General features: G+C 44.5%; 7 protein-coding genes and 4 non-coding genes across 16 annotated transcripts; 6 read left to right on the top strand and 5 right to left on the bottom strand.

The window, feature by feature from the left end:
* The first annotated feature begins 14,301 nt into the window (after positions 1-14,301).
* Positions 14,302-43,936, top strand: TRIM37 (tripartite motif containing 37). Of its 4 annotated transcripts, none has more exons than XM_034068885.1 (25): positions 14,302-14,491; positions 16,102-16,203; positions 17,475-17,515; positions 18,289-18,405; positions 19,477-19,564; positions 20,389-20,511; positions 21,562-21,685; positions 23,351-23,418; positions 25,046-25,170; positions 26,996-27,046; positions 27,477-27,558; positions 29,048-29,124; positions 29,614-29,793; positions 30,507-30,621; positions 30,853-31,065; positions 31,388-31,524; positions 32,670-32,767; positions 33,792-33,992; positions 36,081-36,371; positions 38,062-38,190; positions 39,130-39,316; positions 39,988-40,106; positions 41,854-42,006; positions 42,779-42,869; positions 43,226-43,936. In XM_034068885.1, the coding sequence occupies exons 1-25, from the start codon at positions 14,471-14,473 to the stop codon at positions 43,227-43,229; spliced, it is 2,937 nt and encodes a 978-aa protein (XP_033924776.1). In that variant the 5' UTR covers positions 14,302-14,470; the 3' UTR covers positions 43,230-43,936. The 4 variants fall into 4 exon arrangements, with proteins under 4 accessions (XP_033924776.1, XP_030899423.1, XP_030899419.1 ...); XM_031043563.2 differs by having other exon boundaries at positions 36,060-36,371; positions 41,893-42,006; XM_031043559.2 differs by having other exon boundaries at positions 36,060-36,371.
* An 856-nt stretch (positions 43,937-44,792) lies between these two features.
* Positions 44,793-110,473, bottom strand: PPM1E (protein phosphatase, Mg2+/Mn2+ dependent 1E). The gene is made up of 7 exons (XM_034068963.1): positions 110,052-110,473; positions 57,474-57,592; positions 53,185-53,384; positions 51,272-51,460; positions 50,464-50,607; positions 50,079-50,172; positions 44,793-49,809 (listed from the first exon to the last, which is right to left on the bottom strand). Exons 1-7 carry the CDS (start codon positions 110,471-110,473, stop codon positions 48,740-48,742), a joined length of 2,238 nt encoding a protein of 745 aa, XP_033924854.1. The 3' UTR covers positions 44,793-48,739.
* Positions 110,474-119,915: 9,442 nt separating this feature from the next.
* On the bottom strand, positions 119,916-137,788 carry RAD51C (RAD51 paralog C). Its single transcript, XM_005142928.4, has 9 exons — positions 137,651-137,788; positions 136,128-136,386; positions 135,744-135,910; positions 134,636-134,769; positions 131,930-132,061; positions 129,602-129,668; positions 126,277-126,337; positions 123,712-123,772; positions 119,916-120,168 (listed from the first exon to the last, which is right to left on the bottom strand). Exons 1-9 carry the CDS (start codon positions 137,766-137,768, stop codon positions 120,067-120,069), a joined length of 1,101 nt encoding a protein of 366 aa, XP_005142985.2. The 5' UTR covers positions 137,769-137,788; the 3' UTR covers positions 119,916-120,066.
* Positions 137,789-138,051: 263 nt separating this feature from the next.
* On the top strand, positions 138,052-168,718 carry TEX14 (testis expressed 14, intercellular bridge forming factor). The gene is made up of 30 exons (XM_034068935.1): positions 138,052-138,127; positions 138,514-138,667; positions 144,780-144,894; positions 145,186-145,351; positions 146,053-146,189; positions 146,829-146,910; positions 147,352-147,482; positions 148,298-148,411; positions 148,866-148,989; positions 149,437-149,615; positions 150,777-150,928; positions 151,248-151,438; positions 151,643-151,793; positions 152,136-153,130; positions 153,848-153,948; positions 155,081-155,160; positions 155,694-155,954; positions 156,474-156,574; positions 156,887-156,982; positions 157,508-157,601; positions 158,313-158,403; positions 159,675-159,725; positions 160,811-160,938; positions 161,726-161,913; positions 163,516-163,567; positions 164,023-164,094; positions 164,873-164,950; positions 166,458-166,572; positions 166,766-166,861; positions 167,856-168,718. The coding sequence occupies exons 2-30, from the start codon at positions 138,532-138,534 to the stop codon at positions 167,965-167,967; spliced, it is 4,389 nt and encodes a 1,462-aa protein (XP_033924826.1). The 5' UTR covers positions 138,052-138,127; positions 138,514-138,531; the 3' UTR covers positions 167,968-168,718.
* On the top strand, positions 139,539-139,748 carry LOC115945476 (small nucleolar RNA U3). The gene has a single exon (XR_004079805.2). It is a non-coding gene; the product is annotated as a small nucleolar RNA U3 (small nucleolar RNA).
* On the top strand, positions 140,545-140,754 carry LOC115945474 (small nucleolar RNA U3). The gene has a single exon (XR_004079803.2). It is a non-coding gene; the product is annotated as a small nucleolar RNA U3 (small nucleolar RNA).
* On the top strand, positions 142,543-142,752 carry LOC115945475 (small nucleolar RNA U3). Its single transcript, XR_004079804.2, has one exon. It is a non-coding gene; the product is annotated as a small nucleolar RNA U3 (small nucleolar RNA).
* On the top strand, positions 143,992-144,201 carry LOC115945473 (small nucleolar RNA U3). Its single transcript, XR_004079802.2, has one exon. It is a non-coding gene; the product is annotated as a small nucleolar RNA U3 (small nucleolar RNA).
* Positions 168,719-171,704: 2,986 nt separating the features above from the next.
* LOC101876538 (pinopsin) lies at positions 171,705-174,737 on the bottom strand. The gene is made up of 5 exons (XM_005142929.3): positions 174,392-174,737; positions 173,625-173,807; positions 172,964-173,109; positions 172,507-172,746; positions 171,705-172,045 (listed from the first exon to the last, which is right to left on the bottom strand). Exons 1-5 carry the CDS (start codon positions 174,735-174,737, stop codon positions 171,905-171,907), a joined length of 1,056 nt encoding a protein of 351 aa, XP_005142986.2. The 3' UTR covers positions 171,705-171,904.
* A 3,005-nt stretch (positions 174,738-177,742) lies between these two features.
* Positions 177,743-211,493, bottom strand: DOC2B (double C2 domain beta). Of its 2 annotated transcripts, XM_034068936.1 has the most exons (10): positions 210,944-211,493; positions 200,800-200,879; positions 199,407-199,430; positions 194,689-194,763; positions 191,550-191,659; positions 182,914-183,040; positions 182,573-182,730; positions 180,610-180,691; positions 180,395-180,491; positions 177,743-179,775 (listed from the first exon to the last, which is right to left on the bottom strand). In XM_034068936.1, exons 1-10 carry the CDS (start codon positions 211,272-211,274, stop codon positions 179,639-179,641), a joined length of 1,221 nt encoding a protein of 406 aa, XP_033924827.1. In that variant the 5' UTR covers positions 211,275-211,493; the 3' UTR covers positions 177,743-179,638. The 2 variants fall into 2 exon arrangements, with proteins under 2 accessions (XP_033924827.1, XP_033924828.1); XM_034068937.1 differs by lacking the exon at positions 199,407-199,430.
* A 14,488-nt stretch (positions 211,494-225,981) lies between these two features.
* RPH3AL (rabphilin 3A like (without C2 domains)) lies at positions 225,982-259,466 on the bottom strand. Of its 2 annotated transcripts, none has more exons than XM_031043568.2 (8): positions 259,366-259,466; positions 257,852-257,995; positions 255,869-255,998; positions 251,960-252,046; positions 242,780-242,954; positions 236,460-236,573; positions 235,829-236,014; positions 225,982-228,833 (listed from the first exon to the last, which is right to left on the bottom strand). In XM_031043568.2, exons 1-8 carry the CDS (start codon positions 259,440-259,442, stop codon positions 228,799-228,801), a joined length of 948 nt encoding a protein of 315 aa, XP_030899428.2. In that variant the 5' UTR covers positions 259,443-259,466; the 3' UTR covers positions 225,982-228,798. The 2 variants fall into 2 exon arrangements, with proteins under 2 accessions (XP_030899428.2, XP_005143016.2); XM_005142959.3 differs by having other exon boundaries at positions 235,829-236,011.
* Between the last annotated feature and the right edge of the window lie 2,240 nt (positions 259,467-261,706).

Here is a 261,706-nt window from a genome sequence, read left to right as displayed (position 1 = left end):
GCTGTGTGCATGGCGCTGGGAGGACACCGTCCACTCCAGGGCGGACACTCCCATCCGTCCCTCCAGGGGGAGCATCAGCCCCTGCAAACCCTGCTCTCTGCCAGTGCCACACCTGCAAGATTCTCCACAGGTCCCCGGAGCCAGGGGAGCTGAGCACCAAGGTCTCCAGCAGGATGTCCATGGCATCCAGGGTCTGCAAGGAGGATAAAGGTCACGTCAGTCTTTCTGCAGTCCCTCCCTCCCCGGGCCATGGACCTAACCCCCCACGCCACACGGAGCAGCGTTGGGAGGAAGCAAGAAGACCTTCCTAAAACAGGCCTCTAAAAGGCTTTTCTTCTTGCACTCCGATAGCATCTCCACTTCACTAAACAGAGAGAGAGAGGCACCTGTGAGACATGGGCCTGGGAGCGCTGCCTCCGGGCCTTGTGCAGCTGGACACAGACCTCTGGAGCAGAGGTCCCCAAGATGGATGGAGCCCCAGTGTGCAGGGAGCCCTGCCAGGAGGTGCCTCCTCCCTCCTTGACATGGCCCAGGCCAAAGGTCGGTCCTGGCAGGCAAAGCCTCCTGCCTCCTGCTTTTGGGAGCAGCCGAGACGTGGTGGGGACCTGCAGGATTCCTTTGCCATCGCCTGCGCCTCTCGGCAAGCCACGAGCAGGGCAAAGAGCAGGCCCTCTGAGGGCACCACCGGACTCTGCCTGCATGGGAGATGCCCATGGCCAGGCACAGGGCTATGGGCAGCACAGAGGTGTCTGCCAAACCAGGGGCTGGGCACACACCTCATCCGGGCGAGGACCAGCATGGCTTGCTGCCGCACCGCTGTGTGCACGCGGTCCATGGGCTCTTCTTCTACCAGCGCCTGCAGAACACAAGCAGGATGGGACCTGGCGCTTGCCAGCACCCAGTGCCAGCAGACCCAGCACCAGGCAGCAGGGCTGGCAGACACCCTCTGCCCCCAAGCCCAGCACTGGCCCCCAGCGTGGCCCTACTGCCAGGGCTACTCAGCGGCACCCGCATCCCCTCAGGCAGCTCAGTGTCTGCCTGTGCACTCTGGTCCCTGCACGGGCCCTGTGTGTCCTCCCCGTGTGCAGGCGCCTGGCAACTTGCCCCCTTCCCCAGGCCAGCCGCGAGTCCCCTCACCTTGATGCTATCTACCACTTGATGCTGCTCACAGAGCTCCTTTACTTCCCCTAAGAAGCCCTGGTCCCTGGCAGCCGTGCAGAGGCTGGAGACGGCCTGCAGGAATTTCATCTTCTGAGCCTCCTCCTGGGCAGCCCGGGGGGCAGAGACACAAACAGGCAGTGTAAGAAGGGGGGCACATGGCCAGCGGGACTGCATCACTGGGGCTGCAGTGCTGTGCAGGAGCCCTGGGGGAGCAGCTCTGCCCAGCCAGCAGCCCCCAGCAGCCTGGCAGCAGAGCCAGGGGCCCCATCGGGAGACACGGGCACTGCTACCCTGGAACGGCTGGGGTTACCTTCTCTGAGCTCTGCAGGAAAGCCTGGGTAAACTGCATGCATGCAGTGTGCTCCTTCTCCATCCTTGGTGGACAAAAGGATACAGGTGAGGAACAAGTAAGGTTGGGAGAAATGTCTCGGCACTGCGGGGCTGCTGGGGCAGTGGGAAACAGCGTGGGCTGCGCTCAGGGGTCTGTGCCAGCCTCTCGCTCCCGCTCTGTCCCGTCACCGTCCTGCCGGACACTGGCATGAGGGATGTGTCCTGGTGACTTTTAGACAGAGTAGAGGGGCAGGATCACCTCCTTTGACCTGCTGGTCACGCTCCTTTTGATGCATCCCAGGACACAGTTGGCTTTCTGGGCTGCAAGCGCACACTGAAGCTGGCTCATGTTCATTTTCTCATCGACCAACACCCCCAAGTCCTTCTTTGCAGGACTGCTCTGAATCTCTTCTCTGCACAACCTGTAGCTCTGCCTGGGATTGCCCTGACCCAGGTGTAGGAACTTGCATTTGTCATGGTTAAACTTCATGAGGTTGGCATCAGCCCACCTCACAAGCGTGTCAAGGTCCCTCTGGATGGCATTCCTTCCCTCCAGTGCATCAACCGAACCACACAGCTTGGTGTCATCAGCAAACTTGCTGAGGGTGCACTCAATCCCACTGTCCATGTCACCAACAAAGATGCTGAGTAAGACCGGTCCCAACACCGATCCCTGAGGGACACCACTCGTTACTGGTCTCCAGCTGGACATTGAACTCTTGACCACAACTCTTTGCGTGCGACCATCCAGCCAGTTCTTTATCCACCGAGTGCTCCACCTATCAGATTGATGTCTCTCCAATTTAGAGACAAGGATGTCATGAGGGACAGTGTCAAAGGCTTTGCACAAGTCCAGGTAGATGACATCAACTGCTCCACCCCTGTCCATCAGTTCCGTAGACCCATCAGAGAAGGCCACCATATAGGTCAGGCAGGATTTCCCCTTAGTGAAGCCATGCTGGCTGTCCCCAAGCACCTTGTTGTTTTTCATGTGCCCTAGCATGCCTTCCAGGAGAATCTGCTCCAAGATTTTGCCAGGCACAGAGGTGACACTGACTGGTCTGTAAATTCCCTGGGTCATCCATTTTCCCTTCTTGAAAATGGGGGTGATATTTCCCTTTTTCCAGTCATCGGGAACGTCACCTGACTGCCATGATTTTTCAAACATGATGGCCAGTGGTTTTGCAGCCTCATTTGCCAGCTCCTTCAGGACCCACAGATGGATTTCTCAGGTCCCATGGACTTGTGTAGGTTCAGGTTCTTAAGATGATCTCGAACCTGATCCTCTTCTACAGTGGGCCTAGGGTCTTCATTCTCACAGTCCCTGCATCTGCCTTCCAAGACTCGGGTGCTGTGGTCAGAGCCTCTGCCAGCGAAGGCCAAGGCAAAGAAGTCATTCAGAACCTCAGCCTTCTCCGAATCAAGGGCAGCCAGTTCTCCCGACAGCTTCTGGAGGGGCCTACATTGTCCCTGTCTGTCTTTTATTTGCTACGTGCCTATAGGATCCCTTCCTGTTATCTTTCACATCCCTAGCCAAGTTTAATTCTAACTGGGCCTTAGCTTTTCTAACCTGGTCCCTAGCTTCCCGGACAACATCCCTGCACTCTTCCCAGGCCGCCTGTCCTTGCTTCCACCTTTTATATGCATCTTTTTTCCTTTGAATTTTTCTCAGCAGCTCCTTATCCATCCAATGGGGTCTCCTGGCCCTCCTGCTGCACTTCCTTCTAGTCGGGGTGCAACACTCCTGAGCCTGTAGCAGGTGATCCTTGAATATTAACCAACAGTCTTGGGCCCCCCTGCCCTCTAGGGCTATATGCCATGGAACCTTGCTAAGCAGGTTCCTGAAGAGGCCAAAGTCTGCTCTCCTCAAGTCCAGAGCAGTGAGCTTGCTGCACGTTCTTCTCACTGTCCTGAGGATCTCAAATTCTACCATCTCAGGATTGCTGCATCCAAGGCTGCCCTGGAGTATCACATTTCCAACCAGCCCTTCCCTGTTGCTGAGCACAAGGTCAAGCAGGGCACCTCTCCTTGTCGGCTCCTCTATTACTTGCAGAAGGAAGCTGGTCTCCACACAAGTGAGGAACCTCCTGGATTGTACCAGTAGAGATCTTTACAGGGCACCAGCCCGGTGTTTCTGGTGCGAGTGTGTTTCCTCATTAGCCCCCTGCAGGACAGCAGAGCAGTTCTGAGTGGGGACAACAGATTGAGGAGGAAGCCCCTTGTTTTTAATTGCCCTGGGGGTTTTTTTGTTGCTGTTTCCCAGCTTCCCGGGTGAACGGCCTCCTTCTGTCCTCCATGAACTACAGTGGACGCTTGAGGCCCCTGCACAGCCTGGGCCTGGAGCATTCCTACATTCTCTCAGCTTCCCTGAACTCTTGCAGCCTATTGACAGCGTCCCACAGCTCAGCCCCTGCTGCAGCAGGACCTGCCCCAGGGAGCACCGAGCGCTGCCCTGCCCATTGTGCACCCCCCGCCTCACAAGGCCAGCACAGGCGCTCTCTACACCCCGAGCTCTGCCCCGCAGCCTCCCCTCCCCTCGGCTCTGTCTGGGGGCCTCCGCTGGGCAGTGCCGGGGCAGAGCTCCCAGAGCGGGCCCTGCTCATACGAGGAGTGCTCGACCCGCCCTGTTCTCAAGGCTCCTGAGGGCCCGCGCTCCCTGGGGCGAGTGTTTAACCCCTCCGGGCCGGGGCCGCTCCTCCTGGCGCCACCCCCTGAGGCCCTGCTCCTGTCAGCAAAAAGTAATTCCTATACAACGACTTAATAACATCTTTATTTATTTGTTTGTTTGTTTCTCTAGTGTGGCTTTTTCAACAGAAAATACAGAGCTATGATGGAGCAAGAGGATACCTCCTGAAGACTGAGCTGGCCAAAGCAGACAGCTCCGCATGCTTTCCCCAGCTTTTGGATAAAAGAGTCTCTCTTTGGCAAAGTCAAAGTCTGGCTAAGATGCAAAGCAGTCCATATTCCCTGGTGGAGCTATGGCACTGCACATCTTGGGACTCTCCCATATTGCTGTTCTGACCGTGGGGGCCTAGCTCTTTTGGGCAATTCAGTTACCAGCTTGTTTAATTTGAGGTATTTCTCACAGAGGTATTGATAAACTAGATTCCCCATGAGACGTTTTGCTTTCATGTAGATACTCTAGGAAAACATCATCTTGGAGCTTGTCAGATTTATGTATTGGGTTGCAGCCAAGGAGTTTTTGTACCTCACAATCTTATTTGTGATTTCTCATTTTCAGTTGCTTTCAAATCCCATTTGGTCACCAATAACCCCTTGTATGGCAGGCGTCATTGCCAGTTCAGGCTCCTCCTAGATCAGATTCCCCCAAGTAGCCACTATCCCCACTCACAACTCCGCCCCTCCCCCCGCAGCATTTGCCACGGAGTTCGCTGTTTCCAAATGACATTTGGTACTATTCCTCTCTCTGTCTTTCCCTCTCCTGAATTGTGTAGTTGTCTTATTCCTGTCATGTTTGCCTCACCATCAGCCCCACAGATCTAATGTGTGTACATGCACAGCAGTAGATTAAACAAAGATATCTTTTATTCAGTCCTTCAGTAGGCAAAACGGTTACCTGAGCAGGGCTTCACTGCTGCCTGGCTTTTCAGAGGCAGTAGCACAGCGCCCACAGGCCCCATCCCACTCTTGGCTGTGTCCATGAAGCTCTCAGGATGTCCATGGTCTCAGCTGCCAGGGATGAGACCTGGGAGTTGTCTTCTAGGCTTGAATTGTAGAGGGCTGCAACAGAAGGAAAGAGAGCAGAGCTGAAACCCACCAATCTGCAGAGACCCACAGGCATCCCTTCCAGACCATGCCAGCCCCAACCATCCCTTTCCCTTGGCAGGAGGCGCAGGCAGACAAATGGATCACCTGGAAGCTGCTGCTCAGGATTGCAGCAAATGCCCCCAAGGTGTTCCCTGGAGCAGGACAGGGCATGGCAGCATGCCACCCAGGCTCTGTCCCCTGCCCCACCAGCCCCGTCACACACAGCACTGCCCCTGCTCACCATCGTAGATCTCCTGCAGCCTGTCCTTGCTGCTGTTCTCCAGGTGCTTCCCAGCCAGCCCTGTGCAGAGAGCTCCATCAGACCTGCTGCTGCCCAGCACACTCCTGGTATCGTGGCCCCAGCTCTGCCGCTTTGGCTGCACCCCTTCCTCCCCTCAGCAGGGTGACCCCAGGGAAGGGCAGGACCCGAGGGGAGGTGGCACTGAGCAAGGTGCCCACCGAGCCCTGCTGCGAGGGCAGCAGTAGGAGGGGGAGGCACAGAGCCCCTGGCTGCCCAGGCCCTGTATGGCGCAGTTGGGGCACTGGCAGCCACAGGGCTGCTCTTCGCTGCCAGTACAGCAGATGGGACTGGGGCCAGGCTGCCATAAGAGGGACCCCAGGGACTGTGGCTCACCAATGAACCTCACGGCTGCTATTCGCACGGTGACCTGAGCGTGCTGCAGATAAGCCAGACTCTGAAACACGTATTTTTCAGCCCTGCTCCGGTCGTGCTCCAGCTGGAGAGAGCAAAAGGGCACAGGGCTGACACGGACCCTCCCAAGTCACCGGACATATCACCCCGCCGGCACCCCACGCCCCTGCCTTGCTCCTCAGTCTGTTTGCATATCCCAGCCAGGAGCCCTGTGGGGCTGAGGTTCAGAGGCAGCCGCAGGCAAAATGGCATCAGGAGGTCCTGGGAGCCCTCTGTGCCACTGCCAGGGCCCAGATGGATCCTCTTCAACATCCTGAGGGCGGGGAGGCGAGAGGGGCACCCCTGTCCAGCCTGGGACTTGTCCTCACCAAGCACTCCACAGTTCTGTGTCTCTCCAGTATCTCCACGCGGTGAAGTTGCCGTTTCCATTTGAGCACATTCGCAGCTACACAGAGGGCTTCATAAGACGCCTGCAGAGAGGGACAAGGATTGGGGAGATTGTGGAGACGGTTTGGGGCCCAAAGCCCTTGGCCCTGCAGGGGTCAGCTGGAAAGGCTCTGGGGGCCCTAGGATTCATGGGCTGCTGCTGAGCCCTGCTGGACCACATAGGGCACATGTGGGAAATGTCCCTGCCAGCTTCTCCTGCCCTCCCTGATGCCCAGCCTGCCCCGTGGGCTCAGCATGCCCTTCCCCACACCACTGCTCAGCTCTGGAATCTGTACCTCGGCCACACTCTCAATCTCATCACTCATGTGCAACACGAGTGGGACCACGCTCTTCCGCACCATCTTCTGCCTCTGCCGCTTGTGCTTCTTGTCCGTCATCTGTATTATTTCTTTGAAGAGGCAGATGGAGAGCTCTCGCACCTGGCTGGACACCTGGTAAGGAGGAGGACAGGAGGACTTCAGTTGCAGCAGCTCCCTGAGCAAGGGCATCAGCATGGCTGAGGGGAGGGTGTTCAGGTCTCCCAGAAGCCATCCCCACAAGAGACGAGAGCACAGGGGCATGAGGAGGGCACAGCCCTATGTAAGTGCTGCCGCCAGGCTCTGCTGATGGGCACTTGGCTTTGCAAAGTGTTCCCGTGTGATCCCATGTGATCCCAAGTGATCCCATGATCCCCCATCAGGGGGCATCAGGCTTCCACAGCAGCCTTACATCATCAAAGTGTTCTGTGAGCTCCTTGGCCAGCTGCAGGGCGGTGGAGATGGCCTTCAAATGACCCATCACATTTCTGATAATGAGCAGGGCCTCCATCCTGGTGTCTGCATTTGCACTCTTCAGGGCCTCCCTCAGTTCTAGCAGCAGGAGCAGCATTTTCCTTGCCTGTATGAAGCAGAGAATTCCTTTGATGTGAAGTGGCAAAGACCACCCAGGCCAGAACGCTCTGGCCATTAAGCACCAGCCTCCCGTCTGGCTGCCTGGGCGGTGGCACAGGAATGGCTGCAGCAGCCTCCTGGCAGGCCGTGCCCATGGTGCGCTGAGGGGATCGGGGCCTGTGAGGAAACGTGGAGGCCATTTGGAGCCGTCACCCCAGCTCCCAAATCCCAGCCCTGGTCAAGCCAGCGCGTTACCCACTGCCCAGCCCCAGGAGGCCAACACGGCTTCCCTTGTCTATGCCCTGCTCACCGTGTCAGGTGACTGTGACAATGTGACCAGGCCTGGGAGCACCAGTGCGAACAGCGCCACATTTTGACACCACAGGAACCTTCCTGTCTTGTACACCCCAGCAAACTCTTCTGGTGTCACATCGCTGGAGGACAGCAGCTGAAACAAAAGATGGCAGTGAGAGATCCTGCAGGCTGCCCGCACTGTGCAGCTCCTGGGTCCCACTGGCAGCTCAGGGCAAGGGCACCAGGGACACAGAGCCTGTGTCGGGGGACACCCGCCGCACACCACACGCTTGTCTGTGCTGGCTCTGCCTGTGCAAGCAGAGCACTGCCTGGGTAGACAGGGACTTTGTGCACCCGCACCCAAGCAGCGTGGCATGGCCCTGTGTGGCTGGCACAGGGGAACCTGATGCTGGCCTGCCCCTGAGGGGCTGTGTCCCTGTGTCCCAGAGGAGGGGACTGTTTGCGGGCAGATGGCAGGGGAGAGGGCTGTGCCTGTGTTTCTGGAGAGGCAGGTACAGCCCTGAGTATGAGCAAGGACTGGTCTGGTTACTCACAGCCAAGAGCTGCATGAAGTCCTCCACTGTGCGGGATGTGGAAGTCAAACACGACTGCAGGGGCTGGATGTTGCTTCTCAGCTCCCTCCAGGCATTCACCAAGAGGAGGGGCTGGGACATCAGCACTTCCCACATGCTCTGAGCAACTCTGCAGACACAGAGCACTGTGTCAGCAGGGCTGCCTTGGCCACCACACGGTGCCCGGGCCAGTCTTGCAGCAGGTCCCCACATGGAACAAACCCACGAGGGCTGTGGGGGTCAGTACCTCTCATGTTCTCGGCAGATATCGATAAGGCTCAGGATCATCTCCCTGGGATTCTCCTCTGCCATGCTTAAAAGCAGCAACTTCAGGCTGTGCCAGGCTGATGCTGTGCTGATGTGCTGCAGGTTGTTATAGATGCAGCGCACGACGACCGGCACCTGGAGGGCACAAGGGTGAGGGTGATGCTGCAACCAGACTGCAGCCATTTCCTCAGCTGCTGCTGAAACAGCCGCCCTTCCCATCTTACTCTACTGGCATGAAATGGGTTCAAGGTGCCTGAGGCACCTGGGTGAGGGGAGAGGGGGTGCAGAGAGGAACGGTGCCTGGAAGGGCTCGAGGACAGGGCAGCCACAAGCTGCTTACTTCTGTCAGCCAGGAGGCAGGTTCTGCCTTGGCCATATTCACGATATTGATCAGCTCCTCCTTGTCACATCCACATGAATCTCTCATGGCCTCTATGGCCTTGAGGACGATGACTGTCTTATCAGCAGGGTGGAGGTATTGCCCAAATGCCTGCAGGAGGAAGGAAGGCAGGGAAGACCTGTTAACACTGAGTGCCCTGAGAGTGCTGCTCAGCTGAGCAGTGAGAGCAGCTCTGGCAAGAGTACCCACAGGAAAGCTGGCAGCAGCGGCTGCAGTTGCTGCAGGGTAGAGGAGAAGAGAGGGCCCAACGATGAGGGAGAATTGGGGTCGTGGGCACCGTGTTCTGGCCCTGCAGAGAACCAGGGCTTCCTCGTGGCCATGAGGGCTGGAGCTGCTGCTGGGAGCCTGGAGTCCCTGCTCCAGAACAGCAGCAACCCTCTGACCAGGGACACTGAGACCATGCCAAGCCCGCTGGTTCTGGATCCCTTTGCTTACACCAGTCTCCTGCTGATGCCCCACACGAGGCCCAGCAAGGGAGAAACTCATTACCTTTGCAATGTTCCTTGGGGTGGACAGAAAAAGACAGGAGGGTTTCCCAGCTTCTGTTTTCCCTCCACCCTGGGGATGCCCTGGGTCATCCTCCAGTGACGTCATGCCTAAACAGGAGAGCATCACGGAAGAGTCATTAGGACATGGCATTGATTACCATCAGCGACAGCTTTGGCTATGGGGACCATGGAACTGCTGGGTTCTGAGAGGTCCTGAGTGGGAAGGAGAGCAGCAAAGAGCAGTGCCGGACTTGTGGTGAGCACTCGGCTTCTGCAGCAAAACGATAGCTGGGATGCTGTGGGAAGCAGCTGTGAAGGGCAGAGGAGGTGGCGGAAGATGGCAGGCTGTCCTGGCCTATGAGGAGACATCTGTGTGTGGAGGGACGCAGCCCAACACAGCTTCTCTTACATTGTTGCTGCTGGATGAATACAGAGAGGTGCTGAAGAGCCTCCAAAGCCTCCTGATGGATCTTCCAGATCGTGCTGGTGCAGCAAACAATGAGATGTCCCAGCAGCTGTCCCAGGAAGCGGTCATTGATGGTGTCATGGTGGGAAGAGCTCTCGTCATGTCCAAGCAAGCTCCAGACCTGGGCAAGGGAGGCAGGACAGGTAGAAGGGCTGAGGGATAGCAGCTCAACCAAAGCCCTGAACTGAAGACTCTGCCCCAGGGAAGGATGCTGGAGGGTCGGAGTTGCGCAGGGCCCTCCCAAAGCAGCGAGCTGGGCAGCAGGGCAGGGAGGGCTGCCAGGCCTGGCCTCCTGCCATGCTCCTTGGGCAGTGCTGTCCTGCACAGGACTGGGGACCAAGATGGCTCCTGGCAGAAAGGGCACTGGGGAGGGAAAACCACGGGAAAAGGAGGAGCTGAGACCCTTGCCCGGGGCAGAGCCATGCTGAATGCCTCAGGCACCTCGAGCTGCTGGCTGCTGCCCACGGTGGGCAGGGACTGGGAAACAGCCTGGCTGGAGGGTGCCTGCCTCCTTACCCGCACTGAGGGAGAGCTGGCCATCAATTCAGCCAGCCTCGCAATCCTGGCCACGGCCCGTTCACACACAGCTGGGTACTTGGTGTCGGTGAAGGGCAGCAACGTCTGGAAGGAGAAAAGGTGCTGCTATGCCCTGGGAGCTGATGCCTTTGCCAGCAGCAGCAGCAGCAGCACTGCTCAAGGCCCAGGAAGAAGAAGAGCACCCGCTGCCACTGCTGCGGTGCCTGAGGAGAGTGCTCAGTGCCTCCCGCTGCTTTGGTGCCAGGAAAGCTCTGGGATGGAGCTGGCTCACAGGTGCCATGGGCCAGGCTTTGCCATGGCACGGGAGGAGGCTGCAGAGGGGAAGTGACGTTGACTGCAGCCATGGGACACGAGGCTCCTGGAAGAGCACGGTGGGCCATGTCTGCGTCCCCTGAGGGAGCTGAGCCCCCTCCCTGCAATGTGCTGTGTGCATGGCGCTGGGAGGACACCGTCCACTCCAGGGCGGACACTCCCATCCGTCCCTCCAGGGGGAGCATCAGCCCCTGCAAACCCTGCTCTCTGCCAGTGCCACACCTGCAAGATTCTCCACAGGTCCTCGGAGCCAGGGGAGCTGAGCACCAAGGTCTCCAGCAGGATGTCCATGGCATCCAGGGTCTGCAAGGAGGATAAAGGTCACGTCAGTCTTTCTGCAGTCCCTCCCTCCCCGGGCCATGGACCTAACCCCCCACGCCACACGGAGGACACCCCTGCCTCCTCTGTGTGGCCAAGGGACACCTTGGAGCAGACAAGCTGCAGTGGGCAGAGGAGTCAGTCCAGAGGCACTGGACATGGCAAGGCCCACGAGAAGGAGATGAACGGACAAGGGTGGGAAAGTAAAGCCGAGACCCTACCGTGCCGTGGATCCCTGGCTGTGGCTCAGCACATGCCAGCCAGGGAGCAGCTCTGAGTGCTCCCGGCAGCTCAACAGCACTTACCTTAAAGTAGAGAAAGCTTTCTGGGCCCTTTCCAGCAGCGTTGGGGGGAAGCAAGAAGACCTTCCTAAAACAGGCCTCTAAAAGGCTTTTCTTCTTGCACTCCGATAGCATCTCCACTTCACTAAACAGAGAGAGAGAGGCACCTGTGAGACATGGGCCTGGGAGCGCTGCCTCTGGGCCTTGTGCAGCTGGACACAGACCTCTGGAGCAGAGGTCCCCAAGATGGATGGAGCCCCAGTGTGCAGGGAGCCCTGCCAGAAGGTGCCTCCTCCCTCCTTGACATGGCCCAGGCCAAAGGTCGGTCCTGGCAGGCAAAGCCTCCTGCCTCCTGCTTTTGGGAGCAGCAGAGACGTGGTGGGGACCTGCAGGATCCCTTTGCCATCGCCTGTGCCTCTCGGCAAGCCACGAGCAGGGCAAAGAGCAGGCCCTCTGAGGGCACCACCGGACTCTGCCTGCATGGGAGATGCCCATGGCCAGGCGCAGGGCTACGGGCAGCACAGAAGTGTCTGCCAAACCAGGGTCTGGGCACACACCTCATCCGGGCGAGGACCAGCATGGCTTGCTGCCGCACCGCTGTGTGCACGCGGTCCATGGGCTCTTCTTCCACCAGCGCCTGCAGAACACAAGCAGGATGGGACCTGGCGCTTGCCAGCACCCAGTGCCAGCAGACCCAGCACCAGGCAGCAGGGCTGGCAGACACCCTCTGTCCCCAAGCCCAGCACTGGCCCCCAGCGTGGCCCTATTGCCAGGGCCACTCAGCGGCACCCACATCCCCTCAGGCAGCTCAGTGTCTGCCTGTGCACTCTGGTCCCTGCACGGGCCCTGTGTGTCCTCCCCGTGTGCAGGCGCCTGGCAACTTGCCCCCTTCCCCAGGCCAGCCGCGAGTCCCCTCACCTTGATGCTATCTACCACCTGATGCTGCTCACAGAGCTCCTTTACTTCCCCTAAGAAGCCCTGGTCCCTGGCAGCCGTGCAGAGGCTGGAGACGGCCTGCAGGAATTTCATCTTCTGAGCCTCCTCCTGGGCAGCCCGGGGGGCAGAGACACAAAAAGGCAGTGTAAGAAGGGGGGCACATGGCCAGCGGGACTGCATCACTGGGGCTGCTGTGCTGTGCAGGAGCCCTGGGGGAGCAGCTCTGCCCAGCCAGCAGCCCCCAGCAGCCTGGCAGCAGAGCCAGGGGCCCCATCGGGAGACACGGGCACTGCTACCCTGGAACGGCTGGGGTTACCTTCTCTGAGCTCTGCAGGAAAGCCTGGGTAAACTGCATGCATGCAGTGTGCTCCTCCTCCATCCTTGGCGGACAAAAGGATATGGGTGAGGAACGAGTAAGGTTGGGAGAAATGTCTCGGCACTGCGGGGCTGCTGGGGCAGTGGGAAACAGCGTGGGCTGCGCTCAGGGGTCTGTGCCAGCCTCTCGCTCCCGCTCTGTCCCGTCACCGTCCTGCCGGACACTGGCATGAGGGATGTGTCCTGGTGACTTTTAGACAGTGCCCTGGGCTGTGACCAAGGGCATGTCACAAAGGGCACTACGGTGGGTTCCAAAGAGCGCATCACAAAGGGCACCGTGTTTGGCTCACCATCAGCCCCACAGATCTAATGTGTGTACATGCACAGCAGTAGATTAAACAAAGATATCTTTTATTCAGACCTTCAGTAGGCAAAACGGTTCCCATCTCCTTTGGCTCAACCAGTGTTGCCTGATGGAAAACTAAAGTTGCACAGACCAGCGATTGAGAAGATGAGACTTCTTAGGCGAGAGCTCAGAAAGGGAATCGCCTGAAACAGGGAAGCACCGGTGTCATGTCTTTTATAATCATAGAATACTGAGGGTTGGAAAGGACCTGAACATCATCTGGTTCCAACCCCCCTGCTATGGGCAGGGACACCTCATTTCACCCAAGGCTCTGTCCAACCTGGCCTTGAACACCGTCACTTCCCTGGGCAGCCCATTCCAGTGCCTCACAGTAAAAAACTTCTTCCTCATATCCAATCTAAACTTCCCATGTTAAAGTTTTAATCCATTACCCCTTGTCCTATCACTACAGTCCCTAATGAATAGTCCCTCACCATCATCCCTCTAGGCCTCCTTCAGATACTGGAAGGCTGCTATGGGCCAGGGAAGGGAAGGTGGCAGGAAGGTGGCAGGGAAAGGAAGATTAAACAAAGATATCTTTTATTCAGTCCTTCAGTAGGCAAAACAGTTTCCATCTCCTTTGGCTCAACCAGTGTTGCCTGATGGAAAACTGAAGTTGCACAGACCAGTGATTGAGAAGATGAGACTTCTTAGGCGAGAGCTCAGAAAGGGAATTGCCTGAAACAGGGAAGCTGGTGTCAGGTCTTTTGTCGTAACACCTCGGTATTATTAAGAAAGAAATGAGCGTTCCCTGCTCTGAATGGCTTTACTGTGTCCCCCCTCTGTGTAAATCCTCTTTTTTCGTACGGTATTTAACTGCATCTTGTTTGAAAATAAATCCTTGCACTGGAAGCCTGACCGACTGTTGCCCTTGCTGGCTGGACATGGTTTGAGGATTCTGCTGTACCCTTTCCCAGGCAGCATAGCAACTCTGTGACGCTGCTCTCCAACACTCAGTCCAGACTTCGGCAGAGCTCTTACAAAGCCATTATTCTTTTTATGTCCCTCTGTGGAAGGAATTAAGTACACCGAAAGCAGAATGAGAGAATCTCTTTGAAGGGAAAGGTGGTGTTCCTTTTTTGCTGCTCTAGACAGGTCTTGCATGGAGTGATTCTGAGCCACTGCCAGGGTTCAAATGGATCCTCTTCAGCATAATGAGGGCGGGGAGGCGGGATGGGCACCCGTGTCCAGCTTGAGACTTGTCCTCATCAAGCACTCCCAGGGCTCAGTACGCCCTGTGGTGTGCACAACACAACGGGGATGGGACCCGGTGTCCAGCAGTGCCAGCAGAGCCAGCGCCAGGGCTCTGCAGAGCTCTGTAAACCAGTTCCTGGGGGCACCAAGCCTGAGGAGCACCCCCGGCCCCCCCAGCCCCCAGCTCACGAGCGTTTCCATGCCGACGCCCCCCCAAGCGGAGCGGCAGGCCGGAAGTTCCCCCTCGCGCGTGCGCAGTGTCGTTGGGTCCCGCCCGTGCAGCGGCGGTTGGGGTGGGAGGAGCAGCTGAGCTCCTCGGGACCGTTCTCCGGCAGGTACGGGGGTTAGGGTGTAATCGTGGCCCTGCGGCTCTTGACCAGCCGTGGCTGTTGAGCTCCGTGCCGTGTGGTGAGGAGCGTGCTCGGGGAGGATCTGTTCCCCCGGCGGTGCCGCGACCATGGACGAGCAGAGCGTAGAGGTGAGTGGTGTGGCGGCTGTTGTGCTCGCGCCGCCTGAGGGAGGCGGGACGGGCAGCTCGGCGGTAGCGTGGTGCGCTCCGGTGCGCATCCCCGGGCCCGTGGGGATGGGGCCGCTGCGGCGGTGGCACCTTCCCTGCCGTGGGGGTACGGCGAGTGGCGGGGACGGGCCTAGTCGGTGTGGTCTGTGTCGTTCGGCCTGAGCTGTTTACGGGCCGGGTAAGGACTGGCGGATGGTGCCGGGGCCGCGGAGCCCCTGGCTGCTCCCTCGCCCTTGTGTGAGGGGAGAGAAGCCGAGCGGTAGGGAGCTGGGGGCGGTCCCGGAGGCGGAACACAGATGGCAGCTCTGCCGCGGGCTGGGGTGCGCAGCGTGCCGAGTCCTGCTCCTGTGTGCCCGGTGAGCCGGTAGGGAGGAAGAGGGGTGTAAAGAGGTGATGTTTCTGGGTGATACGTGGTTGTTTTACGTAGTCCAGGTTAGAAAAGAAAGGCGTTGGATGGACACCTGGCGCTGATAGAAGCCGCTCTGGCATGCGTGAAGGCACAGTAGTCAGTGGTGCTTGTCTGTGACCTGGGCAATTTGTACACGTTGGTGTTGTCCGTATTAATAAGAGCCAGACCGGGGCAGGATTTAACAAGACCGTGTGTGATAACTTCCTGTAAATACATGTACTGTGTTTTAATGGTTTGCAGCCATTAAAGAAGACACTAATGTTTGGGAGATAGATACTGTGGTGTCTGTAAATTCAAGAAATGCTTCTGTGCTCGTTTATAGTTTCGACTCTAGGGAAAAAAAAATAGCCCATCAGAAGAATCTCAGAGTTCTGTAGTTAAAGCCAGAAGGGGTTTTACTCCTGGACAATACAGAATGTGAAAGTTATCAGTGCAAAATCTTACCAGTATGGAAAGCAAGCATAGTGTGATATTTCAAAGCACCTTTCTCATTTTGGGAATGGAAAGAGCTGAGGTGGTGTATGCTAGAACAAAATGCTTCACTCTTCAGATGGGGATAGTAAAAATAATTTGTCAAATTACAATTGTATTGCTGGAGAATTATTAAGGGGGGTGTGAGAGAGCATAGACATTGTGGAGCTAGTGCTAATGGTAGACCTTAAAAAATGTAAGCCTTATAAAAGTAAAAACAAAAGCTCCATACAGTTCAACCCATCTCATTAGCATTCTGTATAACAGATACATGCACTTACCATGCTTTTGAATTAGTTTAGTGCCAGTATATTGAAACTCATGTGCTTAGAATCTGCAGGTACAGCAGTTTGTTCTGGCATCTGTTCAATCCCATATGAACACAAACAGGAATGATATTTTGGCTCTAGAAAGGCCTGTGTCAAAAAAGATGAGCCAAACAAAGAAACTGTGCCTTGAAGAACAGTGTTGAAAAATGTGTGCTAAGAGCTGGTGTAGTGTAGGAGGAAGTCGGGGGGGGGGTGGGGGGGAGAGCCACTGTGTTTGACATGGTGTTTTGACTCTGAGCTATTGGTAGCTGTTTGGAGTGGGACTGCATGTATGAAACCTGGCATTCTGCCTGGGAAATAAATGCAACTCTGATAAGCTTGAAGTATATGGCTTAACAGTAGCGATAATCTACCCTCTGCAGAGCATTGCTGAAGTATTCCGATGTTTTATTTGTATGGAGAAATTGCGTGATGCACGCCTGTGTCCTCATTGCTCCAAGTTGTGCTGTTTCAGTTGTATTCGGGTGAGTTTTCTCATTATAGTTTATTCTTGCAAATGTATGAACTTAAAACTTTGTGATCTTATGAACATGTTCTTGATTCTTTCGAGTCTGTTTCCCTGGTGCTCCAAGGATTCCTTTTTCCTGCCCTGTGCTCTTCAGTTTCCCTTTCAGGATCCTTTATAACTCCCCAAGGGAAAAGTGAGGCAGGCTGTGCATTGCATTTAGCAGTACTAATTATAGGGACTATCTGGATAATTGCTTAAAAGAAGCAGACATATAATGATCCCATCTGTGGCATCTTTTGGGAGTCAGTGGTGCCTGGTTGGAAGACACAAAATTGGGACAGGAATGAAATGCTGACTTGGCATCTCAGTATGGAGCACTGGAAGATCATAACACCACCTCTTGTCACCTTGGGGATGTTTCAGAATACTTACCAAACTAGTATAGTGTGAGCAGATACAGGCTAAATCTTTCTCAAGAGAGCCTGATGTAGCAGGCTGAAGCAGCATCTGAATCCCAATTCATTGATGAAATCCTGGTTTCCAGTGCATAACACTTTAGTTCCAAGTCTGGAAGTTGTTGGTGCAGTGGGAGAGGGTTCAGCTGAGGTTTTCAGTCCTCTGGTAGTATTTCCAGAAAGTGGAACAGGCAATCGTTTGCTTTGAAAGCTCTGACAAGAACTATAGGTGAAGGCTTCATGTTACACATTAAGAATGTTAACACATAGTTGCTGGGTGGTGAGAGATTATTCATGAGAATCTTTAAATGTAGTAGTAAGCTGACAGATAAAAGCCCATTAACTGCTGCGCTTTTACACTTGTAAGTTGTAGTGGGCAGGTGAAGTTTCTTCCTCAGCTGCTTGTCTTTGCAGCTTTCTGGAAGAGAAGGATTCGAAGGGTCCTTGTGGATTTGATCCTTGATCCACAGGTATCTAATACGTGTATAGATAGCCCAAGAGGAAGAAATAAGCTACCTTGAAGAGTATAATTTAGACTGAAATATAGGCTTGTATGCTTTGCTTTCTTTTGTTGAAACACGCTCTTCAGTCTGTGGTGATGGGAGTCTGCCCCATGTGTGGTTTCTTATGGAATATTTGGTACCTCAGAATCCTCTGTGTATTTTTTACTAGGATGCCTTTGACATCTAAAGAAAAGTGGTTGCTTTGTGACTAAGGGGTGGAACAGCTGAATTATAAACCTTAAAAACTGCCCAATTAATGGTAGAATGTATTTGCTTGCAGTTCATTTTTTACAGTCTCTTTAAAAATGTTTTTCCTTTTTCCTTCATAGCGTTGGCTGACAGAACAAAGAGCTCAGTGCCCTCATTGTAGGTAAGGTATTTTTAGTATCAGAAAGAAATTACCGGGAATTGGGTGTGCAGTCCTGTTATGATCAATCTCTATTTTTTTCAGTGCAGGTTGCACTAAATTTGTAAGCTTGATTTGTTTTTATTTTTATCTTTTTTTAAGGACTCTCTGCTGTTACTATAAAAATTTACTCTGGTATAATGCTTACTGTAAAGTACGTTCTAGTTTTGCTACCAGCTAAGCAAGATCTTTATTCTTCCCCTGTCACACTGCTGTTTGCAGTGAGTGTGGTGTGTAGCTATAGTGTGGTGTTTCGTTGGTTTGGGTTTTTTTTAATGCAAGCCCTGGCCTCCATTAGCACTTCTGGGCACTTAGCAATACTAGCTCTTGATGGACCAAAAATTGGAAAGTAGCATATTCTTTTCCCTAAGGAAAGAGAGGTCCTTAAACCCAATTAATCAAACATTTCTACTGAACTTCTTAAATATTGAGCTTTTCAAGTGTTTGATCTAAAGTGCTAAAGTGAAGAAGCACTGAGAAACAAATTATTTGCCCAGCATTATCCAGGAGTCTATCAAGAAATCTGGAAATAGTTCTTGGGTTCCCCATGTTGACTTCAAACGTTGCTTTGCTTTTTGGTTTTTTTTTCCCCATGAAATAACTAGTAGAGCTTCTACGTTTTTGCCCATGAATTTTTCCCATAGTGTGGAGTCAATGAAGTGAATTAAGTCAATGATGCTTCTCTTCTATCTCCTGGAGCTGAGTTCTTGCTCTAACTCTAGCCATGCTTCTTGCAGAGCCCCGCTGCAGCTGCGAGAGCTTGTGAACTGTCGTTGGGCAGAAGAGGTCACACAGCAGCTTGATACCCTTCAACTCTGCAATCTCACAAAGCATGAAGAAAATGAGAAAGACAAGTAAATGGAGCTTTCTTCACATAAAGCATGTAGCAGTTTGCTTATATAAGCGGGCTTTTAATTTCCCTGATTCTAAGGAGCTGAACAAGCTGATAACTTTGACTTAAAAGCTGAATTGTGCTCATTGTCTGACTAAAAGTTGGAGTTAATTTCTGTCATACTTAATGGAACAAGAAAAACTCTTTGGTGTGTTTGCCTAGAAAGCTAGCATTTCTTGTTTGGCTCAGTATAGTTAAAATGAGAGCTAGAGGAAACATGAAGGGTGGTAATACTGTTTCAGGCTGTTAGCCCATCTTAGTGACCATACAGCTGAAACAAATTTTCTGCTCAGTGGCTTGTCCGTTAAGACTGTGGGTGCTCATTTGGTATCTCTGCACCTAAAAGCAGAGAAGCTGTTTTGAAAAGGTGTCTTCTAGTCATGGGTGAAAATGTAATTGCTAAATCGAGATTGAGATTAAAGAAAATATACAAAGTCTCAGAGAAAGCACTTCTGTTACTACATCTGCCACGTGATTGCTGTTCACTTTCCTTCCTTGTCTTTGGAGCCTCTCGTGTTTTCTGATATATTCTCTTCCTAGGAATAACTCTCAGAACTTTCTCATGAGGCTTTTCTCCTGGTTTTATCCCATTAGCAGTCCTATTATGTGTGTTAAGATACATTCTGGAGATTTGGAGGGGAAAAGTGTAAGAAGAAGCGTTGATAAATGAACAGGGACCAATGATGTGTTCTCTGCCAGCCTCCTCCTCAAGTTTGTGAATCCTAATGGAGGTGGAAGGGAGAGGCCTGTATTTGAGGTCTCTCCTGGTCTGTGCTTGATCTGTTGATTGATGCTGTTCCTGAAATGTTAAGAAATGCCAAAGATTGATTTGTCCAAATAGCTTGTGAGCCATTGCTCTGTGGTTACTTTAGGTAGCATATGATCAGGACTTTAATAATGGGATTGATTCACTGATGGTATCTTTACTCTCAGTGTTTGACAGCAAAGCAAGTGAAAATGTTAAATTGAATCTGCAGAAAATTCATAGCTATTTTCTGTTGATAATATGTATTTTGGTTTTTTTTTGTTTAAGGTGTGAAAGTCATCATGAAAAACTTAGTGTTTTCTGCTGGACCTGTAAGAAGTGTATCTGTCACCAGTGTGCGCTTTGGGGAGGAATGGTAAGAAGAGACTTGCTTATGTGCACATGGTGTGCTGCATTAAGAGACTGCCAGTGTTCTGTTTGCCAGCATTTTGAAGAAATAGAAATGCTGTGAAAGTGTTGTAATAGCAACTGAACTGCCACACAAATATTGTAGTGGTACGTGTATTTATAATTTAATATGAACATTGGGTTTGAAAAGCATGCCTCCTGTTTATAATTAGAAAAACAAATTGAATTTTTGCTGAAATGAGGTCAGAATTACCTTCCTTTTTGTAAGCCTCATGATGTCTTGCATGAACTTGAGAGGGTGTTGGGAATTTTATGGGCAAAGGTAGAAGTCTTTCTCAGAAAATACAGGTAACTCTTAGATTACTTAAATGTTCTGGTCTGTAATGCTGAGGATCTTCAAAGCTCTAGTAGCACAATTCTTTCCTTTCAGTTGCATATTTCCAGGAGAGACCACTGTCGTTGTCTGGAATATAAGTGGTTTAGAAGTGCGCTGCCTTTGGGAAGGGTGTTTTAGTAATAATAAGAAAAATAAATAACCTTCTGTTGTTATTTGATTAGAGAACTGCACAGTGAATGAAGCAGTCTATCTTTGGGGGCCTGTTGAGACTCTTGACAGGAAGCTTTGAAGCTATAAAAGCCAAATTCATGACTTATTACAAAAGGAAGCGAAGGACAGACTTCCTACATACAGTCTGCTTTGGAACTTCTCCAAAATGAGTGGTGCACTAAGAGATTTTCTTCCCCTCTCTTTCAGTACTTTAATAGGAGTGGAATGAAGTTAAAATGAGATGCTCTATTATTCTCCATCTGCTCCCCCTCTTTTTCTAACAGCACGGAGGACATACTTTTAAGCCACTGGCAGAAATCTACGAACAACATGTCACAAAAGTCAATGAAGAAGTGGTAAAGCTTAGGAGAAGACTCATGGAATTGATCAGTTTGGTTCAAGAAGTGGTAAGAAACTGATCCAAGATAATGTTTTCCTGTAGTACACCATTGTCAAGGGGCAACTGTCAAGAGAGGCATGGAAATATTACACCATTGTATAGGCTCGTGGTGTTGTCAGGACCTGTTCAGAAGCTGTTAGTTTTGGTAGAACTCATTTTCCTTTTTTTTTTGGAGAATATATTTGAGCTTACAGGATGTCTGTAAGGTGGCTTACCAGTTAAAAGTTTGGAGTTTGTGTACCTCCTTTTTCTTCCCCATAGGGGTAAATGTGTTAGATTCCAAACATTGAAATGTTCAGCTTTGGCAGTTTTTAGTGGGAATCCCAGGAATTAATTTCTTGTAATCTAGGGAGGATTATTTTTGTGTTCTGCTGAGTGCTGGTACATTTATTGTGTATTCTTTGCACAAATAAGTTGGTTTGTTGGTTTTTTTTAAACAAGTCTCAGTAGGGTTTTTGTGACTGTTACATCACCATGTGGGCTATTTGTAAGTATTTGTAGAATCATAGGATGGTTAGAGTTGGAAAGAACCTAAAGATTATCTAGTTCCAACCCCACATGTTTATAGAGGATTGTTGCTTTCACCTTCCAGGGTGAAGGGCATAATTTTTATCAAATTATTCTTGTTACCAAGAAGGTAACTTTAATGATCAAATTACAGAAGAGAAAATGGCAGTTGTATTTGTAAATTTTGGTACTAAAGAATTCCTGTATGATGAATCTGTATGCAATGAGAAAATGTTGCTCAACTTTACTGTTAACCTTTGGTCACCCACCAGAGGGCACACTTACGTGTTCCATGAAAGTCAAAGGATATTTTCAGGAGCAGCCTGTAATGCAACTCATCTAAACCCACATTCCTATTTTCTTATTCTAAATAAGTGAGCTCCAGTAAGACCTGGATTATTTTCTTTTTTTTTTGCTTCATAGAGAAATAGAGCTGGAGGGGATTGTAGGAAACCTTAGGAATGAATGGAACCAACATGTAAAAGAGTGAAACATGGAGAAATGTGAAGCTTTTGATTTTGTGCATCTTTTTCCCTGAACTCTGGTTTAGGAGAGGAATGTAGATGCAGTGCGTAGTGCGAAGGATGAACGAGTTCGGGAAATCAGGAATGCAGTGGAGATGATGATAGCCCGATTAGACACTCAGCTGAAGAATAAGCTTATAACATTGATGGGTAGGTATTTATGCATGGGAACAACATATCAATTATGTGTAAATCTATTAAGAAACTTTCTTGCCCTGGAAGTGTGACTCCTTACACACATTATGGTGTTTAAGCACATTAAGCACTGTTAGAAGCTTTCTGCCTGCAGCAAAGCTTTCAATTAATCATGTAGTTACTGTGATACAGTTCTAAGTTGTTAGATGTAACCTGGTTAATTCTGTTGGAAACTCCAGTATAATAACTTGGAGAACATTTCTGTCTAATTGGAAGATATTTAGTTCATTTCACCTAGAATATTTGTATACCATCATTTTGGTTAGCCAGGATGTCCATCTTTGTGATTTGACATCTTTCTAATATATATACTCCTTTTAATGTAATTTTAAAAAATGAATAGTCTGTATGAGCTGTCTGGTGAGCCAGCACTTCAATCCATACATACAGGCAGCCTTGTCTGCGAATGAAGAACATGGCATCTGGAATCAGAGCTGCTTATTTGGTTCCTGACACTTTTGCTAGCTGGGACTCGTCACTTTAGCTCTACTTTGGTATTGAGGTGAGAAGCCGGGTGGTGCCCTACTAAAAATGAAGTGTAGCTTTCAATGAGAAGGACAGAAAATTCTGCAGTTGGCTATAACTGTGCATGCTTTGCTCAGCTAATTTTGCATCTGTGCCTTGGTTATTCCACCTGTGCTTTCCTTTCCATAATGCATTGATATGAGCACATAGTAAAGGTGACATCTCTCTTCAGACCCTCTTGAAATGTTACGCTTATGACCTTACTTTTGCAAGGTACACAATGAGTAGGTTAAAGTACACAGAGAAAAGATCCTTGACTTCGTATCTATGTACTTGTAGTGGAAATAAAAGTAAGGCAGTAAAATAGCTGTTCTGAAAATGTATTTCTGATGCTTGAAATCTTCACACACATTCAAACACGCCTCCCATCTCCCTGCCACCTACCCAAAGAAAACCTGCAATGTTCATTCTTGGAAAATGTTCTTAGCTTTGATAATGCTTATGTTTATTCTCTTAGATAATTTTTATTAAAACCAAAACAATATAACGGCTCCTAGCCATGTTTCAAGTACATCTTCAAATACATGTCAGTACCTTAAAATGTTTGCTTTAAATTAAATCCAGGTTTCATACCTACTTTGTGCCTCTGTTGAATGCAGTTATTGGTCACAAGATTTGTGTTAGTGTGTACTGATTAAATAGATCAGTTTTAAAGCTGTAGTAAAATATCATAATTATTTATATGTATAGGTTAACATTTTGTTCATGTAACACCTTTTTTCTAACAGCTGCCGCTACTCTTCAGGTGTGTAACGTGTGAGGGAAGTGAAGTCAAATCTATCTTTTTTCTTTTTTATGTCCAAAAAAGCACCCCAGAACAACAGACTTGCCATTTCTGGGACACAGAATGATTCATTACTGACTTAACCTCAAGTGAGTTCTTTACTACAGCTCTAATTAAAAATGTAGGCTTACTTTTAAAATGCTTTCTCAATCAACCTTGGTATATTTAGAAATTCTTTACCTTAGTAGGTTTTGGATCAGCTTCCAGGTAAAAAAAAAAAAAAGGAGAAAAAAAAAGCTCACTTTCTTAAAATCCAGTGAGTTATGGGGTGTTTTTTTTTTCTTTAAACATGTTATCTTCTCTTTAAACAGGTCAAAAGACATCACTTACTCAAGAAACTGAACTTCTGGAATCCCTCCTTCAAGAAGTAGAACATCAGGTAATTATAAAAAGAGCTGAAATGTTGTGTTACACAGATCCCTCCCTCCTCAGTCAGATCCCTCCTCTGTCAGCGTTCCTCAATTTAATTTTAAACTGTCAATTGATGTATATTTTTGAGGGTATCTTTTCATTTAAGTGGTCTTGGGTTACACAATTTCTTCTTAAAAAGTTGCTTGAAAAACTAGTACAGGGATTAATAGCAGTATCCTAGAAAACTACACAGTTACATGTTTGGTGAATGTAACATTACAAATCCTTTCTGTCGTAGTTTGAACTTGAAGCATTTAGGTGATGTAGGTCTGTTAGTCTGTTAAATTCTGTTAGTTCTGCTGCTGTCAAGTGCATATGAATAGTGGTGGCTATAAATTGAGAATAAACAAAGTGTTTTGTTTCTCTGCTTTTGAGGAAAACTGAACTGGTTGTAGCTGTTTATTTCTGTCTACCTGCTTTCCCAGGACATATTTTATGTATTTATTATTTTTATTTATATAAATAATATATATATTTGTTGTCTTTTTGTTGAGAGCTCTCTGTGAAGTTGCATATATTGCATCCCTAATGAGGATATTTTAAATAAAGCAGTGAGTATGCAGCTCTACAGGCCAGTATCTCTTTTTCAGAAAAAAAGCCCCATTAAAATATTAATAAACCAGTGTTAGTGAAACATGACCTCTTCTCCCTGCAAATAGGAGGAAAAGCATACTAACTGGGAAAAAAAAGTGATAACATGCAAACATGTGGCAACTGTGTAGGTCTCCACTGCTTTATTTAAAGTCATCATATATGTCTTTGTCAGGAGGGGCTTTGAACTTCATGGTCTTTTTTGTGAAAGTGATAGAATTATTTGAAGAGCTCATAGCAACAATGGGACTTTAAAAAATGTACATACTACTCTCGCTTAAGCCTGACAAAGCTTGAAATGTAAATCTGGTATGTTCTTCCAACATCTAAAGTATAATTAAGAAGGGGAGTATATTTGGCTCTTTCAGTAAAGAGGTTTAGAAAATCCAGTACTAGTTAATCAAGGAACATTAGAATATTAGAAAGGAGTAACTAAAACCTAAAAGAACCATTTAATATCACAGGAGCTTTTATCACTGTATTGTGATGCATTTGACAGATTATCCTAATGTCTAATTGTTATTTCCAGATTGATCTGCTTTTTATTGCCTAAACACTGTTAATAGATGTGACTTGGTATTAATCAGACATCTTCTGTATAAATTAGTTCAAACTAAGTGAAGTACATGGTAGTTGCTTGTAACTTTCACTATAGGGTTTCGAAGCCTTCAGCATTCAGAACGTCCCAACTGGGTTGCGTAGGCCTAGGAGTGAGACAGAATTAGAATATCTATTTCAATTTCCTAACAGAAATTTTAGAACACGTGACCATCGGCTGTTGTAGGCAAGTTCTTTAGTTTAGGAGTTGACAGTTTTAAGGTAAATAAACCCCAAACAAATGAAAAACCCGAAAGAACCAGAACATTCTGAGCTGCATTTTCTGTTGCATTGTGGGTAATCTTTCTGAAGCTGTAACAGACATGCAGTTTATTTTTTAAAACCAAAAGTGGTCAAAATCTATGGTTTCTACTAATGTGTTTTCCTTCTTCTTTTTTTTCCCCTAGTTACGATCATGCAGTAAGAGTGAGTTGATCTCCAAAAGTTCGGAGATCCTGCTGATGTTCCAGCAGGTTCATCGGAAGCCTATGGCCTCATTTGTCACCACTCCTGTCCCCCCAGACTTCACAAGGTCAGCACTGCAAATACTTTGTTTAAACTTGAAAGTCTTCTTGCAAAGGTTTGTTTTGCTTATTAAAAAATGTGTAGAGTAAATTAGAGGAGAATATTCATTTTGCTGCACCACTGTATGGAGGAGGACATGCCTCATCTGGGAGGTAAGTGTATTATGTACCTCAGCCTTTTGTAAAGCAGTGATAGGAGAGTGTCACTGTATTTTAAGAGAATGTTAGAGAGTAAATGATAGACAGCTGGTGGAGAGGTTGCCTGATACTCACCTTCTCAACTATATGAGCTCTGGCATTGGTAATCCGAGGAGTAAAGTGATTTTGTCCGTTTCTGTGTTAAACCTAGTATCTCTAACTGAATTTGGGTCCAGGCTTATACACTGAAAATTTTTGACTGCTTAATTACTCCTGTTAATAACCTGTGCTGCAAGTAGGCTTTTCTGTTCTGGCAGGGCTTATTTTATGTCTGTAGTCCCTGATGGGGAGTCATGACAGTGGCTTCCAGCAACAGTTTCTTTTCTCTTTTACACATAGTTTACTGTTTGGTCCTTTTTCTGTTCTTATTGGGTCCCTGAGTATATAATTACAAGGCTCTCATGAGATGCCCCTGCACAACAGCTTAATTCACAATATATAGCCAAAACCACTTCATAGCACAATTCTTCATAAAGAGAGTGCTACTGGTGCTGGGTTCTCAGGAATGCTGTTGAGAGTTTAGGGTAGCTGGCTGAAAAATGTCTCAAAAGAATAGAAGGTAGAGAAGCCTTGAAAGAATTCCTCAAATAATTTTGTCTTCTCTACCAAAAATTGGTTCAGCTTGCTTTTAACGTCAATCTCAAAACTTTTTCTGGTATGTTTTCTGAAAAGAATAATTAAATTCTCTTAATCAGAAAGAAAGAAAGAAAAAGAAAGAGAGAAAGAGAAAGAAAGAAAGAAAGAAAAGAAAGAAAGAAAGAAAGAGAAATTTAATTTAAGAGAATTTAAGTTTAATTAAACTCTTTTTAAACTCTCTAAGGGGAGTTTAAATCTGCCTGCCATTGGAAAATGAACATTAGGGTACCTCTTGCTCGGAAGCACAAACCATTTGAGCCCACTGCTTTCAGCCATGCAGTAGTTTCATCCTTTCTAGAACTATCGAGGAGTCTTACATTAAAAATTCACCATATTAAAAGACTACTAGCCATCACATATAAAAAGGCAAATCCTCTTAAATACTTCCTACCGCGGAAAGGACTCAGTCAGAGATCACTATGATCAGACAAAAAGCCATTTATTGCAAAGCATTAACTCCTTATATGCTATTGCTTATGCACACCTACAGCAATTTGGCATATCATGATTGGATACTTGTCTTGAAGACCCTTAGTGACTAACATATAATTGGTTAAGCACAGGTGTGAGAACTTGACCTCGAACACTTGCCAACAGTCCACAGTTCTCATCACTCAGTGAATTCCAGCTTCTTATCTTGCTTGCTTAAGCTTCCTCAGGCCTCCCATGGCCTTGCTGTATCCCTCGGAGTTATTCAGAGCTCATGTACCAAATATCCATTCTCCTGTGAGAACACTGTCTCCACAACTTCCAGTTGCTTTTCCCTTCATTACATTAAATATTTGTTTTATTGTGAGCTATCACATGGAGAGTTAGTGGAGAGAAGGCTTATAAATGGAATTTTCAAAAGTACTGAAATAATCCATTATATAGTCCTAGTGAATTTCAGTAGCTCTGGTGACCTAATTCATCTTCAATGCTTCTGGAGATTCCAAAAGTTGGGATTTTTAATGTCATGTTATTCAATTCTAATATATTTACATCTCTCTTGCCCCTTAGTGAATTGGTTCCAGCCTATGACTCAACTACATTTGTCTTGGAAAACTTCAGGTAAGAATGTATTTTAAATTACTGTGAATATTGAGAAGCTTTTTCTGTTTCTTCTGTACATGCGTAATAGTCTTCAGAACACAGAATTGTCTCTGCAGAAAACTGTCAGATATGAGCCAAGCTATAGGAAGGAATTCAATCAAAAATCTCATTTACTAGGTGAACAATTATCTCTAGCTAAACTGTTAGCTAAAAAGATTTTCCATAGCAAAGGCAAATTTTTCCCTTTCTGAAAAAGATTAGATAATTATATAAGTAACACATATATTTGTATGGACACTTAACATTCTGCATGGGCCTTGTGCTGCTACATGCTCTGTGCAGCAAGGTGGTTGGTTCTAGTGTGTAACAGTGTGTGAGTGCAGTTTACTATTTTATGGAGGATTTTGGTTTGTCCCAATAGCAAATGTTTTTTCTCCTTTCTCAATAGTACATTGCGCCAGCGAGCAGATCCTGTGTACAGTCCACCTCTGCAAGTGTCAGGACTTTGCTGGAGATTAAAAGTTTATCCAGTGAGTTATGCTTTCAACTAGTGTCGTTATCCCACCCAAAACACTTCAGCAGCATTTGTGTGCTTCTCTTGTAAAGAAATACCAGCTAGTATCTTCTCGTGTTGTGTATAAAAAGCTGTATCAAAAGAACGTAATGAGGTTGTAGGGTTGATCACAAACCACTGGAGTGTTCCTGCTCTGCTTCCAGATACGCAGCATGAACGTTCTCAGTGTAGTTAATCTGCTTAATTTAAAAGCAATTAAAAAAGGTCTTACTAATATGCCATACGAACTGTAATAGATATTTTTACTATTTTTGTCTGAGTGGTTTTGGTAGATCTTCCTTGCAGAACTGAAGTGTAGAATAACTTAAAATATTTATGTTTATGAATAGTACTTATTTGGGCAGTTGGGAAGAGGACAAGGTATTGAAGATGAATCTGTTTTACTGTGCATCCAGTTCTCAGATGCTGAGAATACATGCTAAAACATGTGTATTGTACTAATATCCTTCCAGTGAGCTGAACAGTCAGGTTTTTGAAGCAGTATTTTTGTCAGTGTTGGAATGTTAACCCACAAGGTACAATCTTTTTGCAGTCCAATAGCCTGGTCAGTGCTTCAAGGAAGCTCTGGCTTCTACTGCAGCTGTGTTTGGAGAAATATGTGTTTAGTGGTGGAGTGCAGGTTTTGTTTGTTTAGTGGTCGACATGGCATCTTCAGAGAACTGGATTAATCTGTTAAGCCCATGTTTGCACAGAATTTGTATTTCTGGGGTGCAGAGGTGGTCCCCTGTGTAAGTGTTCAGAGTATTGTAAATTCAGGATTGACTATGTAAGTTATGCTTTCAGAAGGCATTAACATCTATTTTTTAAATGGTAAGTTAAAATATTTCTTCAACCTAGAGGATTCAAGTTCAGACATTCCTCATCCTTGATGAAGGTGAGTGTGATGGAGGTTTTGCCATGTTTCTCTTTTGTTTTCTACTTGATTCTAATATTGTTTCTCAGTTAACTGACCTAACTTTTTCACATTGCATGTTTTTTGTAAAGAAATGACTCTTATTTCAAATACCAAGTAGCTTTGAAATGCAGCTGTATGGAAAATATTTCAGAACTAATGTTTAACCTGAGCTGGTTTAAGGTGGAGAATTTGAGAACTGGAATATAATAAACTGCTAAGTAGATTTTATGAGCTTTTTTCTGCTTTTTCTATTTGTTACATAAATTGTCGGTTCAGTTTTCCACTTTGAACCCGTAAAGTGTTAACAGAGTAATTAAAGCTCTGTTTTGAGATTTATATCCGAGATGCAAACACCTTGTTGATTCAAGTTGCAGTAAGACTTCCAGGTCATAGAAGATTAAAAACAAAACTGTATCATACAAAGTAAAGTGCTGTTGCAAATTCTCTATTGACTGAAGCTGCTTTCTCAACTTCAAGGGTATGTCAAGGTGTTTTGCTTTTCTGGTTTTTGCTGTCATATTTTAATCAATTTATCTCAATTTATTTCAAGGATGGAAATGGTGTTGTGCGGGGCTACTACCTGTCTGTGTTCTTGGAGCTGTCCGCTGGATTGCCAGAGACATCCAAGTAAGTAAACCTCTAGTAAGAGCAGCTGGTTTGATTTCTTTTTCTTTTTTTTTTTTTAAATTGGCAAAGCATCTGGAGAGGTTTGCAGAGAATGATCTGAATTTCTGTAGTGTTGCTGGGGACTGATGCAGAGTCCTCTTGAAAAGAACAGCAGGCTTCTGTTGTCCAGAAGCTTTGAATTGTGCCCAAAGATAATAACTGAAAGTTATTTGGTGGCTTTCTCAAGATAAAAAGCTAGCTGTCAAAACAACAGAGAAGAACATCTGTCCCCTAGTATTCAACCCTAAAGTTGGTTTACCATTCTCACTATTACTGCTTTTATCCCCTGCTGTACTGTTTATATAAATGTTCAGTAAAATTGCCAGACCAGACCACTTCTTCAGCTGGTCCTGTGAGTCTCCCAGATGCATGGTTCTGTTAAACTTGATGTGTCCAGCAGTTCCAGTGTCTTTATTTTGGTATTAATACCTGTGATTTTCCCCTGTGTAGGTATGAGTACCGTGTAGAAATGGTTCACCAGTCCACGAATGATCCCACCAAAAACATAATTCGAGAGTTTGCCTCTGATTTTGAAGTTGGAGAATGCTGGGGTTACAACAGATTCTTTCGTTTGGACTTGCTAGCCAATGAAGGCTATTTAAACAGGCAAAATGACACTGTGATCCTAAGGTAAGGAAGGCAACTTAGCGGCGCTCTTTACTGCTGTCATTTCATGAAGTATCACATCTGCAGCTGAAATAGGAAATAGTTAAGTAATTGAATTTAAAGTAATTGTGACATGTTTTGCCATAAATTGGTTTGAGTGTCAAAAGCTTTAAAGAGAATGTGCTGAAGGGAGTTGTGGAAACTGTATCTCTTTGAGAAGGAGCTATGCTTGGCACTAAAAAGCCTGGGTTAGGGATCTGTAGTGAACTGATTTAAAGGAAAAGGCTGTTTTCTCCCCCTTTTCAGAACAGTTGTAGTGATCATAGGAGAACTTTGGGAATAAAGGAAGTCTGTCATTTAAGAGAACTAATACTGTCAGTGGGAGTTGCAGTGTTAAGACAAAATACAGAAGTTTTATCCATCTACTTCAGATACTCTGTACAGTCCTACTCTTGCTCCTGCTAAATGCTTTGTAGTGTGTTAATGTTGTGAGTGTTGGTTTGTGAAGATGAATATCTCTTGTATAACTGCCATTCAAAATACTTCTGTTGCCATTCAGTGTGCTCAGGATACTGAGTATGGAAGGACATTGTTAAGTTTATTTTATCACTGGATTTCAGGTTGGGTAATATTTTTATGTAGGGCTTTTAGGATTTTCTGGAGGGCACAAAAAAAAACAAAACGAAACAAAGAAGGAAAAAACCCTTAAAAATCCCTTTCCAAATGTTCCTTTGAAGGTTTCAGGTGCGCTCGCCAACCTTCTTCCAAAAGTGCCGAGATCAACACTGGTACATTGCTCAGTTAGAAGCTGCTCAGACAAGTTATATCCAACAAATAAATAACCTTAAAGAAGTAAGTGTCATCTATACTACTGTAAAAATCACCTTTTACTTAAGAGTAATTACCTGGTTTAGGTTTCAGTGTTCACATTTGACAGTTGTGTTTATTTGAGTTGCTATTGGTAGTTTGATATTGGATGTTACTAAAATAATATATATGCAAGTCAACAAATTTACTTGATTTGATGCTTCATTGTTGCCTTCTCTGTATATCCTTCTAATGTGTATCTTTCTGATGTTTCAGAGGCTTGCAATTGAACTTTCCCGGACCCAGAAATCACGAGGCATTTCACCTCCAGACACTCATCTGAGTCCCCAGAATGATGATGGTCCAGAATCAAGATCAAAGAAATCTGGACAAAGTACTGAGGCACTGCTTGAGAATGTTGCTGCTCCAGGATTAGTGCGCGATAGCAAGGAAGATGAGGAAGAGAAGATCCAGCATGAAGACTTTAATGTAGGAATTGTCTTTTTTTCTGCCTCTTTATGTGTAGCTTTTTATGATAGGGTAGTAGTAGAGACATAGGTGAACTTATGAACTGTGAATTAGATTTATTATCCTCTGTGTGGAATTAGGAGACAACACGCTCAACAGCTAGCAGCAACAGATGACATGAGACAGATTCCAAAGCAGATCTAGTTGATCCCACAAAAAAATTTCCAACTTCCCTGGGTTCTACCAGCTTTTACTGTGCTTTGGGTCCCTCCTAATTCCTGTGTGATGCTCTGGGGAGAGAGTTCCTCTTAGTAGCTTTTGGTTTGTTCTGTTTTTCCGGTAGCATGAGCTCTCTGATGGTGACTTGGATATAGATCTTGCTGGAGAAGATGAGGTAAACCACCTTGATGGCAGCAGCTCTTCAGCTAGTTCAACAGCAACTAGTAACACTGAAGAAAATGATATCGATGAAGAGACTATGTAAGTAACTGTCATGGTTTGAGCATGTTTTGAGGGTGTTTTTTGTTCAAGGTTTTTTCCAGCCAGGTGGAGGAGGGGAGTCCGGGAGGAAGGAGAGACAGGACACCTGACCCAGGCTAGTCAATGAGGTATTCCATACCATAGCACGTGATGCCCAGGATGCTTACTGGGAAAGAAAAAGCTGGAGGGAGAGAGCTCTGGAGAAAAATGGAGGAGGGAGCACATGGTGCTCGGCCAGGCAGGGTGGAGTGAGTTATGGGTCGGTGGCTGGTGGGGTGTTGTCTTCTTTTCACTTGCTGTTTGCTGTATCATTATTATTTGTAGTAGTAAATGGCAGTAGGGGTTTTGTGTTATGCCTTAGCTATTAAACCGTTCTTATCTCAATCCGTGGGGGCTACATTCTTTGGATTCTCCTTCCTAACTCTCCGGGAGTAGGGGGACTTGGTTTAAACCACGACAGTAACCTAAAGCCTTTCAAATCGCCACCTTGTCTGACAGGTTAATCCTAATTCCAGTAGAAACTGATTGATTTGCTGTAGCAAAGGGTGTGGGTAGACTCCAGTGTGATGTGAAGGCTGTTTCCTAATCTGCAAACAACATGAGCTGGTAGAGTTAACATTAAACATTGGAATTTTCGGTCAGTTTGTTACCATTTTTCTGATCTCTTAATTTTTTGTTTAGTGTTGTGTTCTGTCTGACAAGTGATAGTCTGTGAAGGCTTTTTCCCAAAACACTATTAAGGCATCTGTTTCTTCACTGTAACGAAAGAGAGGTTTGGTATTAGGAAGTGTTGTAGTAGTAGGAGAGTGATAATGAGGACAGTTAAACTAGAGAATTTAAGGCTCTTAGTTGAGATTATGTCAGATCCTGGAATCTCCATTGAAACACATTAATGTGTTGTAACACATACAAATATAGAAGTTTGCAGGATCATATTTTACAGTTTAGTTATGTATGGCACTTTTGGACTCTTGGATAGCAAGTCAGTCACCTTTGTTTTTATTTGTTCAGTTTATGTAGCTTAGGATGCAGAAAATACTATTTACTGTGTTTAATGTTTTCAAGGTATGTGCCATAATGTTTAAGAAGAGCTGAAAAAAAGTTAATAATTATATTTCTTGTTTTCCACCCAATCATCACCTAAGGTCTGGAGAAAATGATGTGGAATATAGCAGTAATATGGAGTTGGAAGAAGGTGATCTCATGGAGGATGCAGCGGCTGCTGCTACTCCTGGAGCATCAGGTATGAAAAACAGCCTTCATGGTTCCCATATATGCAAAATGCTGCTGGATTCCTCTTCTGTTCTTGGAAGTGACGCCAAGCTGCGTGTTCTGCAGGCATTTCTATTTTTGGAAATGCTGCATCATGTGGTTCATACTGATTATTGCAGTGTAGCAGAAATGTTTCATTGGTTCGATAGAGAGAAGGGGAGACAGCTTCTGAATGTGCTTGTTTAAAAAATTATGCATAAGTTTAGAGGGAGGTTTTTCTGCCTCTTGAAACCCCTTCCATTCTGATCAAAAGTAGCCTGATGAACAGTTTGTACTGATGCCTGTGTGGCCTCTGAATGTGTGACACATTCACTTGGATTTTTATGCACTGTAAAACATGAAGGATGTGGAGGGAATTAAGTGAAGAATCCTTACAAGTCAAGCAGAAATACATTGTAAATGCAATAATGAGAAGGTGCTCTAAGATTACTTGAAGCCTAGAGATGATTATAGCCCAAATTAGCCATAGGTTGATAAGATTCTGAAAGAAATACGTGTATATGGAGTGTGTTTGTTTATGGCAAAGATACTGGAAGTGGTGTTTACTGGCAGTGATGTTTGTGCTACTGTGGGAGTGTTTGAAAGACACAGCTCCTTAACTGTCCTGCTTTTAGCTGCTATTTCAAAGCTACTTGAAAATTTCTTGTGAGCTAGGAAGCTGAGGAACATGCCTGTTACCTTCTGAAAGGCTGGTTGTTAGAGCAGGAGCACAGTGGCTGTAGAAACAGCATTCATTTAGGAGGTTTTAGAAAAGAAATCTTAACAGCATTTGTGAAAGCTGGCACAGTGTCTTCGCTTGAGCTTCTTGCATTTACCTGCTTGTGCTGTTTTCCAGTCTTGAGTGCAAGTACTGTCAGCAGAATAAATGCTTTTTGTATTGATTTGTTTACCAGTCTATTTATTAAGAGAGTACATAAAAGGTATGAAGTGTAGAGGAAATAATGTGTCACCTGTGTCCTGTGTATACACACTCTTTCTCTATAACTCTTTCTTAGGTACTAGCCACAGCTACATCAGTGCAAGTGGAAGACCTTCAAGGCGGGGAGGAAGTGCCCTAGGCTCAACAGCCAGTAGCAGTTTACTAGATATAGATCCCTTAATTTTAATCCACTTGCTGGATCTAAAAGACAGAAATGGAATGGAAAACCTCTGGGGCCTTCAGCCACGTCCACCTCCCTCTCTTCTGCAGAATAGAGGTAACTACATCTGATACACATTCTGATGTAATTCCAACCTGGAAGTGTCTCTGGGGATGCGGTCCCAGAGTTAGAAGCAGATTTGAGGAGGGAATAAAAAAGGATGACATGTAGCCCTTTTCATGGAAAGCTACACTTCCATATCCTCATCTAGGCTCATCAGAATGCTGCATCCTGCTGTCTCCTCACATGTTCTTTGCCTTAATGGTTGACCTCAGCTTGAGAACAGCGGGTGACTCAACTGGAAACCAAAGTGTGGATCGGGAAGCTCCTTCTCATCTTTCCTTGGGGGATATGACTGAACCCTTGGCTGTTTTGTGCAGCAGCCTTCTAGAGATGCTGTTCATGCAACTTTTTTGACTGAAAATGTGGGAGATGAATGAAAGGTCCTTTTCTAGAAGGGGTTAGTGCTGAGAGACAAAACAACACAAAATGGCTGTCAGCTGCCGAAGTAGGTACACCTCTTGCCTCACACAGTTTGTACACTTGGTGGCTGAGAGTACCAAGAGCACCATTTATACTGATAAGACATAAATCCTGGAATTTGCTTTAGTATGAAAAAGGCATTTAAACCCAAACTAGGAAAAATGTGTGTGGTACTGAAGCTGGGAAGGGACATGTGGAAGAAACATGGATCAAAATACTGGGAGCCAAAACCAGTGATGGTATTTAAATAATTGAAGATTTGGAAGAGAGTCTGTGGTTCAGTTAAGACTCTTCAACCAAAAAAAGCGATTAACTTCATGTGCAGCAAAAGCAGTTAACTGTCAATTCCAGCACCCCTGGCTGTTGCTGAAGGCTGTTTGTTTCTCTTATTAGTGAAGAATTTAAATTAGATCAAACCTCAGTGATACATTTATCATGATTAACACTTACTTGAAGGTAGCTGGCCCACTACTACAACATCTTATTTCAGGTTATTCTGAAACAACCGTTTGGTGACTTAATAGAACAGAAGAGAAATAATAATGGTCCGTTTGCTCCAAACTCTTGCTTTGGCTGCAGCGATGACATTGCTGATACTGAATCTAAAAGCTGGCTCAATTATTTGTTCTTTTGTGATTAGGTTTTAAAATGTTGCCACGTAAACAGTTGAGTTTTCAGCTGAATGTAATCCATGCTTCCAAACATGGAAGTCCCTTCTGTGACTACAAAAAGGGGAGGCAGCACATGAACTGTAAGTCTCAGTTCTGTTCTGGCTGGAAAAAGACTGATTCAAAAGGACCTTAGGTGCGGACGTTGCATTTGGTGCTGTCCTGCTTGAGCAAGATTAAGGTCTGCCTAAGTGGCTTCCTTGTCATCTTTGGCTGATCACTGCACAGCTGAAATGGTTGGTTTTGCTGAGGTTCCCTTAAGATTTGACTGTTCCCAGAGCTTATTCAGGTCAGTCAACTAAGAGAAAGCTGCTACAACATTTGGATTTTGCCATACTTCACCTCCTAAGGTGAAGGTTTCCAAGAGCCACTTGGCTTTATGGTTTTGAACAGCTGAATCTGCAGTGAAACACTTACAGAATTCATAGTGGTTCAAATAAACATCAAATGTGATCTAATTCTGGCTGAGCAGCACACAGGCTTACTTGGGTATTAGCTGCTCAACCTGATCTTCTGGTGTTAGGTGCTTAAGGGGATTCCTTCCCCAGTTGCAGATTTCTGTGAGGTCTCTGTTAATGGGGTGTTGTGTTGGTGGTATGAGAATCTTGGACAGGCACTCAGCAAATGTTACAGAAATGTGTAACAAATTTGACTGGCATCCAGGCTTGTGAACTGAAGCTGGTCTGGCAACATAGAGGAGCAGCTCAGTTGTCATCAAAGTTCATGCATTAGTATTGGGAGCCTTGCTTCTTCCAGTGAGAATGTTCTGGGGTCTTCTTCCATGACAGGCAGGGAATGGAAACCTGTCCTGGTAGCTGTGCAATGCATGCAACCTAAATGTGGTGCAAGAAGTCTGTCCCTCATTTTTATAGCAGGGCAAAAGGTAGAATTCTTACAGCTGCTAAAAACAGATGTCTGTGTTTATTTGAAAACAGTGTTATTTACCTGTTGTGTTAACTTTCCTTTGGTAAAGCATCATCCTATTCTCTAAAAGATCGAGACCAGCGGAGACACCAGGCTATGTGGCGTGTGCCCCCTGACTTGAAGATGCTGAAAAGGCTCAAAACACAGATGGCTGAAGTTCGAAGCAAAATGTCTGATGTGAAAAACCAGCTGTCAGAAGTGAGAAGCAGCAACCCTGGCTCATGTGATGGACAGCCCACCTTCTTCTCCATTGAGCAAGGCGCTTTAGCTGCCTGTGGAACGGAAAGCTGTAGCAAGCTGCAAGAAATAGGAATGGAGCTACTGACAAAGTCTTCAGTTACCAGTTGTTACATAAGGAATTGTAAGTGCATTAAATGTCACCTTTACAATGTTGGTTGTATAGGGGTTTTTATATATCCAGGCATCTGAAATAGACTTCTTACAGTTACTCATGCTCAAGTTCAGCTATATGAATACAGAAGCCTAAAACCTGCACTGCCTTACTTTCAGTAAATGTGAGTAATATAATTTTACAAAACATTTTTAGGAAACATTTCAGTAAACGTTACTGAAGCTGGTTTCAGTCTTTCTTGGTAAAAGCACCAAAACTTTTGCTCCACAGCCAGTAACACACCTAATGCAGTGAGAGTAAACGTCTGAGTAAACTTCAGAGTTCTGAAGTTTAATCCAGTATTGAATTGATCCTACCTGAAGGTCATTTCCTGTTGACTGCTGCTCTGTGTCTGGCCCATCTATGAACTTGATGCTTCCCGATGTTTGCCAGTGAACAAAATTAAAACATTCCAGATTTGTTATACTTTAATAACTTGAAATCTTGCCAAGGCTGGGAGAGGCTTTGCCTTTTGACAGGTGGCTTCTTTCAGAGAGGGCCCTGTCTGTTCAGTTCCTGTCACTGAGTTGTGGTGGCAGAGCTGGTAAGCCAGTGTGGAATCTTTAGGATGCCAGCATGAAGGCTGTGAAAGTACTCTGCTGTTTATGATCCTGAATAAAAACTCTAGTTGTTAATTCTCTCTCAACTTCCCTGTTGCCTGGGAGAGATGATTTTGTAGCCTTCTGAGTTTTGATTCAAGTTATTACTTGAATCATTTTGGACCCAAGATGAGTAAGAAATACATCATACACATGAGCACACTAAAGAACTGGTAGAACAGTTCTGTTTCTCTCCATCCCTTTTAGTACTGACCTGCAAAACAGCTTTTGCAGCTCCAGCAAATACCTGTTCTGTATTTCATCAGTCCCACAGAGCAGAGAATTTCTTCTCTGAAAAGAGAAAGTTAAAAGTTTGGAGCCCTGAACTCTGCCATCAATAAGATGTGGAAGGCTCAACCCACTTCAATGGAAGTGCTAGCTTTTGTTGTGTGGTTTTGAATGCTATCTCTTTCTTAAGCAAATGCCTCATTCCTCAAAAGTTATTAAAGCACTGGGTAGGAGGAGAGGATTAGGCTTGTGGTGCTCTGTAAAACAGGAGCAATCTTCTGGTTTTGAAGCCTGGATCCCCCACCTCCAAGGGGTGACTGCAGAACTTGGATTTGCTGTTCCAGTTAGAGTTGCTCTGTTCCTCTACCTGGAGTTTCTGTGGCAAGATCCACAGTATCACATGCTCCAAGAATGGTTCATTTGGGAAGTGGTAAACTCATGAGAGTCCCATAACCTGTCTCTCACTCTTGCTTTCAAGGTCCTTTGTTACACTAGGCTTTGAATTTAAGAGCTGAAGGGATGGTTTGGGCTCCCCTTAATCCTTTACACTCTCATCATGATGGTTGAAGGAATCTGGAGAGTGGCTTTCTTAAGGACATCTTGGTGTAAGGCAAGTGAACATTACTTTGTATAGTCTTGGCCACATCTGTAGATAGCCAAGCTTCCCTCTATCTCACATCTTTGACAGGAAGGATGAGGAAGGAGTTTTGTGCAGGACTGGGAGTTAATGAGCATAGAGACTAAAATGGAACTTAACTTCATTAAAACAAGCAGAAGGGCAGAGTGCTGCAGCACTCTGACTGAACACTTGTCACATCTTAATATTTTTGCAGCTGCAAGTAAGAAAAGTAACTCACCCAAAACTGTTCGCTCTGGAGCAGCAGGTAGCCTCTCTTTACGGAGAGCTATGGACTGTGTGGACAGCAATCTTCGCTTAAAGGGAGACACTCAAACTTCTGAAGGTAAACATCTTTGTGAGATGGGGGGCATCTCAGCATCCCATGTACAAAAGCTTTTTAAGAAGTCTTACTTGGCAGCTGATGTTTCCCTGAGACTTGGCTGGATCCTTTCTCTAATATAGTTAATTATGTTGTACCTTTGGTAGCTGATCTGTGAAAGAGAGCCTCACAGATGACTTGCGGAATGTAAATATGTGTGTTAACAAGTTCTGATCTCTGAAGATGTTTCAGGAACTAACTTTACAGTGAGAATCATAGATCAGAAAGTACTGACCCATGTTTAAATTGTTATTTGCCTTAAAGGGAATTCAAGAAAACCCCATGTACATGTGAGAAAGAGTATTGCTACTGTGGCCTCTGAGTTTTAAGGTGCTCTTCCTTGAGTGGTAATGAAACTTCTAACACAGGACTTGTGTTTTGCCCCTTTTAAGTGTTCTGAGGAGGAGTGGAGTACCAAAGGTGTTTTCTTACAATGCTAAATGGATACAGAAGGCTTGGATGGGAAACTGGAAAATGACAGAGTCATTTAGATAGTGTAACTATAACCTCTGCACACAGCTTCACCCTTGTCCAAGGCTTGAAAGGCTGTGGCCAGGCAACTTCACATTGATAGCTGGGAAAATGACAGTGAGGAGGGTGTCTGTTACTGGAAGATAAATACAAGATGAGTTTTAACTACACAATGTGGGGAAGGATTCGTCTATAGTCTCCCATCAGAAATGACAGCTGAAACAAAAGCTCTATGTGATGAGGGGGTGGATATACCAGATGGTTTGTGTTGCCCATACGTTCACTTGAAACTGTAAGGTTTTAAGCATGAGGGTGGGGCAGGTGTGCTTGTACATACATGTGTTTGGAACCAAGCTGGTGCTGTGAAACAGCTGTGTGTTCAGCTTCTTGAAATAAGGCTCGACATACTCAGAGTTCTCCCCCTTTTCTCAGGTGGCGTAGGGAGCTCCAAGTTGAGTGGTCGGCACCATTCTGCCAGGACCCTGGCTAACAGCAGTGTCCCCGAGTCACTGCCAAAGACGGAGGACAGGCCTTGTGATGGTTCAGATTCTGATATGGGAGTTTCTGGCTTAAATGGCTTAGCTGCTGTAGAGAAGACAAGGAAAGTTGGTGCTCTAGGGTAAGTATTTATTCTCTTCTCCTCTTGTTATCCTCCTCACCCACCTTTCCTTGATCTAGGAAGAAAGACACCAATCAACTAAACCCAGGTGCTTGTAGCATGGAAGAGAAATTCCTTTGAAGTTTATTTGGTTGCTGCTGTTCCCTCTGGATATCGATTTTTAGTTTAATAAATAGGTTACAAGTCATCTTTTCAGTTTGGGTTTTTGTTTGGGTTTTTTGTTTGTTCTTTTATTTGGTTGGTTTTTTGTTTGGTTTTTATATTTCAATCGGGTGTGGGTGCAGTCTGACACTGGGATTGGGAAGCCAGGCCCATCGGTGTTCCCACTGTTCCTTGCAAAATACCCTCTAACTGAAATTTACCATTGACGGTTTCCCCGGTTGAGATGGTATTCTTCACTTTGACTCTAATTTTTCAGCAATGTCATAATAACTCCCTGTTGTCTGACAAAGCAGAGTTCCATGGGAGTACTCAGGGTTTTGGGTTTTTTTTTCCTAAATACCTGGAATCACCATTTTTTGTGAAGATGTTAAATATTTCTGCATCAATCCAAGCTGGAAATTTAAGTGGGTATGCAAGAGAGGTAAACAATGAGTAAAACTGGAAGTGGGACTAGAAGGATTAAAGCTGAATCTAACATGAGTTTTTCTACTTCTCAATTCTCCCTTAAGGTCAACTTCTAAAGGATGTCGTACAGAAGGAGCCCAGTCAGGTGGTCTGGAGAGCAGCTCTGACACGGGTGACCTACAGGCTGTCCTTTCTGAGGGGGCTTCTGCAGGGCCAGAAGAAGGTAAATTAAATGTTGTAGAGGGCAAATGTAGTTTGACCACACACCAGTCTGGGATGCCCCATTTCTGTAATAGAAATAGTTGGAAGGTGAAAGGAAAAGAGGAGGAAAAAACCTCTCCATCAAACCCAAAATGTGTTTTCATGGTGATTGACCTTTGCTGTAACAATTGGCAGCTGTAGTGTGAATCTGAATGAGGATTGAATTCTCTCCTCTGGGGAGAAATGGCAATGGGACAGTGCAGGAGGCAAAGACCCGGTGCTGTTACATGGAGCCATCTATTTCTCTGGACTCCTACTTGCTTTTCATACCTCTTAATAGGGCTCCAGGTCTTTGCTTTGGTGTTCAGTTGCATGGCCTTGAAAATAATTTATCTAATTAAAATAGCAATCAATGACCTTGGCTTTTAAGCCTGCTGCTGTCAGGGACAACACGTTGGTAACTACCTCCACGTCCGCACTAGAATCTCTCCAACACTTCATTCTTGTCGGGTGCTGTGGTACGTAAGCCGGTTTCCTTAGAGACTTGGAGGAAACTTTTCCCCCTCCCTTCCTGCATCCTTTCCATGCTGGAAAAAAAATATTATTGCATTTTTTTTTCTTTTTTGAAAGTCCACACAGAAGAGTTTTTCTTATCTTGCTAAAACTCTGCTGCCTTCCACCCCTGCACTAATTTGAATTTCAATGACTGAATTGTAGCGCAAAGCCTATATTAAGGTGCCAGCATCCATCTCTAGCTGCAGTGTGCAATATTGTGTAGGAGTTGGCATTTACAGAAGGTCTCTCAGTGACAAAACTGAATTTCTGCTCTTAGTCACTGCAGTGTGATCGTGATGCGCTCCTGCAGCTCTGCCATTATAGCAGAGAACCTAATAGGAAAATGTTTTAAGAACTGAAATACTTCATTGTTAAAAACCCCAGGAAACAAACTTTACTTTTTTTTATTCCTTTTCAGAGGAGAAACTACAGTAGAGCTGGTAGCTCAACTCACTTTACTTGCTTTTTCTTAGCAATGAGTATCAGCTCTTAAGTGAAAGAGCAGAGCAAACCCCTTCCGTCTCCCACAAAACTGTGCAAAAAGGAGCATGTTCATCTCTGCCAGTGCCTGCTCAGTGTTTGGCAAAACAAAAGTAGCCACCTTGGTTATTAACTATTGTGGTTCTTTTTGTAGGAAAAACAGGGTTTTTTTGTGCCTGAGACTTGAACAGAGTATTGCTGCTTGAAAGGTGTGGTGGGTGGATACATCTGGTCCATGGGTCATGCTACCTCTGAACTGTTAGAAACCTCCTCTAGTGGAAGGTGTCTCTGACCATGGAAGGGGTTGGAACTGGATGAGCTTAAAGGTCCCTTCCAGCCCAAACCATTCTAGGATTCTGGGGGGAAAAATAGCTACTTTTATTTTCTGTCCTCACTGCAGAGGTGAGCAGAGCAGCTGGCAGGGGAGCACAACTCAGGCAAGAAGGGGCTGTGGGCAACAAAGCCTGCCTCAGCTGGTGATATGCTGGAGCTCCTCCTCTTGTGCCAAACAGCAGAATGAGGGCATTCCCAAAGCTGGTACCTGCTGTTCTGTTCAGTCCCTTAATGTTTTGGTAAATGCATCTGGCTCTGAACGTGCTCCTTGTCTTATTCTCCTGCCAGCTCTTGGGATTTGATATTGGTTGCTCCCACATGTGAAGACATTGAATGCTTCAGTCACATTGGTCTTGCTGCCATCATTTTTGGCTTGTGGGTCTTTTTGGGTTTTTTCACAGCTGGCATATGTCAGAAGCATGTCCTTCATCTCCTACCAGGAATGAGCAGCGACAGCGACATTGAATGTGACACAGAAAACGAAGAGCAGGAAGATGGTGCCTCTGCCTCAGTGGGGTTTAACCAGGCCTTCCCGGTCCAGTCCTCCAGCGAAGGTAGGAGTGACCAGGGAGCCCACCTCCTGCTCCTGTCGTGCTGGATGCTGCCACAGCAGAGGTTGCTGAGGGTGCTGTTAGGGTATCAGTACTCAAGCAAGTGCCAGTGAGATCTGGAACTCCTCTCTTGGGATCCTAATAAACAGGTCAGAAGGGAACTTCTTCTAGCCCTGAGAAGTCAGTTTAGGTAAGTCTCCCAGGGAGGTTATGGGAAACCCAGAGCTTCTGGCTTGGAAACTTCTTCCACACTAGGACTGGTGCTGTATGTCAGCTCCTTTCAGAGAAGTAATTGCTGCCTTAGATGTGGATTTGCATTTTCCTTGGCAGGAATGTGCTTTGAGCACTTCAGTGTAGTTTCCAAAACTCATCTCATAGTTCTTTGAAAAGCTTTAACCTTCTGATCAAATAAAAGCTGTGAGGTGACAGCTGATGCTGGATGAGGTTGGCTTCTGGTTGAATAAGCATCCCACACTGCAGTAGCAGCATGGCCAAACAACTTGCCTCTGTAATTGGAGTTTCCTGCTTTGCTGTGTGTCTGCAGCAGACACTAAAACCACAGCTCATGGGAAGAATCACAACATTGTTCATATCTGTGCTTGACTTAGAGATATCTTAAATTTAAGCCCCTGGGGCAGTTTTAACTCAGTGTCAAGTGCATTGTGTGCCAGTATACTGGGGATGAAGTACCACACAGTGGGCTCTGCCAGTAGCAGAATGTTCATTTGCTCTGTTCCAGTTGCTCCTCTGGTAATGGATGCTGGTTCTTCTTTAGTTTCAGCCTCAGAGCGGTGCACAGCATTCCCAGAGGGTGACCAAGCTGGTCCTGATGATCTCAGCTTTGCTACTGGAGAAGACAGCACCAGGTAAGGGTAACTGCTCAGCCTACAGGGTGGTGGTAGCTCTGGGAATGCTCCTTCCCTGTACCACATCTCAGGTTTGCAGCGATGAGGGGCAGGTTCACCTCACTGGTGATGGACAGGCAGGTGCTGGGGCTCCTTCCTGCCTTCCCCAGGGCCATGTTGCTTTTCAAGGCAGTCTATAGCCACTGTGCAGTGCCACGGGAGGGCTGGGTGGGTTTGCATTGCAGTGTAATGTCAGTAGAAGACCCTGACTGGATTTAAGTACCTGGTATGAAGTTTTGATTCATGAGACTCTGCTTGAAGTCCTAAAACTGTCCTTACATGTCTGTTTCACTGACAGCTGATTTTCTTTGGAGCAGGTAGAGAACACATTCAGGGCCTGAAGACCTGTGGCTCATGTCCTTGGGAAGAGAGGCGTTTATTCGCTGGAGCTTAGCCCAAGGCTGTTATTCGTGGCTGTGAGCACACTACGTTCTGTCCAGCACTCTCATATGGTTCTTCTACAGTTGTCTTAAGCCAGTTACTGGGGTGAAGTGACCTTTGGAGGTCTTACACTAATGTCTGCATTCCTGCTGGCTCTGTCAGCTCACATGCTCTTAAGAAGTGCCCCAGAGGTGCTGAAGCCCCATTTCAGGCTGCTGCTGTCCTGTTGCATCCCTGGGCTAACCGTGAGTATGTGACTGTCACAGAATCACAGAAACCCAAGGGTTGGAAGGGACCTTGAACGGTGTGAGCGGGTTGTGCAAGGCTGCTGAAGCTGGCAGATGGGATGGATGGAGTTGGGGTGAAGCAGCTGCTGTTTTCCTCAGTCATGACATGGACCAACTGAACCCACCACCACCCTCTGCCACTGCGTGTTGCGTTCTGAGCTGCTAAACTACATGTGACACTATGGTGCAAGCCAAATGCCTGGTCAGTGACAAAGCATGAGTAACTGTCACCGTTCTTGTCCGTGTCTCTGCTGGCTGTACCAGTGTTCCTGTCTGTGAGTGTTCCACAGTGTAAGTGCTGTACAACTCCTAGTTTAAAACTGTTTGCACTTTGTTAATAAAATGAATGTTGAAATCTGATGTGATGTTTGAGGTGTTTGTGTGTAAGTACCGCGGTAGAGCATGTCAGTGAGTGCAGTGCTGCTGCCTTGACCTTCTCCAAGGAGAACACTTGCCTGTTGTGCGCTGGTCACCCTTTTCCTGAGTTGCTCAATGAAAAGTGCTTAAATCCACCTGGGATTTGTAAGGCTGTTATGTTCTAAGAACCTCCAGTACTCGAATAGGAACTGCAGAGGAGCCATGGCTTTCACACAAATGTAGTTTTGTGTTTCCTAGCTAGAGGGAGGCGCAGCTCTGAGCCACCTCAGGCACCACTTGCTCTGGTGGCCAAGTGCTGAAGGTGGCCTGCAACAGGCTGTGCCCTGTGGTAGTGTTTGGTGTTGTAACAGGGCTGTGTTGTTGATTACACACAGCTCAATTAGCAGTAATCACGGTGCTCTGCTTTGTCACCACTCACAGGTGCTTTGCTTTAGTGAGAGGCCCATGTTGAAGGAAGTAGTTTGATGGGGCATGTGCCCCACTCTGGTGTTGGGGTCCAGGGAAGGAGCCAGAACTGCCACACTTTGCTTACATTATGGAAAATAACTTTACACAGCACTGGCTTTTTAACAAGAGTGGGGGGAAAGAGGTTTGGAGGACTTATTTACCTGATTTGCTGTAACTGCCCCTTCCTTCCCTTCAGAACAGCTCAGAGCTGGGCTATGACAGGTCCTGTGTGATAACACCACGGGTACCATGGTACCAGCTGACACAACCACTGTTGTCCAGTTCTGGTACATGCCACACAGAGGTAAGCTGCTTTCACCATGGGAAAGATGCTTAAGTCAGAGGGTGGTTGCTATCTCTATTAGCTCTTAAATAAACAGACTATCTGAAGTGTGGTTTAAATTACTGTTTTATTAAGATATTGGTAAAACTTTAACAGTTTTTCCTGTATAAACAGATTCATAAATAAAATATGGATGACTAATACATGGTTGAAACTAATAGGTGGACTGTAGAACAAGACTATGGAGGGAAGTCCCAACACTGGGAAATTGTTTACTTTAGTTTATTCACTGCATCAAGAACACGTTATTGTCATGAACACGGTAACACAGAGAGGTCCACATGAGCCCCCGTGTCACAACCGCCAGCGGGAGCACTTGGTATATGGTGTGAGCTTGGTCCTGCACCCGTTCCTGTCCCAGGTGAGCAGACCACAGTGCACACGTGATACAGGAGTTGTATTAGACCCCAAGGGTTGTACTAGACCCTAAGGGAGAGGATTTTAGCTTTACTGCTGGCAAGTACAGTGCGAGTGCCTGATGGGCGAGGGCAAGGAAAGGATGGGAACATTTTAAGTCAGAAGTTGTGTTAATGCCTCATTATTGCACATGATACAAGGGTAGAAAGTTTTGTTCCTGTTGCAAAGAGGATATGAATTAAAGAAAGATTGCCCTAAATTGTAGGCATGATCAAAGCTGGAGTATCCCCTTCAATGGCTTTGTTTATGTGACTAGTGCCCAGTGAGTAAATTGTGCTAAAACAGTCCCTAATTTAGACCAATCTTTCTCATTTGCTTTTTCCTGCAGAACACTGCCACGGTGGGGAGGATTTCATGAGGAGGCTGCCTCTGAAGTACAGCAGCCATGTCTATGGACACGGAGCCCATTACTCCTCATCTGCCCATAGGACACGTTTCTCACCAATGCACCACTATAAATGTGGCGTAAGGTAAAGTCTGCTTCGACATTGTCCTTGGGTGCTGCAGTGCAATCTCAATCCACTACTGAATGGTTTTAACTGGCAAGGACAATCGATGGCACTTCCAGGTACAGAAAAGTTCTATACATGTGTTTCCACCCACCATCAGTGCAAACCACAGTGGGTTAAGGGCTCCCCTGTCCCTGCAATACAGACACCCCAGAGCTGCACCTTCCAAAAGTGTGCACAGGGAACAACCAGAGGGGATTGCACAAATCCCACCAGGACTCACAGTGAAGAGTTTATGAGCGAGTTTTGAGCAGCTTCAGACAAAGAGCCTGGAGCCACCTCCTCAAAACCACCACAAGTTCACAAAAATCAACATAAAAATGATGTTTTCACTCCCTACCTCCTAGTTCTGCACACAGGGTTAACACGTAAACTGAAACTGATGCGGGTTGGCTTAACACGGAACAGGGATACTTCAGCTCTTTATTGGAAAGATTCGTTATACAAATTTCACCACCACTACGATACACAATAAAAATACAAAACACAGGTCACAGACTGAATCTCAGTAGCAACAGTTAATAAATACAATTAGATGCTTTTATATTAGCCTAGTATCTTTACATTGTCACCAGATAGACAATCAAAGTACGAGATACAGAACACTTAGATACCATTAGAGAGGGATTATTGCTTACGTTAGCAAGCAGCAAGTAAGGGCACAGGAGTTTGAACTGAAGAGAACTACTTCCTATCACCAGTGGCATTAAGAGAAAACACTGCATTTCACAAAGCACTGCTTTTTGTCTAGTGGGTAGAATCAAGAGCAGCATATATCAGACCAATAACCACTACTTGTAATAGTATAGAACTTTAAAGGACTTACCTTACAAATGGTTCCTATCTACTCTATAAATATGCATTTAGTGAAGAAATGAAGACTTGCTACCTATACAATGTTTTAACCTGACCACACTGGAACTATGATGGCAGAATTTTTTTCTCCTAGCAAGGTAAATGGTATGAGTGGCAGAATTATCACTTATGAATCCACACCTAAAAAGCTAAATCCTTCCCCAAAACAGCACACATGCAATCGAGCACTCGTCAACCGCTCCTGCAGACTGGGAAGAAGTTTTATCATCTATCACAGCTCTTCATTCTCATTTACTCACACACAGAATTGCACTTACACCACCTTCCTCTCTGAAACACGTCAGTAAGATGGACTCTCAATGCATCATTATTACTGTGAAGAATTTAAAACAAAGGCACCGCAGAGATGCCCCAGAGTTGCATATTTTATCATCTCATGATTTCTCAAATTTCCTCAGTAAATCTGAATTGGAACATATGCTGCAGCTAAAGAGAACGGCGACAACAGCTAAGGCTTAGTAAGATGACAGATAAGAGCCAATGATCCTGTAAGATTAAAAACAAAAAGCCTGAAAAAGATCAAAGGAATCTAAAGCCACACTCCAACTCCTGGTTACTCACAAAGCCTTTCACTGTTCCTCAGATTGCTTTTAAAATAGTGCATCAAAGGTAGAAGCAGCAGAAAGTGGCAGAACTCAAACCTTGCCATCTTGTCGTGCTGAATAATCTCCTGACTACTTAAAATACTTTGCAAATTCTAGCTAAATACTGTTATTAAATTGTTACTGCTAAAATGATACGAGTTGTACAATAAGTGCCTATGAAGACTGACTTTATTCATACCCTTCCAAATATTTTACTGTAACGAAGAACAGCAACAGGTATGTATTTAGTGGAGCTGATGGGAATCGTCTGCTTGCTTATGTCCCAGTTAACCACTCCCCCCATGGGTTCAGCATCACCTCGACAGCAGGGATAAGCTGGCAGGTACCACGCATTTTCCAGTGTGGTAGGTAACACTCTGCTCACTTCCCTTTCTGAACCCAGGTTTCACCAAAGCAGAGCTCTGGCTGGCCAGTGAGTTTTACTTGCCTCACAAAACCCCAAGTGCAAAACCCCTCTTCTGCACCCACGGCGTTTCCACATGTCTGGGATTGCTCTGGCATCCATTCCTACACACACTAGAAAACACCACACTGCAGCAGTGATGCTGCTCAGAGACACAGGACACTATCATCCTTCCTGCTGCAACTTCATATTAAATTATGCCTTTGCCACCTAGAAACCAAACAGCTCATCAGATTGCTCATTATCTCACGCAAGCAGTTCTCTGGTTTGACTGGTTGAGTGGCAGTAGTATTGTACTGAACATCTCCACAGACTGGTTTCTCTTAAGACCTGAGATGAAGTTACGGTGGAAAGAGGTTGGCTCAAAGAAATAAGCACAATCAATGTTCAATGAAAACCAGGTGAGAACAGTTTCCTAAACTGACAAACAAGAAAAATGCCACTAAAAGCACCCGAAAGATATGAACCTTTAGCCATAGGAAAGAATTGGTTTTAAGAACTACAAACCCCAGTTTTCTTAATATTCTACTCTTTGTGTTACATGAACAAAAATAGGTAAATTGTGAGTCTATACTTCAACTGGAGTCTGAGAACAGAGCAGCAGGAGCTCAGTTTGTCCATTCCTAAGTTACCTGGTAAAACCCTGTATGGCTTTTAGTCATCTACCTGCAAAAGTGGATAGAACTTTCTAATTCATCTTAATGCTTGCCTGAAATAAATAGAAAGCAGAACACAAAAACCACACACCTGGACTTCTACAGAAACTTCCCCCCCACTCCAAAAAAAATTTGGCAGTTCTAAACCAGAATCTTGCTTTACATATTGCTCCACAGATGTATCTCAGGCAGGTTCAACCTCTCGCATTTGTAAGGACTGTTCATTCCCTAACAGTGTCTATGAGGTGAACCAGCTGTTTGGCTTCCACCGGTGAATGTGGTCAGATACTCACGTGTGCGGGTGGTTGGTGGCTGCGGCATTGCTCAGGGTGGCACCACCAGCAAACTTTACTGAGATTGAAACAACTACATTTGTTAATTCCTAGATGTATTTACACATAGTTGGAGCTTTGCAGGGGATGGGAGTACAGTTCGGAAATGCCCACCTTTGTTTCGCTTTCTGATGATGCCAGTTTTATTTTGGGAATGTCTACTTTGGGAGTCTGATGGGGGAACACGAGGGGGATGGTTACATTTTACAGCATTGATGAAGGTATGACGCTGGTATACAATGACTTTGTCTTCGCATCAAAACCATGCTTTCACTGTACGCTCTGTGACCAGCCAGCTTCCAGCACGGGGAGTGTCTGCCCCACACCCTTGTGCTCCTGCGGCCCCGGACAGGTAGGGACAGACTCGATCCATCTGTGTGGGGAGGCTCGTGAGCCAAGAGCAGCGTGTGAAACTTTGGTTTGAGCCTGGCTCCTCGTTGCCTCTTCCAGCTACAGAGCCGGAAGCGAAAGAGCGCAGCTCGTTTTCCCAAGGATTTGAATAGTTCATCTTCCAGCCCAACGAAAATGGGGGATATACCCTTCAACCTGTAGATGCTCTGCCCTGTAGCACCCAAGCTAAGAGGAGCATTGTACTCCCTGGGATTGCTCTGTCCACACATTGATGATGTGGTGCACTCTGGTGATTCATTCTTCACTCTTAGGCCATTGATCAGATTTGCACTCTTTGGTATGCCGGGACTAAACACTTGAATTGGTGGCAGATATTTGGCACTCTGAGGTGTACTAGTTTCTGTTTTTGTCAGGTCTAAATAGCTTTGATCGTCAAACAGGTAGATGTTTGACCCTATGCTTAAGCTAGTTCTGTCGGTGAAAGAATCCACCCGTCCCTCATACCCTAGATCTGCAGGTGCCGAGCACTGGTGCTGGGGCCACGGCCGTTTGCAGTCTCCATGGTTTTCTTTATCTTCCCCGTTGTCTTCCTGCCCACCTTGAAAAGAGTTCTCTGTCCAGTCTGACTCCTCACTAACATTGACTGCTGCGTTCATGTCCCTGAGAAATACCACAATGACAGTAATGTTGTCACTGGAACCGGCATCGCGAGCAGATGCCACTAATTTATGTGCTACCATGCTGCTGTCGCCATTATTCTCCTTTAGATGGTCAGCCACCACTTTGACTGCCTCATCGGGATTGACCGTGTCATAGAAACCATCACAGGCTAAAATGAGGTAGTCTTCAGAGCCATCTAGTACAGTGGAGGCAGAGTCTGCATCCCCACAGATGTATGGCTTGTGCTCAGCATCCCCTGTGGAAAAACACAGATACGTAAGACCGTGGGTTTGCAGCTGCTGCATCTGGAAGCCCTTTTATTAACACAGCATGGAGCCAATCACTCTTAACCCAAGTTAAAGCAATTATTTGGAAATTATTCCCTCAAACTGTAGAGGAAGAAAACACGAAGTTATTGCTCACAGGTCTATCTTCAGCTGTATTTCCTATTTGATTACTAGAAAATTAAAGTTTTTAATTAAAAAGAAAAGCAAGTCTCAAAAAGGAATTAAAGCCCACTCTTACCAATAGCTCTGGAGACCGACAGACTCCCATTCACCCTCCAGGCTCCAAACCAGACCACGCAGCCACCAAGTGCCTCAATGCGCTTCTTCTCATCCTAAACAGCAAGGCAAGGCAAGAGTGTTTTGGACAGAGCCCTTTGTGCTGCCACCACACTCTGAACACTACAATAAATATCTGGGTGTTTTCATAAACACAGCACAAATGAGAAGAAAGGAGATGCAGGCACATCCATACCGACTTCTAAAGAAACCAGGATAACTGGAATATACCCTCCTGCTCCAGAAGACACTGACAAGGCAACACTCAGTGTCCCAGCACCCCCCATAAAGCTGATACCTCTCAAGGTAAACACTGCCTGGGTGTATTTCAAACAGGCTGTTCTCACCTCCCGATCTGGTTTGTGGGGTTTCATCAGTTCCACAGCTTGGCCTCTCCTTACGAGCATAACTTGGGAGTCCCCAAGCCAAGCCACATGCAGCATATTTCCTCGGATGAAAGTCACCACCCCAGTGGTTCCACAACGCAGACTCTGCAAAGGGCAAAAAAATATGGCCCCAGTTTTAAATAAGCAAATAAAGAACCATTTCAAAGCATTTCCTTGCTTAATGACTGAACATGTTGATATTCCAATACACAGCCTGTTCCCACAGAGGAACAGGCCTTGAGTTTTGCCTTGTCCTTCCCTTGCACTGGAATTGCTTTCTGGAAGCTGGGCTCTGCTATGCTCCTGTTGTACTTGACTTCCTGTGCCACTTTCCTATCTGTTGACATTAACATACACCTGTTAATGAACTTGAAGGGAGGTTTACTTGTAAGCATCTTGAATTCCCTGCACTTAACTGAGCCCTTGCATGAATTTAGGAGGCCTAGAAGTCAGTTATCCATTTACTCTGGAGCTAACCAAAATGTATGTTGTAGAGATGAGGAGGACAAAAACACCCCAAGGACTAAAGCTAGTCAGCATTTGAACATAGGAATGTTCAGCACCATCCTTCTAAATAAACTGGCTGTTGTGAGAAGTGGAGGCTGACATCTTTATGGAACATGAAGAAGGCCACCAGTGGCCACTGGCACTATAGAGTGTGCATGGACAGCTCTGTGCTGAGTGCTGGGCTACGCTCAGCACAGCACTTGGAGCCCACTGTTTACAAGGACGAAATCTATTGATTAATACACTCAGGTAACTCAGTCACCTCTCTGGCTGCCTTCTGGACAAAGCGCTCATCGGTCACACGGAAAGCTCGGCACAGTGCTTCTGCTGGGTCATGCTGAAACATCTCCTGATGGACCATGTTCACATGGAGATGGATGGAGGCATAGATGGCAGCATCCACTCCCCCATGACCATCAAACACTGCAAAATAAGCTTGCTCCTCTTGGTCCTGTCAATGGAAACACATTGAGAAAACAATTCAGGAAAAAGCAATGCAAACAGTTAATTGGATTGTCTTAAAACTTTTGAACTTGAGATCTGTGGCATCCTTATTTAACTGCACTTAGAGACAGAGTTTCCACTGGAAAATCAAACTACTTGGACCATCTTCACTTGCATCAATGGGAAATTTCCACCTTATAGGTGATGAATTCTATCTGCAAACTGCAAGAGATGTCCTGCAGGAACCAGCTGTGTAGCACTCTCAGTGCTCCTTATGTCCCATTTGTTACAATTCACTCATTCAACTCAAATAGGAAGTGCCATTCTCATCAACTTGTGCAATAGGTTTTGTGACTGCAAAAATCACAGAGAGAAGAACATCCAATACAGTTTGCATGAAGCCTACACGAGGACTGGAAACCACCTGGGATAAAATGTCAGTACAGGTAAAATCTGAAGCCAGCCAGCCTCTGCCTTCATTCTTTTCTTTAAATCTCATGCATATCACCACAGATGCCTGGGTTTTTCTTTTAAACCCTCCATGTACTCGCTCATCAGCTAATTGTGATTACATTCACAAATGGAATACAGCAAAATCACTCATCTTCAAGTCAGTTTTCTCAGCTTCCCCTTATCTGTTCAGAGAAACAATGCCGTACCAAGAGACAGCAACTCCTGTGCCTATTCATATACAGAACACACCAACCCACTCTCAGTGGCAATTCAACCTTGACAGCCATCTCGATGACTACACTATTTGTATGTGTAATTTTTAAGTAACAGTCTCCAACATAAATTGGAATAAGAAAGCTGACAACTGACAGGGAAAGAAAACATCTGCCTCTGTTTGCATTAATATCACCTAAGACAAGAATGTGGATGGGGCAGAAGATGGTTATTAAAGAGGCAGGAGGTAATAAAGAACCAATTATGCACCAAGCTGATCCTAAAGGTAAAATTATTGCCATTATCTGCCATTCTTTAGTGTCCAGTTTTATATCTGAAGGAAGAGTGGGCATGAGTGTTTGACTGATGGTAACATAAAGAAATTAATGGAGGAAAATCCGGCCCTAGTTCCAGCAAACTATTCATGTTGCTAGATTCTTGTGAGAACTGCTCCCCATCCTCCTCTAAGTTTTGTGTTTGGTTTTGACTTTTTTTTAACTTTCTTTCCTTATTCTTGCTCTTGGCTTTTTCCTCCCAAAAGAAAGCAGTACAGATTCCACCCCTGTAGCCAATGTCTTCAGCAATGAACTGTAAGGTGAACCACTTCCTTGTTTCCATCAGCAATCCTCTTCCACACCTTTGCATCTTCAGCCACGGAGAGGGTCCTACCTTAATTTATCTCTTGGTACTACAATGCATCAGGTGCCACTCACAAAAGCAGGGCTACTTTCTGCCCAGTGGCAGGTCAGTCCTTCAGCCACTGCATGAGTGGATCATTAGGATGGCCCAATACAAACTTTGTTCAGTTAGATAACATTTTAACAGAAGTCTTTGAAAAGTGCTCTTTTATTCTATATACCTTATGTAGATACTGCACATCATATTGCCACTACGGTTATGGAATATCAACTGAACTAACTTAAGACCAGGTTTGTCACTTGTCAATCCTCCTCAGGTCCATCCCAGGTATGGATTTCATTTTTACAGTAGATGACTGCCTAGTTTCCCCAAGAATGCAGACTGCATTTAGCACATGCATTTGTCTTCTACATGATCTCTTCTTACCTCCAGGTTGAAGAGCATGTTGAAATCTGGGATGCAGACGTGCTTGTCTTCCATCTTCCTGCGCATATTCTTGATGGCATGGATGGATGTCTCATAGTAGCGATGGGGCTTTGGCTGGAGTGGAAAGTCTTTCACCCAGTTGCTGCAGATCTCATGCAGCTTGCTGAAAACTAAGCGGGCCAACTTCACTGTCTCGATCTCTAGGGAAGACAAAAACCACAAATGAGAGACCAAGAGTGTTATTAAGAGAGATTTTTTTTCTTGCATACATTACAAAGATGAAACAAAACCAGTTTAGCTAACCATTTGAAATGGATGTCAGCAGGGAAATTCTGGACTCTGGTGCATAAAAAAGGAAGCCAAACTCACCATAATCAGCATTCATTAGTAAGCAACTCACTGTTTGTCTTTTTAACTTAAACATTCCCCTGTACCTTTGGGGAACTCATTTGCGGCATCAGAAAAAATGAAAGGCAAGAACATTTCCCTCAGCATTCAATCCCCTGTGTCACTCTGCACAGGGTGGTGCAACTGTGCCACAGCAGCTGTGAGAGGGACTTTGTCATGGCAAACAGCATCACATATGAAAACCATGTCCATTACAATGATGTACTGCGTTTAGACCAAACTCTATTCCAAACAATACATCACTGCAGTGATGAGGCAATAGGGGGGTAAATAATCTACAGAAAATAACAGCGTTACTTTAAGGTGTTTTGGTGGTTCACACATTCTGGTACCTTCTTTAGTTTAATAATATTATCTCCAGATTCCTGCCTAGCCTTTGTGTCAAAGAAATCACAAGCAAATGGGAAAACCAGAAAAGTCTTAAATTTAAGGAAATGCTGAATTGTCACTTCTGAGAAATAGTAATTTTAAAACATGTGAAAATTTGGGCACTTGATAATTGTTCTGAAATTCAGGGGAGGAAAATAGGAAGTAATTATCAAAGCTGAACACATCAAAATCTCTTCGCTCATGAGCATTCACCAAAGCCAGAGATGTTCAAAACTAAACACCAGTAATCCATGAGTGTCAATCATTCCTGGAGAAGGAATAGCTCAAAAAACATGAATAGAGGGGAGACTTACAACATCTCTCAGGTCACAGAAATTCCCTTAAGAACTTAAAAGCACCATTTATGCATTTCTGCACTAGGTCTACACAAGACATGGACTATAATGATCAGGTGCCCAAGATCCTTAGGATCTGGATATATTCCCAGGTATATTCCAGATATATTCCCAGCTCTGCTGATTATGAGTTTGTTAAAGCTTGATTTGCAGAACAGCCATTAAGCTGGAAATTAACTATATACAGAATCAAAAGGAGTCAGACTCTTGACTACACAGCTCTAAAAACAAGTGGTGGAAATGAAATGACAAGGTCATCCCACCACGGTCATATTATCGGGTACCAGTTCCCCCCCAACACCTATACTGATCTCACCAGTGCACCAGAAATCTCTCTGCTGTGTAATACATTTAAAGAGGAAACACCTACAGCCTGACATGTCCAAATTTGACTTTCTAGAAGTAAACCCCAGACTTGCTCTTCCATTTCTTTCCACTGGGCATATATGGAGGGAAACGGTGACATTTCAATGACACATGGCTGTTACACTTCAGAGTGTTACTCTGAAGAAGGAAGGAAGCAAACCCATTGGCTGTGCTGAGATACTGAACACCCTTCCCCAGCAGGGAGTGTGCGTAGTGTCAGCATCATCAATAGTTGCTCTTCAGGTTAAGACAGGAGAAAGGGCCACAACAGCTAAACCACCCCCTCACAGCTGTAAATTACTCATCAATTGTTAATTTTGCAGTGCTGAGCCAGAGCTGACTCAGCTGTCACTGCGTTTGTGTCATGGTGATTTTCATTCCCCTCCTGCTGCTCCAAAATCCCCAGCGTTGGAAGCAGCACTTAATTGTACCACAGTTAGTGGGAAATCCAGCTCAGGAATTATTGTTCCCAAAGACGACTGACTTTTAGGGCAAAATCAGGGGAGGAAGAATACCAGTAATCAGAGTCTGCTTTTTAGTACCTACATTTTAAGACTTGACGATGCAGGTAGTGTGACAACAGGTTTAGCACTCAGGTTTATAGACACGTCATCAAGCCGATGACTATGGTTTTCCTTAATCTAAGAACTCCATTTTCTAACTAGTCAGTGACCTCAGCTATAGTAATCACATCTCCTAGATCCTGGAAAGACTGGGTAATGGGACTCTGTGAAGTCTGCTGGATATTTTAGATACCTTCACTACATAATGTGGTCCTACTCTCCAGGCTCATTTGGTGGTTCCTTAACAAGGCCAAACCCCTACATGAATACCCTCCTCCTCAAAAAACTGAAGGTTTTTCCTGACCTTAAAAAGGAAAACAAATACCTTAAGTTCTCATGGAAGCTCTCTTGCTCCTCTCCAGTCCAACTGGGGAACAAGAATCTCCCATGGCCTACGACTTTTTTGTTCTTGATATCCAAACACACATGGTCACCCCAAATATAGGAGGCCTATATTCTACATTTGTGGACTCAAAACAGATTTCCTTCTTTTAAGATTAGCATTCTTCTTTCAGGAAGCTTCTAATTTCCTTTCCACCGGAGTACCAGTAACTGCTTTTATCACTCCTAACTATGCAATATGATTTGTTGCATTGCAATCCCCAGAGTGAAATGTGTCACTAAGGAAATTTGGAATGACTTTATTTTTCTTCTAGCAAATCCAAACCTGAGGCAAACCAGGTAAATGTTTCCTTGTATTACATAGAGTAAAAACCTTGCTGGGTTCTCAAGAAAAACATAAAACCAGCTAGCAAAATTCAGCTTGGTTTTATGTTCTTCAGCAGTCCAAGCATTGTTAGGATAAGCAGTGAACTTTGTTCACTGAGGTACCTAATGAAGTACCTTCATTGCGACAATTCACCTCAACATAGTGCATCTGGAGTACAATTTTAGTGCCTGCCTGCCTGTACACGTACCAATGTATGTTTGCATCCGTGTATTATAAATTTAGATGTATTTGAATGGCAATCCCTGTAGGTGTGACGGGTTTGTCGTGGGTTGGTTTTTTGGGTTTTTTTCCTTCTTTTTTCCTTTTTCTTTTGTTGAACTCCTTAGATATTCTGTGTGGAGGCTTAGTCAACATTTCCTTGGAGACTGTCAAATATTTATGCAAGTCTCAGAGATCTCAATTTGAATTAATGAAGGCTGCTCAGCCAGAACAATGACAAATCTATTCCATTTACCTGCTCAGCAGGAGGAGGCAGCAATACCTACTAAAAGAGAACCCATGGCATGTTTTTCTGTTCTCAGTTTTCCAAAGGCCTCTGAGAAACACAGAAGAATCTTCCTTTTTGTAGTGCAAGATCTATATATCCTACCTATTCCCAGAACCATTTACTGGTTTTTTTTAGTCAAAAAAGGAAGGAATGAACAAATGGTTTGGTGACTGTATATTCCAGATAAAAATGACAGAATGCCTCCCAATACATCTAATTGTTCTTCATTGTATTAAGCACCTCAGAAAGTTTTGCAAGGTTATGTAGGTCAACAGAATCCTGAAATGCTTTAGGGTGCATGACTTTGAGCTGGATGCTACAATGGGGAAAAAAAGGGAGAAAATTTTCCTTTTAAGCATGAAATATCTTTATTCTATCCTTTGCTAAAACTATATATATATATAAAAGCCATAGTAAAAACTATGCTGATGGAAATAATTCAGAATTAAATTCTCTCTTCCCTCATACATGTGACTTTGCTCTAAGGATGAAAGAGGACAACTGGCGCTTGCCAAGGAGGACCACATATTCTAAAGTGCTTATAAAGAAATTCATGGCCACCAGATATGAAGGTGCACTTAAAAGACAGGACTGATTTCCACTTGGTCTTAAGGAACAAAAATTCGATAAAAGAATCAAGTACAATCAGAGAAAGACATTTAAAAACAGAGAATGCAAGAGTAAAAGCTGAAACTAAGCAATGCTTAAAGATGAGAAAACTAAGAAATTAGCCATTATCTCTATCATGAGTGGTGGTGGATTCTCCCTTAATCTTTTTATGGGATTAATCAATATGGGATATTCATTTACAAGAAATCTGGTCCAACTCCATTTAGTTAGCTGGTAGAAGGAACTAGTTTGAGGAAAATGTAGCACCATTCCAGTGGTCAGACCAGACAGATCACTGAAGGTAAAGCTATCAATTATCATCTGCAGTGTTCCAGTATACAGTGTAAATGGAAGATCCACACCATGTAAAACTGTACATTATCATGTGCAGATGTACTTACGTATGATTCCATCTGTGTTGTCCACATGCTTTGGTAAATAGTGTGCCGAAAGATCACTCTGAAGGACTTCATCTGAAGTTGCTCTAGCTAAAGCAGCAGCCAAAAATGAAGGGCAATTACTGGAAAAGAAAGAAAGAAAGAAAAAAAGAAAGAAAGGAAAAAAAGAAACACAAAAAGAAACCCACAAAAAGATATTTTCATCTGATTGAGCAAGGTCACTTGCAGTCGGAAATGCATAACAATACTTCTAGTAGTTCTGTTTCACTCCTGTGTTCTCTGGTTTCTAAATTTAAACATTCCATTTTGTAACCTCTATTTAAATGCTTTTTAAATCTAGACTTTACCCCCCTGCAGAGTCTGTCACACAACCCTTACTTAGCATACATTTCCTACATATGCATTACACTTATCTTAAGCTCATTCTGTCCAGTTTCTCCTAAGAATTGGAGTCACAATTCCAAAAGGTAAGAGAATCACAGAATCATAGAATAGTTAGGGCTGGAAAAGACCTTAAGATCATCTAGTTCCAGCCCCTCTGCCATGAACAGGGATGCCTCACACTAGACCATGTTGCCCAAGGCTCTGTCCAACCCGGCCTTGAACACTGCCAGAGATGAAGCATTTACCACTTCTTTGGGCAACTTGTTCCAGTGCCTCACCACCCTTACAGTAAAGGAACTTCTTTATATCTAACCTGAACTTCCCCTGTTTCAGTTTAAACCCATTCCCCCTTGTCCTATCACTACAGTCCCTAATGAAAAGTCCCTCTCTGGCAATCTTGTAGGCCCCCTTCAGATAAAGTGTCCAAAACCTCACCAAGGGACACTGAAAGTTAAGGCAAATCCATAGAAGGCTAAAAGCTGATGTGCGTAAGGTTAAAAAGTTCCCTCATGAATGATCTCTATCAACAGTAAAATGGCTTTAACTCACTGTAGCTTAATTAAGTCTGATGTCTCCCAGGGTTAATTAATCTATAGTAAACCAAGTCACTTTAATGTACACTTTCTCATTCAAGATAGGTTTAATACCTCTTAATTTATGTATGACTTTTTATTCCCTATTGGTCTGCCTTAGCTGCCTTAGGTGTTCCTTACTGACACAGCCTGAAACGTCCAGTTTCCATCATTATCATCAGGGTTAACAATGTCCTCTGTAAGACATGTCTGCTATTGCAAGACCACATCAGAAACCATCCATCAACAACAGGATTCTACATCAGCTAGTTCAGGGAACATGCAATAAGCACATATACTTCCTTAGCCTATTTCTTCTGCTTATGCCCAGTAAGTCTGTTCACATGGTTTTAGCACGGTTGGAGAGGGGGTGTTGGCACAGAAGAATCGGCCCAATCAGATCTAGAGGATAAAAACCTCTACACATGTAACCGGACTCATCAGCCTTCATGCTGGAGCCTGACAAGCACATGGCGACCATCACTTGCAGTCTCATAAAGTTCACTGCCCAGGAAGCCAACTGCCACCCTAAACTGCCCATACACCATAGCTCCAGCAGGGAGATCCGAGTTCCAGGAGAAGATCAGATTTGCCAGACTTGGGTTTTTTGAAAACTGTAAAGTTTTGCAGATACTTGACACCAAATGCTGCTTCAATTGGTAACGTTATGTAACAGATCTATGAAATGCACACAAAATAAGTCCTCCAACCCTCATTATTTACTATTCAACACATCTATTAATCATTTAAATATAAGATTAGCAATAAATAGCTTTGCCCAAGTGACATATTGCCATGAGAGAAGCTCTGACCCTTGAAGTTACTCAGAAAGCCACTCGTACCACGATCCTGCACCATCAGTAAGAGTATTGCCTAGAATTAGCAGGAGAGTATTCTGCTCACGCAGCACCTCCAAGCCTCAGCAACGTGTGCACTAATGAAGCATGACTGCTGGAGGAAATCAGCTGTCTTAGGGCTGGCTCTTCCCCGCACAACACAGGAACTCTGATCCTATTTACATACAGCAATGCCCGGTGGTAAGAGTAATCAGCAAGAGGAAAACACACCGGGATCTCCTTTACTTCTAGTGTGTGTAGAAGCTGGTTTTCCATCTTGTCTTGTCTGCCTTTGTTTAGCTCACACGGAGCAGGCTTTTCATTTCTATTATTAGCTCCAACACTCCAGAGCAGTGATACTGGTTACTGTTCACGTTATGTGCAATTTCCACATTACCAAAAAAGCCAGAGATTGCAGTGGCTGGGACAGAATAATTCCATTAACACTGTGAGGACAAGGCTCTGAAAAAACCACAGAGAAAGATGAAGATTCAACCTCAGTAATGCACAGAAGAACCCAGAGTGAGAGCATTTCCAACCACAAGCCAGGCAGAGGTTGCCTCAGGTGCCAAGGCAGCAGGCAGTGCTAGCATCTGAAGGAATGTGAGCTCATTCCCCACATCAACGCTTGCCCTCACCAGCTCAGTGCTGAAAATTTCTTAGGAGAACCTAACCTGTTTTGGGTCACTTTTAAACAACCCCTCTGGAACATGCACTGATGCACAAAGAGGGAACCTGAGGCAAATAGAGACTCAGGACCTAAAACACCATCTCCTGACATGAGGAACCTCTGCTCTGCCTGGGGTTGGAAGGTGGGAATGACACATCTGTGGTGACCAGAGTAATGAAAATTAATACCTGGAATTTTAGGTACTATTTTAACCATAGTGACAGATTAGGAAATTGAAGAAAGGTGCCGATGTAGCTGGTCACAGCATTGCCCCAATCAGCTCCAAATACTATTTACATGTTCCTACAACCAATGGTAGCAGTTTAGCACAGGAACTCTTCAGGTAGCCAAAGAGTCCATTTCCATTACAATACTAAACCTACACAAAAAGCTGCTAAAGATGTTACTAGATAAATTAAAGGATTTTAAGTACATCCTTCCTGTTTCTCTGGCAGTGTGGGTGTGTTTAGAACACCCACAGTTGCACTGCGGCAAACCTGGAATAACTCTACTAAGGTAATAAATCAAGCCCCAAAGTGGGAACGTTTCCATCGATTAAGTTTGAGGAAAACCAGTTTGAAGTGGGCTTAACTCCACCCACATATTTTTATGTTACCAGCTTAACGCACAACTCTGCTCCTTCCTGAGAGCATTAAAGTGGTGAAGACTTTCCTAACATTTTCTCTGAGCTATCCTCTATATCTAATATAAGGTCTTCTACTAAAAAAAGAAATGGCAAGTTTACAATTCTTATTGCATGAAAATTCACCATTGGGGTTTTAGTGACATCACTTTTGATGGAAAATGTAGAGAAAAATCAATCAGCTGAAGGCTTTCCTTCTTTGTCTGGCCACTCTTTGTCCTAATAATAACAGCTGCGTGCCGAAGAATTAATTGCCCTTGACATTTGCTCATCACAAAGCTTCTTATGTAGCTGTTACAGGACTATGCCATGTAAGCAGGGAAGTGACCAGATGCAGACAGATAACTTCCTCTTCCTGATTAGCGCAACTCAAAATTTACTTCTCTTACCTGGCTCCTGAGAGGACTGTAGTTGAATTACTTCTCCCCTTCAAGGAATAGAACACTGCACTGGAGGTTTTTAACTTCTTTTAAAATAGATTAGATGTAGAAGTCAAACTGTTACCTGGAGACTTTATTACAGTTACACCAAGACAAATGAAGAATAGGGTCTAGGATCTTTGTTCTTATCACAAAAGTGAACATTCAGGTGAGCACCTACAGCATCCCACAAAACAGCAAGGACCCACACTTGAATGATCAGATTTTGCCATTCTTGTGGTCCTTGTGTCCTTTACACAAACCGAGCAGCAGCAGACAGGATTCATGCGGATCGGAGGTGCACTGCATCCTACTGCTGGCATAACTAAGGATTATCTGCTGGCTGAAAATAAATTCTTCTGCCACATTCTAGATGCTCAAAATTTATTAGTCATTAAGTTATGACAAACTGAAACTGGGAGAGCACGATCTTGTTTAGCAGAGAGCAGAGCGCTAGAAATGCCTTCATCTATTCATAGCCGTGCCCCTAATTCAGCAGCCCACTTTGGACGAGTCACTTCATCACTCAGACCATCAATTCCTCATCTACAAACAAGGGATGATAATGTCACTTCATCAGTGAGAGGAAAAGGAAGCAACCACAGAAGGCTTAATTCAGTGTTTGTAAAAAAGTCCTCAAGATTTCTAGATCTGAAAGGATCTGAAGAGAAAAACATCAGTGTGATAGTGGAAGATATTTTCAACCTATACAAGATTTATGGAGCTTTCACACTTTCATTCGGTATTCTCTGTTCTTGTACGCTGCCAGAAGTGCTCAGTGGAATACCCATGCAAACAACAACTCTAGACAGGCACGTATAGTCTGATGCAGGCAGTGGACTCAACGGTCATGAACAACTGCATGACATAAACACATTTTAGAAAAGCTGATGCATCTCAAAAAAGGAAAACCATGAAAAACAAACATCAAGTTCTTAAAACTCAGTAATGTTGGTGTTCCTGGAGCATTAGCTCTATTGATGGGAAAATGATGCTACAGGCACATTGCTGCCCCTGACCAAAATACACCATCAAGTGCCACCACTGCTTGAAAGTATTAGCACTGCCATGATCTGATGGCAAACTGGTAAATGGGCCAAAAAGTACTGGTGCCTTTCAAAGGCCGAAGAGGTCAGTAAATCACAAAACATACAGTGCTCCTATTATCTCAGTAATCCCCTGACACTACAGAACAGCAACTGTTTTAGTCAGAATGAAACATGATTTAAATAGAAATGCTATTCAATCTGCTGAAACACAAAACAAATCCACAGGCAAACAGTACAAAGCACCATATATGGTTTCACACAGCAATCCAAGATTCCAAGACCAAGAACACAACCTGAAAAGAAGCAAGTACAACACATTCCTTAAGGCCTATAATTTACTGTTAGCGAAAGACTTTATAGGGATGACAAGCTAACTGCACCCTTTCCAAGAAGACATCATACTTGGGGTGTAGTTTGGTAGATGCTCCTGTGCTAATGTGGCCTGTTGCAAGCTCTTGTTAGAAAGCAAGTTTTGAAAGATTCAATTTAAGAAAAACCTCATTTGTCCCCAGCTTGTATTTACAAAACACCCTAAAGTCTCATGAGAATTCTTCCAGATGGAGCTTCGGATACAGCCTGGAAGCTCTCTGAAGAAGCCTTTTAAGTCTTTATTATTGCAAGTTCTCATGCTGTGAACTGCAGCAGTAATGAGCAGAGAAATTCTTTGGGAAGATCCTTCAGCTCTTTCCTCAGCCCTCCCTTCAGCCACTTCCTATTCCAGTGGCCATGCAGAAAGCCAGGGGACCAGCTGAGGAGCTTCCACTTATCTCCTAACTCTGTAAGCAAGACAAAACCCAGAGAGAAATACGCTGTTAAGTAGTCTTTAAACCCTAAAATGATTACGGATGAATCTTCTAGTTATGCCAAGTGAATGCTATTTCCAGCTCCTGTCTCTGCAGGTTCTCCTTGCTCAGAAAGCATTGCTTCCCCTGTGAGCTCCCCACTCTGTCTGACCTGAGCTGTTCTGCAGCTCTGCACAGCTGGTGAAAGTTCTGATGCTTATTTAAAGTCTGGTCACGGTGGACAAATGGAGTATGGGGTTTTTTCCTAACACATGGTGAAATCCTGCGCTAGATTTCAGCTGCTGCAGTGAGTTACTAAAAAAAACCCCAGCGCACACACACACAAGAACAAACAAACAGAATAAAAACAATGCACCTTATAGAAGATTGCATAACCAAAGCTCCTTGAGAAGTCATTTGAGCTGGCAGCGTTGAGACAGAAAAGATGCTTGATAAATCTGTTTGAAGGAGCTGAAAATGTGCTACACAAGGAAGCTGCTATCTATAGGCTTCACAGAGACAGCTGCCTGGTCACATTCAAAATTATTCTGTCCTTGTGGTGACAGTTGTAAGCAAGAGAAATATAATACACAACCATTACACAAATACACTCTTTCTGATGTGGTTACCATGCCCCTATTCAATACAGACACCACAATGGTACCTCTTCTCTACCAAACATTTAACCTTTTCATTGTGCTCACTGCCATATTCTAGGGAGTATGGTTAAATTTAGACAGGTATTTTGCTGCAGCTAAGTCCATCTTAACTAGATAATAAATAAATGAACACAGAGGTGCACTGCTCATCAGATAACATGCTAACGAATCCACAGATAAAGGTACTGGATGAGAATAAAATAACTTTTGTAGAAACAATCATTTCCTTTCACAAATTCTTACTAGGCTTGAAATTTCTGCTGATGGTGAATAACAGAAGTTCTGAACTTAGCTGCAAGCACTGAAAGTCTATGTCATAAACCAGAATAAAACCTAATATGAAGCTCATACTTGACAGCTATGACAAAGGTAAAATATTTTATAGTCTCCATTTTAAATTAACCACCTTAATAAAAAAACCCAAGAAAAACACAAAGAGAACAAGTTTAAAAATGCCTTCGAAATAACCCGTTAACTATTAACTGTAAAGCACTGAAAGTCAAAGACATCAGATTCTTTCCTCATTTTTAATGAGATGGCAAGAGTCAACAGAATGCTCTCTTCAATAAAGGACATGCGAAATAGGTATGAATGGAAACCTCTAGGAAATCATGTTTGGTGACGAGATGGGAAACATCTGCAAAACCACAGAACTCAATTATGAGTGTGCTGGCACTGACCCCATAAAAGCACTTGGGTGCTGTTCTCATCTGTCAGGGGGTTTTGATAGGGTATTATACACAGGGGAATAAAGGGAGTGCTGCGCTGCCTGGCATATCAAAATAGCTGAAAAAATCAGGGCAGAGAGCAACATTAAAATACTGGCACGATGAGGAAAAATATAAAAGACAAAAAAAACTTGCTCATGCAAAAGCATGATTGCAAGAGCGTGGTTCATATATTCTCTGACTATCTGGGAGACCTGGTTTCAAAGGGATATCCTACCTCATTTCTCCAGTCAGAGCACTGCAGGCGAGTGCAACTCAAATTCCCAGCCTGTGAGGTCTGGAGGCAGCTGGCACTGGATTTGGCAGTGGGTGCCAAACCTAACATCAGGCGCCCTTCCAGCTACATTCACACACACACTCAATCTCTGTCGCACCAATGTATTTCAGAACATGTCTAACACAGACTTTCCAGCACACTACTGCAAGCATCTTTCCCACCAGAAGCTAAATAAAGGCCAAGTAAGAAACACTGCTCCATGAGCAGCAGAAAGAGCAAGCCAAGGCCCCCTGCAGATGTGCATGCTCTGTCCCTCAACTCCCCTCTCCACTAAGGCCAGTTTTCCCTGGAGCCCACCATGTTACCATCTGTTTTCCAGGACAAACTGCTCACACAATGGTATGGGATGAGGTTCAAGAAAGCAAAGTGCCAGATCCTGCATTTGGGCCACAACAACCCCATGCAATGCTATGGGCTTGGGGAAGAGTGGTTGGAAAGCTGCTCTGCGGAAAAGGTCCTGGGGGTGCTGATGGATGGAGCTAAACATGAGCCTGCAGTGTGCCCAGACAGCCAAGAAGGCCAACAGCATCCTGCTTGCACCAGAAATAGCATATCCAGCAGGGCCAGGGAAGTGATCATCCCCCTGTACTCAGCACTGGTGACACCACACCTGGAATCCTGTGTGCAGCCCTGGGCCCCTCACTACAACAGACACACTGAGGAACTGCAGGGGTGCAGAGAAGGGCAAGAAAGCTGGTGAAGGGTCTGGAGCACAAGTGTGATGAGGAATGGCTGAGGGACTTGTTGGGGGGGGTTCATCTGGAGAAGGGAAGGCTCAAGGGGGACCTTACTGCTCTCTACAACTACCTGATAGGAGCACGAAGTCAGGTGAGGGTGAGTTTCTTCTCCCAAATATATATCATCTTGGAAGCCTAATTCTACATTTTCTCTAACTCATTGTCACAATATGGCAGTTCTGTGGTTACTTACATTTCAATCTCTGTCGAGCTGATGCTACCTGCATTAAAGGTTGTTTTTAGAATGACAGAAATCATCTACTGTAACAGTAGCAATCCTTAAAAACCCAAGATGAATCTTCCAGGGGCTGAAAGCCAAATTACTGCAAGAATTCCAGTTGAATCCCCAGAAGTGACTGTTTGATAGTTTTTTTCATTACATCAGAGAAGTGAAGCTATAAGTTTGCTGTTGAAAATCATATTCCAGGACTAGAGTCCTCACAGCCATATCATACCCATCTGTTATTAAAAGAAAGGTAAACCTAGACTTTGAAGGAATGAAAAGAGAAACCATTTCATTACAAGAATAGATCTGAATCCATGAACCTCAGTTACAATACTGAGAGGTCAAGGATGTAGCTATACAGGAGTCTCACCCTATCTAAATCAGAACCTTTTCTGAGCAGCAATTATTCTGAGGGATTGGATAGCCTTTTTTATACCATTTTAATTACTGCTATAAAATGTAGTTCACCAAAGTATAAAAATATTATAGATTTTTCAAAATCTATAATGGGCATGATGGGCATGATGGGCCCCTTGATGGGCATGTGTTATCAAGCTTAGATCTTTAGAATTCAGCTATGTAAGTGCAAAAACAGTTAAAAAATCATCTGTATTTACTCTATCAGTAATTAATAAAAATGAAGATTATATATTGGAATTACATGCGACCTTCAAGAATTTATACTGAGATAAAAGAGCCTTCTGGGGTTTGTTATTGTTTGACATGGATTAGTTTGCACATTTACACAGTGCATTCTCTGTTCCAACAGCAATGCTTAGCATTTGAGTGACACACATACCTTGTAACCAGAGCCTTTGACTGCCATTCCAAAAATCAGTCACTGCCTACTTAGCACCTCCAAGTCTGGAACAGTAAGGAAAGATGCACCCTTACCTGAAGAAGCACATTTCTTAACTGGAAAATCTATGGCAACAACAGTTACCTCGCAATGAGTTTCTCTGCTAGCGTGAGTCCTTTTTAAAAGCTCTACAGGACATTAAAAATGTCATTGATTTTTCTCTTGTTGGCTCTCAGTCAATTTGAAAGTCAGCATAATTCAATATCTTTCTACTAGTTCCATTAGCAAAGAAAGGAATCCATGCTTCAATCTATGCTGCCTTATTGGAAAAGGTAATTTAATTTTACACCTGAAATTGTGCCAACATCAGCATAAAACCGTACACAGTATACCTAAGATTTAATTTATAAATTCTGTATTTTGTCAAGCCAGAATGAGATGCTGTCTGAAATCAATAAGTGTGTCCAAATTTGTGCTGAAAATACTTACATATATTCAATTTCAGGTATTTTATGTTCTAGTTGGAGTTGTTGATTATTCCTCTCTTTACTATAAAATTAATGACCCATCATCTAGAAAAGTTCATGTTGCAGAAAACTTTCTAATTAAAACTATGTAATTTACTTACCACTGATTCATCTCCTAGTTTTTATCTCTGTTAAAAACAACCTTCAACTGATACTTCCCTTAACCTGAAGAGATAAAACTGTACAAATTCAATGTGTCCAGAAAAGAACACCCAAAGCAGAGCATCTATTTTATTTCAGATCAGATTAACTAACATGCCGAAGTCCTCTGATTACTAGTCAAAAAGAAAAATGGTATGTGCGGCTATAGTTAATGACTTTGTTTCAAACAAATGACACCAAATGCTGCACAGCAGCACACACAACTCTCTTCATTTGTATTCATCTCTACTGCAGATCATCAAGGCAAAAAGAATGCACAATGAATCTACAGTGCCTATTCAAATGAACAGCTTTCAGTAGCACCACATAGAACTGGCCCCCAAATGATTGTGCTTGTGTTCTAATATTTGTCTTCTTGTAAACAAGAAAAAATACAACCTGCAGGCCAGGATTTTCGAATGACATTTGATCACTTAACTTCCCTCAACCCATTGAACAAATATCAAATGCAAGGCAAAACACATCCCAGAAGATTGATGACCATTGAGTCAGCAGAGAATGTTCTCTCCCTCCCTTCTCACCCTGGTGAAATGCAGTTCATCATTCAAATGGTTTAGGTGTTTATGCCAGATGTAAGATTAGATAATTAGTCATCTGAGTCCTGGATGTCAACTTTTTTGTGCTAAAAAATTTATTCCAAATGCACCATTTATGATCAGTTGACTTGCAAAAGCATTCTGGTGTTATACAGTAATACATCTTATGGTATATAGCCAAATATCTGCCACTCTGTAGTAACATATTCTGTTTCTGCTGCAGTAATACCCTGCCTGATCTTAGCCCTTCCAGTGAGTTAATTTTTTGTCTGCAAAACAGGGATAATGATATTGACCTCTGAAAAGCAATTTCAACTCTAATGATGAACAGCACCAAGAAGGGCCAGATATTATTAACCACCCCTAAACCAGGAATGGAACAAGAGAACAGCAATTTACTTGTATTCATCACCAGAAAACACTGCTGCTTTTCTATCTGCTTTCTCCTGAGCATGACATGTAAGAGAAATCAAATTAAAAGCAAACATTAAAAGACTATACAGTATCTTTAAAAATAACTTTATAGATAAATGTATAAGTACAAGTATATTCAAACATCATATAGTGGGGAAAATTAAAGATTTTATTAGAACCTCAATTTCAACATTAATGCACAGAACAAGATACCAGAGGGATAACTGGGGCTTTAGGATCAGGGTGCAGGCTCTTTTAAAGGAATAAACCTTTACTTACTCCAGAAAGACCTCATCCTAACTCTCACTGTCATTCACCCTTTACAGAATTGCAAAGAATATTGGTAGGCTTAGGTTTTAGGTTTTTTCTTTAAAGGATAATCAAAATGTTTTAGCTATTCTGTTTCGCATTAAAGTCCCTAATGCATTCTGTTCTACTGAGCCACATAGTTATTTCAGTCATTCTTAATAAATAACAGTTGCCAGTAGTAGTTAAGCCAACAGATCTGAATTATTTATAGTGTTGAGGAACAGAACAGCAGATAAAATGCATTAGGGCTTTCAGTTGTTCTTGCCTGAACAACACAATGGCAGCCTTCAGATGTTTCTTCCACAGGCTGTAAAATATTCTGTTTCCAATCCTGGTTTAGAAGATTTCCTAAAGAGGCAACAGGCAAACCTAATGCTATTCATCTTCATTAATCCCATTCATGAAGAGCAGGTAGGAGAGAGTTTTCCGAATACAGCACATTATTGAAAGAAAAAAAAGGGGAAAAAAGAAAAAAGGCACAGACTGTGATTTGATTGAACGAGTCACATTCAAACTGCTATTCAGTATTATTAACCAGAACTTATTTATTGAGATGTTATATAGCATGGCTTTATACCTGCCAATTAATGAGCTAAAAGCACCTCACAGTGTTAAACTCTGTGTTTCCTTTGCTTATAATCCCTCCTCCCTTCAGCAGAAAAAATGCACAAGTATTATCCTCATTTTACAATGGGAAATCCAACTTCACATTCAGGGGTGGAACATGGAAATCCTAAATCCTGTCTTTCCTCCATTCCTCTTTTAAGAGGCCACATCAGAAAACATTAAACACACAAAAAACAACAGGGGCAGAAATTATCTAGGCAATACTTGATAAATTATTTTAAAGGCAGTAGCTGAGTTTATGCTTTTTGTGGCTTAAAAGATGCATTCAAATACCTGTCTTGATTGACTGATGGGATAACATGACTATCTGCTGAGCTGTGTCTGGGCAGAAATTTGGGGGGAAGCTTCTCTTTCCCACCTTGTACTGACTTCACAGGGGACCATACCAGTGTGAAATTCACTGATCTTCCAAGGAGAAACATGCCCACAAATGACAAGGAGAGATTTACACTCAAATGCTGGAGAGATAAGAACTGGGGGAGTAGTTGTAGCAACATAAGCTTAAGGCAAATGAGTTTTCCTTTTTTAGTTCACCTTCCGCTTTCTATATGGATGTGTATACAGCAGGAAATGCTGCAAATTGTAGCATCTCTAAAGAGTACAGGGAGAGGTAAAAAAAACCAAACCTCCTCCTACAAAACGTTGAAGAAACAGGTTGAGGCAATCACTTTCAGGCCATGTCATGTTATTAAGGCACCTGAAACTGGCTTCATCACATGTTAAATTGCAGGTATGAGCCATAGTATCCAAACCATCAAGCAGGCTCAAGTAACATGGGTCTCTGTGCTTTCTCACTCTCCCTTCCTTGGTTTAGCTTCCCCATTCCCCCACTTCTGAGGCTTGTTTAAAAGCTGCCCTCTGATTTTACTGAGACAGTTGTATTCAAGCTGCCCAATGTCATGGGAATGACCATGCTCAAGATATGAAGAATATAGCTTTTGCTTTGGGTAAAGCAGGTCCTCAGCCTGTGAAACGTACAGCTTGCCTGCAGTATGCGTCTATATATAGCTCTTTTTGCGCACAAAGGCTATATGAATTGATTCTGAACAAGCTGAGGATTTCAAACAAGTCTGCAGTGCTGTAGCCTCTCTTCCATCCTGAAAGGGACAGTGAATTATTTAAAACCTGGAAAACATGCCCTAGAATTATTTCCAGCAGCATTCTAAAAGAGAAATCATAATAAAAAAATACATACTCCAATCCCTGTTGTAAGGTCAAACAAGAAAATAAGAACTGTCACCTTTTATAGCTATGACATTACAAAGTAAATCTTGAGAGATTATAGACATTGTTTTTCTGCCACAGGCTTCTCAATACAACACAAACTCTACCTGCCAGTTCACCAGAATTCAGGGCTTTGTTTATGCAAAAGGATCAGTCTTTACTTAAAATGTTGTATGTCCCATTTTATTCTGTATGAACAACGTTGGTTTAACACATTAAATTTACCTACCTCAGAGGCAGTAACACTGCTCTCAATCTCTTGCAGCTCATGTAAGAGTAACTCAACAGTTCTTCTTTCTCTCCACGCCCCCCCCCCAGATGACTGCCATCTTTTCCTGTAAGTTTATCATTAAATCTGTGATCTCTTCAGAAGACATGAGCTCTAAATATAAGAAAGAACCTGTCAGGTTATACCTCGAGAAAGGAGGTAGCACACAATAGCCTGCAGACAGCATGAGCTGGAGAAAAACAGAAAGCAGAAAGAGGGTGAAAATCTGCATTATTAATGTGCCTGGATCTAGGTCCATCCTGTGTATAGTTAAATATATGGAATCATGTAATATATGTGTAAATCTTAGGGTTTTATTGCTGTGGAAGATAAATGCAAACAAGCAACATTACCTGGAAGTTAATTTGGGATCTGGCAAAAACTTACAGAGATCAAAAGAAGTCTTGCTCAAACACAACAGAACTTGCTTAAAGCTCCATGAACCAGGATTGTAAATAAGACACTTAGTGAGAACTGACTCACCCTCAGTGATGAGTAGGCTTAAACCTTCTTCAAATGGAACAGTGTCACAGTTATAACCAGCAGTTAAGAGAGTTACTTAGGAGTCACATTATCAATTACAATGGTAATACGTATTCAGGGAGCAATACACAGAGAGAATATGAAATCAAAACATTAATAAAAATAAGGAACCTTTGGAAGCAAATATTCATCTTCTGTATGTACAGGGTTTATACATTCCTAAATGATTTTGAATCTAGAAATAAATTACTTCTACCAGCACTGATATATGAGCTACCTTGGATGAAAAACAGCAGATTACTAGTCATGCATAGAAACATTACACAACTGTTTTCAACAAACAGCAAAAAATGGACCATGCTAGAAAGAACAGGGGGAATACAGGAATAGAAGTTATCCAAGCTAAAATTTAACCAGAATAATGAGGAGATCATCTTGATTTTCTATACCTATGATGGGATTTTCAATAAAAATGAGATTAGTTAGAATCATCTGGGTTCAAAGTTAACCAGGGGAGATGTAGGTTTGATATTAGGAAGAAATTCTTCCCTGTGAGAGTGCTGAACCGCTGGCACAGGGTACCCAGAGAAGCTGTAGCTGCCCCATCTCTGGCAGTGTTTAAGGCCAGGTTGGACAAGGCCCTAAGAAACTTGGTTTAGTGGAAGGTGTCCCTGCCCATGGCAGGTGGAATGGAACTAGATGATCTTAAGGTCCTCTCCAACCCAAAACATTCTATGATCATGTCTGCCTGGATACCTCATCCCCCAGTCTACATCATCCTTCTCTCACCATTCTTTAACATCATCCTGAGACACTGACTTGAAGGAGAATATTCAACATCTGTAGCTGAAATACATATCTCTATATATAAATGTATATAGATACCCACACACGTGTGTGCTTAAATATGAAGAGTCCCCACAGACTTCTTGGGAAAAGGAAGAGGGAAGAGGCAGAAGATCAAAGGTCACACAAAAGCATGTAGCTAACCCAGAAAACACATCATTAAAACCCTGTGCCAAGTAATATTTTGAAAAGAAAAAGTTCTATCAATTCTGCCCCAGAAACACAAAACCAGCACCAACTCTACCAATGATAATGGCCTTGAAAAACTAAAGAAACAAAAAGGCCTCCGAATGGCACAGTTGTGGACTAAGGGTACCAGTAAACTAGAATAGCAATTCTGTAACAACAAAAGAACGAATTCAGAAGGAGGCAATCAAGTAAAGACTAAATACAAATGTTTTCTTAGTTGGAACAGAAAATTCTGTCAGTTTAGCCAGACCATGAGAAGAGAGCAGGAGAAATTTTACCTGTCAAAGCACCAGATGTAAAAATAAAATAAATCAATAAATCTGTATTCTAAATCCACACTGAAAAATAGCAATGAATTATCTTTGTTGGATTTAGCTGTAAAAGGCTGCTAATAGCATGCATGGATCTATCAGTAGAGTCAGGCAGCACAAAGACTGTCTCAAGGGCAGAGTTTTCTACTAAAAATACAGGTAGTGCACCTGCATGAAAGAGCTTTTTAATGATGCATGGAGTCAACTTAAAAGCCACAGCTGTGATTGGTTAGATTGAAAATAATATACCGAGGCAAAAAAAGATTAGGAACACCAGCTGAGCTCAGAGATAACACAGGAAAAGTTACTGTTAAAGCAAGATTTAAGTCATAATAACACAGCGGTAGTAAATTGGAAGATGTAACGTGATAGGAGACTGAACATTGCTCCCAGTTCTGCATCTGACAAATGACACTTCTGCCAGCAAATCATTTAATCTCTACACATCCATCCATCTAGGTGTCAAATAGGTTTATTGCCTTAAAACTTTAGAAGAGTACTATGAAATTTAATTTATCAATACCTGAAATATATGTTTTAATCCTTGGACAGAAAGTGATGGGAAAGGACACCACGTTACAAAATTAAGAGCACCTAATAAAGTATCATAGTATTTACTTCAGTGAACTCCTCATCTGTCTCTCTCCTGTTTTGGTTCCTGGGTTCCATAGCGCCTCATGATTTTATCATTTCTTTGTCTTGGGATAATAGAATGAGAGCTGCAGTAATGAACCAGGAACATTAGTGCCACAGGTGGGACAATTAACAGTTGCTCCTATAATTTACACAGAACAGAGGGAGAAGCCTCCTTCCTCCATGTAGTCACAAATACTATTCTGAATCTTATTCTAAAAAGTATTGTAGAAAGCAGATGAAAAACTACAGGAGGTATGAAAGAGTAACCTAGAGCCAAAGCTCTCCTAAAGTTACTGAGAAGGAAAAGTTAGGGGCTTGATGTGGCATGAGCTGAAGATGCTAAAAACCTCCAGAAATGCAAATTTAAGCACCTTGCATACTTAAACTCAACTATTCCCTTTAGTAGGAGCAAAAAGACCGCATCCAAAAACACAAGTTTAAAATATTGTGGATTTTTACATGTGCAGAAAAAAAGGCTTGTTGTGTCTACACTATCTTTTTAATTGTTAGACTTGCATTCATTAGATTTGTCTATTTCAAAACTAAAAACCTAATTCAAATTCGATTAATAAGCTATAGCAATATCAAATACAGATGAGTACAAAGGCAGCAACATGAACTCTTCAGGGATCAGAGAAACTAAGTAAGTATAATATGTCACAGCTTTGTTAGAAAACAATAATGGACTAGCGACAAAAACCTCACCCTTTAATCAAAACTGCATTTTTCAACATTCAACCTATTCTTTTTGATCAGAGCTGGTTATGTAATCATCAGCCCTGCCACATTTATGTTGAGATCATGCATTTGATTTACAGATTTTTATTAGTACTAAAGACAGCAAAAAAATCAATTCATTCCCAAATAAAGTATAGCCAGGCTGGAGCCGTAACACTGGCACACTCTCATATGGGCTACAGGGCAGCAAAAGAAAATGCTTATGACAATAGAGACATTTGCTCAAGTAACCACAAAACAAAGAAGGGGAAAACAATGCACACAAGAATGAAAATCCACCTCGCTCTGACATTCAAAGCCAACACAGTCTATGCTTTCTTACCCATATGGACAGCCCATGACAGCAGGTCTGAAAAATCCATAACGAAAAGTGCCCGAGTCCCCTGCTTATAGCTATATATTAAGTCTTGATATTTAGCATAGCTTGTCAAGAGTAATGCAGTATTGCACAATTCTTCATGAGGCTCTTCTGCCTTCTAGCTATGAGTCACCATTATATTAGGAAAAAGTGAGCTTAATTTAGACAACACAGAAGGGTAAATCACATATTTTTTAAGGTCTTTGATCCAGAGGGCTACACTATTTATTTATTTATTTTTTTAATAAAACTATTAAAATGTCATTAATTTTCAGTAGGCAGCATCACAGGAAACAATCATAGTCCTGGACATGAGGGAAAGGGGTTTCTACATTTGATGGAAGACTTTCTATCTCTGCTACACTCCCTCTGCTGCAGGAATGTCATAAAGGAACAAAGGAGTGTTCCTTCAGTGTTCTTCCTCCTGACAAATAGATTGCCTCAATCTACCTACCAAGAAGGAAAATGGAAAAAAATATTAGTATTTATAGCCATTTCTTAAATACAGATCTAGTCCTGTTAGAAAGAAAATGTCTGTTTTGATAGCGAATGTTATTAAGGCTGGAAAAGGAGGAGTATATGTGCCCTATTTAGTACATGTGTTGAGTTTAATGTGATCCCAACTGAAAACAGTAGCTAATCGTACTGATTTTAACACCTCAGTGATCAAAGCTTTTCTCTGAGGTTTAGCAGCAGTTATGAAAGGTTTGCAAGGAAGAGAACAATAACGTACAATAAGACTTGTCTGAGTAACTCTTCAGGTTTAGATATCTGCAAAGCCTTACCAAAAAGAGAGAAAGAACAAAAAATAACAGAATGATTGAGATTAATTTGCATACTTGCTATAACAATAATTAAAGACATCTTTTTTATAATGTGAACGTCTCAGGCATTTCATTCATAAGGGAGGTTGTCATGCTGATATATTTCACTTCCAAGGTAGAAAGTATTGCTTTTTCACTGCAGCTACTGCCTGGAATTTATTAAAGGAAATAGTGGGAAAGACTGATTGGAGAAAGAAACGGTGAGTAACATTAAGTTAGGACTGCAAATCCTTCTGTGTCCTATATTCACCACAGCCTTTGATATGGTACCAAGACAGCAGAAATAATCAGCCATTTGCTCCTCCCTATTCTCTCCATCCATCATCTTTTCAATTTCCCACATCCCATTCCTTAGCCCAGGCACAGCCAGTGCAAACCCACACCTCCAGTCACACCTCTGCTTTGTGGAGCCCAAGTCTGACAAGCTGAGGATTAACACAGAAAACCTCATAACATTTTCTTTGGACATCCTTCCAGGACAAACCATTCCCTCCACAAAAGATTTCTATGATGTGAAGGTGCATAAAAAGACAAGAAATGTGAAATGGCCAGGAAATAGGGGAAATAAGGGGTGGGGGGTGGGTGGAGGGGGAAGGCCTGTCTGTATTACAGGATGTTCCAATAATCAGTCTCTCTCTGTATTTCCTTCAGAGTTTCACTGTTGGAAATAAAACGCCTGCTGAAGTGTCATATTTTAAAGAATCTAAAGCAGAAACCAATTAAAAAAAAAGGAAAAAAAAGGCAAGCAGATTTCTCACTACATGTATTTAATATTATGCTGTTTCCTGATGAAAGCCTTTAGTAAGTGGGAGTACTCAGGGAGACACTTTGATTTACATAAATTTGAGACAGAAAAATGCTGTTAGATCAAGTCCATTGCATTGCATGGTTGGGATTGAGTCTTCCAGTGGAAGTTACATCCGCCTCCATACAGACTCAGTGCTCTGTTTCAGGCAAAATTCATAATGTAACTTCAGAATATGCTCTTAAAGCCAGTCTACTGCCCTCTCCTTTATACCATTAGCACAATATTTCAAGGTTGTTCATGCATAGTATGTAAACTCTAAGCTATGATTTTATCTTGCTTTTAAACTAATAAAACATACATAAGTCTATTCTATCATTGTTACATAAATTTTAAACACAAACCATGTCTGATAACCTGATTTTTTTACCCCTCTTTTAAATGGAACAGTACACATATCACAGCAACACTCAGCAGTGAATATAATTCAGTACAAAACTACACATACAGTGCAATTTATTTAGAAGTTGTGCTGGACTCAACTTGACATAATGCATCATCACACAGTGGAATAGGTAATGGGGACTTTCCCATTGTGGACAATAAATTCAAATATTAGTAACTCCTTTATAAGGAACTTCATCTGCTACAGACCTAAGTGAGGCCTAAGTCACTTACCATAAGATCAGGATTCTCAACTTGGCAAATGCAGAAGAGACTTAAAAAAATCATCCATTTGCTTTTTTGGCACAAAACCCCTCAGTGCTCCATGAGCAATTTCTGTGCGTAAGAGATCCAGGATAGAAATAGCAAGAGGCTTTCCGACCATGCTTGTTGAAAAGAGTTTTAGAAAAGGATGGACAGAAACTGGCAGAACAAAATTCAAACATGCACCACAATTTTCACATCAAGACAACTCCTTCACAAGGAATATTCCTTCAGTCATTCCTATGTTTTCACTGTTTACAAGTTCACTTCCCATGGGGGAGGGGGAATAAAAGCTATTCAGGTTTTAAGAGAAATATGTAAGATCAAAGTATGAGAAATTTGAAGACTATAATCAAATAACAACAGATGGCTAAAGAGTGAATGCACGCCCCAGTTCACTCCTGGGCCCCTGGTACCATTCCCAAGCCAATGACATCAGCAGAGCCCTCCAGTGAGTTACAGCTCTGTGAACACTCAAGGGTCATGTATTACCCTACATGTGCTGGAGATGACATTTACTGCACAGATAGTGGTTATTCACCAAAAGACCACTGAAGCTGAGTCCATTCTGTACATCCATACATCCTGTAACACCCACTGCATTCAAGGCTGATGTCTGTTTTCTGATTATTTTTCTTTTCCTCCACCCATATAATAGCCAAACTAGTTCAACTGCAATGAAGACCTTAGTTTTAAACATGAAAATGTTAGAGAGAAGCAGTCAGAGAGCAATAAGAATGATCAAAAGTTTAGAAAATGTTACCCATGAATAAATGATGCCACATAAGGAAGCATGGCAATTCACATGTGAAACAATGAGGCAGATGGAGACATCAGACTGTTTTCTGTCTTAATGAGGGACTGACAAACATTACTGAAAAAAATAACAGGAGAGATTCAGATCAGGCAGCAAGAGAAACTTTCCACCTGTAACTAAAACTACCAAGAGCTGGACTAGCCTGCACAGGGAAGCTCCTGCATAAGGAAGGTGCAGGAGCACCATTGCCAGCAGTTTAGAGACGAGGTCAGAAAAGTACCTCTTAGGATAGGGTTTAGATTCAGCTAACTCTACCTTGAGGCAGAAAGATGGACTAAATGACCTCCTGAGCTGCTTTTCAGCCCTATTTTCTATGGTTTTTCTAGTCTATTAAAAACATGTGAAATTTCCCTTAGCTCTTTCCCTTACAAGGAAGGAGGGTAATTCAAGAGGCACAGAATCTCCAGAGCATAGCCCTTATTAATTAACCTCATAACGTAACCTGCAGTAACATTGTGCAATGCTTTGTACCCCCTCCAGTGCCTGGCCTACATAAGAGTGTCTTCTGGCTACGAAATACAGAGCTTGATCACAACGATGCTGGTGTGTCCTAACTCTCTGTGAAATCAATGGGAATTGAGGTAACTAATTAAGAATTGTAATCAGGCCCTCAGTCCAAAGCAATAGGCATGCTTTTAGAATCAGATTAGTTACTTAATCATTCAAAACAGGCACCAGATTATGTACTGACTGTGTGAAAGAAGCATCTTTTTCTTAGGTCCAGAGTCTGCTCTGTCTTCCATTTCCATTTAACACCTAAAGCAAGAGAAGCCAACTCTCTAAGTAAAATCTACCAGACACTTACACTGGTGATAACATTTTATGCTTGTTCCTCAGTGTTGCTCATTTATGGCTGTAAAAAGATGCAAGACTGAAGAACTAACCCTTTTACATCTGTTTGCAAAATACAATTCTATAATGATTCCAGTTCTTCTAAGCCTTCTCTGCCATATTAAAATAATAATAACATCTTTTTTCCTAGGGAAGTATCTCCATGCACACAGATCTCCGGGTACACTATACTGCAGCCTCTTGCTGGAGCAGTCCTCTTTGCTTATCCACTGTTCTCATCCCAGCTGGTAATAATCAGAACTGAGAGACTTAATTACTGTACCTTTCAATAGGCTTTCATTTTATTTTTGTTCTTTCCACTGCAAATGCCCATGAACCAGAGGGTCACTTTAAGCACAGAATTCAATTTAATTATACTCACAGGCATTTGTATCATTAAACAGGTCAACTTATTAAAAAAAAAGATCTTGATTATGAATAATGGAAAGCTTGGCAGGCAATCCAGAAGAGTTTCACTCTCTCACATCCATTTGTTTAGATTTGTTTACTGAGCACTGGGCAAGGTCCCACTGAATGAACAGTATTAACTGAAACTACATTATAAGTGGATTGTAATGCTGACTTATTGACTGTTTTCATGGGAATATTTACCAGTATTTTTAAACTGGACTATTAGCTGCTAATAAAAGCAGGGAACAAGAAAGCCAACACAAAAGGTCATTGAGTGAAATATGACTCTGTATTCCCAAACTGAGTCTGGCAAAATCTCCCTCAAGTTACAGAATTATTACCTACAATAATTCAATTCTTCAGATAGGATAGCATTCTTTTTCAGATAAGGCACTGTTTTAATTACATGCTAGAGAGGGTGTCTCTGATGGACTATCCTCATGTGAACTAGATCTAAAACCAAAAATCTATGCTGTTCATAAAGACCTGATATGCAAGGTAGAAAAGGTCTCCTGGAAAGTTATTTTCATGCTTAACTATTACAGCTTGGTTCTTAGCTTGAGGTTTTTTAAGGCAAACCTTTTGCACGTTTTTGCTCTATTCTGTATGCAGCTCTGTGTAACATGATTTCTGTATGCTATTTATAAGGCTAAGTAGTCAAATAATTACACATACTGTGCCTTTTATATATACCCTACCTTTATACTCCTCATTTTCATTAACTTCCTGATTTCTAATAACTCAACAGACCTAGAACTTATTTATTTCTTTAACTGTATTGTCAATACTAATTTGAAAACTAGCTGTAATTTTTAATAACTTCATGTGTAAAACCTCCACTAACTCACTTATTTAAAGCTAAAGGCTTAAAAAGGTAATTAAACAAGGCTGGAATGCAAAAGGTTAGCTGATTTCAATGATAAAAAACCTGTTGTTTACTTTCATCCTTATTCCCCAATGACACAGGAAGGAAATCAAACTGCAGTGATAAAAAGCTATTACGAAGAGTTACCTTAAAGAAGCCTAATCACCAAAACCAGTTCTTCTCTGTACTTGAAGACTATATGGAACACTTTTCTAAGTCATCCAGGATTACTTTAGGGTATTGATAATAGATAACCACAAACACACAGGTACCTAAAAAGGAAAAACTAGAAGCAATTTCTGTTCCTGTAAAAAGATGCATTTTCCTGATTCATTAAGGTAGACAGATACGATAAGAACAGTAGCTCTCAGAATCCAGAAGGACAATGTGACATTACCATGACTCTGAATTCTCATGTTTCATTTTCAATTTCCTTTTCTACATGAAGAAGTAAACATCACACAGTTACAGCATTACAAAATTGTCAGAACTACAGACACTTCCCCAAACACAGGATCATGTGGATTTGGTCTGACATAAACCATTGCTTATCATCCAAGTCGTAGCCAATTTCAGAGGTTCAAAGGTATTTGGATTTTAGTAGAGAGAACTGATGAAACATTTTCCGTAAGTACAGAAGTTTATTCAAACAAGGATATATCCAATCACACAGATGTCCCTCGCAAATCAGTTGTTGATGTTACTTCCTTTGCAACCACTATCTCATGTTCTCTGATGTCTCCTCTTGTAGCTATATAACATCCCCCTTCAGCTGATAGAGTTACTATCCTGTTCAGACTGAAAAGAGCAGATTTGCTTGTAATAGGTTCATCTACTACTCTCTGGTGATCTATTTTTGCCCAGATGATTCTACTTAATATGGTCCTACAGTGTACAAGGCTGACCTAAGTTCTTTTAAGTTAGGACCTAAGGATTTTATTAGTCATAGTAATTTTCAAGACCAAGTTTCATATGGAAACAAACCTGATGTCTAACGAAAAAAAAAACAGCAAACCCAAACTTGCTTCTGCAATGTTAACTTATCCTGAAGCAGCAGTAAAATACACTTAATATTCTCCATTTAGGTCTCATACTGCTTGCATTCATTTTCCAGGTATTAGACATTTGTTCAATGTATCTTTGGACACAATAGCAGGAATATTTCAAATTATAACTTAGAATAAATAAAAATAAGGCTCCTTATACTTCCCAGAAACTGGAAGGTTGGAATTCTTTATTCAGTCCTAGTGAGAATGAATTTGCAAACTTAGCTGCATAGAAGAAATTACCTTTACTCCAACCAATGGATACCTTAGCTTTACACCTGATTTATTTCAGAAGCACATTTTTATCAGCAAAATTGCCTTCAAGCAAATCAAGGTTCCTTTAAAAGTTTTGAAAGATAACATTACACTTTGACAGTGAAAGTGGTGCAGTACCTGGATATCTAACTGGAATTCTCTAGATCAATTTGTCACCTTCTTTGTCACTATTTTTACAAATCCCTGAGGTAACTTCATAAATAAGGCCATCACAAACAAATTACACTGTGTATGATCAAAACAGAACACTACTTAGTTGTTGCACACTTTCTCACTATCTTTACACAATGCTTTCTAACTTCTGCATCTGCCCCATGCAACTCTTCTGTTCACATGTTGCTCCTTCTGCAGCTCCATCTATTAGTTTGTCAAGTGACACTGACTAGAATCCTAATCGTGTCTTCTTTGTCACTCAGCACTTCCAAGGACAGTATTCCTGTCACCTCCATGCAAGTGAGTGAGCATACAAAATAAACCAGCTTGGAGGTACAATACAAAGGCTGAATATGGTAAAGCAGCAGTGAAAGTAAAGCACAAAGAAAGGATGACAGTAAAAGCAATGTGGTGGCAATTGGAGTTGAAGGACTTACTTAACACACAGCCCTCAATGGCAATGCTTTTACTCTAGTCCCCCATTACAGAAATATATCGATATGTATTAGAAGTCACAGTATCTGGACTGTCACTTACTGTATTCCAGTGGCATTTCAAGTGATGAGTACTGCACACAGAAAAAGCTCCCTGACCCAAAGAACCTACAATGTAAATACTTCAGTCATCAAAGGGAGAGGAGAGAGGGCAAGAGAAGTATTAATTCCATGAAAAGAATAATGATTTGCCTCTGAGGTTAGTTCCATAGTTTGGGAGGTAGATTTCTGCTTAAATATTATTTATATAATTATGAAATTAGGACAGATAACAAAGCATAAAGAAATGTGAGGCAAAAAAGGGAGATAGAACAACTTTCTAACAGAGGCCTAAAACATATCAAAATGCTGCTAAACAGAAGCACTCAGAATGACAAGCTTTTCTAATTAAATATTAGTCTTGCTGCCACATAATGTCAATCCCCTAAACTTAGGGAAAAGAACCATGGGGCAATATCCAGAATACAAATCACAGTCAATGCAAATGCAGCTGCAAACCAAAGAATGAGCTGATTTGACACTTGCTACAATAAATTCCATTAGTCACAGGAGAAATATTTGTGTTTTCGGGTCAGAATACTAGCCCTGAAAAACAAAATATCTACATGAATTCCTCATCATACCTCCAGACTTTCAGCCACAACACAAGTATTTCCATGAAGAATGTGATTATACGATGTCATGTGTGTGTGTGCTAACAATTAGTGACAGTAAAACATAACAGGTGTCCCACATCTACAAATCCTGCACAGGTAACACAAAACATATTTCAAGTTAACAGTAACCACTTAATAAAAAAAGTTAGATCGTGTTTTATATCATACAAAAGTAGTAGATATAACCTGTAAGTTGGAATTAATATACTGCATAACTTCTATTGAATCTTAGTACTTCTTAAAAAAGCAAGTTATTTGGGATGCTTTTGAAAATGTCAATGCTTAAGAAATAGACAATATCTAATCCTAAAGTTCTACTGAATTTCTGTTGCTATAACAACGTGTGAAAACCTTTCTTCTGTTGAGGACATCTGTAGCTATTTTTACATGCAACAGCTGTATTTGTCTGTCTGAAATTCATTCCTAAGTGTTTTATTTGATGTCTTTGAATAAGTTCTTAAGATAGTGACAAATGTCAAGAGTCCAGCAGGCTCAACAGCTGAATAATCTCTGGTATAAAACACACATTACATGCCAAAACTATAAAATAAGCAACAACTTGGTTAAAAGTAGTGAGAGTCTCTCTTTCCCCCATGCACACACACCTCCTCCTCCCAGATTTGGCACTGGAACAACAAGGGCACAACAAGCCATTATAAATGAGATCTTTGATCTCTGGAGATACCAACTTCATACTCTGTCTAAAATTTACCAATACAGGAGAGCACCATGAAGCTGACTTGCATCTCCTGTAGAACAAAGCACATCAAGCTGCTGGAAATAACCAACATTCAGCTGTGATGCTCAAACACACGTTTGAGCTGTGATGCTCAAACACATGTAACGACAGAACAGATAACTATTCTCAGCTTTCTCTACAAAAGTTCCTCATACAGTAAAACAAGCAAACAAACCCAATGATGAATGTGCAGATTTCTCCATACAACATAAATAGCTGAGCTATCAAAGAACCTTGCAGAATTAGGCCAAATCATAGGTATCTGTAAGACTGTAAATATAAATTGAGAGCTCAGGCAACTAGGCAACGCAAAAACTGACACCTAGAGAAGACAGGTTCTTTTTTAAAACTCCCCTTTATAATATACAGCAAAGTATTTATTATTATTGCACCATAATCTAGAATATAATTTCATTCTAATGAATTACTGAAATGAATTAATAAATCCCTGCGAGGATTAGGGTAGAACGAACTACCTACTGCTTATTACAAACCACTTTTCCCATACCTGGCATGGCTTTGCAGAACCTGATGAAACCCATATTCCTCCCTGCCTCAGGCAGAGGCAAGTTCCAGTACGGCAAAGTCTTTCAGAGTACATAAGGAGTCACAAAAGGCTATACTGATTCCTGATGTATTCTCTCCTCCTGTTTCCAAAAAGACTTGTTATTTTATGAACTGAAGTAGCAAACAAAAAATAGCATACAGACTCCACTGGGGTGCTGGAAATACGCAATGCATACATTACACAAAGGCAGTAACTGCATTTATGCCTGGTGCATATGGATTAGAAGAACATTTGCTTCATTTTTCAAACACAAATGAGGAGGGCATGACATTTTGTGAACAGGGTCCTGTATCTTTTTTCTTCCAGTTCTGATTTTAGCTGTAAACACGCAATTACTGTAAACGCATCCAACGCCTACATCATTTCTAAACCAGCATAGAATTGTTCCATTTGCATCTGCTGATCAATAATTACTAATTTCATGCAGAGACAGGTAAATTGCCACTGCTTTAGCCCAGGACATTTCATGCTCACACAGACGCCTACAGTCTAAGGAAACAGTTAGCAACACAAAAGGCAAAACCAGTCTTATTTTTTTCTTAATAATTTGCTTCCAGCTGATTTCCCAACACATTAAAATGTACTGCTACATACTGAAAAAGCTTATTGAATATGACTTGGATGTCAATAGGATTTACAGCCCAGTGGCAGACAATAGTTTTGTTCTCTTTCTAAGCTGAATCTATTAGAGAGCTTCCCGAAGAGAGAAGTATTCAATCACCTGGTAAGTATCAAAGAACATGTTTGGTATTACTGTTCCTCCCTTGGACAGGAATTCCATATTTTGAAGCCTGCCCTTTCGTGCAGACCTGCTGGAGTCTGTATTTAACTTGTATGCTGAAGAACTGGACACAATATTGAGCTAAAGAGTGATTTCTATGCTGCTTGATATACAGTTCATGAAGCAGCACAGAAAGTAGAGACCAAGTGGCCCAAGGCAGTACTTTCTCCACACTTCTCTAAAGGAACAAAACAAACAGACAAAAAAGACTAAGAGCAGAGATCTGAAACAACTGAAATCCAACATCTTGAGATAGCACTGACATGTCTGCCAGGGTGCCCTGGTAGCTAAATAACTCTCTGAACTCTGCAAGACTGATGAATATACCTGGATGCCTTGCTGTTATTTGTAAGGAAGTAAAGAAAAATAACAGAGAATAAAACTGTCCTGGAATGCAGCCAGGACAAAGCAGAACACTTCTGCTCCAGGATTCATGATCCGTGTGAAGGCTACTCTGAAGGGCCAGTCATAAAACTGGAGACTGCAGTGTACCATGCTGATCTTCAAGATGTGAGGCCAACATGCACAGCAAAGTACAAAGAACTCAGAAGCGTGACATTAATGGGCAACCTACTTGCACAGGATGGAAAGCAACATATTTGTTAGGCTATGGCAAAAAAACCAAGTAGTTCAGGCAACTTAAAGAATCTGAGAATGACCTTGTGTTAATCAGGTTAGCATGCCCAAGGGAGTGGGAGGGAAATCTCCTTACTTAATAAGATCAGTCTTGATTTTAGAGATAATAGGGACATAATTACAAGTTGGTGAGGATGATGTGACCTCCAACCCATCTTTTTAAATCCTCATCTGGAGATACTTAATGAAGCTAGTGAAAGTGGAAAATAAATGGAGTAAGGAATAATGATCAGCAAGTCCAGTGCCAAAGTCCAGTGGAGAAGTCTTCTAACAACTATGCCAAAGTTTGTGGACCTGAAAGAAAGGAAACATTCTAGCACCACTTGGAATAAAATCTGCATCCAGTAAAACTTTTCAGTGCACTCTGCTAAACCAAGAGACTTGCAGTTTAAGAGTCTGGTTTACAGCTTTGACACACAAGATGAGAATGAAGCAGCTACAAACCAAACTGGGCTTTGTATTAGCCTCTATATGCTGCATACATCATCTTCAAAAGTAATGTTCCACAATGATTTGCCTTTTCTATCTACCATTTATATTTACTGCAAATATTACAACTATAATTTTTTGGAAGTAAACTCTCAGCAATTGATCTTTAGAAACACAGCAGAACTTGGATTCTGCACACAGGCATGCCTACATCTGTAAATTTGCAGGTGCTACCATCTAGTAACGTATTAGAATGTGTACTCACAAAAATCTGTTGGTACAAAACTCTTGCAAAGAGAATATTGCTGTCATCAGCAGCTGACCTTGAATGAGGCCTCTGCATGATAGGAAAACAGTCTGGAATATTCAGCAGGTACATGCTCATTTAAAGCCTGCCAGCACTCAAAATACATGAGTGACACTGATTCCTTATGTGCTGAAATTCTAAAACGTTACCTTTAATAAACAGGATCAGTTCTTTATGATTAAAATAACACCAAAACTTTCCTAAAACCCCTAACTACTATTTTTCCCAGATGAATCATATAATATCACACCCAAAAGAATTATAACCTAGTGACTTCAACATGGTATTACTCTCTGTTCACAATTACTATGTGATTCTCAATTTGAAATAAAAAGTTGCCACATAGATTTAATGATATTTAACAAATCTAAGGCTTAAATAAATTTAAAGCAGAAATAGCAATAGAGGAAACCTTGAGGGAAAAATCTAAAAAAAAATCAATGAAAAGCCATGAAATTTCTCTGAGTTCTGGTCTTCATGTCACAAATAATCTCTCTAGAGATAGACATACGCATACGAAATTAAATTAGTGCTTTCAAACTGACAAGTATGGTTAAAAATAATAAAATTAAGCCCATTTAGTCAGAAAGCACTGCCAAAAGGTGCATCCGCTGAAGCCTGCCACTGATACCAAGGCCTGGCCAATCTGTCTGGTAAGAAAATGACTTAACAAGCAGAGAGAGCTCTTAAGCCTACCTTGTCATTCCCAAGCCATCACCTCCTGTCAAAGCTCAGAGAAGTGCTGGCAAGCTCTTCTCAGTGCTCCTTGGCTAGAGACTGAGTTGCTATGATATATTTCTGCAGAATAATAAAGAACCCTGTGGAAAATGTGAAGATTGCAGGCACGCTTCCTGGAAAGAATGAATTTGAATTCAGCAAGTCAGAGGCAATCTTGACCTATGAATACCTTACTAAGAGAACAGAGAACTGTTCTTCCCACTCTCCGTTCCGATTTGTACTCATTTCAGTATCAATCCAAAAAAAAGAGAGGAAAAGGGGAAACATATCAAGTATTTTGATGATAAAATACTAAGGCACTATAGAAAGAGTTGTTATGGAAACACAGAAAGCACAGGCTAGGAAAAAGAAAAGCAAATAAAGCAGCAATTTAAACTGCAAATATAAACATGTTCCTGCTTCCCGGAAAAAGAACTTCCAAAGGATTTTGTTGCTGCTGTGGATCTAAGCAACTAAAAACTACAAATTCTTCCCCCCACAGAAACACAGAGAAACATTTTAAATCCACTGTAACAAAACTATAAATAGGATAAGGAATAAAAAAAACAGGTGGAGTTATCAAACTGGTATTTTCACACCCCTAAGAACTAGTTTGCTGAAAATGCAGTAACTTCAAACGCTTACTGCTTCAAGTAATCAACAGAGGGGTGAAAAAAGACATGAGCCTGCATTTATCTGGAGGAAAATAGGGGTTTTTTCTTCCTCATACATTTGTATTTTGTACATGTTGAGCAGGTAGCCAAAGAAATGATTCCATTCTCTGAACATAAATTACTTACTAAAAACTGGTTGGTTTATCTACAGCTTACTCTGAACATGCAGAATAGAATGTAAAAATCATTGTTATCTGTTAGTCTACAATCTTTTACACATTAAAAAGCTGATTTAAAATATTCTGACATAGTCCTAAATTACATCAAGAAATATGGTAAATAATTGTACACACATATATATAACATATATCTGATTAGCAAAATTTGGCTTTAAAATACTCACTGCGTTTAGGTGATGCGTAATGAAATGGTGTAAATCAGTTGTGTAAATGCTGTAATGTTCTTATGTACCTGGATAACCTATGTTGGTCAGGTATCATGGAATATCCCAGTGAAAATGGGGTATGGAATCATGACAGATCCTTTACTGAAAAGCATGGGAAAATTGGCACTTTCTCTACAGTAGAGCATGTATCTTTGGATCTAACTGAGAACACCCTTCCACCATGTCAGAATGAAGAAAACAGATTCTTTCTTTTTTACTTGTAGCTTATGTAAATTAACAAGAGTCTATGACAGAGGGTTTGTCATCACTTCTGCATATTTGAGAGGGAGATTGTGGGTGAATCCTCAGAGGTTTTTGGTCAAATATCCTGACTGCACCTATTGAACAATTACTGCTGCTGATGGAATAAATGGGCAGGAAATCAGCTGCACATCCAACAGGCACTTTTGTAAATCAACTCTGACAACAGTTTCTCTTCCTCACCAAAACAAAACACCAAAAAAAGCACCCAAGGGCAGCAGACCACAGAGTTCACATTATGGACTCAATAACTTCTAAATTCATTCTGGAAAGAAAACCATTTTTAGTGTGGTCATACATCATTCACCCAGCTCAGCAGCTTTTTACTCCCTGCAGGGCAAAGTCTCTTCATCCTTGCTTCTGTCATTTTAAAGTACAGAAAAGAACAAATTACACACCTAAGACCACTGCTGGTTTTTTATGCTTTCAGAGACCAAATTTTGAAGTCTTTTTGTGGCTGAGAACTCTCAACTCAGACATGAGCTATGCTGACAGCAACGGCATCTGTTAACAAAAACCACGTAACTCATCACACATATAACATGCACAAACAAAATCAAGAAATATTCACACAGATGTTACCATTGTGATTACAGAAAGTGACTGAAACACACTAAATTCCTACAATTAACTTTGGCTTGCTGATTCCATGCACTTGCACACACCTTTAGCTCCAAACACCTGCCAAACTCACGAATGCTCTTCAGAGAGAAGTAAAACTTAGAAACACTGATTGTATCAGGGTCTAATAGCACTTTTTTTCTTTTTTTGGGGGGGAGAGGGAAAGGAGAAAGTGTAATTTTTCAAAATGAAGCATTTTACCTCATTTTGTGAGGATACCCACAGAAGCCATCCTGTGCTTTTCCGATATCCCTTAGCAACATACCCACACAAAACCAAGTCTCTATATATTTATGAAGATGAAAGTGACACAATAAAACACCTCTATCTGACCCACTGTATTTCAAGAAATAAAGATTCTAACCTGCTGGGGAAGACCCTGTGGAACGTCCTGGTGAGCTTTACTGCCTGCCTGGGAGCTTTACTGCCACCTCTTAGCCTGGAGAAGCATAATTGCAACAAAGAACCTGGGGGGAAATGGTCACAGAACAGGTATTCTCCTTCAGGCCAAGTGTGAGCAGAACTCAAGAAGCATGAGGATGACATCCCTGCTGATATCCTGCCTATACTGCACTTTTATCTTTGGTGCATAGAATCAGTTACAATCTCTGCCATAAAAGACAGAATACACTGATTTATTCCTAATTAAGGCTGAAGCACAGAAACAGCATTTGATTGTTGTTTACCTTTCGACATCTGTCGGCCTCTTTCAAATACAGTGATTTGAAAAAAGGGAAGAACCTCACTAATTGCTCTTAGAGCCGTCACAAGAGTTCAGACTTTCTGTTTCTGGGCTTTTAGAGGGAAGAGCTATGTTTCAGATGTAGTGTGTGTTGCTATGGTAATTACTATTTTACTGAATGATATACATTCAGAACTGATTTCATATTGTCAGCCAGTAATTAAACAGATTAGACAGTGTATACTCACAATTCTGAAATATCTCCAATTGGTTTTAAATTTTGGGGCATGTAAAAAGCACTGGTCTGACAGTCCTGGAAAATAACATACGAATTCAAAGGGCAGCTCCAGCTGTACAGGTTTCCTCTTACATCCTCAGTGGTCTATTCACAGGCCAGTGTATCTTAGGAGCAGAGACACTGCAAGACATTTTGGTGCCTGAAGTCAGGCACTGTCTCTCCACCTCCTCCCAGCTACAGCCATCTCCTGATCATTCTTGTGCTGCAGACTTGAAATCTCTCTTTCCAGATGGCTGTAGCAGCAGCTCCAGTAGCTATCAAAAATCAAACATATTGGCTATCTTCCATTATTACAGCAGTGGTCTGAAGGAAGTTTTCAGGTGCTAACCACCGAGAAAGCCTACTAAGTGAAGATTGATTTATCTCATCCTGCAGTTCCTTCTGCCACCATGCAACCTCTGAGGGCAGAACACCACTCTGAAAGCAGGTAGGCATCCTTGCAGCATGAGCTGCAATCCTGCGTCCTAGTTTTGCTTCCAGAACACCTTACAATAGAACCAAAGCATAAAGTACTCACTCTTATACACAATTCTATCATCCGCTCCTTTTATCCCAGATCCAACATGCACCTTTGACAACAGCACTTTCCAGATTTATCTAGCACTCTCAAGTATCTAACTGAAGTTATAGAAACACAAAAGCAGTTGAGAAAGAAACCAGGAAGCCACATGGTTTCATTTGCCTGAGATTCTAAGCATAGCAGAATAATTAGAGACAATATTCCCTCAATACAAAAACGATGCTAAAATCCATGTAACCAAAACCATGAAACCCTTTGGAAGTTTATTTGGTATGCCTTAACTTAGCAAAGGGAGAAATGATAGCAGCAAAGACAGGGAATCAAGAAAGCCCAGGCTTGCGCCTACCTTTATTACAGGCTTTCTTTGGTAAATCAATCAACTGCAGAATCCATTTTGCCCCATCCTAAAAAATAACCCAAGACAAAATTTAATACATGGGAGTAGGAATAATAAGGGAGATAAATGATGAGCTTGAAAACTCATGGATGAAAACCACTAAAAAAATGTACAGATCTTCCAGGAAGGAAAGTAGCTGTGTAGCTTCTGAAAAAAGGACAATCATCTCTAAGAGCTCTATTAGGCCCATGGCTGGATATGTGCAATTACACAGACAAAAACAGGCTAAATCTTTAAGCTTCAGGGGAGGACACCTGACAGATGTGGAAGAGTAAGGGAAATTATGTGATGTTATTTCATTATCTATATATTTTCTTCTATCAAGTAAATTATTTTCATATTACAGTTTATGGGAACAAGCCAGTGAAGAGATCAGGAATGAGTCAGCATTAGAAGGCTGATGGAAACATTAATCTTGAAGAAAGAGCTAAAGGACGAGAGGAAAACAGTATTATTCAAGATCACAGGAAATATAATGGGCAGAGAGGGTCTGAAAGGTGACTAGACTGATTGCTGCAAAAGGGAACATCAGACTGTGAGAAGCTGGTAGGGCACAGGTCATAAACAAAGTGGAAATAAACTGACTAAAATAAGGTGAAACCTTGAAATTAAAGATAAAAATAATTTTGTTTCCAAAAGGGGATTGTAATTTACCCAGAGGAGGTCATGTCATGGCAACATGACTGGAGCAGTTGGATAGCTTTTGCTGTTTATCTTGGTGATAAGGAATCAACATAATCTAGTCATTTCAGTAGAGGCATTTCAGACAGTTGACAAAGGATTTGGCATTTCTTCCAGGAAGTCTTGACTTATCTTTGTGTCCCAGTTCCCAATCCTGTGAATAATGGGGGGGGAGGGGATATGTCATCAGCATATGAGTAAAACACCTCATTTATTCACAATAGTATGCACTACCTAAAATCACTAAAGCAGGAAAGACTGTTTTATGTCTTTTGGATCAAGCTGTCATGTTGCAAAATATACTTTGCTGGGTATCCCTGACATATGGACAGAATAATTTGGTTTGTTTTCTTGTATACAGTCTTCTCTCAAGGAAAATTTACTATGTGAGAGCCTTGAAGGAAAAAAGTATGCAAAATGAACCAATATTCAGTACCAAGGGAATTTATAATACAAATTTAATTTTAATAGACACTTAAAATGTCTGCTAGGCTTAATATTCAGGCTAATTATGACTAAACCAAAATGGTGATTCTCTTTCCTAGGTGTTTTAGGAGAATTGGTTTTGTCTAGAGAGAACAGGGAAATACAAACGAGGTTTTTCACATCCAGACCTGCAACTGCTAAAAGAGCTTGAAAAAGGAAACTTAACCATAATTTCTGCATCTGAAAATAGATTAGTTATCTAACGGCAGGATTCCACAATATGAGTTTAGTAAAGCTCATAATCCTCTGCTTTCTAAAAGGGCCGTAACATTAAAATTCAGTGGTGGAGGAATAGATCATTCTTTAGTTGAAATATAAGTGAAGTGGAAGTCAGTCATAACCATGTCCCTACCTTTTCCCTTAAAACAGTTCTAACAATATCCCTCAGCCTTTGCCTAGTTAACTTGCAGTTAGCATGTGTGAGGCCGAACTAAAAGTTATTTTAGGAGCCAACAGGAAAGGAGATTCTGCCTTTTTAAAATGGAATTGTTTTCTATGGTTTAAGACTGTTTCCATGGAGAGACCACAGCATATGAACATCTTTAGGCCAAGTGCTTTGCTGCAGGCTTATCGGAATGAAAGCAGCACAGCAGGAAGAATAATCGAGGCCATTTTTTTCAACTTTGTGTGCATTCTCCTAATATTTGATATAGGAGCATTTTCATTATGTTGATCTGTTAAGCATTTAAAAGTTAAACAGTGCTATATACACCACTTCTGAAATTACATATCTTAATATATTTACTCATGATAAAGTTAGTTGCAACAATGTCATGCTGTTGGTGATGGTGGCAAAGCAGCAGGCAGAATTATACTGTAGATGAATGTAAAGTGATGCATATGGAGAAAAAGCATCCATCCTAAATTCACATAGAAAACAGTAGGCTCTGAACTAACTATTGCCACTTGGGAGAAACAGCTTTTAAGTTAAAATAAACAGGTCTATTAAAAAGCCAGCTTACTTTTCACTGAAGGAAAATAAAGCAAACAGAATGGTAGTAATTATTAGAAACAGGAACCTTGCTATACTACTTCATAAACCCCGAGTGTGCATGCAACTTGAATACTATCTCTGATTTGCATCTCAGTCCGGGTTTCTTCCCCTACACCTTCTCCCTCCCGGTTCATAAACACACAAACAAACAAGTACAGAAAAGGGCAACAAAAATGCCAAAGGAATGAAGCATCTCCTCTTTGAGGAACCATTGAGTCTATATTGTCTAAACAAGTCACTTGAACACACTTGTGACAGAACAGCAATCTAGTGGATACGCTGTATGTTCTTGCACACTTTCACAAGGCAAATCTAAAATTCAACTGTCCTCCAAAAGATTTTACTAGGGAAGATCACCCTACATATTTTTAATGCAATAATGAACATTGTTCTACATATGTGGATATTTGGCTGATTTCTAAATCACTTTGCAGCTCTCCCAACAGGTCATGTTATGTTTTTAAGATCACATTCTTGAGACTCCACAACACACAGCTGATGTATATTGAGTAACACCTCTGAGGTTGCCAAAATGATGCCTATTTTTTACTTAGGAAAATAAAGAAACAAGTAGTAAGTGGCTGAAAAAATGCTAATAGGAATTCTGCAGAAACAAAGTTTAGTATCCAAGAGCTAACGCTTAATCCTGAACTACTGACAGACATTTATGTAAGTCCTGAGAATATTTTCAGAGCTTAACAGATCATAAAAATACCATTAGCACTCCTTGCTTAGTGGTTTCAAGATAAGACCAAAAAGAAGCCTGTAGTAATTTACATACACTCCTTTTCACCTGCTATGAAACAAAAAAACCCTGTGTTTTACCTACTTAAGCCCTTTGGAAGCAAGATAGCAAGTGAAAGGGAAACAAACTTTGCAAAAGATTTTCCAAACCATACTCCTGTACTCTTAAAACATGAGCCCTGAGATGCAGTTTTTCTCCTGTGCACTCATCCCTTCATGTGAATTGCTGGTTTAATCTGTGTTTCACCTAATGCAATAATTCATATTGTGTGGGCTGTGGCTGGAGTCAACACAGAGCAGTGCTGCAGTGTACCAGGGCCTCCATTCCTGGTATCAGCTCAAAGCCCAGTTCAATGTGTTCTGGCTGCAGCTCATATAAACTTAAGCCATGACACTGAGTCAGATGCTGTAGGTCTTTTACAGTCAGGGTAATGCCATAGAGTGCAGCCCATTGGCATGGCCAAACTAGTGCAGTCATTGTACTAATAACTTAGCACAGTTACAGAGTAAATGTCAGTTTCAAAATGATATCTCATCCCAGGAAAAGTAAGTTCAAAATCTTAGATATATTTCAAGGTTTTGCTAATGAAAGATGATCAACTGAACTACCTCACAAATCCAGTTTAAGTGCCTCTGTTTTAATTTACTGCATTGAATTTTTCATGCTATGTCTGGGTTAGAAGGACATCTGCACACTTTTCCCAAGGCAGAATGGTAATTTAAAACCTGAATGGAGGAAGAAGGACAGCAAGAATATTCTTTCTGGCAAGTCAGGATGTTGCCACTTGCACTGGTTTTGCTCCTGGCTCTCTTGTTCATGATAAATGTGTCAGGTTCTCACAACTGAGCTCCAAATCAGACAAGCTGATAGTCAGAGAATAGCTGAGTCTGAGAACATTTACTATAGCTAAAGAAATTCCAAGGCATTTAATACTAGAACCTTTAATACTTTTGACATCAGAAGCCTGTATACACAAGAGAAATACTTTATGCTGACATTTTCCATAGCAATGCTTATTTCCATTTACATTTTCTTTCTATTCTTATGCATAAAAAACAATGACCTTAAAAGTAACATTTCAATTTACAGGAAACTTTAACCAGCAGTGTGATCATCATCCCCAAAGGAATATGATATTAAAATACTATTCACTTGAACTTTGCAAAACACAGTAAGATATCAACATGACTAACAAACCTTCCACTGACTTAATACATATGCACTGCGGTGAGGTATTTTTGCAAGCAAAGGTTAATTTGCTTCTCCCTGCACAAATAATACTGATAATTAGCAGAGAATCCATATTCACTCATTCAACCCAAACCTCCTGGAGGCGAACAGCAGAACACAGAAGCAAAATGACCAGATTCTGACCGGGTTCTTTGATCTGCATTTCTCAGACAAATGAGGAGTATCTAGTTAAGATGCAAATGAGATGTCCAGGTGAAAGGAATTCCAGCTATCAACTGCCTTTGTAATTCCTGTATCATGACAAACGTTTTTGAACACTGGCAGACATTTTCTAACCACCAACTGCAGACTTGCACTTTGAGTAGACAAAGATCACTGTTTTATTATCAATATGTAGTGTAATATATGCAGGTAACCCTTTTTCTTTAGAACAGGAGCCAGTTGTGTGGCAAACAAGGGTAAATGATGAGCCACAAAAGCACTCTCAACCAAGATTCTGTAAACAGAGTATGTCAGCAGAAAAGAAATGGAAACGTTAATTTATTTTACTTCTTGAAATTCTAGATCCAATTCCACCATTTCATTGCATCTCTGGGGATAAATTCATAAACCAGACAGGTTTGCTTTGTCATGTTTCTTCTCCAGAGAATTTTGAAGAAGAATCTATTTGCAACACTGCAGGTTGAAAAAATCCACATCAACGGTGATTCGCTCAGCTAGTTCCCAACTCTATGACAAGTGAATCAAGAAGACACTGTATCTTTTATCCAACTGCAGCAATACCCCCAATGAATTTTACACATTCAGAAATATATTTACAATGCCTCTTTAGCTTGGCATGATGAATAAACTCCATCAATCAACATTTATTTTACTACATTTAACTGCTATTACTGCTGAGTTGAAAAGGAAATGGAGAAAAAATGTAGGCTTGTGTGAGTTGTTTACCCAAGAGCTTTGTTAAGGGTGAAGAAAAAATATGCCAAGAGTTTTTACTGTCTGTTTGTTTTGAGTAGGAGACAAGAATAATTCACCTCCTTTAAAAGTTTTTGCTAACAGACAGATCTTACAGATAGGTACAGATACAAGGTGCTGCAGTCTTCACAGCAAGAATGTCAACAGTTAATGGCAGCTGTATCAAGAGAACTGAAAGTGATGAGAATCTACTCATTTGACAAGGAACTGAGATTACATGAATTGGTTACATTGGTCTGGTTCTTCATACATGACCGTCACTGCCACATAAATCAGCAGCGGAACTGCCAACAACATGCAATTTTAGATAAGTAATGACTGAGAAAGGGGGAGCAGAAACAACCACCAGAAACTGAAAGAATCCCTGAGCTAATGCCTTGTACTGCAGTTGACAGAAATTGTTTAGAGATTTAACACAACTTCAGATTTAAGAGAGAAACAAGCCTCTCTTAGCCACAAATTAAAATAGATTTCTTTACAGAGCTTGTATATGCACGTGTCTTTGTATGTATGCTTTTAAAGATAAAATAGTGAGCAGACAGATGTTGATTTATGGGATTAAAATTAAAACAGTCTACTTGTCAATTACACTGGGCTGTTCTGTCCTATTTGGTGTTATCTTTTCATTGCTGAATGCTATAACATTGTCTTGTTTCCAGTGTATTTTAATACCATGTTTGCAATGCCACAAAGCTACAAATTGACCAAAACAGTGTGTATCTTAAGACTTCTATCATGTAAAAAAAAACCCAAACAACCCCAAAACGCTAGTTTTGTCTGTGCTATCTATCTGTAGATAGGTAGCTGTCATCCCCAAAGTCTTTATCTCTCTACCCATCTCCAATAGAACACTGAAATGGTTCATGTTTCCAAATGAAAAAAAATACAACAAAAAAAAATCTGGGCTTATGTTATGCCATATTAAAAGCTCAGCATCATTCCATTAGCTAGCTACATTTGCTTTGTTTGATATTACAATCACAGATCTTCCTCTGACAATACATAATCCAAGATATTTGGCACTCTATCAACAATTTCAGATTTGGAAGGATTAGAGATGTGCTGACAGTTAAATGGAGTTAGAGTTCTCTGCTGAAGACAGATAAGTAGCATGTACTCTTTGATAAGTCCTATCAGAGCCACACTCTGACAGGAATTTCTTTACAATGCTACTAAATCTTATGCAATGAACCTCATTATGCACATTGCCATTTGCCCCACTAGAGGCTGAACTCCCTTGCCACCAATAAATATATTCCATTTCTCTCCCCAGTTATATACATACTGCTTTAAATTCCAGATTTAAAATAACTGATCAAGCTTGATAGGGATGGGAGGGGAAATGACGGAATGCTTTTGTAATAGCATACAGAGATCGAGCCAGAATGCTTAATCTGGTTAGCTGTAAGTCGAAAATCTGCCTGGTGGCTTTGTGACAAAGGAATGAGGCTATGTAACACAACACAAACACCTTATTTTACATGTTTACAAATAGCAATTTCCATCATTTGCACAGTTACTCGGTTGAAAGCACTTTCCATAGAAACATTACAGTTGGGGGGGATTAAATCTTAGATCTTTATTTGCAATGATTCTTCTGCCTGCCAGATTTTTACAATATAATTACCCACATAGGCATACACATGCAGAGCACGAGGATACACGCCAGTACCATTCAATAAAAGCAGGTTTAAGTTGACTCAGCTGTTTCTCTTGTATAGGAACATAATGATGCTAGGTTCTATAGAATCTGGTCACACTTTTATTCACTTAACTAGATGTTACATCATGACAAAATCCATTCTGAAATCTGTTCATGTCTTCAATATAACTTGGTAAAATAACAGAGCTCTAGCAGCAAAAGCATTCCTATGTGTGTAATGAAAATCTTGGATCAAACATCTTAACAGACTCATTAAAATAAGTGTATTATAATTTCCTAGATTATTACCTGCCAGAGCTCAGTGGGTGGTCTCTGAAGGCCTACGCCATCAGGAATCCCAGGTTCTTAGAATCCTGTCATATCTGCCTGCATCCACCCCCTCAATGTTTCCAGTTTCCCTTCTTCTGCTTCAGAAAGTAATTCCCTTCGTAGCTGTCACATTAAGATATTGGGATACAGTCCTCCTGCTGCACTTCTGGATTCTAACTGAACCTGGCTGTCAAGTTCACTAAGAGGAAGTGAATACAACCTGCTGCAGTGCCTAGAGATTAACTTGCCTCGAGCTAATGAAAGTCAGTTTCTAATTTCAACTCTGAATTGGGATCAATATGACTTAAACTTATTCATACAAATAGAGATAACTGATAGAAAGAACTCAGATTCAATGTGGCTATTTAGGATTTTATGCCATCCAAATTTGTTTCTTGAGGTTTAGATATTTTTCAGAAAGAGGGAGACAACAGCTCAGTGTTATCACTGGAGCAAATCTGGCAAAGTTTGAGAGCACAGTAAAAACAAAATGGGCTTAGAGTCATACGCAGTCAAATCAAGCTTTAACTACATATTAGCACTGTATAGCTATGTTTTATATAAACAGGCATTCAATAATGTGCCTCACATACTTTATTGAGAGAAGTCTGTTCCCTACACGTGTTAAGGCCTATCTCTTGAGACATCACCTCTAGCTCTTATTCCCTCTCTAATACTTGAGTGTTAGAACTCAACTCAGAGACTGTAAAGATTATTTCAAATGGCATTCTCCCATCTAGGGGAAAACTTTATCCTTTGTCAGAACTTTCCGGCATGCTTCATTCAAAACAAAGCAAATCATCACAAGACACCAATTAACTGGTTCCACATCTTTTAGTATGCTTACAAACATGTGATTTTTAACTAAGGAAACTAATTTATCTTACCAGGAAACATGGGCAAGCTTGTTGAATTTCCTACCTATAGGTAAAAGCTGTTGTAGACAGGCTCTGGGCTGGGTATTTACATGCTTCTTTTTTATTAAACATCATGGCCTGGGCAATAATTTGCAGAAATAAAGTAATCTGAAAAGTATTTTCAAGTATGATATCAAGGGTAATGCTTCCTAAAGTGCTTTCTGTATGTTGCCATTTTTCAGAACCTTCCCGTTTTGTTGTTCCCACCAGTATTAAAATAGGGGTAGCAAACTCACTGTAAAATGTATTTATCATGTCACTGAGCCCTGCACTGAGACTAGCAGCTTTTATTTTCTACTCATACTAACAGTAATAGTCTCTGCTGTTTTCATGGATAGTACCGCAATGGTTTTATAACTACGCACAGAAAGCAACAGCAAAAATTACAGTGAAACTAATCAACTGTGTATGTGGCTACCAGTGCTGGTTTAAAAATACATTGCCTTACCATGTGTATATTTTTGTTTTACTCAGATTACAAATTAATAATTAACCTTTACAAACAAATACAGAGTAGTGTCATCCTCATACAATTAAGTGTATTCACACAACAGACATATAAACTATGTTTGGATTCAGGAAGTGGAAAAAACAGATGAATCTGTAGAGCAAAAGAGTAATTGGAAAATGTCTTCTTATACAGGATATGCAAACATATGGGCTGAAACATGCAATTTGTGGAGTTACAAATATACTTAATACAGCTGCACATTCCTTATTTTGATGTCAAGTCAACATACCACTCCACACTGAAATTCTAATAGCAAGCCGAGTACCACATCCCTTACAGTCGAGACAGAACAGATTTCAAAATTACCAATTCATCTTACATATCAGGAAGAATAAATGTATTAATTATCAATTCCATCTAAAATGATGCATTTTGGGGGCTGGAATTAGTAGTTTAGTTGCTGTCTTTGAGCTTTGAAACTAAGCACATTGTTCTCACAATCTCTAACAAGCAGGAACTAAAGTTCATTGTCACCAGTTTCTTGGGTAGCTACATCAATAGCTTCAATTGCTACACCAATATACTTCTGGGTTTTATGAGACTTCTAAACTAAGATAAATTCATATTTTCCATTTACAAAACAGTAAAATATCAGAAGGAGAAACTGATGGAGAATGATAGATTTTCACCAAGGAATCCAAATAGAACATACAGTTCTTCACGTTGGACAAGGAAAAGGGAGATCAGTCCTTTAACTTTCATCAATTTCAGCTGTCCAGACTTTAAATGGAGCTGATTAGGTTATACAGTTCAATGAACATTTCACTCAGATGTTTAAATACAGCCCATTAAGTATGAAGTTAGTAGGTAACTGACTCAAGGAGCAAGCATGCTAACATGCATGCTCATAGCAATTTCTTTTAACAGTGCTTCAGCTGAGATCATGTTTCACATGGTCTGATCACTCTCACAATATTCTTCTAATTATTATTTTCATTTGACACTCTGTTTATTACATTTTCTCATTCTGTCCCTTTATTCTTGAAGTGTTAATTGGTGACTTCTATGCATGCTGGAAAACAACCCCACTTAGATTTTCTCTCTTAGATTCTATCATCTACCTCCCTGAAGAACTGGTTTTCAGGGTTCAAGTGATAAGAATTACATTACTTAGACTTGGAGGAATTCCTGAAGCTTCAAAGTACCCATCAATGTCAAATGCAAATGTTTAAAGGTGGGAATTTGGATATCACAGTTGAAAAACAAACCAAACCAAAACCTCTCTCAAGAGCAGCCTAGAAAACCCATTTGTTTACTTACAAAAAATCTGAAAGGCAAATGATTACTTAGAGTGGTGAAAATTCAATAGTCTTTTTTATGGTTTTTTAAAGACATTTCATCTTTTGAAAGATATCACAGGTTTTTATTACATTATGTTTATTTGAAAAAGGTCCACATTTCACCTGACAGGGTAATAGCTCAGAAGCATCCCAGAGGGTGTAACAGCACAGGCTCAATCACTGACTGCAGCGAATCACACCCAATCTTTTCTTACAGATAAAAACCCAGCAACTGTCCCGTGGATGAAATTGTGGCTCAAAGGAACCACTTGAAGTTATGGTTTTGAGGGACAGTTTCATCCCTTGATGCCAACCTGTGCCAGTTGATGGCAAGTTTCACAGTACTTTGTGGTTGACTTCAGAGGGTAGGGAGAAAAGACTAAAAAGAACAAGTATTTTCTTAAGTGGAGAGGAATTTTCTTCATGTTTACTTTTAATCAAGGCTGACTTGCTCTTTGGTTTCTTTCCTATGAATTTCTTCCAACCTCCTGCTCCTGCCTATGTATTTATCCCTCCTTATTCATAGAGAAGTAAAACAAATCATCTTCCTGAAAAAGAAGGATAAATATAGAGTAAATTAATTAATGCAGTTCTGAAACATAAGGGGTTATGAAACTACAGGATGTGTTAGTTTACTCTTGGAATTAAAAGTAGGAATTTTATGAGGGTTGTATCCTGTGCCTTTTTATGTAGCCCATACTTCCTTGGAAGCTCCTGAAATGCACAAAATGTGAATCAACTTCCATACACATTGTCTAGAGCTTGGCATTTTCCTGAAGCTTTCCACATTTATAGTTGCTACCAGTATTACTACAAGGGCAGCTATTTTAGACTTCTCACTGTAATAATTTTTATCATGTAACTTAACCTTGCTCTAAGTGAGACTACCAGCTCCTGTTCCCTCCAGTGGATAACATTGTTTTGTCACCCAAAATGAACAACTAAGAAAAGTAAATACAAGTTCCTATGGAATGTATTTCAAGTGCCTAGACAGACACTTCAGCTAGACACAATTCTGTGGCACTGCTCCTAGTGAAATAGCTCCCTGACTTTCTCTGTTCAATTAAATTGACTATCTTCACAAGATTAATTTTGCAGCATTTTTTTTCCTAGCAAACTCACTGAATCCTTATTCTCCTGTAAGTACTAACACAACTCTCTGATGCCCACCAATGCAAAATCCCACAAGATCCCGTTATAGAACGCACCACAAGGCTACCAGAATAACATGAAAATACTGCATTTTTATGTTTTTTGCAGTAGTGAGCATATTGGAAAAGAAGGAAAACAGTCTGCTGGCACATAGTATTTAAAATACTATATGATCTTAGGCTACCATTTGCTTGTTAATGTAAACAAGCCTAATTTTTTTCCCAGCCTACAGAAATTTGGGGTTTACTCCCACATAGAAACAGGAAAAAAAAAACAAACAAAAAAGAAAGAAAAGGGAAAAAAAGTGTTTTCCTGATTTAAGAGCTCTGAATGTTTTCTATTTGTTAGATGGCAACAGGCAAATAAGTGCTGTCCCTTTGTCAACACTAAAATGAGACAGTTGAATTGTTTTCTCAGTCTTTCCAAAACCCCTTTGAGTGTATCCTGAAAGCAGCTCCCTGAAAAGCATCTCTAACTGGTAACAAGATATTAACAGCAAATCTACATGAAAGCAAAAGCATGAGAAAGTACCAGAGCTTTCTCTAACTTGAAAGTAACAATATAGCCCCTAATATCTTGCAATGATGTCAAAGTAACTGTAAAAATAGTACGTAAGCAGCTTTCAGTTTAGGAAGTTTAACACAATAAAATGGGGTTTATAAAAAACTTCAATGAGTTTATCTATTTTGCAGACCCATTTCACAGAGAATGATTCTCTAAGAAATGAATGGAAGGAACATGGATGGGTCATTTAGGTTGTGACATTATTGAATTCTTTCTTCCTCTTTCTGTTTTATTATTCCATGCTACCTGACTAGCTGCTTTTCGTACCTTTACAAATACGAAGCAGACTTCCTCAAAGTGCTTTCCTTTTTCTTTCTGTACTTCCTCAACAGATGTTTTTTGTTATCACTGTTTCAGGTAGCAATTTTCTCAGAACCAAAACCAAAAAATAACCTCCTTTTAAATCTATTTCATATAGAATTACATGAATAGAAATAGAACACCTTTTTTTTAAGGTGTTTTTAAGAACACCTGATTTAAAAAAAAATAAAGATCAAGATATTGAGTGCATTGCTTTCTGAATGTCTCCTGTTTTAAATACGACCCTATGGTATGTCAAAAACAGCATCAAGCACTTGCAAAACCAAAGTGAATGTGAATTGCACCAACTAAGTTTTATGAAGTGCTAAACCCAAACTAAGAAAACAGAACTAAGAACAACCCAATGCACCAATGCTCTGTAAGCAGAAGGCTTATCTGTTCCCCATACAATAGTGTTCCTCCTTATCTTGAGACATGTTCGGCTTCTGACTTCTCATTACCTAACACTTAGGTTTTTACACACCTTTTCAAAAGAAACAGGTAAGACAGCGAAGAGCATAGACTCTTTAAAGATAGGGACCCTTATATATACAGATGCCTCAAACACAAAAACTAGATGACTTAAATAGAATAACACTGCTTATAAGAAAAGATGTTAAAAAGCTTCATTTTAAAATATATATCATGCTGTGTATGTGTGTACCATTAGTTTACATTAGCTTACTTGGTGGGAATTTTAGATAGTTTTCCACTGATCTTAACTGGTCTCCTACATTCCGTTAGGAACTGAGTATTTCCCTTAATTTTCAGGTGATCTTTTATAAACTAATAAACCAAATATCTTATTAAAAAAAAATTGCACTATGAGCTTTATCAATACTATCATATAAATAGCATTGATAAATGTTATTAAAAAGTAATCAAGCAATGTCTAATTGAGAAAAAGCTGTTTACATGCAGCTTTACACTGCATGCAAAGCTGGTATACACAGAACAACAAATTTAGTTACCTTCTATTTTCTCTTTTGAGAAACAGAAAAAATCCCACCTATTTGTTAAATTCTCAGCCAGACCATGGGGATTTCAGCATCCTGTAACTTCAAGGTAGGACTGGAAGTAAAAGAATCATTCTCAAAGCTAATTAATACAACATGCAGAGTACAGTGTTCGTAACACTAATGAGGAATAATTTACCACATTCATTTCAGATTTCTAAACCTCAGTAGGAAGGTCATAGCCTGAGGTGAAAGGAACAGCCCTAGAGACAGTGCCAAGAAGTTAAAATGCCAAGGCCTATTTTTATACACTGCTTCTATTTTTAGTTACATCATGATGGAAGTACAGAGCCCACGGAAAAAAAATCTTGTTCTCAAGTGAAAGTGCTCAAATTCTTCTTGGGAACGAAAAGCAAAAGAAACCAAACTTGAGAAAAACTTTAGGTACAACTTAACAGACTTTACTGGATCATAAAAGGGCAGCAAAAATAGTTTCAAAATCATATCCTCTGAGAAAATTAACTTGAAGGAGCTACCCACAATTTACCCAATTAATCCAATATTTTATTGTAATTACAGATACAATAAAGTACAAATGTTTCCCAGTTCAGACTTGTCAGCATCCAAGCACATTTCCCATGATCAAAGTGTATCAGTCAACTTTTTAATCCTGTGCTACCAGCAAAAAAACCCAAACTTTTCAACTGCTTGCATGCTGAGCTCAGGACCAGTGAGCAGTACTGCGGCTTAAAATGCTGGTTCAGTTACTGGAGCATTAGTTGCCTTAGCTGTTTTCCATCCGCTATAAACATAAACTGAGGGAATCCTGCAATCAAGCTAACTCATTTAACTGCTGTATTAATTATTGAAGTACCCAAGGGCAGCTCTTTCCCATGCAGTTCTGATTTATGACTCTGATTATTGCCTTTTTATAAAATGTCTTATTAAAGGTGGTAACATTAATTCATGAAGTACAAAGGCACAGCAGAAATGTTTCTGTAACACAGGTCCACAATCTGCATCCACAATTCATTTTATCTAATCACTAATAGGCTATAACAAGAGAAATCCAGAATATTTTTTTTAGTGCTTGATTTCAGCTACACCAAAGATGAGGACCTACACTCTAATATGTAGCAATAACCATTTCCCGTTCAGTAACACATCACAGGTTCCTAACACCTCATGGACACATTTTGTCCAGGACACATTTATTTTAATAACCATTTACATTACGCAATCACGACTGCATTGCATAAGACAGTCTTGTAGCATGGTTGAAAGAACATCTCATGTTCTAAAGCACTAACTGCATTTCACCTCATTTATCACACAACTTTCCTAGTCAGTGAGAACACGTTCTAGGAGGAAAAAAAATGGAAAGCTGTATGCACCAAACAATGTGAAGAAAGAAAATGGTGTAGAACAGCCAGAAATTATTTCAGAGTGACATCAAATATAGGAATAAACAGAACTCTCATTATCTGTGTACTACATGCCCTGTTGCTTTTGCTTTTAATGTGATCTTGGAAGCAATTTACCAAGACAACAAAAAATGAATGAGAGCACACACCAGCGACAAAGCAATCAAGGCACTGAAACTTCTAACACACTGTAAAGCAAACTAGAAATTTGACCTTAGCATCCATAAAAATGTGTTTCTTTAAATATTCTGTGAGAAGAGTAGATACCTTCTGTGGCAGAGTAGACTATCTCTTCATCAAATTGCAGGTGGAGAAATACTCCATCATTGTTGAAGGCAATTGCAATGAGGAATTTTAAGTATAAAAATATTCTAGTCAAAGTGTTTTGTGCAAAAAAAGAAGAATCACTACACACATTCTCTCAAGGAATGAAGGCTAACATGCTCATCACATCCAAAATAGAAAGTCAAAAATAGTTTTACAAGATGGCAAGTAAGATTTCAGCTAATCAAAGGGTTTCTAGTATCTTATAAAATACCACAAGTGAAATTTAGTATCCAGATTCACATATACACCCTTTCTTGGTAACTCAATCTAGTTTCAACAGTGGTTATATAAGGTCCAAAAAAAGAACGTGTTAGCACAGATCTAATTCTTCAATCAATTTGCATGCAAAAGCCAACAGCTTCACTAGGAGTAGTAGAATCTCTCCAAGTTGCTCTTGGGTCAAAAAAAATCTCAGTGCAAAAAGCTCCTAACAAAATTAATTCCCTTTAATTTGTTGTACTACTAGCAACATTCATTGGAATAAGAGCACTAGAATGAATATATTTCCATAATCTGTTCACTAAGAATGAGTTTTTAATGCTATATAAAGCAACTTCCCAGCCTAGTCACCATTGCACTTGAAAAATTCAGCATCCTTTTAATCATAAATTAGTAAGTTTTGAAATGTCACCATATATGTTAACCGTTACAAAAAGCAAATCTGCAATTTAAATAGCTCATTTTAGCTGATACTCTTTTTTTAACAGGAGTATCAAAATATTTGATTTGATTCAGTGTTCTTAAAAGCGTGGGAGCATGAACTGAACATGCCTTAAAAGCAACGTAAAGAATCTCTCACTGTGTAGACCATTAGTTGTGTTTTGAAAATGGTTATCATTAAATACCACCTATTTATATATTATAATGATTTCCACTCTAATGTGCACAAATGTGCTCATCTCTATGCTCTGACACCACCATCATCCAATACATGGGTTGAATTTCACAGCAGGTTCTTTTAAAGCGTAATAAGGCATTAATAACAAACATAGAGTCATAGAATAGTTAGAACTGGAAAGGACCTCAAGATCATTTAGTTCCAACTCCCCTGCCATGGGCAGGGACACCTCACACTAAACCATGTCACCCAATACTGAAGCTCTCCCAGCTTTCTGCACATGCTTCTGTCAGATGATTTAGAAGTTCTTTATGGGGAAGCACTATGATTTCTAAACCCTTGGGACTGAGAATGCCAACATTAGCAGCTGTAACCCCCAGGCTCTGCACCTTATCATCAGAGCCTGATGCTCACTAATGAGTCTCCAGGACACTGTTACTGGCTCAATAACTACCCTCAGGAAGAAGTTCCTAATTTTGGAGGGGGCTCCAGTGAGATGTTACAGCTACAACCTGGCCCACTTCCCTTCCTCTTCCTCAGCCATAAAACTCATGCTGTTTCCCTGGACCAAGCCAAGCTGTAGAACCAAATCATCAGCAGAGCTGGGGGTGGAAATTTTAATGGTCTTTGTCAAACCTTCTCATTAACCATTAACAGGTGCAGCCAATAGCTACTCCAGTCATTTTTTGTGAGCATAGGCCATTATCATTTCCATTGTAACACCTCATAAAAGATGATGAAACAAGTACCATCTTAAAAAGGATGGTATTTCTTTTTTGTTGGTTCTTGTGATAAATATTAGACATGGGAAGTAGTTAATTATATTTCCTAAAAGGGCTTTGAGACTGCAATCAACAGAATAGGTGATAAAAGACACATTAGAAAAAAGTAAAACATCACAGCCTATTTAATATGAGGTTGAGAAGGCTAATCTAGCATAATATAGGCATTTCAATTTACAGTGACAACAATGCCAGCTTTCATACAATAGGGGTTAAGAAAGCAAGCTAAAAACTTGCACATCTGCTTTGTAAAGGAAGGATACAGTCTGTTCACTCATCAGTGATGGAGATAGCAGGAGGAACATTGTTTTCAAGTTGAGAGCTTTATAAAAAAAGATTTCTGCTCACATAAAGGACCACCAAAAGTTCTTCCTCTTTAGGTTAAAACTGCAAGTTGAGGGGCTAAACTTCCATTCTTTTTTACTGGCCACATTTTACACAATTCTGGTGTTTAAAGGTTGAGCCTTGCTTTATTTTTCCTCACAACACTGGGGGGAATACATAAGCCTAAACAAAAAATATTTTCTCTCTTTAAAACAAAGAAACAAATAATTTAAAAACTCTTACTTCAAGTATTGCATTTTAAACCTGAAACTTGGGATCTATGATATTCAGTGAATGCTGCAGAGTATTCTGTGAAGTAATGCAAAAGTGCAGGGCTTCAAAGTTTTTCCTTTCATGTTCCAAGTCAAAGCAAGAATTCTGCTGTCCCCAAAATAATCATGTTGTCATCAGTACCTCAGTTAAGCACTTATTTTACTTACCATCTTTTGCAGATCTCCACACTGGAGCAACAGGCCCACTTTCTAAGCTTGCTAAAGATGTTTCTAAATGAATACTTGAAAGCAAAATATTGTACCACCAAAATCACTGGAAGTTAACCTGAGCCTGCTAATGATACCAACTATATATATTCCCAACAAAGCCTGGGAAATAAAAAGGAGAGAAAAAGAAAAGCAAGAAGAATATACAACTGAATTTCTCAGATCACTTCATTTCAACAGGGAAGAGAAATTTGTGCACTAAGGGTGCACTATTTAACTAAGTCCGGCCCTCTCCTCTCTTAGCAACGACATATTTGTGGATTAGTTTTTCAGATGTCTTGTCAAGAATCAGCTTTTTAAACACATTTGATTTAATAAAAGTATCAGTAGGAAGAGGAGAAGAACAGAGCATGATATATAACTTCAATACATCAAGGTAGTAACTTCTTCCTTCAAGTTAAGATAGAAATGAGGTCTACTCTGAATCAATGGAAACAAGCAAAGGGGTCTCATATTTAACAGATTTAGTCTTCAGTATTTATTATTTCTACATAGAAACCATTTAAATTACATAGCTTTCTCTTGAACAACATGCTATAGAAGATAACCACAAAACCAACTTTCAAGCTCTCAGACAATGTTCCAGTGCAATTCATCAAGTGTTTTTTTTTCCTTCCTCTAACCTACATCCCATTGATGAGCTTCATTCTGTTGAGGATCACCAAGAAAGTATACATTACACATTTTGTGGCATTTAGGCAGATAGAAAGATTACATTAATCTAATTTTCCAAGCATATGCTGTCTCTAGAAAGAAACCAGGAACTGGAAATCTCAAAGGGGAACATGAGTCTTTCAGAAAACAGCAGGAAAAATCTTGTAAATAGCCATTCTTTGACACTGACCTACACAGTGGCAGAAAACTATTGTGTTCTTTCATGATTGGCAGTATGTTCTCATTCCTGAGATGTTCTTACCTCCCTCAAACAGAACTAAAGCTGGGGGCTTAAAATAGCTGAAAAACAGCTGTTGGATTTTTCACAGTAATGGGTTTTATCCTCATGCTACATATAATGCAAACCAGTCATTTGACTAATATATAGTTACAGTTACAGAAAACATGCCTTTACAATATAGTCTTTCTTGCTAATGACATACCAATAAAATATCCCCCTTCACAGGAGCTTTCATGTGTTTTGTTTGGGGTTTGTTTAACACTATCATAACTGTTTGGCTCTAGAGTAGCTTCACTCATATGCATGAAGTTTCCATCTCCAGAATCATCTGACCAGTTAAGCCCTTAGCCATAAAGAGGCAAGACATTCCACTTTTGCTTGGTTTATAATCCTGTGACAGTTTAAAGTTTCTTTGGTGACCGGAGAACGTGCTAAAAATACAATACTTTATCTGAAGACCAATTTTGTGTACTTGCACTTACCTCAGATCCCACCATCACTCAAGAAAAGCTATTTCAGTTTAGCTCTTTGTATAAAAGGTTACTAGATTTGGCTTATAATACTTTAAAAATATTTTACATTTTGCAATTAGGTAGATGTAAATCAATGTCTATCTTAAGTCAACAGATTAAATTACTGCTTAAAAATGCATTTTCAATACATTGACAAAATATTTAAGCCTTTGGAAAACAATTTTCTTACAACAGGATCCCTTCCTCCCTTAATTTTGAGATAGATATTGCTTTTTGCTTCATAATGAATGTGCCTATACAAAGAAGTCTGCATTGATTTCACCATAAACAAAGCCAAAGAGATGCTTAATTCAGAAGCCATCAAAAAAAATCTATGCAAAAGCTGGAAAACAAACAAATAAACCCCCAAACCCCACAACTCATCAAGAGCTATCTCTATATAAAGAATCCTCTCAAAATGTCTTGGGATTTTGTTGGGGGTTCTTTAGTGCTTAATAATTTCATCCATTAATATGGACCTCAGAAACTGGAATACAGAGTGCCTGTCCTGGGATGCGGGGCCACACAAAGAGAGAAGGGGACAGAGGAGACATTCAAGTTCAACAATTTCATAGATACACTTTTGATAATGTTTTAAAGTAACCTGCTCTGTGTCTGAAACTTTGCATTCATCTGACTTCTGATTTCACAAGTCTGTTAAAATAAAAACCACCAACCACCAAACACGTTCTAAATGTGCAGAAGGGACTTGCCTCTCTCCCCTCTACCACATCCTATGAAATGTGCTGCTGCTGTTTTCCAGAGAAAGGCTTTCCAAAGGTAGCAGGGTGAACATGTGTGAATAGGAGAGCTTTGTCCTCTGCAGTTACCATTGTGCTGTCCCTATCGTCCACAAACGGAGAGGGATGATGAGAATTGAATGGAAACAGACCATGCAGTTGTAAAACCCGGTTCTTTATTTATTTATTTGTGCGACTGAGTAACACCTCTCATTACAATTATCAGCTCAATGGCAGAGAGCTCCCCGGTGTGCTGTGCATATTTTCACAGGTTCATCTGTCTCCTCCTGTGGCATCAGTTTAAAAAGGTTCTTAAAGAAACGCCACTAACAACCATTTCTATTTCAAGCCTTCAAAGCCAAAGCTGAGCACAATACAAGGCACTGGTAACTGATCTTTAGGTTTGAGTCCACAGACTTTTCACACAGGGAATAGATCCCATCTGTCTCCTCTTTTTATACACCAGCCTTTAGAAAGCACAGATCTGGAAACTGCCTCCATACAGAACAGAATATAGCTGGCTTTCCCCATCTGACGGTAGAAAAAGCCCTATGATTATGGATAGCTTCCTCTTAAGGCTTTTTCCTAAGGTTTTCCATTCCTTTTTTCTCCCTAGTCTGTAAAATACACGGTGTGGTTTTCTCCAGGTGGTTTATCTTTCTTTTTAGGGGTAAAAGGGGACTGACTGCCTCTCTTTCCTTGCCTCTTGTTCTTTCTTGGCAGAGGTTTCCCCATTTACAAACCCTCACGCAGGGAACATTTCAATTTCAAGCCTCAGTACAATCAACCACAGGCAAACCCCCTCCTGCTCTGGCACCAGAGCGTGAGACATTCCCCCCACCGCTCTCCCTCCCCAGGCAAGCTGCTCTCCAGATGGATGCCCGGGGCTCTCCCTCGTCTATTCCCTTCGCTTCTTCCCTCTCTGCCCCGCTGAGAGGGAAGGAGGGGGGGCAGAGAGCAGAGGCTTCTTTTGGGCAGGGAGAAACAGGACAGAGCAGGACGCTTTGATCCCGAGCAGCTCAACTCTAAAGTCCTCAACTCCCTGCCTCGGGCATCTTCCCCTCCCCGAGCACCCTGCCCTCACAGGACAGTCTCCCTCAGCCCCACACCCTCCCCTCACCTCCCACGGGGTTAGGGATCCCCTCAGCCCCACATCCAGCACCCGCCTCGCTTCAAACGGGGGTGTCCCCCAGCCCCATGCCTGGGGGTCCCCTCAACCCCTCTCCCCCTCAGCGCAGCGGGAGGCTCCCCAGCCCGGTACTCACTACTTGTAGAGCTGCTGCAGGCAGAGGTCCAGGCACTCGCCCTCTACCTCCTCCTCCGTTATGTACTCCGACAGCGGCCGGGGCAGCGAGGGCAGCGGCGGGGGAGGCGGCGGCGGGGCGGGCGGCTGAGGGTCGCCGGCGTCGCTCTGGCCGCCCTCGTTTTCTTGGCCGCCCTCACCTTCCTCCGTCTCGGCGGCCGTTCCCCCTTCTCCCTCTGCCCCCGGCTCCTCGGCAGCGGCGGCAGCAGCATCGGCAGCTGGGGGGGGAGCTGGAGCCGGCTCTGGCTCTGGCTCCGGCTCTGGCTCCGGCTCTGGCTCCGGCTCTACCCCGAAGGGCCCTCGGAACTCGCCCAAGAACAGCTCGAGGAAGCGGCGGTAGCTCTTCTCCTCCGCGCTGCCGCTGCCCGGGCCGCCCGCGGCCATTGCTTCGCATTCCCGGCCGCCCGGCGGCGGATCAGCACTGCGCCCGCAGAGAGCTCCCTGCCCGCCGCCTGCCGCCTCCCGCCCGCCCGCCTGCGCGCGCGCACCCGAGCCGGACCCGCGGGGACGCGCACGCCGCGGGACGCGAAGTGGGGGGGGGGGGGGGGAAGGAGCGGGCACGCGCACTTCGGAGGCGCGGCCGGGGTCTGAGGGGTCCGGGCTGCGGCCTGAGGGGAGGCTCGGCAGTGGTGGGACCGGACGGGACAGGACAGCAGCCGAGCGGGCGGAGAAGGGTGGGAGGAGGCTGGGGGGGGGGGGAGCAGGCGCTCTGACAGCCGCGCCGATGTGATGAGTCATGCGAAGGCAGCCAGACGCGTAGGTTCCTCACAGGAACCCAAGGAAACCTGAGAGCACATTCCCTGTTACCTAATCCCTGCCTCAGGATTTCCCTGCGCTCATCGTTTCCGGCGCCGGTGTCGCCTTCGCCGGCTCCCGTTCGCTGCTCAGGACGGGGCCGGACGGTAAGCGGGGATGGAGGCGGCCTGACCCGGCCTGGCCTCTCCTCGCTACCGGGCGGAGTGAAGAGTGGTTGGGAAAACTGAGGGGGTTAGCGTGAGGGAAGGCGACAATTAAACATAGGGAATGTCAGCAGAAATGTCCTCTGCGGAAGAGCTGTGGTTGGTGAAGGGTGGGAAGGGAGCTGCGGCTCGCATTTTTCGACTTCCAGCACTTAGAAGTAAACCTGGCACCTACTGTGAGGGTGCTGAGGCGCTGGCACAGGGTGCCCAGAGAAGCTGTGGCTGCCCCATCCCTGGCAGTGCTCAAGGCCAGGTTGGACACAGGGGCTTGGAGCAGCTGCTCCAGTGGAAGGGGTCCCTGCCTGTGGCAGGGGTTGGGACTGGATGAACTTTAAGGTCCGTTCCAACCCAAACCGCTCTGTGATTCTGAGATCACCATATGAGTAATTACATGGTTTCATAAATGATACACTACATGATCTCTACCTATTCAATGTTTTGGTGAAGGGAATAAGTAGCTGGAGATACTACACCAAATGAAACTTAAAGAAAGCCACAGCCAGTCAGTGGGAGACAAACTGTAGTTGATACTCTACTGCTGTTTAATAAATGTCTTTCATCTGTGAAAGGCGTTTTGCTTTGTTTTATTCATTGCTGCTGAAAAGCTATTTTCAGAGTTACCAGGTCCATAAATACCAACAACCAACAAGTATAATTGCCATGCATTTAAAATGGCTTGTACACATGGGAGGCAGTGATATCTTTAATGTCAGCTACACCTTGAAAAATGGCCAAATTGCAGGCAAAAAGACTCTCAAGTTTTAACGGATTGTAACCAGGACAGTAGCTTGCTGAAACCTGTTGTTCTCTGCATTATAATAACTAGCTCTGCATGTCAGGTGCTGCTGTAAATCTATCTTCCGTTTGGTGAATTGTTATTTCGGAGCCAAACTAATTTTAGGAGCTTTCCGGCAACAGCATTGACTGATCACATTGCAATCTTGTGAATATGTAAAAGCCCTGAGAGTTAAAAATGTGATTGTCACAGTTAGACTTTCATAGCCAAAAGCTATTAGAGCCACGGAAAATTGTGTAGCTTGTCCTGAAAGAATCCAAGTAATTTCTTTCAATATATATACAACTTATATATTTTCAATGCAGCATTCATGTCTTCAGGAATGCCAGGTGGGTCTGAGGGGTAGAAAACACTGCAGTTCTTTTTGAAGATATCACCCACAGTTGCAGCTGATGATGTCATTGCTGGATTTTGTTTTTATTTTTTTAGGTTTGTACATCATCAGTGAGTCACAAGCCTCAAGAGAATGAATATCAGTGCAAGTATCAAAAAAGCAGCTTTAAGTCAATGGTAAGTAGTTTTTCACCTGTAATTCAGAGGCAGTTGGAGTTTCGAAGAAACTATAATTCAGATAGTGTAATATAATCTCAATTCTAAAAATGTCTATTATAACAATATCTTAGGGAAGTAACAGCTAATTCAACAAGATGTATGATCATGTTAGTGTTGTGTGGTGAACAGCAATTACTGCTGTCCAAGAAAAGATTCAAAAGCTTTTCTTAAATTGTTGTTAATCATGTTTTATTTTTTAGTTGTTTCAAACAGCACATAAGAGCAGCTGACATACCTACTGTGTTTCATGTTGAAATGTTAAAGTTACCAGATGTCCTTGATTCATCTTGGCAGTCCCCATGTGCTTTTTGTCATTTGTCTAATTGCAAAGGACACTAATTAAAATGAAATAGAGTAGAACTTTATACTCCGGATACTTTGTCAAGTTTTGGCACTGTGGTCAAGTTAGTATTGTTTTTCTTCAATATTAAATAAAGAGCTTATGGCTGTAAGCCATGCTGACATTTGTTTCTGGGAGGGAAAGGTGAAAAACTGTTCTTATTAACCTGCAGTGTGGAACATACGGTGGCTGTGGGTGGTATGGCTAAGTTAGGCAGCCAGGAACCTGCTATCGCTTCATGAAGTGGAGACACTGAGGTGGGCAATTACCACAGGAGGTAACCACGCTGTTAGTTACTGCTGTCCAGAAAAGGAAGCTCTAAATACAATGTACTATCAAGTAAATCACTAATCCATGACGGGTGTGTTTGGTGCTATTATGAAATGGTTTTAGTATTTAATAACTCTGGAAGTTAAATTCAGAATGTCTCAATGCACTCCCAATTGGGGGGTAGCAGTATGAATGGTTTCTACAAGATAAAGTTAGGTGCATGGAATAAACTCACAATTCATAATATTTTGACTCTGAAAATTACTGGTTTGAAGTGTATTGCCAAAGGGAGGACTTGAGTTGAGAAGGAAACACCGGTGTTTGTATCCTGTGTACCTCCATCATGTTGCATTTTATTTTTAAAGAAGGTTTTACAGTGCTGTTTCAAATGAAACGCATTCTAATTTAGCCTTAAAATGATGCCTTCCTCCTTTTCATTTTGCTGGTGAGAAAAAAGCAGGGTTTGAGCAGGCCCTGGGGAGGTGACCTGAATTGTATGGAGTGCAAAAAGAAGTGCTTTTTAATTTTTTGTAACCTTTGGAAGCAGTTCCTGTCCACGGACAAGTAGAAAACATGTAGGAGCATTAAGAATGATTTGACAATACTTAAAATACCTATTAAATACACTCTTAACACCAGACAAAAAAAATGTAATGGGAAAACCCATTGGCAAATAAATAGCCTTTCTGAAGTGATCTCTTTAAAAAAGTAGGACTTTTGCAATAAACCAGAAGTAGTTTTAGAATCTATATTGTGTTTGCCTGGCCAGGTGAAACCACCAGATAAGCAAGTATTTCCAAGCCTTTGCCTGTTCTCATTTTCAAGGCACATCTACTGTTGAATGTAGAGTTGTAAATGAGATAATGCATGAAATGATGCTTGCAGGATATTCTTGAAAGAGAATACAGTTCTTCATACATATTCATATGATCGATATTGGTCACCTTGTGAATGTGAATGTATAGGCCTGTTCTTTTTATGTCTCTTCAAATTCAGTGAGACAATTGTTGGTCAATTCACTAAAATAATTTCAATTGGTTAAGAGTGAAGACAGCAAGAATTTGAAAGGAATGCAGTGAGAAGTCTCCTGTTGACAAGCTCCATCAAGCTCCAGTTAATTTTCTTAGGTGCAGTCTTTGTTCAGCTGCAGTGTTAAAAAGCACAGTAACTTCTGTTACCACAGTTTTACCAGCTCCTTTACCATAAGTACTGTATTAGGATGTTCTTAAATACCAAAGTCCTTCTCTCTATTTTTTTTCTCTCACTCTTCGTTTGTTTTGGATTTTTCAAAGTTTTTAAGGTCAGGTCAGCTTTTCCAGTTTAATAATCAAAGATTCTTCTGAAATATCCAAATCCATTGCAAAACACAGGATTTCAGTCCTGTATGCCACTTCCCAGCTGTCATGGAAATTTCCAATCCCATTCCAAAGGAAAATTCCATTTTCAGCCTTCCATTTAGACCTCTGTTTAGGAAAGGTGGTTCTTTGAATAGCAATAGAGAGACACAGGATATTAGTCCATGTCTATTTAGTTAGATTTGGAAATCTCTTTAAAAAAAGCATGTGTAAGAAAGAACTAATGAAAAGCTGAGCCCTTCAAAAGGTCTAAACAAGTCTGGAACACTGTCAAAGCAGATACAGCACAACATGCCTTGTTTCTTATTAAGAAAAACGAAGTTTGTTACATGATAAACCTTTGATTGACTGACCGAAGTGGGCTTGTAGATTAGCGCTCATGGGATTGCTGCAGCAAAACACAGCTGACCACATAACACTTAGTAATGTGGTCTGGATGTTGTCAAATCATGAGATCATCCTGCAGGCAGGAGCACACCAGAGTCCAGTATCTTCTCATTAAGGCTGATCCACTTCAGCAATCAGTCACTCTTCATCAGCATAATTTCCTTTTACTGCTAAACAGAAATGAGGGGCACAGACCTCCTGGATATCAGGAAACAACAGAGCTTGCTGGCAGTGCTACTGTGCCAGGCCTTCCTCTGTACTTTCCACTTTTGCAACACATTTCATCTGAGGCTGAAGTCCCACAGTACCATACTGTCTGAATGTAACACTATGGGAATTTCTGAACCTGCAGATCACTTGTGCTCACAGGAGGCAATACAAAGGGATGTACTGCTTCAATCCCATTTACATTCTGTCCTAGGGGTGTAACAGTGAGTGCATATTCTGTGCTTTTGAGGTGGAAGGTGAGGTTCATCCTACAATGAGAGCAAAATTTAAGGCAGGTGCCTAGTGGGATTGAAAATATATTGGTTCCTCCATGGATTTACTTTAAATGACTTGTTCATCATTTCACTGTAGATTAGATCCCTGAATCTGTGATATTCTGCTCCAGTCACAAGACCTTGAATTTTACAGGCATGTACTTAGAAATGTCTTTAAATTATCTTTTTTAAAATCAGTCACAGGAGTGCCAGAAAGCAACCACTGCTGTGTCTATTATTTTTGTAATATATGTGCTATAAGAGAACAGATAGAATAGAATGGTAGGATTCATAGAATTTGAAGTATGTATGCAGTGGGTGGACAGTCTCAAATGCTATGATTTAGCCACAGAAATTTTTGCTAATTGTAAAAAAAAAAAGACCTCTAAAGAGACACATTGGTGTGATGTATTCCTTAGCATTGACAGTCAAATGCATAGTAAGTTTATATAGCAAAAAAGGTGTTACAAATTATGATACAGTCTCATATTGACATCTAGACTTCAGAGGCATAATTTTCATGCTGAGGAGACTTGTTCTTGAGTCCAAAACATTTTATTTTATCAACAAAAAGAGTCACTAATGCAGATGTAACTGTGTTGCTAAGATTGCAGTGGTTCACACTAAATAAATTAGAGTATTAGAAGTACACGTGTCATAAATTTCAAATTCCAAAATAATGCAGTGTGAGATACCAAACTGAGCAAGTATTCAAACAGCATGTTTGAGAAAAGCATCCAGATGCAATTAGAAGCATTTATTGAGGTCTGTAGAGATTCGGTTTTGCTTTCCCATATACATCACTAGATGGTTTGTGTTTTAAATATTCTCCCTTCTTATTGTTTGGAACTGAAATGTATTTTTTTTTCTGGTATTGTGATGCTTCTCTGGCTTTATTTAAATCAATGACAAGTAATTCTTGTAATGAACAATATTAGCTATAATTCTTAAATCAATTAGTAAAATACATACATTTCTATGAATCCTTTCAGCATATAATCCAACATTTTTACTGGTTGTGCAGTGATTGAACTATTGCTTTTAATACTGTTTATTATTTCTACAGGTAAAGTTAAAACTGCATAAAGCTTAGACTTCAATAAATAGTGCATATTGCACAAATATTTCTTGCTTGTAGGAAGCAAGACAATATCTTACAATCTAACAGTGGGTGCATTTATGGGTGAAATTCAGTACTGGGACAGGGGCCAGTTCCCAGTGATTTCATTCTTCAGTATAGAACATTAATGCAGGATCTTGCAGTAGCCAAGGGAAGAAGCCAACTCTCCTGACCCTAATCATCCAAAATGACACTATGGCTGGAAGCCACAAGACATTGAGAACACAGCCTGGGGAGCCAGGGAGAGGGGAAGCCAAGGAGTAGGTAGCAGCTGGCACTGGTTCCTTGAGTCAAGAGGAGGACTGGTGCGGAGGAGGCCTGGGCAGGCTGCTTGGCGGCCCTAGGGCACTGCCAGCTCCAGCAGCCGGTGCCACATTTCCCTGCAGCCAGACTCCTGTGTGTATACTCTTAGCCAGGGCCCTTGCGTGTCAGCTGGTTTGGGAATTGCAGGTTAACTTCCCTGGTTCTCATCCCATAAAAAGAAGTATTATTTCCCCTATGTATTCTGTTGTAATATTTATATTGCTGCGATGTAAGTGCTTTATTTATTCCATTTCCCTCAAAGTACTCTTAGGACAAGAAAGCATCAAACCATATTTCAAAACTTCATCAAATGTATTTCATATAGAATTAGCCTGTGTTAAAACAGTATAATACAGCGTAATGTGCCTTTCTAAATAATTAGGATCCCAGGATGGTAAAGACAATCTGAGAAGCTGGAACATAATGACTTCTTTTTCCAACTTATGTATCTTCTTTAGTTCAGAAAAAGGATGGAGTTAAAAAGGCAGGCAGTAAGGATTTCACCTTTGTTGTTAATCCATGAAATACCTTAGAGTAATGATTCTAAGTTTAGTGCCCCCAAATAACTAAATTCAATAGAAAAATAAATGTTATATTTTAAATGTAGTTTTCTCAGCACTGTATTCAACATCCAGGTTAGCAGCTGAATTGCCTTCTGCATTAGCCAACAAGTTCTACAACAACAAGCCAACAATTGACTTCACTACAAGACTGTGATTGCAGAACTTGACCTTGGCTACATCATCTTATCTTATGTTAAGCTATTTCTTCTCCATGTTTTCTTAAATTTATTCTAGTTGGAAGCTAGTTGGTTTCTCAGTGTTTCATAATGGAAAAGGGGCAGAACACATAAAACCGGGAAGAAATAAATTGTTATTTTCCCTGTCCAAACTGAAGAGTTTCAAAGTATGGTTCTGGGCTTGAGAAGCAGTATACTGTGACCGCAGTGTTTTCCTGTTGGCGAGCCCTGTGGTAGATACTGTGTTCTTGTTGTGGTGACAAAGTAGGATCTTACACCACACGTAAATGTCATCCCTACAAAATGGAATAATTCTAAACTCAGCATGATAGTTAAAGCTTTTGGCTTTCAGAAAACTGGGACTTAAGCAGCAAATCAACCAACCTGTTTTATTTTTGACTCAGTTCTGTGACATTAGCTAGTCAGAATCTGACTTTCTGTGCAGCCATAGAATTCTCTCATTCCACTCACTGTTGCATACTGATGCTGTGAAATGTAACAGAGTTCCAGGCACACATAAGAAAATATCAACTTGCCATGGAAGATTTATTGTTTAGGCAACGGTCAAATTCTTCCTTTATACTCATTTCTAAGCCTGGAACAGCTTCCTTGTCTCCAGCAGATGAGAACAAAATCTGGCTCATTTAATCTAATTTTGTCTCAGCCAACAGATCTTTCTCTCTAGTTCTGGTCTGCAGAGCTGATTTTTTATTATAACTTCAATATAAAAAAAAATACATCTCAGCATAGAGAGCCTCCAGTGTCTCCTCTGGATGTTTTGTAACTCCCACTGTTCACCAGTAACTATACCATTTTTTTAGTTTGATAATGATGCCTGGAATACTGGAAGATGTAACATTCACTCAGCCAAAACGATTTATCTTGGTATAACAGGATCAGCATCTCAGCTGGGGCTTCTGGATGCTACTCTACTACGAATAAAATAAGAGAACAACAGTCAGCTGAAATTAATAGTATATTGGAGGCATGCCCTTACTCTCCTTACACATGGAAGAACGTGTTGAGGATATTTAATCAGAGCACAGTAAATGGAGAGAAATGGATTTTTCCATGAATATCAAACACGATGGAGAGCAGCTATCACTAGTAACCAGCAGTGCTTCTTAAAATCCTGCTACAACATTCTTAATGGATGGTTTTCCTTGTGGCTACGTAGGCATGTGTACTGTGCTAGCTCCCCCTTCTTGCACTGCAATACGTAGGAAGCTATTATTCCCAAATGGAGCGTTTGCTGACATCACATGCGGTAGGATCCTTTTGTTTGCCTGTGTCTCCTGCATTGAAATGTTTGTCTGAGTCACAAATCCCACTGCCTTTCTTCCTCTGTGTCATGCTTGCTTGAGAGCTTCCCCCTGACTCACAGGTTTGAAATTTTGACACAGCCTGGGTTGCTGCATGGCAGCTGAATACTTTTCCTTTTAATACTTTATTATGTAATTTATATCTAACCACTATAATGATCCAGAAATCACTGCCACTTTTTTTTTTGCAGCTTTTTGAATAGACAGGTTTCATGACTCAGATTCAGCACTGAATTTTGTTTCAAAGCAAATGCAGCTTAGTGTTACTAAATTATAAATTAAAGATAGTGACTCCCACAACTTGAATTCTCCATTTAGCTTGCTGGCTGAGTTTCCTCAGCAATAACATTATCGAGCACTATGCCAGAAAGGGGTCGTATGTGTGCATGTGTACAGACAAACACCTCTCATAATTGAAGTAATTACTATTTCGCACTGCAGTACCTTTCCTTCCCTCTAATAATCTGATCGATTTGTTTTCTCTTACTAGAAAGGACAAAACTGTGCTGTATTTTCAATGTACATTCATTCCTTTATATGGTTTAGATTTGGGAGCTGCTAATCTATTGCTGGTGTCTAAGCAGTTTGGGTTTCCTCTTTATTAAAGCCATGAACAAAACAGATCCTGATTACAGCAGCTCACTGTGAATGCTTTGGTAAAGAATGAACATGGAAGTTAAGGGCTATGCTGCAGTTTGGTTCCAGCTTGATGGTGAAATATTTTTACTATGATAGAAGCAGAAAATTACTGTGCTGGATTAAATCTTTTGTCCTTCAGATCTAGTTTTTCATCTCTATTGTTGCCACAAAAGATAAACGAGAAGTTCAAAACAGTGCTTTGATTGTCCTTGATCAAGGACTTTGCGGCAGGTAAGGGCTAATGCCCCCATCTGGCACAGCTTTTAAGCATGTATTTATCTTAAAGCATCCATCAGCAGCTCCACTGCCTTTTGCCCTAGTCTGAGGCATGTGAACAGATTGCTACATGAAACCCTGTTAAAATTCAGATACAAAATGAGATGAGTGGTCAAGACCTATGTCATTAAATGTACTCTATGAGATGCTCACATTTCATTGCTTTTTTTACCCAGAGTAAAAAAACTTATATTCTCCATCTCCTCCTGCCCCCCCCCAGAAAAAAAAAGAGCTGAAGCCTCTTGTTATAGAAAACATAGAATTTTTATTATAAAATTATGCCATACACAAAGGTATTTCCTGCCACATAAATGTTAAAATAACATCCAGACCAGGAATTTAAGTTAGAGTCTCTCAGGCTACCTTTGGTTGCACATTGACTATGCAACTATTCTCCTGTAGCACACAGTTTTTAACATTCAACTTCTGAATCTCTATTACTTTTCCTCTTCTCTCCGTGGCCGTTTGCGAGGGTTCATTTCAGCACCTTCTGCATTTTGAGTGACAGCTGGAGGCTGCACGTCTCGGAAGCCATGAGACTGTGAGATATAAGCAAAATCATGTGATAACACTTCCATGGATATAAACCATGAGTAACCAGTTCCCAGAAGATCAGAATAAGTTATGATGTTGTCTTTTATTTTAGATGAGTGGCCACAGACCGTTTTTAGACCAGGCTAAGCTCAGAACAGCAAGTCTGTTAACACATGTGCCAACTAATAACTGAGTCTTACCATTTTATTTTCACCAACCAGGCTATTATTGTAATGTTATCACTGATAAACCCTATGGTTGTGTAACACTGCTTCTCTGGAAATTAAGTTGCCTATTTAAATAAATTAAAAGCCAGATTCTTCAGCCCTTATTCAAGCTTCCACAGAAGCAAGGAGATGACTGGATTAATTGCCTCAGTCATTTTCAGAAACAGAACTGTGAATTTCTAAAACCTAGGATATTTTTCTTTCATGTATCTACTTAATGAACTGAAAACATCAATGAGACATTGTAAGAGAACAGCATATTTGAAACAGTCTCTAGACTGCAAAGACTGTCCCAGCATAGTAATTTATGGGACAAAGTGGGATGAGAACCTTTAACTGCCAAAAACTAAATGTGGAAGTGAAAATGAGATGCTGCTACTCAGGAAAGAGCTTAAAGTGATCTATTTGGCTTAGTACCATTTGTATTTTCTGTTACTGTAGCTCACAATTTAATGATTTTTAAAGATTTTAAAATATATGGAAAAGCAGTTAGTTAATCGTGTCATCAATGCAGATGGAAATACTGAGATGGGATGTGAGGGCTGTGACTGTCCATCTTCCCATCGCCCAGCAAATGCTGTGCAGGGAGCACTGCTGACAGCACAATGATGACTCTCACTGCATTGCAGACTTAAGAGAGGAAAAGGGGTTAATCTGAAAAAGAAATTGTTTTGGGGATCCTAAATACTCAGGTAGAGACAAAGTGGGGATGACAGAATTTCATCTAAAGCTAACATTTTGTGTTGGTGCAGTGTGAAAAAGCAGGTAGAGTTACTATCAGATGTGTGACTTTCCTAAAACACAGTGTGTCCCACACTGAGATCAATCCAAAACAACACAAGAACCCAATCAAAATGTTTTGCTTAAGTCTCCTGTCTCTGTATTTCTATTTCCAAATGCTTCACCTCACGCAGCCTGCTAATTTTTCAAAGGAACAAACAGCAAGAGGTGCCACAAGGGCAGTATTTGTGCAGTCCCTCTGCTATTATAAGCAACTCAAGTGTTATTCTGAATAGCGTAATGGGGAATCTTCAAGTTTAGTGTTTCACTGCTGCTTGCATCTAATCTCTGCCATTTCCCTTAGGCACAAGGGTGGATCTGTAGCCAAGAATCCACTTAATCCAGCATGCTAGACTCACAGCAAAGGTATTCTAATGCTTATAAAGGCCAGAACATGATAAAGTAGACTGCTTAGTATGGATGTTTTGCTTTTAGTTAAAGGCATATACGTTCTGGAAAGAGTGCCTCAAAATTACAAGGGTTTTGTGTATATTTTGAAGTGGTTTATCTGTATATTTGTTAGTGAGTTTTAGATATCAACCATGTGGGTAATGGAACCAAGGACCTACAAAGCTCAGTCTTTAATATTTTCTGGCAACTACAGACTGCATCAAGATTAACAAAAGCAGATGGCTTTATTACTTGAGTGGTGTTCTCATTGCTAGTCTGGCAGACCCTCCATAGTTCAGGGAAATACTGGTTATTCCTGCTGAGAATATAGGTCCTAGGGCTCTATCTTTTATAGTGAAGTAATCGGGTCACAGTACCTGGGAAATTTAGGCGGATCAGATGATATAATTACTCCCTTGTGCATAAATCAATTTACATTTCTATACTCTGCATTTAAGAATGAATCCTTAACAGCCTGTGAAAGAAAATACTTCATCTGATACATGTTCCACAGCTTCCACACTTGCTCAGAGTGAACAGCCGGTTTGTCAATGGTACCGCAGTATCTAATTTGTCTAAGTCTAAGCATCTTTGAGGAAATAGGCTTGAGGAATTTATTATTTTTTTAATTATCTTTTTTTGTATGCTGGTTATACATAGATGTGCTAGATCAGATTTGGAAACATGGAACACGTATTTACATTCTCCAGTTTAAGCTGCGGAGATGGGAATGAGAAATGCTAACAGCAGGCTGTTACCATCAGGCCTGAATTTGAGGAGGAAAAAAAACCCAAGGGTAATACATTTCTTACTTCCAGAAACTGTCTGCTGAAGCAGCTCAACAGGATTAAGGTTAAAACACAGGGATAATCCTAAATTTTAACTGATCTTTGGTTAGCATACCCTCTCAACTGTTTTTCAAAATTGTGTGCATTTACACTGAAGAAGGGAGCATAGCTGTTTTATAATGCATATAAAACTGAAAGGAAAAGGCTATTAAACTGTCTAAGATAAAATCCATCTGTTCATCAGCTGGAGAGAAAGGGCTGAGCTCACATCACATGATCCAAACAACTTTGGGATGTGGTCCCACTTATCCTTCCAGTCCTTACAGGACATTTTAATGTATTTTTTTACATATATGTATATATTTGCAATATTTCTTCTGTCTAGGTGAATACATTCAGGACCGAAAAAGGAAAATACCTGTTCAACAGTTTGAAGATCTCATGGCAGCATTAAAATCTGCAGGAAGTGCTATGGCAACATGTTTCCATGAGGACACATGGCAAATAGGTATGGCATGTACCTATGTATCTGACATTCTGAGATGTAAGAGTTGAGTGGTGGGGCTGGATTTTTATTTTCTTTTTACCTAAATACAGCTTAGACTGTATGCAGACAGCTCATTAATATGTATCTAAGCACTCCACAAAAGAAAATAATCACAGGATTTAACTAGGGATGAATAAGAACTCCAGCCATAAGCTGGAAACTCCTCATATGACAGTGACAGAATAGAAAAACCTGTATATATCGGCTGGTCATAGTGTTACCGGTAGGATGGAGCTATGAAAGAAAAATACAACCCAGGTTATATCTGGCAATGCACTTAAAGCTGAGTTGTGGAAATACGTATGGCACAAAGTACTGGTGAAGCCTCTGGAATACCGTGTGTGATTCAGGTCACCTTTGCCTTAGAAACTCACCTGGAAGATGCAGAGAAGAGCCACTAAGGAAACAATAACGTACTGCCTGACTAGGGAGAAAGCAGCTTGGCTTGTCCAAGTCTCCCAAAATGAATGCTCAGTGAGTGTGTGGTTGTTCTGTGTAATTGCACTTAGGCCAACAGTTAACATCAGGGGGCAGATAAAACAAGCAGTATTAGCAGAAGAACAAATGGGGACAGGCTGCCTATAAATTTGATCTGGAAATCAAAGTGTTTTAATTCGAAGAGCACTAACATGCTGGGTCATTTTTCTAAAGAGAAAAGGTGCAAAATATTAATAAATCTGGAGACATCCCAGTATTACCAGTTATGTTCATAAGGGAACTGAAAAGCAACACTAAGAAAACATAATTCACAGATTTGTCTGTGTGTCTGAAAATTCCTTTACAGCTAGCAATTTCCAGCCCAAAAGGAATACTAACCGTGATGTGATATGGTACAGTTGACTCCTTCTGACTCGGTGATTTGTACAATGTTGCCAGCCTGGTTAAACAAAAAAACAACAGATAATTATGATTAGTGAATACAGTAATAAAAATTCCAAGTAGCCAAATGACTACACTCAAGTTTCCCCCACAAACATGGGGTACATGACCAGTGGAATTCTTATGTATGTATTTTCATATAGGTTATTTGAAGTGTGGATGCCAAATTCCCATCCTTACAGGACCCATCAGTTCAAATACAATGCAGACCTACTCAAACGAGTGATTAATTACTGTTGTTTCATCACAGGATTTCATCATATTTTTTGAAAAATATTCATTATGAAGTAATTCCAAATGCCACTTTCTTAAAATGCAAACAAACAAACAAGGTTTTGAGCACAATTCTTTCTTATTCTGTTAAGCAATCATTCGTTCATTGACATCTCAGAGTTGGGAGATACCCTCAAGAATTCATATTCTAGGGAGGTTTTTTTTCTAGAGATTTCCCAGGCCTGTCAATATAATCTAGTTGATGCAGAAGGAGCATAAGATGTTCTATTTCTAAGCCTGATCTTGCCACTGACATACAGCATAACCTTGAGAAAATAGTCTCCTTGTATTTCTCCTCTAACTCTTTGATTTTGTACATTTAGACTCTAAGCAATGCATCTTGATTTGTGGTAGCACTTAGCCCAATAAATGCCTGCTTTTAAGAAGACTGCACAGCAGCTCAAAAATAAGGCATTTTTCAACCAGTCCCAGGGCTGATGCTAGCCTAAACCATGCCCACCACCCTAAAACTCACACTTAGGTGAAGCCAGTATGGAAAGTGTTCTGCTCTCTGTATCAAGACACCCTGCCAAAGATCCCGTTAATTATTTTCAGGGGTTTTTTACCTCCCTGAGGTGCCATTCTATTAGAGAGCACGTAATTACAGCCTGAGGAACACTACTGCTTCATATTCGCTACACAGGGAATTCCTCAGAACATTCAAGGGGTGGGTTATACTTTACAAAATAGCCTAAATCTGAAGCTGCAGAAGCCAAACTTTCACAAGTGCTCAGCTGGAACTCTGCTGCATGCCTCTGACTCAACAGGATCTTACCTCACAGCAGTGAGACCCCTTATAATTAAGCTCTGCCATTTTCAGTAGTAGAGAGAAAGAGACAGGTATCATATTAGGCCAAAGCACAATTAATAAAGAAGGTGGCAATGGGACACTCAAATATCTTTGTGCCTCAATAGCTTAACATAAAAATAACAGGAAGCCCATGATGGATCATCAGGTATAGGTAGCTTGTGTGAAAAACGCAACAGAACGTAGCTATTGCACGCTTTTTACAGTTAGGCCACTTTCACTGGAATTGCTGTGCTTCTGCAGGGCCTGCTCCATATTAGCTACATGTTTAGAACAGTAAATAAAACACGTTTGTCTATCTTTAGCTCACTTCCTGAAACACATTATCTATGACCTTCCTAGCTGTTGGAGAAGAAAAAAACCTCCTTAGTTTTGATACATAAAATTAACTTTTGTTCACTCTGCAATCTTTGTGTTGATGCAACTTCTATCTTATAAAGGCTGTTAACTGATCAGTGATGTTAATTTAATTCCAACATAAACAGCCTGCTGTAATCATTCTGCATTTCCTTCAAACTTAGACTTTAAAAAACCAAAACTCCACAAGAAAGTGTCACTGCCTGTCTCTTTCAGGTTTAACAAGCCAAACTATGCACAAAAACATTCCGGCAGCATTTTTTGTTCACTGTTTGAAGAAGATTAGGGAATTGAAGCAAGACTTCATAATCCCAAGCTGCTGCACTGTGATACTACACACAAGACAAATTTAACTGACCAGGAAAGAGAAGTGAGCTTGCAATATACTGAGGAGGGAGAAAAAGAACCAGGAAACAGAACTTCATATGGTTTTTAGAAGGGTCATCCTCATTCCTCTGGGCTGCTAAAATCATCCTCTATAGCTCAGCTCTGAACTGGGAGTAAACGAAGCTCTTTTACTTCCTTCAGGTCATTGTAAATTGGAATCATCCTGCTACATTCAAAAGCAGAAAGGTTCAAAGGCTGCCACTAAGGCTCAGAGCTCAGCAAGCCTTTTCTGTCCTGAGAATTGCTACCTAGGTGGAAAGCTGCCTTTGGCATCTTTGGCTTTGTATTGACTGGGGCCTAAAAGGCCGAAGCAAATACATTCTACTCCCTGCTTACAAAATAGAGTAAAAAATTCTACTTAGGCAACAGATTCTCAATTCTTGTGTCTGAGCAGCTGCCATTAGGATGTTACAGTTTGATGAGACATAGCATCTTGTGAGAAAGAAAAGTACAGCACTGCAGCAAGCTGACCATGGTGAGAAGGAGGAGCATAACAGTTCAGCCCACGCTGTCTTAGGCTGAACTAGAAAGCTCTTCTTGAGCTGCAGTAGCCTGGAACATGGCAGAGCAAAGCCAGAAGTCAAGTTCAAATCCCTGCTTGGCCATTCAGAGAAGGATTCTCAAATATCACATTTGTCAGTGTTGTTATGTACTTCACTGCTTACATTTTCACTTACCTCTGACTGTTGTCCCAGTGAAAGATTAAGCGGACAGTAGCAGCATGTCCCCAGCTTTCTCCTGCGTGACACAAAATACAGGCCATTTTATTTATGCTCCTATAACAGCACCATCATCAGTAAATCAGACCAGTCTTCCAAAAAAACTCCATGATTAAACAGATATACACCTTTCTTGCAGTAATAAATCACATATTTTGTATCAATGTGCAAGGATTTCACAATTAGTTTACCAAGTACACTGAGACAAGGAATAACCTCTATACTCACAGTGTGTTTTATAGAAAGCTTGATGCAGTACTTCCATATTTGTAGAAAGATTTTCTATATAACTAATAAAGGACAGGTACTAGACAAGTCTTGAGAACAGACATAGCATTAAGAAAAGGTTTTTCTAATTACAACTGAAAGAACCTAGTTAAGTATGTCTAAATCCTACTTCAAAATTCTGATATTCTGCCTCTCAGGAATAATTATGAGCAAACATAAGTCCCTTTGGGATACAAGCTTTGGGAGAAAAGTCAATGATTATTAAAGTATTAAGGGCCCCTGAAGCAGTCTTCTGCTTCTGATAGCAAAATGCAAAAGAACACAACCAAATGCAAAAGGGAGGGGTGGAAAGCAAGAAGGAAGTTTGGACTGTTATCCTATTTCAGGGGAAATAGTTGTGTTGTTTCAGTTCACACCTGACCACGAGCTCAGTCAATTTATAGACAGTTTTATTGGGTGGTTTCCACTGTTTATCCCTGGAGACAGTCAGTAGTCCAAAGATGGACTGTATTTGAAACCAGTCATTTTGTTTCAGTGCTGCAAACCTCTCCTCTTCACCTCCATACAGCCCCATTAACTTCTGAATCACTTGTTGGTCTCCATCGTGTCACCAGCCCCACATGCCCTATGTGCTCTGGTGTTCACTACAGCACAGAGAAGACAAAAAATAAGACAAAAAATATGATTCAGCTGTAATGAAGACCTAGACCCTGTAGGTATCTTGCTAGACCTTGCTCCACTACATGTAAGTTGAGATTGAAGATTCTAGTCATCAGATATGGTTCTGAGTCAGAGATCAAAACACACTTTACAATGGGTACAAATTCCACACTAGAATGTTTCCAACTGTATCGAGTATGAAAGAAAAAGGCTACGGTAAAATGGGGTATTTCTGAGTTAAACTGGCTGCAGATTTATATTTGACCTCCTTTCTAAATATATCTAGCAGAAATGTCTAGGAACACCCAGCTTAGCTATTACTAGTGGGAAAGAAAGCTGTCCTCTTCATAAAGCTCTTGACTTAATACCTTGCAGCATCTGTGCCTTTTTTCCCCATAATTAAGAAGTTCCCTTCTGCCAAGATGCTGAACAAGAGTTCAGAGATTAATGCTCTTGTGAAATCTTAGGAAAGGCTGTTTAGGATAGGGGGAATATCTCTTAGCCTAAATATTTTAACAACTGGTGCAAAGTTTCACTTTTGCAGAGTACACACAACTCAATAATACTACATGTTTACTACACACCCATTCTGGTGAGAATCACAATCAGTTTATGGTCAGTGTGAGGTTATGTCGAATTAAATGTCTGTAAAAGAAAATACGCACAAGACAGTATGTGATATCTTTGAATTATAACCTACTCTGAATGTCTTCACATTCTTTACTATCCTCATGACTCCATAAACACAACACCTCTCAAACAACACTGGCTACTGAAATAAAAAGACAGAATCCATTAACTTTAATTGAGTTTGTAGCCAGAAAGGCTGCCAAAAATAATACATCCGAGAGCAAGAGGCAAAAACTATAAGAAGGGTCAGACACTAGAAGCTGGGTCTGTATCTGCATGCACAGCTCAAAATTCCACATTCATCACATTCCTGATGGAGACAGTCTGTATTTGTTCATTTTATCTTACATCTCTGCCAAATGGTTCAATGCCTGTACAGACACTGAGAATATCTTTGCCTTTGTATGTGTCCCTTCTCCCTCTGCTCTGGAACAAGGGAATCATTACTTAGTCCACAGAAACTGAAGCTGTGGACAGAGAATTTGTTGCCCTTTAAGTGTACCATAAAATAATACAAAGTTATGACCTGAAAGAAGATTTAAACACTGAGAATTCCTTAGTGTGTCAAAATCTCTACTTGAGAAGAACTGTTCTATTTTCCCCTGTGACTGCAGCAGAAGAATCTGTATGAGGTACTCAGCTCATTACAGGGCAAAATTGAGCAGCCTGTAAAAAACACTTAAACTCACTCTAGACAGGCTGTAGTTGAGGATCCCACACAGAACTTCTCTCTATGCTGTAACTGCACAGAGCACTGGGTAGGGAGCTCCAGCTATGCAGCAAATATGAAATGACTTTGCAAATAATTAATGGAACATGCTCGAGTGTAATGGCAAAATAAACAACTTAAACTGATTTGGAAAAGCAGTGGATGATTCTCAGGGAATTGAAGAAATTGCAGCATAGTTTGAAGTGTGCAACTATTAAGTTGTGTTATTCTATTAGTGCTTTAATCTGTTCATCACCACATTCCTGCTAGAGGTTTATTGCTCCCAGGTCCATACCTGCATTTTCTGTAAGATACTCACCAATTTCAGTCTAAATTACTTGATTTATCAGAGATTTACTTATTATTTAAATGGCTCAAATTTAACTGGGCCACTTTTGGCAGAAATGGCTTAGGAGACAATCAATAAACAGCTCAGCCAGCATATAGGATGCAGCAGTGACCTCAAGCAGGGGTAGTGGCCTCCTTAAGTTGACACAGCCACAGCTAGGATAAAGGTAACAGCCTAGGTCCTCAGGGGAAGGCTGCAGTACATTAGCTGCACTTCTGAAAACCTACTTACTCAGAGCTCTTAGTACCTAGTGCCTCCCCATAAAGGGTGATGCAGTCATCTTAAAGGAATGCTTATAGATTTAATAACAAGTTTAGTATTAACATTTTTGGTTTTTAAAAAGGAAGAAATACCCAATAATACTCTCAACCTGTGAGTTTCTGCAATCTGAAAATGTCATTACTTTAAAAAATATTTGAAATCCCTTTTAAAAAATCTAACCAGGATTCTGATCTTCATACCATGTTTGAGTTTAGAATAAAGTTTGATAGTTGCTGATTACACTCACAAAGCTGCCATAGGTAAGCACTACTGCAGAGTTCCACAAAACTAGCCCGAGACCCCTTTGGAATGACTTTCACTGTGGATTCTGCTACACTGCAGAAATTCAGCAAGAAATTTCGTTTACTCTGCACACGATGCCAAAAGAAAAAAAGTCATATATTTGAAGATTAACTCAGTTTTCAACTCAGAAACTAAATGCCTACCTAAAGCAGGTACCAATGTGGACTGGCTCTGTCCAATCCTTGTTGTCATTTGGTTTGTCAGAACTACCTAAGAGGAAACAGAAGCACATAAACAAGAAAATCTCCAGAAAATAAGCATACTGGTAGGAGGGAAGAGAGGCATTTTTCAAAGAGCTTTTAACAATAAAGTAGTTACTCAGGTGAAGATCCATGTTAGCAAGAAGAAACTGTAAAGGTGCCTCATCTTCTCAATAGCCAAAACAAAATAATAGAACCCTGAAAATGTATTTTCCATTTGCATGGAAGGTAGATTTCATTCATTCAAGACTTTAAAGAAACCTAAATTTCTCCCTCCCCAAGGGATGCAAATTGTATATTCCACTTTATTTGTACTAAATACTGTTTGGATCTGTATTCAGGTGCACACGACTTGCACCAGCCCTCTGTAAAGTGACAGTTTTCAGTCACTGGCATTAATGAATTTGGTGCTGCTGCTCAAAACATGCATAAGCCTAGTGATTAACAGAATTTCTGTGCCTTGTCTTCTAAAAATGCGCAAGTGGGTACAATACAAAGCAGAATGAAAAGTGAACAGACAGAGCGGGGGAGTGTTTTCGCAGCACAAATCACTTGTAGGAGGTTCACAGACAGTCTAGGTTAGATCCCTGGTAGAAGTGGGGGTGGGTGAGACAGAAAAGAGCCAGGAATATTAATTGCAAAGTTCATTAAAAATGAAAAATAAAAAATTGTATCTATGTTAAACCTATGGGGTTTTCATTGTTTGACATGCTTGTACAGTTCTTGCTTGAACAGTTAAAGTGTGCTAGAGCAAGCAACTCCACTAAGCACAGAGGGCACACACCAAAACATTTACATAGCTGACATCCTCAAGGCATATACTGTGTATTTTAGAAAAGTAACTCATCATATGTGGATGGTAACAACCCTAAAGAGGCTCCCTGTTTCACTGGAGCTGGAGAAGACCTGCTTTGGACATCGTAGCACAACCCACTGAGTTCAGCTTCAGAAACTAAATGAACTTCCTACCATATTAGAGCATTCAGTCTGCCCAGCTTTGCTGCCCAAGGAGCAATCTCTGGCACGCAGCTGAATTTAGACTGCTTGCAAGCTACATGGAACTAACTCAAAAACTAACAGGAGGGCCACTCGGAGCTAAATCATTTCTGAAGCTCTGTGTTTACTGCTTCTGTAGCAAGTGTTTATTCAGCAAGTGCTTGTACTAAACTGCTCACTTGTTCAATAGAAAGAAGTGACATATGTGCCCCTTGACCAAAGAAAAACAGGCTGTACAATGACAACTGCTCTTGTTCAAGGTCACCAGGTACCAAATTTATGAGTGAAAGCACTCAGTAAACTGGAGGCTGTGCAAAATCAAGCAGTCATAAAACATTCCCTTCCCTTGGTACCCACACCAGCAAGAAGCTTCATATGTCATTTCAGGATGACAGAGAGGGTATGCTTTCAGCAGCAAGCCCAATTGTTTCAGCAGGGCGGAATGCAGAGCTGTGTTCCTAGCCTTCCTGCAGCTATCAAAGGAAGCACAAGGGGAGGCTTATTTTTAGCAGTGAGGAACAAAACCCGTTTGCACTGGAGTTGTGGGTGACAAGGTTGCAAGTCACCTGGAAAGAATTGCAGGCACAAGTACCATTTTGAGATGGTTTAAGCTCCAATTCCTGAACAATGCTTTTCCTACTGTCTGGGGCTTGCCGAAACAACTTCTGGAACAGATGTAGCTTCTGAGTGCCATCTGCTGGCTACGGGGCTGCAGATTTGCTGGCCTCCATCTTGGCGTAAATGACATAGAAACAATGCCCAGGAAGGAAGCTCTGAGTTTCCATAGATGCCAGAAGAGCAAACCAAACCAGCAGATAAAGTGCTTTTCTTCCCTAAGAACAGTTCCTCCACTAAGACTAGTTTATTTTTAAACAAAGAGTTGACAGTATTTGGAACTGCCAAATACTCTGATGTATTTTATGTGTGTGCTCTGTAGGTAAAACATCACCAAAGTCACTCCTTGTCCAACCAAATCATTAAAAAGGTTATGTGAAACAGCATGATAGATTGATATGCTACCATTTAATTAAGATCCACAGGATGCTTTTAATGCAGATTTTACTTATTCTGGCAAGTCTAGGAAATTTCCACCCAAATTGTTTTGCCTGTGCCCTCCCCCCCCCCAGTTTACTAACCAAACTGGCAAACATGGATGTAGAGGGCATTCTTGCAGTTTTATTTTGCTATTTCCAGCAAATCGCATTTGCTTCATTCTTTGTAATGCGTTTATTCTGAAGTAGCATCTTTTCTGATCTAAATCTGCCCCAGACTTACCGCTGACTTATGATCATTTGCTACGATGATCAGCTGCTGCGCCAGACCATTCAAAAGCCTTGTCCGAAGTGAGAGGTCTTCAAATTCATGGCGAAAAGGAAATGCAATTCCATCAACTACCACCAGTCGGACCTAAATGTGGAAGAAAAGGAGAACTGCCATTATTATCCTACAAGCAAATGACAAAAAGCAGCAAGACATCTTTTTAAGTGCACTGGAATGTTTTGTATAAGGTGATGACAATCTTATTTCATACTCAGATGTGCATAAGAGCATAACACCTATTGTCTCTAGATACATATTGGGAACAATCAACACTCCATAAGAGTGCAGGGTAAAGAGCTCCAAGTTTTGAACACACTAGGACACTTGCTAAGTGCAGTACTGCTTTATTCAGAGATACTAGCTCAGACCATAGCTGCACTAGCTTAAACAAAATGCTGCATTAAGATCTCCCATTAGTTAAGGCAGCACAGAGCTCTTTCCAGTTCCAGAGCTCACTCACTTCGAGCTGACTTCTCTGGAGCACCCCATACAGAATACAAAATAATAAACCTGGACCTAAAGCCTTGCAGAAGAGGAGCTGGAGAAAAATAAATTGTTAAACATCAGGGCTGTACTCTGATCAGCTCTCCATGAACACTAATTTATTTCACCTTTTCCCTCAAAAAATAAATCCTAACAAGATTAGAACACATGCTGTCTGTAGTCACTGTTAAGATAGATCACTGATACAAACTCAGATGAGTTATCTTAGTAACATGGAGTTGAACTGGTGCATGAAGGTATTCCAGACACTGTGCAATGCAGCTGAATATCTATCTTGCCTGAAGATGTTTGCTTTGCTGAACTATTTCTTTTGTAGCAATCATTAGCTGAAGCTTGAACACAATGCTGCTGCTGGCCCATCACCCTCAAGACACTATATAAACATTAGTCAGGGACTTTGATTTATTCTAACTTCATTTGCTGTGGCTGTTCTGATGACCCAGGTTTGTCTGAAATACAGAAGGGAAATGGATGGTTTTACAGCATCTGCATGTTCAGATGTCACTCAAATCCTAGGTATCTACAAGCCCTTACATTAATGCACAAGATAACAAATTGGAAACAACAGAAGAAAATGGATTGTCTCTATTATAGATTTAACTCATTACTGGGAAGTTGCTTTGTGACTGGAACATGTAAGCCTGCAGCAAACATCACTCCGTGAAATGACCCTGAACCTCCAAATGAAAAATATAAATTACTTGTGCTAGAATGGAACATATACATACATATAAATTGCCTATCGGATTAATATGTCCAAGTAAGATGCAATTTAGTTTATTTTCTTGCAGTTGTACTTCCTATAAAATAGCAAACAAATAGACTTAAACTATTCTAACACAGGCTGTATAGAGAAAGCTTGGTAACAAATGCCTTTGCCATGCCAGAGCATCTCTACTAGACCTTAAAGAACTAGATTTATTACGGCAAGAATATTTTCTAACATAGCCTTTTTCATATTACTGGCCTCTCTCATATTCTTACCAAGATCTCAAACTAATTCCTGTTTCCAAGTGACACTCTACAACTAGGTCTCTCTAAAAAATACCTAAAATCTGTAGGTTTCTGTGGTCCCAGTCTCAGCTGCAGGTCTGCACACTGGGATCAGACTAATTTTAATGAGAGCTGGACTGCAATGAGCAATCTGTCAAGTCACTTATAGCCTATCCAAGGAATCATTAGAAGGTCTTACGGTTCTCCTGCAACCTTCAGTAGTATTTCAGGCTCCAGGCCAAGCACAGATAATCAGCACAGATGGTACCAGAGAACTGCAGCCCAATGCAACTGTGCTAATGAAGCCATGTACTTTCCACAAGAGCAAACATAACAGGGCACCGTTAGTACCTGGCAGAGAAAGGGAAATACCAGACTACACTAAGCAAAAGTAAGACTCCCATCTGTGCTTTCAAGAACATAACAGCTTCCAAAAACTGAAATTACATACAAAAGACAATCTAACTAAACAACACTGATTTGTGCTCCATTAGAATGGGGTATACTTCATCTTTCCCAAATCCTGTTAGTGATCTGCTGTGTAGAACCTAGAAATCTGGAAGAAAGGTGCTGAAAATCTGCCCTACAATAGTATTTCACTAAAACACTTTGAACTAGGAAACTTTTTGGCTGTAGTCCACCCAAGAGTCAAGCTGCAGGCTCTGGCTGCTTGAAGCAACAGAAGTGTGGGAAAGAAGTGTCACTTTGTCTATGTCAGGATGGTACAGAATATCTCAGTGATCTTCTATGACAAAAGTGAGTGGCAAGACTTTCTGATCCCCCTGCATCATGGTCATCACACATACACCTGGCTGAGAGACTCTTCTGTAAAGCAGTTTTGTAATGATTCAGAACTCAGTGCTCATAGAAACAAAACAACATGTGGCAACTTAGGTCCAGTATCCTCACTTCAAAGTGGAGATTCAGAATGATGGCAGCAGTGGTAGCAAAAGCAAATTGCTTTAGTAATTGGGATGGGAATGACAAAGCAAGCAAGCAGCCAAGCTTACATTTGTACTCCACCATCAGCCAATACGTTAGTGCCAAGCTGACAAGGTACCAAGGCGTTACTCATGTTATTCTTACTATAACAGCTGAGCAACCTTGAAAATCCTTAGTGTGAAGATGAGTGGTATCTTCCCCTAAGTCTGCAATAATCCTTACCTTTGAGTGCTCTGAAAGAAAGTCTGGGAGGAGGTAGACCTGTGCAAGAAGCTCTATGTAGTCACGGCAACGAAAGCAATATATGTGAGAAAGGATACTTTCAACAGAGAAAGTCTCCAAAGCTTTTAGTTGATCTGAGAACAGATAAACAGATGAGTAAATGAGTCAGAAGTCTGTAATAGCATATTGCTACTTTCATCATTCTACCAAATGATGCCCTCCACATATAGCAACAGCAGAACCCCCGGAAACAGAAACAGTCAAGGTACAGAGTGTGGGAAACATACCTTCCATCTGGCTTGAAAGTCAAGAAGTGGTGAGCAGATGCTATCTCAGCATTCGCACACAGATACACCGGAGCCTCCAAGGGAGTGCTCCAAAAATGAAAAATCTACTTCTGAAAAAAGAACTTTTCCAGTTAATCATTTTCAAGCCAGATCACTACCAGAGGACAACACTGACTATTAATCATCTGTTGTTTCGTGTACAGGTAGTAGCTCATTTAATATGGTGTCCATTCACCACTGTTCAAAAAGAAGTTTGCTACATAAGATACTCGTAAGAGTAACATGACAGTTGTGTCAGTATCCCCAACACACTGAAGAGTTCTAGAATTCTAGAACTACTTTTCATTGAATGCAACTTGGCTATACTGACGGAGGCTATATATGAAGGAGGGGAACTCCAGCTAGTTTTACAGTATGGGGCTTCAGCAGCAACACTGCCTTAAGAAACTCTGTTGTTCCTATTCCCTTTCCCCAGCTGCTGTTCCTGTCCCACATTACCCCTCAGTTCTGCTAACAAAATTGTGTTTTGCTGTGAATTCACTCATTGAAGTGCTAAAAAAAAAAGAGGGGCAAACCCCCCTCCAAACTGTCACGTAGAAGAAGAATTATTCTTAAAGTGGATCAGCTCAGTCTATAGCATGGGCTCCACATGCTGACGCTGTTCAGGGTATGATGCTTTTTTTCAGGTAGAAATTAAAGACTGGCGGAAAGAACTTGTGGAGCCAGCACTGCTTCTGAAATGGCAGAACTGCAGCCCAGGAGACACTCATCTCACTCTGATCCCAGTCTATGAGGCAGAAAGAAATGACTTAGCAACGTACCTTCTTCTTGATGAGCTTCAGCAATAAGGTGGCAATGCTGTACACAGGCAGCTGCAATATCCACTACTCTGTCTACTATAAAACTTCCTTCGGTATCAATGAACACGGCTTCTCCAGCTACACCTCCAAAGCATTCTGGGATCTGTACGTCTACTGCCAACTGCATACTGCCAGGGAAAACAGAAAAACCAGATAAATATCCACGTCACAAAGCTCTCCCCTCCCAACTCCTAAAGTGACATTTTTGCTGAGGAATACATGGAGCAGGAAGCACTACAACCATTATCATGATTTATAATGCTGTAGAAGAATCAGAGATTGACAACAAGAAAAATAATCTCTTCATAATTAAAGAAACCCAAAGGTAAACTAAAAATGAAATACCATAGCTGTGTTTTCCCAACACCAGGTGCTCCACAGACCTCAGTGATTTTGGTTAGCTGCACACCACCTCCTAGAATATTGTCTAGTGCTGAACAAAAGGTGATGATGAAACCCTGGGCTTGCTCTTCTTCCAGAAGTTCCAGGGCTGTGCACTTTCGGGAGGCACCTGATCTTGCAGTGGTCCTTGTTGCATCCCCATGACATTCCTGCCTCACAACCTGTAACACTTCCAGGGCCTCTTCCTTGGAGATTCCAATTTCTAGAAAAGTCAAAAGCATGAAACGCTACCTTATTTTTATAAATAGTGATTTATTGAAAGTACAAAGAGATAATTCAACTTGACAGAAACTGAACGTTCTGCAGTGTAACACAAAATATTAATCCTTTTAGTACAGGGATGCACACAGCTTGCCAACATCTCTGGAACTAATTATATGGTTTTCAAAAGAGCTCAGCAACGATGGCCTGTGTTCAAAATTCAGGTGCCAGTAAGCTGCCTGCAAATAAGAAAAATAATCAAAACTGCTGTTCACAACATGAATGAGATTTGACAGATCAGTTCACCTCTTCTGCATGGAATGCGCTATCATATTCATTTAATTTCAAGCAAATAAGGTTCTGGAAAAGAAGTCAGGCTGCAGACTGGTAAGTGACAAGGACAGCTACTGATTGGGCTCTGAATTCTCGGGGTATTCCAGGGCTGAATACCTAATGCATCACTTGTAGATTTGAAACACACACCCAGTAACAAAGATGAGGCACCTGCAAACACCTCTGTGTGTCTGCCTTTACAGATTTACATCAGCTTTATATCTGTCAGACTCTAGCTACTTCACTTTGATCTTCAAGGCAAAACTATTACTACATCTTATTATAGATAATAAAACTATCATTAAATGTTTCTTAGAAATCTTATTTTAACTTCTTGAAAAAGGTGACTTTCTGACTGCATGGAAGTTTACTTTAAAGAACATACAGATGGGGAAAGAAGAGGAATGAGAAAGAATCCTGTGTTTTTTCCCTTTTTTGCATCTCATTGACACCCATCACTCAGTGCAAGAAGAATCGTTTATCAGAATAATCGTTTTTTGTCTGTTTCCCTGCTCAGGCAAACCTGAAACCCAGGAAAGGTTTAACTGTCCATTCGTCCAGGCTCACTGAGGTCTCAGGCTTCTCAGGGGAGCTTCCCAGAGCCGAGCCACGGCCCTTCTGTATGGATCAAGCCCATCACCTGCCTGAGCTGCTCGGTGTACACTAATCACACAGGATCATGGAATGGTTTCAGTTGGAATGCACCCTAAAGCTCATCCAGTCCCAACCCCCTGATACAGGCAGGGACCCCTTCCAGCTTGCTCCAACCCCTGTGTCCAGCCTGGCCTTGAGCACTGCCAGCGACGGGGTTCGCTCCGGTAAGGTTAAACCTGCCGACACCCCCCCGCACCGGTCAGCTGCAGCGGAAAGGGAAGGGCTGCGGGACACCTCGCAGGGCGGGAGGCGGAAGGGAAGCCGGTCCCACCCGGTACCTTTGCTCAGCCCGCAGGGGCCGGTCTCCAGCAGCTCCTGCACGCTCTGGAAGCCGGCACTGACGAGCCGGGCCCGCACCGCCGGGGCCAGCGGCAGACTGCCCACATCGCGCTGCATGGCGCGGCCCCGCTAGGCCACCACAGCCCCCGCCCACCACCGGCGGCGGCGAGGCCGGCGGCCGCCGCGCATGCGTGGTGCGTGAGGCTGTGGGCGCGTGCCGCGGCCGTTGGGGGGTGTCGGTGAGGTGATGAGGTGGGCTGGGGCCGCGGTTGGGCCAAACGGCTGCCGGAACGGCGCTGGCTTTGTCCTGCCATTGTCAGAGGGTGACACACCTGGTAGGCGTCAGCGGTGCTTGGCACACCCTGGTTGTCACCTCTCGCTTTTCCTCTTTAGGGTGGTGTTTCTGCATGGCCAGGCTGGTCCCACAAGTACCCCTTCATCAGCAATCACAGGCCGGCCTTACCTCAGAGCATAAGGTAGGGGAGGTGCTTTCACCTTTCATCTTGGGATTTGTCTGGAGGAAACAGCCAGAACTGACTTTGCAGCTCCTAGAATCATAGAATCAATTGGGTTGGAAAAGACCTTGCAGATCAGGAAGTCCAACTGCTGCCCCAGGACTGCCAGGTCCACCACTAAAACATGTCAATAAGGGCCTCCTCTATATGGCTTCCGGGGAACGTGGAACAGGGAACACAGGCACTTCCAAAATAGTAATTCCACCACTGCCCTAAGCAATCCTGTTCCAATGTCTGTCCACCTTCAGTGAAGACCTGAAGGGTCTGGGGAAAAAAAATAATATACATATATATATATTTGAGCTATGGCACCTTGCAGCTTCATTAATTTTCATACTTTTTCCTAGTTCTGTTGAGAAAAGAAGATGGCTCACACTGTCCCTCTGCCCATGCCCTGCCCTACCCAGCTTGGCAGCATCATAGGTGACTCCCTGGAAGCTCAGCTGCACAAGTGTGTCAGGCAAGGAAACTCTGCGAGAGTAAAGAAGCTACTGAAACAAGGTAAAAGGGAAGTTTAGACGAGCACTGGCAGAAGAGTTTTACTTTGTGCTGTATGCATAGATTTGGGGTGAAAAATAGCACACTGTACAGTGCAGTTTTCTGGATGGAATTTATTTACATAATGATACATAGTAGGCCTTTTGGGGAAATTGGCACTAATTGAATTAAGAATGTAAATATATTGTAAATATATTGAAAATATATTTAAATACAGATTTAAAACATGTAATTTTTAGAACATGTAAATAAGTATGAAAATAACTTGAGAAGAAAATTAAGCATTTAGTTGTGAGGTGCTTGTAAAGGAATTGGCTCCGTATTGTAAAACTAGAACTCTTAAAAGTCACCTTTAGCAATAGTCTCTTTAAATCAGATTTTAACCTTAATTCTGATAGACAAATGCTTCAGGTGTGGTTTAGACGTTGGCATTTTTGACACATGGATTTTTAACTACACAAGAGGTGGGACTTGTGTAAACGCTACAGATCTGTTTGATTTTCACTCCCCAACGGCCACAGCGGTCGGTACAGCGGAGAAATGAGCGGGAGCAACACCCCACCACAGAAACTGATGCGAACCATTCCGCGCTGCGCGGCTGCGCACCTGAAAGCCGCGCCTGCGTCACTGCCAGCGCGCGTCTGATTGGTCCTCTCAGGCAGATGATGCAAATGAGGAACCGGGGCACGATTTCCTCCACGCGCGGCAGTGCCGGGGGTCCCGGGCCGGGCCTGGGGGTTGCGGGATGCGGTTCCCCGGAGGCGGGGCTCTGCGGGTCGGTGCCGGTTCCCGTAGGTGTCGGTCGGTGTCGGGTGTCCATGTGGTGGAGGGCGGTGCGCGGCGGTGGGGCTGTGCGCACGGTGAGGGTGAAGTTAAGACTATACTTTCAGGGATCATTTCTGTAGTTGGTCACTAGAGGAGAGTGATCTCACCTGATCGGCGTCACAAGCCACGAGGAGGAGCGAGGTGCTGTCTCCTGAGCGCGAGGCGGGCGGGCGGCGCTGCTTGTGCAGGAGCCTCCCGCCATCGATGACCGTTCCCGGCGCTTGTTGTGCCGGGAGGGAGAGAGCACGGGCTGAGTGGTTTGTGGCCTCTTTTTAATCGCAGTTCTAAAAGCAGATGATGTTGAATTGGGATGTGCTTCGTGCCTCGGCACTGCCCTGAGAGCTGACCTGTTCGCAGGTTTGCTAGTCTTACCTGCACACGCTCCAGCACCTCGCTACCTTTCTTGTAATGAGGGCCCAAACCTGAACAGTGTTCGAGTTGTAGCCTCACTAGTACTGAGCAGAGGATGATCTCTCCCAAATCCTGTCCACACGGTTCCTGATGCAATCAAGGATGCTCTTGACTGCTTGGCCATCTGTGCACGCTGTTGTATTCAGCTGCTGGTCATCCAACACCTCCAGGCCCTTTTATGCCAGACATCTTACCAGTCACTCTTCCCCAAGCCTGCAGTGGTGCATAAGGCTGACGTGACCCATGTGTTCATCACAGAGTGACGAGACTAGGGAGAAACCGGGATCATCTGTCATGGTGTGGAAGCCGCGTGCGGGACAGCAGCGCGAGCTCTCAGTGGTACTGTCGCCGGCGGAACCTGCTGTACGCGGCTGCCTCTGAGCTGCGCAGCCCGTGGCTGAGAGCACGAGTCTGATTGGTCATCTGTGTTGGACGATGCAAACGAGAAACCGGGGCACGATTTCCTCCACGCGCGGCAGTGCTGGGGGGCTCGTGGGGGTTGCGGGATGCGGTTCCCCGGAGGCTGGGGTTAGCGGGTCGGTGCCGGTCCACGCGGGTGGTCAGTCAGTCGGTGGGTGTCGGGTGTCCATGTGCTGGAGGGCGGTGCGCGGCGGTGGGGCTGTGCGCGCGGTGAGGGTGAAGTTAAGACTATACTTTCAGGGATCATTTCTGTAGTTGGTCACTAGAGGAGAGTGATCTCACCTGATCGGCGTCACAAGCCACGAGGAGGAGCGAGGTGCTGTCTCCTGAGCGCGAGGCGGGTGGGCGGCGCTGCTTGTGCAGGAGCCTCCCGCCATCGATGACCGTTCCCGGCGCTTGTTGTGCCGGGAGGGAGAGAGCACGGGCTGAGTGGTTTGTGGCCTCTGTTTTCTTACCTGGGTTCTAAAGACAGCTGGGTAAGGAATGTTAGTGGGAATTATTATGTGCTGGGATTAGTGCCTTCCGACGATAGTTACAGGTACCCTGCTGCTGCAGCGAAGTCAGATGCCTGAACTGTAGTGGTGCTGAGAAGGTGGCCTAGTGCTGTCGAGGGGGGCGCGCTGGGTCAAAGTGACTCCTCTCCCTTCCCGTCACTTGACTGTTCCAGGAGGTTGGGTGGTTTTGAGTCACAGATGTTGTTTCTTGGCATTGTGAAATACGAATTCACTCCTAACAAGGTTTTATTGAGGGACAGAGTCAAAAACACAAACAGCGCTGGGCGCATGACCGTAGCCAGAGGCGCAAATGATTAGTATTTGTTACAGGTTTATATACTTTCACAATTCTATTAGTCACATGCATATTCATAATTCCTGCATATAGGCAGGGAACATTATAACTAAGTCCGGTAATAAGTCTCCTCCTCTTGGCGTCTGCGCACTGCTCTTCAATAATTGTGGGCAGGGCTCTTGAGGATGAAGTAAGCAGTCTTCCTCATGTGAGTAGGGGTCTTCAAGATGAAGTAAGCAGTCTTCCTCACAGTGTACTTTTCACCTTTCGCACAGTTGAATGACCCAGTAATCACACAACTAGCTGAAACCAGCCATATCTGTAATTATTCTGATAACTAGCAAAGATTTAAAACAGTGTGACCTTCCTGCAAAATTTATAGCAGGATGGGCAGACAAAGAGTATCCCAAGCTAGCAGATGTTTGGGAGGCTCTGTCTCTAAACTAACTGATAAGTACAAAGATGGTGTGAAATAACTCATTCATGTTTAGTGGGGTCACTAAATCTTGTTATTTCACCACAGACTTACAACATAAACATTGTTCTTTAAATCTAAAGATACTTTAGAGGACTAGAGTGAAACAATTAACTCACATTTAGTGGGGCCACTAAATTCCACAGGCTAACAACATAAACATCGTTCTCTTTCTACAACCTTAGTGAAGCTAAAAAGTACTTTAACTCTATATTTTACAGGCACTAGCTTCTATCAAGCATGCAAAGCCTTCCCCCCCCTTTCTTCTCTTTACCTTTACAGATTCTTCTACTATACGACTCTGTTTTGCTCATCTTGTGTCTTTATCGAGCTTTGGTTTTGTTACTATAAACTTGTATAGTTATATCCACATAACCACACCTATGATTTGCGAAAGCCAATCCATTTATGTGTTTATCACAGCATGAGAGAGGGATCGTGCACGCTCTTGCACAGGGGCAGCTCGGGGCAGAGGGGTGCGGGGGCCGCCCCAGCCCCGCTGGGAGGTGTGTGCTTGCCGTTGACGTTGCATCACTCGTACCGCCGCGCTGCGGACCTCGCCCGCTGACTGCGGGAACAGGGCGTAGAGAACGGCTCGTGCGGTTCCTTCAACGGGAACCCCGTACGGCGGCCGAAGCGCTGTCCGAACCCGGTGAAGGGCGACACCGAGCCTTGGGGCGGAGCCTTGAGGCCTCGGGGAGAGGGGTGTGACTGAGCGCTCGCGTCTGATTGGTCGTCTCAGGCAGATGATGCAAATGAGGAAGCGGTGCACGATTTCCTCCACGCGCGGCAGTGCCGGGGGTCCCGGGGCGGGCCTGGGGGTTGCGGGATGCGGTTCCCCGGAGGCGGGGCTCGGCGGGTCGGTGCCGGTTCCCACAGGTGCCGGTTGGTGCCGGGTGTCCATGTGCTGGAGGGCGGTGCGCGGCGGTGGGGCTGTGCGCGCGGTGAGGGTGAAGTTAAGACTATACTTTCAGGGATCATTTCTGTAGTTGGTCACTAGAGGAGAGTGATCTCACCTGATCGGCGTCACAAGCCACGAGGAGGAGCGAGGTGCTGTCTCCTGAGCGCGAGGCGGGCGGGCGGCGCTGCTTGTGCAGGAGCCTCCCGCCATCGATGACCGTTCCCGGCGCTTGTTGTGCCGGGAGGGAGAGAGCACGGGCTGAGTGGTTTGTGGCCTCCTTTTAATCGCAGTTTTAAAAGCAGATGATGTTGAATTGGGGTGTGCTTCCTGCCCGGGCACTTCCGTGTGATCCAATGCATTCCGGAGGTTCTCGGCTGCCTTCTGCGTCTCCAGCCCCTCCTTGGGTATTCCATAGCGGTGGCATTGGGGACCTTCCAGAGGCAGTGGCGGGGAGGGGGAAGTCGGCAGACGGATTTAGGCTTCAAGTCTGGTTTGATTGTTCAGTGAATAGAAACACTTCAAAAGTTTGTTAGCATCTGTGTGTGCGAGTCAGGCGATGGTGTTCTTGAGCCATCTGTGGTGTAGGGCAGGGTGAGTCGGTGGTTGTGTCAGTGAGGAGAGGCTGGGGGCAAACTGCTTGATATTCACCTTTCCTGGGAGCTTCTGTCACTCAGGCCAGACCTGGAGCCTTTGATCAGAGTCTGATGGGGGTTTGGGAGTGATTGCTTGATTTTGTGCCCTTTATACAATGTAGTGCCATGGAAGGTGGGGCACGTCAGGTTGGTCCCTGGGGCACAGAGTGTCTGCTGGGGTCTAGGGTTGAGAACTACCCGGTGATACACCATTAGCTCCTGTGTGGGAGTCCTTGTGCTTGGGTGGATGTGGGGGATGTCAAGGATCGTGTTTATTAAGGCTGTGTTCTGTGGAGTTGTTGTAGCTGGTACATGAGAGCATGCCTGAAGATGCTGGGCCACGGTAGAAGCCTGAAGCCAGCACAATCCCTTCATAGAGCCATGGAAGAGACATACAGTGCTGCCCGGTCTTAGTGCCTGGGCCTCTGCTCCTACAGCGGTACTGGGCAGTGGACCACGGACCGAAGCGGTGTCGTCTCTTGGATGGTGTAATGCAAACGGCAGCAGCTCGGGCGGGTGCAGCCGCAGCTCAGAGCCCTGTCTCCGCAGACCTATCCGTGTGTGTGCGGGGAACGGAGCGCCTGTCGCGGGAGGCCGCAAGGGGCATGTCCCGTGTGCGGAAGCGGAGGCGGAGCGGCGCTTCTGATTGGTTCTCGCATGTAGAATATGCAAATGAGGAACCGGGGCACGATTTCCTCCACGCGCGGCAGTGCCGGGGGGCTCATGGGGGTTGCGGGATGCGGTTCTCGGAGGCCGGGCTTAGCGGGTCGGTGCCGGTCCACGCGGGTGGTCAGTCAGTCGGTGGGTGTCGGGTGTCCATGTGGTGGAGGGCGGTGCGCGGCGGTGGGGCTGTGCGCGCGGTGAGGGTGACGTTAAGACTATACTTTCAGGGATCATTTCTGTAGTTGGTCACTAGAGGAGAGTGATCTCACCTGATCGGCGTCACAAGCCACGAGGAGGAGCGAGGTGCTGTCTCCTGAGCGCGAGGCGGGCGGGCGGCGCTGCTTGTGCAGGAGCCTCCCGCCATCGATGACCGTTCCCGGCGCCTGTGGTGCCGGGAGGGAGAGAGCACGGGCTGAGTGGTTTGTGGCCTCTTTAATCCCAGTTCTAAAGGTAGACAATCGTGTGGGTTTGTGCATGGGTTGGAGTGAGCTCACTGGGGTTGCGGTTTCCCATCCGTATCCATCTGGTTACTTTGTGTTCTGTTTTAATGTGGAGTGGAGCTTGGTAAGTTAAAGTTGGTCAAAGTAACAAAATATTCGTCCAACTCTCAGTTACTGCCTTAGAAGGATTTATCATTTTATTAATGCAGTCCTTCAGTGTCGTCTTTGCTCATCCCTGTGAATACAGTGTCTCTGCTATTTATACATTTAGTATTCAGAAACATTGGAGGAGCAGTGCTTGGTATGTATAGACCGTTACAGGGAACCATCTAGTCCAAACACCCTGCAATGAGGAGGGTTATCTTCACTTAGATCAGGTTGCTCAGAGCCACATCCAGCCTGGCATTGAATGTGCCATTAATGTTTTTACATTTTCAGTATTTCAGATGTAATATGGCCATTAGTGTTAATGTTAATGAATCATTTCCTGTTATTTGCGTTGGGGTGGGGGACAGGGGGAACACAAGCACTTACCTCCTAATCTTTTGTTTCCCTGTAGGTGTTTTTGTTGATGCTGTAAATTCCATGGGCCAGACTTCTCTCTTCACTGCTGCATTGCTAGGTCTTGGTAAAATAGTGGATATACTGCTGGATTATGGCTCTGATGTTAATCAGTTAAGTATTTTTTTCCTTAAGTTTAAATTAATCTTTAATCTTTTAGTGGTTTTAGTAATGTAGTAAACAATATTTACTGTATATAAATGAAGAATTGCTTAAGATGCATGTTGCTGTTTTAGCCAAAGATCCTCAGAGGTAGGCAGGTGCATAGTTTTCCTCATTTCATCATGTATCTTACTGTTTGGGAGTACAGAAACATTCCAGGCATGTGGCTGTTTTCCCAAGAAACACAACTAGCTAAGTGTAGGAGGGCTAGCTTGAAATATTTCTACTCTAATGTTCCCCAGTCGCTGTTACGATGGAAGCACCCCAGTCCATGCAGCTGCATTCTCAGGAAATCAGTGGATTCTTAGCAGGTTATTGGATGAAGGAGGTGATTTGAGAGCGCATGATAAGAATGGGAAAAAACCTCAGTGCTGGGCTATGTCAGCTGATAAAGAAACCAGTGCTCAGGTATGTGCGTGTGATCTGTTTTGCATATATGTTAGATATGTGCTCACATCTTTATGTTAAAGTGAAGAAATTCAAGCATTTTATGAAGCAATTCCTGACCCTTACATGTCAGATAATTAAATATTTAAAATTACTTTTCCACATCAGTAATGGTATTTTGGTGTCCTTGTGATTCAGGTTTAACTAAGGTTTTGCTCAGGTGCAGGGGCATGTCTGCCCATAACTTGTAGAACCTTTATGTATAAGTGTGCAGTGAGGAGAATGACAGGCTCTTGTTTTGTACCCCTGATATATGTAATTTTTTGGCATGTATGTGCAGTTCAGGAGTAAACCTGAAATAATTTTCAAGTGTATCTGAGTCTGTGCATGAACAGTGTCAGCAAATGTGTCAGTTTTGCAAAGTGTGATATTGAATTAAAACTCACAAGACCCCTCTTTAAAAGAAACCTGATATTACAAATTTCAGTGGGTGGATGTCTTGAAAGTTAATCGTTTAGTGCTGAAGTAAGCTTTCTCTTACATTGTCATGTAATTGATTTTCTTCAAGCTTTTCTGTCTGTCCATTTCTTGAAAGGTCTATTTGCTATACTGCCACTGACCAGTTAATTTTTCGGCAGTCACAATCTATTAATTTGAAATGGTTTATCTTGCAGTTCTGAAGTAATTTCATGTCATCGTTTTCCCCTCCGTCTCCTCTCTAGATGTTGAAATTTATACAGCATTGCACATTGCACATGCAGGCTGCCATGCAAAATTTTTCCCCTGACCTACTCAGGAAGATTGGGTCCTCAAAAGTCCTGGCCTGCAGTCCATCTCGGTTTGGTAACCTTGTGCAAGGGTAAGAACATATTCTTCAGTACTGAGAGACTGAGCTACAAGGACTCTTACTTCCATATTCTGTGATGTTAAAATGAACATGTTCTTGTTTCTTTTTTACAATATCCAACTTAAAACCAGTGTGTGTGTAAGGAATGATGGTCCTTTTTATTTCTGTTGTGAGAGTTCCAAATAGAAACTTGATAGCTGTAAATATCTGTACATTAAGGGATACTCTTGAAGTCAGCAATACTGGATTTTAGTAGTATTAAAATGAAGGTAACATGAAGTAGTTTGGGTTTTTGACCTTTTTAGGTCTTTTGGGTGTGTGCTTCCAACCTTTTCAAGAGCTTTTATATCATATACATTATAGGAAAAATACATATTTATGAACAAAAAGCCATCCAAGATTCCTGTGTGTGTGTTACAGTCTGTCTTGCTTTAAACAAATACATATCATAACAGTGTACCTAAAAAAATTCTAATGATTTGCACAAAAATTTAGAATTTCAGCATCTGCATCACACATTTTGTGTGGACCACTCAAATGAACCATTTGAAATATACGGCTGTTGAAGAATTTCTGCTTTTTTCTCTTGTATTTTAGTCAAAGCCTTGGCATATCAGTTATTCCTTTTGCCTTTTTGTTTTTGATACTTAGAAATGTTGTCAGTCCTTTGGGCAGGTTTCTAAAAGATGGAGCTAATGCAGCCAAGAACATTTACAGCTTTGGATTTGGGAAGGTAAGATGCTCTGGGTAGTGGTTTTCTAATGATATTAATACAGTTTTTCACAGTCACATATTCTTCACAATTATTACCCCCCACCCATGGTATTTTAAATGTTTAGTGAGTCTTATTTTTACTGAAATGGTGGGGAAAACCTGTGGAGAGTGCAAATACTGAGTCTGTTAGTCATTAGTATCAGAGGAAGCTGTTTCAGAACAGGCAAAAAAACCTCTCCTGTTTAAATGTCACCTGTGGGAGTTCTTAACAACTGTTTCTGCTTTCCTTATTTCAGCTCCTTAGAAAGTTAGGCTTTTGATATAGATACTTTAACATTCCATTTTGATGCTTTGGCTGATGCTCCCATTGCACCGGTTGCACTTGCGTTTTTAGTGAGCCTGTGGCACATGTGATGGATCTTGGGAAGTTCCTTTTAGTTATGGTCTGGTGGTGTTTCAGTTTTATCTTGCAGGTAATGGGCATCCTGAGTACTTGACATCTCTCCTTGTTATTGGGGAAAAAGACCTGGTTCAGGCAGATGATGAACCAGCATTTTCTTACCATGTTGGTCCATACATGATCATGACAAAGTAAGTGGCATCAAAGAGATTTTAGCCCTTCTTAGTGTGTATCTGTATCTATTAAGCAGCAAGTTGTACCACATGCTTTGGAGAGTTTTCCTGGTCTGTTCTGTATTCCTCTACTGCTTTCTCTTTGCAACTTGTTTTTTGCAGTGCACAGATTGATATTTTCTTTAGACTCCCTCAACATCTGTAGGTTGCTCTGGTCCTTTCCAGCCATATTAACCCAATTATCATTACTTACTGATAGCAGTGTTTTCAGTACTGATTCCTTTTGTGGTGGGAAATGGGTTGCTAGGGTTGCACAGGTTGTGTTGTTCAGAGTTGAGTCCTTGTAATTGTTAGATCAACCCTTGGGCCTCTGCATATGCATGTCTGCAGCATACTTGCTCAAAGAGTTGAAAGTGCAGACTGAATCTTCTTGTTTTTTTTAATCTTTTGTATTGTGTAGCAAATAATTGTGCCTCAGAGGCATTCAGAGAACTGATGAATTGGTGACTTAACCTTCCCAAAGGTCTGGCTTGTATCACAGTGGCCTGATGGCCTTTAGAGGGGGGAGTTTTAAAGTGACCTTGTTCTTTACCTTGAGTCGTGGAAGGGTAACGTCTTTGGACAGCAAACCTGTCCTGTTACATCCATTCCTTAACTGGATGAGAATTTATTGTCAGTTTGAAAAAGTATATGCCATAGCTGGGGTTGTCAGAGTAATGGTACTAACAAAAGGAGGCAGAACCAGAGCATTTCAGAATTATTTGTAAGTAACCCTGTAACTGGGAAAAAATACTGCAGAAAGCATCTCATAGAAATTCCTTCTCTCCTTGTAGCTTAATGTGGGGAGGCAGCAGAGTTACAGTGAAGGAACTTGGCTTAGAGCACCATAAGAGCTGCAGTAAACTGCGCTTTGCTGATCTTCTTGTGGCAGAGCAGGAACACAGCAGGTAAGAGAGAGTGTGCAGTAGCCACAAGTGCTCCTGGGGTTTGGGTGTCTCCAGTGATGTGAGGAAATGTGATTAACCTCAGGAGGACTTTGGTTGTCCTTGCTCTCCAAATGAGAAATACAGGTCTCTTTCTTCTACCTGTTTCCATTCCATTTGCTCCCCAGTGGATAATACAGAGGATGATGATACTCTCTTCTCATATGTCTGGATGAATGCTTTATTGCACTTAGCTTGGATGGCTTATTTATAGATACTTCTAATTGTGACAATAAGCATTGTTTCCTAAATGCTTCCTAATCTATGGTTCTTTTAAAACTTGGTGTATTTCAATGAAAAGTTAGAAGCATTTGTGTTGTATTGATTAAAAACAATTAGAAAGCCAGGACTTTTTTTCTTTTAATCTCAGATTTACCTTACTTTCCCTCCTCCCCCCCTGCCCCTTCTCTCTTTGCAGTAAACTCAGACATCCTCATTTGCTACAGTTGATGGCTGTGTGTCTGTCTAGTGACTTGGAGAAAACCCGTTTGGTATATGAAAGAGTTAACTTTGGTTCTCTGTACAGTATCCTTCATGAAAGGGTAATTGGAATACTTGTTTTTTAAACAGTAGTTAATTGAGAGGAAGAAGTTTAGTAACTGCATCTGCCAACTTTACACAAAGGATAAGGAGACAAAATTACCAGTCTGCCTATCCAGGTTTCTGCTTCTTTGCACAGTACCAGGTACTCTGTAACCTGGTAAAGTTTATAATGGGCAAATAGTTCACTTAGTGTTTAGGTGCAGTAGCACCAATATTCTTGTTTGGTGTCAGTCTTAACATGGCTGAGCTTTTAATTTTCTGCATGTCACTGTAGACTGCAAATGTGGCAAAACCAGCTTCTGCCTTTGAATATTTGTGTGTAATACATTGCAAAATGCCCATGTATAAAAGCAAAGGTTTGAACTCAGTTGTGCTTTTTTCTTTTTTTCTAATCGGTTTGTGTTTTATTTTTAATATTAATTTGGTACTTTTGGGTTTTATTCCAGCGTACAGAATTCCCAGTACTGCACATGGAGATAATTTTGCGCATGCTGCTTCAAATTATTGATGCTTTGCGTTTTCTACACTCTTGTGGATTTATCCACCGTTCAGTTACCTCTTACGCTGTTCAGATTGTTTCTTCTGGTGCGGCAAAGCTGTGCAACTTGGAATACATGATAGAGAGGTAAAGAGCATCCTCACTGTTTCTGTGAAAGGAACAAATATGAGTAAGTTTAGTATGAAATTCTGCTGAAGTGCCCCTCTTGATGACTAGGGAGTCCTGCCTCTGGGTCAGGCAACACAGTTACTGGAGTAAATTATTACTGCTCAGGTACGTTACCTTTGTCACAGGCAGTACAGCAAGCTTCAGGGGGACTTAGTTTCTGTGTTGTATCTGAAAATAGAAACTAGTAAGAAAAGCAGCTCTTTACTGCAGTATAAAAATACTGTCATAGAGAAATAGAATCAAACCTTACAGACCAGAGATGTAATTCCATTTTGAGTTATTAATTCTGCTGCTGGGCTGAAAATAATTTAAGTGTCCTTTTGTTATCCTTAGCTTGTGTTTTTGGAGACTTACCTAAATGGTTGAAGATTCCACACCTCATGAAACTGGTAGTAATTAAATGCCACTGATGACAAACAAAGTTTCTTTTATGAGGCACACTATTTCATCTTGGTAGATTATTACTTATATGCAATTTTTTTACTTCTTTCTTGTAGTGCAGTCTGATTAGAAAGGAAGTAAGTGGCTGGTTAGACTGTAAAGAAAGAGTAACATTGATAATAAACAAAAATTTGCTGATAGTAATGCCCTGAAAGGAGCAAAGATACTTCCTAACCTCCTTGTGAACTCAGTTTATTAATACATCTTGTCCATTTCTTGTCTATTTCAGATACAGCTTACTGTGAAATAAATGACAAAACCCTTAAATATGAGGAGGAAATTACCTTCTAGACATTGCAAAATAAACATTGACAGGCCAGGTGATACCTTCTTATGTTTTGTCCACAGTCGGACAACAGTGGCCAGAGCTCAGGGGTCGCTTGTAAAATTGCTATTGGGAAAATTTCGGCTTTCTCTGATGTCTTTTTAAGTGTAAATTTGTTAAAGCAGGTGTTACTTTCACCAGAAAGTCTTTGCTGCAGTGTGCCAGAATACATTTTATTGATGTGAAAATACTACATGTTTTATTTGAGGATACACTCTAGACCTTTTAGGTATTTAAGCTAAAAGCAGATACAACAAACTTGGACGTTTGAATTCCAAAATCCAGAATTCCCATATACCTTCTAGTTGATTGTGTTGTACATCCCAATTTACAACTTTTTTCCCTTTATACAGCAAAGATGGTGGAGAACACAGTGATCTGACACGTATTCCTGTCCCAGTGGAGCTGTATAAGTGGTGCTCTCCTGAAGTAATCCTTGAAGAAGTTGTCACAGTCAAATCGGATATTTATAGCTTCTGTGCAGTAGTGCAGGAGGCCTTGACAGGTATATCTGCATGTTTAGACTTTTGCCACTTGGGTAACCCACCAAATGTTTTCAGTGCAGACTGTCTGCGCCTAATGTCTGTTCAATTCCTCTGTTTACTGGATGAAATCTTGCTGTGATGGCCTGTACAGAGTTAACTGGAAAAGGAACCCTTCAGGCAAAACCCCAAACTGTTAGTGAGACAGTAGTTGTAAATGAGGGAATGTGCAGATAATAATGCTTCAGTATCTGATTCTTCTTACCTTTTTTTCTTTTTTCTTTGTTTTCATGAACACTGATATACAGCTTTGGATACGAAGTCTGTATTTATGTCTTGCAGAGACCCCCCCCTGGAAGGGTTGTGAAGACTCAGTTATTAAACAGCTCATAAATTCGGGACAGCATTTAGAAGCAGATGTTAGACTTCCTGTGCCTTATTATGATATCGTAAAATTAGGGCTGGAACCTAAACAGAAGAACCGCTCCATGAATCTTCAGGATATTCAATATATACTGAAAAATGACTTGAAGGTAACTTCCAGGATTCTAGCCTTTCATGTATTTAAAACAGCAGTTTTGTATCCATTCACATTCAAGTTGTTCTGCTTAAATCTAGGTGTGAGACAATCCAAACAATCCTTTACTGATTGTGGAGGCAGACCACCTTCAAAGAGAAGGTAGAGACATTGAACTGTTGAACGTAGTTATCTGTTACTCTGTTTTTTTGTATTACAGGATTTACTTAAATCTCAGACTAGTCATGCTGATGAAATGCCAAAAGCACGGAGACATGTTGGTTTTGCAGATGTGAACATCTGCTTGTTATCAGCTGTAAGAAGCCAAAACAAAACACAGGAATTTTGGGGAAAAGAGATAACCAAGGCTGGTGAGTTTCTTTTAGAAGATGTTGTGTGTCCTTCACTTAGCATGTTCCTCGGTCCATAAAGGTCTTATGTAAATAATTAAAATTTAAGCTCTTACAGATTTTATGATATAGTTTGGAAGTAGCAGTTAGCTTTGTGTTCTGGTTGCCACCCTTAATGTGAACTCAAGACTAAATCTGGTTAATGTTTGAAGTTTAGGCATGTTTTCAGCAGAGGTGTTAAATGTTGTTCATGTAATCTACAAAAAGACATGAATTCCTAATGTAAAAAAACAGTCTGGAGAAACAGCTTAACATCTAAAATCTCTCTCCATTTTTTCTTTTTTAATATATTTTTTTCCCCAGACAGCTCTACTTCCCCAATATACTCTGTTTCTCCTGAGGAGAAAAGTGCTTTAGTGCCCCAAGAGGCATCAACCAGTCTGCAAACAGTTGCACAGAATGAAAATCAGGATGTGGCTTCTGAACTTGAGATGACCCCGAGTGTCAGTGATGTGAATGACAGCCTCTGTAGCTTTGAAATCAATGAAATCTTTTGTAGTTTCCCAGAACTTGACAAAGACTTCCTGGAAGAAGAAGCTGGATTAAGTGAAACCCTAAAGGACAAAAAAAGGCAGCAAAAGGAAAAAAATAAGGCTACCTTCAAAGAAGAAGAAAGGGCTAGCTTTAAAGACATGTCTGTATCCCCTGGAGTGCACTGTGAGGAAAAGCCAGTTTATGAGGAAGACAGCTTTTCAGAATCAGATACAGAGTACTCTACAGAATCCCAGCAGAGCATGAGTGAGGCCTCTGAACTGTCACAGGTGAGAGATGCTGGGAGACTGGCGAGTAATCTGTCCAGAACTGGGCAGCACATCAGCAAATGTGTCCTTAATGTAAAGATATCTCAAAGCATGGTGCAGCAGATAACAGATTCCCTGTGCAGGATAGAAGAGAATCTGGACAAATCAGAGGCCACAAAAAACCAAAACAAGATGCTCCAGGAAGTCAGAATGAATCAGCTTTCTAAGCAAAACTTTCAAGGACACTCTAACAGATCTGATCATACTTCCCAGAATACTGATAACCGTTTTTCCAAAGTTAATACTTTTTCATGGAAGGCTGTAGGTCCACCATCAAGAAACTATGTTCCACCAATAGTAACATGTCAGGCCCAAGGAGCATTGGATGGAGGTGGTTTCCAAGCTGTTTCAGAGACAGCAAAAGCATTGGAAGCAATTCAAAATGAGAAGTGGAAGTGCTTTCATGAGATGAGTAAGAGTAAAAATGAAAACAACCATCATGATACCACCTTTACTGTGATGAAAATGCAGGATGATCAAGTGAGCCTGGACCACGAGGTAAAGGGTTGAGCAGGGTGTTTGTCTTCATCAATCCTTTATTCCTTAGCAGATAAAGAGACATAGGTATGAATGGTGTCAAAGAGGAGGGATGAATCTGTTGTTTACAGTATTGCACATACCATATGCATTGTAGGAATGAAAATTGTCAGGTCAGCAGGGCAATTGTATTATTTCTTCTTTCTCCCCACCCCTCATCCCCAGCAAAATACTAATCCAGTGGCTCAGGAGGGGATAAAATCCTGTTCTAAAATAGAGATGGGGCAAGCAGAGATTTTTGTTCATATGCTTAATTATGGCTATAATTTATTTACGTTTATCTCCATACATATTATGGAGATCATAAGGTGTCATTAATAAGGGCTTCTAGATGATTTTCATTATTACATATAAGTAGCTGCTATGCTTAGCCCAAAGAGAAAGAGAAAAATGTATGTACTTAATCTGCTGTGGGAATAATCTTGGGTCATTTAGGTCCACTCATTCCCCGTGATAGCCTGCCTGTGTTCCTATGAAACCTGCTATAAATCCGGAATGGAGTTTTTTCTAGGCTGAGGCCTGGAGTTACCCTTTTTTATGAGCAGTGCTACTAAAATATAACCTAGGGAAAATAAAACTTGCATGGTCCAATTCTTACTATATCTCATAGACAGCTCAACTAGTAATTACCAGAATGCCTGGCATGTGCTGAATCAGGGCTTGTTGGACCCATTTCAGAATTTATTCCCACATGTGTCTGTAAGAAGCAAAACAAAGTCCAATTTGCAGTGTCAGAGAGGAGGCGATTCATGTTCTGCAGCAAGTGAAGAAGAGAGATGGTGAGTTTTGATCATATTCATAGAAAAAATAATTTAGCAGCTTTATCTTATTACAGTCACTGTCCAAAGTAGGCACATCCATGATCAAGGATGGTATTGAATGTGTTTTCAGTAAGGCAAATCCATCTGTCCAGTTAGGACCCTACTGTGAGTCACTGTCAGCTGCAGAGCTGACAGGGTGACTGCTGCAGCATCAGAGTGGTGTTCAGACAGATTCCAAATGCCTCTCTGATGGAGGTCAGAGGTCCAAAACTGCAACAGTGCCTAAGGAGAGCAATCTAGTAAGTAACTAGTAAGGGTGGTTCTCCTCACTCTGCACAGCCTTATTCAATGCTCAGTAGAAATGCTTTGGTTTTCATAGTTATAGGACTAGGACCTATGTTAGGGGCTGTGGGAGTAAAACAGAAACTCAGTGACAACAGAGCGTGCATTACTTCTTTCTGTTTGCTGCGCTTTTTAATGTTGCCTCTATGTATTTCTACATGTGGGTGGAAAGTACATGTTAAAAGTACCTGGCAAAACTTGTGCAAATTAATATATCTTATTAGTTGGAAAGCTGGGGACAAGTATCTCTGATGTTTGGGTTAAATCAGTTGGGAAAACTTGCAATTTTGAAGTTGATTCATGACACTGTTGGATCAGTAAGACCAACTGAAGGATATGCTTTATTAGAACATAAATATTCCAGATATGTGGTTAGCTGAAGTGAAGGAACTCTAGGTTGGGATCAGGTTGGAGGTAGGGTTGTTGATATACAAGTCTGAAGTTCTGAGTATCATCGGTTGTCTGCTGATCACCATACTGACCTGAATAAAACACATATATAGCATTCACTGTCTGTTAGTGTTTATATAGATGTATCATCCGAAGGCCATTGACAGCTTTTGAAATCTAGATTTTAATGTACAGGTTGTCTTGTTAACCTATAGTAGATCTAAATAACTGTCTGTGCTTTCTAAGCTTCTGATGTCTCAATCTGCTAGTTCTACTGTGTTCTTAGAACACGTGTACTCTCAGCCTTTTAATTAACATTAAACCAACTTCTAGTCTTCTACTGACTGGGGAATAATTAACGCAGCACACTTGTGCTTTAACAGAGTTCGATGCATTTCATAATGATTTATTATTGTAGGTGCTATCCAAAATCAAGGTCTGAAATTTACAGTACAAAAATAAGTGAGGAGAGAAGGATGATGCAGTCAGAATGGAGGAGTAAGTAAACCAGTGTTAGCTTGACATTAATGTTAGCAAGTCTTACTGCAGTGCATTAAAACTTAACACATTTTGTTACTTAAGAAAGGTCTGTCTGCCTTAATTGCTAAAGCTCTACTAAGCTGTGCTTGGATGAAAACCAAATGAGTAGGATACTGTGTCTTGCACATTAAGGGCATAAAATAATCACAACCACGTTAAGAAGGAATTTCTAGCCCTGTTTTGGAGGATATAAGGGAGAGACAGTGTATGAATTTATACAGGGTAGTATAGCCATGACCAGTGGATGGCAGTACAGGCATGAATAATAGAGAATGGAGACTACCAAAAATTGTTCATGTAAAGACACATAACAACGTATGCAGGTTTTAAGCTTTCTTTCAAACAGAAAGAAGTTTCTAGCTCTCTCCCTCATGAAGGAGTTTACAGGCTATAAGTTCAGCATTTCCAAGTCTGCAGACACGATGAAACACAGGGAATGCTTTGAAGGTCCGGATTCTGTTGTGCAAACTGGTAATTTTGTCATTCTATAGCTGAAGTAAAGCAGTTGGCCAGAAGAGCAGCCTCAGGAACGTTAGAATTTTGCTGTCCATATCCAGCCAATGAATGTACATCTGAATGTGAAGCAGAGAGTACAAATGAAGCCTTTCAACACATCACTGTTAGAGTCAAAGAAAGTCAACAAAGATATAGGTGGCAGTCAGATGATAATGTTGAGCCTCAGGATCTGGGCAGAGAGAATAGATCTGAATCAGAGGAGAGTGATCTGGAGTCTGCATTCAGAAGTTCTGGAGGTAGGGTTGAAAAATGAAAAATAATTTCTCTTGTTCGTCTCTCTCCATCTCCCAGCAGATTTCAGTTTCTGTTGTTTTGTTACACTAATTGTCAATTTTGTCTTCCAGAGTCTTGCCCCAAAACCAGGTCGGTAGGTCAGTCATTGGTGAACATAAATAATGGGCTAAGATGGATATTACACATTAATAGGTGGAGGTAATGTCCAGTGAGCTGGGAGACCCAAAACTTTCAAATCCACAAGTATGCTCTCACACTTTATCTCCTTCAGTTAGACTAGTGAGATGCTTTTTTCTGTGGCAGCATAATGGATAAGTACTTTTGTAATAGTTACAGATAAAGGAACAAGGAAAGCTTCTGATGCCTAGATTAATGATGTAAGCATTTACAGGTCATTATTTCACCATGTTCCTGGCAGACAATGTAGTTTTACTGTCTGCTCTCATTAGTATTCCATCAGTGTTTCAGATCACTCCATGTTATTTTTTGCCTAATAATTTTGTTCCATTCTGACATCCTAGGGAGAAGTTCCCAGTCGCCATCACAAGATGAAAAAGTGGAGTCTGGAATAGCCATTCTTAAGAATTCAGTCCTTCCTCAACAAGTTGCGAATGTCTCTAGAGTATGTACAGCAATGCAGATAGTTATCTGTAAAACAGTTTAGGCTGGTGACTCTGTGTTGCACACTGAACTGCCATGAGCTGATCTTTTCAGTTAAAATCTGACCTACAATCTTCCCTCCTCCCCGCTTTTGTTGTTTGGTTCTATAAACCATCAAAGTAATGTAAGGAGCAGGAGGTAGGTTGAGACTCAGAGTTATCAAATTATATACAATTTCGATTTGATGCAGTATTGTTTATTATTACTGACTAAAATGTATGGTTTCTTTAGTAGTGAGTGGAGAAAGCATCTCAAATTATGATGTCTTTCACAGGGGCATTCAAGAGAATTACCTAGTTCCTTTAATTCATGTTCTGATGTGTCTGAAGAATTCTTTACTCCTGATTGTTTCCTTCCTTCTACTGCTCAGGTAAGTTCAGAGCTAGAGATAAAAACAACAGAAAAGACAGGAATGAAGTCTGTGGTGAGAACTTTGGACATAGGTTACACATCATGTGGTTTCATTATGCTTCCTTTTGATTTGAAGGAAAAGATAATTTTTATTCTTTTCTTTTGATATTATATCTATAAATAAAGATTTATTTAAAAGTAAGAAAATTCTGGCCCTGTTCCTTCAAACACTCTCCAAAAAAAAAAACCTCAAACCAAAAAAACCAACCCCAAACCAAACAAAACCCCACAAACACCCAGACTCTCAAAACACCAGGGACATGTTTACTCAGTAGTCTTCAAACAGTGTTCATTCATTTCTTGAAGATTCCAGACTGTTGCATGGTCTGTTCAATCCAATCCATGCTGTTTGCTGATAAGCTCCTGAGAAGTTTCTCTTTCCAGTTGTGATTATTGTGAACATCATCCTGTGAGAGTTGTCCTACCCTTTACAGCTTGCATGTGAGAAATTGAGTTTGCTTGCTTTCCCCCCCCTCCACTGCAGACCTCAGATGCTGAGGGTGAATTAGAAGATGCTTGTCGCAGACTTTTGCAGAAACAGTTACCTGAAGATGCAGGATCAGGAATTCAGGATTCAGGTAAATGTGCACTTTGTTTTGAAGGCACTTTTGAGTCAGGGAGAGAGAGTCTTCTTGTACTTAGATTGGGGTTTTTTTTGTCAGTAGCACTCCTGTCAGAAGGCTGGAGTTTGATTCTTCAGAGTTGCTTGGTCTCTTATTCCTCATGATTTTAGTGAGAGTTCAGGACGCTCAGAATTTTGGAAGATGAGGTTTGGGCATTGCAGTCACTGGAATATTGTCAAGTGTGAAGATTATGTACATGCCATGTTTCAGTTAAAAAAACAGAACTTGTTCACAACCCTTTTATTTTTACCCCAGGGCTATGTTGAATCTTTTTATGCAACTTGCTATGGTGCTGGAAACTGAACTAGAGTTGTATCTATGCGTTAATATGCTTATCGCTAGAAGGATCTTGAGCTTAACTGTAAGAGCTAACATTCTGTGTGCAGAATAATGGAAGGATTATCGTTGTTTCAGTAGTCTGTTGCCTCTCTTAGCTCAAATTTGTAAATGTTGTGATATTCCCCAGTGCTTCAGTGGTTGACTGTCTGGCAGCTGTGGTATGTTTATGAAAATGTGTCTTTAAAACACATTTGTCTCTTGAAAACAACAAAGGTCATAAGAACTAAAAAAAATTTAATAAAGTTGCAATTTCCTGCTCAATGAGTTATCACTTTCTTTTGTACTTGCAAAACCCAATAACAGGGAACATTTGTCATTTGTATTCAGGAGGAAAAACACTACTCTGCAGCACAGCGGCGTGGAACTTTGGCAGTAGTATGCTAGGAGTGAATCAACTTGGTCATATGCCTGTAGCCAGGTAGATAAATGTACTTCCATTGTTACTCCAAGCATAAATTAGGTTATAAAGTGTGCTATCTTAATTAATTCTGTATGTATATGTAATATTCAAATAAGATGCCAGTGGTGCTTTTTAATTATTATCTACATATCATAGTTCCTTGCCAAGAAAATACTAAAAGGCCTTTCACAGATCTCATAGGGCTATGACTTTTACGGTAATACTCAGTTGTGGCTTGCTTAATGAGGAAGCTAAAATAGGAAAAAGAAATCATGTATATATTGCAATTCCTTTCACACTGATAAGCTACAGTCTTAAACAGAGCAGAGATAATTCAAATTAAGGTTTCAGTCATCTGTTTTAATTTTGTTGTGCTTTCATTTTGGAGCTCAAGTGGCATGAAGATCATGCCTTTTCCTCTACTGTGGGAACAACCCCAACACAAGTATGCTTGCTATATCTTGCCTGCAGATAACATTAGCCCATGCTCAGAGACTTGCAGTCTCATGTGTCAAGCATGAGATGTTTATATCCAGTATTTTTGTGCGTTTTATGTTCTATTAATATGCAGAGATGTTGGCCAGAATTGCCACCTCATGCTGCAATGAGTACTTTTGTTTAAAGCAGAAAAGTTCTTGCCCTAACGATCTTCCAGCAGTGGCTTTTGGGCTTCTTCAAAACCCCTAGTCTCACTGTAGCTGAGCTTGTGTTCCTCCAGAGTTAGCTGCTGCTCACTCATTCCAAGTGTGGGAGTGAGAGCAGCTTTAAAAGGAGTCTTTTGTTGTGCTCTCTCTACTGCAGGAACTGAGTTACTCATGTCAAAAGTAGGCAGCAAGTGTGTAAATACTTGGCCTTAAGGTAAATGGTAACAGTTTTGGTTGCTCCCTTCACTTAGGAATTGAGCATTTGCCAGCAGGACAGAGGATGGTTGCTTTCTGGCCATCTAATTAATCCCCTTTGAATGCCTCTGACCTTGAAAGGACTTGTTAAAGTTCGAGAGAATAGTTTGCAATGCAGACTAATCAAAGGATGATGAAACAATGTAGTGATGTATAGTCACAGATTTTTATTTAACTTCCTGTTTTGTTTTGATACTGAGTATGTCAAGTAAAAGTTTTCTCCTTAATGTGCTTAAAATGAGGTTTTTCTTACAGCGCTCTCCATCTTCTAAGGTTTTAAGCAAAATATTTTTATGAGCTGCAGTCTACCTCAGAGAGAAGGTAGTCCTCTCAACTTTTGGAGAGAGAGAACTAAATGCACTGAATATGGCCTTTCTTCCCTTATTTCAGTGTTGAAGCAGCACAAGAAATAACACAGGAAGAATGCCAAGAAAAAGATGTGTAAGAGACACGGACCATTTTCTATCAAAACTTCAGCAAGTTGGTCATTGTCACTGTAAAAGTTTTCTGTTGGTGCAAACAGGAAGATGAAACAGACTAAAGCTGAGAGAGAGAAAGTGCACTGAAGTACTGAAAGAATATACTTATGTGATAGGATGTGAGATTGGTATAAAAGAGCTATCACATCCAGTTGTCCTTAGTTCAAAATACTTTCATGTTTGTAAGTAATTAACTTAGTGTTAATCTGGGTGTGCTTCTTTACACTGGCGTTAGGATTCCTTGTTTCTTCTGTCTGTATGACAAGTAGTAAAATTACTAAAAAAAGCAAATTTTTAGTCTGTAGCTAAATAAATTTTATTACTGAAAAGTCATGATAGAGATTTTCAGGAAAAAGTTGCACAATATGCTTGTGACTTAAATAGTAAAGTTAGTTTCTTTTTACAGATAATGGGGATTTGCATAGAAATTACTGATTTGGTGAGAGTAGACATTTGTTCATTTTATGGTTTTCTGAGGACAATGTAATCCAGCATATATCTGCAGAAGATGTTAGTTTCCTTAATATAATGTGGTCCTGCAGCCTCTGAAGAATTGTTGTAACTTGGGTGGATATCACTGTGCATGTCTGTAGCAGTTTCAGTTTATCTGATTAATTCCTCTAAAGGCTCATAAGACCTATGTTTAGTCTTAACGGATTGTTATTTTTTGTTAAACACTGAGGTCTTCCCTTGGCTTTGGATAAGAGTTTTCTGCCTAGCAGCTCACATTTGGAGTTCTTGTTCATTCTAGAGGCAGTTTCCTGAGGTTGCTTCTGTAGGAAAATTATTAAAATTAAGAAATCCTATAAAGGAAGGGAAAGCAAATAAGATAACCTTTTCTGTCTCTGCAAGATTACTGAAGATGATGATCTATAGCCTTCCAGGAATCCTATGGGAAGTTTTGAAAAGGAATGTCTCTCTTTCTTATGGCAAACTAGATACTGCTGAGCAAAAATAAAATGTAAAGAACCCGAAAATAGCAGAATTAGTGGTTCATAAGTGTAAAAGTAGCTATTGTAACTGTCAGAACATCTTTCAATACTGCAGATCAGTGACAGATATTCACAATTTGTCAAATATCCCCTATGAGCAAGATTGCTGCTACAGGGATGTAGACTGTAAAACTCCCAGAGTGAGTCATGCACCAAGGAGCTTCAGCACTCCACTCAGCTCAGGTAACTACAGGGGAAAGAAAGAAGGATCAGTGAATTACTTAACCTTTCTATGCTAGGAGTCAGACCTTTCTGCCAAGACTTGCTAATGTAAAAATCCTTGATGTGAATTGTGGAAACTCCTACCAATGCAGAAATGTCAGGCTTGGAATAAATAAGCACAAGTAATGCTGTACTTGTGGCTTAAAATCTCATTGTTTTGATCTGGGTAGCTACAGCTTTGTAGTTGGAGCGTGTTTGGTCAAAATAAATCAAAACCACCAAACCAAAGGGAAATTTATGGTGACATAGCTAAAAAAGCTGCTATCTGAAAGGCCTCTGAAATTATTACTTGGTAGTTAATGGTAGCCTTCATAAATCAGAAATTGTTCATCTAGAAATTGATTTGAAGTGATACCTGTAAATTTTAGCATTCTGAAGACAATGTAATAAGCACTTAGTATGTTTTGAGTGTTGATAAAGTGATCTCAATTTTTGTTGAACTTGTGGTGTTTACAAGCAATGAATCATCATTTGCTCTGTACTTTCACTCATCTGGTGTAATACAGTAGTAGAAATCTCTCAGTTGGCAGAGTTTTGCATAAGTATTCTGAAATGGAACTCCTAGGTAATCCGTTTGGACTCCTGTTCAGGGATTATTTATGGTCAGTAATTACCTAGAACTTCCTGTGCAGGTGCCTGTTCGAGTACAAGAAGCCTTTTTCTGGTTCTGTCGAAATGTGATGAAGATACAAAAAAACAAAACCAGAAAGAACTTTCCAGCTCTGCTCTCTTCTTATTTTAATTCTAGAAGAAAAAAATCCAATGGCCTTTGAAAAACACAAATGCTGCCATGAAGTAGCTTCAGATTCTTCCTTTTGTGGTTCTGAAGAGATCTCTGCAGCATCCAGGATATTCACTACAGCCTGTAAAGAGGGAAGGAGCGCTGAAATTCCTTCAGTTGCTTCAGGAGTTTGCTCATCTACACTGAATCAACCTGTAAGTCTAGAAAAGTTGCCTTATGCCAGCCATTTAAAAGTATTTTTGAACCTATTTTTCCATAAAAAGCAAATGCAGGAAGCACAGGAGTATTTCTAGGTTTTTGTGAGTGTTTTGGAATCCCAGGTCTGTAGATACAATGACAAAAGTTCTGATTGATTTCAAAGCAGTCAGTGTGTGCCACTGGTTACACAGACTTGGCTTCCCCTTGCACCTAATTGTATGTAAATGTTAACCACCTTCAGAGTGGCTTTGCTTTCCCTCCACCCCTTCCCTGCCTGTAGAGGATTTCCCAGCATTGGATGTGGTAATCTCAGGGCACTGAAGTGGTAAGTATCTGCAAAGTGGTTGGGCAGAAAAGGTATGTTTTTGTTTGGCGGGGGGGAGGGGGTGGTTGATCAGTTGGTCTTCTGGTGATGCAACAGAAGGCTGCCTATCTGAAGCACCCTGAATGCACAAGTGTTTTGTGGATTACAGGCTTTTGACTGTGTGGAAGTGGGGTATAAACTTGAATGGAAATAAATACATGTGCATGTGTTCTTAACTATGTAAGGTTTTCACATTATTTTTAATTTTTTTGGGGAGTACATAAGTGAGTGAGTCTTTGAGGAAGAAAAGTGAGGTGGAAGACCCCATCTAGTAGTTCGAAAGCAAGTAAATGTTCAGAAAGCCCTTGTATTAGGGGATTAAGTTTGTCCTCATTCTGCACAGGTGTGGCATAATGTTATCAATTTTTCTGTATCAAAAAATCCTCTTTCTTTGGAGTTGACAATTTCCAAGGTCACTTCAGTGATTTCCAGTAATCTTTTTGGAACTGAAGGTGTCCTGGAGCCACAGCATTATCTTAACAGCCTTTTCAGGCAGTTATATATAAAATAGTTTCCTTTTTGTTTTTCTTACTGTTATCCATTGATGGAGTTATCATTTAAAGGTTAAATTGGAGTTTGTTCAACCAGAACAGTAGCAGTTGCATTTGTTGTCATTGGGTTAGGTCTGTGTCTTTCTGTGTTTGTAGCAGACAGTTGGAATCCATTAAGCCCATTAACAGTGCAGTGCTGCCCTGACAGGCTCTGCAGAGATACTTGACTGTGTCACCTTCTTGTTTAAAATCTTATTGTAGGATTAAGTATATAAAGCACCTCTTTGCATTTTGAGGACAGTGAGGACTTGCCTGTTATTACAAAGTCTTGATTTTTGTGGGCCCTTCTGGTGGATAGGTGTGCCTGCCTTTAATTGTTAAAGATTCAAAGCAGAGAATGGGAACTTGAGAGATGTTGGAACTGCTCTTTCAGAGAATTCCCATCTGATTGTCCATACAGAGTATTGAAACAGATAGATTATATAGCTGACAGTACCTTGTGGCTGGCTAAAAGATGAGTGCACAGCAGCCTAAGCAAGACTTTTGACATGCCTGTCTTACCTGGATGCTACCTCTGTGTTCATATTCTGAACTGATTGAAAAGCTTATTTTAAAATGTAATGGTCAGCTAAGGTTTTAATTCAGGCTTTACCTCATTTGGGGGGTAGTATTTTGAAGGGGAGGATTGAAGATCAGCAGTTCTTCCATTTACCTTGTGTCTCATTCAGTATGATCTTCCACAGGATGGGTTGCCAGTTGTTCTCTCATCCTTGAGAGGAACCAGAAAGGCATCTGGTAAGTGTCTTAACTCAGCCCAAATGGAAAGATAAATAAACAGAGAAACAGATTTGAAAAGAAATTGTGCAGTTTTACTCCCTCTTCTTTTTTCTATCTCTGGCATCAGTTTTTATAGGGATGAATAGTTTTGCACACAACTGTGTATTGCTAGTGGTAATCAGGCTCTGGATTTTGTTTTTGCACCTGCAGACTAAGAACTCTGGCTTCCAATCAGCCTACATTTAAAGTGTAAATATTACTAGCCTAAAACTTGCAGTACAGGATTGAGAACTGAATGCAAGTCTAGCTCTAAAGGATTTTTTATGATGAAATTATTTAAGGATAAAAAGTGAATGAGCCAGACTCATGCAGGTTGATAAATATGTCAGCAAGATGCTGTCATAATGTAAGCCTGTATCACAGTTATTAAGGATTAATCACTGCTAATTAACTAGACTTTTTTTCTATCTCAGCACTCTCACAGGCATCTAACCACTTCACTGATGAGCTGCCTCCACCAGCCCAAGAGTTGCTGGATGAAATTGGTAAGAGCTACTTCACCCAAAATGGTATGAGGCTTGCCAGCTGTGTTCAATCAGGATTTCTCCCAAATCATTCACTACTAAAATACACAAGAGCTTCCAAATTAGTTGCAGTCAGGTCAATGATTAGGAGATTAGGCATCAACAACGTAGGTAACTGTCAGTTCTCTAAGTTAGTCCCTGAACTGTCTGCATTTCACCTAATGGTTACTTGCTGATGAAGACAGCAGCCAGTCTGTTGAGTCAAGATGTAATTTAACACTGGAACTGAATTCTGTGTAGACCTTTTCAAAGGTGTCCTGGAGCACTGCATGTTCTCCATGAAAATGAATACAAGCCAGGCAGCTGCATCCCTCGGGTATTTTTGCAGAGTTTAGTCTCAGTGATATACGTTTCTTCTTGTAATCACATATACTTCAGACAGAACACAGTGTGAAAACACCATGTTGTTTTTACTGATGTGGGTTACCAAAGAATTTGCTTTGGTTATTCAGTTACAAACCAGACATTGGGATAATTATATAGCTCCTATGCTCTTTGAGAAATATGGTACCTACATTCTAATCTTCTTATTTCCTTATGCACTAAAGCAAGGGCACGTGAAGACTGGTGTCAAGTGAGTAAGTGATAGAGACAACTTTTAGGATAAATACATGAACTAACTGTAGATTATGTGAAGATTTTCATCTAGTTTGGATGGATAAAGTAATATGGTACTTTAGATTGTATAATGTCAATTTAGAAAGAGTAGATCAATAAGGACATGTGCTGGTTTTAACAGAATATTTAAATCTGCAAGATTCCGTTGCTCAAGACTTCAAAGAGAATGGGTTGTATGATTGTGGAGTGCAAATAAATGGTTAGTTGATAACAGTCCTGAAGTAGAGATTGCGAATGGAAAATCACTTTTGCATTGCTGCAGAATTGCTCTGGATACTTGTCCCTGTATGTTCAACTATATGATAAATTTCAATTATTAGCACTTTTGTGTGTGTGTATTTGTAGTTCAGCAAAAATTTAAGAGGATTCTACCTTTCTTAGTAAGGTTATATGCAGTGGTTTTGCAAATAGTAACTCCTCCACTAGTGTTTGCTGTCTTTCTGTATATTCTCTCTCTAAAGTCTAAAGGGTTCTGGTGTGGAAGGCTTGCTGGTTTGAACTATTGGAATTAATCTTCTACTTTTATTATGGCACTGTAATGTATGCTGTATTCAAACAGAAGTGATGAAACCCACAGAAGTATAGATGGTGGGCAGCTGATGTAATAGAGAACTGAGGTTTCCATTGTGGAAGGGTGGTTCAGTTGAGGAAGTGGCCAGTGCACACTTGCGGTTCTTATTCACCATAATGAAATAATGCCTCTGATCTCATAGTGTAAGAAAATAGCATCCACTGGAGTAATCAGTGTTATATTTCCTGTTCTTTTACAAAGATACCAAAGATAGCAGTCATGAATCTTTGTGCTTCTGAACTGCAAATAGTAATAAGTGAGAATAATTTTCAGATGTACAGCAAGTAATGTCAGAGGAGCAGAAAACCTAAATCTTCATAGGCTCTGCATTTCTTTCCAATGAGTCACAAAGGGAAGAGCAGTTAAAAAAAAATAAAAAAGACAAAAATGGAAAAAAAGAAAACAGAACATGAGTTAGTCTGTGAAAAAGCTAAATAGCATAGTCACTTGAGAATGATACTGGCACTTGTTTGTCTTATCCTACAGCTTTGTTAGATCTTTTCCCAAAGGATAGAAGCTACTGAGTTTATTCATAGGAGTATCTAGTTTTTAGGTGGTAAGGAATGCAGCAGCCTGTATTGCTTGCCATTCTATCGCTGTGGTTTTGTTGTATTTGCATAAAGTGCAGCTATTTCAGACTCCATTTTTGTGACAGCCTACTGCTTCCTGCTTATCATAGCTTAGCAGAAGGTGGCTGAATATATTCACATGCTGTAGGGAACAGAACTTACTGAGATAATTCTTGGGGGATATCATTGGATTTTGCTAAGCAGGGTAACAAAGCTAACATCCACAGGTTTTCTTTTGATTTTTCTCCCATATCTGGGATTGTAAGGGGAAAGATTAAAGATTAATTTCTACATGTATTTTTCATTTTAGTATGAAGCAAGATGTTCAGTCCTGTGAATCTAAAATTGTGTTGCAGTAAAATATTTATCTAGGTCTTGCTACTGGCCACCTTTGCAGATAATGTGAATTTGCTTAACTGGTAGAAAATCAGATGGCTAAGGAAAGAGTAATTGGGAAGCAGACAACTGGAAGCTTCCCAAGTATAGTAAATGAAAACACATCTTAATTTCTTTATTATCTTCCTTCATACCTTTGATCTTAAAACATTTCTGTTTATGTGTAATAGTTCCCAATCAAATTCAAATGGAAGACAGAGAGTCAAAAAAAGAATCTGAGACAGATGAGGGAGATCATAGTTTATGGACTAAGGAATCATTTCATCTATCGGAGGAAACAGAAAGGTATGGAGAAAAGGATAAAGCATGTTTGGCTTTGAGTCACGAAGATTTAGAATAATGGTTTCATATATTTTAACAGGATTTATTGCTTAGAGGAAGCTAACTTTTTTAAGAACCCTGGTAATTATGACTGTTTTCTTTTAAAATGTGTAGCATTAAGCTTGCCAGCATCCACTGACAGTATTTTACTCAACAGGGCTCACTCTAGTCTTGATGGTATTTTGGAAAGGATGATCCATGCAGTTCCTGGGGATGAGGAGATCCAAGAACAACCTCACGGACATGCTCTTTGGTTAGCTGATAATTGATTCTTTCTTTTGTTCATAAATTTCTTTTGTTTATGTTCTGTGTACAGACCTATGCAGGACTTGCTTATCAGAAAATGGGCTGTCACTCCTTAGAGAGTAGTGTGTCAGGGAACTTGCCTGGAGACAGCAATCTGAACTCTTCCATACTAAATTAAGAGGGAAATGAATGTTTTGTTAATATAATTTCCTGTAGGTGGAAAGCAAATACTTCAGTAGGCTTGGAAGGCAGTGCATAGACTTCACAGGAATCAGAGATAATCTGACAAAATTGTAGATTTTTTGAGATGGAGAAGAATGTAAGTGAAGAGAATCATGAAAGCTCTGTAGAAAAGACTTTAAGGAAGAGTTTGATAAGATGGTTATACTGTCATGTCAATATAGGAAGAAATGAAGATAATGGCAGAAGTCACATATACATCACTTTGAGGAAAATATTCATAGTCTGAATAACTCTTTTTCCTCTTAGCACCAAAGATCAGAGCCTAGAAACTGAACAACTCCACAGTAAATGCAGTGAATAGTCATAAATCATTCCTAACATATATTACTAAGGAACACAAGATATTCTTGTTTTTGCATCAAGAACTGTTGTTGTTACTGAACACAGAAGGCAAATGTCATGATAACCAGAAGGATCTTGCCAACAGGGCTGGCTGATCACTGCAGTGTGTATACTGCCATGTTCATAAATAGCTAGAGCCAAAGCCTATTCCTACTTGTAGTTAGACTACATTTACTTAATGCTGTTATATTCAGAATCATTAGAGTCTGCATATGTAAAACTACAGCACATGCATAGTCTCGGAGAGGAGAGGCAGATTTTTGGGGGTTGGAGGGGGCAGATGTCCAGTATAGGTCAGGGTAAAAGTATAAAGGCACTGATACCTCCAGAGGCTTCTGGTTTAGTGGTCTGTATTCATCCTGTCTAAAAGCAAATATAAAAAATTGGGATCATACACAAGACTTTTGTCATTCAAGGGCTGCAAGTCTGCAAGATCCAGAAGATGTTGGAAGGAAAGAAGGAGCTGGGGCCACAGACAGAGCACCAGGAAGCTGTGCAGGTGGTTCAGAAGGTCCTCTTCATCTGTAAGAGCTACTGGATGCTGTGCTGGGCAGTATCACAGTTATTACATTATTAGCACTCAGTTTGTTGAGCTTGCACAGGCTAGGCCTTTGCTTTTTTTGATTTCTGGGTACTGTTTCTACCCTGTGGTTTTAAAGGCAAGGAAGCTGCTCTTGACTTAAGTTCTCCAGAGGAAATTTTCCAGTTCTGAGGGGCAGTTGAGGCTGACAGCATTGTGGACCGTTCACTGGAGTTAGAGTATCTCTCTGTTACTTGCACAGTATTAGCATAATGACTGTTTTCTGTCAGCCTTCTGGTGTGTGTTTTCCCTTGTTCATTAAATTTAACAAGATAGTTTCTTGTTTTTTCTTAATGCTTTTTTGATCTAGTGTTGAACTGATTTACTGATTAAGGGGATTAATTGCTGTGCAAAAAGCTAATGAGAAAAAGGTGGAGTATGAGAAGATCTGGTTAGTATTACAAAATACTTGTTGTTTAATTAAACCACACTCTTTGTAAAGGCCTCATCCAAAAACACCACTAAAGTCCCCAGATATAATTGAGGTTTGGATCTGGATTTTAATGGGCACAGCAACTTTATAGTTCGTTTTTCTTGTGGTAAATGCTGTTGAGGTGCAAGAGGTGTGATGACTGTCCCTGTCTCTGTCTACCTGACCGTGGGATCACAGCTGCCTTTAGCTGGGTGTACACCATCCTGCCTTTTCATTCCTGTTTGTGTAGGGAAATGCTGCCTACCTGTAAGTGTTGGTCATTGTTGTTAAACCAAATTAATAAAAGTTTCTAAGGTTATTGTGCTGCCATGTGGTTTGTTTTCTGGTTTGGGAGGGTTGGTTCTGAGTGTTTTTTGGGGAGGTTGGGGTTTTTTTTCACTGGTTGTTAACTATGGTTCCCATCACCAGACTGTATGTTAAACTAGATACTGATAGAGCTACTCCAGGGAAGATGCTGCAGACTGGCAGACCTGGGGGAGCTTTCTTCAGTAGAAATCACGAAAAAATAGATGTTCCATCCATTTATTGGTGTTGTGGTAGCGATAGAGCGAGAGCAGAAACAGCAGCAGAAGGAGGCTGCAGTTTGAGTTTTGCCCCTCAAGTTAACAGCAGTGCCAGTGCATGGGAAATGGGGTTCAGTTTTTTGGGCATTACATCATTCTGTCCAGGCCAAAGTTTTATTTTCTAACCTGGGCTCCTGTCAACTGCAGGTACCTGGTTTTCTCTGTGAGTTCTGTATCCTTGCTGCAGGCAGAACAACTTCATTTTCTTGATATAAGCTGCTGAAAGAAGATCCTACTTCACATCGGCCTGGGGCTGTGCCGAGCACTGTGTTGTAAGGAGCAGAGTCATGACAAATGCGTGCAAAAGTGAAATCACTAATTTATTGTATTATTCTGTCCTTAGTGGCTTGTGACCCATAACTGACAAGCAGGTGTTCCCTCTCACTGTGGGCATTCCCTCTCGCTTTGGGCATTCCCTCTCGCTTTGGGCATTCCCTCTCGCTTTGGGCATTCCCTCTCACTGTGGGCATTCCCTCTCGCTTTGGGCATTCCCTCTCGCTTTGGGCATTCCCTCTCGCTTTGGGCATTCCCTCTCACTGTGGGCATTCCCTCTCACTTTGGGCATTCCCTCTCACTGTGGGCATTCCCTCTCACTGTGGGCATTCCCTCTCGCTTTGGGCATTCCCTCTCGCTTTGGGCAGTGTTTTGTTATCTTTCCTAAACTTGCTCAGTGAAACAAAAAGAAATTAAGACTTGAAGGGCTGCAGCATGTGGCAGTGGAGCAAGCACACATGCATTTTTATATACATGTATTACTTAGGGTAATGGTTTTCAACATGTAAAAATCTCCTTAGCTTCTAGCACTTGTCTGTTTTATCTGTCAGCCCAAATGGGGAGCGGATGGTGAACTATTTCCCTATCTTTTTTTAATCTTTATGTGGAGAATTTTTATTTCTGTTGGCAGAGAGCCTTTTAACTAGTCCCATAGCCTGCCTGCTCTCCTTATCAGGACCAGAATGCAGCAGCTAGGGACTACAGTTCATCAGCTGCTTGTACTTTCCCAGATTTAAGTTTAACATGAATGTAAATCATCCTAATACCATAAAGCATGAACACAAAAGATGTAATTTACAGGAACAATTAAACAAGGACCAGCAAAAGACAGCAGAGGAGATCAGAGGGGGCCCATCTAATGCTGCTTTTGGGCTTTGCAGAGAATGAAAGCCAATTAATTAAATTAAAAACAGTGAAGCTGAGCTGGTCTAATTCCTCTCTGAGCTGCTTGGTGTGCAGGAAAGAAGCAGAAGAAGGTGGGGAGACTGGGCTGGGGGTGAGGATGTGTGTCCAGTCCCCCTGCACCCAGGATGGAGGCACTTGCAGAAGCCTTGAAATAAGTTTGAGGAAGACAAGAAAAATGACCATTCTCTAAGCAGCTGAGTTCCAGCCTCCTTGTACCTGCTATTGTACTGGTCTCCATTTGGGGAGTTTTGTTTTGTTCTTGTTTTGGAGCAGAGAACCTCAGAGAAAAATGGTTATCTGTGCTAGTCCAAATTGCTGCTCTGACTGCTTGTTAGCAGCTTGCAGACTGCATGCTAGTGAGGCAATTTAGTGAGGTGAGGAACAACTGCCAGCATTGCTTCCTTCAACCTCCTTCATGGGTTTGCTGCAACAGCAAAAGCTGTGGAAGATGGTGGGAGGAGGAGTGGGGTGAAGTGTGTTTTGGGATCATGTGCAATAGAAACAAAACTGCAGAGGGGAGGGTGAACCTTTAAATAATCTCGTGACTGCATCAGTCTCATTTTGAAAGCAGAATCAGACTTTGAAAGACAATTTACTATGAAGGCAGACAAGCTGCTGATGGAGTTCTTAAAGGTAGAGTGATTTGATAAAACAGTCTCGGGGAATTGCTGTCTGTGGTATTGTCTAGACCTTGCACTTAGAAGCCTTGCCCATAGGTTCCTAAATCACATGAATTGCCTCTCAGTCCAGAAGTGTAACTGCAGCTGCTGTGGATAAACACTGTGTGCTGAGGTTCCAGATCCGGCATGGAGCCCCATGGAGGACTTTTGTCTTTTATTTGTTTCTTGCAGGCTGTGGCATATTTTACTTTCTGTTAATGTCCTGGCGTTCTGGCAGCAGTGGTTCTGCTCTGCCTTGTCCTTAGAGCCTGTTTCAGCTTGTGCTTTCACCCTTGCTGGAAAATCACTGGCTTTAAGACCTTATTGCCTTAAATATGTTAAAAAAACCCCAAAACAACAGAACCCATCTTTGTGTTTTTGAGCTGTTGTTAGCTTGCCATCAGTTACCACAGCATATGTGGTACTTGCCACAGGAGACGAAGTGCCAGCTGTAAATGCAGGAAGCTGTTTGCTGTCGCACACTCTATCAGCCAACAAAACCTGAGACCTTGTCCATATTTATTAATGTTTATTAACACAGTCTGCACTTAAAACATACCTGCTGGGTTTGTGCTAACTTCACAGTGTGACCTCAGCCTTCACTGTGGGATCGGGCAATGCAAACAGGGCTCAGTCTGCCTAGGGACAGTGAATGTGACCACTTTGGAGGTGGTATCACAGCTGGACCATGTGCAACCTCCCACTGGGGCTGAACAGCAACTTGGGATGTTTTGCATGGACTTAAAATTACTGTCCTTTGTTTCGTTCTCAAAAGACTCCTGATGCCCCAGGTGAGAGGCTGCAGGGCTGTTCCCTGGGAGAGCAAAGGAAGTTTGCAGTTTAAGCCATGACGGGGTGGCTCCTGTCCTACAAGAGGACAGCATCACGTCTGTCAGGGCAGCACCATGAGGGTTGCAGGCACCTTTCTAACCTCCAAGAGCCACTCATCTCCTGGGCATGTGGAGCAGCAACATCACAGGGACCTTCTCTGCCCATGCTGGACAAAGCTGAGCCCAGAGCTGACACTGGTGCAGGCAGGGTCTGGCAGCAGTTAGACAGGGGGGGATGGTGTCACCTTATTCTGCAGCCTGCCTGCAGCATCGCCTGCATGGGGGCCGGGGGCGGCCGGAGTTCTTCCCATGCCCCCAGGGTGGGCTCCACAGCAGAGTGTTCTCAGCAGGCAGCTCTGAAACTGGGCAGGGAGGGGACAGGTTATGTGTGGTGGCAGGAACCTGGTGTCTGCTTTGAGACCTGGAGGCAGAGGCTGAGGGGTGGACACTTTGGTGTCGTTTGGGTGAGATCTGTATCAGTTCCCAGCCCAACTCTTTGCTGGCCCTGGCAGTTTATTGACAATAAAAGTTTCATTCTGTTTGCTTTGTGTGTTAAATGAGCAGTTTGTGATCTAAAATTAAGTTGTCCAACCCCATAAAATCATGGAAGCAGAAAATGAGCTCTCATTTGGGCTCAGAGGCTGCTCCCTCCTTTTGCATTTTATTCCCCCAAACCTTGCAGCTTATACAGCAACTCCCAGAGCCTGCATCTACACTTCCAGGTAAGAGAGGTGGTTCCTCCTTATTTTATGAGGCCATTAAGTTGTTCTCCAGAAGCCCAAGTGAAGCTGTGGTTTCGCTAGTGAATTGTTTTCTCTCTCACCTGTTTGTTCATGAAGACGTAAATGATTGGGTTGTAAACTGTGGCTGTCTTGGAGAAGTAGGAGGGCAGGGATGCGAGAGCTGGCTGGATAGTGATGTCTTTATGGGTGGCCACCACCAGGGCAAACGTGGTGTAAGGCAGCCAGCAGATGAGGAAGGCCACCACCATCACGATCACCATGCGCGTCACCTCCCTCTCTGCCTGCTGTGTTGTGTCTGATTCCTGCTGCTGTGCTGCAGCCTGTGGGGAGTTTGGAAGAGAGATGCCTGTTAACAACTTCCAACAGCATTTGCACCCCTCAGGTACTCTGACATCAGCACCAGGAGATGGCAGCTCCATTGGCTGCTGCAAAAACCTGACATGAAGTTCATGGGATGATGTAGCCATGGGATGATGTAGCCTTACCATCAGTTTTGGGCCAGAAAACCATTAACTCGCCTGTACTGGCCATACTTACTGCCCGCAGGGTCATCAGCAGGTTGGCATAGGAGAAAAGGATCAAGCTGAGGGGCATCACAAAGCAGGTGACAAACAAGGCCAAGATGTAGCTGTTGTTGTTGCTGCCACCGGTGTACCAGTTGGGCCCACAGGAGGTTCTCAGACCTGGAACAAGTAAGTTTTGAAACAAGCCTAAACTGGGCATGGGCTTGGACAGGGTCTCAGTAACAGCCTTCAAAATAGCAAACACTGGTACTGCCCCTTGTATTGATGCTATTCAAGCACCTCTCGCTTTTCCATCCCCAGTGACCTGGAGATCAGCCACCACGTTTCTGGCTGGCTGCTTGCTGGGTGAGAGGAGGGTGATATGTTGTGATGCACACTGTTAGGCTGAGCCTCTCTGCAAGCAGGTTTGGGCTGGGTGTGTGCTGGGTGCTGCTCAGTGCACTCCAGCAGCCAGAGCAGCTTATGGCTCCAATGGCCATCAGACATGGAAGAGCAATTTAGTGTGTCAAGCAGTGGGTAACTGCTGCAGAACAGCCTCCGAGAGAGGATTATTGACTGCACAAGCAGGGGGTGTTAAATTCTAAATACCAGCACAGACACTCTCCACCTGCTCCGTGCTTGAAAACTATGCACAGGAGGACAACACTTTGGGGTCCAAAGCACATCTCCCCTACCTTCGGGCACGTAGCTGCTCCAGCCCATGAGCGGTGGGGTTGTCCAGAGCAGTGACCAGCTCCATGTGAAGGCACAGCCGCTGATGGCATGCCGGTGCTGGAACCGAAAGTCTCCCAGGGGTCTGCAGACCACAATGTACCGCTCAAAGGCCAGGATGGCCAAGGACCACAGCCCCACGATACCTGGGAGAGAAGGAGGGTTTGTGGCTTGGGAACAGGCTCTCCTCCCGCTCTCACTGCCTGTGCTGGGATGTGGCAGACAATGATTAAGAGCTGTTGAAGTCATAACAAGAAGTCAGATGGGTTTTGTTATGACAGGGATAGCTGGGAAGCTATTTCACCCTTAAAAATGAAGTTGGCAATTGGGTGTCTGTGGCGCATTGTGGTTACAACCAGTTTCTCCCCTAGAATGTCCCTGACAAAGGTTTTGTGCAGTTTCACGTTTCTGGTGCTCACAAAACCTCCTGTGTGCTGACACATCACCCAGCACCCTTGAAGCACATCCCACACGAGGACTCCTGCTGTGCCCAAGGGACATTTCCCTCCCTATAAAGACCAAGACAGAACAAGTGGTGACCTGGCACAGCCAATCTCTGTGACCCTTCCCTGCACTGAGGAATGTCTGAAAGACCCAAGTTTTACATTATGTATGGAAGTGTTGACTTCAGGAGATGCAGGAAGCTGATGAAACATTCCCTAAAGCTTCTTTACTAAACACAATAGCCCCAGCCAAAGACCACGACAGGTCTCGAGGATCATGCCTTTACCTGTCAGGGAGACCATGAAGCCCTCCAGCTCGCACAGCCGTTTGCCGAACACAAAGAAGCCATTGATGTTGTTGGAGAAGCTGACGGAGCTGCCGCAGAGAGTCACCAGCAGGTCAGCCACAGCCAGGTTCACCAGGATGTAGTTCAGGGGTGATCGGAGCTTCTTGTACCTGATGGAAACCACGATGACCAAGCTGTTCACAACCGAGGCGGAGACCACAACGAAGCCCATCAGCACGGCCACCGACAGGTAGGTGCTCCGTGGGGCCTGGTAGGGCCATTGGGGGCCATCAAAAGGCCCCGGGGTCCCGTTATTTGGGGGCTCCTGTGAGCTGTTGGAGTACATCGGTCTTATGGAGCAGTAGCACCGGTCCCCCTTATGCAGGTGATCCTCCCCAAAAGCAAAGCCTCTTTATAAAGCAGGAGGGACTGACGCACCCCAGAGGAGCTTTGCATTGAAATACCTTAAGCTTTTATTTAATCTGAAGGGTTTGGCCTCCCACCCCCCTTTTATAATCAGCTGTTTTTTTCTGGAGGGGATAAAAGGTGACTTAAAAATCTGATGACTGAATAGTGCATCATTTAATTGAGTAGATTGGTTTTCCTTCTGCTTCCCAGCTGCCTTCCCCATTAAGATGACCCCTGCCCAGCCCTGCATGGCCTCAGCAAGGCACAGGGTGTTGGGATGGAGGCAGAAGCTCCCCTTTTGCTTGGGAAAAAGAGTGAGGGACAATCCCAGCCAAGCACATGGGCTCCTGAGGGAGGCCACGCGGCTGCTGCCAACAGCCATGTGCTGGCCCTGGTCTGGTTCAGCTGCTTCAGTTATAAATATACAGGATAAACATATATTAAATATGGTAATATACCAAATAACATATTTTAATAATAAATATAGAACCTATATAATCTATATTACATATTTATAGTATTATCTAGAAGAATTAGTATGTATGTATGCATATACATTCATGCATGAATGTATGTGGATAGAGCATGCAAGGAAGATCATGAGCAAGCATGCTGCCTGTAACTGTGTGTCATACATATATAAAATAGAATACAAACTACATATATAATATGTAGAATAAACTTACATAGCCTATTAAATAAAAATCTGTTGTATATCAGATACACATAGAGACTTATAGATATATATGTATATCAGATATACATACAGACATACACATGTTTATATGTACTATATACATATAAACATAGAGTATATATATAATATATATTTTATTACATGCTATAAAGAGTGCTTTCATAGGTATGTACACCTTTAAATATAGCTACCTATATCTGTATCTATATATAATACTTACATTCACATATATATATTTTATATAGCATATTAGATATATACATCATATATTTTATATAGTAGATGTAGCATATAAACAGCTATATACATATATAGCTGTCTATGTAAATATTTATATTTTTATGCACATGCATAGAATAATATATAACAATGTATGTCCATACATACATGAATACATACATAGCTTGTATACATATACATGTATGTAGAGTTCTATATACACATAAAGTATACACTATAATATATACACATACACTATATGATATAGTATATATTTATAATATATATTAATAATTTCTACATTGTAATTATACATTTTATACACACATATAAATTATATATTTGTATGCATATATTAATTATATAGCATTCACTTTCTACAGAAAATATACTATAGAAAGTGAATTTATATACTTATATATATATATATATATATATATATATATATATAGGTATATAGCTAGCTATGTGTAGCTGTATATCGACAGACACACCCAACACCCACCCCACTCCCCCCCTCCCCAGCTGCACATCCCTGGGTGGCCACAGCCCCATGCAAGGCTCTGGTCTCCTGAGCTGATTAAATGGGGCTGATGCATTAACACCATGTGTGGGGCTGTGCTCTGCCTGGGCTGCTGCACGCTGGGGCCAATACAGACCATGTGGCACCGACCCAGTGCCCAGCTTGAGATGGGACCCTTGGTCCTTGGTTGCTGTCATTGCCCCAACACACACCACACATGCATGTGTCTGGGAATGCTCAGCCTGGCTCTGGATCCTGTCCCACTGCTGCTCCTGCAGAGACAAGCATGTGATTGATTAACTCATTCATGTGAACTGTGGTCAGTTCTGGGCTCCTCAGCACAAAAAAGACAAGGAGCGACTGGAGAGGGTCCATTGGAGGCCACAAGGATGATCAGGGGTCTGGAGCATCTCTCTTACAAGGAGAGATTGCAGCAGATGGGCTTTAGTCTATAGAAGAGCAGAGAGGGGAATCTCATTAATGCAGATCAATATCTCAAAGGCAGGTGGCAAGGGGATGGTGCCAGACTCTTTTCAGTGGTGCCCAGTGACTGGATGAGGTGCAATGGCCATGAACTAAAGCACATGTGTGAGGATACACGTGTATGTAGTATGTGCATAGATATATATTGTATTGCTTTAGAAAGTGATATATGTAAAGAGTGAGCATGTGTGTGTGTTTTCATTTCAATGCGACAGTCTTGGCCAAGGAGCAGTGATGAAGGTGGATGTGAAGAGCTAACACCATCAGGGCATCCCAAGGGAAATAACAGCCTCCAAGGAGGGGATTGCCTTAAGCACTGATAAGCAGCCTGGGCTGAGTATTAACCTCTGCAAATATACATTCAATCAACCCAAAACTACAGTGGGGAAAAGGGACATTGAAGGAGGCAGCTGGAGCACCAGGCTCCCTCCCAGCACAGGGAGGTGTTTCTGCACCTTCACCATGGGGGGTAGTCACAGTGTCTGAGACTGTGTGGAGACTGCCCCAGCCCAGCCACAGGCACCACATGGGCCATCTCCAGTGCCCTTCTGCTGATGCTGCTGAGCGGTGCCCTGAGAGCTGTGAAGTTAAAGGGAGCTTAGGAAAGACCTGGGATTGTTTTGGTTTTATTAATCCTGTCTTGACTGAACCTCCTCAGCCTCCCCTGCCGGCCCTATGGTCCCTGTGCAAGCTCACAGCACCAAAGCAGAGCAGGGTCCTGGTGGAAGTGGGGGACACAGGACCCACACTGTTACAGTGTTTTCTGGGGCTTTTTTTCAGCAGCAAGAGGTTGCAAAGTGGAGGATAAAACCCAGCAACACCCGATGCTCTGGTTTAAAACTATCTCCTGCTCCCCCCATCTCCTTGCTGGGCCCCAGATCCTCTTCATCTCATGTCTCTGGGTTGCTCAGTGCTCCATCTGTGCTGCACCAAGCTCACACACATGATACCAACCTGGGGAGATTCAAAACCTGCACCACCAGCACCGACCTTTTTTATTTTCCCTTTTTATTTTGGGTTCTCATTATAAATATTAACAAATCTGACAAAAAGTACACGGATAGATAATACTGAAATACAAAAGTCTGTTAGGATGCAGGTTAAGGACAGTTTCTGCAGCCTTCACATGGTAGCAAAACATTGGTATCAAACATTTCACAAGGCCTGGCATGACAACCACCACTGCATGCAGCTGGGACGGACGGACGGACGGACGGACGTCCGCTTAGAAAAGACTGGGATACAAAGTGAAGGGACCCACAGACACATCATGTCCTTACTCCAGTTTCACAGCAAGATGTGCTGAAACAAATGATGGATTGAAAGTAACTCTGCCAGAAAAGGGAGGCACAGCCGACATGGTGCTCCTGTGGCTCTCCTGGAAGCTCAAACCCAAGGCAGGTTTTAAGGTGCTGGACCAGTGACAGACTGAGAGGATTAGTAGGAACATCCTATTTGACACGCTGCCGGCATTCAAACAAAATCCATGCATATCTGGAGAGTGCATTACAAATATTAAGGTATTAAAAAACCCCTATGAATGTTGGTTCCCCCCCATATCAAACAAGGTGTAACACAATCGTCGCTTTGGAAAGTAGACGTAGGTTTCCAGAGACCCAATTGCTCTCCAAAAAAAGAAGTTGGCAACACAAACACACACACACACAGAGCTACAGGGCTCAGAAGCTGTAGGTAACAGGGACTGATGGGCAAACAGCAGCTCTTCCTAAAGAAATCATGGTTTAAAGGCTTTGTAACTTGCTGGCAAGGTGCAGCATTTCACAGACAGTTTTAGCTCATCCCACCGTGTACCAGCTCTTGTGCAAATGGGACAAAGAGGTGTTTGCACAAGAGCCAGAGCCTGATGGGATGAGGATGCAGGGACCAGCCAGCGTGGGTCATGGAGGATGAGAGCTGGGATATATTATGATAATATTATTATACTATTACTGTGCTGTACACAGAAATTTGGTCTGGAAGCTGTTTGAGGCAGAAAATGGCTGTGCTGGAGCTGAGCATCTCCACAAACATGAACACTGCTCAGCCCCGTGCCTCAGCTCACACCAGCAACTCACAGTGCAAAGTGCCTTGGTTGGATTTCAGGTAATGGCATGCATTGGAAAAGGCAGAATAAGGGAAAAGTGATAGAAAAATTGAGCCTGAAAGGCAGCTTTGCTGGAAGAACAGCCGTGCTGGAGCCTGGCTCCAGGGGGAAGGCATGGTTTCATTAGGAGAGTGGCTGCTTCCCCTCTTCTGCCTCATCCGGGGACTGTGAGAGGGAAGCCATAGTCTGCACAGCACTGCCAGCTTGCTGGCTACCTTCACATGGGTTATTGGAGAGGACGAGCACAACATTCCTGGAAGGAAAGCAAACAGTCTTCTAGGTTACCAGAGGACATTCAAACAGAGGAGCTTTAAATGCATCAAAGACTGTTTAGGCCAAATCACAGAGACTGACAAACCACCAGAAATATGGCACAATTGCCTTGAGAAAACAGTACCAGGTTTTAGTGACGCCTTTTGCTCATATTAGATACATGAATGGAAATGATGCATTCATTCCTGCCACTGAATGACAAGGCAGCGAGAAGGTAATTCCGTAGAGCAGAGTTAGGAGAGGAGTCACAACTGCAGTGCATGCAGGCGTGTGGTGTCCATGTGCACGTGTGTGTGTGTGCATGCGTGTGCATGCTCATGAGTGTGTGTCAGGGTGCAAAGAGGCATTTTAGGGGACGGGACCTGCTGAGCTGCCCTGCTCCCTGGGAAGGGATTCCCTGCAGCCAGGCCGTGGCGTGGGGTGTCTGCTCTCCTGCCTGCCCCGGTACCACGATCGCCCCTATCCAAAGCCATAAAGGAGTGAAGTCCAAAGGCTGTGGCCGGCAGAGCTGTGCTGGCCCTGGAAGCAGCCCCCTGGTGCTCAGTCGCTGAGGACAGCCCCTGGCAGCTCGTTGGTTAGCGTGTGCCAGCGCTCGATTTTCTTGTCCTTGTTTTTCAGGCAGTCGAACCAGTGCTTCAGCCGCTCACCCTTGGCGTTAATGCCCAACACGACTCCACCTTGAGACACAGAGAGAGGGAGAGGTGAACATCAGCCCTGTGAGGGATGCTGAGGGATGCAGGATGGAGCCAGGTCACGCAGCCGCTCTCACAGCATCTGATGCCGCAACCTGATGTGACACAAGGGCAATCACAGCCTGGCTTCCCCAGTGCCTCATGGCTGTGGTCTGGGACCTGCCTGTGCTTGTGCCAAGCATTCATTGCAATTGCAGCGGCTGTCAGAGACATTGGGCACTTGTTAGCAATAAATCACAGTGACCAGTAACAAAATCACAAGAAGCCTGGGTATAAAATAGAGACAAATGAAACCTCGCTTAAACCTGGTTTTTACTCAGAAGATCTGAAAACAGAAGGGAGAGGGGGATGCATCTTCTTGCTGGTTGGGTGCTGCTTGTGCAGGGGGTGTCTGAAGCAATGAGCAGTGGGGCTGGCTGTGGGAGAGGAGGCTCAGGTGCAGGAGTGGGATAAAAGCAGAGCAGAAACCCAGCAAGAATGAATGTGGGATGGAGAACAAGCCAGGAGGCTGGAGAAGTGCAGGAGAGCAGCAGATGAAACAAGAAGAGCCACAGAAGGTGAAGAGAAAAAGAGGCTAAGGAGTCCTCTGGAGTGCCCCACTCACCTATGAAATCATTTGACTTCCCGATATCGTAGTCCCACACTGTGACTTCCAAGGTCTTTTTTGCCAGGTCCCCATGTTTTATCTCATAGCAAAACTCCTGTTGGGGAGCAGAGACAGAGTCAGAATGAACCAGGGGCTCGGTTGGTATTTTTTAACTCCTTTTAATTCTGAGGACTAAGAAAGCCCCTGGCTTTCACCAACCATCAAAACCCCACCTCATTGAACTCGGGGTTCAGCGTCTTCTTCTTCACTGCCGTCTTATGCTTTGATTTCTTGTCCTCATCCGGTTTCAAGTAACTGCAATGAAACCAATGCGGTCACACACAGCTCCCACACCCGCTCCCAGCAAGGAAGGGCTGTGGGCCCTCCCCTGCACCCCAGGCATGCACGGGGGCACCTCTGGCTGCAGACGGTAAGAGGGGAGACTGAGCCCCCCAAACCTGCAGCTCCCTCCTCCCCTACCTGCCAAGATGCTGGAGATGGCTGGAAGGAAGCAACATTTCCCCACCTTAGCACAGGACCATCAGAGTGCACCGATTATCCCTGCTCCAGATCCTAGGGGACACTGGCACTGCACATATGCTCCCAGCTCCCAAACCCGAACCCTTACAGCCCAGATCAGTCCGGATTTGGGACTGTGTGACCAGTCTGCTGATCCAAAGCCCTGCCCAGAGACAGAGGCCACAGGCAGGTGTGTAAGAGGGAGCAGCAGCAAGTGCAGTGGCTGCAGCTTTGTACACTGTTGTTACCTGCAGATGTTTAGCAGCACAGCAGCAGGGTCAGAAAGCAAAGGAGATTAAAGCGTCATCAAGCAGACAGGGCACCTGAAATCTGTGCCATCACTCTTTTGTGCTGGTGCTGCTCCTTTAAACATCAGTTCTACTTCCCTGTTACACTTCCCAGATCTTACTTGTAATTAAAAAATTAGGGCTTGTACCAAGAAGCATCACTTGTCTACATCTGCTCTGATGAAAGCCCTGCAGACAGCACAAGGGGCACCTACAAAACAACTGTGCAACAACTGCAGTTCTGTAAGTTCAGGGGCTGAGCCTCCAATGAGCATCTAAAAAAGCAAGAGTGGATTTTTAGGCAAACACCTCCACTTTAAAGAACAATTCAATAGGAAGGCAAAAGCCTGTTGCTGATAAAGTTCCTCACAGGCCTCCCGGGTGCAGTTTATCTCAGGAGCTCTGCCTATACAAATGTCAGTGCCAAAGGTTGGGTCAGCACTGGGGGAGCACAGGGGGATGGGATGGGTCCAGGGGTGCTGCCGGCCCTTCCTCACCATGGCCCCCGGCTTTGCAGGGAGTGAGTTTGAAATATGCTGCACCAAAACCCCCAGGGCTGTGTGGATGCAGGGCTCTGAGTCAGCAAACCACCACCTTCCTCAGCATCCCTTAATAGCCCCAGGATGACACCACCTTCCCTGAATCACTTGGGTGAGGCTGAGCTGTAGCAGCCCATTACAGTCATTTAAATGTCTTCTTTTTTGTTTAATAACGCTGGTATTTTTCCAGTCATTCACATTGGAAAGGGTGGGACCTGTAAATGTGCCCTCAGCTCTGCTAAACAGAGCCTGGAGCCACCGGAGCCATGGGCTGCACCTAAAGTGCTATCTGAACTAATCACACACACACATACAAGATGCAATTAGAGCCTTTGATGCAGGCTTTCCAAGAGTGAAAAAGCTGTGGATAACCCTGGGAAGGAAAACAAAGGTGCTCACAGCTGCTGGTGAGGTCCAGGACCACTGGGCACAGGCACTGTCCTGCTCAGGGAGAACCCAACCCCACGCTGACAGATGAGACCCATCACCAGCTGGGCTGGGGCCATGCAATCAACAAACCCCAACCCTACCTGTTTGCTTTGGGCTACCCACAGGCCAAGTGCCATGGGCAGTGCTGAGCCTGCCATGGGGCACCACAGCCACCATCAACTGGCAGGGACAATGTGCTGCCCCGGCACAGCCACACAGCCCTGGGCAGCTCCTGCACACACGGAGCTTTGAAGCACTGTAAAACAATCACTGGGCAGTAACATGCTCCAGGTGAATACAAGCTGCTGTGTGATGCCCTCATTTGCATCTCCTAATGAACTCAATTAGTTTCCACTGCAGGGAGAGACAAGAGGGGACAGCACAGCCTCACTGGGACTGGCACGACACGGAGCAGAACTCACATCTTGACGTAGGGGTCAGAGTAGCCATTGGCATCCATGGCAGCGAGGTGGGCACAGCGGATGATGCCCACCAGCAGCCCCTGCTTCTGTGAGCTGTACTTGAGGGAGATGAGGATCCGTCCACGCTCCTCCAGCGACTTGTCCTCTGTTTTATCTATCTGGGGAGGGAATGCACGCAGTCTGGGGGCTGCTCCAGGACAGCACGGCCAGACACCCCCCTCCCCACTGTGAGGGATGCTCTGCCCATCCCTGGTCATGTTTGAGGAGTCAAACTAACCCACAGTCCCAAGTGTCACAGGGCCCACTCTGGGGAACGCTGCTCTGATCCCCACCACACTCACCGGCAGCTGCTTCTCCAGGCAGATGCTGAAGTTTTTGGTCTGGTTGGGCTTTAGTTTCTTCAGTGGGATCCTTGTCTCTCCTATGAACTCATTGTGGCGGAACTTGTCCTCATCGCAGACCGAGATCCTGCAACAAGCATGGGGTGAGTGGGGCTGCTGGGGAGAGGGGAGGCGATGGCACAGGGCAAGGGGCTGCCCTGGCATGTCACTAAGTGAGGGGATGACTTCAAGGCCACTGTTCCCCAGGCCAGTGACTGCACCTCCTTCGTAGGCAGCTGGAGGACATCAATCTGCTGCTACAGCCTCGCCAGAGCAGCTCATGATGTTTAAATGTGACACTCAATGTCTTGGCCTGCTTCACCTCCACAGCAGAAACCTGAGGCTGCCGGGATGGATTATGAGCCAGGTCTGGGGAAGCAGGGGGATGAGAGGCTGCATTACACCATGTCTCATGGCTCCTTCACATAGTCACAAATGCAGAGCCACCTGCACAGCCCAACCGGGTCCCAGAGCCACCTCTCGTGCTCAGACCCCATCCTGGCCAGAGCTCCTGCACCCCTCCGATGGCTGTTGCCCTGCAGGCACTGGGCTCCTCCAGTGAGATGTTCACAGACCCTGAACATCACAACCTGCAGTGCTGCCGCTGCTGAGCCTAACACACCCCAGCCCAGGCACTCTCAGAAAAGCAACCCAGTGCCTCAAGCATCCTCACGGCTCTTCCATTATCAAAGTCATCAGTGACTAAAGCAAAACTCCTGCCTGGCTGTGGAGGCTCCTCCTAAACCCACTCTTGAACTACAGGGCCAGGAGAAGCGTGACTCCCAGCAGAGCTCCCTCTCTCCCAACCTGAGGAGTTCCCGAGTATGTCTCAGAGTGTCCCCATGTGCTGGGGATCTGGCTGCCCAGGCTGGGACACAGAGGGGACCCTCCACCTCCTCTTCCACCATGCAGACATGGGATCTGCAGACCCAGCCTGGCAGAAGGAATCACACCTCAGGCAAGCGCAGCTCTCCCAGCCCCGCTGGGGGTCCTGCACCCTCTGACGGCAGCTTCCCCCGAGGGCAGTGATGGAGATGCTAAGTGAAGGCTGTTTTCCATGCAAAAGCTATAAATGCCTTTCCCTGAGCTGGCAGCTAATGAGTCATTTCTCTGCTGCTTCCCAGCCCATTCGCAGCATCGGGAGAGACAACAGAAGAGCAAAGTTAGTGCTTGCAGGAAGCCTCTCTCACAGCTCCTATAATACCAGAGAGGGTTCAGGAGGGTGGTGGCTGCCCTGTGAGGGACATCCCCCAGCAGTGCTGCTGGCACTGGAGACAGGGAAAGCCATCCCATCCCCACCAAAGGAAACATCCTGCATCCCTACAAGAACCATGTAGGGACCATCAGGACTCTACACCCATAAAGGAAACGTGTTTCTCTTCCCTTTCCTCCTTTAAAAAAATCTTCCTACAGTCTCTTCTCATCCTTTTGCTGTCTGATTTTTTTCTTTCTTTTATCCACTCCTGTTGGTGCCTGTTTCTCATGGGCAGCACTTCCGCTGCAGGGACCATGCTCCATCTTGCTGGGTTCCAACAAACAGAACCTATTTGGGAAGGGCTAAAAGTAATTAAATAATGACCTGCTATTCCACCTCAGAGTAACTAACTGCACCCCTTGCTCCTGGCCTCTGCAGTGCCTGGATGGTTTCCCCATGGATGGTTTATCCATGGATGAGCACTCTCCCGGTCACAAGTGAGTAACAAGGTGGTGAGGGAGGCATGGGAATGGCTCAGCCACACGGCACAAGGACCATCAGGGCCACAGAGTGGCACAGGAAGGGGGGTTGGGAAAAAACAATCCAATTGGGAAGATGGGGAATGCTGCTCTGCAGAAAACCATAGCTGGATGCAGCGTTACTATAGATACCTGCACAAGAATCCTCACCCCACCACAACAGTAACACTTTGAAGAGAATCTCAACAGCAGGCACAATATTTCCCATTTCCCTTCCTCCTCCTGCCTCTCTTTTAAAGAACAAACCCAAAAAAGGAGCAGCAGGAGCTCCAGACAAGCAGCAGCATCTGCCAGGCGTGCACAACCCCACGCCCATCTGCCCAAGGCTCTGGGGAGGAGAAGTGAGCGTGCAGGGATCGATGCAGAGGAGAGGAGCATGGTCCTCGTCAGGAGCTGACAGTCAGGGCTCTATTCACACCCGGCCATTGCGGAGCAGTGTGGTCTCCTGCACGCTCAGGGGAGGAGGATCTGGTGCCTGTTTCACCTGGTAAGAACACGAGTAACAAGATCTTCTCCTGACAATATCTAGATATGTCCAAAAGCACAAGATACCGAATGCAATGTTCTACTTGATGTGAAGCTCCAGAACGACCCAGGATGGGTGGAAGGCCAGGAAGGAAATGACTGGAAAACTTCAGCAGTGGCAACAGGGAAAACATCTCCAGTGTCACACCGGGAGAAGCTGGAGAGCCCCACTGAGCCTTATTTCACTGCCCATGGGGACATGGGAAGCCACTTACTCCCACCTTACCAAGCAGCTCTGAGAACACCAGCTCCTGTACAGCAAGCTACAGCTCATGCAAGCCCCTGCGTGCCCTCTCCAGGGATGGTTCCCATGCCCCTGCACCACAGAGCCCTCCTTCAGCAGCAGCAGGGCACAAGAACACCCCACAGCTGCCCAAGCTGCACCCCACTGAAGGCAACACACATTGCTGGGGTGATGGCCATCCCCTCTGCCCCTGCTGATGTCCCCTGCTAGTTAAGGTGTTTGTGCAGAACCGAGTATCTTGGGAGGCACATCTGCAAGACCTGGGAACTGCTGCTGTCTTTGAGCAGCTGGTGACACTGCCGGGTCTATCCCAGTCCCATTTTCTTTCTGGCATCTCTGGCCACCTCTCAGGTGTGGTGACCAGAGGGGATTCAGACACACTTTCATGTCGCCCTCCCAGTCCCTTTGCCTGGCTGAGGTTCATCTTCTTCAGGTGGTATTTTTAAGGCGGGTGGACTGGTGCAGCAGTCATGGAAGTGAGGGCAGAGCTGAGTCAGATGAGCAGGCAGCTCTGGCCCCAGCCCTCCCTCTGCAATTACACCAGCTTGAATTTTATTACAAGAGATTGATGTGATGGAATCTTATGCCTTGGATTAGAAAGTCAGCTCCGTCGCAAACACCAGGAGGTGTCTCTGGCAGCCATGCTCACCTGCCATCCTGACCCCTCTAACTCAAACATCAACCCTCATCTCTTTTCATTAGTCCCCATCCCTTGAGCTCTGCTTTTGATTTGACAACTTCCACTGGGGGGTCCCCATCTTTAAGTTTAAGGGCTGTGAAAACCACCTTGGAAGAAAACTAAGCAGCAAGTGAACAATCACTGCTCACTAAACTTATTCACCCTCCTACTCACCCTGGGCTCCTGGGTTACAGCCCTGACTCATGCACAGGTCAAGCAACCCCGCTCCATTGACTCACGACTTGTCCTCACACACACATCCCTCCAGCCTCTTTCCCATTGTGGAACAAGGAAAACAGGGATCAGTGAGGACTCTTCTCTACAATGCACATGCATGTAATAGGCATTAGAGTCTTAAGACAAATCTCCTGTAGCTAAGATCCTGTATAGTCCCTATAGCAACTGGAAGGCGCTTGATAGAGGAGCAGATGTGCAGGTGATGCCTGCTTGGCTTAAGGACAGACAGTGCCTGGCAAGAGAAGAGAAAAAGGCAGAGTCCTGGGACCATCCAGCTTTCCTAAAACCAAAAGGAGTATTCCCTGCTGGGCTTCATCACAAAATGCCTCAAAGTCTGAGCATAAAAACCACAGTAAAAGTTAGATGAAATTAGGAGTGTGCCTGCAGTTCCAGAGCAAAGCTCATTCAGCACTTTTGGAGTAATGCAATTTGGGACCCCAAATCTTCAAGTGTCTGCAGTATGCCTATTAGACCTGATCAAATACTATTTCCTGAATAATATATTTAATGAGTCATGATGTTTGTCAAACACATGATTAAACAAATAATTCCTGGCATTCGTGAGCTAGCTGAGTATGATATGAATAATGCATCACTTTGCCAATATATCTGGATATGAATAATTGTATCCAATATCTGTCCAGCTCTGATACTTATTATGAATACAATCTATTTATTGCACATTACATGTATTATTTAAACGTAGGCGAGTGTATTCTGCCTATTCCCATTTCCCCTGTAGCATTTCTCTGCCTCCCCCTGTCATGCACCCCAGCTTCCCACCACCAGAGACTGCTGCGGCACGGCTGCAGATGGGGAGAAACGGTGCCTGCAAACAGGGACTGGAAGCAGGGACTGCAGGGTGGGATTTAACCCTGGAGCAAGCCGGGAAGCTGCCCTCAGTCCCGGCCATCCCAGCCCTCCGAGTCCAGCACCTTTTGAACGGCTCTGAGTTTGCCTTCTCTCAGGAGGGTGGGTGGTTTCATTGCTACTAAGCCTTAGGCTAGACTCAAGGATATTTAATTCAATGAATGGATGAGACCTTTCAAGATCCTCCCACCTACTGTGTTTCATGAAACCTGAAGTATCTGGTGTTTTTTGAGGGGGTTGATTCATTAACAAAATCCTGCTTGACAGCACAATTAGCTGGGCAGCTTTCACCTCTCCTTCTGCCTTGGGGGTGGCTCTGCTTGGGAGATGAACACCAATAGTCCCAGGGCTTGGGTCTGTCACAGCAAAGTCACTCGACCAGCTTGGAGGAGGCTGCATGGGGATGAGGGGCAGCCTGCCAGGGCATGGCATGGGACTGGGGGGCTCGGGCAAGAGGGATCCATTACTCTGCTCTCCAGGAGGCAGAGGATGCCCCTGCAATGAGGTGAATGCCACTCATCCCCCCAGGAGGGCTGCAGGCGCCAGCAGAGTGCCCTGTGCCAGCACCACCCCACCAACCTGTGCTGGACCCAAGCCCACCAAGTGCCCAGGTGGGCAGGGAAGATTGCTGGGTGCTTTCCAGCTTTGCTGCTGCACCACAGGCTCTGCAGGAGGCAAAGGCTGGCGGCAGCTTTGATCTCCACCGTTATTTTCACATTAAAGAGACTTTGCAAATTGAGTTCCCTGCCCCTCCATGAATCTCAGCACCGAGGAGGCACCGGGGGAACAATCACCTCCCGGACCGAGGAGAGCATCACTCATGCTCTTTCAACTACCCACAGCTGCCTTGCAGGAGCCTTGCCTGATTAGCACAAGGAAAGCCAGCGTCCCTGCAGCTTTGAAGTCCTCTTTTCCTGGTAGAGAAGGAGATACTTTGCCAAGATGATGGGCAGGCAAAGCGAAACACTGAAGGCAGGACAATACACAGCATGGGAGATGCTTCCTACAGGAAGTGGCACCATTGGGTGAAGGGCCATTGCCACTGGTGTTATGGAGAGGCTCATAGAAGAGAAACAGCTCAACCCACAAATGAGAGTCCTTGCTGAGCCCCAGTCACCAGAGACCTCAGCCCATCCTCATGCAAAGCAGAGATCCCTCCCTTGAGGAGGTGCAACATCTCCCAGCCTTGCGTTCTTCTACTCAATACCTGGTGTTTGAGAAGTAGAAAATCCAAGCAAGGAATTACAATAAAAAACGGATTTTTCTACCTTGTGTCTGGTTTGCAAGAAGTCTGAGCTCATCTAAACCTGCCTCAGGATAAGTAAAATCTCCTTTGCCAATATCTTCAACTGCAAAGATGGAGAAAAGAAAAGAGGGGGTTGGGGAATTGCTCTTAAGGAAAATGAAGAGCAGTCGAATTTTAGGCTCCGGCTCCCCCATGCAAGATGAGAAATGGAGCCACAGTGCTCAGAAGCTTTGTTTTAGAACAGGAATTCCCCAGGCCATAGACAAGAGCTTGGAATCCCACCTGAAATTCTGCCAAACCCACTGGGCAGAGCAGCTGAGCACATGCCCCTTGCCCTAGGGCAGGCTGTGAAGAAGCATCAAATGCATGGAAGGACACGGGGCCACACCACAGCAGGAGATGGGCCACAGGATAGGGGACAGCCCCACAGCAGAGGTGCTGCCTGGGAAAACCTTCCCTACCTCTTTCTTTAGTTCTCTGGAATCTTGACCAGGCAAAACCAAAGGCAGAAGCCCCAAGCTCCACTTCACAAACCTGTCCACTTCTCTGCTCACACAACCTCCCAGGGAGACAGCAGAGCCCCTCTAAGCCTCTCCCAGACCCATCTTGAGTCTCATTAGTGCTGGGGTGGTGGGGCTTGGGGCTCCCACACTTCTGGCAGGGACTGGGCTGTACTAAATCCCATAGGACAGAGCCCAATCCATCTGGATGCAGTGCCAGCCCCCAGCACTACACTTGGAGGGGAGGTGGGTATCCGCGTGGTCCCCGTGGCCATGTCATCATGGGTTCACCACCTCCATAGGGACATGCTTCAGCAAATCCCACTGACTAGCTGCAAATGCCAATGAGTCAGAATCGTGCTTGGATATTCCTCTCCATATGGAGAGTATTTTGATCCTTAATTATCACCTAATTCACTGGGGTTAGCTGCTGGCAAGGAAACCTCAGCTGCAAAGTGCAGAACACTGGAGAGCCTGGAAACCCCCTGCAAAGAGGCAGCGCCAATGGATGTGAAGGCATGAGATGGACGGATGGCTCTGATGGCACAAAGAGATGCCAAACCACAGATCTGTGACAAATCTGCCCACAGATGGGGAGGCTACCCCTGTATGAGCAGATGAGGCTTCACAGGGAGTTTTGCTCCTTGCAGAGTGCCCAGCTGGGAATTCACACAGGACAACTGCATGGCAAGCAGGCTCCAAGCTTCCCTCCCTCCCTGGAAAGGAGCCCTTTGAAGCCACTTTGGGTAATGAGCCATTCATTGAGCTCGACAGCAATGTCCTGAGCTCCCGTGGAGCTCCCAGGACAGAAACTGTCTCCATTCAGCCAAGTCCCCCCTGAGGGAGCCTGTGGCCACACTTGGCTTCCCAAAAAGCCCCCGCAGCACCCAGGCCGGTGGGCAGGAGCAGGGATGTCTGTGGGGAGAAGGGCAAATCCAGCACACGTTTCTGTGTCCCCCTGCCACTGAGCATCCCACACCTCCCTGCTGCCTCCCCGGAGCAGGTGAGTGCAGCTCTTCCCCAGGGAGAAGCAGCAACCAGTGCCTCACAAAGGTGGTGGTCAAATCCTTCTGCTCCCTGGTGCTTTTCAGCAAACACCTCAGCTGAACACCACTCTACAAACTGATTTTCACGCTTGAAAAGGCTGAAAACTTCAAAGCCCGGAGTGAAAAAATGAGGGAAAAAGAATAGCCAATAATAATAATAAAGCAGAGACTTTCCAGCCCAAGAAGCCTGCAGCACTTTGAGCATGACTAATATTTTCCATGTGAAATAATAATCTGCGGCACTAAATTTCTCATCCCTATGCACATTGCAGACAACAGGTAGGCTCTGCCCAAATTCACCTCCGAGCAGGACCTTTCATAAAGCTGGTCTTGGGGAAAACAATAAACTCCCAGGGTACGTGTGGATGAGAGTCAGATGCCAGCCATGGAGCTGACAAAAGCCCCAAGTCCTCAGAGCAGGATGTAAGATCCTCCTTTGCTCAAGAGCAGATCTTACAGCAAATCCTCCTGCATAATGGTCCTAGATCAGAGCAGTGCTGGAGCAGTCCTGGGCAGGATCTGTTCACAGGCTCCAGGTCATTCCCTGCCCTCACCCACATGCAACAGTGGGCGAGACATGAAAACCTTTTCATTCACAGGGCTCTGACCCTGCAAAGCAGCACTTCCAAACTCACACGGCCCCTGGGAGGTGCTCAGAGACTGATCCAAACTCGAAGAATGGAATACAAACACTTCTCTTAGTCTGGCAATAACCCACAGATGCCTCCAGCTTTCAAAGGGCCCAGAACTTTCCTGGGGAGATTTTCTCAGCAAGACATCACTGCAAAGCCTCAACACATACCCATAAGAGCTGGGCATGAAGAGGTTAAATCCAAATAAGAGAAAGAGGAGAGGAGAGGAGAGGAGAGGAGAGGAGAGGAGAGGAGAGGAGAGGAGAGGAGAGGAGAGGAGAGGAGAGGAGAGGAGAGGAGAGGAGAGGAGAGGAGAGGAGAGGAGAGGAGAGGAGAGGAGAGGAGAGGAGAGGAGAGGAGAGGAGAGGAGAGGAGAGGAGAGGAGAGGAGAGGAGAGGAGAGGAGAGGAGAGGAGAGGAGAGGAGAGGAGAGGAGAGGAGAGGAGAGGAGAGGAGAGGAGAGGAGAGGAGAAGAGAAGAGAAGAGAAGAGAAGAGAAGAGAAGAGAAGAGAAGAGAAGAGAAGAGAAGAGAAGAGAAGAGAAGAGAAGAGAAGAGAAGAGAAGAGAAGAGAAGAGAAGAGAAGAGAAGAGAAGAGAAGAGAAGAGAAGAGAAGAGAAGAGAAGAGAAGAGAAGAGAAGAGAAGAAAGAAAGCTGGTCACCATGGTGGTGATGGGGTGTGCAGGGCACAAGCACAATCCATAGGCTCTGGTGGGTAATAATTGTTATGAGGAGCTTCCAGGATCATTCTGTGGGGCTGGGGAATGGGGGTTCCCATGATCTCCCCCAGGAAACGGTCACTGGGATGGGGAGGTGACCCTGTGGGAAGGGACACGTGTTCCCTCCAGTGCTGGGCTCAGCACCCCACTCATCCCACAGGGCCCTACCGCAGGGTCTTGCGGATCATGTCCTCATCAGTGATGCCGTAGTAGGTGAGCGTCTCGTTCCAGGTGGGGTTCAGAGTGTTCCGCAGCGTTTTGGTTCTCAGCTTATTTGCCTGGAAAACAAAGGAGATAGAGGTCAGCAGGACCCAGCCCCAGGCAGTCATTTGGGCATTGATGGGCAGTGGAGGGGGAAAAGAGGAAGTAGGGTTTGGAGATGAAGGGGCAATTGATGCTATCACCCTTCTGCCCCAGTGCTGTAACCTGGCCAGTCCTCAACGGGATGGCCCAAATCCACCCAGACCACAGCAATAACCAGAGACAAGGCAACGTGCTCATTTGCAAAGCAATCCAGCCGCACATCCCGCACCCTGGGAACAGGCAGCAAAACAGGAACCTTGGCAGAGAGCAGAGAGAGGATGGGGATTTCATTTATGCAGCAGGAGAGAGCAACAGAGAGAAAAAAAGGTCTTTTCAGGTTCATTAAAAAATACCAATTTGCTGTTCTGACTGTTTATTTGCATTTCTGCTCCCAGCACAGTTTTCATTCCTGCCTGATGCAAAAGAACTTCCTTTATACACATTTTTTATCACTGGCAACTCTTTCCAGAACCACAGCTCTGCAGCTTAGGGACAGCGGAGCTGTCACAGCCACTTGTGTCCCTGGCATGGATGGGGCATCCTGGCACACACACACCCCCAGGTCAGAGGACATTAATCTTCTCACTTCCTGAGCCACCCACTTCTGTTGGGGACAGAAGCAAAGGGCTTCAGGCCTCAGATGAGGCTTCTCCATTAGCACCCCAGCCTGGGACAGCCTGGCAGAACAGCAAGTTTCCTTCTAATTAGATGTAAAGTCAGAAGGTTCAATCCCTGCCTCAGCTGCTGCTGGGCATAAGGAGCTCTCAGGAAACCAACACTTCAAACTTGTCTTGTGTGGCTTTATGAGAAGCTGCTACATTCCCCACCTTTGGGTCACCATCCCTGAGTCAATCTGAGCAGGATGTGAAGCATGGGGTGAAGAAAAGAGCTTGTGCTTACAGCTGAGCAAGGAGTCACCTTGTTAGCATGTCCTGTCCCCACCAAAAACACCCCAAACACACAACCTCTTCCAGATTGATCAGACACAACCACTGGTTGAGGAGCTGCCAGTGCAGCAGAGCCATCAAGGGACCACAGCACAGTGTCTCACTCCCAAATTCACCATGCAAAGCAGCTGCTGGGTTTGATCTCTCAGAGATACAGAAAACTTCTGTATTTTGTGCTGTGCTTCATTTAGGTCTGCAAAGCTATTTCTGTCTTAAGGAAACCTAGGCCCTGTGCAGCACTGCTGAAGCTGAGCGAGGAGCTGTGAAGCACTGAGCACTAGGTTAGGAGGAGGATACCCCTGGAGCAAGGCGCGATGCTCCAGGAGTCAACTGGGATGCAGGGACAGGAGGGACTCAGCAGCAGCATCTAAAGCCCTAAAACCAATTGGTTTTCACATCACTCAGGCAGGAGTTTGTTTGCAGTATGGAAGGAGAAGCTCCTGGGCACCAGACTCACTGAGACAGTCCCTGTGTGCCCAGAGGCATGTCCAGCAGTGACAGCAGAGAGATGCAGACCAAAGGAGACTGAAGACGGGTGCTCTCATTTATGACCTGCTGTGCTACTGATTTAATACCTCATTTGCCTTAAATCTTCCCTAGCTCTGTAAAGTTGATCCAAACAAGCCACTCTGTCATACCAGGTTTCATCCCATACCTATTTTGTCTCCTTCCTCAGTGATACTGTGGCCACCACACCAAGCTCCAGCCCAAACAGCAAGATATGTATCAGAGAGGAGTGAAGAGCCTGCTGAGGGGTGACAAGGACAGCAGAGGAAGCACTCTGATGGCACACACTGGGTCTGAGCACCATCCTGAGGCTCTGTGGCTCAGGAAGGAAAGTGGGTTTAGCTAAGGGGGTAACACCCAGCAGCCAATGCTGCTCTGAGCAATGAATGCCAACTAAATCAAAGCAACTGAGCTCTGGGAGAGCCCTTTTCTCCCACCTGGAATGATTTACTCAGTAACCAGCTCACTTAGAGACCTCTGCATGAGGTGAACAAATCCAGCCCTGCTTCGCACATCTCTGGTTTCAGCTCAGCCACAGGTGCCCAAGAGCCCCAGTCTGGGATGGAAACACTCAGTGGACTTGAAGACTGTCCTGCTCCTGCTGGAATGACTGTATAGAAACATCCAGGCCAGGACACGATTCCCCCCCAGATGTGCTCACCTCTCCCAGAGCACATTTGGGCAGTGCTGTTTGGGAACAAGGTGCAGAGACAGAGGAATCATGGAGCCAGAGGGACGCGTGGGCAAGGAGAGGTCCCCACGGCTGCTTGCAGAGTCTGTTGCTCTTGCACTACCCTGAGCACGGAGCTTTCCTCCCGCCTCCCTCATCTCCATCACCTCCAGCAGAAATGCTAATCAATGCATTTGCAAAACATGGAAATGACAGATAATATCGCTGACAAAAGTGCTTCTGGCTCTCCTATTTCCAGCAGAACTCGAAATGTGGTTAAAACTCCTGCTTACCGCCCTGAACATTATGAATTAATTCAACTGAACCATAACAACTAAATATACCTGCCCCCCAAAAGGTCTTTCCTTTAGTGTAATAAGAGTGCAATTAATATTCATATCACATACATTTAGCATTTAAATTCAACATCCCATCAGTTACACCAACCTCTCACGATATACGTTAGTATCTTTAATTACTCTTCTCTCCAGCAAGTGCTGAACCTAAGTAGATGGAAATATTTCCCTTATGATTTAAACTCTGGTTTATTATGATCTGAGGGGGTTTAGATGCAAAAGAAAAAGAGGGGAAAAAAAGAAAAGAGGTGTTTGTTTATAGCTCCGGATCTTTTCACTTGGTGCTTCCCAGAGGCTTCTAGAGCACAGTGTTCACACCCCCTGCTCCCAAGGGCGAGGAGTTAGGGTTGGTTTTAGTCCCACTTCTTACCTCCTACTGCTGCTCCCTCCTGGTTGCCTGAGTGAGAGCTGGGCAGGACACTGAGGTCAGCCAGTGAAGAGCTTCTCCCTGGAGAACCTCCCTGGTCTGACTCCAAAGGGAAAGGTGCAGCCCCAGGAAGAGAAGAAGTGAAAAGGCATCTCACCTTACTGGCTCCGGGGAGCAAGTGCAATTTGACATATGGATCCGCCAAACCATTATGGTCCATCGGCTTCAGGCCCTGGAGAGGAAACAGCAAACGCACGAGTTAGGATGCTGGGCAGGTAGTGTGGCTTTGCTGACCCCATTTACTGATGCCCATTTCTCCAGGATGTTCTTGATCCAGGGAGTAATTGCAGAGTTTCCCCAGGAGTGGGGAAGGAGGAGGATATGGTTTGTGCAGCAAAGGCTGAGCACACTCAGCATTCCAATGCTGTCTGCAGTTTGTGCCGAGCTGTGAGAAGACTTCTCATCTGCACTTGGCATTGGTCGCAAAGCACCGCTCCTCTCCCCCAGCAGCTGACTCTGACATCCTGATCACAGTTAATTTGGGGTTAAGTAAATCAGCACAGTGATTCTCAAGGTTTAAAATTACAGGCTTTTGTAATTTAATAATTGCTTCTGAGCAAACATACACCTCTGCTGTTGTGGTGTTACTTCTAAGCGCTCCCAGAGGGTGTGATAGCACCTACCTACTCTTCGCTATTAAGGCACAGCTGAAGGAAGAACAGCTTTCAGGCCAGTGGGAGGTTGTCGCCAGTCGACTGCCATGGCATTGGCAGGAAAATCTGGGAGTACTGGAGCACAAACACAAGGAAACAGTAGCTCTGACCATCACTGATGCATTTTCTGCAAGACTACCATAGCTTTTAAAGGATGATGTGGATCACACTTGTTACAGCAATGCTCTGGAGTTGATCCTACTTCAGGCAGAGGGAGCAGACAAACCTGCTCCCCTTCTAAACAACAAGCAGGCTGAAAACTATCCAAGAGTGATGCAGAAACCCAGGCCAAAGCCATAACTGCACAGACTGCATGGAAACAAACCCCACAGGGTAGGGAAGCAAAAAGGAGCATGAAAAATGGAGCCTAATTTTTACCAGTTTTAAGTGGAAATGATGATGGCTTCATCATGAAAGTCATTGGATTATTTCCAGCTTGGATACAGGATCCTTGTAGGAGTTATTTCTAGTCTGTCTGAAGGCAATCTTCTGCCTGGATCAGAGGAGGGTTTCTCTGCAGATACCTATCCAACCCCAGCTTCAACCTGGCCATGGAAACCAGGCCGGGTGATGCTAAAGGCTTGTCACACACTTGGTGTGATGAGCAGAGTATTCAGTGCATGGGATTAATGAGTGCGTGCAGCTGCCAGGGATCCACCTGGCAGGAAAGCATTTGCATGGGCTGTTGGTGGAAAGGCTGCGTGCAATGAAATTGTAATCATCAAGGGCTGGCTTTAGGCAAATTAAAGAGGGAAATGTTGGAGAAATCACTCCCATACTTCACATGTGTGAAATAAAACACCCCCCTTAACCCAAGACACGAAGGCAGCCCCTCAGGATGCCCCATTCCACCCCTCCTTGATTTGCACAACATAGCTGAGGGTCTGAGCTCCTCCTGACCTTGGTGAGGGCTCTGCTTCAGACAAGCACACTGCCCTGGAGCAAGGGAGACCAAATGGTGCTGCCCAGCAAAGAGGATTTTGCTTCTAAAGCAGAGCCAAAAGGATAAAAATATCAGTAGCGAATGGAGGCTAAAAGGCTCTGCTTTAATTACAGTGCCTCTCAGGTGATGTCCCTGGCCAAGCAGAGGAGGAAGGCAGCAGATATGGAGGATGGGAGGAAGGTGGTGGTGTCTGCTGCAGATCCATGGGTAGACACTGGTCCCCAGGCTCCAGAGCGGATTGCTCTGGCCAGGCAGAGGCTCTCCCCAGCCTGAGGTGCCCCTCCTGCCTGATGCTGTGCCATAAGTGAAACAGAAGCAAGAAAATTCCAATAAAAATGGAGAAGGATGGAAAAGGACAGGCAGTTCTGTACTTCACCCATCAATTCAGTTCAATTAAATTACCTTCTGAGGAGGCTATTAAAGGTTTTTTTAATAGATGTGCTATGGAAGATGGAGTGACAGGAGCCCGGAAAATGCATCTTAATGTCACATCTACCTCCTTCCCATGTCACTCGATATGAGTTTGGCAGAGAGCTGAATTTAACATGAGAGCAGCCCCAAAGGCCCTGCCCCACAAAGCTGCTTCTGTGGGAGCTCACCCCTCCCAGGCACCCACAGATGGACCAGCACCACTGCTTCCCCTGCATGGAGCACCCTCCAGCCCAAAGCTGCTCCAAGAGGCAGAGGACCAAAGGGCTCATACATGAGGCAGAATCTCCCATTGGCTTCAGCCAGTGCAGCCCCAGCTCCAACCAGTCTTCCTGTCATGACCAATTTATGGTGCTTTGCACCATGGCATGGGTGATGGAGCTCAGACCAAGTTTCATTTTTACCCCTTCCTCTACCCAGTTCCAAACCCCCTGCTGCAAACCTATGGAGACCAAGAGCCCTGCTGCATCCCAGCCACTGCCAGCTGCTCTCCGTGCCAGTGACATTTAGCTAATCAATAGGATTTAATTACAAGTCAGGCTAATCGGGCTGCCGATTAACACCACACTAGAGGCATACAGATATCACAGGAGACAGATTCGTTCCATCATTCACCCTATGATGAGCTGCCTGCAGGGTGAGCAGGCTCCCTGCCACCCAAAAAATAGCCAGGATACCTCTTCCCAGGCCAAGACATCCCATTCTGAAATAGGGCAAAGTCTCCGCTTCCACCCTGATAGCCCAGAGGAAACACACAGCTTTGAGATGGGAATTTCCCTGCAGTGATAAATATTTATGAGTAAATCCATAAGTGCAAACCTCCAGCACTCGGTTTCAGTTGGAAGAGATGAGCATCCAAACGCTTGGCAGGATGGAAGCTCCCGGGTGTTTTCTAGCTGCAGCTGCAGCCAGCAGTGCAGGGAGAGCAGCACAGGTACACGTTCACATCTGCCCTGCCTGGGTGCAGGGAGCTGCCTGCACCGCTGCCTGCACAGACACCTGAGGCTCGCCCAGGGCATCCTGCTCCCAAAAGCCAGAGACCAACAGTGCTACAGGATAGCACAGCCCCCCAGTGTCTGCACTGCCTCAGACCTCTATAGATCCCCACTATAGCAGGTTATTATCTCCCTCCATGCAGCATGTTAGGCTTTGCAAGGCTGAGCAGAAAATGAGACCTCATCAAAGCCAGGGCAGTGATAAGTCAATGGTACCATTTTCTATCAGATTTTACAGGAGGGGGTGATGCTCACTGCAGTTCCCACACATGACAGTAGAGATCAACAGAGCACAGGGTGCTCCTGCACAGCAGCAAGGGGAGAGCCCTCCTGCCAGCCTGCCACACGGTTGCTCCCGCAGCCACAAACAGGCTCCCACACTGCCCTGATTTATTCTCCCATCGATCTGAGCTGAGCCGCAACGTGCCTTAATTCAGCCGTGCCTGAAGCGTGAAAGGCAGGGTACAGGCAGGGCTGCTGCCGAGACCCAAAGACATTAGAGCAAGGTGGCTGTTGGCAGCCTGCCTGCTCCTGCCTGCATGGGTCCTGAGCTTTCTGCTGACCAGGGAGAGGCAGCAGGAACGCTGGGAACAGCATCACAGCCCTGCTCCAGCCTGGGAAGTGATGGGGGTTCTTGGTCTTTACCTCTCCAGTGCTGTGGTACCCAAAGACAGCATCTGCTTTGTCCCTACAGTGCTTGATGCTGCTGCAGTGACCCAGAGATCACACCATCACAGCAGGATAACCTGGTGCCATTGCAGGCAGCACAGGGAGAGGTGCAGCATCTGCCCCCCCTGCTGAGACCATACCTCGATTGTACCTGCTGAAGGCAATGCCAAAGCATAGGACTGTCCCAAGAGGTTAAGGCTGGAGATGGATGCTGTTTGAGCATTCCTCAACCTGCAGAGGCAGGATTCACCTTGCAATCCTGCACTCAATCTGTTCATCTCCAGGAGGAAACAAGATCCAGGCTAGAGGCTGCAGAGATGCCAGACACTGCTTTCCAAAATCAGCTTCCAGGTTGGAAGTTCAAAGTGCCTGATGGCAGGTCATCTCTATGTGCTATTAGGGAAACTGAGGCACCAAGCACCTTAATCCTTGTGTAACCACACAGCCTGGGATTAGCCCCAAGGCTGCCAGCTTCCACACCCATACTTCCTGCAGTGAAGTGAACCTGCTTTCATTCCCTATTCCAGCTCCATCCAAACCTGAGGGTCTGGGAACAAGAAATAGCTCAGATGTCCACAGGCACCAGGGCAAAACCCTGGTCAGGCTGAGTGGCCATCCCAACTTCCTGCAGCTGATGGCTGCAGAGCTGAGAACTGGTGGTGGAGCACAAGAGATTAGATTTAACCTGCCACTGGTGCCCCCAAGAGCCTGCTAACCCCTTCCCTCTCCTCAGCTGATAACAGGACTCCGAAGGGGCATCAACGTATATAAAGTGCTGGAGGTGAAACAAAATAGAAGTAAAATGATCTAAAGGGAGGAAAAGGGTTGTCTTGGGGGGGGCTATCAAAGGGAGAAAGACAAACATTTCTCCCATGGCTGAAGTAGTCCAGGTTTTAATGACTGCTGGCAGTGATTGAAGCTTCAGGAGCTGCTGGAGTTGGGACACATCCTGAAGGCCTGAGACATGCACACAAAACCCCAGCCAGACCAGCCCCAGCAGTGCACATCCCAGCACTGTGCTGTGGCTTGTGCACATGGCCCCTGGTGTCCCTGGTCACCACGTCACCTTCTCTACACCACTACTTCTAACAGCTACAGCGACGGCAGCCGGGGTCCTGGCCCTTACCTTTCTGTAGTCAAGTTTTGGCAGCTTTCCCCAGGCGAGAGATGAAATGAGAGCGAGCAGATGGCAATGTAAATAAAAGAGAAAAATGGGAGAATGAGAGCAGAATGGAAATGAACAGGACTCGAAAGCTTGAATGTCAGGGCAGCAAAGGGGGGTCTGCCCACCCTATGAGTAGGGGCGATGCCGATGCCATGTGGTGCTTCCAGCCCCGTGGGATGGGGTCAGCAATTGCTATTCTCCTCCGCCAGTGCTGCCTTTGCTCCCGCTGATGTTAGAGCTATCACTTGCCGCTCGCAGGTCTCCTTCCTCTCCATCTTCCACCCACTGCAAACCCAATTAGAAATCTCCTCCTTGGCACCGCTCCTGAGTGCGCCAAGGGAAGCCGTACCCAGCGGCTGCCGGTGACTTCATAAGTGACAGGAAGGGGAGGAAGCAAAACTGCCTCTGCCCTGCACAGGGAGCTGTGGGTGCTGTGCTTACACCCCAGCCTGGAGCAGCTCCAGGCCTGCCTGGGCAAATGCCTCCAACCTCATTCCCAAAGCCAAGCTTTTGTGCTTGAGGTCTTATTCCAGATGGGAAGAACCATGGGGCAGGAATGTGCATCCTCAGCACCCAGCTTAGCACTCAGCACAGTGGGCTCTGGTGTGAGGGCTGCAAATAAGCCAGTCGCAGCTGGAAGGGAGAGGAGCATCCTATGAAGGCAAACAACATGGTCTCACCCTCCAGGGTCTCATCTTACAGCCTGATACCCTGCAGTTTCTTCTGTCTTCTGTAAAAACCCTCTACCCTATCCCAAGATGTACAGGGACTTGGGTCTTCTTCCACCAACCCATCACTTTTGGGGTCCAGCTGTGTTGACCTGGAGCCCTTGCTGCTCTGGTCCTCCTGTCTGGAGAAGCAGAGAGGAACCAAGCAGCACCCAGAAGCACCTTTCATGGGCCCAGAGGGACCTCAGTTATCTGTTTGTGCTCCAAAATGTGCAAAAGAAACACTAATTGCTTCAATCACACAGACAGCAAAGGCGCTGAGGCAGAGCACTTTGTGGCAATGATTAGCAGCATTTAAAAGAGCCGTTTATAAACTGAGCCAGTCACAGCGTCAAGTAAATAACAACATCAGCTTGGGTGCCTTTCTGAAAGCATCAATAGCTGCAACTGTCTCACCACGGGGATAAGCAGCCATCTCCATCCTGCTGGAAACACTCTGAAAGGCAGGGATGGAGGGGAAGGAGAAGGCAGAAGCACCGGGTGTTGGAACAAAAATGGAGTTGGCAAAGGGACTGTTGTAGCTGGGGACATCAACAGTCTCTGGTGTCCCCATAGCACAGGACAAAGGTGGCCAGCTCTGGGCATACTTGTTCCTTGCTGTTCACATACCCGGTGCTGAGACATACCTTGGCTTTATTGATCGTGCAGTGGAGAGCGTTGTTTTCCTGATCATAGAGCAAGCTGAAATCCAGTGTCCCCAGAGTGGCTGCAAAGGATAAAAGATGTTATTAACCTGCAGCCCAGCAAACATTGGCTTTTCTCCCTCTAAGCACAAAAGGAATGGACAAAGACGCCAGAGAAATGGCTGTAGACATTATAAAACATAAAACATCCTCCTGTAAGGCTGTTATGAAACATGGTTTCATGCTGGGAGGTTGGTGGGGCTGGCACAGCCCTGGAGAGGAGCAAGAGGGATGAATGACTGCGGCTCACCCCGGCACTGTAGTCAGTGCAGAGGCTTTGCCTCCATGGGCTTTCACACAGGTCACCCCCATCTATCAGCAGGCCCATGGCAGCCAGCAGCTTCCGTCCCCCAGGAACTGAAGGGTTTTGTCTGGGAGGATCCAGGCACAGCTGGGACACAACCCAGACCCACTGTCAGCACATCTCCCTGCTCCAGCACTGTGGGCATTCCAGAATGCAGATTTGTATACTGAGACCTTCTAGCAAATGAGCCACCAATGGGATCCCTTCCCAGCTCCAATTTGGCTGCAATCTGTAAATTAAACCCAGTGAGAATGAAAATACTTTTATGGTTAAAATAAAAGACACCTGCAGCTTTTAATCAGAGCAGCATTCCCTTATGGCACATGCAACCCTAGCATGTGATATGTGATGTGAATAGCAGTGATGGGGCAGCTCCTGGGATGGGACCACAGGGAAGGGGTAGGAGATCAGAACAAAGCAGAAGAACTTCGCCAGCAAAAGTGTATTTCATTTGAGAAGGTCTTTCCCTTTGGATGATCTGAGCAAGTCACACTAATCCAGAGCAGAGGAAAAGTGCTAAAAAGATGTTTTCCAAAACCGAGATTTAACCTTCTCCATGACTTCTGCACCTGATTTGCACACTAAAGCCCAGACAAGGAGCAGCATCTCCCAGCACAGCTTCACCTGCCACCAGCCTTGAACTTCCACAGCAGTTCAGGACCTGACAACCCACACTTTTCCATGCCCACCTTTCCAAAAGGGGTCTGCTGGAGTGCTGCCCTGCCACCACGCAGCATCCCACCACTGTTTCCAAGGTAACTGCACCTTCGTGCATCACACACAGGTTCAGAGTAGGGGGAAAAGAATCCAAAATAAAAAGCAGAACAATTTTGTTTAATATCAAAGCAGGATTTGCTGCCTGGGAGGCAAATTTGACAAACTTTATGTCAGGAAATAATAAGCGTCAATAGTCTCTGCAACCAGGCACCCCAGGAGGTGGCAGGTATTCGGGGGACTAAAACCTTCCTGCTGCAATTTCACAGCGATCTTACGGCCCAAACCCAAGCAAGCTACAGGTTTGCCTGCTAGCAAATAAAAATCACTGTTCTGGAGCAAATATCTTGCCTTCAAAGCAAAGCAAATATTCAGAGCTATTTCAGAGCCAGAATAATGTACCCCCCCTTGTCCTGGACTAATTTCATGGCACATTAGCTGTTGGTTTAGATAAGTTATAAATCAGTGGGGTTTACCTGCTGGGGCTCAGGGAAGATGAAGTGATACGGGATGAGGCAACACTTAGTGCATCACCTCTGGGTTTGGCCTAACGGGTATTTCCAAATGTCCAGAGCTGCTCTGCATCATGCAGAGAGGAGGAAAGCACAGCAGTGCCCAGCGTGCTGGTGGCTAGATGCCTCTGCCTGGAGATGGGGAGCTCACAGTCACATACAGCAGCATCACAGCACCAACCTGGGGGGCTGGCACAGCCGACTGTGCGGGGGTGGGTGCAGTGGGAAGCTCACGGGTGACAGCCAAGTCAGCAAAACTCCACAAATCTGTGTTTTCACTGGAGAGCGGAAGATGAAGCCTCCAGTTTCGGAGCCTCAGCATTTCCACCTGCCCTTTAATCAGCTGCTTCCTGCCCGCTCCATCGCTCGGCCCTCCCAAGTTCGAGCTGTTATTTTATTTTTATCACAGGAGGCCTGTGGCTTATCCTGCTGGATTGGGTCATTTATACAACAAATTAAAAGGTTGGAGTGAAAACAGCCTTCAGCCAGGAAATAATGACAAAGCCTCCTGTCCACTCAGTGCCCAACCTGCGCCCAGGGTGAGGGCAGCAGGGAGCCCTGTGCCAGCAAGACAACCAACACCTAAAAGCACAGCAATGTGTTTTGCAGATGGGAACTCGAGTCCTGCTGCCCAGCACTGGCAGTCCATGAGCAAACCTCGTTGAGCAGTTCCCTTTCATCCTGGAGCTGCCAGCAGATGGGAGGACATGGACAGGGGTACATGCCTTTCCCCAGCCCTCCTGTATTCTGTTCCCAGTTCTCTTCTAGCCCTGGAAGGGTTTTCCTCTATACAGGGGTATTTTTTCATTGACGGTGAGTCTTGATTCCCAAGGAAGGATCTGCCTTTGGCAGAGGGATGTTAAAACATCAGCAGCACATGTTGTGCTAATTGCTTAAAAGTGCAGCCGTATGGAGATGACAAAAGGGATCAGGCTAACTTGGGGGTTGGCAGCTAAGGTGCTACCACAGAGCCGAGGGTGAGCACTGCTGCCAGAGCCAGCAGGGCAGTGGATGCTGAGGACACATCTCCTGCAGGAGCAGGGCACAGCCCTGCAGTCTCTGTTAGCTCCTAGGGATGCGCTGCTGGGTGATGGATCCAGCACAGGGAACGCAAAGACAAAGCTGGCACTCAAGCTGCCTGTGTCCCCAGCCAGCTGCTCCCAGGCCCCAGCATTGCTCTGGAACCTGAGCAGATGGCAGGAGATCGCCAACTGAATCCAGGGGTGGGAACCCTGCATCCCACAGCAGCTCTGTGTGAACCCCTAACGAGACCACAGCCAGCCCTGTGCTCCCAGAGTGGGAAACAGACCAAGTGAGCGGTCAGGCAAGCCAACACCAAACACCAGCATGGGTCTCACCACCCTCACTCCTCCTGCAGACCTGTCTCCAGACACCAGGACTGGGACTGAAGCCGGCTCCAAGCAGAGCCCTCTGCAAAGTGGCCGAATCACCCGTCTTTGATTGATTTCCCCTTCCCACCCATCCTCACAGCTCAGATGCATCTTGATTGTGCTTTTAATTAAGGGAGTGCCTAAAAAAGCAAAGGGCAGCAATTAGACTCCAAGCATTGTTACTAGACATATTTAACTCACTGGGCTATTCTGAGCACTGCCCTCTAATCACACAGGCTGCAAATAAAAAAGTATAAATAAATGTTTTTTGTCAGGCATTACAAAGGCAGCTTTATGCTCTCCAGACAGCAGGCAGGATGTATCATTATTATTACAATTATTCTGCTCCAATGATAAAATAACCATTAGAAGAGCTGAACTCATTAGCAGGTTCTGACCTTCTTTCTTCTCCATGAATTGGGAGAGATTGATGGGAAGGTGCTGGCCAGGGTCTGGCATTTAACACGGGTTCTAAAAGGAAAATAAATCTGACTTGCACAGGAATGTGGCCTCTTCTCCCACTGACCTTTGGGCATTCTGATTAATTCAGTGGGCCACAAAATTATCAGATGGCAGCATAATGGAGAGATGTAACTCCAGGCTTAGCCATGGGATCCGGCGAGCGCCTGGAGCCCGCGGGCAGCGCCGCATCCCGGCACAGTGCCGCATCCCAACACAGTGCTGCTGCGCCCGTGGTGCTGGAGTTGGCAGAAATTGTTTATTGCTGACATTTCCCATCAGGGCCCAGGGTGACTGGGACGCTGAAGTAGCTTCTATTTATACCTGAGGGATGAAAGGCAAAGCACAGCGATAACTCTTCTCTGCTCCCTTATCCAGCCCCTGTCTTTCAGGCTATGTACACTCTCCCGGGCTGCATAGTGCAGCAGATCTACCCCTTGGTGACCAGGGATGCCCCAAAGAGAATTGTTTCTCAGCCCAAGAAACGCCTGAGATGTAGAAGAGGCATTGATGCATGCAGAACAGACCCACAAGTTTCAGCAAAGCCCACAGTGGAAGGAAGTAAATGGGCTCCTTACCTTCCAAATTCAAGGAAGCTTTCACAGCACTACTGCCATTAGAAAGCCCAGCAAGGCTCTACACTAGAAGAAATTGAGGTTTGTACAAAACCCCCACTATAGAACTAATTAATAGGAAGTCCAAGGGCCTTAAGTCCTCTTGCTTATCAGCATTGCTGCTCCCAAGATAACCTGCTCATGGATTTTGTGCCAGGGAGATCAGAGTGAAGCGGTAAAAAGACTGCTGGGGATTGTCTGGATTAGCTCTTCCTTACAGAAAGCACAGGTTCAGTAACCTTCAGACTGGGTATTTTTTAATGCACTATAAAAGATAGGTCCCTATTCTTCCACTGCTTTAATTTTCCTCTGCAATGGAGATAATTTTAAAGGTCCTGAAAGGCAGCAAGTAATTCCGTGCACTTACAGCCCCATGTAAAACGTTGGTAAATGACTCCTCAGGAGGAACAGAAATTATTTCTTGCCATTTCCAAGCAGGGCTGTGGAAGATCACTTTGGCAGGCAGCTGTGTGTGCTCCTGCCTCCCTGGATAGGCACCAGTGCCTCAACCAGGTTCAGTGGCACACATGGGGCAGCTCGAGGACCAATTCTCTGGGCCAACGCAGGGACCAGATCCATCACATAGGCAGGAATCCCTCCTTCCTCAGGAGTTCCACAGATGTGGTTGTATTCAACAGGACCAGGAGTGAGGAACAAACACAACTTTTCTTTCTTGCAACTGTTCCCTGCCTCATCATGGGTTTTTCACTTAAAATCTATGACAATATTGCCTCATTTTGGAGACACAGTGCCAGCCTCTGGCAACCTCCAGAGCATGGAGCTGCTTCTTTGTGATGCTAGTTGATGGATGCTCATCAGCTCTTCTGTCTTCTCCAGGAGGAGTGTTCAGAGGAACACTTATCTGTTCAGAACAGTTCAGAGACGTAATTATGTTTTACAGCACTAAATGGTCCCTGATGTCAGCAGCAATTAGACTTTCGGCAATTTCAATTTAGAGATGGCCTTCAAATTTCTCCCTCTTTCTTCCTTTAATGAAAGACAACGCTGCAATTAACAACCCCCCAAAATTGCCTTCAGTATTAAATACAAAGATAAAAGATATGGGAACCCCCTGGGCTCAAGCGCATTGGAGCAAGGGGTGTCAGTGAAGTGATGAGGGTGGCAGAGTCACCCTGGGACAGAAAGCTTCCCTCCTGGACACTGGGATCAGGAGAAGGGGAAGGGCTGGGCAGGCTGCTGGGGAGGAAGGAAGTCAGGGAGAAGGGAGGCCCCTCATTAACCAGCAGCTGCACGTCTCCTTCATTAACAGAGACTGCTGGAGGCCATGGCCCATATGCTCCCTCATCACTGCTGGAGAAGGGATGCCCAGACAGACCCTGCCCATACACATGTGCTGGCCTTGCTGTGTGCCCTGCATTTACCTCTAGCACTTTAGGGTGTCTCTGCCCACGGACACCTCCTGGGAATGATCATCTCCAGGGGCTGAAGGGTCTCTGGAGGACCAAGAGCACCTGATGTGCAGCCTTCACCTAGACCGCTGATGGGGCAGCCAGCAGGAAAAGGTGAGACCTCACCCCATGCCAGCACCTTCCTGATACAGAGGTATCCTCCTGGAAACCAGACAGGAGCTAATCCAAAACCACTTGGTTAATTAACACCCTGTGTCACCCTTGGAAGGGCCACAAGCTCCCTGGTGCCCTTCACTCTTGGGTCTGACACTGCCCTGTACCTACACACGTTTCTTTGGCGTCAGCAGCTCGGGTTGTGATAGGGTTGGCAAACCCATGCTCCAGGCTCTGCCGAAATCAGCAGTGATTTGTTTTGTTTCCTGTGTAAAAAAAATATACTTCTTTTGGCCTTATCTGGATTGAAAAGACGATTCAAAGGTTATAAATAGCAGTGGCAGCATATGCTAAAGAGCTGTGCTTCAGAAGTAAATATCCTCATCATTTCAATGCACATTTCCCCTTGTCATCTCTTCTTGTCTCCTCCTGTCTGACCAGAAGCATTGCCAGGTGACTTGCAAACCCTGCACCCCTTAAGACTTTCATTCTTCTTTACATCTTTAAACAGCCAGTAATTAATATCTGCATGACAGCTTTGCCTGCCTAATTATCTTCTTTGCTCAGAATGAGAGTCTTCCTAAATAACTTCTGTGTCGTTGCTTGCAGCGTCACGAGCAGCCGTGCACCAGGACAGGCCTCTCAGCTGTAGTTTGGAGAAGTTGTTTTTATGCTGCTGCAGCTCAGGAGATCACAAGCCTGCTCCTCCCATGAATAAAGCCAGACATGCTATAGAACTGGCTGGGTTTGTTACACATATGAATAGCTGTGGAGCACTAGGAACAGTATGGAGTAACTCTTCCATAAACACCAGCTCCCGCTGCACCCCTACACTCTCAGGCTGCCTCCCCATCTGAATAACCAGAGCCAAACTTGTGCAGAGGAGGGAGGAAATTGCCCAGCACTGTCCACCTTGCTCCAAAGCCAAACAGCAGCTCAGGGAAACTGAGCATTTCTTCAAGGGCTAGAAACTTGCCTGCCCATTGCAGAAGGATGGCAGCTGCCTCCCGTGCTGTCCTCTGGCAAAGAGAAGCAACAGCAGTGCTCCCTCAGTGTCCACGTTTCTACCTCTGTGCTGCTTGTGCAGAGATTTCTGAGACCCTTAAAAATCCATCAGATACAAATTCACCTTGGTGCTGGGGAGGGGAAAGCACAGGCACTGGAAGGGCAGTGATTTGATTGGAATCAGGGGAGATGGGAGGCAAGCCCCAGCTCCTCGCAGGGGGCACATTGCCACCTAGCTGGCATTTACTTATCTTCCTTGCGAACCAAGTTCCCCCGGCAGCGTGCAGCCTGGCTGGGTGGGAAGCATCCCTGCTGGCTGCGGATCCCAGGAGACACAGCACTGCTGCTGTCAGCAGGCACCAGCCAGGGGAACCAGAGATGAGGTGACAGCCGAATGTCCCAAGACAGGAGGAGAGAATCCCCCTCCCTCCCAGCCCCAAATCCCTGCGGGTCCTCTGCTCACAGCAGATGCTAGCACTGGTCCAACAGCACAAAACCACCCTCCTGCAGAGTTTGCACCACAAACATTTCCCCACCTCTTCTGCCTTTTTCCACCTCCTCAGCAGTTCCATTAGGGACAAACCCACTGCAGGAAGAGACCTGCTCTGTACAGCTTGGGCTCCAGTCCTGGAGCATCCCTGCAGACAGAGGATAGAGAAGGCAGAGAGCAGTGATGAGTTCGTCTTCCAAGAGCCTTGGGATGGCAAAGTGTGCCAACCATGACCCTGCAAATCCTCACAGCAGCGCTGCTGGCAGGTCTGATGGGAAGAGCTGGCTCCACGCAATTCCCAGTGCTCCCAGAGCCAGCCCCAACATCTCTGCTCATTATCTGCTCTGTTAGCTCCCTGGCCCTGCCTGCTCCCTGCTACTCGCTGCATTCAACAGGCTGGTTATGGCTGCCCCACCAGGACCATGCTTGTTTTCCTTGGCACTTCTATAGCTCCCCTGAGCGCTGAGCTCCCCAGCTCCACAGGGCTGCATTTGTGGTGCCTTGAACCACTGGCTTCAGCCCCATGTGTCTCAGAGCCACCAACCTGAGCCTCTGCAGAAGTGTCCCAGTGACTGGTGCCTAAATGCCCTGCACAGCTCCCTGCAGCCCTGCCAGGGAGGCTGGCAGCTGCCATCCAGCCCCTGCCCAGTGCCACCCTGCAGTGCTGCAGTGACTGAGCAACACAGTCCCATCACCCATCAGGCTGGTGCTGCTGGAAACCCAGAAACATCAAACTGGAATGAGCATAGGGGAAACCCAGGCAAATGCTGCATTTCTCCAGGCAGGGGCAGCTCTAGTCCTCCCTCCCAGCCAGCCAGCACCATCACAATGGTGTTGGAGGAGAGAAACCTACAGGCAGGTGGCATGAATGGGAAGGAGCCATCCTCTACTCCTCCCAACGGATCCTGACACAGGAAAATCCCTCTCCCTGCACCTCTGTGGGGCTGTGCTGGGACCATGTCTGGGGAATGAGGTAAGATGAGACCCTGCCCAGCAAGACTTGATTTGTGGGTGCTGCACCCAGGCTCCAACATCGCCATGCCTGTGTGTCACTTGAGGGAACTGTCACAACGTAAATCCCAACCTGTCTGCTGTACAGGCAGAGACAGGTTCCCCAGGGGGAGTTTAGTGCAGGTGACTAATGCAGCAGCCCTGAATCACCCACCACGGGATGTGGGGGAGCTAAAAGCCACTCCATAGCGTAGCTGATGGCACAAGCCAGGCTGCCCAAATCCCCTTCCAGCTCCTTGCCTGGGAAATGGGGCCAGAAAGCCCTCACCTGGCTTTGCCACTTGGCCGCTGAACATGGAGGAGTGACAGTCTCATCCTGCCCATTTATGCCAGCCAGTGCTCTGAGAGCAACTGAGGCCATCCCCTGCTGTCCCCAGAGCCATGACACCAGCAGTCTCACCTCCCACTCTGGCACTGCTGTGCTTTCACCCGCTGAAAACCCACCACATCTGGCAAAGCAGCCTCAGCAGTTTGCCTGACACCTGTTACACTGTAAGAAACACTTCCTAATAGCAGCCGGGGCGAGACAAACACCCGCCGGCCCCGGCACTGAGCCAAGCTGCTTCCAGCAGCGCTGCCAGGGCTAAATCCAGAACGCGGTGCCCTGGGCAATTTCCACACAAGTCGCTCAGTGAAAGCGCTGCACCCCATGGCCCCAAGTGCTTCAGCTCCCACCCACACCTCTGCCCATGAAGCCCAGTTGCTCTCATTTCTGTTGCTGGGGTGAGCAAAGACGACCTAATAATGAAGGCAGAAAATAACCCAAATCGGGTTAAAGTCACTGTTAACTGCCTGGCTGGGACGGACATGGCTTAGCAGAGATGTTCTCCCTGGGAGTGCAGCGGCTCTCAGCTCCTGCACAGGGAGCATGAGCCTGGGATGGGGAGAGAGGGAGCATTGGTCTGGCTTGTACCCAGAGCCCCAGCCTCTCCCAGAGCTGGTGGTGAGCAGGCAGAGGGGAGCACAGGGGTGGCTGTGCCACGCTGCAGCAAGCACAGCTCTTGGGGAGCTCTCTCACACTCCAGGGTCTGGCATAGATGGAGCAGCCCAGGCCAGCCCAGCAGCAAGGGAGTGATGCTGAGGCAGGGCTGTGACATTTTGCACAGGAAAAGCCCGGTGTCGGGCTGTAAACAGCTCAGTTGTGGGAGCTCAGCCTCCCCTTCCCCCAGAATGAGCACGCAGCACTGTTCAGCAGCACTGACTCCCTTCCTCGGCATCCCACAGCTTCAAACTTCATGCTCAGTCCCTCGCAGGATCTGGCCTCTAAAGGCTGAGCTGAACGGAGACCTTGGGTTTTAACCCACCTCAAGGAAAGCAGTGTTATCCCAAACCACTGTGGCTGGCAGAGTCTGACACAGCTTCTTTGGAGCCTGCAAGCTCCAGCAAGCTGGGTGGGAAGGATGTTTTGGGCTGGGAGGGGTTAAACCTCACTGCAAACACCTGCATCTACCAGAACCAAAGCCTTCTGTTCAAAAGCTGCCCCCCCCCGGCCCAGTCTCACAGAGGCCTCTGTCTGCAGCTGAAACGTGAGGAATGACACACTGGAGTTTGCTGAGGGAGAGGGCAGAGACTTCCCAGGCAGATATCATTCCCAATGAATCTCTTCAATCTGGAGCTGGGTGATGCTGGAGTGTATCACCAGCTAATCAGCAGTGTGGCTGGAGCAGGCTGCACGACCAAGACACATTAACCAAAGGGTCTGAACCCAGCTGGCGGCCTTCAGAGGCAAGGAGCTGAGGACGGATGAGGTATCAACCACAACAGCAAGGCACAGCAACTGGTGGCTCTTGGGAGACTTCCCTAGTTTGGGTTCAGCGGCCAGCCTGGCTGCAGCAGGGACACTCCCAGGGCCTCCCTGCACCCAGGGCAGCAGTGAAGCAGTACGGTGACAGCCTCCCTGGCTAGGGCAGAGCTTGTCCCTGCTGCAGTGTAATCCCAGGGACAGACAGTGTGGCCAGCAGCCGGGCAGGGAGCAAGGCTCAGGCAGCAAGATGGGGACCAGTCCCTAAGACCCACCCTTCCCCTCAGCACCCAGCAAACTCCTGTGGAAACTTAGAAACTCACTGCAGTCGTCGGACTCGTAGCCCTCGGGGTCCACCACCTCCTCAGGTGCCTGGCACTTGGCTGGCTGCTCGGTGGGTGTTGTGCCATATGCCCCAAAAAGCTGGTCCACGTCCTCATCCTCTTCCCGGGGCGCCTCGGCGGGGCTGACGGAGGGCTGGCTGACAGCGGAGCGCAGGGTGCTGCTGCGGCCAACACCAGCAGGGAGCCCGCGTGGGAAGCGGGGGAAGTAGTCGGATATCTGCTTGATGGGTCTGATGGGGCCGGGGCAGACGTCAATAGCCATGTGCTCCTGGATACTTATGGTCATTTTCTCTCCTTTTCGGAGTGTCATGCATGCGGCTGTCGCTGCCAAGCCTCGCCGGAGAAGCCCGGACCGTGCGTGCAGGAGCCGTGAAGTTTGTGCTGAGGGAAGCAGAGGCAGGTGAAGGGGGAGGCTCCGGTGGGCACCTTACGTGGTTCTCGCGCCCTGAGCCTCAGACGCCGCACGCATGCTGCTGCTGCTGCTGCCGCCGGCTCCGGCTCTCGCACAGCCCCGATCCTGCCAGCGCTGCCTGTGAATAAATGAGCGAGACGGAGAGACGGATAAGAGGCAGGGGGTGGGCTCTCGGGTGATGTCACCAGCTAGCAACAAAGCGGTACCCAGCAGCGGAGGAATGAGGGCTGTAGCCGGACCGCACGGCCACAGCCCCCTGCCTCTTCCCCAGCAAAGCCCCGCTGTGCCCGAGGGGAGCAAAGCAGAAGCTGGATGGAAGCACACCTCCCCACACCCCTTCACCCCATCTCCCTGCCTCAGCAGGGTGAGTCCCCACCGGACCTCTCCGGAGAAGGGAAGGTCATAGCTCAGGGTCAGGAGCCGCTGTCCTGTTGCGTTGCATTCCCTGGAGCTGGAAGCAGGGCTGTCCCAGCCCCTGGAGATTGTGGCAGCTCCGGTGGCATCCCAGCTCACAGCATGGACGAGCCAAAGAGATGCTCTGTGCATACCGAGCAGGGGCGCGGGTGGCACGCTGCCCGTTCCCGGCTCCAGCCACACTGCTGCTCAAAGGGGTCTCCCTGATTTGGTGCCCTGTTGCTGCGGCAGGCTCCAGTCCACACAGCAGTGCCCCCTCCAGTGCTCAGCACCAGCTAGGCAGGCTGGGTGAGCCACCCACAGCCTCTGGGGCTGGGAACGCACAAGGGACCGAAGCAACACATGGCACTTGCTCGCAGCACAACCGGCACAGCCTCTCCCAGCCAGCTTGTGGCTGCCGGCATAGAGCGATGCAGCAGGTAGATCATCGCAGAGGAGTGAGCGATGGGTAGGGCCAGGACTCACAGCCAGTGTGGCCACGCTCAGCACGTCTCTGGCAACCTTTCCGGGCAGGGACAGGGCCCCATCACCAGCCAGGAAGGGCACAGGCTCCTGGGAAAATGCTGAATTGTGGCTTGCTCAGGGAGTTGGTCACAAACTGGTGTTTTTACCTAATCTCCTCCTGGGTTCACATCAATAAATGTCCAGTTCCACAAGCTACTGGAGGTGGACTTTTTAGCAAGGAGTGCCAGAAGGGAAATGCTGTGAGAACATGGAGCAAAATGCTGCATGGAAACTCACCTTGCACAGGAAAAAGTATCTGAAGTATTTTGTAGGGACAACTCCCCCACTACAGACTTTCTGCTGACTCAGGTGTGGTGGGTCTGGCATGAAGCTGGGACATACTGCTGGGACACCCACCACCATGTGATGCTGATGACAGCCCGCACCACCAGGTACCCTGACAACAGATCCCATATATCAGTGCGCACAGAACTGCAGTCTCCTGCAGGGAGGCATGCAGATGTCTATTAAAAATAAAGCTCTGTTCTTTGGAGAATTTTCCCCCAAACCCAGTAAAATCACACCCAACCTTTCTGTCAAATTAAGCACTCAGTTTTCACTCAGATTTTGGTAAATGTTAATGAACGCCCCTGACTCATAACATACTGACACTAGGCAAACCACCCTAATTTACTTCTCGCCAGGAAGCAAACATTTCTCTCCTGAAGCATCCAAACTTGTCATCGCTCTGTACCTAGGACATGATGCACACAGATGCTCTAATGATCTGCGAGAACTGGTGACCTCTCAGCTGCTCCTTCCTCTCTCTGCCATATATTCACCTCCAGGCAGCTCCCACCTCTTGTGCAGAGGTGATGTGTGCTGCCCTGCCAGGAGACAAACTGCTCTCCTGCAGCAAGGTCCAAGAGCAAATCCAGTTTAACCCCCTTCCCACATCCAAGGACTATGAGTATATTAATTCAGACGGAAATGCCACCTGCTTCGCATTCACGTGGCTGAGGCTGAAAATCCTGCGTGTGGCAAGATGATGGGTGGGAACAACATGGGAGGCACAAAATGCTGCCTCCAGGTTTGGAGCAGCCTGAATGTGCTCATCCACACAGGCTCCATCTTTGGGTACAGCATCCAGGATGTGGTGTGGACACAGACAGAACAAACAAAAACTGGGCCTGATGCCCAGAAAATAGCAGCAATTCCCTCTAAGAAAGGGCAAATAAATAAATAAATAAGATTAAGTTATATGACAACCTAATATTATTATCATCATTACAAAAGTATCATTATTTTTAATGTTTCTCCATAGAACATGAGACCCAAATAGACAAGGATTGTTATACAGGTCAGGAAGTCAAGGTTCTGGGGGTGAGCTCTGCCTCCTCCTCTGTCATGCAGCACCCCAAAAGCTGCCCTGCAGTGCTGACAGTCCATAGCCAAGGCCCAGAAGCAATGATGGGAGATGCTCACCTCACCCAGGGATACAGAGAACAACCAGAGACACAAAGGGCAAGGTGCACATGAAGACCAGATTAAGGGAAAAGCAAAGACAGAGCTAAAGCAGACAAACCTCCCTCCTGCCACGGCAGGACTGGCCCCCAAAGGAGACTGCGTCCCCAGACCTTATAGACTGAAAGAAACAAAACCAAGATGTGCTGCTAATAGTCCAGATGGGACTTTCTAGTCTCTGACTTATCACAAGCCTACTGAAAGCAGCTGGAGCTCTCCCTTAGCTTTTAATGAGTCCCAAAGCAGCTTGCTTTTTGATAAACCACACTTTTTCTACCTTCTCATACTGCCTGAATATTTTCTCCTAGGCTACACAGCCTAGCATTTACTGAGGGCTCCCCAAATATGGCACACCCAGGCACCTAGGACTGGCATGACACATGACAACACGGAAGGTAAAAGGGACAAAAATAGAGAGTTGGGCTGGGAGACAAAAGTAGGGCTTGGAGATACAAAGCCAGTTTCCAGGTAAAGCTTTTAATTCCCACCGTCTGTCTAATGCCCTGGAATGTGACTTGATTTGATCCCTCGCTCTGCTGGGGTGATTCAGAGCGACTGTCATTGCCTACACACATGACCTTCATTTTCCTAAAAGGGGGAAAGATGGCATCCTTGCAGCCCCACAAGAGCATTGGGAGACAGTTTATACGTTACATTGCTGATTCCAGCACTGGAAACAAAAGCCCTGGCTGGCAGGGAGCCGAGACTCTCTGCAGAGGGATACCCCATCCCTGCATGAAGGGAAGACATCCTTTAGAGAAGGTGACAGTGGCCATCACAGAGTCAACATCACAGTAGGAATAGGATGATGGAGAAAAACACATTGTCCCTGTCAACTGCCACGTTTCCTCCCAGTGGTGTGTGCAGGCTGGGACAAGATCCTGAGCTCAGCACCTATGACAATGCACTTCAGTGGCTTGTTCTGAGGTGCAACAAAGAGATCTGGCTGCTCACATCAGATGAGGGCATGGGGCTGATGTGCCAAAAGCATCCCATAAAGAGAGCTGGAACATGGGATGCAGGAAAAATCACTCCAACTGAAGCCCAGGCTCAGAAAAGCATCCTGTACCAGGACAGCCTAATCCAGGTTTAATTTCCCTGTTGTTCTGAACAAGGGAACAAGCAGAGGCTTAAGCACATCCGAAGCAAACCCTGTGCCACTCACTCACCCCATGCCCAGGGCAGAGCCATGCAGCAGCCCAGCTTCTGTGACCAAGGAGCCGTCCTGCTGGTGCTACGCAGACGGGCAAACAGAAGGAGGATTCCTACAGCAAACAAAACAGTAGCACATAGATTAAACATGCATCCAAAAACACAGGCTGTCCTCAGGACACACTTCAACCACATTTGTTTCAAACACTAAGCATCAAATTCTGCTGTTGGTTACTCCAGGTTTAAATCAACAAGAACAGGGGCTGATTCGAGTTTAATCAATTCCTTTCAAATGAAAAGCACAGCAGCAGGACTGCACATCCCATTGCTTCCCGGAGTCAATGACTGACCCACTGCTTCTTTATTTGAACTTTCTCAGCTCAAACCCAAACAATACCACAGAAACCCTCTGCTCTGCTGCTGGAAAAGACATCAGCCTGAAGAGTGCATAGATGATGCCAAATTAAAGCCTTGTTATGAACCCGGGGGGACTCACACTGCAGGTTGGGAACAGGGAGGTTTGACAGTCACCCAGGGAGGTGACACAAAGCAGCACAAGCCTGCACAGCCCTAGCTTGCTTTTTCCCAGCCATTTTAAGTCTGTGTTAAACCACAAGTACCCACAGCCTCAGGCGTGAGAGGGTGCCAGCAGATAACACCAGCTCAATCTGGTCGCAGGGGCAGGAACAGGGAATATCAACACTGCCAGCCCAGCTCTGCCAACGCTGCTGGAAGAGACCCCTCCTTCTCTCTGGGGTGACTCAGGAACTCCATTGTCTTCAGTCCACCCTGCTTGTTGTATGAAACACACTTATTTCTTCTTCAAATAAGCTTAGCTCCAGTGTGTATGTGCTCATGGGAAGGGGGTTAATTGGAAAGCAACACGTGCTTTGCTCCTTGGCTCACTCAAGGCACTGTCTTCTGGCTGATGCACAGCTATCACCAATGAGGCTGCTTCCCATGAAAGATCTCTGCCCTCAGTTGCTGGAGAGGCTTGGTTGAACCCACCAAGTGCATTGTGAACCCTACCTCGTCAAACACCCTTTTCATTTGCTAAATAAAGCAATAATAATAATGATAACTAGGAAACTTGGCTAAATAATCCTAAGAAGCTTACTCCAGGCTGTACCGATTAAGGTTCCCCAGCAGTGCCTATGTCCCGGTGCACCCTGGTCCCCACTGCTCCTCTGCATGAATAATACCTGAGGTTATCTGTGCTACAACAGGCCTTGTTAACAACAATTGTTCAACAAGATTTAACCAGCAATTATTAGTTGGGAACAAAATCACTGTGGTAAAATACAGCCCACACTCTATTATAAAGCAGACACAAACAAACCCTATCAGAAAGCCAGGCAAAGGGCAAATGCCAGCAAGACAGGGCCTTCTCCCCTCAAAATACTGCTGAAGGTTCCCCAAGACCTTATGAAACACCCAGATAGTAGCAAGGGTGGATGGCATCTTCCTCACTAGCACTTTGCTACCCACAAATGGACCTGCAAGGGAGCTTCCAAGAGGATAGGAGGAGGCAGGGAGGCATCTGCTCTCATGTGGATCTTCAGTGCCATTCAGGATGGGCCCAGAATAGCTAAACTTTCAGAAGGGGCTGATGTTTAATGTGTAGCATATGTTGCCATTTCAATGTGAATCCCAAAATAGTTGGTGTTTTGTTCTGTAATCTTAATGCACTGGTTTTTGGAGTCCTGTGAAGTATCTTCAGGGAGGAAAAATGTTGTGCACCTGCATCCTGATGTACCATTTCCAACACACTATCAATCACAGTAGATAACCAGCTGCTGTAAATATTAGGAATGAGCTTTTCTTGACTTTTTGCTCTTATTTCCCTCATGGTCCTTGGGTTCCCTCTAGCTCCAGAGCCTTAGCAGGGTTTTGCCATCACAAGGCCAGGCAAAGCCACCTTTTTGCATCATGTTGGCTCTTTTTGTTATGTGCCTGTAAGCCAAACATAAATTCAAGGGAGGGGAGAGTTCTGTGTAGCATCAACTCTTATTAGGCTAATTTTATCTGCTCTCAGTGCCTTTCTGAGCTGGAGTCAATGTCCTCTGACATTATCCAGCTGACGTGCCTCAGTAGTTTTACCCTGCTTTTACCTCTTCCCAACCATCTCCCAGCTGCAGGAGGATGACAGCATCACTACTCCAGACTTCCCAGGCAGCTGGGGCAAAGCCTGATGTTTATTCTGCAGTAGTATCTTACCCTACAGTGGCTGGGACAAGCAGTGAGTGTTGGCTTGGAGAGTTGCACTGCTGCCTCCTCTACACTCAGCTCTTCAGACTCCACAGATGTCCAGAAACAGAGTTAACATCAGCATTTAGGGCCCAGCCCTGTTGCTATGGAAATTGCTAGACTTTCTGCTCACATTTTGATGGGAAGAGGCATTTCAGGAATCACCACTAGCTTCCAGAGTTAACACACGTGGAGCCAAGTGAGCAGCCAAACTTCACGGAGGCAAGGGGAGGACTGCTCCCACCCCATGCTCCAAGAACATGGAGCTGGATGCAGGCAGAGAGAAAAGGCCACCAATAACCGGCAGCATCAAGATGATGCACAGTGAGCTCTGGGGATTCATGAAATAGCATCTTGGTTTTGCAGAATTAAAGAGCAATTTGGCTGCATTAAGAGAGCATTATAGCTGTTCCTCTCCCACATACGCATCAGGCTAACGACATCCTGTCAAAAGCAATCTAACCAAAGCCCCTGTTCAATGCTGATACTTAGTGCAGTAAATGTACCTGTCACAGCTCTGCAATGGCTGGTGGAGCTCTGTCCTGACTGCTGCTCCTCCAAGCTGCTGGGAGTTGTCCTGTCTATCCCTGGACCATTGCCCCAGCGAGCTGCAATGGAATCAGCTGCCAGATCATCTTCCTGACCCCATCCACAAGTCCCAGTATCATGCTAACATTGCAAAAAGCAACACAAATGAAAGAGCAAAATGAAAAGCCTTAGAATCATGCAGAGGAGAAGGACAAATCCGTATCTACTGTGGGGTCAGGCTGCTGGAAGGGGCAAACAGCCTCAGCTTACCTGAACTGGGCAGGGCTGCTCAATGTCGCACTTCAAGCCTGGGCTGAGCCCTTCCCAGGGGCAGGCAGCTCGGAGCAATGCACTGCTGCCAGCCGGCACGAAGCTGCAGGAGCAGCCGGTGACGAGGAAGCCCCGCAGAGCCCCGGCAAGCGGCTACACCGGCACCTGCGGGTTAGCAGCAAAGAAATCGAGGCCACAGCCGAGACAAGCAGACTCCTGCCCAGAGAGCAGCTTTCCTGTTGGCCTGAGGAAAGCAAGCCAACCTGCAGGGTCCCTCTCCTTGCGCATCCACAGGCTCTTTAGCTGTCTGACCTTATGTCACTCGACTCAAGGCAATGCAGGACAAATTTCCATTCCACTGTGGGGAAGCCTGAGCATTTTCCAGCTCTGAGTGAAGCAGTGAAAAGAGAGCTGCAGAGCAAGGGACAGACAGCAGCCAAAAACCAAAACGGAGGAAGATGGGGACAGGTACAGGAGCATGGTTCACCATACAAACATTAGAACTATACCAATCTAAGGGGGGACACCTCCCAGGTCATTAAGCAGCCAGAGGAGTCACTAGATGGCCCTGCTAGTCTTGTTCATCTGATCACAGCAACGGATATTAAGAAATGCTAGTTTAGCTACTCTGCAGGCTTCTGTGGGCTGTGAAATCTGCTCTGAGTCTCCTTCTGGGAGAAAGGGCTTCCCAAGGAGTGCATAGCAGCCAGGTGGTACCTTGGGCAGGAACGTGGAGGGGACAGCCCAGGACACATGGCACCTCTGGGCCTCACCAGAGAGGTGAATGGTCCTTCCCACTCTCACCCTGACCTGGGTGTCCCCTTCGCTCCCTGAGACTTGCTCCACTTGCCAGGGACACTACAAGGCTGTGCCTCAGCGTAATCATATTGACAGTGATGGGTGTAAGAGCCAGGGAACCATATTAATGAGCATCGTGTTGCTAGATAATCATGACATTAGCATTATTGGATTAGGACATTTGCATAAATTGGGCACGAGCTGCTACCTGCATCAAGACATATGTTTACATGAATTTACATCCATTTGCATCCCAATGAAGCTTGTCCAACTGCATCCTCAGCAACTTCCTGGGTGACCAGTCATGGCCATTGGCAGCTGAACTCCAGGAACCATCTCCTGCTGTCATGCACAAGACCAGGCCACCCAGATACCAAAACCCAGCAATTTTTCTTTCTCAGGGTATTACACGGGTCACATCTCAGCTGGGATAGGCATGCCCTTTGCAGGGGTAAGGCACCCCCAGCCTCAGCACTGGGGTCACTCAGGCTCTTCCCACTCTTCCCACTCCCCATGGAGTCTGTTGCCTCCTGAGAGCCCAGCTCCTGTGTCCCAAGGTAATGGGCAGTTAAATCCATCCTACTCACAGCTGTGAAAAGAGCTCAATAAAACACTCCCAGCAGGCTGCAAAGCTCAGGATTTAAGAGGCCAATAAAGGGAACCCAAAATGAACTCTTTTTCTCTTCCTTTTCTTTTTTTTTTAATCGCATGATCTCTGATTCAATTACTTGATTTTACAGGGGAGAGGAGACAGATCCAATTACTTGATTCCTGATTTCTTAACATAGAAATATGGACTCTGCATCCATAGACCACAGAAAGACAAAAATCCCTTCGAAGCTGCATTGCAACAATTTGGAGGCATCATCTGATTTATATGGCTGTAAGAAATAAGCAGTTTCCCCTCCTGGCCTCTTCAGCAAAACCTGCTCCAGCACTAAAGTAGTGCAGTAATATCTGAGCACAGAGTCCTGCAACCCACCCACCAAATTACAGGGAGAGGCAGGCAGTGGAGCAGCTCACTGGCTATCTGCCCCGAAAAGCCTTTCTAATGTAGAGCTGCATGAGGAATTACCCAGTCCCTTCTCAGACCTGGTAATTATGAGTTGGGATGGATCAGAAGGTGCATGCTCACTCCCTGGGCATCTCCAGCCCCAGAAATCGCTGCTGTGCTCCTTCCAAACACTGACATGAAAACAGGCCAGCCCGGCAGTGTCCAAACCATTTCCATCAAGACTCAGTAACCACAAGCCTCACCACCACCGAAAGCTTAGTGAATTACAGTAACTTATCTCCAAGCACTGGCCTGCATGATGCAAAGAGCTAAACCCTGAAGTGCCCTTGGGATTGAACATGCCTGAACTAATCAACAGCAATGAGAGCAGCAAGCCCTGCAGGGAGCTCGGTGGGAAGTTTGCTGGGATGTGGTGAGCTGGAGCAGCCCTCTCTCCCATTACCTGGTGCCATGCAAATAAAAGCACTGCTCCGACAAAAATCATCTGGTATTTTTGGGGTCTGTTCACTCAAACCAACCCATATCCTCTTGGTTTCATGCCACTTCCTGCAGCTGAAATAACTGGAAAGAAGCAGCATTAAGAAGCTGCTCACTTGGAGGAACCTGGCTTGCAGGGACCCTGCTCTCAGCCTCACTGTGCCCAGCAAAGCCTTGTCCCATCTCACAGTTGGATCAGCTGTGTGCTTGCATGGCTGCACAGCATCTCCCAGTGAAGAGGGACCAGCCCTGTCACTGCAGCACAGCAGCAGGAGAGGGAAATGGCATGTCCTGTCACTACCTGGCTCCCACCCACCACCTCTGCCACTGCTAGCTTCAAAGCCTTTAGCATTGCTCTGCTTTAAGGACTCAAGTTATTAAATGGGGACATTTTAACCTGTAAAAAGCATGACAACACCCTTGGCTGGAAGGCAGCTGAGAAGTTCCCAGTGGATTTGGAAAACTCTTACCCTTTATTTTCAATAGAGTGCATTGTCTTTCACCCAAAGGCAGTGGTCAGTTCCCATATTTGTAAACTTTTGGGCTCACAAAGCTCATGAGAAGTAGAAACCAATCTGGCAGAGGGATCAGAGGGCTCCATCTCAATGGGATGGATAGCACCAGAATCCCCACCTAAAAAAATCCTGCTTGGCAGAACACATTTGTACATGATTGTGTCATTAGGTGCCAATGCCAACTGTTAATGCTTAGTGACTTTGCATCACAAGCAACGAAGGTGGGTTTCCAACATGGCAACAGGAGAAAGGAATGTACTGGTGCACTGCTCGCAGGACATGGGCTCAGGCAGGGGCAGAGCACTCACATTATTTATTACCATGTAGATGGGCCCCTGAATGGCAGCTACTTGAGTGTTTGATCAGGCCAGGACTGTTCAGTGTGGCTCACAGCTGGAGACACCAGATAACAGGAGAAAATGAAACCCCTTTTCCTCTCTGTCCTGGCCTCTCTAGTGGTCCTGTGTCAGAAAAGAGAAAGAAGAAAGAAAAAACCAAAAGCCCAATAAATTAGGTCCACTGCTGTACAACCGCCAGCCCTGCATCTTCAGTGGGGATGTTGGACCTCCAGCAAGGATTGTCAGGCAGGGCCTGGAGGATGTGAAGATGAAAGTTCAGGGATGCAGTCCCTGGCATAGGAAGGGAAAGAGCCCATGGAGAGAGGCAGTGATGATTTCCAGCTAGGGAGGAGCAAGCACAGGCCAGCTCAGCTCCAGCCTTTGCCCTGATATTCCCAGCCAAGCTCCAGGCAGAGCTGAAGGAAGCAGAACCAGGAGGGCAGAGCGAGTGCCCTCAGCAGAGAGCTGTGCTCTCCTGGCTGCAGCCTGAAGGAGCAGAACCAGCCCTGTGCACAGTTCTGGCTGTCCTTGCATGGTGGTCTGCAGACCTTGACGAAGGAGGGGCTCAGCTTCCACCGGCATCCCTGCCCCCCTGCAGCGTGTCTGTGCTTCCATGAGCTGCTTCCCCATTGAACAAACCCCTTTTCTCTGCCTTTCCCACACGCTGGTGTCTCGCCCACCTCTTAAAAACATCTGTGGGACTGAGCCCATGCTGCAGAAATATGATTCCTGTATACTCCCCTCTCCACAGAGGCAATGAAATGGGCTGCATCTGCTTTCTTCCCTTCTTTTCCAGTCCTTTCACCCTCCTTTCCCTATCTTTGAGGAACAGATGCACCCATTCATAGCCATGCAAAAGAAAGTGCGCATTTGCCTTTCCAACTGCAGTGCAGCTGGTAAAGCACAGGAGGGAAAATTATGTTTTGAATGAATACACAAATTATCTGCACTGATCTTATTACACTTGAATAGCAAACCGACAGGAAAAAGAAAACATGAAAGAGAAAGGCATTGTTTGGGCTGTGCCGATGTACCTTCATTATTGTTTATCCCCTCCAACCACTCCATCATCCTAATCCCACTGTCTCCCACAGTGACAGGTCAGTAACGGTGATCTCCTAAATAGCATGATACTGAAGCTCCCAGAATGAATACAGCAGGATGCAAACCTGGCGAGGCAATGCCTGGGAGATGGCAGCACCTCTGGATGCTTGCCCTGCAATTCCCAAGGCAGGTCCAGACCAAGCATCCAATTACTCACAAACATTATCGTATTGGTGTCAAAGGATTCATATTACAGTGGTACCAATTAGCAGAGTGCTGGAATACACTGGGGTGATCCAGAAACAAAGGCTCAGTAACCCCCTAACCCAAATCCTTGCAGATATTCATCACATGAATAAATCCCCAAAGCACCCAGCAGACCTGTACAAGAGGGTGCATGCAGGGCAGAAGGTTCCCTCGTGCCTTGATGATCGGCTTTTACATAGGGCCAACATATGTGGCTCTGTGCAGGCTCAAGACCTCGCACCAGGGGTCCTAGCTCACTGGGCAGCACTAAAAGCAAAGCAGAGAAGCACTAGCAGCTCACTGCATCCCCACATGGGGCATCCTTCACGTTCAACCCTTGGAGAGGGGCTGGGTTTGTATCCCATTGAGTCCTCTGCAGGGAACAGAATTTGTTCTCCCTCCCCAGCCTTCCTCCAACACAGCAGGGAGAAAAAGCCCATCTTGTAAAATTTCCACATGGGAAACAACCTCTGTGTTCCAAGAGGACAGGAACCAAAAATCATGATTAAACACATGAACTCCACCACACAATAGCTTTGCAATCCCTTAGCCCTTAGATCCAAAGATGTCCATGACTCCCGAGGGCTCAGGCAGGACAGTGTGGGCACCTCCTCCCCAGTGCAGTGGCATCTAATCAGCCTAGGTGACAACAGCTAATTCCTCATGCTACACACAACACAGCGACTCCAGCGAGTACAGAAAAACAATCACAAGGTGGAAATTCAAACAGAACACGAGTCACCTGCTATCAAAACAGGGGAAAATTGGCAAGTTTCCTACTTCGCACTTACTACATCAAGGCTGTTCAATGATGCTAATTAAACAGGTACCTCCCAGACATAGCCAGAAAGATTTACATCCCTAATTTGCATTTCTCGGTTTATGTTTCTGTCCTCCAAGGCACCATTTTAATGGTCACGGTGTGATTGCTTGGAGGAGTTTAATTTTGCCTGAGTGTCATTTGACAATGAAGGTCTGTCCCATCAGTGTCTTGACAATTGCTCACCCAGGGTCCAGATCTTGCCCTCTGCTCTTCTGCAGTGGGGCTCAGCTGTTCTCCGAGATTTTCTCTGTCTCTTGAGCTTGGCTTCAGTAGTAGACATATAAATAATGCTGGGCACAGCCACTTGCAATGATCCAGCTGCTGTCCTTGTTCAGGGGCTGGGTATGTATCACTCTGGGGACTCTTTTGGGGGTGAATGAACCTTAGAAATACCCAGCACAGAGCCAGCACCAGCAGCCTGTCTGGGGGACATGGTACAGGGTTGTTACTACAAAGCAGAGCAGCACTGGAAATCAAGGACCAGTCTCAGAGCTGTGATCTCTTCACACAGCTCCAAAATCCAGCCCCAAAACCCAAGCCCAGAATGTGGCTGCTCCAGGGCAGCTCCTGCAGAAGTGGTTACTCCAGTGGGACGGTGCAGACCAGCAGAAGGGGAGGTATATCATTGCAGATAATTAAAAGTGGCCACACCACTGTGATAATTAGTGTGAAAGCAGAAGTCATTCACACTCAGGAGGGGGAAGGTGTCTCTGCCAACACCCCTTGCCCAGATGGTCCTGATAAGGCCCTGATTAGCTGCAAGTCTCCAGCCCCAGATAATAACTGCTTACAGTGATTAGGCTGGTAACAGACTTGATGAGAAAAAGGAGGTGGTGACACCTGTTTGCTGCATTTGGTCAACTACAGAGTACCTGGGGAGCATCTAGGAGGAAACAGCTTATAGCTGGGGGCCAAGAGAGGGCTCAGAGCATAACAGTTGCTGTTAAACTGTTGCAGTCCACAACAAAAATACTTTCAAACCACAATCTATCCTTCCTGGCAAAATACAAATACATCACATAGAGACACTCATTCCAGAGAGGGAAAACAAGAGCAACAATCCCTCCAAGATTTTACAAACAGCTTCCAGTGCCAGACAGAAATCAGTGCAGAAAAAAGGAAACACGACGGATGCCTTCAAAAGACCCACAGAACCTCTGCAAAGCATGGAGTGTGTATAGCACTGCTTGAGGGGATCTGAAATGAGCAGCTCCCAGGCACTGATCAAAGCAGCACCGTTGGGTGCTCGTGGACATCTTAGGGGCTGCTTGGCAGCAGGACATAGTCTACAGCAATCCATTACACCAGCCATGGGGCTGGCTCCTTTCACGTTTTGCTATGAAGGTAACAAGAGGAAATATTTGTGCAGGGAGAAAGGTGTAGGGCAGGGGTGTACGAGGACGGCAGGTAGCACACGTTGCGTTCCTGTCTGCACTGCTATGGAGCTAGACAGAAAAAGCCTCTCAAGCATTGCAGGCATTTCTAGAGCTACCTGAATAAGAGGCAATGGTCAGAAGGGAATCTGAATAAGCAGCTCAAGATAGAATTTTTCCAACTTGCTTACCTGTCACCCACCATCCTGTGCCTGCTGAAAGCATCATTATTCAATTGCAGCATCAGCCCTTCAACACTTCCCTGAACTCTTTGTCAATCACACCTACCTGTGAAAACAAGGTGTTATGATCGGAAAAGCAGTCTCCATCATGGAGTGGAACAGAGCAATGGGAGTGGTGGCAGGAATAAATGGAAGAGGTGGGCTGGTGAGACATTGCTGCTACCAGCCCTCTCCCCTGGAAGGAAACATCTGGGAGGGGTAGGGAGGAGAGAAGAGCAACTGCTGCTAAGTTTCATTTTACAGGTGAACTTCAGCCATCTGCAGAGGTTATCTGCCATTTTGGGTCGCTGCCCAAACACTCCAGATGACAGTCCAGGGCCTTGCTGACCGATTCAGTAATGGCCAGAAACACATTGTCTAAACAGCAGCTGGTAGCCCATTTGCTTCAGCTATGTTGAACTACTATGCACAGCTCCTGCAGAGAAAGCAAACTCTTTCCTCTCAAACTATAGCTGCAAAAAGCAAACACGGCAACTTGGCAATTCATGACCAGTGTTTTTTGACTCAGGGAGATCCCACAGTTGACTTTCCCATGTACTGGCTGTTGTCATGACAAGCGGAGGAGGGAAGGAACAATGTAAGAGACGGTTAGTCCTTGACACACTCCATCCTTGGACTAATGGCAGCTCCCCAGCAAAACAATCCCAACAGCAATTATCGAGGCTCTTTAAATTGGGAAAAGCAAAAACAGATTAAAAAGCCATTTGGAACCTTGAAGCTGAATGCCAAGTGGAAGAGAAGGCTGAGCAGCCAAGGCTGCACACTCCTGGTGAACAATGCTGAGACGCTTTGCTGTAGACAAAGCTAAATGGACCCCAGTTGTCAAACCTGAGCAAGGCTGTGGGGACAGTACTTGACAGAGTGGCAATCAGTGCTGCTTTATCCTAAGTGGTTACAGTGTGGAAAACCTTCCACAGAGGGGCTAAGGAGCACTCCTGTACTCCCCTGCCATTGCCACCACAAGGTACTAAAGAGAGGCAAGACAAAAGACGACTTTCAAGTGCAGAATTCAATTATACTCCAGCCACGTGAATCACCATTCCACCGGCTGGATCATTTTCTTTCCTTGCTGGAGCCAGCCCAAGGATTTGGAGAGTATCTGCAACCTGGGAATGGAAAAAAACTTTTTACTATTTCAAGAATGGCAAGCAGTTGTTCCTGAGCCAAAGCTTTATTGTTTCCAGTAGTAATACACTACATAAAAGTTGTAAGGGATGGAGACAAGAACAACAAAGTAATGAAACACAAATGACAAGAGCAGACTAAGCACTATTCACTGAGCCCTTCTTGTCCACCTTGAGCCAACTCAAAAGACTGACAAATGGTAGGGGTTTAGGACAATATTCCAATGAAAGCTACAAAACATAACCAAGAGAGATGCGACAAAGGGAAAAGTGGTCTTTAACAGAACATATAAGCTCCTGCTGTCCCTTCACCACATTCACGTGTGGCTAGATCACATTCTCCTGAGCTATAACCTTCCCTCAATCCACAAAACGTTTTTCCACAGATGACTGAACAGTTCTGGTTTGAACTCGTGGGATTACTTCACAGAGGTAAAATATAGAGGTAAGAAGTTTCCAGTCTCACTGGTACAAGAGCAGTCCCAGATTTATCCCTGACACTGTTTATAGAAAACCTAGTCTCACTTAAAACCCAAACCCATACCTCACAGCAGCACAGTAAGCCAGCAAGGATTACCAGGTTCCTGTGCAGAGCTGGCAACCCACAGTGTGGTAAAGTCTGTGGGAAGTAAGAGTGGGAGTGAAAACACAGCAGACCTGGCTTGCACTGTCCAGGAATGAAGGATAAGGAGAGTTTGAAATTACATGCTCTGGTTTAAAACCTCTTTCCAACTCCAGTGTAGTTTTTTATGAGAAAGTAACAGGTTAAAAGAAAACTGAATCTATTTTCAAGTGTCTTTTTCCTTCTCCTTTTTCTATAGAATTAACTTAGGCTGTCAGGCCAGACTGTCTGAGGCACTGCAGTAATGACAGTGCAAGCAAGACAGTCTCAGTAGGACTGTCAAAAGCTCCAAGGCAAAACAGGACTTATTTTGGTGGCAAAACACTTCTGAAATGGAAGACCCTACAGCTCAGAGAGGAAACAGCACAGCTTCAGCTCAGAAATCACACCAGCAAAAGCTGACTTTTGGATTTACTTTTCCTGAAATAATAATAATTTTGGCATTACCCCTTTCAGAGATGCCGCTGGTTGAGTCTCAACGGCCAGGTTTAAACACAGACCACAACATAAAGCATCCCTCAGTGGAGTACAGCTTCATCCCTTGCTCTCTTCAACACCAATGCAGTTTCTCTTTATGTCACCTCAAAGAGCCCACATCATCCAAAGTTTTGTTTTTATTTTTCAAAGGGTAGAAACAGATCACAGAGGAAGAGCTGGAAGGAATTTCCCAGCAACCTGCCATAGCATGGTAATGGGAAAAGAGTAAGGGAATGCTCCTCTGTTGGACCATGGTCATTTAGAAGGGAAGTCAAGGATTGATTTCCGATCTCCTGTTAGAGTGTTCCAACACCCAATCCCATTTATCTTCATGCTGCAGCCATTTGTAAGAGCATATACCACAAAGAACCCAGCAGCAAAGGAGAACAAAACAAAGGCGTAATACCCAAGGGAAAAGGCTGACATTAACAGGCACAAATTGCCTTTAAATCCATGATTTCAGAAGGAACTTTTTGAAATCCTTTGTTTATTCTGCTAAAGACAGGTCAGATAGAAAGCATTTAATAAAATCCACAGGCTCGCACTTGCTTAATGTGGGTTTTGTTCAGGCCTTCAAAGATCTAATTGCTCAAGAGATGTCAGGTAATTTAATTTTTCTCATCTGTCAGGCCTTAGAGGGATATTGTCCATCCTGGAGAATAAGCAGGACCAGGGCACACAGCTTTCTACAGCCTGACTCATGGTGATAGCATCACAGTCAGCCAGATGCTCAAGACTTGCAGGAAAAAGGCAAAACAAAGGCTTCTGCTAATGCAAGAGACAAAAAGGTATGCATGTGGAAGGAGAATCTGTACTGCTTAACAAGATAAAGTAATTTGAAAGCTTTTATCCTATTTGGACACACAAAGGCAGCCAGTGGGCCACGGGTCGGTGGGCATTCTCACACCAGGAGATGCAGCACACAGGCAGTGCCCATGATCCCACTGGCAAAGCACCACCACAGAACACACAAGCCAGTGCACAGCCAGGAGAAGCAAAAAATTCACAGTAAACTTCTTTGAGCATTTCTTTACTACCTGAAGTGCCCCCTTGAGCAGACAGCCCTATCACAGAGACCTCAGTGGAAGCAAACAGGAGCATGACTTTGCCAGCCGATTCAGGATGCCACCACCAAACTCCTACCAAACCAGAACAACAATGACAAGAAACTTAAGGGTTAACACCCTGGTCCCAGGGAATCAAGTGCAAATCAAAGCCCTAGTCTCACTATTTCGGCTCACAGAGGGAAATTCACCCCTGGGTTGAAAGCAGTAGAAGTAGCAGTTTCCTCACACCTCCTTTCAGGGATATAGGGGTGAATTCCCCTTTCTTCTGAAGATTGCAAAGCCAGACTGCAAACCAGGAAATGAACCCAGAGCTGGGCTTGACAAGCCAGGAACAGCAGAGGCAGCACATGTTTCTTCAGCTCCTGTGAACACACTTTGTGCATCCTTTCCAAGAAACATGGGTCTGGACCCCATGACAGCACTGCACAGTACAGTACTCTTTTCTGAGCAGTACCCCAAAGTGCAAGTCAGTCAGCAGAAGGGGAAGTCAGACCAAACCATAAATCAAGTCAGTGAGGCAGGGAAGACAGGCAAGTGCTTCCCTAGGTGCCATTGTGTTGCTAATGCCTGTGCAAGAGTATCATGAAGTCACCAGCAGCAGTTGTTGTCTGGAGTGAGGTCTACAGGAATGGGCAATGGGCAAGCGTTGGATCCAGGCAAAGCAGCTCCATCTTCACCTCCATCAGCGTCGTGTTCTGGTGTGGATGAACCGTTTGCCTTCAAAATACATAAAGACATAAGTTTTGTTTGGAAAGCAGTGAAGGGGAGAGGACTTGACGTAGTTATTATTTTATGTTTCTTTTACATGCTCAGTGCCATTTTAAAAGCTTCCTAAAAATAATAATGAAGAGAACGTCTATGCATCATTACTTCACACTCTGTCAGCAGTCAGGGCCCATTACACTTTATTAAAGAAAGAAAAGACAGGGGAAAGAAACAGGGAAAGAAAGAGAAAGAAGAAATTGTACTGTTAGAACTGGTCCTCTGGCATATGCCTCCCTCAAAGGGGGACAGACAGAGAGCCAAGCCTCAGCTCTTGGAGCTTTCCAAACCAGGTGAACATCTACGTGCCACAGAGCAGGTCCTCCACAGCATCTTCCTCCTGGCCATAGACAGGAGCCATGGCAGAATGCAGTCACTACCATGGCTGGGGATGAGTGCAGGATAGCAATGCTCTCCTGCAGAAGGTACTCATGCTCATGTCAGCTAAACAAACCTGAGCTAATCACTGCAGCAGCCCCTGGTGAAACTCAGGTTCTGCTGGGACGTGCTGCTTCCAGTGCACAGGGTGAAATGCGGGGCTGGCAATGTGAAGTGCTCTAAGACAGCAGTGGGTCAGTGCTACTTTCTCTCCATCTTCTTTGAACTGAAGGAGACACAAATTATGTTCACTCCTAGAGAAAAGATGGGATTTTTCAAGTCACTACATTTATATGAAATGTTTAAGGCACAGGGAGTCCTGCAGATTCCTCCCACTGGGTACTGGCTGATGTCCCAGTTGAAAGATAACCTCCTGAGCCATAAAATCTCTCAAAGTATTTACAAAGACTCCAAAATCCAGATTTCTAACTTCCATATGATTCTATAATACTGACTTCCCATGCTCTTTCCTTTACGCGTTGTTTTGACAGATGACATCAACTATTGCCCTCAGTGCTTTGTGCAAAATGCTGAACAGAAAGCTGGAAAGCATGAGGAGTAAAAGTACTGCAAAAAGCAGAGAATAAGTCTAAGGACATGGGGGCAGGAGGCCAGACAGGCTGGTTGATCAAAGACCAAAGCACAAACCTCTGCAATGTTAAAGAAGGCACAAAAATAGGATTTTCATCTGTAGCAGCAGACTTGTTTCCAGATATATTGAGTGAAAGCGGCAAGAGAATGAGTCTTTGTCATTCCTCTATTTTCAAGGGAAAAGTCTTCAATTTAAAACTCCATAAAGAATTACAGAAATAGTGAAAGTAATTTATTTTTAGGTACTTGAGCCTTTATTCACTTTAAATTCAAGGCTGACTTAAAAAAGCTGAAAATGTTTTGGTTCTACCACTTTTTGAGGACAAAAATATTTTAATTCCTTAAAACATGTAAGGGGCATATGCTTCTTTTGAGGTGAATATATACAAATGCATTTCGTCTAGAATGCAAACCTTAAATCATTTCCTAATGCTATCACTACCTGAAATCATGCTTTACTCATAAATACAGGAAGACCATTCGGTGCTCTGCAGTACCAATACCAGGAGGCAGAGACAGCTCAAAGCTTCTGAGGCAGGAAGGCACAGTTCAATTTTTTAACTTTGTGGATGAGGGACAACTCATCCTCCTTGGCAGGAGGAAAACTCAATCCTGTGGCAGTGGCAGCAAGCTTCAAGCAAAGGGAGAGGACAAACAGCAGTGCCCAAAGATAGATGAGGCAACCAGTGCAGGAGGCAGAGGCTTGGAGGGAGAGAGTGGCTGTGGGTGAAGGTCTCCACTCCACATCTCACCCCCCTTCCTTCCTAACCTGTTCCCTCAGTGCAGGCAGAGGCTGAAGGCAGAGGGAAGAAGAGGAGGAGTTTGAGCACAGCTCCCTTGCGTGGTTACCCACCTGTTCCACTGTGATGCAAAGCCAGCCCTACACTGTTTGGCTGTAGCTCACATGGAGGAGGGATTGAGCAGTCTGAAAACATTTAAGCAACTTTCTCACCAAGTGCAGGAAAACAAAAGTCAACTCCCCAAAGACTGCCTTGAAGAAAGTCATTAAAGAAATTGCTATCCCATTTGGAGCCTAATTACTATTAGGACAATTTTTTTTCCTATTCAGAATGGAGTAGTTAGACCCACTGAAGCAAAATGTTACCTCCTCATTCCTGAAGGAGCAGAGACATTTGTGAAACAGAATGGAAGGAAAAAAGTTCATGCTTTAACTTCAAAGATGTCCTGAGAATATCCTGCCACAAAAATAATGCAGAATGGCTCTGCCTGTCATGTATTAACAGCTTGCATATTTATGAGCAAAAGTTGATGCATACTCCAGCCGGGTAGGCACTGAGCCACAGGGAGAGTGGCACCACCTCATTTCTAAATCTAGTCAATTTGTGAAAGATGGGGCATAAATCTCCCCAAATTAAGAGAGATTAAAGCAGTACTTCCTGCCCGTCTCTCTCGGCTTCAGGCCCTTTTCTCATCTCTGCTCAGCCTCTCCCAGCATGACAGCTACAAAGCAAGCAGCCAAAGGGAGGCATCCAGAAGCTGCAGCTTTAGCACCCTCGGAGAAGAGGCCAGGCTGGACCTGATGACCACTTCTGGAGGTCCTGATGACCACTTCTGGAAGTCCTTCCAGCTGGTCTCATGCTGTGATTGCAAGCCAAGATGTTTCTTATACCCCACCAGGTACTGCCATCATCCTCAGCTCCCAGACCCAATACCACCACTGTTTAACATGGCTCTGTTTAACTGCCAGCTGCTGTACCACTCTTAAAGTATTAATGATTTAGACAACACATTGGCAAGCAAGCAGAGATGTGGAGACTGATTTGTGCTCAGAGTATGCTTCTCATTAATTAGCACATCTTGTGGCTGTTCTCAAACCTCCTCTTTGAAGCACAAATCAGAGCCTGCTCTAGCCCCACAGCCCATGCCAAGTTCATTCACTGTTCCCTACCAGCAAGCTGTTCAGGTGACCCACAGAATACCAAACAGGATTGGACTGACCTGCTCCTGAAGCAAGAGAAGACACCGAGGACCCCATTAACTGGACCCACTGAAGTAGAATTTGCTACTGATCTGAGAAGAGGTGCCTTTTTCTGTTAGGTTATGCCTTGCAGCAGCCAGGTCCAAGCTCAAAGAGGTTACTGCCAGTAAAAGCTCTCCATGGGCAAATGAAAACCACTATGAGATATTAACAATTTCTTTAATTAACATTCCCTTTCCTTATTAAAAATATCATTATTAGCAATAGTGAGGCTTTTGCTCTTTTTTTAACTGAGGCATCTCTTTACACATCAGCTGTACAGCCAGAACAAGGTGAGTCACCTCCCTAGCTGAGGGTAAGGGGGAAAAGGAAGACTGTGCTTCTTTCCTGTGTGCAAATTTAATTCTCTTTACAATAAAACATCCTCCAGGAAAACCAGCACATGACCTTCCTCTTAACAGCTACCATGTCAGAGCAGGCACCTCCAAGAACTGGAACTTCAGAAGAAGAAACACCAAACCCTCAGAAAACAGTGCTTTAGAAAGGGTTTGAAGGCAGGTAGTAGGAATTGGCAGCCTCTCAGCTCACCACTGTCTTCTGAAACTTTGGCTCATGGGCTGAGGTTGCCTAAATCCCAACGCAGCTCTGACAATGAGTCATTTTATGACAAACCCCAGGCTTCATTATCTGCCTCACCAAACCCCAGCCGGAGTAACACACTGGAAATCTACAAACTCTTCTTAATAGCTCCTTGTTTCCCCTTGGCCACACGACCATGCTGTCGTCTTGGCCTTCAGGCTTAAAGAGCTAAGGACTACGACAGCAGCTGCATCTGCAGTACCACTCTCTAATTCCCTGTTCTGGCTGTGGGCTAGGATTTAAGGATGCTAAAGTGTTCTGCAAAGTCACACTTGAGAGCAGAATTAGAACATAGGTGAGAATAAGAAGTGAAAAGAAAGTCACTGGTAGAACACCACTGGAGGTGCTAATATGAAGCAAAAACTGCTCCCAGCACAGTGTTACAAAGTTGCAGAGCTTTTCAGAAAAGCAATAACAATAACCTATTTTAATGTCCCTATTCTGCAGGTAAGGATCAGCACTTTAAGTAAGAAAGGATCTTTGCCCCTTGCTCTGGTTTTGGGTCAGAGCAGAGCACAGGGACTGTCCCACAGGCAGGGAGATGTGCAGTAAAGATGCCAGTAGTGACATACAGCACAAGTCACCTCCCTGGCTCTTTAAAGAGATGAACAGCAAAAGGAGCCTCTGCTTTTTGGCAACCAATGGCATCCAGAGGAACCCATCACGAAAAGCCTCTCACAGACAGATGAAGCTCTAATCTAAAGATGGTGAGAGGAACTGCCACCAGTCCTGAGGCTCCCAGCATCTGTACATCTCAGACCTCCAGCCTCCCAAAGCACATGCACTCCTCTGCAAAGCAGGACACTTCCTAGGGTACTACAGCACTGGCTTTGCTCTGCTCTTTATTTTCTGCTCTTGCCAGGCCCCTGGCAAAGCATGGGGGCATTCAGTACTGCAGCCTCCTGGATGTTTGATCTGCTCAAAACACCTGATACAGAACATGAGGCCACACAACTCGTATCACTGCATAATGCTCATTACTAGATTCAGTATGTAATGGATCATGATTGTCAATAGTTTGCTGCATAGATCACATTGTGGCAGCACCTCTCCAGCTGGGCACATTAAGTGCTCTCAGAGTAAATGAACACTGACCGTGCTTGCCCCTGCTGCTCACTCACTGCACGGAGGCAATGCCACATCCCAAACACATCAGAAGGAAAACAAACTCACTTTCCCTCTCTCTTCCCCATCCTAAAGTGCTGAAGATGTCCCACACTGTGGGACAGATCATGCAGCCATGGCAAACATAACACGGGCACAGGTTCCAGCTTCAACTCCTTGCAGAGACCTTTGGCAGAATCTCTATGGCTGCCCTCACCTGCACCCACGTTGCTGTACACAGGACAGGCTCCAAGACAAGCCAGCCACCCTGTAACCCATCCTGCCACCTCCTGTGGTCACAGAGCCACAGTCGTAATGCCACCTAACTCCCTGCAAACCCATGGCAGCTCCCTGGCCCAGGAGAATGTTTGTCTGGTGGCTGCTTCCTGATGTGACACGATGCAGAGAACCCTGCCTATTGCCACACTCCATCAGCTCCCAAGCCTGTGCTTGCTGACTGCAACCACGACCAGCTCCATTCCCTCCCCAGCACATGTCAGCAGAAGTACTCACTGCAATCTCCCTGCCTCCCCCTCCCCTGGTTCTGGGGCCATGGAGCCCTCCTACCAGGGCTACCCTGCCAACTCCCTGCTGCAAGCACCGTCTCTGAACAAAGTAGCCTCTTCTGCAGGAAGACTGGGAAATAAATGACTCCAGACATAATGAAGACCTTTACAGATACTCTCTCGTCAGCCAACCTCGCTTAACCTTTTCCTTAGCAAGATCCTCTCTTACATCTCAGGGACTATTATAACTGGGCTCATGAGATTGCTACAGTTTTCGGTTTTTAAATCTATGTCCATGCTGCCTGTCATTTTTAGTTCTCCCCTGCCTAGCAAGGAGAGATCCCACTGGAAAGCACTGACCCCTTCTGCCAAATTTTGCATACAAGGTTTTTAGCAGCAAAAAGTAATTTTTTTGCCTCTAGAGATATTGTTTGCACTGTCATGGCCAGGCAGCAGTTAGTTCCAACAGCTGGCAGGAAAGCTCCGAAGTGCTAAGCACTGTACACACACATAGTTCAGAGATGCACATCCATCCAGACCTAGCATGGCCATGAAGCACCAGCAGAAAAAGCACCCAAGGGATTATAGAATCCTGTAATGGTTTGGGTTGGAAGGGACCTTAAAGCTCATACAATTACAATCCCCCTGCCATAGGCAGGGACACATTCCACTAGACCACTTTGCGTCAAACCCCGTCCAGCCTGGCAGGAATGGGGCAGCCACAACTTCCCTGGTCACACCTGCTATCCACCACCACTCACTTCAATCCTGCAGGACAACCTGCAGCTCTGCTCAGCATCCACCAAAGCCAACAGACAACAGCAGTCGAACGTCATTAATGCCACAGCCAACAGGGACTTAAAATAAACCACCCCGTCCAGGACAGCACTATAATCCAGTGAGATGACAGAGCAGAAGTATCACTCATCTGATTTGCTTTGCAAAACCAAGAATTAAAGAAAACTGCAAATGTCTGAAACTTTGGGGAGGGAAGGAAGAGCAGAGAAACAATTTTATGCTGGCTATTTCTAGCGGGAAGCGTGGGGAGGGGGGACGATGACTCCATGTTACACTTGAGGATAAACCTGCTCTCTCTAATCCAATTTTCGCCTCAACATGCACAGCACAAAACAGGCTCAGGAACAAAAGGAGCGGCAGCTCACAGGGCAGCAGGAGCACTCTGGAGAGAGCGGTACTAAACGGTAACTTAAGGGGTTATTGACTAGATTAGTGGGAGCTGCAGAGAGAACACATTTGCATCTCTTTCAGCTGCTCCACATCAGATGTGATAGGAGCTTCTGCTCTCACAGTCACTTAATTGTTCCAAGGTTGTTGTGGGGGGGAAAGTGTCTTTTTCTTGCACTGCAGAGTTCTGGGAAGAGCCATTCCTGGCTTTAAGAGCCATCTACCATTAGGAAAATTTTTAGCCAGTCTCATAAAACTGTTGGACTTCTGCTTTCCTTCAGTAAATGCTCAATCAGTTCTACTGCCTCTGCAGGGCAGACAGAAGCCTGGGGCCTTGACTGGGACAAAGACTCAGTCTACCACTGCTCTTGGAGGTGGGTGTAGGCAGCTCCCACCTCAAACAATTACTCATGTTGCAGAATAATTCTGCACTCAGGGGAGAGGGAAGAAGTGAGCTGTAATGTTGTGACAGCATCTGCCATGAGAAAAACAGCAGGGAAAGGTGATCCTGGGCTGCAGCTTTGCCAAGTGTGCAGCTGAGAAAGCTCTGCTTCAAAGCAAGTAAGCCCCCAAAGCATGGATATGCCTGGAGAGGAGGTCCAGCTTACCAGGGACTCTGCTGCTGGTGTCATTGTCTCGCCCATCGGCTGGCTGGTCGCTGTGGTAGCTCTCTGTGGCACTGGGGTCAGCCCCCTGCTCGCTGCCCAGGCTGCTGTGGCTCCCCGACAGACTTGGGGGGTGGGTGCTCCCCAGCACCCTGCCCCTGCCCTGGCTGGGCTCCCTGATGGGTGCTGCTGGGACACAACAGAGAGATGCTGCTGGGGGACAGAGAAGTGGGTGCTCCCAACCGCCTCCCCATTCCCAGCCAGACACCCTGAGGAAGAGCATCAATACCCACTTCATGTGCTCTGCTCCTAAAACAGCAGTGGTGATCCCAGCGCTGTAAAGTCAGGAGTGAGGAGCTGGCTGGTGATGTGCTGCCAGGTAACCTGCAGTAGCTCCCAACTGCAAGGGCAGACCATGAAAGGCTGCAGGCAGTGGAGCAACCCACTAGCTGTTTGACCTATTGATGCTATTCCAGTGAGAAAGGATCAGATCCTCACCTGGCACAGCTACAGCCAGTGGGCTGCACCAGCGTAGGGCAGGCAAGTGGCTGAGCCAAAACCCAGTGCCTAGAGTCAAATATTTAAGCACTTTACACTTCCCACCCTACAGCCACAAGGAAGACCAATTCCTCACCTAGTCCTGCTTGCTGCTTTCCACCTTGTGAGCCTTTTGACCCTGCAGGTGAGGGCTTATCATCCAGGCTGGAGGAACTGAACTCTGAGTCGCTCTCACTGTCACTAGAAACCACTGCAGAGAAGATCAGGGGGAGGAGAGGGGAGAGACAGTTATTCACAATGTTCATAACACATAGCAAAGAGGGTGCCAGATGGATCCAAATAAAACATGAACTAATGCTGACTCGCTGATCACGTTTTCCCTCTCCAAAAGGAGCTCTACCTGCAGTTCCCCCACAGCTGTTCACTCTTCCTCTCAAACACGATGTGCTTTTACTTTTTACAGCTGATTTATTACTCTACTGCACACACTCAGTGGTGCAGCACCTGAAGCAAACGCACACACCAGTGCTGCTGTGATAACCTGACTGGGGCCATGGGGATCTCACTACTTCTGTGCTGTGCTTCACTGCCCAAAGCTCCCTGCTGCAAAGCCAAGCGCCCTGCAGCGTGGCTGGTCTGGGAACTGGGCTCTGCTCCCACTGATTCCCATGCCGGCATGCCAGCAAGCACTCCTCCTCCTGATGTTTGCCATCTGCTACAACATGCTAAGGGCTGGCTAGAAGGCTGGTTTCTGCTCAGCTGCAGGTGGAGGGGTCCTGGCTGCACTGTAAGAGCATCCATGATTGAGTTATGTGGGGAGAGGGGCTGTCTTCCTCCAAGCTGCATTTCAAGTCTGGCAGGGCCTTTGTGGAGGCTCCAGGATCTATGAGGAAAACACCACATAAAACTGAGCACATCAAATAAAAAACCCTGCAGTAATTACACGAAGAACTGGTGTTATTAGCTCATCATCCATTCAGCACTCATCCCTGTCAGCACACTGCCCAGAACTGTATTACTCTTATACTCTCAAGGCTTGAAAGACAGGAGGCCCTCCCCTTCCTCAAGCAGACTGTTCCCTCATTTTAAGGGCACATTTTTATCTCTCCTGGCCATAATCCTGATGCTTTCCACACTCCATAGTTTCCACAGGAGTTGAGCGAGCTTCATTTTGCCAAACAAAACTTCCCAAATTGGCAAGTTATTCCCGCTTTCCATGAAATTATGCAAGCATCTCTCCAGCATATACCTGTGCAGCAGATAACTGCCAGCTGCTCTGGGTAAAATGAGAAAGGTGTTTTTCCAGCTCGTGGGTTTTTGTAATGGCCTGATCTCAAACAGAAATGATGGGGCTGAGGAGGCAGGTAATGGGAAAACAACTGTCCTTTGTTTGAGGGATTGCACCTACAGCATTTCTCTGTCTGACCAAGGCAGATACCAGTTCTCCTGGCAGCTCAGAAGCCATTTCAAACAATGGGTCACAATTCCTGACAGAAAGCACAATATTGGCTCATGTGGGATACAGAGTAGGCAACACTGCAACCCACAGCCTCTACTGTAGAAAAAGGAAGCCCTAACTATTTCTTAATGTTCATCAGTATGTATATATATGCTCACATTCATATGAGAAATTAGTTCCCTCTTTTGGTACTGAACAAACCACTTTGCCCCAACGCCATGTAACCAACCTGCCAGGTGCCAGAAGAGATGTGGGTGCAGTGGTACAGCGTGACAAGCACAGGGTAGCAAAGAGAGCTGTCAGTTCATCTCTGTACCAGCCCTAAAATTCACTACACGCAGTTCACAGCACTACAAACCCTTTAACTCTGCCTAAGGCAAGAGGATGGGTATCCCTCCCCTTGCACAGGCAAACACAAGCTGTCAAACATTTCTGGCAGAGACTTCTGCAGATGCTCCTGTATTCAGGCAGCGATCTGTACTACACAAAATATTTTATTAAAAAAAATAAATATTAATAGCTAAAAAAGCACTTTGCTGGAGTTAACATCTCTGAGGATATTAAAGCTGGCTCCCAGGGTTATTGCAAAGCGATACTGAAGTTGCTGTGGCAGGCAGCTCCCCACGCACACCGTATTACTGGGAAGCTGTCTTGCTGCCTGCACAGTCTTCCCAGGGAATCAGCTCCTCCTGCACCCACAGCCTTCCACCCCTGGCACCATCAGGAATGGGACCTTTTACCTGCAGGGAAAGGGGCTGTGGAGCTGAGACAGGCACAGAGCAAAGCCCTGGTACAAGCTGGGGGGGGTCTTCACTTCTTGCTAAGCATCCTCAAAATAAAGGTTTGGCTTTGGGCTTTGCCATCTTAAAGAGAGGTTCACCATTTCCCTAAAGCTCCCTGGGAGAATTAAATATAAATACTATAAATAAAAAAGATACATAATACAAACCAGACAAACCAGGATGTATATTTTTGCTATAAAATCCAAATCTCAGCTGTGAGAATCATTCTGACCATTCCATTGCCCAATTCCCTCAGAAAATGTGCTCCTGTTGTGTTTGGCCATGATCATTTTCTGGCCTTCTGGATTCATAAAATTCATCCCTTTAGAACAGCTTCTTCCTCCATGAATCCTTTAAAAATTCTGGAAATCAGGATTTATCTGGAGAAGGCCCCAGTGAATCAGTGGAGGTGACTTTAGCTGCCTTCCTTCCTGCCATTCAGCAGGTCAGAGAGGACCAGCACAAGAGGAAGAAAATATTAATGACACAAAGGCACTTGCACCACAGGAGTAGCCCTGTCTGCTCTCATTTACTCTACTGTCAATAAGAGTGTATTTTACCCACTGTACCAATAATTCCCTTTAAGGTAATTTTTCTCCCAAAGATCCCAGACCTTCTGCTGGCACCGTCCAGAGCCCAGAAGTCATAAATCTGGTGTTCCAGCAGTTGCTGATATATCAATAAGAGTCGTTGGACAGCTGTACTTTGAGAGAACATAACAGATTTATCCCTCAATATCCAGCTGACTGGAAAAAAAGCTCATAAAAATATGCAGAGATAAAACTTGCAAGAAAAGCAGCATTCCCACAGGGAATGGGTCACTCATCAAGAGCCTGAATCCCTCTGGCAGCAGCCAGATGGCTGGGAAATGAAGAGTTTTCTTACAAACCAAGTGTTCTACACTACATCATGACCAGCATGGACCACAGTTGCATGACCATCTCCAAGAAGGAGGAGGGGACTGAACTCAACTGCTCTCCCTTTTAGAAGCAGCACACTTGCAGCTTTGTCATTGCTCAAAGCTGTAGAGAAGTTGGATGATCCCCTCAACAACCTGCAAAGCACTTGATGTACCCCAGCATACTCCTCTCTGCTCTGTCACTCAGGATTTAGCCTCCAGCACACAGAAACCACATGAACCTACAACATCCCCCTGCCCAGCCGCTGCTCCTCTGCCTCTGATAGAGACAGCACCGAGCCCAGCACATTGCATTGCTTGGCAACAGGACTAGAGCACATTGCAACAGGAGAAACCACCAGAGACCAAGCAGAGCAGCAGGCAGCCCTCATGCCAAACAGTGCAAGAGCTCAGGAATCACACTTCTCTTTTTTCCACCCAGATGCTTTACATTTTCTTCTGCAGAACTCAGAGTTCGGAAGAAGGGAAGCCCTGCTGCTTATCGCTTCCCACCCCCTGACGGCCTCATCCTGCCTGACCCAGTGCAGAAACCCACCCACATTCCACCACATGGAGGAGAGCTGTTCCCCAGCACAAGAAATATTACTGCTATTCTCCCCATGATAATACATTTGTGCCTTAACTAATAGCAGGGTTCCCATGGCAACTGCTTGTTTATTACTGAAAAACTAAAGGCAACGGCAAATCCCAGTATCAGCGAGCACCAGAGGAATAATGGGTGTGTAAAAATAAAACTTATTCCTGGTGGGTTTGCCTTTTATTCCAAGAGGCATGTTCCTGCAGTCCCTCAGTCCCGCTGCCTTCCCACCCTCCTCTGGTACCCAGAGCATGGCACTGAGCCTTTCCTTTTAAGGAGGAAAAAGGGACATTTAAGGTTTGCCCCATCCCTGCTGAAAGGCAGCTCCCCTCATGGAGGATGTCAAAAGGAGACTCTTCTCTACCAGGCATTCCAGAGGCTGTGCCAGGGCATGGCTGTGCCTGTGCTGGTCCTACCTGACTTGAATCCCTTAATAGCTGAGAGATGGCTCCTTCAGCACCTCAGGAAGTGAGTGGTGGAGTTAGACACGGCTGGCCAAGATAACAGAAACCCGACTGAGTGCTGCCTGTCAGAGGCAGGCATGTGAGATGCCAGAGCTCATTCCTGAGAACATCCTGCCAAACAAGCAACAGGGGTTCACTCAGTGCCAAAAGAACGTGTTCAGATGAGGGTGTATGAGGTAGGAGCTGACAGATGCTATCAGCCAGGCAGAGGTAAGGCAGGCTGTCTCATCAGCCATATCCTCTTAAAGCTCAGCCCAGGCCCAGTCACAGATTCACGCTGGCAATATCACAGCTGTATCATCTCCACGAGGGAAGGCATCTGCCCTGCACACTGCAGAGGTTTTGGGTGACAAAACAACAAAGTCCCAGCACTGTCAGGTAAAACACACTTAAATGGAGGGGTGAGCTGTACAAACTCCTGACTTCAGAGATGAACTACAGCCCGCTATGCCCACTTAAAGCTGTCCAGAGGACAGGTGGCCTAACAGAGAAGGGCAACAAGGAAAGAAATGACCAGAAAATAAAGCCATAAATTAGTATTATCCAACCCATAAAACAGCAGCCAGACAAATATCAGAGCACGAGGAGAAAGGCAGCTCACCACCCACATCCAAACTTACCAAAGGCCACTTTGCTGTCCTCCACCTGCTCCTTTTCGGCTCCTGCCAATATTTAGGGGGAGGGCTTCTCCCAAAACAAAGCTCAGCTAAAAAACTGAACTAAAAAGCAGGCCAGGTCTGGGCTCAGCATCTTGGATTCATAGTGTTTGGTGTATCATGTGAACAGAAAATACCACATTAATCAGCTCATTTGCTGAGACAGTTCTCTTTTCCAAACAGCTCCTGGAGGGAAGCACAACCGTCTATTGTTGATCTAATTTGTCTTTAATTACAAAAGTTACAGTGAGGCTGGGAGTGCTTTCCTCATAGGGGCCTAAAGAGGTTTGTAAACCTGTCTCCCGAGTCCCCTTTATTAACAGGTTATTTTCTCCCTACTGCACTCCCAGTAATGTTGATGTAGAAGAATGTATGCTGCTGGTATTGAGGGGATCTAATATCAAAAGACAGAAGGGGAAAGAGGCCAGACAACTGTGCTAATCCATACCAAAACAAAATGAAGAGAAATCAAAGCAGACTGGCAGCAGCTTTAATACTGCAGTATCCATCACTGTTGTGCTAATGACCCTGAGTGCTCAGCTCCTCAATGCCAAGCTGCTGTTCCCCACAGTTGGCTCTAGGCACAGCAGTGGAGTGGGCAGACAAGCAATGACAGGGTGGGCAGGTGGAAGAAAGGGGGAAAAGAGACCTACGAGGCAGTGCTGTGAATGGGATTTGACGCAGCAGTGATCCAAGATGCCACATGTGACACTACAGTCTACTTCAATCAAGGTCTACCTCAAAGAACAGGGATGTGAGTGCTGAAGCTAATAAATGTTCAGGCTTGTCAGTGCTCTGGCCCCAGCCCTGTGCAGGACTGTGGATTAACAGCTTCTCTGAGACACATTTAAAGAACAAGTCACCCTTGAGCTCTCTGTGCTGCAAACCTCTGCAGGCCTGGAGAAGGAGCTTCACCCTTTGCCAGTCTCACCTGCTCACAGGAGTCAAGCACAAAAGGACACAAGACAGCATCAGCTCACTCCTACCCACTGGTGTGGAACAGTATCTCTGCCCACTTGCTCCAGGACTCAGGAAGACCCCAGGGAGATGCCAGCAGTGTAATTTCTAAATTACAAAGCTCAAAGTGAACCTGAGGTTTCTGCCCAGTGGTGCTCTTTAGAGCAGCAGAAACAAGGTCCAAGCAGCCCCAAGGAGAGAGGGAATGAGACCAACCCTTTGTCAGACTTGGATGCACAATGATGTCCATCGGTGGCACCATGCTATCTATTTTGGCAGGAGCAGCTCCTTGGGCTGCAACTGCAGACAGGTACCTGCTTCACAGCTCATCTGTCCATTGGCAGTCCCAGCAAAACAGTGGGGGCTGCAAGGAACAGAGGAATGCAAGGGTAAACTGAAGGAAAGAGGGTCAAGGAGGACTGGGGCTAGTTTGGGCCACCAATGTGCACTTACAACAGTGAAATCTGAAAAATACACCACAGCATAAAAACCCCAACACTACCCACATAGGGAACACACCACCTCTTGTGGGCTATCCCTCACCTCCAGCATAGCCTTCCCTATTAGCTGAATCCTGCTAGCCACAGTAGAAGCGAGGTCTTTCTCCCCACCTGCTTCCTGGGCATGGAGCAGACAACCAACCTTTTCCCCTGGCCCAGGTGAAGGATCGGCTGGTCCCGATGCTCTCTGCCTCCGGCATGGCTGACTCGCTTTGCCAAGGCTGCGAGTGCTGCTCACTGGATTTGCTGCTGCTCTTCAAAGGTGTGATGTACTTGGGCAGCCCTTTGTAGAACCACGCACCAGACCTCTTCCAAACCTGGCAGAGACAGAGACACAACATCTTCAGCCTGTTTTTTTATGGCAAGAGAGCACAGCCTTCCCACCAAGTTCAGCCTAGCCAATCCCACTGAGCTAGCTTGACCTCAAAGTGATCATGCAAACCATGGAGCTTCTTCCATTCTCTGGGTCAAGACTACCTCTTTCTCTGATGCCCTGCTTGAGCCAAGCACATGTTCCCATGCTTACTACAAAGATATCAGGATGAAGTCCCCTGGCTTGCACTAAGAACCAGGCAGTTCAGATTCTGCAGCTGTTGCTTTCCCACTGGGAATACACAAAAAGAAAAGCTTCCTGGAGAAAGCAGGCATGTGCCATGGGTGCCAATGGCTCCAAGCACATGCTCTGCTTAAAGAAAAACAAGTCTTGCACTGGCTGGAAGGACAGTAAGTCCTCACAAGTTGCTCCTCCTAGGCCAGGTCCCTCTTTACTTTCAAGAGAGTCAAAGAGCAGCAGCAGCTGAGGGGCACAAGCGGCAATGCCAGGACAGCAGAAACGCTGCCTCATGCATCCTGGATGGCACAACCTTGGTGTTCATTTCCCAGATAAATTCAGGCCAAGCCGGATCATTTAATGGGTGGGCTTGAAAACCCCAGGAGAAGAAAAACACCACCTAAATAACCTGTAGCAGGAAATGGACTGAGAGCGCTAAACTGTAATATCTCCTATAAGAATGCCCTCTACTCTCCAATTTAGTTTTAATGCTGCTTATGATGAAGGAGCTCTATTAAGTATATTTAATATAAAGCCTGCTGTGAGCCAGAGAAAAGGAAAAGGATGGCAGCTTAGACAAGGAGAAATGGCCTGTAAGACCCAATTCTTTTGTGCCTTCCAGCAGTCTAATAATGAGCTAATGAGACAACCAGGGCAAAAGTTAATGTAGTAAAAATATAATTTGCTATTTCATGCAGGAGGATAGAAACCTTGCACTTCTGTTCAGAGTGAAGGAGATCATCAGTGTTTCTGTCCCAAGTTTTCAAAGCATCTTGCATATGGTATCACCATGATGCACTGGGTGCAAATGCAGATGTCCTTAATTACAGCAATATGTTTGTAATTTGCATTTAGGGCTTAATCAAAGCAGAGGGCAGTGATAACACCTGGCACTCATGAGAAGTTCTCATGCAGGCACAAAAAGCAGGACACCACCGTCACCATTTCACTGACAGGAGGAGATTGCTCAGCAGGTTGCCCAGTTCCTAGCCCAGAGCCATTACCAGAGAGCTAAATTAATCTCTGTGTTTGGGGTCTTGAAAGCCAAGTGAAAGCAATCTGAATGCAGAGGGGAACCTGGTAGCATGCATTTTAAAAGAGCACCCAGCAGAAGTAGTACAGGGTCACTGTGACCCAGCACACACATTGGTTACAAGAGAGATGCTCATGTGCACCACAGCAGAATCTAGAAACAAGGAGGTGATAACATCCTGCAACCACACTAACATTGTCCTGCTGGGTAACAGCCCAGAAGGATGGCGAGTCTGCCATTCAAGCAAAAAGCTGAGAAGCCAATTCCCCAAAGGGGAGAAACTACAGAAAGAGCCTTGGCAGGCAGGACACTTTACCAGCTCCTTCACCACATAAAAGGAGCCAAAACAGTGACCCAGCCAGTCAAGGTACAAGCTGACACAGCTCTTTCTGTCCCCTCTGCTAGCACATAGGGACTGCACAGAATTTGGTACAGCTTGTACAACAGCACATGTCAGTGCAGCAGAGGGACACTGGAGGATCCTGTTCTGCTATCCCAACAAAACCAAGAGTTAGGAAACAGAACATGGTTTTTAAATCTGGGACAGACCCCTCTACATGGAGCTCAGCATACTACAAATTGGGTAACCCTACACAGGAGCCATAGGATTGGTAAGCCCTGGTCTCCCTTGTTTCAGGGAGGCAAGAAGGCTTGGGAGCAGCTGCACCCAAAGGGTTCACACCCCAGTGAGTGCCATGGCTTGAGGAGGGTAGGTTATCTGTCCCCTGCCACACACTGGGTAGCTGGGACACACATAGCTTCCCTGCACAAATTGCCAGGGAGGAAGCAAGCCTTACAGCCATTCTCTGAACAGACCTTGCAACATCTGTAATTTAATTTGAAGCACTGAAGAGACCTATTATCTTCAGGCAAGCTACAATTTAGGCACACCATAAACCCAATCAGACACAGCAAGGATTGCTGTAAGAAAAGGATGGTCACCCCCAGGTTCCTCACTACCCCAAAGCAAGTCCAGTTATAGAAACAGTTAATGATACAATACACCCAGCTCTGAATTAGTAATACTAGTATAAAATTGAGTCTACAATACATATTCACTTTAAATTGGTGCTTCTGACAGTTTGGTCTCATTACAGCAGTACTGAAATTGTTTTGAGATCAGCTCTAAAATTGCTGCGGCAAGATGTTCTCCCCTGTTTTAATTTAGCACCTTTGCTCCCCTCAGGTTAGCAGCATGCCCCATCCAAAATGACAGCAGCTCACGTTCTGTTCTGCACATGGGCACACAGGTTAGTTTTAGCATCCATGCATCAAAACAGATCAATGCTGCTGACTGCTATTGATGGTAGTTTCATTGATTGCAAGAGTGGCCTGACAGCAAAGTTCTTGCTTGATTTTAAATTAATAAATCCATAACAGCTCTTCAAGAATAAAACTCACGTTTATTAGCAGAAGTTTGCTCTTTCCAAGGAGGAAAGAGTTTTGCTCCCACCTGTCCCATTGGCACACAAGGTGAAATCCAGCCCCCACAGAAGCCTGAGTTTGGGCAGAGCTGGAATTTCATCAGCAAGAGAGACAAACAGCCCCTTCCAGCCTCCTGCAGCAATCTAAATTTAAGTAACATTGATCACCCCTTGCTTTAAGTGCTTGAAGGAAGGAAGATGCGTATCTGCATGATCCCAGATCAGGACGTGGTTTCCCAGTGTGTGGCTTAGAACAAAGCAGCCCCACCACGGCACACTGGCTCAGCTGTCCCCAAGCCCACTGTGCTCAAACTGCCCAGCCAAAGACAACCAAAATCCACTCCTGTCCTTCTGCCTCCCCTGACACCCAACCTACCCTAAAGCAAAGTGAGGGAGGACATGGGCAAGTAGCTACTTTAGCAATAGTAGCTTTATTTTATTACTTCAAACCAATTTAACAGCCATGGCCATGACAAGTCCAGAGAGCTCACTGCCTTTTATAACCCTGATAACATTCCTATTAAAAGTTGCATCAAGCCATCATTCTAGCTATAGAATGAGATGGTGAGAAGCAGATGAGTACTTTTACCTAGCACATTCAAGTGCAGCCTGCAAATGGGACGTAACAGAGAATCGCTGGGCCATGCTGAAACACATGTTACTGCTCAAACTTCTCCCTCCTCTTTCTCCTTCTCTGAAAATACAGTGCTAAAACAAAAACCTTCTGAACAGAACATATTAGGACTTACTGATGAAGGGACAGGATCACAGCTGAAGGAATGGAATCATAACTAACACTCACAGCCCCACTGAGTTCACTTCACCAAGCCATAAGCCCCTTAAAAATAGATGCTTAGAAAGGATCTTTGCTGCAAAGCCACATTTTGCTCTACCACTTACTGCTTGCCACTCAGTAGCTGTTTTCATTCTGCAGCCATGATCCTTCACAGCAGCCTAGGCTGGGCTGTGTGAGGGGAAAACAGCTACCTTTAGCTTCCCATGCTGACACCAGCAGTATTGGCTTAATTCCACAGCAGCCGCAAGGCGGGGGAACAGGTTCCCATGGGCTACAGTGCTTACTGAAGAGAAAGGCACCTGCAGATGCAACCACCCTGGGAGGACTTCGTTGGCATTGCCCTCACGCAGCACATGCCCACACACTCACTTTGTCCCAGCTCTCCACCATGGCTCTGGCACGCTGCAAACCACTGGCAGGGAGAAAGAGCAAACGCTCTTCAGCTTCGTTATTTGCATTCATCTGCTTTTCCATAACACAGAGATTTCCAATTACATTATTTACAGCAATCTGTTGTCAACTCCCACATTCAGCACTTGAGGATGAAGAAAATTAAAAGGCAGTGAAATTGCTATTCGGAGCTTTGTTTCCGGAATAGCAAAATCTATCACACCCCTGACCCCAACGTTTCTCATGCTGCAATGGCTGCCAGCCTTCCATGATTTATCATTCCCCTCTCAATCAGGCCTCTTTTTTTCCTGTGGCTCTATTCTAGAGGACACTATTTTGAGTCTAACCACTTTCTACCACCCCCAAAATAATATGGCAGGCTATTGACGAGTTCTTTGAATTGCAAACAGGTGCACATCACTTCGATTCAATCCAGAGCCACCCAAAATAAACACTCCCCTTCCATCAGGATGGTATTTTGCCAAGAAATCATCATACCAGGCTGGAATAACCCCAGACTATGCTGGTTGGTAATGTTCAAAACTGTATGAGTGCATATGTGAAAAGGGAAGCCCTGGGGGCAAGAGGGGAAGGAGGCAACTCCCTTGTTCCAGTGCAGTAATCTTCTTCCTCTGCATGGTTTATTGTGATAAACCAAAAAATGCAGCCAGCCATGAAAATGGTGTTTGGTGGAAGAGAAGAAATTAAAGGGAAAGTGAAGCAAAGGGGACAAATTAAAACTTTAAGAGGTCCCTGATAACTGACACTCTCTTTCATATTTGATGGGATTTAAAACATAACTATCTCCCCCCACCCTACTAAAGCTGTTTTCATTATCGCTACAATTTTGATATGTCAATTCAAATGTAAATGTGCACAAATGCTTCTAAGAGTATTTTAATTACAATGATAGCATCGCTAATTATGGATGTAAAATATATATATAGATAAAGTGGTAACTCAGGAAGGTGCTTTGCAGAACCTGGTGGTATCAGTCAAAACAAGGCTGTGCAGAGTTAAACAGCTGAGGAAGGATTTGACAAAACACAGCAGGACCCATGCCCCCTTCAAGCCAGGTGACAGGCAGACTTCAGCCACATGCAACTAATTCAACATGGGCATTGCTGTCCAAGCTGTTACCAAGCTCACGTGCTCTGCCCGAGGGCTGGCAGCAGGGAATCATTCCAGCTGTATATATGCCCACCACAGCTCCTCCCAGGCAAGTTTTGTTCCTCTGACAGCTGCTGCAATAAGCCTGTTCTGCTGGAGGACTTGCTCCCTTTCTGCCCTGCGTTCTCATTCCATGGGTGCATCACTGATTCACTGCCAAGCTAGTGAACAGCCTCACTGCGAACCTGTGGCCAGTGTTTGCTGCAGCCATGGAACAGGCTTTCTAATCATGCCATGGGACTTCATATGCATGCAGAGACAGGACTGCCCCAGGGAGGATCAGTCCTCCACATTCACTCTCCAGAAAGTCAATGCAAGATGCAAAGCCAAGAAAGGCAATGCAACACATGGAAGAGGGAAGAAGGGAGATTCTTGCCCTCGAAAGTGAATGTAATCTTGATTGAATTTGCTTCTATGCTTGCTGGCAGGAACAATAAACCAGAATCTGCATCTGCTTTAATTGCACTGCCCTCAGAAGTGGAATTAAATTGCAAAGGCAAATGTCCACAGAATCCTGGAAGAACAAAAAGGATTTTTTTCAACAGATACCTCTACAAACAGCTGGGACAAGTGATATGTCTGAAAAGCCAGTTCTGGCCTAAAGCAGGTGAGGTCTATCTTATTTCAGGAAGAGAGGCACTTATGATGCAGGGGTGTCTGCTGGTCTCTGGGGCTGTTCTCTTTGTCAGTACGAACATCCAGGCTCTTTCAGGTCCCAACCAATGTCAGAACACAGTACTTTCGTCCCCAGCACCTCCCTGGCACCTTGGAGACCATTACCCTGATCGTATACATCACACTTCAGGAGCTCAAGTGCTGCCCAACACACTGTTTTGCATCTGGATGATTGGGATACAAGCAGCAGACAGAATCCATCAATCGCCTCCACTCTCCAGAAATAAGACAGTGTCAGAGCAAGTTGTTCTTCATTGCTATGCAGCACAGCCTTTCCCAGTGGAGGTTTTCAAGGAAGCAGAAAGCAGCAAAGAACACTTCTGAATGGCTGAGGCTGGGATTCCCAAAAGGATCTATGGGCATGAAGCATTCAACTTCAACTGAAAACTGATGTAAACAATAGCTTGTTACTTCAGTCTTCATTTTGACCCAGGCAGACAGATGATTAAAGTGTTACTGAAACCAGCAGATTCTGTCCACACAGCAAAGGGGGGAAAGAACTACCACATATCACTAAACCTACTGCTGAACTAGCTTAAGTCAAGTCTACAGGGATAAATAACAACAAGGAAGATGGAGGGATGAAAGCTTTAGCATGTATGAAAACCACCACACACCACAGCTGTTAACTGCCATGTGTCCAACCCCACCATGCTTGCTTGAGATCCTGGTGGCCACAAGACTCACGTGCTCACTCAGTGCATGGCACAGACTAAAGGGAACAATTACAGTCCTAGGCTCTTGTCCCAGCCAGATGACACTTATTAACTCTAGCCAACGTCATTTAGTCCACCCAGGTTTCCAAATGACCTCTTTCTCATTTCAGTGCCTGACAGTCTCTTGCTAACAGAATCAAGAGCTTCATAAATATCATGCTCAAATAGCTTGAGCAGTGGTTCAGAAAATTAGACAGCGATCAAAGCGCTGATGTGGGTGGAATCACCCAGCTTGGAAACACCACATCTCATCACACCTGCTGGGGGAGGCACTCCAAATCAGCATCAAACACTCACCCACCTGAGCTGGCCCACTTCAGGGGCCTGACAAGTGGGGAGAGCCACAAGCCAGAGCGCTGTGGCCTGGGACAAGCCTTGTTTAATCATGTATTTTGCTGGCATGGACTAAAGAACAACCTTGCTCAGACAAGCTGTGCATTGAAAAGGGGAGAGAAGGGTGATTTTGACTTGTAACTGCATTACACAACACAAAGTGCTTCAGAGTGCTCCTGAAGCTCCCTGCCTGGATGCCAGGAAATAAGACAGGTCCGACACCTACTCACCATGCAAGGCATTCAAAGGTTAGACAGAAATGAGAGCATCTGATCCCAGAAAACAGACAACCATCTGCACTCATTGATAGCAAATATAACCTTCAGCAAAGAGCATGGCCAAATGGGGTTGGTCCATAGCAGATGGCAATACAAGACAGATCCAAATCACAGGAACAGACCGCAATAAGGAACTGGTTGTGAACACAAGCCCTGAAAAGAAACCTGGTAATTTAATGCATGCCCTGTAATACCACAACACCAGAACTAGTTTCAGGGGACTGTACCAGTCATCAGTCTGAGGCCCACGAGCCTCGTTTCTTCCTCACACACTTAGGGAAGACCTGATCAAACCACTTGCCAGGCATTCATTGTGATATTGCCTCAACTTCCTTGCCCTGGATGACATGCCTCAAGGCTTCCTCTAATTCCCAGTGCTTCCCTGCCCTGTCCCATATTAAAAGCTGAGCATATGGGAAGACAGAGGTGATGTATGACTTGATGCCTGTCTGCATGTACACTGTTACCCTTCCAAACTTCCCCTGACCAGGGCACCAGAATCACTGCAAGCAAGAAGGAAGACAGACATGAACTGACCTTAAATAGAATCAAAAGATAAAGATAAAGCTTAGGGTTGAGAGGTAAGATGAGGCTATTTTTTAGTTAGTCTAAGATGGAAAGTTCCATCCATTTTCATTAGGAAAGCACTTTGGCTTTATCTCTGGTTTCAGAGAGAGTGGGAGCTCTGAAGGTTACCCTATCCTCACACACTGGCCACTCTAACACTTATTGGACACGTTAATATTCTTCTCTGTCCAGTGACTACAGCTCCTCATCATTTTTATAAGAAACACAACAAAACCCCAAACAATTATACAGCGTGAGATGAGAAAAAAAGAATTATAGAAAGAACAGAATAACAGAAATAAAGACAATTTCAGTCCCATACCCATCTCTCTGCAGAACACAGAAAATATCTTGACTTGCCTCACTCTCCATTTCAGGACCTACATCTGGAATTCAAAACATCTGGAAGATTCAGTGTATCCAGTTATTAGCGATGTCCAAGGAGCTGGAAAGCTCTCTGCCTGCCCTACCCACACTGCTGCTCAAAAGCTGAGGAAGGGCAGCATCCATGTACCCCTCGTCCTAGCTGAACATGAACTTTGCAAGTGCTCCTGCACACAGTCCTCTCTGATGTAAAACTTAAGCAAAGCCAAGTTTCCACAACTAGCAACAAAAACAAATTAGCAAAACACCTTCACAAATGCTCTCACTACACTTCAAAACTGGATGTAGCAGAGTATCCACGTTTCACGGTTGGTTGCAGTGCTCAGAAATAGCTGCACTAGATTGATGTTCAAGGACCACAAGCAAAAGTCCGAAAGAAATTGATGGGAACAAGTGAAAATCCTTCTGTAATCACAGAACAAAATCACTAACTTCACTGTAGAGCAGCAAGCCCTGATGTTGGTGGATGCTGCCTGGCAGATAAAAATTGAGGCAGGCCATTACTTTTTGCTGTGTAAAGTCAAGGATGAAGGATATAAAAATTTAGAGACCTGCATTAGAAGTCTCACACACTGTCAAGTTATGGGATTTTGCAGGCAGGGAGGAAACAGACTTATAAACTGCAATCCTGGTTATTTTTAGAGGGACAAATATTGCAGTTATCCTCTAGATCTCTCCAGCTGTATTGAAGAACCAGTGTTAGCCAAGTTTGTTTGCCACAAAGCTGGGAGGGAAAGAGCATGGCAGAAGGTAACAGTCTCTTTATGACCAAAAAAATCCCACAAAGCTGTACAGGCTGCAGGATATTTTGTGGGATTTTTTCCCCTCTACTCCCTCATAAACCAAAGTTTTCACCACTGTGTTTGTTCATTGAGCCTCCCAAAACCAATCCCAAGCTCCTCTCCAAGCACCTAGGCAGAGGGAAGAGCCCATGCATGCTCAGCACAGACTTGAGGCAGGGTAGGTGCATGCTGCTGAACCCCATCTCTCCACAGTTGTATTTTACCTCTCTTTGTTCACTGCAGATCTTGCACAACCAAAGAGGACGTTTCTGGGCTCCAAAGGTTTCTATTCCACACTTGGTGCAAACTTTCTGAAACAAGAGAGTTAAAAATAAGGTGGTGTTAGCAGCTCCCCACAGCCATACAGCCCTTGGGAGAGAGAAGGTCAGGAAGCATCTTTCCCAACAGTTCTGATCTGTTTTCCTTAAAAACCTAATCATGCCACAATTTTATTTAACCTGGAGAGCTGCTCCAGGTCTATATGGACGTGAGACAAAGGCAAATCTACAGTATAGTCCTTGACTCCATGGCAAGAAAAGAACTGGAAAGGGCAAATCAAAGCCCATGACCAACAGGCATATTTCCAGAGTTGTTTTTTTTAATCCTAAACCCCAATCACTGTGCCATGGAAAGCAGCTGTAACTAAGTACAAACCAAGTTTGTGCAAGACTGGAAATCCTCTCCTCCCTTCCCTCACATACATAGTCTCAAACCCCATGGCTTCTCCTCCATTTCAGCATTCAGTTGACAGCTATTGATTTGTGGCAGGGCCATGCCTACATGAACACTGTCTGAGCAGAATGCTTGATAACGCCACACGGCCTCTGCTGCTGCACAAGGGAACTTTCATGTCTCTGCTGGCATTACAAGCCATTTACAACCTGAATCACCTAATATTATATAATGAAGCTGATGCGTATCAGGCTTGGCTTACAGCTTGAATGAGAAATCGGATGAATTCTTTGATCCTCACAGAGCAAAAGCCACTCAGAAGAGGGCCCTGGAGAGCAAAACCTTGCTTAGAGACATGTGAATTTAATCTCCCCAGCTAAGGTTTTACATATGCCCACCACCAGGCTGCTCCTCCTCTGAGGCAGGAGGCCTGTGTTCAAGAATGAAAGTCTCAGTGGCTCACTTAGCCCTCATTGCCCATGCCTGAAGGAGGAATGATGGAACCTGAAGCAATGGCTTCATTGCATGAATAAATGCACCCGACTGTTTTGGTCGGCATAGTCCAGAGGCATGTCTGTCATGCTGCACAGAAAATGGAAGGCAGCACTAGCAGCCCCACAAAGGCTGGTGCTCTTCTCCATCTCTCTGTTCCAGTCCTCATCCTTGCAGAGAAATAAGAAGCAACCTATTGTGTCTGATGCATCAATACTCAACACTTGGGTGCTACCCAAACCAAGGGGGATTGCAGATGCAATTAGCAGACACCACTTGAACTACCCCAAATTCTCCCTCCCTCAAACAAAAACCTGAGGGAGTGACCCAGTCTTAAATACCCTCAAAGATCCCAATCCCCTTGCGTATAGCACATTCAAACACTCCCTCTAGTGGAAGTTTCCAAGCGATTTTATCCTTAGCCATAAATTTTGACAGTTCTAATATAAATTGGGTTTATATTGAGCATCATTCACAGCCCCTCAGAAGACAACATAAAAATCAAGGACATTAAATGCAGCCCCATTCCTATTTAAATACAAGATAAGGCACTTTCTTCTCCTACTTGTACTTCACCTTTTATACATGACACTGACACCCTCTGCACAATAAATGACCCATTATGCTTTATCAAACTACTGTTATTGTTAACACATCTGGATTTGAATACATCTTTGTCTTGCCATTGTGCATTTATATCTAAGATAATAAAAACTAATATTAAATACATTCTTTGTAAAACAGAATGTGGCACTTCAAAAATCCATCAGGCTGCAAGAAATACAGAACCTCTATTTAGCAGAACGGACTTGCTGAAGGTAAGTTCTTTTCTATGTTTCAGATGCATCATTACAACAATTCCTGTTACTGAATTATGTGAGCTGCAATGAGATGGTAACAGAGCGATGCCAGCAAGAAGAACAGGAACTTTAAAAATCTATAATTCCCTGACAAGTCATTTCTTATTGCATACAGCACTGCACGAGTGATGGATCTCCCTGGATGAGAAGGGACGAGCTTAAAGTAACAGTCTACTGTGTGTGCTCTGCTGAAGGGTTGACTGCTCCCCCAGTTCACTCCTTAGCATTATAAAACAGTAAGTGGAGAAGCCCAGGACACCCAGTCAGCATTGCCCTGAGCTTGCACATGGCTGGAAAGAGCAAGCAAGCAGAAAGCAGCTGCAAAATGCACACTGGAAAAGTAGGATTTCACCTTAAAACAAGGTGGGTATGAACGCTGCTGAACAGCCTCCAGACAAAAAGGGAATAACCATAAAAAATAAAACCTAAAATCCCAGCCCTTCCCTGGGGTTTTCCAGTCACAGCTGGGGCTCCTGCAGCCTGGGGGTTCCTACCTGCAACTGCAAATGGCCAGGGTAGGGAAATGGCTAAATCAGGTTTTGCCTCCTCATTAGCATACAGGGTTCAAAGGAAGCACTGCAGCAATGTGACCTAGCTGGCTTTGGACAAGGTAAAAGCAGAATCACCAAGGGATGGAGGCAAGAATACAGCACATCCTGTTATTCCATGTGGTTGAAACACAGGAAACAGCCAGCCGTCTCCTGTCTGCTATCCAGCCCTTTATTCTCCACAAGCACACATGCACAGAGCCCACACTCCCCATGTGCCTCACTGAGAGCTGCCTGAACCTTCAGCTCAAACCAGACCTTTAACTTCCCTGTACCTCACTGTTTCCCCCAACACTTACTAAAATACTGGCTTAGGATCCAGAAGTTCAAAGATCTGTGTTTACTTGCCCAGTCACTGCCTTACAAGAAATCTTCAGTATAACCCCTGCCTCAGTCAAGCTACTTCTGCAAACTGAATGCAGTGGAGAAACTCACTCAACAGCAAAGGCAGCACAGCTCACAGCAGCTCCTGCCCAGCAAGCACACATGGAGGGTTGCTGGGACCTCAGTTCTGACTCCAAGGGGCACCCACCTTCCTTCTCTTACAAGAGGTCTGAGCCCAGCAGTGCTGCAGCCAACCATGGACCAGTGCAGGCCCAGCCTGGCAGCCTGTTCTGCATGAGAACTGCACTGCACAAATGCTGTCAATGCCAGCACAAAAAGTTCTCCATCATGGCCTGAGTGGTGGCTTAACCACAGAGGTGCCAACATGCACCATTCCATGGTAAGGAGCAGGTTTTACTCAGTGCTGTCCTGTGAGATCCACAGGACACCTCCTCAGTGACAGGGTGAGTGACACTAGCGTCTCCTTGGCTCTCATACCCACCAGGGACAGAGCCAGCACAGGCTGCTCCCTTCCACTCTACCACCAGCAAGTCAGAAACACTCCTGCACCCAGCAGGTACCCTCACCTCTCCCCATGCAACATGCTGAGGCAAAGCCACTTACAGAGTGCTCTCCCCAGGGAAAGATGGGCTTCAAGTGCAGGAAAAACAGTCTCCCAGCAGAAGGAGGATAAGGTGGTTGCCTTGGAGATCATCATTTCCACAGCAATACAGATTAACCCCTTGGCTGCAGAGTCTAGACAAGCAACAGTTATCCCTCAGGATTCTGGTAGAATAGCTGTCTGCCTGAAAACTGATATTGCCTTTCAAACAGCATCCGTACAGTCCTGCCAACAACATACACAGGCAGCCATCAAGGCACACAGTTGGAAACTTTACACTGGTTTGGAACTTGAAGATGGACTTGACTCCTCCAGAGAGAGGCATTACTGGAAAGCCTAAGGGCAGACCTTGCAGTAAGTAACAGTGAAGCACAAAGATTCTTTAATCAGCTGCTTGTCATACATTTCTGCCCCTTCTCACACTCTGTAAACCAGGACTGGGAGATGCAGAGGGGGCTGATGCACTAAGTGCAGTTTAGGTACTTTAGGATCCTAAGGAATAAGGGGCGCAAGAGAAAACCTCATGCTCTGACAAATTCCAAGTGGCCTGGTGGACTTTCTAGACAGGTCTGCTACCCCAGGAACATGCAGGAACCTGTGTGTAACTAAACCCACCTTTTTGCAATCCTGACAAAAGACCGATGTGCTACCCAGCAGCCCAAGCAGTTCACTGCAAAGCAGACACTGCGAGAGGCCATTGCCCATCGCGTTCTTCCTCATGTTCTCCAGCCGCTCCACCAGGCGCCTGTGGGAAAGAGGCAGAGCAGAGGTCAAAGCACTCACCTTGGAAATGGAAGCACGTGGCACTGAGGCATGCTGACAACCTGCAGATGGGTGCTCCATGCTCAGCCTACCTTTCCTTCTTCTGCACAGTTTTGGGGCCCTTGCTGGGGGGCATATGTACTTTCACTTCAGCCCCTACACTCAAGCGTTTCCTATCAGCTGGCTCCTTGGTCATCAGGGCATAAAAACCTGTTTAAGTCCATCTATTGTTGCTCACCAAGCCCTGAATAATAAAAACTTTGACTACTATTGAGAGGTCTGACTCAGACAGTGGGGCCAGGGCAGACAGCTCACAAGAAGGGCTTGGTGCTACACCCTTCAGGAGCCCACTGTCACTGGGGCCACAGTCTCAGCACAATGATTTCCTGCCTGTAGAGCAGGAAAAGCCTTTAGTGCTCAGATCAGGGCAAGTCAGACAACATCGGGAAAGGGCAGAGGAGTTAGATCTGCCAAGCTCTGCTCCATGTTTACATATATTCCCTGAAAGCCACACTGCAGGCACATGACTTGCCCACATTCCACTACAAGCAGGAAGGCCAGACTTGAAGCCATCAAATGAAAATGAGCTTGGCTGTAGTACAGGAATGCCAGAAACTGCTCCCTGCTGTGAATGACAGCCTGCTTGGAAGACAGGAAGCACATATGTATGCACGATGTCCATAGCAGCAGGACTACAAAAGGGAAGGAAGGCGGGATAAGCAACTAGGATGCAGGATGTGGAGAGCATGCAGAGCAGGGCTGCTGTCATGAGACCACTGCCTGGCAATTCTCAGGCATCCATTTGTAGATGGGGACACTAACAGCCAGGCCATTTATCAGAGACAGTGACCAGTCACAGCCACACATGTGCCTGTGGCTCAGGGAGGAAGCGCAATCCTGCTGTCCATGCAACCTCATCCTCATTAGCACTAATGTCCCATCAGCTAAGGCCTGTACTGAGAGGAAGGCAAGGTCTATTTAAAAGAGGTACTGCCTATGGTGATGAGGTCAGACAGCACAGCCAGGCTGAGCCATCGTTAGTAGATTTATAATTCTTGACTTCAGCACAAGAAAATTCCCAGGACTTAACAAAGGCATTTCAGAGAATGCTTCAACATGGGCACAGCAAGGCTATCACCTTCTGCAATTACACCAACCACCACACAGAATGATCAGCCCCTCGGGGTTGCTGGCTGCTTCTGGGGCTGCTGGGTCTCCATTATATCACACAAACATCAGTGTCAGGTCTTGTTAGCACTAACAGGCACTGCGCAGGGACAGAGCAAAGCACAGAGGCAGGGAGCTGAGCCTGCTGGACATGGGCTGGGAGCTTCCTGTCTCACAAATAAGACCTTCAGCAGGACTGAAAGCAAATGGAAATCTGCAGCAACAAAAGGATGCCCATAAATGAGATAATTCAAGCTAGCAACCCCCTTCCAGAGAGCTCAGCCAACTAGAACAAATGCATTCACTGCTCCAGGCAAAATCCCACGGGGCTGCTGCAGACAAGGGAAAACCTCACTGTGCCACCAGGAGCAGTTCCCAAGCCACAGAGTCCACTAGCAGTGGGTGCAGCTGCATAAATCAACAATGCAACCACAGCAAGCCCCAAAGCTCAAAGAGGGCACGAGAAAGGCTTGAGATGGAGGCAGAAGGAAAACACCACATCATTCCCAATGCTCATCGTCTCCAAACAAGCAACATGGGAGGATAAAATAACTGACTTAAGGGATGCTCTGACTGATGGAAGCTGAGCTCAGGCAGCCAGGAGAGCCACTCCTCTGTCTGAGCTGACCTTTCCTTCGGAGGGAAGGGTACAAATGAACATGACTGTACCCGATGCGCTGCTGCTCAATGATGTCCAATTTCTCTGCCTTGCGGATGACTTCCAAAATGACCTCGAGTTCCTGCGGGCTCAGAGCCTGCATCTTCCTCTGCTTCTCAGTCTGGAACGTGTGCACTGACCAGCCTGTCTGGAGCCTGGGGATGGTGGCAGTGGGGAGAGCAGAAGGAAGAATTAAGCTGAGAAAGAAAAGCACAAAACCCCTGCCATGACCCACAAGGCCAAGCCTGCCAGGCACACAGAGCCCACATCAGTCTTCCATCAGAGAAGTCTGCTCCCTAGCTAAGACGCAAAGTAGGAGTCTCTTCTCACTGACCAGATCACCACATCACTCCTCCCACAACACTGAGTGCTGCGCTGTCTCTCCCTGCCCTCTTATTTTTCTCTCTGTTCCAGTTCATATTTTACCACTCCATTTCCTCACTCCTATTTTGTTCTGTCCATAAAGAAAAACTAGTGTGCCTAAGGATGGCCATCCTGGGGGTATCCTTGCAAAGATGGGTGCTGATGCCAGACACTACAACTGCCAAAGGCAGACTCTGGAACACAGGGATTACCTGCACCCTCCTCTCCAGATGGCATGTTTCTAAGGTCCTCAGTTTGAACACACAAATCATCAGCCACACATGGAAACACAAATGTGGCAACTTCCTCCCTTGGCCTAACCCAGGCTCTCACAAGGACTTCAGCATCTACTTCCCTCCGTGTCTCACATACAACGGCTGACATTGCTCCTCAGCTCACCTGGGGACAGGCAGGAGCTTTCACAGCAAAATTAATTACCATTCAGTAGGGGTTTAGAGACCACTGGCTAAAGTCACAGCTGCTGCAGAATGAGGGGCACTATCAGACACAGCTGTCTTAATGAGGCTCTCAGGTGAAGGCTGGTGAAGCACAAGTGGTGTGCACTGTTTGCAGTCCCCCCCTCAGACACAGTGTGACCTCCTATTTTCTAACACTACAGCAGGCTGACACCAGAGGTTCAGACAACAGCAGAGGTGGCAGTGGCATGACACTGGCTGCCAGAAAAGAAAAGGATACAGGAAACAAATACAATTGTAGTGCTTGACTCATCTCCATCCCCTTTGTCTTTAAGTTATGCAGTAATTTAACTTCAGGGGAAATGAGATCAAATGACAAGTTCCTAATACAAAAGAGTGCTGGCAGCTGGGGGATGCTATCAATTATATTGTAGGGTGCTGCAGAGATATATGCCTGCCTCCAAGCCCTTCCTTTCACCCAGGGGAGGGCTGGTGGGATGGAACACACCACACAGCAGCTAAACTGCAAATACCACTGTAGGCTGGCAGCTCTGAGCAGCAGCCAAGCACCAATCTCCAGCGTAGCAGGCTCCTCTCCCACCCAAGCAGCATACTTCTAGGCTACAGAGGGGTTTGAATGACAAGCAGACTCCTGTGAATGAGGCTAATGCTCCGCATAGATACCAGCAAACCATTCAGGCCAGAGCCAAGGCTAGGAGGAGAGGAGGAGGATGGTGAGGACTCACTTGGCACGCAGTGCGAGCTGCCGGTCATTGGGGCACACCCACTGGCCTGTCCCGCTGCCAAATATCATGTCAGACATGGCACCAGGCTGGGAGGAGAGGCAGGGATCACACCTGTAAGAAGAAAACACCAGTACTGAATACAGCTGCCACTCCATCCTGAAGGAATCTCAGGCAGTGCCTGGCACAGCCTCCTTAACCATCCCAAAAGGCTGCTCTGCTGGCATTACACATGGTGGAAGTAGACAGACTCTCACCTACAGACAACGACAAAAACATACCATCATCCTCATAAAATACAAGCCAATAGATACCTTCAAATACCTTGAAGACAAGGCTGGAAGTTTATATTTTATAATACTCTAAAAAACAGAAAGCCAGAGACTCTTTGTCAGGTCTGATTTTTCATTTCAAACTAGAGAAAAGTGTTGTTTTTAAGAACAATCTCTGATCTGTCACCTCTGGAGCCCCAGCACTGCAGTACTGACAGTGAAAGCCACTATAAAGAACACAGAGAAGCTACAAGTTGCTTTTTTGTTTACCTCTTAATAGGGTAACAACCAAAAGCCTACTCGACAGTCAGCATTAATAGGTGGCAAGACATTTCATTCATTAAAACTGTTTCCATAATAACCTGATATTTATAACTACAGTCTACACTAGCAGCTTATTTGCATTGTCTGATGTTTAAGACAGCACCTCTAGCAGCAGACCCTCCTACTGAGGCTCCTGTGACTGGCACAATCACACCAGTGAGTCCTTGTTCAATGACAATATCACTGTGAACTGATGAGTAAAGGCAGCGAAAACTAATTTCCATACACTCATAGGAGAAACACATCCCCAAGAGACTTTGCAACTAAGTGAAGGCAAAATTAGTCCTGATGTACAGAGCTTTTCTCCAGCTGGATGTGCTCTCCAGCAGACCAAGTGTCTCACAAGCCCTGGTGCATTAATTTCCAGGTATTAATACTTACCTTCCCTAGAACAGACACTTGCTAGCTTTGAAACTATACCTGCTGGGCAGAGATAACGTGTTTAATTCTGTGTGGCAAACACAAATCAGATACAATAGCAGGCAAGGTATATCACCTGCCAACTGTGCAGTAGTTCCCAAGAAAACACATGTTTCAGTCTCAATCCACAGCACTCATACCACAGCAGTGCCCGTGGCTCAGTGTGCTGTACCTACACTTGCTATCTATGGCTGACACACAGAGGTTTCTGCTTCTGTGCCAGGCAGAAGGCATCACAGGCTGCACGGCCTTGGCCCTCTGACACAGGCAGCTTCTGCAAATTCATCTCCCTCCCTGTGCTGAGCTCACATGTGCCACACACCGCACTTGGTCCCCAGCACAAGAATGCTAACTTATGTTAGAGAACTGACAACTATCTGTTGCCAAACCCCATGTAGGCCTTGAGAGCCAAAACTGCTACAAACAATGAACCAGTTCCCTCCGTTCAGACCATCCAATTTCTGGAGAAAGTCTGAAAACTCAGAGATTACAACAGGCAGGAGAAAAGGGGATGAATTCCACAGGGAGCACAGATTTCTCTTGGTGCAAGGGGACAGATGTATAGAAAGGGTGAAGGCTCCAACAATTCAGCATAATGCTCAGCAGGCACAGTCCAACTGCACACCAAAGTGAAGTATGGAGGAGATGAGGGGCTGCAGGAAAGATTTGGGAGAGAAAGAGGGCGAAGACAGGAAGGACAAACAGAAGTGTCACACAGGACTTTTTAAACCTTTCCTACACTAGTTTCGAAATGGATCAGCCCTAGAATGAATCCTTGAAGGCTGGCATCTTGGCTTACCAACAAATGCCACACATGCTGTGGCATTCCCTTTTTATTCCAGAACACCTCCTGCTCTTTGCATCTTCTTCACAGTCTCAAGCAAGGAGAGAAGGCAGCAGTCCCCACATACATCCCATAGCAGCTTACACACAGGGGAGCAATCCAGCATTAAGAGCAACAGAATTCAGATGCTCCCACCCCCAGGCCAGTGTTAAAAGCAGAAAGAAGCTACATTTTCACAGAGAATGGCAGAGCTGGCATTTTCCAGAGATTTTCCAAGCCTGTGGTGCATTCTTACAGAATTATATGCACATGTAGCCTCACAAATGCATATATTAAATTACTCTTCAGATATACCATGTACCCTTCCCTCCCACTCACACACACCTGAAGCACTCAGTGTCCACTGGCAAGGCTAAATGCATTCAACCATACTGATGTGAGCAGTACTGGCAGCTGTGGGATGTTTAAGAAAACATAAAAGCTAGAGCTGGAGATGAGCCTGATACCATGGTTAGGGCAGAGGAGTTTGCTTTGCCAGCAGCTG

This window comes from Melopsittacus undulatus, chromosome 13 (genome assembly GCF_012275295.1).
Source record: "Melopsittacus undulatus isolate bMelUnd1 chromosome 13, bMelUnd1.mat.Z, whole genome shotgun sequence".
NCBI classification, from domain to species: Eukaryota; Metazoa; Chordata; class Aves; order Psittaciformes; family Psittaculidae; genus Melopsittacus; species Melopsittacus undulatus.
This window is presented reverse-complemented; position numbering and strand designations above follow the sequence as displayed.

Bases quoted from the DNA above. Each gene is read 5' to 3' on its own strand.
- RPH3AL (XM_031043568.2), bottom strand. From the start codon at position 259,442: ATGTCTGACATGATATTTGGCAGCGGGACAGGCCAGTGGGTGTGCCCC. The intron at 252,047-255,868 runs GTGGGTTTAGTT...CTCTTGTTTCAG, and splicing joins TTTGTCAGGATTGCAAAAAG to AAAGTTTGCACCAAGTGTGG. The intron at 236,015-236,459 runs GTGAGGAATTGG...GTTGTGTCCCAG, and splicing joins AAAGCAGCAAGCAGGACTAG to CAGCACCCATCAGGGAGCCC.
- TEX14 (XM_034068935.1), top strand. From the start codon at position 138,532: ATGGCTCACACTGTCCCTCTGCCCATGCCCTGCCCTACCCAGCTTGGC. The intron at 147,483-148,297 runs GTAAGTGGCATC...CTCTCCTTGTAG, and splicing joins CCATACATGATCATGACAAA to CTTAATGTGGGGAGGCAGCA. The intron at 150,929-151,247 runs GTATATCTGCAT...TATGTCTTGCAG, and splicing joins AGTGCAGGAGGCCTTGACAG to AGACCCCCCCCTGGAAGGGT.
- TRIM37 (XM_031043559.2), top strand. From the start codon at position 14,471: ATGGACGAGCAGAGCGTAGAG. The intron at 16,204-17,474 runs GTGAGTTTTCTC...TTTCCTTCATAG, and splicing joins GCTGTTTCAGTTGTATTCGG to CGTTGGCTGACAGAACAAAG. The intron at 39,317-39,987 runs GTAAGTATTTAT...TTCTCCCTTAAG, and splicing joins AGGAAAGTTGGTGCTCTAGG to GTCAACTTCTAAAGGATGTC.
- PPM1E (XM_034068963.1), bottom strand. From the start codon at position 110,473: ATGGCCGCGGGCGGCCCGGGCAGCGGCAGCGCGGAGGAGAAGAGCTAC. The intron at 57,593-110,051 runs GTGAGTACCGGG...TTTCTTTTCCAG, and splicing joins CTGCAGCAGCTCTACAAGTA to TAATTGCCCTTCATTTTTGG. The intron at 53,385-57,473 runs GTAAGTACATCT...TGTCTTCCCTAG, and splicing joins CAACACAGATGGAATCATAC to AGATCGAGACAGTGAAGTTG.
- DOC2B (XM_034068936.1), bottom strand. From the start codon at position 211,274: ATGACACTCCGAAAAGGAGAGAAAATGACCATAAGTATCCAGGAGCAC. The intron at 199,431-200,799 runs GTATGTCTCAGC...GCCTGGGGAAAG, and splicing joins GCACGATCAATAAAGCCAAG to CTGCCAAAACTTGACTACAG. The intron at 191,660-194,688 runs GTGAGATGCCTT...TTTGTTTTCCAG, and splicing joins TGCTCCCCGGAGCCAGTAAG to GCAAATAAGCTGAGAACCAA.
- RAD51C (XM_005142928.4), bottom strand. From the start codon at position 137,768: ATGCAGCGCGATGTGGGCAGTCTGCCGCTGGCCCCGGCGGTGCGGGCC. The intron at 136,387-137,650 runs GTACCGGGTGGG...TGACTTTTCTAG, and splicing joins CCCCTGCGGGCTGAGCAAAG to AAATTGGAATCTCCAAGGAA. The intron at 126,338-129,601 runs GTAGGCATTTAG...TGTGTCACGCAG, and splicing joins CACATTGGTACCTGCTTTAG to GAGAAAGCTGGGGACATGCT.
- LOC101876538 (XM_005142929.3), bottom strand. From the start codon at position 174,737: ATGTACTCCAACAGCTCACAGGAGCCCCCAAATAACGGGACCCCGGGG. The intron at 173,808-174,391 runs GTAAAGGCATGA...CTTCTCTCCCAG, and splicing joins CTTCATGGTCTCCCTGACAG to GTATCGTGGGGCTGTGGTCC. The intron at 173,110-173,624 runs GTAGGGGAGATG...TACTTGTTCCAG, and splicing joins GAGCAGCTACGTGCCCGAAG to GTCTGAGAACCTCCTGTGGG.